This window comes from Ammospiza caudacuta, chromosome 13, assembly GCF_027887145.1.
Source record: "Ammospiza caudacuta isolate bAmmCau1 chromosome 13, bAmmCau1.pri, whole genome shotgun sequence".
In the NCBI taxonomy this organism is placed as follows: domain Eukaryota; kingdom Metazoa; phylum Chordata; class Aves; order Passeriformes; family Passerellidae; genus Ammospiza; species Ammospiza caudacuta.
In genome coordinates, this window is record NC_080605.1 from 20,971,295 (window position 1) to 21,246,288 (window position 274,994).

Sequence of the window (274,994 nt, forward strand, 5' to 3'; positions counted from 1 at the left end):
GCCCGGGGGATGCTGTGGGGTTTGGAAAGCATCCAGCGCATTTCCCAGCCCGTGAGCGCTGCCCCCCAATTAACACAGCACTCTCACGTTTTAACAAGGCTCTCCCAGCTCAGATGTTGACCCCTGTGATGATCGCGGAGCCTGCGGAGGGAATAAACAGCAAATCCCCTTTTAAATGAAGGGCTCGCCGAGGGATTAGGAGCGAAGGGGTGGCCTGTCCCCCCCCGTGTCCCCCCCGGGGCTGCCTGTGCAGATATTCCGGGCAGGAGAGGCCTCGTCTGTCCGTCTGGCCCGTCTGAAGTGCTCCTGGCCGATAGGGAGTGATTAGGATTAGACACATCCAGGATGAGAGTTTTTTCACCAGCGAGGGATGATAATGGGACCCATGGGGAGGATTAGGCTCCCATCTGTGTGTCCGTCTCCTGCTGCCTCTGCTGCCCCAGCGCGTCCCGCCGGGCTCTGGGAGGGCAGCACTGAACCCCTGCACCTTCCAGGCTGCACCTCCCGCCCTGTCTCCACCAGGGTCAGGTGGCACCAAGGGCTCCTGGCCAGCTGGGGTGGCCAAAGTGCAGTCCTGTAATGGGGACAGCACCCCTGGTACCATCCCTGGGTAGCCAGCATCCCTGCGGCACCCAGCATTGCTGTGCATCCCTGAGGTGCTCGGGCATCCCCTGAATTCTCAGGGCACACCCCCATTCCTGCATCCCTGCATCCCCTGCATGTACCCAGCATCCCTGCAGCCCCTGCATGTCCAGCATCTCTGCATCCCTGTCTCTTGGAGGTACCCAGCATCCCTGCATCCCAGGGAACTCAGCATCCCTGCATCCCTGGGATGCTCAGCATCCCCACACACCCCCAAGCCACTCAGCATCCCTGCATCCCTGGGTACCCAGCAACCGTGCACATCCCTGGTACCAGCATCCCTGTATCCTTGGGAACTCAGCATCCCTGCATCCCTGGCTACCCAGCATCCTTGGTACCATCCCTGTGGTACCCAACATCCCTGCACACATCCCTGGGAACTCAGCATCCCTGGGGTATTCAGGCATCCCCCTGACACGTCCTGGCTTGGGGCCACCTCCACACCCTGGGGACGCTGCCGAGGGGACAGAGGGGTGACACATCCCTGTGAGCACACCCGGACCCTTTGCCATCCCTGACCTCCCCATCCCCGGCGTGAAAGCAGTGCTGCCAACCCATTCTGCAGGGAGGAGGGCAGTGAGAACCGGCCCATTCCCGTTCCCAGCGCTGTGAGACCCAGCCCCGTTCCCGTTCCCGTTACCAGTGGTGAGAACCGGCCCCGTTCCCGTTCCCGTTCCCAGCGGTGAGAACCGGCCCCATTCCCGTTCCCGTTCCCGTTCCCGTTCCCGTTCCCGTTCCCGTTCCCGTTCCCGTTCCCGTTCCCAGCGGTGAGAACCGGCCCCGTTCCCGTTCCCGTTCCCGTTCCCAGCGGTGAGAATCGGCCCTTTCCCGTTCCCGCAGCCGCTCCCTGCCGGCAGCATTCCTCCATTCCTCCCTGCTGAGCTCACAGGCACCCGGCTGAGCCCCCGGCTCCTGCCAAGCACAAACATTTCCTATTTGGGATGTTTGTCCCGGCCTGTGCTGGCCACAGCATCCCACGGCCGGCCAGAGCATCCCAGGGGACACTGGAGAGTCCCAGGGCAGGCTGGAGGATGCCAGGGGACGCTGGAGGAAGCCAGGGAAGGCTGGAGGATCCCAGGATCCTTCCCAAGCTGAAGCTGCTGTGCCCACTGTAATTATGGGGGGAGAGAGGGGGAGAGAGAGAGAGAGTGGCATTTTGAAGTTTGGATAAAACCTTAATTGAAGTCTTGGCTGGTGTTAATTATATTAAAGGCAGAGTGAGCGATGGGCTTTTTATTAGTTAATGAGGATTTTCATTTTCTGGCAGAGAAGCCCTTTGATGTTTCCAGCACTAATGGCTGTTAAATTCGACTTATTCGCTTTGCCAGTACTGGAGGGTGATGGGGAGCAGGGGCTGCTCCAGTCACGGTGCCCTGGGAGCCACCAGCCAGGGCTGGGATTGTCCCACCACATCCCCACCCTGTGGGAACAGGGATTTGTGCCCATCAGGGTGGGACATGGGCTGTCCTGCACATGAGCACAGCACCAGCAGTCCTGGGTGTCCCTGTGGCGTTCAGGCACCCCCTGCATCCCATGGATCCTCAGCATCCCTGGGGCACCCCTGGGACACCCAGCACCCCCAGGTTATCCATGGCCCTCAGCCTGTCCTGCTCTCCTCGTGGATTTTTCCAGACTCTCTCCCAGCCCCGTGCCAGGCCGCCTCCCTCCTGCCACAATTAGCATTTATTACGATTATTTTGCATTCATTACTCGCTCTCCCCCGTCTGAAATCATGTGCAAATTCCCTGAGCATCCCATTTCGCACCCTTGCAGGGGAAGGGCTGCACAGTTCGGATATTCCAGGTTCGGGGAGCGCCCCAGCCACGTGGCCAGGCTGCTCCCCAGCTGGGTGGTTTGGAGCATTCATCAGGACCCAGAGCAGTTCGCATTTCAAATGCTGGCAGGCAAGAGCCAGGCAGGAACCCGGGCTTTGGGGAATGTTCAGGAAGAAAACGGGTTTGGGTTTGTCCTCGGGGTTTGGGGTTGTCCTCAGGGTTTGGGTTTGTCCTCAGGGTTTGGGTTTGTCCTCAAGGTCTGGGTTTGTCCTCAGGGTCTGGGTTTGTCCTCAGGGTTTGGGTTTGTCCTCAGGGTTTGGGTTGGTCCTCAGGGTTTGGGGTTGTCCTCAGCCTGACCCACAGGAGGTTCTGGGTGGGAACTCGTGGCACTCCAGTGGGTTCTCCCCACATGGCAGGGCCCCAGGGAACCCAGCAGCTGTTTCAGGAGTTTTTGGGATGCCCAGTGGGGCAGGATGGGGTGGGATGAGGGTTTGGGATGAGGAGTTGGGACTAGGGTTGGGATGAGGGGTGGGATGAGGGGTTGGGATGAGGGGTGGGATGAGGGGTGGGATGAAGGGTGGGATGAGGGGTGGGATGAGGGGTGGGATGAAGGGTGGGATGAGGGGTGGGATGAGGGGTTGGGATGAGGGGTGAGATGAAGGGTGGGATGAGGGGTTGGGATGAGGGGTTGGGATGAGGGGTGGGATGAGGGGTTGGGATGAGGGGTGGGATGAGGGGTGGGATGAGGGGTGGGATGAGGGGTTGGGATGAGGGGTGGGATGAGGGGTTGGGATGAGGGGTGGGATGAGGGGTGGGATGAGGGGTGGGATGAGGATTGGGATGAGGGGTGGGATGAGGGGTTGGGATGAGGGGTGGGATGAAGGGTGGGATGAAGGGTGGGATGAGGGTTTGGGATGAGGATTGGGATGAGGAGTGGGATGAGGGGTTGGGATGAGGGGTGGGATGAGGGGTGGGATGAGGGGTTGGGGTGAGGATTGGGATGAGGGGTGGGATGAAGGGTTGGTGGCAGTGGGCACAGGAGTGTCTGCAGCAGCACTGGCAGCAGTAAGAGGGGCTGGGGGGCAGGGGGGTCCCCCAAGGCTGGGTCAGGAGGGGTTTCTCCCCCCAAATGGCAGCTCAGCCCCTCCTGGGGGGGCACTCTGCGTGTGGCTGCCGTGGGGCAGCAGGGGAGGGCAGGGGGGCTCTCTCCTGGTAATTACCCCTCGTCCTTCCCTGCCAGGCTCACCGAGGAGGGAGCCAGGGGGGACACAGCTTAAGCTATCAATGGTCCTGCCTTGATGGGAATAAAATATGCACTGAAAGACATGAAAATGGAGTAAATAAAAGAGATAAAAATGGAACGATCAAGCCAGCAACTTCTCCTCCTCTGATTAAAAAGAGGGAGTGGGGGGGGGGGAGAGGGGATGCGCTGAGCCCTTGAAGAGGCAGCTGCTGCTGCAGCCTCAGCCCTGATAAAGGGGCTGAGCAGCCTGCTTGGGAGAGATAAAGTGAAGTCCCAGCGTTTCCTGTCCTCAATCCAAGCCTTACCATCAATATTAATACAGCCTGACAAACTGGCGTTTAAGATAGAATAAATATAGACTGGTGCTGCTATTACCTAGATCTTATTAATCTGCTTGGAGGCATTTAAATGCCGTTAAAAATATGGAGTTTACTCGCTGGCACTTCAATAGCTTTACAATCCATCAGCGTTTTGTTTTCCACCCTCCTCCTCCTCCCCTTCCCCAGCTGGTGGCTCTGGGTGCCCACTGACCTGGGCTGGGAGAGAGAAGCCAGGGGGGAACTGAGCTGGGAGGTGGGCTGGAGGATGAGGATGATGATGATGATGATGATGATGGGTGGGAGCTCAGCCCGGAGCATGGAGCATCCATGGAGGTGGTGAGTGGAGCATCCCAGAACCCTCACGTCCAGGTGATGGAGACTTCACCTGTGTGCTCCTCACTGGGAGAGACTCAGGGCTGCCAGGTGCAGGAGGCAGAGAGCCCCAGGCAGGGAACAGCCCCAGGCAGGGAACAGCCCCAGGCAGGGAACAGCCCCAGGCAGGGAACAGCCCCAGCAGCCCCAGCAGGCCCTGCAGCCTGGGGGATGCACAGAATCCAGCCTGGGGAGCTGCTCCCATCCCGGCTGCTCTGCTCCTGGCAGCACAGACCTGGGCTGCCATGGGTTGTGGCACCCACATGTTCCTCCCCTGCCAGCCCCGGGCCAGAGCCGCTGCTGGGTCCCCAGCCCTTCCCTGCCCCAGCACCCACAGGGGTAGGGGCAGCTCGGGGTTCATGGGTGCCAGGTGCGTGGCAGGGCCTCCATGGTGTGGGGACGAGTCCATGAGTGCCAGGGACATGGCAGGGGGGCCCTGGGCTGGGGCAGGACCCCTGGGTGCCAGGGACATGGCAGGGACATCTCTGTACGTGGCAGGACCAGTGGGTACCAGCTGCATGGCAGTGAAACTCCAAGATGAGAATGGATCCGTGAGTGCCAGGGGCACAGCAGGGTGTGGAGCAGAGTTGATGGGTGCCAGGGATACAGAAGGGAGTGGGAATGGATCTATCGGTGCCAGGCACACAGCAGGGTGTGGGGCAGGACCCCTGGGTGCCAGGGGCACAGCAGGGTGTGGGGCAGGGTTAATGGGTGCCAGGCACACGGCAGGGTGTGGGGCAGGGTTAATGGGTGCCAGGCACATGGCAGGATGTGGGGCAGGACCCCTGGGTGCCAGGGGCACAGCAGAGTGTGGGGCAGGGTTAATGGGTGCCAGGCACACGGCAGGGTGTGGGGCAGGGTTAATGGGTGCCAGGCACACGGCAGGGTGTGGGGCAGGACCCCTGGGTGCCAGGCACACGGCAGGGTGTGGGGCAGGACCCCTGGGTGCCAGGCACACGGCAGGGTGTGGGGCAGGACCCCTGGGTGCCAGGCACACGGCAGGGTGTGGGGCAGGGTTAATGGGTGCCAGGCACACAGCAGGGTGTGGAGCAGGACCCCCGGGTGCCAGGCGTGTGCCAGGGCCATCACCCCGGGGTGCGGGGCGCAGATGGGGCGTGCGGGGCAGCGTCGGGCGGGGCACGGCGCTCATTAGCCGTGTATTATTCATCGGCAGCTTCTGTCGCCTGCCATCTGCTCCGGCTGCGCGGGCGGCAGCAGCAGCAGAACGGGGCTGCGCGGCCGCGCGGCTCCTGCTGGCACACCTGGGCTGGGCGGGATGGCACCGCTGCCCCTGGAGATGCTCCACGGGCTGGGTACCGGGAGCTGGGGACAGGGAAAAGGGATGGAAAAGAGATGGCACGGCCTGGGTCAAGCCCTGGGTGCCCTGGGTTGTGACACAGCCCCGAGCAGGATTGGACCCTTCCCAACCCAGAGGCAGCTCTGAGCTGAGCCCAGGTCTGAGCTCCTGCCCAAGTTTGAGCTCCTGCCCAGGTTTGAGCTCCTGCCCAGCTCCGAGCTCCTGCCCAGGTTTGAGCTCCTGCCCAGGTTTGAGCTCCTGCCCAAGTTTGAGCTCCTGCCCAAGTTTGAGCTCCTGCCCAGGTTTGAGCTCCTGCCCAGCTCCGAGCTCCTGCCCAGCTCCGAGCTCCTGCCCAGCTCCGAGCTCCTGCCCAGCTGTGTGCTCTGCCCAGGTCTGAGCAATCCACACCCATCCCAGGATGTTCCTCCTGGAGCACACCAGCCAAGCTCATCCTGTATCCAGGCAACACCTTCATCCCCTCTCCTTTTAATTAAAACCCTTGATGAACTTTCTAATGAGAGCGTGGCAGCCCCATGGACTCTCCGGAGGTGCTGCCTGTGTCAGGGTGAGGTCCCAGCTCGGGGATGGGCACTGTCCCACTGCCCCATTCCTGCCCCTCCCCTGAGCGCCAGGAGCCAGGAGCTCGCTGCTCCACACTGCTAATTGCCAGGTTTAATTACTTGGCAGCCAAATGACCTTTTGCATCCTCCAGCGAGGCCACGAAACCTCTCCCTGAGTGGGAGCAGTGCAGGGGGAGTGTGACAGGGCTGAAATGCCACCAGCACCACCCCAGCAGGTGCCAAGGTGTCCCACAACAGGGGACAAGGCCAAGGTGACAACAGCACCTTCAGTGTCCCTGGGGAGAGCTGGGCACTGCTCCCCATGGGCTGGAAGGGACATCCCTGGGCAGAGCTGCCCTGGGAGCCCCATCCTGGCACAGGGTGCAGCTCCCTGCACGTGGAGGGTCCCTTCGCTGCCCCTTCGCTGCCCCTTTGCCCCCCCAAGCTGCCTCTGCAGCAGCCCCATCCCTTCCCCTTCCCTGTCTCCTGGAATTGAGGCCCCAGGGCTCAGCAGAGGCCGATGCCAGCCCCAGGCTGGGCACAGCCCCTGCCTGCCTCTCCCTGCATGTGCTCGGGCTCCCCTCCCAGGGAAAGGAGCCCCTCTCCTGGTGATAATTACGGCAAAGTTCAGCGCTGGGAGAGGCGGGGGGAGGGCTGGATTAAAATGCATGCGCACAGCTTGGGCCTCGCAGCAGATGTTGGCATAATTAGAGAGGAAAAATTATGAAATTAATTTGTGGTTCAATGTAAATTTTGGCGTTGGGGGGAAGCTGGCGCGTGCTCCATGGCTGCCAGAGGGACCTGCCGGGGTCTGGGGGGGCGCCAGGGGTGGGAAATGCCTGTCCCAGTGAGGAGGGGCTGGGCAGGGCTGCATCCCCGCTCTGTGCCAGGGCAGAACGGCCTGGGGAGGTGTGAGCAGCCCAGGGAGAGGGATCACAGCCCAGGGAGAGGGATCCTGCATGAGGAGAGGGATCACAGCCCAGGGAGAGGGATCACAGCCCAGAGAGAGGGATCACAGCCCAGAGAGAGGGATCACAGCCCAGGGAGAGGGATCACAGCCCAGAGAGAGGGATCACAGCCCAGGGAGAGGGATCACAGCCCAGGGAGAGGGATCACAGCCCAGGGAGAGGGATCACAGCCCAGAGAGAGGGATCACAGCCCAGAGAGAGGGATCACAGCCCAGGGAGAGGGATCACAGCCCAGAGAGAGGGATCACAGCCCAGAGAGAGGGATCACAGCCCAGGGAGAGGGATCACAGCCCAAGGAGGGCACAAGCAGCCCCCAAGGGTGCCAGGCCCTGGCTGTCCCTTCCTCATCCTCCCCAGCAGCTTGGCCAGGGCTGGCCCTGCAGCCTGGGGGTCACTCCCACACCCCAGTGAATCCCTGGGATAAATAGATGTGCATGCCAAGGACAGGTGTGCTGGGGTGAGAGGAGAGGGGCTCTCCCTGCCCTCACACCGGCAGTGCTGGGCAGCACTGGGGTGCTCTGGGCGTCCCTTGCAGGGAGAGGTGAGATGGGGAGGGCTTGGGATGCTCTGGGCATCACTAACAGAGAGAAGTGAGATGGGAGGGTCTGAGATGCTCTGGGCATCATTTACAGGGAGGGCCTGGGATGCTCTGGGCATCCCTTACAGGGAGGAGTGAGATGGAGAGGGCCCGGCAGAGCCCCCTGCCCACCTCACCCTCCTCCCGCGGCGCCAGCTGGGCACGGGCACAATGGGCACGCCGGGCAGGCGGGCACAGGCGAGTCCCGGTGCCCGGCGCTCCCGGTGTGATTCCATCTGTCTCCATCTGCTCCCCCCGGGCTCAGCACCGAATGTGGGTCGTGGCGGGCTCGTGGCGCAGCACGGAGCCCTGGGCAGCAGCAGCTGAGCCCCCGGGCCGGGCCGGGCCGGGATTACCGAGCTGCTGCCGCCGGGCTGGCACCGGCACCGGCTCCTCCCGAAGGTTCCCTTCGCGGGGATTACGGATAATGCATCTGCAGCAGCGCTCGCTCGCTCGCTCATCCAGGTCTGTGATTTATCTGAAAATCAAATTCCAGTAATCTCGGCTGCCATCTGGCCCCCGCGGGGCGGGCGGGGGGCTCCGGATCCCTCTGAGCATCCCCCGAGGGAAGGACAGAGCAAACCCCGAGGGAAGGGAGGGACAGAGCGGCGGCGGCTCCCCGGGGCGGGGTGAGGAGGAGATGGCCCGGGAAGCATTTTGGGAGGGTGCTCAGTGCCAGGATGCAGGACCTGGGGAACTCAGCTCCTCGCAAGGACATCCCTGTGTCCCCACACATCCCTGGATGTCACCATGGGGGCAGGACCAAAGAACTCAGAGCCGTGCAGGGACATTTCTGTGTCCCCACACATGCCTGGGATGAGAGCAGGACCCGGAGAGCTCAAACTCCTTCAGGGATGTTCCTGTGTCCCCGCACATCCCTGGATGTCACCATGGGGGCAGTGCCCAGAGAGCTCAGACTGACAAGGATGTTCCTGTGTCCCCACACATCCCTGGATGTCACCATGAGGGTGGAACAGGAGAGCTCAGAGCCGCGCAGGGATGTCCCCGTGTCCCCACACACCCCTAGGATGCAGGCACTGCCCGGAGAGCTCAGCTCTTGCAGGACCACGGGCAGGAGGAGGTGATGGGGAGAAGGTGATGGGGAGAAGGTGATGGGGAGGAGGTGATGGGGAGGAGGTGACGGCCCCGGCCCTGCCCAGGGGACACGCTGGCAGCAGGGACGTCCCGCGGCCCAGCAGGGAAGGCAGAGGAGAGCGGGATCCATCCTCTGCCGCGGCAGGAGCGGCCCAGAGGGGAGCCGGAGCCCCCAGCACTCCCCTCCCTGCCCCTCATCCCCAGCTCATTAAGGCTCTCCCATTATTCTGACATTTTGTGCGCGTCACGTAGCGGGAAGAAGTAATTTACTTAGAAGAAATTAAAAGTTCATTTTAATTGAGCGCACACTGCAGTATGCAAATGCGGGCGCATTATGTACACTGATGCGGAGACAAAGGCTGTAATCAGCTGTTAACCCTTTCCGAGCCAGCCCCGCGCTCCTCCGCAGCGCCGGCGCCGCTCCGGCCACTCCGGAGACCCCCGAGCCACATTTGGGAGGTGCCCCTTGCCCGCAGCTCCGAGCAGGGGCAGCACACAGCCCCGGGCACCGCGCACGGCTGGGAGGCGGCACCAGGCAGGGATGCCCAGGGTGGAGTGTCCCCAAATCGCGGCGACGCGCTGGGATGGCTCCGAGCCAGCCACACGGGGGGGATGCTGGGGCAGGGCGGCTCCAGGGGTGGGGAAGGCGTTTGGGGGGGCTGGGATGGAGGTGCCAAGGGATATCCCTGGGGATACACGTCCAAAGGCCAGAATAGTAGTGCTCGTGGCTGCTGTGACCACCCTCAAATCCAAATACCATAGCTCTCGCTATGCAGGTATTTGGATTTGAGGGTGGTCCAGCTGCCACGAGCCCGTGCGATTCCCAACATCCTGTTGCTATTTTTTTAATGTTTTGGGTTTTTTTTTTTTTTTTTTACTACCTGTCAGACCTGGGAATTTTTTAATGGCAGTGCAAATGGAAGCGGCTCACAGATGCGAGATGACAGCCCGCTGCAGGAGACAGACAAATTACCTCCAACCTCGGCTCAAGACGCCCACAGACTACCAAACAAAGGGAGGTGGTGTTGGGGGGCTGCTGTGAGCTGTCCGGGCTCAGCCAGGCTCCCACCCTGCTCCTTGGGTGCTCCTTGGGTGCAGCATCTGTGGCACTGTGGATTCCATGGGGCATTCCTGCTGCAAGGGGCTTTGGGGAAGGCACAGGCTCATCCAACACCTCCCATGGGTGGATGATGCTAAAAATCAGAGCCCCGAGGGCAAAGGTGTCGCTTTGAAGGGGACACAGCAGGGATGACAGAGCGGACCCAGCCACTCTGTGCAGGAGGGATGACACCGTTGGGAATCCCTTCTCCTGGCTTTGCCGAGGATGGTGGGGATGGATCTGGGATCTGTCACCCTGAGGGGGTGACAATGGGTGGCTTTTCACTGGAACCACACGGGGGAAGGGCTGGGGGACACCTCGAAGCTGCCACCTCCACCTGAGCCACTCTTCATCTGCCTTGTGATGCCAGGAGCCACAGCCTGGTGCTCGCAGGGAGCTCCCGAGGGCAGCAGGGTGGCCGGCAGGGTTTCTTTGCTGTGTGCCACCTTTGCAGCCCGTGCCACGCAGCCTGGGCTAGCACGGAGCTCCCCAGGGCAGCAGGGTGGCCGGCAGGGTTTCATTGCTGTGTGCCACCTCTGCAGCCCGTCCCACGTGCCGGATCCGCCGCTCCAGATGGCACCCGGGAAAGAGTTAAGTCCGCTGTGATCAACAGCAAGAAGCAAGTGGTAAACAGTTTTTCTCTCCCTCTGCTAAATTAATATGCAAATTCCCCCCCCCCCCCTTCTCTCTCCCCCCCTCCTCGCTTCGAAATTAGCGAGGTAGAATGCTTGGGCTAATTATGCATTCAAACGAGCAGGCTTCGTTAATGTGGCACTAAGAGGAGCCTGAAAATGATTGTGAGACGATGAAATTGAAATTGGAGCACGGCACTTCTAATGCATCTGGAGTCACTCTTGCGTGCCCCGGCAGATGTAACCTGGCAGTGACCGGCAGCCCCCTCCCGTGCCCGGGCACCCGCAGCTCCCAGCACCCCAGAACCGCTCGGGCTCCCCCATCCCACTCCAAACCAGCTCCCAGCACCCCCTCGGCTCCCCCATCCCACTCCAAACCAGCCCCTTCACAGATTTCCCAGCCCGGTTCCCTAGACAGAAGGGTGGGATGGCCCTGTGCACACAGCGCTCCTGGTGTGGGGTGAGGATGGGGCAGACAGCCCAGAGCATCCCCAGGACACGGAGAAGGGTTGGATTAGGAGTGGTGGGGCTCCAGGTGAGCAAAGCAGGTGCTGGCACAGCCCTGGGAGAGTCCATGCAGGTCCCCTGGGTGCTGCTCCCAGTCTGAGCAGGGCGGGGAGCACATTCCTCCTTGCCAGGCAGAATCCTGGTCCCCAAGGCAGCCAGCAGGGCCTGGGTGTGTTTGGTGAAGCTCCACCTGTGCTTGCATGGATAAACCTCAGGGTGAATGAACCTGTTTCACTCCGGGGATGCTGAGTGCTGCTGGCTGCAGGAGGTCACAGGGGAAATCACATTCCCGTTGCCACATCCCAGGGGATTTGGTGCTCAGCAGCTGTTGGCACATCCCAGCAAGGACCAGGCTGGTGGCACATCTTCATCCATCACACCCTGAGAGCCCCAGGACTGTCCCACAGCAGGGAGGGGTGGCACAGTGACATCCAGGGCCAGGACGGCTCCTATGGGCCTGAGACCTGCAGAAGAGAAAAAGTTGAGGGTGACAGACAAACAGGGAGATGTTTTGTTTTTGGGGCTGTGTTAGGCTGAGCATGGGCAGCCAGCAGCTGCAGTGGGCACAGGGGATGATGAGGGATTCACAGGAATGCTGGCTCAGGATGTCACCAGCGCCATCTCCGCTGGGATAACTGCTCCCTGCCATCTGCACAGCCGGGATGCAGCCACCCAAGAGCTGAACCCAGCTTCCCATGAGACACAGCAGCACCAGCAGAGACTGGATGTGGTGTTAAATACTCATCAGAGGTGTGGGATTTACTGGGAGCATCCATTGGGAAGTGATGCCCCATCCACAGGGTGCTCGGCAGCCGGGGCCGGGCTGAGAGGGGTGGAAGGCAGCAGGAGAGGGCTGGATGCTCTGGGGGACGCTGTGGAGCCCCAAAGCAGAGGCACTGTGAGGAATGAATGGGGAGCTCCAGGCTTCAGGCACCCAACCACCGGGAATGGAGGGAAGGAGTAAACAGACAAGGAAATGAATAACACCCGGAAAGGAGGGAAAGGAGTGGGGGAGCTGCAGGGATACACATCCTGGAGGGGATGGTACCTGGAAGCAGGCTGGGTTGGAGAGGCATGGTTGGGTCCAGGGGGATGGATCCACATCCTGGAGGAGATGGGGTGGTTTGGTCAGCAGGAATACAGATCCTGGAGATGATGGTCCCCGGGAAAAGGGTGGGATGGAATGGCACGGTTTGGTCCAGGGGGATACAGATCCTAGAGGAGATATCTCTGAGAGTGGGCTGGTTGGAGTGGCATGGTTGGGTCAGGAAGGATACAGATCCTGGAGGAGATGATCCCTGGGAGCAGGGTGGGATGGAATAACAGGGTTTGGTCCCGCGGGATGTGGAGCTCCAGGAGTGATGTTCAAGCATCCCAGAGGGATGCTGAGCAGTCCTGAGGACACACACCTTGGCAGGGGAGGCTGCTGGGCTCAGAGTGAGCTGTGGTGTGCCTGGGCAGGGCCAGGGCATCCCAGGGACATCCCAGGGGCATCCCACGGGCACCGGACTTGGGGCTGGCACACAGAGGGGGTTGAGGAGGGGGTTATGGGGGGGTTGTAGAGGGGGTTGTGGAGGGGTTGAGGAGGGGTTGTGGAGTGTGGAGGGGGTTGTTTTCCTCCTCTCTCCGGTAATTTTTCCCTCTGACTATGATGCATAGCGGTGCTAATTCGGCACGTTGCCATTAATTCCAGCACAGCTGCCGCTCTCTCCCTCAAGGCATTTCGCTAATACTCGGCTTCAGAGCCTCTCAGCAAATTAACATCATTTGTTCTGCAGAACATGTTTTATTTCTACACTACATGCATAGCTTATTACTCCTCCAGAAACTCGGGGTGTGCAGGAGGCAGCGCCATGGGCACAGCCCTCCAGAGCCAGCCCTGCTCCCCAGCTCGCCGTGCCCACCCCTGGACGGGCACAGGGACACAGCCCAGCCCCTTGTGCCACCTCCCTGACCCCAGCTGGAGCTGCAGGGATTTCCTCCCAGTGCCAGGATGCCGTGGTGCTGTTGGAGCACCCAGGGCTGGTGATGTGAGGGGGGATGGTGGCAATGCTGGGTCAGTCACTGACTGGCATCTCCTGCATCCCCCTGGGTGATGCCACCTCTCAGCGCTCCCACATTTAGGATCAGAGCTGACAAGATCTCCCAGGATGTCAGGACCAGGCTGGGTGTGACACTGAAAGGAGCCAGGAGCCCCCAGCACCAGCAGGACAGCTCAGATCCTCAGGCAGCACCTCTGGGATGGAGGAGAGCACCTCCCACCAGGCCCTTGGGGCTGTTGGTGGGGGAGTGAGCTGGGCAGGGTGTCACCAGCCAGGCAGTGTCACCAGCCAGGCACACGGTGTCACCAGCCAGGCAGTGTCACCAGCCAGGCACAGGGTGTCACCAGCCAGGCAGAGTGTCACCAGCCAGACAGTGTCACCAGCCAGGCACGGTGCCACCAGCCAGGCAGAGTGTCACCAGCCAGACAGTGTCACCAGCCAGGCACGGTGTCACCAGCCAGACATGGTGTCACCAGCCAGGCAGAGTGTCACCAGCCAGGCACGGTGTCACCAGCCAGGCACAGGGTGTCACCAGCCAGGCACGGTGTCACCAGCCAGGCACAGGGTGTCACCAGCCAGGCATGGTGTCACCAGCCAGGCACGGTGTCCCCAGCCAGGCAGAGTGTCACCAGCCAGGCACGGTGTCACCAGCCAGGCACAGGGTGTCACCAGCCAGGCACACGGTGTCACCAGCCAGGCAGAGTGCCACCAGCCAGGCACGGTGTCACCAGCCAGGCACAGGGTGTCACCAGCCAGACATGGTGTCACCAGCCAGGCAGAGTGCCACCAGCCAGGCACGGTGTCACCAGCCAGGCAGAGTGTCACCAGCCAGGCAGAGTGTCACCAGCCAGGCATGGTGTCACCAGCCAGGCACAGGGTGTCACCAGCCAGGCACGGTGTCACCAGCCAGACATGGTGTCACCAGCCAGGCAGAGTGTCACCAGCCAGGCACAGGGTGTCACCAGCCAGGCACACGGTGTCACCAGCCAGGCACGGTGTCACCAGCCAGGCACAGGGTGTCACCAGCCAGGCAGAGTGTCACCAGCCAGGCAGAGTGCCACCAGCCAGGCACGGTGTCACCAGCCAGGCACGGTGTCACCAGCCAGGCACGGGGCCCTGCCACCACCCAGCAGCCCACAGCCCCTGCCAGCGACAGTTTCAGGTCTTTCGCTTTGATTAAGGTTATTTAAGCTTTTTACCAAAACATAAAACCTGATTGTTTGCATAAACAACCTAATTGGATTATAGTGCACAGCATCGCTAATGCCGCGGGCTGGCTGGGAGCCGGCGGGAGCGGGGAGCACCGGGAGCACCGGGAGCACCGGGAGCACCGGGAGCACCGGCGACACTGGGAGCACCGGGAGTACCGGGAGCACCGGGAGCACCGGCGGCACTGGGAGCACCGGGAGCACCGGGAGCACCGGGAGCAGCGGGAGCACCGGGAGCACCGGGAGCACCGGCGGCACTGGGAGCACCGGGAGCACCGGGAGCACCGGCGGCACCGGGATGGGCAGGGGTTGGTGACACCCCCCGGTGCGTTTGCACCCACCTGTCCCCTTCTCCCAGCCGTGTGGGACAGCGGTGTCCCCACCGTGGCTCTGTGCCCTTGGTGTCGCCTCAGCTGCAGGGCAGAGGGGACAAAGCCGCCGCTCGGGCAGGGCTGGTGGGAGGAGGAAGAGGAAGGTGGAGGAGCCGAGCGGGAAGCAGGGCCCGGGAGCTTTGCAGGAATGCTGCCTGCGCAGCGTTTCCATGGCTGGGAGCTGCAGAAGGCTTTCATGGCAAGAGGCGGAGAGGCTCCATGAATATTTCATTAGGAAAGCAATGTGGTGTGCTGCAGAGAACATCTGGCTGGAGTCCCTGGAGACCCCTGCCTTGTGCAGGAAGCAGGAACTGTGAAATACGGAGGAAAACGAGGGAGAGGGGGAGATGGGGGGATCATCCCGTGGCACGGCAGCGTTCCTGCCCTCTTGGCCCCGCACGGGGCTGGGGCTCTGTCCTCTGGGAATGACGGGAGCTGGAAGGGCTGTGCTGGTGCCACCCAGGTGGAGGGTCCTTCCCTGGACATTCTGGGGACCAGGCTGCAGCAGGGCACTGATTCACCCCGATATCCAGCGCAGGAATGGGCAGAGCTGCTCCTCCAGCTCAGAGCTGAGTGGCCGAGTGATCAGCCCAGCATTGGGATGGGATGGGATGAGAGGGAATGGGATGGGATGGGATGGGATGGGATGGGATGGGATGGGATGGGATGGGATGGATGGATGGAGTGGAATGGGACATCTCTTGCCACATCACTCCCAGGGAGAAGCTGATGCCCTCAAAGCTGGATGCTGGGATCCCTGCCCCAGCTCCTGCAGGTGATGGGTGCTGAGGGAGGTCTGTCCTGCTGGGACTGGTGCACAGTGGGCATCCCCAGGCACAGGGGTGTGGTGGGCACAGCCAGGGTGCAGAGCAGCAGGAATTGGGGTGCTGTGACATTTGGGATTGCCAGCATCCCAGTTTCCCTTCAGTGTCAGCTCCTTCCCCCAGCACGGGCCAGGTTTGGTGCCTGGGGGCCCTTTTGCAGCCACTTCACACCGTGCCAGTGCATTGGTGATGCCACGCTGCTCCTGGCTTGGGAATGGCTCCAGCATTGCTCCTGCACCCCGGGCAGGCAGGAAGGCACACAGCAGCACCAGCTCCCTGCCCTGCACCCCCCACCCCCTCCCCAGGGCTCCCCACTCCCCCCACACCCCCAGGCCCACACAAACACCCACTCACACCCCATCTCCTTCACCCAGCACCCCATGACCACGACCTTGGCATTGAGCGAGTCATGGCCATGGCACCACGAGCTTCCTGGCAGTCCTGCCCTTCCCTCCTCCTCCTCCCCAGCACGGTGATGGACGTGGGGGATCTCTGCCCACCCTCCCTCTGTCCTTCTCACCCAGCCACCAGGCTGTGCTCCGGGGCAGCCCTGGGCTGGGAGCAGGGCGCGTTTCCCACGTGCCAGCACTGCTGGCGGCAGGACTTTGGCTCGGCAGGACTTGGGCTCGGCAGACTTTGGCTCAGCAGACTTTGGCTCGGCAGACTTTGGCTCGCACCTCCCTTCCCGCAGCCCCTCTGGCCGGGGCCCCTCTGCTGCCGGCAGACAAAGCCCAGCCAGACAAAGCCCCAGCCTCGCTCGCCGACCCCGCGTGCTGCAGAGCCTCCGTGCAGCCCCACGGTGAGCCCGGCTGGCACCTGGAGCCCGTGACTGCCCGTGCCAGGGCAGGGAAGGGCTGTGGGACAGGCCAGGGCAGGGAAGGGCTGTGGGACAGGCCAGGCAGGAGCTGGCGGGCCAGGCCGGGTGGGAGATGGCGGGACAGGCCATGCAGGAGATGTAGGGATGGCAGGGAGGCCGCGGGCAAGCTGTGCGGAGCCTGGCACAGACACATGCATGCACACGCACACCCTGCACAACGAGGGCACGTACCTCTGTCCTCTCTGGCTCCCCATGCCGTGTCTCCTCCTCGCTGCCTGTTCTCCATGTGCCATCCACCCTGCCCTGGCCACACCGTGCTTCCTCCTCGCTGCCATCCTCCATGTGCCATCCATCCTGCCCTGGGCACGCCGTGCCTCCTCCTCGCTGCCCGTCCTCCATGTGCCCGCGCTGCCAGAGCCTCCTCTCCGCCGCCGCTGGGTTTTGGCCCCCGCTGCCTGCTGGCGTTTTGGCAGCCTCGCCGCTCCAGCGATGGCATGTGTCCATTATTTTTTTTTCCTCTCCTCTCTCCCTTTCACAATCCGTCCTCCCCAGCCTTCTCTGCCGGTGCCTCCGGAGCCGCCTGCGGTGCCAGCTCGCAGGGAAATTGGCAGCGAGCGCGGCACAGGGATCCTCCCGCAGCTGACGGAGCCCTGCCAGGCGCAGGCAGCCCTTCTGCCAGCCACCAGCCTTGGCACGGGGGGCCGGGGGGCTGCAGGGGGCTGCCGAGCCTTGGCAGCCCTTCCCCGGCACGGCGCGCCCCGGCTCCGCTGCCAAGCGCCAAACGGGGGGAGGAAAAGGGGAGAGGGCAGAGAAAGGAGTTGGCATCGCCGTGCCCGGTGGCTGGGACCCACCAGGGACCCCTTCCCTTCGCCAAGGCCAGCTGGGCGACGTCCTGGACCTCCAGAGCCCGTCCGTGGTGCCAACGTCGCGGGCAGGGGCTCAGCCCCATGTGCCCCACGTTGTGCCCCCAGCCCGGTGGGGAAGCCATGGCAGGGATGGCAGGGATGGCAGGGGTGGCAGGGATGGCAGGGATGGCAGGGGTGGCAGGGGTGGCAGGGATGGCAGGGATGGCAGGAGCCGGCACAGCCCAGCGACGCTGCGTGGCGAGCACGGCTCCCACAGACACACCTCTTACCCAGCATCCGTCTGCTGCACAGGGGGGCCCGGGAAATTGGGAAGGGGAGAGCGGAGGAGGGACTTGTGGTGATGGGTGGGGGTTTTGGGGTGCCCTCTGGCCGTGTGCCGCCTGGCACGGCCATCCCAGCCTCGTGCAACGGAGCATCCCCAGCTCGTGCCAAATCCTGGCCCCAGTGGCTCAGTCATGCCATGGCTCCATCCTGGCCAGCCATCGGCGTGGCAGCCAGCCCTGCTTTCACAGCTCTTCCTCCCAAAGCTCCTGGTTTGGGTGTCCTTTTGGAGGTAGAAGTGGGCATGTGGCTTGTGCCTCCAGTGCAGTGTGGCTGCTCCTGGTGCCAGTGCCTTTAGAGGGCCTTAAGGCCAAGGGAATGGGGTGGGAATTGCCAGGAGGAGACAAGGAACAGCTCCTACTCAGTTTCTCCCAAAATGAATCATTTACTGGGAGCCACATTCACTGGGGCAGGCACCAGGAGCACGCAAAGAGCAGCGGCCGTCCCTGGCTAACAGCCTTGCCCCTGATCAAGGATGTCTTTATGGAATCTTTGCCTCTGATCAGGGATGTCTTTATGGAATCTTTGCCCCTGATCAGTCTCCATGTCTTTATGGAATCTTTGCCCCTGATCAGGGATGTCTTTATGGAATCTTTGCCCCGATCAGTCTCCATGTCTTTATGAAGCTGGCAGGAGGAGCCAGGAGCCCTCCATGGCAGGATGGGGTGTGAGTGAGTCCCACTGGCCCTTCCCATCCTCCTGCCACACTTTCCCGGTGCCTCTGGCACATCCCAGCCCGGGGATGTGGCATCTCCTGGGATGGCAGTGATGTTTGTGCCATCCCGACGTGCCCCGTGCCCCCGTGCCCCGGTGGCTGTCCCGGCCTGCCCGTGTCACACGTGCGCCTGCCATTTCCTCAGATAAGCAGCTAATCTCCATCAATCATCATTCCGGGCAATTATCATAATAGGGCCATTTTGCACTTATCCTCGCCACGTGACGCAGGAGCCACTTAGGGCTGCACTTCACTGCGAGCTGCTCCGGTCCCCGGGGAGTCCCCATGGCAATCGTGTCCCCTGCAGGGCCCTGGGGACACAGCGGCCCTGCAGCGGCTCGGGGATGCTCCAGGATGCTCCTGCCGGGAGGGATGCAGGCAAGGAGGGAGCTCTGAAACGCGGGGGAAAACACAGGGAGAGCCTGTCCCTGCCACGGGAGCAGCAGCAGCACAGGCTTAAACCCGAACTGGGGACACTCCGTCTGCTTTCTGCCACCATAGGGGCCTGGTGGCATCGGGTGATGCTGATCCCCCGTGGCTGTGGCAGGGGACAGGGCCAGCAGCCCCTGGTGACCTTCACAGCCTGGCAGGGAGCAGCTGAGGGAGGCTGGGAAGGCACCAGGGCCTCGGTGGGGATTAGGGGCCAGCAGATGGAGGGAGATCAAACGTTTCACTGCCCCTTGTTTACAACATCCTGCTGGGATGGGGACCCCCAGCACTGCTCTGGCTCTGTCCCTCACAGGGCGGGGGCAGGATGGGGATAGGGACACACTTCCATGGTTTTGGGGTGTCCCAGTGGGATGAACAGGCTCCCACCTTGCTGTGCTGCATCCTCACTCCAAGCAGTGCCACAGTGGAAGCTGCCAGTGCCTCCATCCCATCCCATCCCATCCCATTATCCCATTATCCCATCCCATCCCATCCCATTATCCCATCCCATCCCATCCCATCCCATTATCCCATCCCACAGCACTGGGATGAACTCTCTGTCACCCTGAGCATTCCCTCACCCCGCACTGTTTGTGCTGTTTACACCACCCCAGTAATTACTTCCCTTTTTTTTTTACTTTAATAAATACGGATGCGCCACAAGTAAACTCCAGCGCAATGAAAGCTTTCTCTGGCTGCATAATTAACCACCGAGCTGAGCAGGGTGAGGAGGGCAGGCACAAAACCCTCCCGTCCTCTGGGGCTGCGGGCTCACACTTGGCTGGGAGGGACCCGGGAAGCCGCGGTGGCAGCTTGGGGACAGCCCTGGGGACTGGGGCTGGGTCAGCTGTGAGGGCCCTTCCCTTCCCTTCCCTTCCCTTCCCTTCCCTTCCCTTCCCTTCCCTTCCCTTCCCTTCCCTTCCCTTCCCTTCCCTTCCCTTCCCTTCCCTTCCCTTCCCTTCCCTTCCCTTCCCTTCCCTTCCCTTCCCTTCCCTTCCCTTCCCTTCCCTTCCCTTCCCTTCCCTTCCCTTCCCTTCCCTTCCCTTCCCTTCCCTTCCCTTCCCTTCCCTTCCCTTCCTTTCCCTTCCCTTCCCAAACCTTCCCAAACCTTCCCAAACCTTCCCAAACCTTCCCAAACCTTCCCTTCCCAAACCTTCCCAAACCTTCCCTTCCCAAACCTTCCCTTCCCTTCCCTTCCCAAACCTTCCCTTCCCAAACCTTCCCTTCCCTTCCCTTCCCTTCCCTTCCCTTCCCTTCCCAAACCTTCCCTTCCCAAACCTTCCCTTCCCAAACCTTCCCTCAGCACTGTCCCTGGGGACATGGCTGGCTCCAGATGGCCGCTGGCACCAGGTGCTGGGCTGGGGTGGCACAGGGTGGCTGGGGTGACATCAGCTGTGTGTGACGTCCCGGCCAGCTGGCCCTGCCGCCCTCGGGGGGGGCACGGCCCTGTCCCCTCCACGGAGAGGGTCCTGGCTGGAGGGGCCACTCCTGGCTCATCCTTGGATGTCCCAGTGCTGTCCCCAGCTCTGTGCCCGCTGTCCCTGCCAGTCTGTGTGCCACCACGGGGGGGTTGGCACCAGAGACCTCCCCATGGGCACACACTCCAAGGAGGGGGCTCAACCCTGTGAGGAGAGCTGTGCCATGGGGAGCTGTGCCATGGGGAGCTGTGCCATGGGGAGCTGTGCCATGGGGAGCTGTGCCATTGAAAGCAGTGACTTGGGGAGCTGTGCCATGGAGAGTCTTGCCATGAGGAGGGAGTTGTGTCATGAGCAGGGACCTGTGCCATGGAGAGCTGTGCCATGGAGAGCTGTGCCATGGAGAGCTGTGCCATAGAGAGCCATGCCATGAAGAGGGAGCTGTGCCATGAGCAGGGAGTCATGCCATGGAGAGCTGTGCCATGAGGAGGGAGCCATGCAGGATTGTTGGGCGCAGGCGTTGGGTGCAGGATTGTTGGGTGCAGCATTGTTGGGTGCAGGAGCACTGGGTGCAGGATTGTTGGGTACAGGTGTTGGGTGCAGGAACATTGGGTGCAGGAACATTGGGTGCAGGAGCATTGGGTGCAGCATTGTTGGGTGCAGCTTTGTTGGGTACAGGATTGTTGGGTGCAGGATCACTGGGTACAGGATTGTTGGGTACAGGATTGTTGGGTGCAGGATCACTGGGTACAGGATTGTTGGGTACAGGATTGTTGGGTGCAGGATCACTGGGTGCAGGATGGTTGGGTGCAGGATCACTGGGTGCAGGATGGTTGGGTACAGGATTGTTGGGTGCAGGATCACTGGGTGCAGGATGGTTGGGTGCAGGATCACTGGGTGCAGGATGGTTGGGTGCAGGATCACTGGGTGCAGCATTGTTGGGTACAGGACCGTTGGGTGCCTCCCCCAGCGCTGGGATCCCGGCCCTGTTTCCGCTCCCAGCCCCGGTGGAAACACACCTGGGGGGTGGGTGGGGGTCACCGCGGCCGTGCCGCTTCACGGCCCGCTGGGCACAGCCGGGCAGCTTGGCTCGGTGTGCCATGTGCCGTGTGCCATGTGCCATGTGCCACCACAGGACCTCCGTGCGGCCCCGCATGGCTGTGTGTCCCCAGGGTGGCTGTGTGTCCCCTGGGTGCCTGTGCATCTCTGGGATGTCTGTGCCCCTCTGGGATGCCCATGTGTGAGTGTTACCCGAGCCCAGGCCATGCCTGTCCCCTGCCCACACCCCCACATCCCCACATCCCCCAGAGCAGGCCCATGGCCCCGGGCCCGCGGGGCACAGCTGGAGCTCCACACCCGCCCGCCGTGCCATCCGAGGGTGACACTCCGGGGGCTGCAGGCACAGTCAGCCCCGCGGAGTCCCGGCCCCGCCCCCCGTGGGCGTTTTGGGGCCAAACCCCCACAAATGAGGCACGGCCTGGCGGAACGTTCGTGCGCGGAACCTTCGAGTCGCGGCGCCGCGTTCCCGCCGGAGCTGTGCGCGGCCGGAGCGGTCCCCCGGCGGCAGGTGAGGCCCCACGGGGCTGCGGGAGGCGGCGGGGCCGGGATGGCCCCGGGATGGCCCTGGCATGGCCCCGGGATGGCCCTGGCATGGCCCCGGGATGGCCCAGAGCCGGGACGAGCCGGGGCCCGCTGCCCTCGGCCCGCTGCGCTCGGACCGGGCCCTCGTTCCCCGCGGGAGCCGCTGGCTGCAGGGCCTGCGGCGGGGCGGCCCCGGTTCCTCGGCAGCTCCGCGCGGTTTGTGCCCGTTCCTGCTCCGGGATGTGCCGTGAGTTGGCTGAGAGCTGCAGGGGGGAAATCCGCTCCGGAGTGAGAGGAGAATAAAGCCCTGAGGGTGGGCAGGCCCTGGCACAGGTGCCCAGAGCAGCTGTGGCTGCCCCTGGATCGCTGGCAGTGCCCAAGGCCAGGCTGGACAGGGCTGGGAGCCCCTGGGACAGTGGGAGGTGGCACTGGATGGGCTTTAAAGTCCCTTCCAATCCAAACCTTTCCCTGTTTTTTGTTTTGTTAGAAGGGAAGAACAGTCAGCATCTCGGGCATTATTTGATGCCTTTCCCAAGTCCCTTAGGTACTTCATGATTTTCTAATAAAGTAATTTTTGTGATTTTCTAAGAATGCAGTATTTTATCTCTGTTGTAGAAACAGCCAGGAATCCTTTTGTGCTCCCGTGCCTGTAAATGAGGCAAGGGTGGAGTCCTGCAGGACAGGCTCACCCTGGCAGCTACCCAGTCACGGCTGGAGCCATGATTATTCCTGTAATAACTCACCTTGGAGCAGCTCAGAGTAGCTCCAAAGATCATTCTCCTCCAGGAAATGCATTTTATGCCCTTTGTGCTCAGAAAGTGCAGAGGGCTGTGCAGTGGGTCAGCTCCCAGTTTGCATGGGTTTTGTTGTGCTGGGAGCTGGGGAGAGCCCTCCAGCTGCTTTGAGATCTTCAGCCTTAGGAGGAGGAGGAGGAGGGCTTGGATTTTCCCTTCCAGGGGATTTGAACCTTCCCTTCCAAGGCAGCAGAGCCGCATCTCTGCCCTGCCCTCACCTTCCCAGGGATCCAGGGACAGGTCTTGTTTCCAGGTATGCTGTGCTGGAGTTTGTGGCACCAGTGATCCCTGAGCAGCAGGAGGGGATGGCAAACAGCCCCTGGATTTACCCCATGTGTAAATGGGGTAAATCTGCAGCCCAGCTCTGGAACACTCAGCATTCCCAGGCCTTCTGGAGGTGCTGCTGTGGATTGCTCCATTAAACACAGACTGGTGGAACAGGGTAATTTGATTTTTGGAAGGAGCTGGAGGAACAGTGAGAGCATCGGCCACACTGGTCCCACGCAAAACCAGCTTCCAGTTCATGCTCCTCATCATGCTCAGGGCACTGACACCTTGCCATGGCCACAGCTTCACTTTAGGGTGAGAACTAGGCCAGGTTTTTGCATTTCAGGCTCTCCAGAGCAATGCAGAGACATCACATGAGCTCTGCCTTGAGCTGCTTTGTTTTTTTCCATGCCGGTGACAAACGTCGGGAGTTCCCACGCTCACCCGCTCTGGGGCTGCAGCCTCTCTGCTCCCCCAGATGTTTCCACCCTAAATCACCTGCTTGTTTTGCAGAAGCAGAAATTGAGGTCGATTTGCAAAAGAAGATGTGAGCAGGGCCAGTGTCTGGGTGGGGAAATGCTCCGAAGGCGCAGGGGAGCGACCGCAGCGCTCACGGAAAATGAACTGTGCGTGCAGTTTGTGCAGCCTGAGCCGGGGCAGCCCTGGTCAGCTCTGCCCTGGGGGGCTGCTGGGCTGGCTCCCCTTTGTGCCAGCTCCTCCCCACACTGGGGAGCTGGGCTGGGAGGCTCTTGGAGCTGAGCTGCTGCACTAATAGGCATTTATCAAAAATAACAGGGGAGATCAGGTTGTTATTGGCGGCGTCAGGGAAGTGTCGCGGACGCTCTCGGAGAGTGAGAGCTTGTCAGCCTTTGGCTGCCTCCTCTTGTCATGGAACCCCTCTGGATGTTTTGGTGCTGATTGGATTCTGTGCAGCAAATCCCTCCCTCTCTCTCCTGCCACAGCCCTGTGCTCTCCTCCCTGCTCTCTGTTGCTGTATGGAGGGGGTGTGCCAGGCTGTACCAAGGGGTTTAGGATTCTTCACAGAATCGTGGAATGGCTCAGCTTGGAAAGGACCTTAAAGCCCCTCTCATTTCACCCCCTGCCTGCCAGCAGCCTGGGACACTGGGAAGGTGTCAGGGGGTGGAACTGGGTGGGCTTTGAGGTCCCTTCCAAGCCAAACCATTCTGGGATTCTGTGAAAGCTGGTTCATCATTGAAATGAGCTGGCAGGGGGCTGTGCAGGGAAGGATCTCTGCTCCTGTTCCATCGTGCCAGGACCCAGGGATGCTCAGGCCACCCAGGATGTGGCACTCTGAGGCAGGGACATAAATAATACAGTGGATATTATTCAGATGAGGGCTGCCACTTTGCCTGGGTGGGAATAACCCCCTGGGCAATCCCTGCCCTGCTGATGTGCCATCATTGCTCTCTGCAGAGTCGCTCCAGCCCGGCAGGATGCTGCTCCCCCTGCTCTGCCCCCAGCGCTGCCGGCCCCTCCGCCGCCTCCTGCGGGCCCTGTCTCGCTGCCCACGGCATGGGAGCAGGGCTGGCTGTCCCCACAGGGCTCTGCACACAGCCTGGGCCCCCTGCAGCAGTGACATCACCCCCGTGTTCACCAGGGCCCCGGCGTTTGGGGACAAAGTGGCCATCGTGGACCGGAACGGGGAGCACACGTACAGGGACCTGCTGAGCCGCAGCCTCCGCCTGTCCCGGGAGATCTGCAGCGTCCTGCAGTGCCCCAGCAGGGACCTGAAGGAGGAGAGGATCTCCTTCCTGTGCCCCAACGATGCCTCCTACGTGGTGGCCCAGTGGGCTGCGTGGATGAGCGGGGCCATAGCGGTGCCCCTGTACAGGAAGCACCCGCTGCCCGAGCTGGAGTACGTGATCCAGGACTCCCAGAGCGCCCTGCTCATCGCAGCCGAGGAGTTCCTGGGCAAAATAACCCCCAGTGCCCAGAAACTGGGAGTCCCTGTGCTGCCCCTTCCCAGCTCTGGGGCTGGTGGATCCGCTGCAGCCACGGAGGAGGGCCCCTTGCCGAGCTGTTCCTCGTGGAAGGACAGAGGAGCCATGATCATCTACACCAGCGGGACCACGGGGAGGCCCAAGGGTGTGCTCAGCACCCACGAGAACGTGCAGGCTGTGGTGAGTGCTGCTGCCCCCCTGCCAGGCTCCTGCCAAGGTACAAAGCCTTGGGATCTGGAGGGGATTTGGGGTTGCAAACACCTTTCCATTGCCAAATTCCTGCTGAGAGCTGTGGGGCTGCAGCTCTGGAATCCTCCACGCTGGGAAGGTGAGCACACAGCAGGGTGTGAGGCTCTCAGCCTTGGCAGGGCAGGTGGATTCTCCTCCCTGCTTTCCTGGAAAGCAGAATGGATGAAACCTGTTGTAAAAAAAACTGATTTCTTTGCAGTTTGCTTTTCTGCCCTCCGACTAGGGGAGAATCTTTGCTCCTAATTGGAAAATATCTTAGCCCAGCCCAGTGCTGTGTGAAGCCTGTGCATTATTCAGCTCTGTATCCCCAAGGCAAAAAAATCCATTAGCTCTCGGAGCCAAAAGGAATTAAAAGTTTGAATAAGCCTGCTGACTGCCTCACCACTTGGTTATCAGTGCCTGCAACTGCCAGCCTGCTGCCATTAGGGAAGGAGGGCAGGGAATGCAGGGTGCCCTGAGAGCTGCTCGGGGTGCTCAGATCCTGCAGGGTCCCAACAGGAATGAAAGCCTTGATGGATGGAGCCAGGCCTTGGCTATATTGGGCAAAGAATCTGTTCCCTCACAAACATGCTGATTATTTGGGGGGTGGCCTGAGCAGTCCCCATCCTTTGTGCTGCCCTGCAGGAAGCCTGAAAGCTGTTCCCTGCCCTGTGGATGAGGGCTCCTGTGAGACACAAGCAAATTCCACTGCTCAGATGCTTTTCTTATTTTTAGGTGGCTGGAAATAAGCTTTGCAGTTGCCAGCACTGGGCTCTGAAGGGCATTGTTGACCCAGAAACCTGATAATTATCCCTTCAGATAATTATCCCTTCAGAGCAGAGTGTTTTGGAAGCTTGATTCTCTCATAATTTTTACTAACATGAAACCTACTTTCTGTTTATCAGCAATTTCCTGCTCCTACTGATTATCCCTTACAGGTGCTAAAAGCCTGATGTCATCAGTGTCCTAACTATGGCAACAGAATTCTGGGAAAATTAGCTTTTTGATTACTATTTCTGCCAAATCTGCATGTGCAGCAGTAGATTAATATTTTTGTATGTCCTACTTAAAATCACTGTTGATATTTCTCAGTGACGAGGAAGGGCTTTGCTGATTTAAAGACCCATCCTGTCAGCATGCTGAAGGTGTTCCTCTTGTGTTCTGCTGTTGTGGTGGGAATTTTTCTCCTGCTGATCCTGAAGGAAAGATTTTATGCCCAGGCTTGGCATTCCTGCCAGGGAATTTGGAGATTGAATGACTTGGGAATACCTCGGGAAAATCTTCCCTCCTGCCCTAAGGCCGTGCTGTTTGTTTTCTCCTCAGACCACGGGGCTGGTTGAGAAGTGGGAGTGGAAGAAGGAGGATGTGATCCTGCACGTGCTGCCTCTGCACCACGTCCACGGGGTGATCAACAAGCTGCAGTGCCCGCTGTGGGTGGGAGCCACGTGCGTCATGTTCCCGGAATTCAGCGCGCACACGGTGAGCCCAGGGGAGCCACGGCAGCAGCACCCGGACTGCGCTCCCAGCAGCTCTGGGAAGGGGTTCCTGAGGAGTTCCAGCCCTTCAGGCACTGCCTGTGGGAGGTTCCCAGCAAAGGGAATTGCTGGGGTGCTCAGCCCGGGGTATATGTGCTCTTCCAGAGGGTGCAGCTCGTGTGAGTGTGATGTTGGGATGGGAATGCTGCTCTGCCCTCCCAGCCTGGGGGTGGCTGGACCCTTCTGTGCCCACTGAGAGTGTGTCCATCCAGAATTGGGGTTGTGGATTTTTTTTTTTTACTGCCAGGAATGGTGGAAATACTGTTTTTTCTCTTGGGTGTTAGTGGTGTGCTGCTTGGTGAATTCTTTAGTGACTTGCATTTCCCAGAATCCACAAAACACTGAGGCTGGAAAAGACCTCCAAGGTCACCAAGTCCATCCTGTGACCAATCCCCACTTTGTCACCCAGCTGAGAGCACTGAGTGCCATGTCCAGTCATTCCTTGGACATCTCCAGGGGTAGGGCTTCCACCACCTTCCTGGGCAGCCCCTTCCAAATTTTCCCCTTCCAGTCCTACATCCTTAGTGTTTTGTGTTGCATTAATGACAGAACACAGCCTTTTGAGTTTTTTGCAGCCCAGGTAAGGGAAATCCTGGTTTTCCTCCCTTACATGGAAAGGTGGCTCTTCCTCTGTGGAGCAAAAACAGTTAACAGAGCTGTCAGGTTGGACTCAGTGATGTGAAAGTGAGTTTCCAGATCCAGACCTTCTTGCAGCTTTTAGGAAAAGTGGCAGGAGGGAAACCTTATTGGAATGATGCTGTTAAAGTGTTTTTTCTATCTGAGCCAGGAAACACCAGTGGCAGTGTTCTGCTGCTCCTTTGTTCCCTGCAGCAGTGGCACACCGTGGGGAGAGGGGAAGGGACAGGCAGCAGTCAAGGTGGAACAGGTTCTACATTTCCCAGCCCCTGGGATGCAGCACTGTCCATCCACATCTCCCAGTGTCCTGGGTGGTGTCTGCAGTGTCACTGCTAAGGGACAGTTGGGTTTTCAGGTGCTGCTGCTGCTCAGAGCAGAAAGGAAGCAGAGGTGTGTTATCACTGCAGGGTTCCCTGGGAAAGCCAAAGGAGCCCGTGCTGGGTGACTGCCCGGGCTGCTCTCCCTGTGTGTGCTATCCACGTGTGGGAAGGCTTGTCCCATGGCAAGGACAAAGTGCACAGGTGTGGGATACACCTGGGAGCCTCTGGCTGTGCTGCTGCCAGGTGAGGGCGGGCCCGGAGCCACCGCAGGGCCGGGTGATCCTTCACAGCTCATTTCTGCTTCTCAGAGCAGCAGCCACAGAAAATGCACACTTCCCTTTTCTGTCAGGGGGCTCTGACACCTGAGCACGGATCCTTTCTGGGGGTACAGCCCCTGAATCTTAGCAGGGCAGCTGTGCACTTCCAGAGTAAATTGGCAGGATGCTGTGGTAGAGGGCAGGACCATCCCTAGCTGCCATAACCTGTGCTTTCACCCAGTGATTGCTGCCAGATTTGTCTCCCCAGCGTTAGGGTGACCCCAAAACCCCAGGGCGCAGCAGGGCTGTTCTGTAGGTGCCGCTGAGGGCATTAGGGTGACCCCAAAAGCCAGGGTGCAGCGGGGCTGTGCTGGAGGTGCCGCTGAGGGCGTTAGGGTGACCCCAAAGGCTCGGGGCGCAGCAGGGCTGTGCTGGAGGTGCCGCTGAGGGCGTTAGGGTGACCCCAAAACCCCGGGGTGCAGCAGGGCTGTTCTGGAGGTGCCGCTGAGGGCGTTAGGGTGACCCCAAAACCCCGGGGTGCAGCAGGGCTGTTCTGGAGGTGCCGCTGAGGGCGTTAGGGTGACCCCAAAGGCCGGGGTGCAGCGGGGCTGTTCTGGAGGTGCCGCTCAGGGCGTTAGGGTGACCCCAAAGGCCGGGGCACAGCAGGGCTGTGCTGGAGGTGCCGCTGAGGGCGTTAGGGTGACCCCAAAGGCCGGGGTGCAGCAGGGCTGTGCTGGAGGTGCCGCTGAGGGCGTTAGGGTGACCCCAAAGGCCGGGGTGCAGCAGGACTGTGCAGGAGGTGCCGCTGAGGGCGTTAGGGTGACCCCAAAGGCCGGGGTGCAGCAGGGCTGTGCTGGAGGTGCCGCGAAGAGGCTGGAGCGGGGCCTCTGGAGGGCGCGGTGCTCCACGTCCTGTGCCGCGGTGATTGATGCTCCCTCGCACCCCTGCCTTCTCCCCTGCTCCCTCCCCACGTCTGCGGATCGATGAGCTGACGTTGAGGGATGGGATGGGGATGGCGGAGCGGGACCCCCTCCTGCCTGCTCTGATCAAAGCTCTCCCCAGATGCGGCACCAGGGACAGCCCGGGGGCGGCCGCTTGCCCCTGCAGCTGAACTTGGGCACGGAGGGCGGCGGGCACCGGCTCCCGGGGCTCTGGGGGACGGCATTTGCTGCTCTGCTTTCTTTCATTCCCGTTATTTTTCCGAGGGCCTCCCGTGGGAGCCGCGAGTGGTTTGATCGACACTCCAAAGCGAGCACGGGAGGGTAAATAAGGCTTTCTCCTGGAGTGTATTGCAAGCTGCCTTTCAGTTCCACTCTATTTTCACCAGCTGTTTACAAAGTGCCCTTTGCTACTGCAATCAGCTTGCAGCAAAGCAGCAGTGGAGGATTTTGCCAGAGGAGCCCGAGTTTTGCTGTGTGCTTTTTTTCCTTGGCTGCACCTTGAGAAAGCAGCCAATTATAGTGTGATATAAAGAAACTCGACTGGCAGCTAAAACACTTGACAGGCTGATCAAAACAAGGCGAGGAACTTACTCTCAACCTGCTGCAGACATATTTAGCCTTGAGTGATACTGGCAAAGGTTCAAGAGAAACCGCAGCAGCACGCCCGATGTGTGTTTGGTTTCTAATCACTAACACTTCATTATACAAAATAAATACTTTATTATTACAGTGTTTATTAAATTACATAATTTGCGGCGTGCCTTATAGTCGTGGATACAGATGGCAGTCTGGTTTTGGTGGTGGGAATAATGCTCTTTTTTTTTTTTAATTTTATTTCCCTGGGAAGACATTCCCAGCCCCAGAACACAGCTTGCTTGTCGTTCCCCGCCGTGCAGGGGTGGGAGGTGGCAGCTTTCAGACCTTTACGTCTGTTTTTGGGAGCTGTCCAAGGAAAGGTTGAAAATCAGGACTGTGGAGTAGCACAGTGTCCTGACCAACATCCTTCCCCTCACTAAAACAGCATCTGATGCGTGTGGCTACTGCTGAGGCCACGACAACTCATTAAAGTTTGCTGAGGTGCCTCAAGCGTGAAAGTTGCTGCATAAAATCAGATTCTTTTTATTAAATGAGGACATCCATTACGCTGCACTAGCTACTGTACATGTTATAATTCACTTTATAGCACCATCTGTTAAGACTGTCTTGCTTAAGCTTTTCGTAGCATTTTTTTATTGCAAGTTATTAAAAAATATGGCTGCATCTATTAATCATTTATTAATAAAGGGTTTATAAATGGAGACTCAGTTTCCAGAATTAGTCGACTCGTACATGATGTACTGAGTCCCCTGCTGCTCGTGCTCCTTGGGGTGCAGTGTCTCCACAGGGAGCCCCTGGGAGCACATCCAGTGCTCCTGTCTGTGCTTCTGGGGTAGGGAATGGCAGGGATGGCTGTGGGGGGACACTTCAGCACAGGTGGGTGTGGAGCAGGCAGGAGAGCAGCAGTGAGCCCGAGGGGTGTGCTGCCAGCAGCTGTGTGGGGCACAGCTGGCTGTGGTGTTATTGGTTTGTTGTTCCATTGGTTTTCAAGGGTGAGAAGTGTGAGGGCTTGCTCTGGAGCCAGAGCGAGCTGCAGCCTCAGCATGCCTGTGTGATCCTCCCTCCATATCCTGCTCCCAGGCTGAGTTTGCTCTTCCAGCTGCACTGGTCTGTTTGCATTTCCAGCTGCTGCTGGCCTGTCCCAGATGCTGGAGTGGGAATTTCTTGTCCAGGAGTAGGGATTTTAAAGGTGTTGTGTTTGTGCAAATTTTGTGCACTTTTGGTGACAGAGGTGAAGAGGTGAATGTCTCTGTAAAGGAAGGAGTGCAGGGTGAGCCTTCTCCTCTTGGCCAGGTGCTTTTGGAAGGCTCTGAGCATCACCAAGCACCCTCTGGAGCATCCATTCCCAGTGACTGCCTCCCTCCATCTCCCTCCCTGCATCAGCTCAGGCACAGCCTGTGGTGAGACTGTTGCTCTGTGGAAATGTCAGTGAGTCTGGAGGGACAGACCTGGGGAAGCCAAGTGTCCCCTGTGCTTGCTGTGAACAGTCACACACTGGTGTCCCCATTCCAGACCAGGCACTCCTTGGACAGCACCATTTTGGAGCAAATGAGGTCAGTGTCTGGTTTACACGATCCTCTGCTGTGATTTTTGGACAAAGAGGATCCATTTTGGGCTTGAACCACAGGAAGAGCTTCTCTCTGCCTGGGACACCCCTGATCTTGCCTCAAGGGGAAGATGTTCTAATGGCACAAGGTTCCCTGTCAGCTCTCTGCATTGATAAACACAAGAGCAGATCCTGGGAGGTTTTCCAGCCTCTTGTGCAGAGTGGGAAATAAGAGTAGTGAAGAACCTGAAGGAGGAAACTTGCAGTGCTGAGTGATGGGAGAAGCTGATGGAAATCTCCATTTTGGGTGACCCAGCTGTGGCATGTGCTGCCTGTCCAGCTCTTCTGGGCAGCTTTGAGCTGTGATGTGCTGCCTGTGCAGTGACAGCCCTGGCTGTGCCCTGCAACCCCTTCCATGATGAATATGCCAAGATGCAGATTTCCTGCCCTGCAGTTCCAGGAGCTGCTGTTTCAGTGCCAGCCTCGCTGCGTGTCTGACTTAAGGTGCTCCGAGGATCAAGCCCTCTGAAAACCATGCCCTGTTTTACAATGTCACACTCAAAGCCATCAAAACAATCTTGTTTAGAGCCTTCTTTCTAGGGAAACAGGAATGCTGTGTGCCCAGAGGTGGTGTGTGGTTCAGGACAAGCTTTCCTGGTGTCCTGTCCCCCGTGGCACCTTTTCCCCGTGGTAGGAGGGAGCTGCAGGCCGGGCACAGGATGAGTGGGAGGTGTTGCTCCAGGGTGCTGCTGCATCGTGTGCTCACAGCCCTGAGCTCCTGAAGGCCTGGGCTGTGTCTGGGAGCAAACTTTGTCCTTGTCACTGGTGTTGTGTGTGTGAGCCAGGCTGGCTGGGTGCTGGGGCTGTCTACCTTGGCTGGGCTGCACAGGGACAGCCAGGGCTCAGCAGCCACTGTTGCCTCCGGGAAGGAGAAGCGTGCACTGCACTGAGCCTCTCCCCTGGATCTGTCACTTCTGCAAACATCACTCTGGGCAGCTCTTTTGGTTTATTTTTAAAAGAAAAGCAAATCCGAGCAGAGGAGCCTGAGCTGCAATATCCAGGCGCGTTGGGGATCGCGGCCCCCATCCAGTTTCAGCTGGAGAGAGGCTGAAAGTCTTTTCATCTGGTAATGGGAGGCTTCAGAGGAGTAATTTTATTTCAGACTCAAAGAGGAGTTGGTGGAGGGAGGAGCAGGTCACTAGTGAATGGATTATGTTTGATCACTTCTCACAGACCTGACTTTAAAAAGTTAGAGGTTTTCTTTCCCATCTCCCCAGATCTGCCGTCTGTCCTCAGCATCTGTTCCCAAGTAATGGCTTTTGATGTGTGTGGGGAAATATAAAAAATGGAACCAGAGCCTGTCATATTTACTTATATTTCCAGGTCCCAGGGAAAGCACTTGCTCCTTTCAGTATGCCTCCAGCATAGGAAGGGTTTAAAAGCTTCAGCCTGGAATGCAGAGGGGCCATCAAACTGTGCTGATGAATAAATGATTAAAACCAGAGTCGCACAGAGCACAAGCAGTTTGGGGTTATAACAAACATGAGACGAAGCCACCGAGGGCCTGATTTCTCTTTGAAGAGAAGAATGTTTCTCCCTCTCTGCATATTGGTCATGAAGTGTTGGAGCCTCAGTCCCTGGGAGAGAGCAGAGCTCCCCTTGGTGCTCTCCTACCTCATGTGCCCATCTGCTTTTCTGGGGTAATTTGGTGTTGGATGTGTGTGCGTGGTCCTGCAGTCCCTTGGCTGCTGCTGTTGAGTTACAGGAGCCTTCCCACCCTTCTGTTTGGCACAGATCTCACCAGAGAAGCAGCTGCTTTGGCCACAGCGCTGTTGCTCCCACAGACATTCCAAAAATCACCAGCATCCCTTTTCCTCGATGGTGCTTCCCACATGGCAGCAGTCAGTGCTGAACACAGACCCATCTCCCCGAGCAAGAGGGGAGTAAAGGGCTGAGTTAACCTTGCATTAGAGGCATTGTTATTGTTGAAAAGGTTTGAAAAGATTCAATTACAACAGAAAATGGCACAATAATTTTGTAGAAGAGAGGAGCTGTTGTGTCTGTCAATAGAGGCTGCACCGCGGGCTGGCTGTGATCCGTTTGTGGGCTGATGGAAAAATCCATGCTGATATTTGCTTCCTTTACAGCTTGTAGTTCTCCTGGCTGGTTTTGGAAATCTTCTATCAGCCAAAATCTTACATGGATTAGCACATGGGTTTAAACTGGGTTTGCTACTGTTTCTTCTCCTTTTGCATGAGAAGATGCCCAGATATTGGGTTTGGTGTTTCAGGCTGGTTTGGGGCATTGCACATCTCCCTCACTAAAGGGAAAAGTTGTTGCCTTTTCTCCTCTGTGCTCACATCGTTTCCTTCAGGTGATCTTAGCAGGTCTGGAGGCTGGTTGGGAAGGTTGCTGTATGGACTGACCATCCTTACTCACCATCTGTGTCCTGGGAAAAATACGTGGGAAAAATCTCCCAGCTGTGCCTTACTGTGCTTGTTTTGTACCCACTGGTGTCATTTTCTCCTTTTTTTTTTTTTTTTCCTTTAATGATGGCAAAATCCCACTGGTCAGCTCATGATATGCTTTAGAGCAGTGGGAGGGGAGGAAAATCAGGAATGTCACGCTGACAGGAAGGCTCTTGGGAACATTAGGTCTCCCACTTCTCTGCTGGCACAGACAGCCCTGACCCAAAGCATTTGCTGCCCTTATTGCTGGTGGGAAGCTCTATCCACTCTTGCTTTCTTGCAGTGAGAAACTTTTTGTTTCTAACCCTTGGTTATCTTAAAAGGAATCCTAATCAATCTTCTGAGCATATTCCATGGGAAAGCTGCAGAGCCTGGCAGCCCTGGCACACAGTGCCATGTTTGCTTCCCAAATCCATAGCTTTTTAAAAGCACTTGGAGGTATCAGGTAAGCACAACAAAACAGAGCATTGGGCTGGCAGTGCCCTGTGCACAGGGAATGAACATGGTGACAGTGACAGGGGATAACCCAGGCGGGGTGGACAGTGCTGCTCCAGGCCCAGTGCTGCACAGGGATGGACGTGGTGACAGTGACAGTGACAGGGGATAACCCAGGGGGGATGGACAGTGCTGCTCCAGGCCCAGAGGTGTGCTGGGTGCTGCCAGGACAAAGCTGTGGCCTTGCATGGGCTTGATTGATTAGTGCCAGGTAACGAGGCTTTCCCAGATCCTTCTCTCAAGCCTGCAGTTAGTTAGAAGCCAGGAGTAGCTGCTCCAGCTGGCTGGGCAGTGCCAAGCCCTCCGGCCAGCTTGGGCTCCGTGGAGTACTCAGAGCTGCCAGCTTTGTACCACAGCTCAGTCCTGCTAAAACACATGGGAAGGATCCAGATTTGGCTGAGCAGGAGCAGAGCAGGTGGAGAGGTTTGGCTGTCAGCAGATCACCCCAGCAGCTGGTGGCACAAATCCAGAGGCAGCTGCTTATCCTCAGGAAGGGGCTGTTGCTGGGTGAGCTGGACTGACATGGAAAAGCTGCTCCTGTGGCTGCAGTGCAGGATTTTATCTAAGGCAGGAGTTGAGCTGGCGCGTGGGGACAGGGGACTCTGGGGTGCAAGGGAGACTTGCTCTGTTTGCATGGGTTTCGGATTTTTGAGATCCAAAGTCTGGCTGCATGGCCAAACTGGAAGTCTGCCTCCACTCCCACAGCTGCTCAGGACTTGGGAAGGCAAAACAAAATCACACAGCAAGGATCGAACAAGCCCTGAGCATCTGTTTCCCTTCAATCCCCTCGGCACAGTCTGGTCCCTGCTGGCCATCACACGTCCTTCCCTGCCCACAGCAATGGCCCTGGGGAGCACCAGGCTGAGGAGAGCAGATCCATCCAGCCCTGGCTTTGGAGAGATCCTTCTCCACCCTGCTGCCTGGAATGGCAAAGATACTGGGGAAAAAGGGGGCTGGGAAATGATGCCATGGGTCTTAGCTTTTCTATTTTTCAGGTTCTCTGCTGCCTGCTGCGTAACTCTGAAACTTCCTGTGAGGTGTTAGTAGGGTCTCTTCACAGGGTGGTTGGACAAAACAATCCCTTCCCAGCTGAGAATCAAGGACAGCCTTACCTAAAAAGCACAAACAGCTGTGAAGGGAAGGGAGCAAGGCAGGGGTTGAGACTTCATGAGCTGGAGCTGTAACTGGACAGCTGAACCCAATATGTAGATGAACCAAAACTTATAAAAGTGTAAAAACTTGTGGCTGGGATCCACCTTGGATTCAACCTGGGTGCAGCCCTGGCCAGGCTCTTGTGCTGCCCAAGGCCTTGCAATAAATACCTATTTTGTCCATTTATCTCTGTCAGGTCTCTGTTCCAGACCAGCCTCTCAAGGTATCAGTTCAAACACAGGGAGGTTAGACCCCTGTAAATGCAATTTTACCTAATCTGTCTGGTAGGGGGTTTCTGCAGGGACTGAAATGTTCCCTGTCTGGCTGTGCCAGCATCAGTGCAGGAAGTCACATCCCAGCTCTGCTCTCCTTTCCCAGGGCATCCTGCAGTGTTCATGTCCCACCTGCCGGGGTGTGCAGTGCCTCTGCACCTTGTGCATTCATCTCTCCCCATGAGGGCCAGCCCTGGGCTGGGGGCAGCGTGAGCTCCCTCCTGTAGGGTGGGACGTTGCCTCTGTGGATGTGTCCTGCTCTCCTGCTCTGTTAACCACAACCCCGCGGTGCTGGGAGGGTTTTTAGGAGCTGATTGTTGTGGGGCAGCGGAGTGCGAGCTGCGGGGGGAGGAGACAGGGATGAAAGGGAGCAGAGTGAGCAGAACCAGAACGGAGGGAAGGGGCAGAGTGACAGCATGAAGGAGAATCCCTGGCTCACCTTCAATCAGGGCCTGCCTCGTGTGCAGCTGTGCGTGCCGGGAGCGCCCAGGCAGCGCTCGGTGTCAGGAGCTGTTAGGGAACACATTTGTCACCGGGGGGCAGGGACAGAGCACAGGGACACAGGGCTCTGATTTATTGATGGCTTTGCTTCCCTCCTGCCTTGGGAAGAGCTTACCTGGCAGGGACAGTGCTGAGGTGTGGGAGCAGTGGGCTCAGGTGTGACTGTGTGCCTCTGAGCCATGGTTGGCTCCCATCCCTGAGGTGTTGTTGGATTTTTTCCCCATTCATAGCTCCCACAGGCCAGCAGGAGCTGCAGCTGAAGAACATTATTCCCACAGGGAATATTCCTCTCAGGAACAGTGTGGCTGGGGTGGTGGCCCTCCTGAAAAGCTGCTGCTGTCTGCTGCTGTCCCTGCTTTACCTGTGCATTCTGATGGCTCCCCTGACCTCACCAGGGACACTGCTCTCTCACAGCACCTCACCACTTTCATGAAATCTCACTCCCAGTGCCTGACCTCCCTCTTCCCAGCTTTGCCTCAGAGGTGGCTCCAAGAGGTGGCTGTGTATTGAGTATCAGGTGTGGGCTGTGTCTTTCCAAAGAAAAGTTCCCATGCTTTGGAAAACTGGTGGCTGTGTGCTGCCTTTGAAGAGCTGTGCATGACAGGGGAATGAGCTGATTCTGCCACAAGCTTCCATCTTCGTGAGCAAATTCTTGGCTGTAACATGACAGGACTTACAAATGCCATTTCCATCATCTCGAGGGTGATGGTGGGTGGGGGATCCACTGGTGGGACAAGAGATGAGCGTTATGCCTTGGGAAATAAGGGCATGATGAAAGTTGGGAGCTTGTTTTGGACAGGGGTGGGGGCACACAACAGCTTCCAGCTGTACTCCCAAGAAATCTTGGATAGCAAAGGTGTATTTTCATCCATGTGTGTTCCCTTCCTTCCTAGGTGTGGAAGAAGCTCCTGAGCTCTGAAGCTCCTCGTGTCAATGTGTTCATGGCAGTGCCCACCATCTATGCCAAGCTGATGGAATATTATGATGAGCATTTCACCCAGCCCCAGGTGCAGGATTTCGTGCGTGCCTATTGCCAGGAGAACATCAGGTGGGTGAGCTGCTGGCTCTCTGGGTGCTCCAGGTTTTCCTTTCAGCATCACCTATTTCAGTGCTGGCTGTTGTGCTTTGGTGTCTCTGTGACAGGAACAAGGGTGACATTATTTAATTGTGAGCCACTCTTGCATGGGAGAGCCAGAAGGGGCTCGTTGTGTGTCACCCTGTGGAACACATGGTCCTGCAGCCCAGGATCTCTTGTAAGAGGCTGTCCTGGTTAGGTTAAACCCCACATCAGGCTGAGAATGTGAGGGACATCTTTGGTGCTGGTTAAGGGGATTTTGGGGCTGCAGGTTTTATGCAGAGCTGTTTGTGCCCCTGTGTCAGGCTGCAAATTCCCTGGAGCAAAGCTTCTCTCAGATACTCTTACCTGACCTTTCCCTGTGCAGGTTAATGGTGTCAGGCTCAGCAGCCCTGCCTGTGCCTGTCCTGGAGAAGTGGAAGAGCATCACGGGGCACACCTTGCTGGAGAGGTATGGGATGACTGAGATTGGGATGGCGCTTTCTAACCCTTTGCATGGAGTCCGAGTGCCAGGTAGGAGTCCCCAGGGGTGCCCCTGTTTGGAGGCCTGTGCTGGGGGTGCTCTGGGCTGTTCTGTGCACAGGAGTGAGGAGAGGCCACGCTGGGAACAAGCCTGCTGGGAACTGGCACTGGGGGTTCAGGGTGTGGGTGTGTGGGAAGGGGCTGCTGGGTTGCCCAGGGATCAGAGCTGTGTGTGCAGAGCTGGCAGTGGTGCCCGCTGCCCTGACCAGGCTGGCACACTCCAGACTGATGCTCTGTTACTTTCAAAGTCTTAGTGAATTGAGGGAGCGTTTCTTCAGCTCCTGCTGCCTGGAGTTGTATTTCTGGGTGGTGTCACACAGGATTCTCCACACAGCAGTGCTTGTCCAACCCATCAGTGCTGAACACTCAAAATAGGATGTCTGCTTACTCTTATTTTAGTGCCTGTTTCTTGCCTCTTCAGGAATTCAAAATTGTCACACCTCGCTGTACACTCTGGGCCTGTTCTCTCCTTGTCTTTCCCCCCCTTCTCTGAGCTCCACTTTGTGATTCCTCTCCATGGCTGTACTTTCTGGAACCTAGAAATAAATTGATCTGAGACATTGCAAATGTGAAATGCCCCCACTCTCCCTGTGGTTGGAGCGTGGCCATCTGTGTGCCCACCCCGTGCCACCTGCCTCCCCACAGGCTGTCTGTGCAGGCATGGCACCATATGCAGCCTCCTGGGGAACTGGTGTTACCCCACAGGGGGACCTGGGTGTCACAGCCTCCCTCAGCACCCCAATCCCATGGCATGCAGGAGCTGGGTCCTGCAGGGGTGGCTCAGGGAGAGGAGAAGCCAAAACTCCCCCTCATTGACTCCTCAGCCTGAGAACAGCTTGGAACACAAATTCTGTTTTACTTTTGCAGGGTAACTGTCATTCCCTCACCCCACCTCAGCCAGATTTATCTCCCTCCAGCAGGCAGGAGAGGGAGGCAGGCAGGAAAAACAAGACTCCCATCTGCAGGAGCTCGAGCTGTGTGTGAGCCCCACAGCCCAGGGTGACAGGGCAGGCATCATTGCACTGGCCCTGTGGAATATTTGCTTTTTATTGATTTTCATGAGGGAAAAGGAGTGGAGACTCCAGAAATTTCCCAGGGGACTAAAAGGGAAAAGGAATAAGACTGAAAGCAGCATGGCAGTGCACAAGCTGGCACCCAGGAGAGCAGCTCCTGCCCCAGAGCTAATGGCTGTGCTCTTGAACATCATCCCTGTGGATCCTGGGGTCTGCAGGGCACCTGGGCACAAACCCTCTTGTGCAGAGGGGCTGGGGACTGTCACTCCAGCCCCATCCAGGGGCTCCTGCAGCCCCCAGAGGGGAGAGAAGTGTCTCACAAAGGTGGGGATCAGCAAGAAGCCGTTCAGAAATGAGGCTATAATTGAATAGGCTTGATTAATTTATTTCAGGAAGTGTCAGCTGGGAAGCAGATAGGTGAAGCTGAGGCATAATTTACTGGAGCTGTGAAAAAGCTTTTGATCTAGTGCCCTGTTAGAGGCTGGCTGGGAGGTCACCAGGTACCACAGAGATCCCAGAGGCAGCTGAGGTGGGCTGGGAGCAGGGGACATCTGCCAGAGGGTCTCTCCTGGACTGGGAGCAGCACACATCCTCCTGCCCTGCTCTGACCTGTTGGAGTGAGCCCAGAGGAGGCACCAGGAGGGGCAGAGGGATGGAACACCTCTGCTAGAGAATTGGGATTGTTGTTGGAGAAGAGAGGGCTTTGGGGTGACTAATTGTGGCCTTCAGTTCCTGAAAGGACCTACAAGGGAGATGGAGTGGGACTTTGGACAAGGTCCTGGAGGGACAAAACAAGGGGGAATGGCTCCACAATTAACTTTAGGTTTAGATTAGATATTGGTAAGAAATTCTTCCCTGTGAGGGTGCTGAGGCCCTTCTCTGGGTGCCCAGAGCAGCTCTGACTGCCCCTGGATCCTTGGCAGTGCCCATGGCCAGGCTGGACAGGGCTTGGAGCAGCCTGGGATAGTGGAAGGTGTCCCTGCCATGGCAGGAGGTGGAATGAAATGAGCTTTAAGGTCCTTCCAAACCATTCTGTGATTCATGAGCCTCTGAGGAGAGATCCCGGGGCTTCCCTTGCCGCCTTGGTGTGGCAGGAGAGAAGTGGAGTCCTTGGACCCTGCCCATCCTGCCCGTGTCCCCAGCACTGTGTCCCCTCTCTCCACCCTCAGCACAGGTCTGAAGGGGCAGGCATGGGATGTGGGAGCTTTAATTTCCAGAAGCAGCAAAGATGAAAGATTTGAAAGATAAATGTTTGCTTGTATATGGTTAAAACCCTGCTTAAAATGCCTCTGTTTTCACCAGCTCTCATTCTAATCCCCCCCGGTGCTGTTACTGTGAAGGGAGATGAATAATTCATGGCCGGAGAATGCCTCACTGGGCCTAATCACCACTTTAATTGGAGGTTTAGATCAGAGCAGCTAATAGCTGCTACAGCGGGGACTCCGTGTATTGTTGACAGTGAGATCCTTGAGTGCCTTATCGTCGGCCTGCCCCAATCCTCCCGGGACTCAGCGGCCCCAGCTACCCAGATACCGAAGGACACAGAGCACGGGGCCAATTAAATTTATCTGGGAAGAGCTGACAACTTTTTTAAGCGGAGGAGAGGGGGTGAAAGCAGAGTGGTGTCACCCCCTCCTGCCTTGCCTGCAGCGCGGTGACACCGCGGGCGAGGCGCCAGCAGTGCTGAGCATCCAGGAGTCTGCACATTGCAGGGATGCAGAGGGGAAGCAGCAGAGATTTCTCCCCAGTTTCCCCTCAGGATTATGACTGGGGGAAAAAGGAAGTGCCAGCAGTGCTGAGCATCCAGGAGTCTGCACATTGCAGGGATGCAGAGGGGAAGCAGCAGAGATTTCTCCCCAGTTTCCCCTCAGGATTATGGCCAGGGACAAAAGGAAGCCAGTGCAGAGTGTTGGCCCCTTCTGATCACCGCAACTGTGGCTTGATGAAGGCAGAACTTCCTGGGCTGCTCCTTTGGGAATGAGCCCAAATTTCTGCTGACCTGTTGGAGTTGGCACAGGGTGTGTTTTGACACCTGGGAAGCTCCAGTCATTGTTTTTGCACAAATTCTATTAATCCTGGCAGGTTTGTGGAGCTCTAATCAATGGTAGGGGCTTTTTCAACCTTTACAGATGTTGATTTCAAAGTTTGTCACTTTTCCTAAATACCAGAAAAGCTTCTCCAGACAGAAATATAAGGAAGCAGCTCTCCACCAGGGACTTGTTGTACATGCTGGTTTTATTTTAGCCAAGCAGGAGAGGAACTGGTGGGGCTGTGTTAGTAACTGTGATCTGAAACACTGTGTGGGGAACATGCCACCTCCTCTGTGCCAGCCCTGTGCTCATCTTTGGTGTCTCATTGCCAAGGGCTGGGGCCAGCAGTGGGCACTAATCCTGGGGTCCTGCTGCCCATGAATCACTGCCCATTTCCACGTTGAGGTCAGCAGCTTGCATCCAGGGAAGGAACATCTTCTAGGAAGGCATCTGCCTGATCTTGATTTGAAAAATTGCAAGTCTGTGAGAGCCCCTGGCAGTTCCTTGCATTGGTTTCTGCTCCCTCCATGGGCTTTCCAGGACTGGTGCCTGCCCACAGACGTGCCATGTTTTGTGGGCAGATTGGAGTCTGTTCACACACAGTTTTTCACCCTGGAGGAACTGTTCCCACAGAAGTCTAGAAGGTGGCTCCAGCAACCTTCCATGCAACACTGAGGGTGTTTTCTGTGACTTGTTACTTGCTATGAGGCCTCTTGGAGCCTGCCATGGCAGGTGCAGGATTGTTTATAACACATATGGTGTGATTTTTAGGGTTGTCCTGTGCAGAGCCAGGAGCTGGACTTGATGATCCTTGTGGGATCCAACTTCTGTGATTCTCTGATTCCATAAATACCTCGACAGCGTACCTCAGGGCACTGCTGCCTCGTGCCCCCTCCTTGCCCTGCTGCAGCCCTGTGTCTCTGATTCCTGGCAGTGTGTGGCCTGGAGCTGGCAGCAGCCCAGGGGTGCTGGTGCTGAGGGGAGGCCGTGGCTGTGCTGTCTGACCAGAGTGCCAAAGGCAGTTTGAGCCGAGCTGACACGGATCACGGGGCTGCCACGTCGCTTTGTGTTTATTTCCAGCCAGATTTGCTAATTGTTCGGGTCGTTTTGCTGCAATAAAATCTCACTCCCTCATAGCCCATCTGCTCCTGGCTGATCCTGCAGGGATGCCATAAATCTGGGCTACGACGACATATCCATTTCCATGGCAACTGACCAATGTAGCAGACACAATCATGATGTCACGGATAGCGCATCTCCAGGGCTTCAACAGGAGAGGGAGAGCAGGGCAGGGAAAATGCCACTCCAACCCAAATGCCTGAAATGTGAGGCAGACAGGTTCTGCACGCCCTGCTCTAGGGAATTCCCAGTGTCAAGGTGATCCTGGCAGACCTGGAAAGCATCAGCTGGAGGCACTTCAGGGGAAAAAAATGATCATCCTTTAAAGAGCACAGTTACCGATTTATGGAATCACAGAATGGTTTGGTTTGGAAGGGATCCCTCAGCTCATCTTGTTCCCTGCCCTGGGCAGGGACACCTTCCACTAGCCCAGGTTGCTCCCAGCCCTGTCCAACCTGGCCTTGGGCACTGCCAGGGATCCAGGGGCAGCCCTGGGCACCTGTGCCAGGGCCTCAGCACCCTCCCAGGGAAGAATTTCTCCCTGAAATCCCATCTTACCCTGCTCTCTGGCTGTGGGAAGCCATTCCCCCTTGTCCTGCTACTCCAGGCCCTTGTGAAAAGTCTTTCTCCAGCTGAAACTCACTCCTGTCCAGTCCTGCTGAGCCACAGGCTGCTGTCAGCTGCTGTCCCTCTCCCTGCTCCCAGGGGATGAAGGTCACAGGCCCCATCAGGAGCCATCAGGAACCATCAGGAGGCCGAGTGAGACCTGCTGAGGTCTGCTGCCCATCCCACAGGTCACAGAACAGAGCTGCCCTCTCTGCTGAGCTCTCAGGTGCTCCCCAGCAAGAACAGGCCCTGAACTTTCCCAGGGGGTGGGAAAGCTGCAGGTTGGGGAGCTCTGGGTCCCAGACACAGCTTGGAGCTCAGCAGTGATCCTTGGCTTTGAAACTGAAACCTGTGGAAGAACGGGGTGGTTTTGATCCCTGCTTTTCTCCTGTGATGTTTTCTATCCAGTCTATTGATGTCTCCTAAAACTGAGATAATCCCTGGCAATTCTCAGCTGTTAAGCCTTTGCCTCCCCTGTCAGGTGCAGGCTGTAGAGGAGCAGAGTGATTGCTGTGCTCTCTCTTTTCACAGCTTTGTGTAGCTTTTGTGGTGCCTTTCTTTTTTTTCTTAAAAAAAAAAAACAAAAAACAAAAAAACCAAAAAACCAACAAAAAACCAACCAAACAAACAAAAAAAAAAAAAAAAAAAAAAAAGCCAAAAAGGAAACAGCTTCATTCCTGAGCTCTGAAGAGGTGCAGATGTCTTCAAAGAGTGGCCAGGAGGGTCTGTTGAGGGCTGGAGACACGTTCAGAGGCATTCCCACACTGCCTGCTCCTGACACACCGTGGGATCACCCCTTCCTCAAGGGACACTCCCAGCTAGGAAGTCCTTTAGGGCAGCACAGCAAATGCCATTGCTAGAGATGCTGTTTGCCTCCTGGCTGTGTGCTTTCCCTGCTGTGCCCCTCTCAGGACTCTAGCTGGTCACAGTGACCCCAAAATGTGTTAGAAAGTCTCTTTTCCCAGCCCAGTGCTCAAAGAAGGAGTCAGAGCTCTTAGTTTCTCTGTCTCAAGGTTGTTTATTGTTTCTTATCTGTAAAATTCTTTTTCCTGTCCAGCTGAGACAGTCAGAGGCACTCTGCCTCCCCTGGGGTGGTGTTACCTTTTTATACTAAAAACTGCATGTACAATATTTACAGCTACTTCCCAATACCTATCACCTGTGTTAGACAGTGAGCTTCTACTCTAAACCAATCTGTAAGTGCCACCATCCCAGCAGAAGGTGGAGGCCAAGAAGAAGAAGGAGAAAGGCTGGACACACCCAGATTCCTCCATCTTGCCCCCTGAACCCCCATTCTAAAAACCCCAACAATCTATTTTTCACCCCATGATAAATTCACTATCATTCTACTTAAACTGTCGCGGCTTGCAGATCCTCGTACAAGGTTGGTAATTTGCTCCGTGGGTCATAAGTGTCTTGGGCTCTGTGCCATGGTCTCAGCACCCCCTGGCAGGGGTTTGGCAGTCCAGGGCAGGCAGAGGGATGTGCTGGATTCCGAGATGCCCGTTTTCCATGCTCTGTGCCCCCAGGTTCCGTGGGCACCCCCCTGCCCGGCGTGGCCGTGCGCATCGCCAGCGAGACCCTGAGCGGCGGCGCCCGCTCCTACAGCATCCACGCCCAGGGCGATGAGAACAGCACACAGGTACTGCCTCCTCCTTCTCCGCTGCTTCACTTTGACAGGGTCTGCTCTCAGGGAAAGGTCTGTCCTTCCCAGCCTCTGAAAGCCCAAGGATTGTGAACTCAGTGACAGGGTTTGTTGTACTTCGTTGGTGGGTTCCTGGAGCTGTGGTGCTTTATGGATGGACGGGTGCTGTCCGTGCAATCATGGAATGGACAGGGCTAGAAGGGACCTTAAAGCCCATCCAGTGCCACCCCTGCCATGGCAGGGACACCTCCCAATAGCCCAGGTTGCTCCAATCCCCGATGTCCAACCTGGCCTTGGGTGCTGCCAGGGATCCAGGGGCAGCCACAGCTTCTCTGGGTACCCAGAGAAGGCCCTCATCATCCTCACAGGCAAGAATTCCTTCCCAATATCCAATCTAAACATATTCTATCTCACTCTGAAATAGACTCACTAGACTCTGACCAGGTCTAGTGGAAGGTCCCTGCCCATGGAACGAGACGAGCTTTAAGGTCCCTCCCAACCCAAGCCATTCCATGATTCTGTGCTTGGAAGGGCAGGACTGCTGGCCTTGGGGATTGCATTCATTTTGAAACAGCACTGGGGGAAACCCATCAGGTTGCCATGGAAGTCAAGCTCAGTGCTGAGCTCCACGTGATACCTGCACACAGTTGTGGTGTGCCAGAGGTCAGACATCTGGGATGGGAATCATATTCTACCCCAGTGCAGGGTGCTGAGTGTTCCCTGCCCCAGCCCAAGGTCCAGGCTGTCCCTTGCCACAGAAGTGGCTGAGCAGGGTCTGCATTCCTGCCCCCTCCCCTCCACACCCTCGCTGTGGTGTTGTGCTGCTCTGGCAGATCCATCCCTGCTGGTGCCTGGGCTTGGCTGAGCAGATAAATGCAGTGTGTGACAGGAGTGACCCCAGCAGTGACACTGTGGGTGGCACACAGGCAGGCGTGAGATTCAACCTGAAACAGGTTCCTTTGCTCATTCCCCTGGGAAATGGCTTCTCATCCAGCCATCCAGGCTGAGGGTTTGAAAGGGCTGTGCCAGAGACACTGCTGGTGTAAGCACTGCTGAGAGGCTCAAGAAAATCTTTTTTTGTCTGAATTATCTGGTGGCAGGTGGAGGAGCCAGCAGGGCCACAGGCAGCCCCGTGGGTGGGCTGTGCTCAGGTTGTGTTTTGTGTTCTGATGCTGTAAGAGCTGGATACACCCCAGACTTGTAAAGCAGCCCAGGGTACAGCTGGGAGGCACCACAGATTGTGGCTTTTATTAAAAAACCCTCTTTGCTGCTCTTTACTCTGTGTCACTGCTGTGGCGTGGCCGAGCAGTGGGCAAAGCAGGAGGGTCCCCATGTCCTGTTTTTGTCACTTCCTGGATGTGTGTTATATTTCACAGGTTTGTCCTCTGATCCCAAAGTTTGCTCTTGGCCTTTTTTTTCCACTTGTGTGGAACTGAGACATGAAATATAGTGTGTCCCTTTTAATAATGATCCTCTAATGCTTTTTTCCCCTCAGGGATCCCTGGGCACTTTACAAATTAGGTCTCAGACACGAGAATCCCCAAAGTGCAGCTCCTTCCAGGATGAAATGTGGATGTTGTTCTACTGAATTATGAGAGGAAAAAATATGAAATGTTATTTTTTCTGCTCAGCACTCCTTCCCCTCCCTTCTCATTGCACTGAGTGACCAGAGAGGGGGAGCCCAGATGATCTGTGTCTGGTGCTGGAAGCCCAGCACCTCCCTGGGGCTTCACAGAGCTGGTCTTCACATAACTCTCCTCTTTCCTCTGGCTTCAGGCTGCTTGGGTTTATTTTGGGGGCAGAGGAATTGCCCTTTTTCCTGGTGATTTCCCACCTGCAGCCCCCAGTGTGGCCCATACCCAGAGCTCACATTCTTGCAGGAGCTCCCACCAGCGCTGGCCTTGGCTCCCTGCCCCTTGCTGATGGTTCACTTTCCGTCAGGCTCTCCCCTGGGGACCTTTTGAAAGTTCTGGTGAATTCTCAAGTCATCAGCAGGGGAGGGTGTGGGGAGGTGGTAATTTGCCTCTGGGCATTGGCTCATGGGTTGGTTCCTCTCTGAAAAGCTGTCCCCATGTCACCCGCCATTCCTCTTGTCCCAGTTTAGCTGGGAGTTTCTTCAGGCTGCAGGGAGAGCAATGGTCCCGTCTGTTCAGGCCACCCTAGGAGACAGTGGCTGGCTGGGTACCTCCAGGACATCCACAGCATTTCCAGGAGCAGAGCAGAGCCAGCTGCCTCTGTCCCTGGGACTGTCACAAGGTGGGAAAAGCAGTCCCTGCTCCCAGCATGTGTTGGCACAGATGGCTGCGTGGAGCTGCCAGGAGTTTGGGGTTTGTGTGCCCTGGGCACGGAGTGTGACTGTCCCTGGCGTGACCAGGTGGCAGCCATGGTGACAACACCTCTGCTGCCAGGGATGCTGGAATTCCTGTTCCTCACACCTGCGGTGCCAGGCAGAGCCTCCCCTGCTCAGTGCCCGCCCCAGCCGTTGCTGCTGGCGCTGTGTGCATCATGCTTGGTTAATAATTCATGTCGGGGGACACAGCGTCAGTGGAATTTATTTAAAACCGGGCGGATCTGACAGTCCGAGTGCTCCTCACGCCCCAGCAGTCCGGGAAAGGCCCGGCTTTGTTAAAACCAGCTCCTCCTCGGCACAGGGGCTGCCCCAGGGATGGGAGGAGCTGGCTGGTGTCACCAGATAGCCCCCTGCCTTTCCCTTGCCTCCTGGGAGAAGGATGAACAAATCCTTGCTCGCCTTTCTCACGGGAGGGCTCTGAGCCTTATAGTGGAGGAGACTGAGGGGAGACCTCGGGGGTCTTCAGTGTCCTCAGGAGGGGCAGGTACTGATCTCTTCCCTCTGGTGAGCAGGGACAGGACCCAGGGAATGGCTGGAGCTGTGCCAGAGAGGTTTAGGTTGGATATTAGGAAAACAGAGTGTGCTGGGCACTGCCCAGGCTCCCCAGGGAATGGTCCTGGCCCCGAGAGCTCCAGGAGAGTTTGGACAATGCTGTCAGGGATGCACAGGGTGGGATTGCTGGAGTGCCTGTGCAGGGCCAGGGGTTGGATTGATAATCTTTGTTGGTCCCTCCCAGCTCAGGATATTCCATGATTCCATGATTCAAGCACCATGGGGCTGATCCGGGGGCATGCTGAGCAGGAGTCGGGCTCTGAGCCATCTCTCCTCCCCGGGCTCCTGTGAGCAGGTGATCTCTGTGCCGGGGCTGAGGCACCCTCAGGGCAATGTGGGAGGCGTTCACAGCTCGGCTGTGCCTGCAGAGCCCTCCCAACAGTGAGCAGAGAGCGGAGAGCGCTGCCCTTGCCAAGGAATTGTGTGCGGAGCTCGCAGGGTCAGCGCCCTCCCTGCCCGCCTTGGGCTGGGCTCCTGCTCCTGCCCCACCTCTGCCGGCGTTATCCGAACTGTTCCTTCCCCACCAACACCGTCTGTCCCTTTCCGTGTGCGACCCAAACAGGAGGAGGAGGAGGAGGAGGAGGAGGAGGAGGAGGCAGGCTGTGGGTGGCAGGAGCTGGGGAGTGTTCCTGCTCTGCCATCCCATAACTGCCTGAGCCTGCAGCAGGGGACCGCTGCAATTTGCAAAGCTGGTTCCTGGCACGCCCTGAAGATCAATAATCTACTTAGCTGAAAGTTTGCTGGATCTCTGTTCTGCCCTGCATTTTCTCCCATCCCTTGATTGGAGATTTCTTTTGGATTCCTTTCCTTCAAGCCTTCAGTCTCCTCTCAGGAGCCCTGTGCTCTGTTCGTCCCGTTTGTTCAGGGTTTCAGCCTGTCCTGTGCTGCTTTCTGTGGGTGCTGTGACCAGCCTGACACATCCCCTCTGCTCCAGCAGCCTGGGGACACCTGTGACAGGCCAGCGAGGGCAGCAGGTGACAGTGCCATGGGAGTCACAGCGCTGACTGTGTCCCCACCTCCAGCCTGTGCAGGAGTGGGGGATGCAGAGCTGTTCCCTGCAGAGATGCTGCTCTGGGAGCCCTGGGAGAAAGGCTTCTCCTCCAGCATCCCTGGGAGCAGAGGTGTAGGAGTGGGTGTGAGGGACAGCACTGCCCTGAGTCACCCCACAGTGGAGCCACTGGCATCCAGAGCAGTTCTCAGCTCCCCACCTTCCTTGGCCAGCTGCCTGCTGGGCCCATCCGACCCCTCAGGCTCAGTGATCCTTACCCACAGCCCAGGGTGCTTCATCCCATGGGGTGTTTCCCCCTGGGTTTTTGGCAGCTGTCCCTGTGGCTGTGGCACCCAGGAAAGGGTTACAGCTCTCCAGCTCTGAGCGTTTCAGTGTGCTTTGTTCAGTGCAATGCATATTTCATACGCTCAGCTTCCCAGCTGGCAGAGGCCTGGAAACCCTGCAAGCTGTCGGGTATTGTCTCTCTCCTTCTCCCCTTGTTTGTTTGTTGGCTTTTTTGGGGTTGTCATTTTTGTTGGATTTCTCTTTTTTTTTTCTTTTTCATCTTTCCCAAATTGCTGTCTCTCACCAAAGCCCAGCCCTGGTGCTGACAAAGGGGGGCTATCAATAGCTGAATGGCTCCCCAGCTGTAGCCAGGGCTGCAGCCAGGGCTTTCACGGGCAGCAATTTCCTCGCCGGGGCTGCAGAGGGAGCGTGGGGACGGGCAGGAGCTGGCAGCAGGAGGACGCTGTGCCACGGGCTTCCCCCCCTTCCAAAGGTTGTCATTATCTCGTTTATCCATATGCAAGCTGTCGAGCTGGACGGGAGCGGGCTCGGCCGTGGCTGTCCCTCCCTCCCGAAAGCCACCAGCATCTCTGTCCCCTCCTCCCGTGCCCCCCGTGGCTGTGCCATCTGCTCCCAGCCCTGCTGCTTGCCAGAGCCTCGGTGGGGCTGGGGGCAGCTGCCTCTGTCCCCCGTGCTTGTGATGCAGCTCTTGGCTGTTGGTGTCCCCATGGAGGGGACCAGGAGCGGCTCCACCTCGCTCTGATCGTCCCAGATCTCTTCAGAGCCCGTGGCGTGGTGCCCACTGAGCTGCCAGGGTTGTCCTGAAGGACTGGGCACCCCCTGGCTGGTGTGGGTGTGGGCACTTGGGTATCCCTGTGGGATTCTCCTCACCCATCCAGGTATCCCAGCACAGCTGGTGAGGCTGTAGCTGCTCTTCTGCAGAGGCCAGAGATGGGCACGTGCCTCCCGTGCCTGGCACTCCTGAGAATGGCCAGGGATGGGCATGTGCCCCTGTGCCTGGCACTCCTGAGAATGGCCAGGGATGGGCACGTGCCCCTGTGCCTGGCACTCCTGAGAATGGCCAGGGATGGGCAGGATGTGGCACCTGGCCCTGCCTGTACCGTCCCAGAGGAACAACTGAAGGAACACCTGGATTGTTCCTGTCCTATCCCATCCACACCTCAGCCTAGACCTGTTCATTCCTTGCCCTCAGTGCTCCTGCACCTCCAGAGCAGCTCTCCTCCAGTTTTCACTGGTTTTCTTGTCCCTGCTCCATCCCATCCTCGTGTATTGGTGAAGTTCACCATCCTTCACTGAAAAGTGAACTTTACCTGCAGCATCCCCATTGCATCTCCCATGAGGAGCTTTCCCTCAGCTCCATGATCCCTTCCATCAGGCAGTGTGGGGAATGTGTTCTTGAAGGCAGTCTGGATTAGATCTGCAGCTTTTCTTCTCTCTGCAACCCCAGCCCTCAGGATTTCTGGCACAATCCACCTTTGATAAAAACACCCTGCATTTATTCCCACTTTCCATTTGCCTCAGCTCCTTCCAGAGCCCTCTCAGCGCTGGACACTGCACTTGTGTGTGTTCCAGTTATTTTGGGTTTTTTTGCCATATTTCTCTCATCTCCTCAGGATCCTTTTTTGTGTCCTGACCAAGTAATTCAAGAGTCTCCACTTTGTTGCCCAGGCTGCTTTTGTTCCTGTATAAACATTTTAGCTGCTTCTCATTGATCACATGCTGTTCCTTACTCAACTCAGGCATTGATTCCATTCTCAGATGTATTTATATCTCCTTCCTTCTTTCTGTCTGCCCTCTGGTTTGGTTTTTATTTTTAATTTGTGGCCATAGCTCTGTTTAATTTCTTCCCGGTAGTAAAATAGAGGCAGAGGTTGCAGTAGCATCATGTCCTGTTGTTTCTCAGCTGAAAATTCTTCCCATCACAGGGACAGCCCCGATTCCAGAAGAATATTTCCTTGCCCAGGCTGCTTTTGTTCCTTTATAAACATCTTACCTGCTCCTCATTGATCACATGCTGTTCCTTACTCAACTCATGCATCGATTCCATTCTCTGATGTATTTATATCTGCCAAGAGGAGCCCTCTTTCCACAAGAGTTTCCTTTGAGCTCACCTTTGTCACAGCACCCTCAAGACCTCCATGAATCTCTTTGCTGTTGTTTTGTTCTTCCACAATATCCCAGACTGGTGTGGGTTGGAAGGATGAAGCTTATCTCATTCATGGGCAAGGAACTTCCACTAGAACATTCCTGTTTGTAGCTGAGGGAGGATTTGGGGTGTTTGTGGAGGAGCCCTGGGCATGGTGGGGAGGTGCTGAAGGAGGAGGAACTGTCTCATTCCAGGGTTCTTGCAGGGCATGGCTCAGCACAGGGAGCAGTCAGAGGTTGTGGGCAGTGTCTGTGCAGTCACAGCTCATCACAGCCCCCAGACTGCACTTACAGGGAAGGCTGGGGGAAACCAAACCAAAGATATTGGAATATGATCCCAATATTACCAGGTAGGCCACTGATGGAGTCCTTGCCTGGTCCTCTGCCTGCTCCAAGCCCAGAATCAGCTGAGGGCACATCCAAGGAGGAGAGCAGGGGCAGTGGGAAGATGTGCTGACATCTCACCTCGTTCATCATCCCAGGGAGCCTGCAAAGCACAGGGATGAGAACAGCAGCGTGGGGAGCTGCTGGCATCTCTGCAGCAGTGTCACACATTTAATTTACGGTGTCAATATAGATCAAGAGCTTCTGTGTCCATGGAACAACTGTGAGAAGGGCTGGCCTTTCCCAAACTTGGCTCGTTTTCTGTCCTGCTTTTGGGATCATCTGGAGCTGATCAGGCTGGGAACCTAAACACTTCAGTATTGCCTAAAAATATAGACAATCACTTTTGTTTTCAGTGGAGCAACGTTTGCTGTAAGTAGAGGGTTGGGTTGTTTGAAAATAAGTTTCAGTGTTCCAGCTCCACTGTGCACCAGCCTTGCTTTTAAATTTATAACTCTCCAAAATGAAAAGTAAATGGATTGTGTTATTCCCAGCCCTTTTATAAAAGTTAACATTGCAAAAACAGATGTGAAATGTGGCCTCGCAGATTACAGCCTGAGCTTGGGGTTTTTTGGTTGGGGTTTTATTTTTTCCTTGCTCTCTCTGTGCTGTGTCCCTGAGGAGCAGAAATCTGCCTTTTTCCAGCAGGAGGAAAATTGTTCTGTGTCTAAATTGCCTCCTGCCAGGCTCGTGTGTTTGCTGCAGGACACGGAGCTCCAAGGAACCATAATGCCTCTGCAAAACCAGGCAACTTAGCAGGGAATTTTTAATTAGGAAAGTTCAGATTGCCTGGGAACTTGGTAATGCTCTAACACACCTCCCAGTCCTAGGACATCCATTCCAGTGTGGCCCTGGGAATGGTGATTAGAGGCACTGGTGAGCAGGTGTTATCCCCAGCATCCTGCAGGAGGCAGGTGAGCACGTCCTCACCTCCCACACCAGGCCTGCCTGTGGTGGGGTCTGGGAAAGCAGAGTCTGGGCCAGGCCTGGAGCTGTTGGATGCTGTGTTCAGCCTGGAGAAAAGGAGGCTCAGGTGGGACCTTGTGGCTCTGCACAACTCCTGACAGGAGGGGACAGCCAGGACATCGGGCTCTGCTCCAGGGAACAGGGACAGGACAAGGGGAAACAGCTTCAGGCTGTGCCAGGGCAGGCTCAGGGTGGACAGCAGCAGGAATTTCTTCATGGAAAAGGTTTTCAACCTTCCCCAGGGAGGGTTGGAGTCCCCAGCCCTGGAGGTGCCCAGGGAACACCTGGAGGTGGCTCTCAGTGCTCAGTGCTGGGGACAAGGTGGGGATTTGGCACAGCTTGGGCTCAATGATCCTGAAGCTCTTTTCCAGCCTCAGTGATCCTGGGATTCTGGGACAGGCTCTGGGCCACCAAAGCCTTGGAAGGGGGACAGGGAGGTGTCTGGAGGAGTGAGGAGCCTGACTGGGGTGCAGGACAGAGCTGGATCAGTCCTTCAGGCTTTGTTGTATCATTTCCTGTGCTCTGGTATGTTAAAAAAGCCCAGCAAACACCAGGAAGAAGTGACTTCTCTGGCAGAAGAGGTAAAAGGGCTCTGTCACTTCCATAAACCTCACATACATAAATTATTGGCTTCTATTAGTCACTTTAGGGCTCAGTTGCTTAATTATTTTGATCACAGTAATCATTTATTTACAAGGTGGGGAAAAACGCCAAGCACTTCCAAGCTGAGCAGCGCAGCAGGGAGGAGGCAGGGCTGCAGAAGCATTTCTTTCCTCCCCACAAGTCAAAATGCTTTTGCTTCATGGAGTTACAAGGTCCTTTTTGAGGTCCCTGCTGAGAGATGATGCTCTGATCCACAGCATTTGGGCTCCCCCAAGAAAGAGGTTCAGCAAAACCAACTTCAGGTCCCTGTGCAGGAGAAGGATCCAGGGAGAGCTCAGAGCCCCTTCCAGGGCCTAGAGGGGCTCCAGGAGAGCTGGAGAGGGACTGGGGACAAGGGATGGAGGGACAGGACACAGGGAATGGCTTTAAACTGAAAAGAGGCAGGCTTAGATGGGATATCAGGCAGAAATCCTTCTCTGTGAGGGTGGGCAGGCCCTGTCACAGGTGCCCAGAGCAGCTGTGGCTGCCCCTGAATCCCTGGCAGTGCCCAAGGCCAGGCTGGACAGGGCTTGGAGCACCCTGGGATAGGGGAATGTGTCCCTGCCCATGGTGGGACTGGATAAACTTTGAAGTCCTTCCAAATGACTCTGTGGGTATTTGGGAGGTGAAGGGGGAAGGAGGCATCTGGTAGGGTTTAAGTGGATCTCTCTAAAACCTGTTTGCAACCTGGTATTTGGGTTTTCTCCTAAAAGTCTGTTTTCCTCCCAATCCCCCACCCAAGAACACGCTCTGACCTCCTCAAACCTCACCCTCCAGCTTCCCCTCTGTGTGTCCCACATGTTTCTGCTCAGGAATCCACCATGCCTTCGCTGCTTCCCAGAGAGGGACAGGCAGCTCTGAGCCTTCCCTAATTCCATGAGATCCATTGGAGCTCCGAGCTGCAGCTCCTGGTGGGGCAGAGACCGCAGGGAGCAAACGAACAAACGGCCCCTCAACAACCCAGGCCTGTGCCAGCCAGGGTTCCCAGCCCTTTACACACCACCCTCCTAATAGAGAGGTAAAATGGCACCGGGGAGAGGGGAAATATGCATTTTCTAATCACCCAGATTTAGGCCTTCAAAGGATTTATTACAACCTTTTATTTCCATGCGTGGAAAATGGAATCTTATCTCGCGAGCCGGCTGGTCCAGCTCCACTGCTTTTGGAGCTCTCTAACAACCTTCAGGGCCACGCTGTGCCTGGCTGTTAAACTTGCTGGAATGCATTAAAATATGGCCCTGGGAGAGGGGGAGATGGTGCACTCAGCAATGTGATGCCTCCAGCAGCTGCTCGTGCCATCGAGCCGTGCTGGAACAGCAGGAGCCACCAGGGCTGGGGTGAGAAAGGAAACCCCAGCTGTGTGTGCCATCCCTGCTGCCAGAGCCAGCCAGCACGGTGTACCTGGCACTGCAGAGGGGTCAGCTGGCAGGAGATGAATGCCATGAACCTGCAATTTGAGTTGCTGCTGTTGGGGAGCAGGGCTGGGGCTGTCTGTGCCACACTGGGAGCAGTGCTGGGGCTGTCTGTGCCCCTGTGCCATGCTGGGGCTGGCTGTGCCTCATTGGGAGCAGTGATGGGGCCATCTGTGTCCCTGTGCCACGCTGGGGCTGTCTGTGCCTCACTGGGAGCAGGGCTGGGGCTGTCTGTGCCCCTGTGCCACGCTGGGGCTGTCTGTGCCTCACTGGGAGCAGGGCTGGGACTGTCTGTGCCCCTGTGCCACGCTGGGGCTGTCTGTGCCTCACTGGGAGCAGGGCTGGGGCTGTCTGTGCCCCTGTGCCACGCTGGTGACACTCTGAGGGCAGCAAGCAAAATCCTATTAAGGTAACGTCACGGCCCCTCTGTTTTACTGTGTGCAAGCCAGCCATAACATCATTAAATTACACAACAGGGAGGTGCCTGCTGCCAAGGGGCTCTGCTCGAGATAAGATGTGGCTTGAGCCGCTGCCAAAGTTGGAGTTGATATGACAGGAAATTTGGAGTGGGTTCAAGGCTTGATTCACACCAGACATGGCACTGTGTAGGTAAATCAGGGCAGGATTGAGCCCTGGGGCTCTGCAGGTACCTGGCACTGTGGAATCCTGGGCAGGATGGGGCTGGAGGGGTTTGGAGCAGACAGATTTACAGCTCTTCTCGTGCTCAGGGCTGACAAGAAGCAACCAGAGCCTGGCAGGGTGTGTAGGTGAAGTTCAGGGAGCTGTTTGCAGGTTCTCAGCTCTGCCAGCCCCTCCCCAGCCCTTCTGGGGAGTGGGAAGGAGCCTGAACACCAGGACACTGCTCAGGAAGCTGCTTGCTGTGTGATGCCACAGCTGGAACGTCAGGAAAAGGAGTGAGAAGAAAGAGCTGCACCATAAAACTCCACACAGCCTGTAAGAGCCCTGAAACCAGCCTTGCTGGTCCCTCTGTGCCACCCACCATGTCCCTGCAACTCTTGTCCATGGAGGCTTTGTGCCTCTTGTGCCCTTTGTGCCTCTTGTGCCCTTTGTGCCTCTTGTGCCCTTTTTTGTGCCTCCTTGTGCCTATTTTTGGATCCTTTGTGCCCTTTGCTGCTGCAGGTGTGGAATTTTGCTCCAGGCCCTCCAGACCTCATGGATAGTCTGGACTTCAGCTCCATCTTTCAGATCCCTGGGGAGAACTCACCCAGCACCATCCCCACTCTGCCATCACTCAGCAAAATTCCTCACTGGCATTAAGGACTTTTCTTCCCTGCATCATCTTCCAGGCAGGGAATTGATCCCCAACCAGGGCTCTGGAAGCCTGGGCTGTGTGTGCAGAGATCCCCTTGTCACCCCATCCTCCAGGACAGGACATGAGGAAGGAAATACTTTAAAATGGTGCTTAGGAAGCAGTTTTCTAAGCGTTTTCCATTAGGGAAGCTTTGTTTCCATCAGAGGCTGCAGAGCCTGCCCTGCCCTGGGACTGCCTGGCGCTCCAGCACTGCTATTACAGCTTTCCCTTGTGGCTCTGTTTCTGGCACTGCTGAGTTTTGGGGTCCCAGGTGGATCCTGGCCATTGCAGCAGCTCAAGTACAAAGTGGCTGGGAAAATGGTTTGGAATTCCTGTTCCTGAACTGTTCTCCATGGAGCAGTGTGTCCAGGCACATCCCACAGCACCCTGCCATCCCAGCAGTGCCTTTGCACACCTTGGTTATGGATTTCAACTGACAGAGAATGGGTTAGATGGGAGATTGGGATGGAATTCCTGGCTGTGAGAAGCTCTGGCTGCCCCTGGGTCCCTGGGAGGGCTCAGAAAGGACCATCCCATCCCCAAGAGTATTTCCTGCACTTCTGCACGTGTGACCTCTCTCCCAGCAGCTGGAAGTTCCAGGATGGCAATCCTTGTTTTCTTATAACACAGGTGCTCATTGCCAGTGCTTTGGAAATCAAAAACACCTGGATGAGCCCTTCCACCTGAGGAGAGAGGTCCTGCAGGTGGGCAGGGTGTGGTGGAGCTTGGCCAGGGCTGGAGGAGCCCATGGTGTGGGTCCTGCGCGCTTCCTGCTGTGCTGCTGGGGTCTCAGGTTTCTGTGGTTGAAATGACCCCCAAGGTATTAGAAAATCTCTTTTTTCCCAGCCCTGTGACCAAAGAAGAAGTTGAGATTCCTCAGTTCTGCTTTTCAAGGTTGTTTATTTTCTCTTAATCTATTCCATTCTTTCTCTGACCTGCTGAGGTCTGTCTGGCAGGTCGGGTTGTGGCACAGTGCCTGCCCTTGGGGTGGTGTTAACTTTTTATACTTAGAACTACGTGTACTTTATTTACAATAATTTTCCAATACCTATCACCTATGTTAGACAGTCTGTCTAAACCAATCCAGAAGTGTCACCATCACAGCAGAAGATGGAGGACAAGAAGGACAGGACACACCCAGATTCCTCCATTTTGGTTCCTCCTCTTGAACCCCCATTCTAAAACCTCAAAATTCTACTTTTTCAACTTGTGACAAATTAACTATCATTCTACTCAAACTCTTGTGGCTTGTAAATCCTCACACAAAGTTGGGAATTGTTTCCATGGGCTAAAATGGATGGCACGGGTGTTTGTGACTCCATGCCAGGGTCTCCGAGCCCCTGCCAGGGTCTGCAGTCACCCAGGGCAGCCAGAGCAATGTGACACTGGGGACAGGTGATGGGAGCTGCACTGACTGTGTGCCTGTCCTAGGTGACCCCGGGCCTGGAGGGACAGGAGGGGGAGCTGCAGGTGAAGGGGCCCTCGGTGTTCCGCGAGTACTGGAACCGACCCAAGGAGAGCGCGGACGCCTTCACGCCCGACGGATGGTTCCGGACAGGTACGGGGACCTGGCACAGGGACAGGGACAGGGACAGCAGCTCGGGGTGGCTGGGAGGGCTTGGAGAGAGCTGGGAGTGCAGGCTGGATGTGCTTCCATGCAGCCTCGGCCATGGTGAGTCACCGAGTGATGGGGCGTGTTTGGGGTCCTTTGCTCCTAAGCATGAAATGCCGGTGCTCAATGTTTTCCTGGGAATTCAGCTTTGCAGACAGGTGGGATTTGTCTCAATTTACACAGGGATTGTGTCTCAGAGGCATTAACTACCAACTAGAGCCCCCTGAGAGGGGAGTGCGGCCAGGTGGGGGTTGGGCTCCACTTCCAGTGATTTGAGGAAATGGCCTCAGGCTGTGCCAGGGGAAGCTCAGGTTCGACATCAGCAGGAATTTCATAATGGGAAGGGTTGTTCATTGGCAGGGGCTACCCAGGGAGCTGCTGGAGTCCCCATCCCTGGAGGTATCCAAGGAGCAGCTGGTGGTGACACTCAGTGCTCTGGGATGGGTGACACGGTGGGGATCAGTCACGGGTTGGACTTGATGACCTTGGAGGTCTTTTCCAGCCTCAGTGATTCTGGGATTCTCTGATTTTCCCATTCCACCCGCAGCTGCGATTTCCCCATTTCCCTCTTTACTGTGTGTTAGCAGTGCCGTGGTGGCAGCAGTCAGGCTGGATTTCTGATGCCTCCTGTGTAAGCTGATTTATTGCTGGTTCCTGGAGAAGCTGTGATTTATTCTAATTGTTCTCCTGAAGCAGAGCTCACTCTGCCAGCAGTGTCACCTCGAGTCCCCAGGCCAGGCGGGCACCGCGGGCTGGGACCGGAGCATCGCCAGCCCTCACGTGGGGTGCAGGGCAATCAGCTTCAAAAATTTTTTCTAGTCAACACTCCTGATGAATATTTCAGCTGCAAAGGAATAGCGTGCATTAATTATTGCAAAGAGATGTCTTTAGGAGAAAATGATTTTGAAATTCAGTTTAATTTCATTGTAATGCGCCGCAAACAGGAAGGGAGTATGTGTGTTTAATTGGCTCTCGGGGGTAAGGCCGGGAAGATGGCATGCCTTTGTCACAGGCCATTAGTGATACAGACTGCATAATGAGGGACTACAATCAGCTCACAGCTGCCGGCTCCTACGGGGAGACAATGATATTAAATAGAAATCAGTATAAATTAAACTTAACCCTTTCGCCCACTGAGCAAAGCTCAGAGCTGGAAACGAGGGGAGCAGTGACAGGAGTGGGGGGTTCAGGGTGGGTCAGGGGGGGCTTGGACAACCCCCCCAGCAGGCAGGTGACCTCCCTGATGTCCCCCTTCCCTCAGGTGGGAGGTTTGAACTCCCTTCCCCATCCTTACCCCCACTCTGCCTTCCTTCCCTTCCTTCCCTCTCCTGCTGCATCTCTCGTGGATATCAGGTCAGTGGGACTGGGTTTTTCCCAAGCCTCATTTATCCAGCAGTGCCAGGAGCAATCCCATGGCCCCATCCTCACCCTGCCTGCCCCAGCCTCATCAGCAGCCTCTGGAGATCACTCAGAGGTGGCAAATGTCCTGTGGTGGTAAAAAACCCTTGAGGGAATGAAAGGGGTTGTGTCCTGTCACAGGGATTGGATCTGGAGGGTGAATTATCCCCATTAAGCACAAACTGGTTACCCTGGAGCCAAAACCATACTGGCAGGATCCAGCAGAGGTGAATCCAGGCTGTAATTCCCTGTGTCTGCCACTTCCAGGTCATCCAGGTGAGTGTTTTACAGGTGAGGCTGAATGGCAGCACAGGGTGTTCCCAAAGCCCCAGCCATGGCTTTCCTGACTCTGTGCCAGTGTTCTGCTCACTGCTGACCCTGGTGGTGTCCCCAGCAGTGACCTGCAGGCTGCAGGTGGTGGCCAGGTCCCTCACAGAGTTATGGAGTGGATTGGATGGGGAGAGACCTTTAAGCTCATCCTGTCCCATGAACAAGGACACCTTCCACTAGACCAGGTTGCTCCAAGCCCTGCCCAAAAAAATGGGGAAAAAACCCAGTGACTTTGATGAATTCAAGATCATGGCTCTTCTGAGAAGACTCTGAACTCCTGGTGATGCAGAGGGGATGTGCTGTTGCTCCCATCCTCTTTATTCCCTGGGATTTGTGCTGCTGGCTGCTGATCCCTCCATGTCTCATTTCCATCCCAGTGAATTTGATTATTTTTATTGTATTAACGCTGTTGACAGAGCTGCTGAGATCAAAGTCCCCTCCAGCCATTTCCAGGGAGACTGCTGGGTTTCCACCTGCTGTCATCCATCCAAGTGGCACCAAGCCCTCTGAGGCCGAGCTGAGCCCAGAGGAAAAACGCCTGTGGGCATCTGGCTGCTGTCCCTGCTGAGCCTGCCCAGCTCCTGCCCAGCTGTGCCAGGCCCTGCCAGGTGAGAGGCAGCCTCAAACCCTCACCTGCTCCTGAGAGGGGAGGAGAGGGAAGGAAGAGGTTTTTTAGGATGAGGCCCTGGCACAGGGTGCCCAGAGAAGCTGTGGCTGCTCCTGGATCCCTGGAAGTGCCCAAGGCAAGGTTTTGGAGAAACCTGGGACAGTGAAAGGTGTTCCTGCCCATGGCAGTGGGTGGCACTGGGTGGTCTTTAAGGTCCTTTCCAGCCCAAACCATTCCATGATCCTGTGAGCAAAATCCTGTGAACCATGATCCAGTTCCCAAAACTTGGGAATTGGAGGAGAGCAGCAGAGAAACAGCAGCTTCCATGGTCATCCTGATGTCCATCTATCCCTCCATCTATCCATCCATCCATCCATCCATCCATCCATCCATCCATCCATCATCCATCCATCCATCATCCATCCATCCATCCATCCATCCATCCATCCATCATCCATCATCCCTCCATCCATCCATCATCCATCCATCCATCCATCCATCCATCCATCCATCCATCATCCATCCATCCATCCATCCATCCATCCATCCATCCATCCCTCCATCCATCCCTCCATCATCCATCCATCCATCCATCCATCCATCCATCCATCCATCCATCCCCCATCCATCCATCATCCATCCATCATCCATCCATCATCCATCCATCCATCCATCCATCCCTCCATCATCCATCCATCCATCCATCCATCCATCCATCCATCCATCCCCCATCCATCCATCATCCATCCATCATCCATCCATCATCCATCCATCCATCCATCCATCCATCCATCCATCCATCATCCATCCATCCATCCATCCATCCATCCATCCATCCATCCATCATCCATCCATCCATCCATCCATCCATCCATCCATCCATCCATCCATCCATCCATCCCTCCCTCCCTCCCTCCCTCCCAGCCTTGCCATGCCCCCCTGGGCCATGCCCTGGCACTGCCAGGCTGTGTTGTCCCCACTGCCAGGTGGCTTTGGAAGCGCCAGGAGGCTTTGGGAGCGTGCTGGGTGCCCACCATGGTGCCCAAATCTGCCACTCCAGCCGTGCTCCCCGGGCAGCCACAGGGCCTGAGAGCAGCCTGCTCCCCCAGGGAAGGGCAGCTTCCATTCACATTTGCCCACAGATCCAGAAAATTAGAATCTGGTGTATTCAGGGAGATTTATTTTCAATTACAGGTTAAGGCTGAGACATGAAATAGCACCGGGTTTGAAAGTAGTGCATAAATCCTGCAACAAATCCATGTATCCCTGCTCCATATAATAAGATTTTATTGATTGCTATATTGTATCTGTCAGAATAAAACTCTCTTAATGCATGCATCAGGATGGAGAAGATAGAAAGCTTGTTGGGAGTAGAATCTGATTCAAGAATCAATGCACTTTGATTAATATGTTGTTAAGAAAGTAAGAGTTATTTAACTTGTTTGATGCTCACTGCAGAATGATGACTCATATCTTTTAAATTTCTTTCTTTGAGCTGCATTTCAAAAACCCCCACAACCTTGGAGCTGTTTTTCACATTGTTACATCTTGGTTTATCAGTGAATTTTTGCTGGATCCTTCTGCCCAGGTCACAAATGCCCCTGAACCCCATCAGTAATAAATCCTATGCCCAAAACACTTCTCATATCCTGTTGTTAAGGCTTTAGAGGGAGAACGGAGTGGGCCTGCTGTTTCTTTATTCCTTCTGGGTGTTCTGCAGTGAAGGAGGAACTCCAGGGAAAACAAAACAAAACAAACAAAACTCAACAACAAAAAGAAGTTGTTTTTCCACTGTGATTACAAATCCAAGCACCAAGGACAAGCCCTGGCTTAGCTGGGAACATCCCACTCAGCCCTGAATTCCCAGCTGGCTCCAGAAATGGAGCATGCAGCCCTGAGTCCCAGTGCAGGGGATGGTCCCAGTGCCTCTGCCTGGTCTCAGTCACCTCCTGCTGTCTCTGTGCCATTTTCAGACTCAGCTGACACCAGCTGCAGATCCCTGCCATTCCCAGCCTGGCCCCTGCAGATTCCACACAATCATGGAATACTTTGGGGGAGGGAGGACCTTTCAATGCCATCAAATCCAACCTTCCCATCATGACTGGAGCACCAGGAGGGGCTGAGGGAACTGGGAAGGGGCTCAGCCTGGAGAAAAGGGGGATCAGGGGGGACCTTGTGGCTCTGCACAGTTCCCTGACAGGAGGGGACAGCCGGGGGGGGGAAACAAGGGACAGAATGAGACAAAATGACCTTAGAGAAGGTTTAGGGTGGAGATGGGGAAAATTTCTTCATGGAAAGGGCAGTGATGGAGTCCCCATCCCTGAAAGTGTTGGAAAAACATAGATGTGACGCAGGGGGACATGGTTAGTGGTGACTGTGGTGGCAGTGCAGGGCTGATGGTTGGACTTGATGATCTTAAAGATCTTTTCCAGCTAATTCCATGAATCTGTGATTCCCACCCCTTCTGGTGGGAAAGGCAGAGCCTCCTGCAGTTCCCAGCACAGAGCCATGTGCTGTTTGTAGGAAAGGCCCAGGGCAGGTCACCCACAGCTCCTGCCTGCTCTGGGGCTGTGCCCTGACGAGCAGGAGCAGGATGCAGCCCTGTCCCCCTGGCTCAGCCTTTTCCCCATGCTTGGCTGTCCCCAGGGAGCAGCAGGTGTTTCCCTGCCAGGGGAATTGCTCACATCCGTGGGTGGAGCACAGACACCTGAAAGAGAAAATACTTGAGGCTGATCAAGGCAGATTATAAATAGAAATGCATCTAATTAGCATCTTAATCTGCAGGTTTTCTGTTTGTTTGCAGTGGCTTTCCTACTCACAAATCCAGCTAATGCAAATTCTGTTTTTACAGAGATGATTCCCTAATTGCAATGTGCTGGAATGATGTGAGTTACTGGTGAGATCCCTGTGGATGGAGCAGGGGCTCCTGCCTGGAGCAGCTCCTGGTGGGGTCAGCTCTGGGCTGGGGCAGGATGGCAGCACTCAGCTGCTGCCTTTGGGAGCCTCCTTCCCACAAATGCCATGGAAGGACACCCCAAAAACGCCAGGGGGACCCCAAACACGCTGCTGTAGGAAGGAGCAGGAGCAGAAGCCAGACCAGGCATACACTGGGCTCCCCTGTCCACCCAGCCCTAATTTAAGAAGTGTTTGTAAAATTAAAAACATAAAAATGGAATATTTTCTGGTATATCAGCCTTTATCACCCCCAGAGGCTCCTTACACACACTCAGAGCACTTTGGAGAGAGAATTCCCTTTTCTGCTTCCTGCTTGAGTATTTATTCCTTCTCCTTGAGGATTCAGTATTTCCATTATAGTATTTCCATTTCATTTGCCTGGCTACTGGAAGCCTTGGGGTCACCAGCACATGGGTAGGGTGGAACGAGATGAGCTTTAAGCTCCCTTCCAACCCAAAGCATTCCGTGATTCCCTGATTCTGATTCCCTGGCTGCTGGTGAAACTGATGTTTTCAGCAGCTCAGAGTGACTTGGGATTTTTGTAGCTGTAAATGAGAGCAGCTTTTGGCACAGAATTTGTTTACTCTCTGAAGCTCTGCTCTCGTCGTATCAAACATCTTGGATGCCAACCCTTCCCTTCCTTGAGAACCTCTGCTGCACTGAGGCTCCTTTCCAGAGGCATGGAGCAATTGCTCCCCAGCTGAGAGGCAGTGGGAACAGCAGGCACCTGCAGCTCCAAAATCCAGCTCTTCCCTTTTGTTCTGTGCCTGCTCTGCTGCAGCAGTGCTGCTCCCACAGCCTGGAGGGAGAGCCTGGGACCAGCCCCTGGCTGCTGGGGATCATCCCTCCCATCCCATCTTGGTCAATTCCATCCCATTTCAGGGATTTAGGGAGGAATTGTTCCCTGTGAGGGTGGGCAGGCCCTGGCACAGGTGCCCAGAGCAGCTGTGGCTGCCCTGGATCCCTGGCAGTGTCCAAGGCCCCAGGTCACTGCATGGAAAAGAAGAGGTGATTCTGCCTTTTGCAGGTTTGATTGTCCCTCAGGGGCTGCACGGAGCAGGGGGATCTGCTCTAATGTTTTTATTATTACCATTATTATTTTTTGTTACCACACTCTCCAAAGCTCCACCAGCCACATGCAGCCACACCTTGGAGCATTGACTTATTTAATACTCTTTGAATTTTCCTTTTCTTCTCCTTGTCTGCAGGGATTTCCATAAATATTTAAATGCTAATGTGAAAAAAAGAAGTGTTTTTCATTTTTACTTACCCATTTTCTTTTCTGGCTGCTCCTCTGGGCAAACCCATCTGCAGTAATTCAGGCAGGAGGAGCAGGGGGGTCCCTGCTCAGTCTGCTTGTGTCATATCAGCCACCCCTGAGTTCCTGCTGGTGAGGACTGAACCTCCAAACCCTTGGCTGCCTGCTTTGCAGAAACATTCCAGGTCTGCCTGGTTTATCACTGCTTTCCATTGGAGCAGGACATGCAGCCTGGGGAGAGTTCATCTGCTCCTGTCCTTCAGCTCTGAGGCCTCGGAGAGGCTCCTGGCCATGCTGGGCTGAAGAAATGAGATAAAAATGAGGAGCAGCAGCACCTCTGCCAGGGCAGGCAGCATCCGAGGCTCTGCCAGGCTTTGCCAAGGCTGAGTTTCCATTTGGTGCTGTCCTGTCCTGGCTGGGTGCCCAGGACTGGGCTGGCACTGACCCCCTCCCACAGCCTGTGCCAGCCCAGGCCAAGGCTGGAGCAGGGACCATCTGCAGCAAGAACAACAGGGCAAACGTGGCTCTTTGTACCTGGTGGGCAAAGCTGCTGCCCAGGGGGTGTGTTGGGAGGTCTGGCTTGCAGGGGATGGGAGAGGGATGGGCTGGAGAAGGGATGGAAGAGGGATGGCTTGGAGAGGGCATGGGTTGCAGAAGGCATGGGAGATGGAGGGGTTGGAGAAGGGGTGCAGTGGATGCTGCTTTCCCTGCCCCAGGAGGATCCTGGCTGCAGACACAGTGCAGTGGGACACTGACACCAGAGGGTGATGCCCAAACACTGCCCTGCCTTCTTCCCTGTGCTCAGACAAGGAGAAAAATCCTCTTGGGAGCAGGGAAAGGTTTGTGTGGTGGGATGAACCCGCTCACAGGAGCCAGGATGGGGTTGTGGAGGGGGAATGTGGGTGGTGAAGGAAATGGGATGTGCAGACAAGCCAGGAGGGTCAGTGGGCATCAGCCTGACTTCTCACCCTGCTGAGGGGTGCAGTAAATGTGAGGAGCCTTTGGAAAATACCTGTGTGAGGGGAAGGAATCTCTGACAGATCAGCCAAGACGAGGGGTGGCTGCACTCGGGGCAGGTGCCCAAGCCCCTCTGTCCCCTGGCTGGAAGCAGGGTGGGCAGAGCTCAGCTGAGGCTTGGCTCAGGCTTGTGTTACCTGCTCCTTTCCCCTGCAGGTCCCTGAGCTGCTGCAGCTCTGCTGGCACTGCTCCATGTCCCACGCAGCCACACAGCGTGGGGGGGAGAGCCTTATTAGCACAGCTCTTTGTGAGATGCCCTTGAGTGATTTATTTTTTTTCCAGGTGTAAATGCCAGGGGAGGCTGTTCCAGTGCTTCCCATTCTTTCATCTCAGCAGGGTTTTGCCCTTTCTCCCAGCGTGGCTCCGACAGCAGGCTCAGAGCTGCTGCCTGTGGAATACAAAGTTCCCTGCTACAGAGCATGACAGGAATTCATTCCAGCCTGGGCCCTGCTTTTTTTTATTTATTTCTGATTTTATTTTCTCCTCATGCTGGCTGCTCCAGGAGTCTCTGGAGAAGTTTTGAGAGTGGGGAGTGCATTGTTTAACCCCTTTCTCCTGGGAGCAGGCAGCTTGAAGATGACCCAAAGCCTTTCCCAGATCAGTCATGGAATAGCCTCAGCTGGAAGGGATGCATTAAGATATCAAAGTACAAATCCTGGCCTTGCACAGACCCCCAACAATCCCAGCCTGTGCCTGAGAGCGTTGTCCAAACCCTCCTGGAGCTGTGGCAGCTTTGGGGCTGTGCCCATTCCCTCAGGCAGGGACACCTCCCATTGTCCCAGGCGCTCCCAGCCCTGTCCAGCCTGGCCTTGGGCACTGCCAGGGATCCAGGGGCAGCCACAGCTGCTCTGGGCACCTGTGCCAGGGCCTCACACCCTCACAGAGAAGGATTTCACTGTGATATCCCATCTAACCCTACCCCCTTTCAGTTTAAATCCATTCCCTGTGTCCTGTCCCTCCATCCCTGTCCCCAGTCCCTCCCCAGCTCTCCTGGAGCCCTTTAGGGGCTCTGAGCTCTCCCTGGAGCTTCTCCCCTCCAGGTGAGCCCCCCCAGGTGTCCCAGCCTGGCTCCAGCCCTGGGGCAGCTCCCTGGCTCCAGCATCTCCTCACGCTGGCTCTGTGAGTGCCGCTGGGGCTGCCTGGAGAGCAGCAGCTCCAGGCTGAGCTCCCCTGCCCGTGCCCAGCCCAGGGACGGATCTGCAGCTGCTCAGCCTCTCCCCTCCCTGGCCCTGGGCCCTGCTGGAGGATGCTGGCAGCGGTTTGGGGCTGTGCTGCCAGCCAGGGCTGCCCGTGCCAAGAGAGCAGCTGGGCCCAGAGGCAGTGCCAGCCCTTCCCCGTGCCCTGGCTCTGCTGGGCAGGGCAGGGACACCGGGAAAGGCTTTGTCCTGCACCCAGGGAGCTGCTGGGGAGAGGCTTTCCTCAGGAATAATTGCAGTGCAATTAATATACGTGTGGTTTTTTGAGGAAGTTTCAGACTCTCCCCGTCAGGAGCCTTTCATGCTTTATTAATGATCATGGGCTGTCCAAATACAGAGGGAGCCCAGAGCAGCCCCAGTGCCCTTGGACAGGATCTCCTGTGAGCCCAAGGAGGGCCCTGCTGGCCCAGGTGAGCCGGTGAGGGTGGGTGGACTCAGGTGTCCCCCAGGAGTCACTCCAGGGTTGGGACACGCTCCAAAGGGAGCAGGGAGCTGCACTCTGGGGCCGGGTAGGTCTCACCCTCCTGCTCTGAGCAGGGTGGGAAAGGTGGGGAAAGGCAGGAGCTGATGATTTCAGTGGGTTGGGATTACCAGGAGCTGCTGGGAATGCAGCCTGCTCCCAGGGAATGGGAGTGCTGGAGGGCTGGGGTGGATGGGGATCACTGGGGAGAGCAGACCCAGTCTTTCCCCAGTCTAATTAATGTTAATTAGCTACAATTAGTGCTCGTGACCTCTGTTGGCAGCCAAGATGGCTGACAGCAGGGACAGGCATTCCTCACTTCCACGCAATAAATCAAGCTAAAGGTGCTCAGTTATTCAGCCTATCATTCAGCATTTCATTAAAGAGATCTGTGCACATACATCAGTGCGGCTGAGCCCCAACCCCTGCAGGAGCAGGGATGGCTCCCATCAATCCCAGCAGTGCCAGGCAGGCTCTGGATCACTGAGCTGCATCTCTCAGGTGCTGGGAACTCACCCAAGCACAGGATTCAGCAGGGAGTGACCCACAGTGAGGGTGCTGCTGGTCCTGCAGGGAGATGTGGCTTGGAGAGAGGTCCCGCCTGGAGGATGAGGGGGAATTCCTGAGCTGGGACAGGCTGGAAGGTCCCTGTTGGAGGCAGGGTGATGATTCAGCTGGGCCCTGCTTTGCCATGGCGTCTTCTCCCATCTCTTCTCCTAGGGAACAAGAGTGAGCAGCCTTCCCTGGTATCTAACAGCCTTGGAAATCAGGGGAGCTTTCCTCATGGGGAGGGCTGCCCGGGGCAGCAGTGGAGCCTCCATCCCTGCAGGGATTTAAAACCATGAGGATGTGGCACTTGGGGACACGCGTTAGTGCTGGGGAATGGGTGGACTTTCCTTTTCCAAGGGCCTTTTTAAGCTAAATAATTCCATGGTTCTCCCCATGCCAGCAGCATTCCCATGGCATACTTGGAGGAGGACTCTGCCTCTTGCTCTGCAGGCTTTGTGGCTGGGCTGCCCGTGCATCCTGTGCCCTCCCTGTGCCAGGGCTGCATGGATAAATGCCCCACTAGGCTGGCACAGTGTATCAATCTTGTTTAATAGACTGGAAAGCTGCTTGCACTGTGCAGGTCGGGGGAGCAGGGTGATGGATTGCACCTTCCCTGAGCCCAGTGCCGCTGATATATAATGAAATATTTATGATTTATTCCAGCTAATAAACTGGAGTGAAGTGTGTGATGGATGGGAGCAGATGGGGGATCTGTGCATGCAGTTTTCCCGGTGTGGGGGCAGGGAAAGGTGGATGCCTGTGACAGAGGCAGCGCTCGACCACCCATCCCACAGAGGGGATGGATTATCTAATTCCTATAAAAAGCCTTTAGCACCTGCCTTATAATCATTTATCCACCCCACGTGGCTTTTCTCCAGCACAGGAGCCTCTGGGAATGGGAACAAACCATTTCTCTTTGCACTGGGCTTGGGAGCTTGTGCCCAGAGGGAGGGGAAGAGAGGCAGAGTGAGCACAGCAATGTCACTGCAGTGCCACACTCAGCAGCTGCCCAGCCCCACTGCATCTGTGCCACCTGCAAAAAAATCCTTCCCAGGAGTTTAGGAGGGTGGTGAGACACTAAACTGCCCTGGAAAGAGCAGGGAAACTTGAAAGCACGTGGGAAATGTGACAGGCACGTGGAGCTTGTGGCTGCAGGGGGATTCCAAAGCCTGGGAAGGAGCATTCCCATGGTCTGATCTGCAGGCAGGAAAACTCTGCTGAAAGGAGGAGGATGGAGGAGAATAGAGGAGGACCTTCCTGCCAGCATCCTCTGAGTGGTCAGGGGGACCATCACAAGCCCTGGCTGGTCCCCATCCAGCTGTGGGTGCTGGGGTTGGAGACTTGCTCCTGCAAAATGCTCACCTGGCAAAGGGGGTTTGAGCTCCCAGATTTTGGCTCTGCTCTCTCAGAGGTGTGGATCAGGATCGGGGTTCAGGCTCTTCATCACCTGCCTGGGCTGCTGGACCAATCCTACCTGGAAAATAAATCCTGACCTACTGAGTGAGGTGTGTGTGCCAGAGGCTGAGCTCTGCCCCAGCCTGATGGAGCAGCAGCACCAGCAGTGGTTCCAGGGAGGTGGGAGGCAGGTAGGAGTTAATGCCAGGGTGCAGCAAAGCTCCAGAGCCTCCTGCCCACTGCTCCTGGGGTGTGAGGCCACTCCTCATCCCACAGAGGCTCCTCCTCATCCCCAGCTGTTCCCTTTGTGCCTGATCAGCCTCTGGGTCAGTGTGCTTGGGGATCCTCTGCTGAAAGGCACCAAGAAGGGCAAAGATTGATTATTCCCTGCAAGCTTCCCAGGGGTTTCCAGCCGGGAGCTTGCTGGTCCCCCACACATTTACTCGCTGGGTGGGAGCAGCAATTCCAGAGGAATGCAGGAGGGTGTGCTCAGCTCTTCCCTCTGGAAATGAGGAATCCTCACGGCAGGAGAGCAGCTGACAGCAGGGAATTCCTCCTGGAATTTGGGGGAAAAAAACAAACAAAGGCTCCCAAAGGAGCAAGGTGCACCGTGTGGTCTGAAGGAGCTCTGCTGGCTGCCCATGGGTGGCACACGGTGGCTGTCCCCAGAGGAGCTCTCTGTGTCACCTGGAGGAGTGGCTGTGAGACATTCCTGCTCCCTGTCCCCACTCTGAGGAGCACTGGGCTGGGCTCTGCATGGAGCCAAAAGTTTGCAAAAATCAGGAGTGATTCATTAACAGCAAAAGGATCTAATTAATATTTCAAAGTGCTCCAAGCACATCCTCTGCTGGCAGGGAGGAGCCCCCCAGCATCCCCTGGAGCTCCGGGCTGGAGCATGAACCGCTCAGAGCAGGAGGCTGAAATAATCAGCAAAATAATTTGCCTTTCTAAAGGACATTTGCTGTTTCTTGGTGTTTTCTGCTGTGCAGCACTTGGTCTGCTGGAGCTGTGGCAGGCATGGGAGGACATCACAGCTGCAAAGAAGCACATCCCTGGGAATGATGCTGGTGGCACTGGGCTGTGGGCTTTGGTAGCAAGCTGGCAGTGCCCATCCTTGGATGGGAGAGCACCCAGGGCGCAGCCAGGCCAGAAACATCCCTGCTCTCAGATCGGCTGTGGCAGGACAAAAGGATTTCACTGATCTCCCCCTTGCAAGTGGATTCTCTTCTGTGCACCACACTCAAAGGGCAGCACCAGCTCCTCTGCCCTAACAGAGCTTTTCACTCTCCCAGAGCTGGCACCACACCTGAAATAGCCTGGGGAGCACCTGCCGGGTCCCTGTGGAGCTCTGAGCACCAAGGAGGAGGTGCAGGGGTCCCGTGGGGCGGGGAGGCAGCTCCCAGGAGCCGGGGGAGCCTGGTGGCGGCTCTGTGACAGCTCTGTGACAGTTTGTAAATCGCGGTGGCACCGCCTGCTCCGGGCCAGCCCCGCCTGCCACTCCCGGCTCGCACGTCTGTGCTGTCACTGCCACCAAGCTGGTGACACCTGTTGGCAAACAGGCACGGGCTCCCGAGGGACGGCTGTGCCCCAAGCAGGATGGTGAGCCTGGGGTGGGCTCACCTCTCCTCATCGCCCCTGTGCAGGGTTGGAATCCTGCACTCACAGAGCCCCAGTGCAAAGCCAGCACTGTCCCTGTTTGTCCAGCACATCCCAGAACATTCCTGACCTCTGTCTAGACCAGGCTGAAGTCACCTGATTTACCTAAAAAGTCCTTTTTTGTGCATACTTCAGCTACCTTAGAGCTCCCCAAAGCCACTCAGTGTTTCCTTTCCTGAGCCCAAGTGTTCCCCGGGTCAATAGCTGGTTGTGGCTTTGATGTGGGAACTGTGCTGTGTTTGCCAGGAACAAACCACCCTGTACAGGTGAGGGTGTTGACACGGGTGAGGGTTTGATCCTGCAGCTCAGCTCGAGGAGCAGAGGGGCTCTCGTTGTTCTCCACGCCCTGGGAATCAGCTCCAGCAGCCTCTGGGTGCCCACGAGGTCTCAGCACTCACTGAAGGAGGTGCTCAAACTGCAGCAGAGTCCCAAGGGCCCTTCTGTGTTTGCAGTGAGGATTTTGCAACTTGAGGAACCTCATGGCAGAAATCTCTGCAGTTTGAGTTGGGAAATGTTGGTCTCCATTGCCTGTGTCTCCTGCATCTCTCTGGGTGGTGAGGGCTGAAGCAGGTTATCCAGAGCAGCTGTGGCTGCCCCTGCATCCCTGGAGGTGTCCAAGGCCAGGCTGGACAGGGCTTGGAGCACCCTGGGATAGTGGAAGGTGTCCCTGCCACGGCAGGGGTGGAACAAGATGAGTTTTAAAGTCCTTCCAACCCAAACCTTCCCCTAATTCTACGTTTTTTACTGGATAAATATATCTGTAACTGCCTGTAACTCCAGCAAAGGGCAGCCCCCACCAGCACAGAGCCTGCTCAGTATGCAGCTCAGCAGAGCCTTTAACATTTCACAGAACAGATGCCCACTGAGCATCTTGAAACAAATCCAAAGGTAGCAGTGACGGCTGCTGTCAGGGAGCAGCAATCCCACGGCCCCACGTGCCACGAGGTGCTGCTGCCACGGCTCTGTGGGCTGACAGGAGCTGGGTGCGGTGCCCCAGGCAGGCAGGGCAGGAGAGGGGGTGTCACAGACCCTCCTCTCATCTGCCAAAATTCCCTTTCTGCTGCAGCTGGACCAGGGCAGGGAGTGCTGGTTGTGGTTCTGAGCTGCATCCTGCTGGATGGAGCAGCTGGGATGGATGGGACACAGCAGCACCAGCTCCATCCAGGGCTGGGGGATGGATGGGGCAGAAACTCACCTGTGACCCCCAGCAGGACAGGCACAGGTGAGTCACGGGGTAAGAACTCACCTGTGACCCCCAGCAGGACAGGCACAGTCCTTGCTGTGGCTCTCAGGGCAGCCCCACGTTGGAGGTGACACTCAGCCCTGCTGGGGACAGTCAGTAAATTCAGTGAGTAAATTCAGCATCTCCTTTTAAGTGGTGTGGAATCCCCCACTGGCCGGGGAGGCAGGGAGTGCTGTCTGATGTGCTGGGCTGGAAGCAGATGGTGCAGGGCAGAGGGTGACAGGGCTGTCCTCAGTGGATGGCGTCCCCAGGGCACTGGGGCTGTCAGCGTGGGCAGTGACAGCCAGGGCCTGCTGCTGGAGAGGAGATGGAAAGGAGGAGATGGGGGGAATTACAGAGGTGCTCCCGGGAGCTCCCAGCAGTCACAATAATAATGTGACAGATCCCCTGCCTGGGCTGTGCTGCCAGTGCAATGCAGGGATCTGTGTGGGGAGCAGAACTGCCAGGGATCACTCACCCCATCAGGGCAGAGGGAGAGTAAATGTGGCTGGTTTCCTGTGCTGCCATCCCAGAGAGTGACACGGGAGCTGTGTGCCACTGGGGCAGGGCTGAATTCCCTCTCCTCTCCCCATCTTCTCTCTGTGAATAAGCAGCTCCTGCCTCTCCCAGTGCCACCAGTTAATTACTGTCCCCTGTCCCACCGTGTGTCAGTCACACACCCCAGGATCAGGGTGCAGGAGGCAGTTCATCGCAGCAGCCACAACTTCCTCCCCACTCCAAACACCCAGAGAGCCCCAGTTTCAAACTCTCCCCAACTCCAGAACATTCCAGACAGCCTTCAGCAGTCACAGAGTGCCAAGGGGCAGGGAAATACAGGAACAATCAATCATTCCCTGGCTGGGCTGAGCTGCTCAGGATTTTGGCAGGTGCCAGCTGAGCAGGGACACAGCTCTTCTGGGGAGCAGCCTGGATTTTCAGCACTGATTCTGATGTTTCCTTGCCCTGACAGTTTAAATCTCTGGGCCTTTGCTGCATCACAGCGCCAGAGGTGAGCTGGAAATGGGCTGTGAAAACTGCATCATGCTGGCACACCCTGTGGTACCTGGGTTGGGCTGATTATGGGATCACACCTGTGGGAAGGACAGGTTGGACCAAATGTCTTGCTCAAGACAGGCTCATTTTCCCAATGTCATTCTCCACCTTTTTTTTTTTTTTTTGTGGAATCACAGAATGGTTTCGTTTGGAAGGACCTTAAAGCTCATCTCATTCCACCTTCCACTATCCCAGGCTGTTCCAAGCCCTGTCCAGCCTGGCCTTGGACACTTCCAGGGATCCAGGGGCAGCCGCAGCTTCTCTGGGCACCCTGTGCCAGGGCCTGCCCACCCTCATAGCCAGGAATTCCTTCCCAATATCCATCCCTTGCAGCAGTGGGAGCCCATTCCCCCTTGCAGCCCCAGCTGAGTGCCACATCCCCATGCCAGGAGAGGCAGAGGGGGTGAAGGAGCAGCCTCTGATGGAGCTGTGTGTTTTCCAGGAGACACAGCAGCCTACAAGGATGGGGTGTACTGGATCAAGGGCCGCACCTCGGTGGACATCATCAAGAACGGGGGGTTCAAGGTCAGCGCGCTGGAGGTGGAGCGGCAGCTGCTGGCACACCCCCACATCACAGGTGTGTGCTGACATCCCGTGGCATTTCCCTCCCCCTCACACCTGCGCCCAGGAGCTGCCCAGGTCCCTGAGGGTCCCTGCTGTCCCTGCAGACGTGGCGGTGATCGGGCCCCCGGACGTGGTGTGGGGACAGCGGGTCAGCGCCGTGGTGAAGCTGCGCCAGGGCCAGATGCTCTCCGTGAAGGACCTCAAGGACTGGGCCAGGTAAAACCCCAGGAGGGGACAGGGAGCAGGCTCAAAGCCAGCAGTGTCGTCATGGAGAGGATCACAGAGTCATGGAATGGTTTAGGTGCGAAGGGATCTTAAGGCTCACCCAGTGTCACCCCTTCCATGGGCAGGGACACCTTCACTAGGCCAGGGTGCTCCCAGCCCTGTCCAGCCTGGCCTTGGATGCTTCCAGGGGATCCAAGGGCAGCCACAATTTCTCTGGGCAATTGTGCCAGGGCCTCTTCACCCTCCCAGGGAAGAATTTCTTCCCAATATCCCATCCATCTCTTCCCTTTGGCGGTTTGAAGCCATTCCTCCTTGTCCAAGCACTCCAGGCCCGATAACAAAGTTCTCATAGAAAGTCTCTTCTTCTCCCACCTGAACAAGCCCACCTCTCTCAGCTTTTCCTCACAGGAGAGATGAGCTGCTCATCCCTAAATCCCGTGCTGGGGACATTGGTGACCCAGCCAGGACATCCCTCCATGCCCCACCTGCAGCCTTGGGGATCCCCCAGGCTGTTCTGGGGGTGCCGGGCAGGGGGCTCTGCCCAGGCCCCCCTCCCAGAGTGTTCCCTGCACGTCTCCTCCCGTGGCTGTCCCCAGCCCTGTGACAGAGATGTGGCTGTCCCCAGCCCCGGGACGGGGACGCGGCTGTCCCCAGCCCCGGGACGGGGACGCGGCTGTCCCCAGCCCTGTGACAGAGATGTGGCTGTCCCCAGCCCTGTGACGGGGACGCGGCTCCGGAGCCCTTGAACGCGAATGCCCCGCAGGGTCCGGCTGCGCTCCCCGCCCGTCTCTCCCTCTCGCCCTGTCTCTCCCCTTTATTTTCTCTGTCACTTAGGCTGGCCGGGCCCCGTTCTCGCACTGCTGGCAGGAGACACATGTCCCTCCTCAGAGTGATTCATTTTGCGGCTCTCGCCGTGCCCGGTGCTCCGCGGCGACAGGCGCCATCCCGAGCTGGCGGCTCCACGTGGCCGGGCGCTGGTGGCGGGGGGAGGCCGCCCGGGGCTCCGGGGCTCGGCAGCCCTGGCATCTCACCCTGCAGCCAGTGCCAGGCGCCGGGCGTGGCCCGGCCTTGGCGACACACGGGCGGCAGAAGGCAGCAGAGCCCTCCCTGCGCTCGGGATGGGGCTGGGACCGCTGATCGGCCACCAATCCCCCGGGAGGGACTCACCTGGGCACCTCGGGGCTGGCACCAGGAGCGCGTGGGGCCCTGCACTCCTCACAGCACTGTCCCTGCCCTGGGGACATCGCTGATCCCAGCTGCAGGGTCTGCAGAGACAAACTGGGAACAAACATCCTGCCACCTCTCTGGGAGGGCTGAGCTTAAATGGGCTCCTGGGCCGTGGGTGGGGGTCCCAGTTGGGGCTGGTTGGGCTCCTGGGAAGGCTCAGCTGGCCCTGCCCAGCTGTGACAGCCCAGTTTGGTGTTCCAGGGACACCATGGCTCCCTACGCCATCCCGACAGAGCTGATCGTGGTGGAGGAGATCCCGCGCAACCAGATGGGCAAAGTCAACAAGAAGGAGCTGCTGAAACGCTTTTACCCAGCCTAGGGCCCACCTGGGGGGCTTGGCCCTGATCCAGGGCATTCTGCCCCTGAGGAGGAGCCGGGGGATCGTCCCTGGCAGCTCTGGGCTCACTGACTGCAGCCTAGACCGTGATGAATGTCCAATAAAAATAGGGTTTGTCATAGGGTTTGTCCCTCCTGGCTGAGCTGAGCCAGAGCTGCAGGGTTGGGGTTTCCTTGTGGGGAGCCCTTTGCAGGAATCACAGAATGGTTTGGGTTGGAAGAGACCTTAAAGTGCATCCAGTGCCACCCCTGCCATGGCAGGGACACCTCCCACTGTCCCAGGGTGCTCCAAGCCCTGTCCAACCTTGGGCACTGCCAGGGATCCAGGGGCAGCCACAGCTGCTCTGGGCACCTGTGCCAGGGCCTGCCCACCCTCACAGGGAATGATTTCCCAGCAGAAATAAAGAATAAATCTAAAATCACACACAAATACTGACTCTGTTATCCAGTTCATCCGCCACCACCAAGTGACCCCAGTGCTTTATTGATGAATCCCACATTTCATGATGAATCCTACATTTCAACGTGGAAGTTTGGCCTGTTTGACTCCACACATGAGCTGCCAGCCCCAGGGGGGTGATGGTGCCAGTGGGGCACAGCAGCCCCCATCCATTGGGTCCATCTGCTCTGGTCCTGTCCAGTGCTGAGGGGTGACAGGCAGCCCCAGCTTTCCCAGCAGCTGGTGGGGCTCTGGAAGCACCAGGGAGGGCAGGAGGAACAGGGAGCACGAGTAATTACAGGGATTCCTTTGTTAGGGTCACCAGAGCCCCAAAAATCTGGGAGGACATGGAGGGGACCATGGAGGGACCATGGCAGGCACACGGTGCTGGGCAGAGCAGGCAGGGAGAGGCTGGGATGAGAGTGGGGCTGGGAAAAGGGGGAAGGGGGTGTGGATGGGGACAGGATTTCTCCAGCCCACTGCACTGGGGTCTGGCCATGGGCCCCCTCTGTCCATCCCAACACCCTGCCCACTGTGGCATCTCCTGGATTTCCGTACTTCAGGCTCAAAAGGACCTGAGATGGGGACACGAGGGACACCCAGAGCTCCTGAGGCGCCTCTCAGTGTGTGTCTGTCCCACGTGGCAGGCACAGGGACTCACACGTGTGCAGCCCACAGCAGCGGGAGGGCCCCAGCCCATCCTTTGTTAAAACATCAACGATGCAGTAAATTTTTTAACTTACCAAATAGATCAATATCAAATTATCATGTCTCGCATTCATAACTCTTAAGCAAGCAACAATGGAGAGAGACAAGGTCACTGGAGAATAAATAGCAGCAAAAGCTCTTAATGATCTATCATTCTCGACAACCCCGGGCACCCCGCACCAGCCCGGTGACAAGATCATTAATAAAGCTCTGCAGGAACGCTATCGATTGCTGTGATGGATGATCACAGGTAGCAAATACTGTAAAACACCTGGCTGTCACACTCTGAATGAGGAGCTGGACTCACACCTCGGCAGGGACCAGCCTGGGGCTGTGCCAGGTTTGCTCCTCGGGGATTCCCACAGGGAGGGAGTCAGGGGTGAGCCTGGTTTGGGGCTGCCATCCCTGCTGGGCCCTCCTGCTCCCAGCTCCACTCCCACACTGCTGAACATCCCTTTAGCTGAGACCTGTTAATTAAAAGCATCATTAAAACACCTGGTCACAGTGGCCTGAGTGGGAGCTGAGCTGGATGGGGTGACCTGGTGCCACTGGATGGACCTGGGGACCTCCAGGGACACCAGCACAGCCAGGACCGTGGGGATGGATGGGATCCCAAGGCCGTGGGCTCTGCTCCCCCCACACTGCATCCCTCAGAGTGCAGGGGGCTCAGTGTGTCCCCCCCAGCTCCAGGCACTGCTCTTGCCAGCCACACGGCATTGACGGTGGGATCATATGTACACAACCATTCAATTACCCCCTAATGGCTGCAGGCGATTAAGCCATCAATCTCCTTCATTAGGGCCTGCCAGGCCCGGCCCAGCATCACCCAATAAAACCATTAAAACAACAACAACAACCACCGAAAGCAGCAGCTTTAATGCATTGACCGTAACCTCAGCCCGTGACAGCGCTGGGGGTGTCCCCAGCTGGGGACCCACTCACCCCGAGGATGTGTTGCCCTGCTTTGGCATCCCCAGGGAGCTGGGGGCTGCCCAACCCTCTGTGCCCCCCCAGCTCGGCACACCAGGACCTGCTCTAGCACTTTATAGCTGACATTATCTTTTATTGCCGCATAAAACCCAAGCTCCGGTGGCTTTATGGGGCTGTGCTGGCGTGTGGCACCTCTGCTCTCCCAGCTGTTCCCTCTGCCGCCCTGGGCACTGCCCTGACCCCCCCCAGGCACTGCCCTGGGGTCACAGCTGGTCCCGGTGCACCACACCACACCTGAGGGACACGACTGTGCCACACTGGGGTCACGGCAGGTCCAGCTGCCCCCCACACTGGGGATATCATTGTCCCAGCACACACAGTGGGTGTGACCGGTCCCTACACCCGTGAGTGACACTCGCACAGCTGGGCAGCTCAGGGGTGCCATGGGAGGGAGAGCCCTCCAAAATCGGGTGGCCCAGCACCCAGAGCAGCGCGGGAAGTCGCAGTCCTGGGCTGGCCAGCATTTGTGGGACCCCAAGTGCCGGGAGCCGCGGTTGGCAGGGGCAGGGGCTGTCACAGATCCCGTGCCGCAGCCGTGGCTCCCTGTCCCCAGGAGCGGGGCTGGAGCCCTGTCAGAGCCATCACGTCCGCCCTGCCCGCTCGGTGCCGGTGGCACGGAACATCTGCTCGGCTGGCAGGGCTGGCAGGGTTGGGGGCGGCCCCAGCACCCCCGGCCAGCGCCGCTCCTCGCCCTGACGCTGATGCGGGGTGACGGGGCGGCGGGGCGGACGGATGGGATCGGACAGACAGACGGGCAAGTGAGCGCCGCTGCCCCCGACACGGCCCGGCCACGCCGCGGGTCACCCGTGCCCGACACTCACCGGCTCCAGACACGTCCTTGGGGACAGCGACAGCCCTGACAGCACCCGACACGCTGTCTTTGGGGACAGCGACAGCCCTGCCAGCGCCGCTCAGCTCCTGGCTGTGGACGGGGGACGGGACGCATCCCGCATCCCTCCTCCTGTGTCCCTTTCCCCATCCCCGTGCTGGGCACCCGCACCGAGGCCACCCAGGACATTTATCCCCAAGGAAGGGACAACGCTGGGCAGGGGCCCCACAGTGCCGAGCAGGGTCCAGGTGGTGCCACCGGTGTCACCGACACATTTTCACTTCCTTGCCAAGCCCAGGACTCGGTTTCCCGGGAGGGCAGGAACTCCTCGATCCCTCCGCCCTGCCCGGGGGTTCGTGGGTCTCCATCCCGGCTGCACTGGGGTCCCCCGGGGATGGGGATGCTCCCGGTGCGGCAACGCGGGCTGCGAGGGCGGCCGGGACCGGGGCCGGTGGCCGGGACGATGCTGCCACCTGGTGCCACGGCACGGCTGCGACACCGGGACAGGCACCGGGCGTCGGGGGAAGCACCGGGACCGGCACCGGGGTCGGGGGAAGCACCGGGACCGAGACCGGGTGGACAAAAACACCGGGACCAGCCGCAGGGTCGAGGGCAGCACTGGGACTGCCCAAGGGAGTGGGAGAAAGCACCGGGACCGGGGGGTCGGGGACAGCGCCGGGACAGACAGCGGGGCCCGAGAGCCTTGTCGGGACTCCCGGAGCAGCCCCCGCCCGGTGGGGACCCGCCGGGCCCGGGAGACGCGGGACGCTGCCGGTCCCTCTCCCGACTCCGCGCTGGGACGGGCCCTGACGACAGCACAGACGGCACCGGGAACGGCCGGGGATGGACGGGCGGGCTCGCCCCGACGGGAGGCGCGGCCGAGCGGGGCGGGAAGAAGCGGTCCCGGTTCCTCTCCCTGTCCTGATCCTGGTCCGGGTCCGGGTCCAGGTCCAGGTCCAGGTCCAGGCCCAGGTCCCCGTCCCACTGTCGGTGTCGGAGCCTGTCCCGGTCCTTGTCCCTGTCCCTGTCCCTGTCCCGGTCCTTGTCCCGGTGCCGGAGCAGCCGGGGGGCAGCGGGCTCGGTCTCCCCCTCCCTCCAGCCCCGTCGCGGCATCCCCGGCCCGCGCCCGGCGCAGCTGCCGCGTTCCGCCCGCCCTGCCCGGGCTCTGCGCCCCCGGCCCGGCCAGCGGGACCCCCCCGAGCCCCCGCATCCCCCAAAGGCCCCCGCACCGCCCCCGTCGGGCCCCGCGGGCCGGGCAGGGCCGGGCAGGGGCGCGGGCCGGGGCCGGGGGCGGCGGGCCCAGCTGCCCGCGGGGGGTGCGGTGCCCGCAGCACTTGTGCTGTCACTCAGCCAGGCCCGCCGCTATTTCAGCTCGGGGCCGGCGGCCGGGCTGTGCCCCGCTCCAACATGGGCCCCCCGCTCCTCCTCGCCTGCCTGCTCGCCCCGCTCTGCGCTCGGGTAAGGCCTGGGGGACACCGGGACCGCGGGGGGACCGGGGACACCGGGCGGGATGGGGACCCCGGCCCCAGGAGGGCTGCCTGGGATGGGGAGCCTGCACACGGAGCCGGGGGTCGGCCGGACCCCAGAGCCCGTGGGAACTCATCCGTGGGGGCGGCGGGGATGGGGATGGGGGCGATGGGGGCTCGGGGCCCCTCTTGAGGCGTTTCCCACCCCACAGATGGCGGCGGCAGGGGGGGGCCTGCGGCTCCGGCACATTGCCCGCGCCTGGGCCGGGACGGGCTGCGATGGGCTCGGGGAGAGGGTTAGCCGCTTAAAGACACCGTGCTCCTCTTTTCCCACCCCAGCTGAGGGCCCAGGGCTCCCTGCACCCCCCTGTCCGCTCAGGCTCCCCCAGAGCCCCTCATCCTGGTCCCAGGCCTGAGCCACAGGGGCCGGTGTGGTTCTGGCCTGGAGCCTGCGCTCGGCTGCTTCAGGGCAGGGGAGGGAAAGGGGATCAGCCCCACAGGAATGGGGTCCCCAACATCCCTCCCCCACATCCCCATGCCCCCCAGCTCCAGCGGCCCCCAGGGACGGGCGGGAGGCTTCTCCTGCTGGAGGAGGGAGCAGAGAAAGACCTGGAGGCCACAGCGCAGCCCCCGAGCCTCAGAACCAGCCCCTTGTGCTGCCCACCCCGTGGGGCTGGGACACAGCCCCCCTCCCCACGGCCTCTCCCGGGGACCCCCGGCAGCCAGCGGTGCAGGCACAGCTGGGCACAGATGTGGGTGCAAGGCAGGCACTGCCCAGATGTGCTCCCTGGGAGGGGAGGGGACAGCGCCTGTGCCCGGGCCCAGGACAAGGGTGGCACGGAGCTGGGGTGGGTGGCTCCATGCACAGCGCTCTGTCCCCTCCCCACCCCCAGGCCCCACAGTCCCCCCACAATCACCCCAAATCCCTGACCTCGGTCCCACACAGCCCCGTAACCCATCCTTGCCCCCACAGCCCCCTGACCCCACTGCAGCCCACCAGAACTCCTGTCCCCCTTGTTTCCATCCCCAATTTCCCCTCACAGCCCCCAGCTCCATCCCAGGCCCCAAACTCCCTCTGCCACCCCCCAGCATCCCCTGCCTGTCCCCCAGGGTCACACTGACAGCCCAAACTGACCCCTGAGCCCCCAGCCCTCTCTGCCGCATCCGTGTGGTGACAGTGACATGGGGACAGGCCATGGTGGGTGCTGCCTGCCCGAGGTACCCCCCCTTCCCCATGGGTCCTGTGGGGCACAGCCCATGCCCAGGGCACCACCAGGGCCATTTGTGGGGCACCCCTTCCTGGTGCTTCCAACAGGACACCCATCACCATCACACCGGGGTGCCAGGGGACACTGGCACAGAGCTCCTGGGCAAGCTGGGTGGCCTCTGTGTCACCCCAGCCCCAACCCAGCCCCACCAGGGGCACCCAGCCCCACCGTGTACCCCACTGTGCACACCCAGCCCAGGAGCAGCTCCCTGCCCACTGCCCTGGCATCCCACCCCAGCCCGGAGCTTTGGGGGTCTCTGGCAGCACCGCGTCCCCACAGGGTGCCAGCCCAGCCCAGGCAGGAGCTGCAGCCCCCCAGGCCTGGGGGCAGCACGAGGCCCCTCGCAGGGTGAAGAGGGCCTGGGTGATCCCCCCCATCAGCGTCTCGGAGAACCACAAGCGCATCCCCCACCTCCTGGTGCAGGTAGGTGACAGCCCCCAGCCTCTCCCCCAGCTCACGGAGTGGGGGCACAGGGGGCACCCCAGAGGGGCACAGACCCCAGGCTGGGACCCCCAGCCCTGATTTTCCTGGGGCAGATCAAGTCAGACAAGCAGCAGCCTGGAGGGGTCATCTACAGCATCAAAGGGCCAGGGGTGGATGAGGAGCCCCTGGGCATCTTCTCCATCGACAAGTTCAGCGGGAAGGTTTTCCTCAACGCCATGCTGGACCGGGAGGAGCAAGACCGTTACCGGGTAAGGACAATCCTGGGTGCCCCCCACCCCTCCCTGGGTCCCCAGGCAGACCCCGACCCCCACTCTGCACCCACAGCTCCGAGCCTTCGCCCTGGACCTGGGCGGAGTCACCCTGGAGGAGCCCACGGACCTGGAGATCATCGTGGTGGACCAGAACGACAACCGGCCGCTGTTCCGGCAGGACGTGTTCACCGGGAGGGTGGTGGAGGGCGCTGAGCCAGGTGGGGATGGGATGGGATGGGATGGGATGGGATGGGATGGGATGGGATGGGATGGGATGGGATGGGATGGGGATAGGATGGGATGGGGATAGGATGGGATGGGATGGGATGGGATGGGATGGGATGGGATGGGATGGGATGGGATGGGATGGGATGGGATGGGATGGGATGGGATGGGATGGGGATAGGATGGGATGAGATGGGGTGGGATGGGATGGGATGGGATGGGGTGCGATGGGATGGGATGGGATGGGGGCACCCAGCCAGCCCTGAGCCAGCACCCACCAGGCGCTCCGGGCCCACAGGGACCTGTGTGATGACGGTGGATGCCACGGATGCCGACGACCCCGACACGGACAACGCGGCCCTGCGCTATTCCATCCTGGAGCAGGGCACTGCAGGAATGTTCAGCATCAACGCCACCACGGGGGAGATCTGCACGGCACGGCACGGCCTCGACCGGGAGGTACCGGGGTGGGGGCACCGGGATGGGGCTGGGGGGCACCGGCACTCGGGGCAGCCATGGGCACCCCACATGGGGAAATCACAGCTCCATCCATGAGTGTGGGGACAGGGTGGGTGGGCAGAGCTGGGGGATCCCTGTGCTCCCTGGGCCATCTCTGTGCTCCCTGGGGCTGGGGACTCAGCTCTGCCCCCCCCCCCCCCCCCCGTTCCCCACAGACCATGGGGGTGTACAACCTGACGGTGCAGGCAGCCGACATGTCCGGGGACGGGCTGACCACCACGGCCATGGCCGTCATCTACCTGGAGGACATCAACGACAACACTCCCGAGTTCACCAAGGAGGAGGTACCAGCCAGGATGTGGGAACGAGCCGGGCTCAGCAGGGCGGGAGCTGCCCCCCCGGGGGTCTGAGCACCCCAAAGGGGCAGAATCCAGCCCCGCTCCGCTCTGCCCCAGTTCTCCATGGAGGTGGAGGAGCAGGCGGCCGGTGTGGACGTGGGCAAGGTTTTTGTGCACGACAAGGACCTGGCGGGCTCGCCCAGCTGGTTGGCCAAATTCACCATCCTGGAGGGCGACCCCGAGGGCGCCTTCGCCATCCGGACCGACCCGCACACCAACGACGGCGTGCTCTCCGTGCTCAAGGTGGGCAGGGGCAGCCGGGGGTCCCCGGGGCTCTCAGGGCTCCGCTGACCCCCGGCCCCTCCCGCAGCCGCTGGACCACGAGGTGCGGGACCGCTTCGAGCTGACGGTGTCGGTGCAGAACGAGCGGCCGCTGGAGCCCTCGGCCCCCGGCAGCCCCCGGGCGCTGGCCACGGTGCGGGTGCGGGTGCGGGACGTGAACGAGGCGCCCGCGTTCCGCGAGAACCCGCGGCGGGTCAGCGTCCTGGAGGGGACCCCCCCGGGCACGGCCATCACCACCTACACCGCCAGCGACCCCGACACGCAGCAGCTGCAGAGCCTCTCGTGAGTGCCGCTCCCCTCCCGCGGCCCCGGGGCGGGTCGGGGGCGATGTCTCACCGCCCCTCGCCCACAGCTACGCGCTGCTCTACGACCCCGCGGACTGGCTGCAGATGGACCCTCACAGCGGCACCGTGCGCACCAAGCGGGAGCTGCTGCACCCGTCCGCCTTCCTGCAGGGCGGCTGGTACATCGCGCTGGTGCTCGCCCGCGACGATGGTGAGTGAGCCCCACGGTGCCCCCCGCGCCCCGCGCCCCCGCTGCCCCCGCTGAGCCCCTGCTCTGTCCCCAGCCGAGCCCCCGCTCTCGGCCACCGGCACCCTGTCCATCGAGATCCTGGAGGTGAACGACCACGCTCCGCAGCTGCAGCCGCCGGCCGGGGTGCTCTGCGGGCGGCCGGGCCGCGGGGGGACGCTGCTCCTGGGGGCCACCGACGATGACCGCCCCCCGCACGGAGCCCCCTTCCACTTCCAGCTCAGCCCCCAGCACCCGCAGCTCGCCCGCAACTGGAGCCTCGCCCGCTTCAATGGTGAGGGGCAGCCTCAGGGCAGGGGGACGCTGCACGGAGGGTCCCGCTGACCCCTGCCCACCCCGCAGTGACCCACGCCGTGCTGGCCGTGCTGGCCGAGCTGCCCGAGGGGCCCTACTCGCTGCCGCTGCTGCTCCGGGACTCGGGGACGCCCCCGCGGGAGCAGCAGCAGCTGCTGAACGTCTCGGTGTGCCGCTGCGGCCGCGACGGCGCCTGCCTGGACGGGGCTCTGGCCGCGGCCCGCGCCGGGGCCGGCATCACCCTCGGGGCGCTCATGATCATCGCGGGCAGCACCATCCTCCTCCTCGGTGAGCGGGACCCCCACCGTCCTTCCCCCATCCCTCCACCCCAGCCCCGAGCTGGTCCTGGTCCCCCCTCCGAGCCCCACCAGCCCCTTCTGTCACCCTGACCCCCACCCAGCGCCCCATCCTGGGCCTGGCCTCCCACCCAACCCCACCCATGACCCTCAACGCCTCCCCCTGCCCAGCAACCGCTCCTGACCGCAATCCCGACTCCCTCATCTCCCTCACTGCCCACCCCACCCCAATCCCACCCCAATCCCAATCCTATCCCTCCTCCCAGCCCGACTGCATCCCACCCCGGCCATCACCCCATGCCCGCCGTGCCTCGCCATGCTCACACGCGTGTCCCGTGTCCCCGTGGTGTCCCCGTGGTGTGCCCATGTCCCGTGTCCCCATGATGTCCCCATGTCCCTGTGGTGTCCCCATGTCCCATGTCCCCATGATGTCCCCATGATGTCCCCACGTCCCTGTGGTGTCCCCATGTCCCATGTCCCCATGATGTCCCCATGTCCCCGCGATGTCCCCGTGGTGTCCCCGCGGTGTCCCCGCAGTGCTGGCGGCTCTGGGCGCTGCGCGGGTGCGCGGCCGCCGCCGGGCCCTGCGCAAGGGGCTCCTGCAGCGCTCTCGGGACGATATGCGCGACAACATCCTCAACTACGACGAGCAGGGCGGGGGCGAGGAGGACCAGGTGAGCAGGGCCCGTGGCAGGGGGGTGCCGGGGGTGCGCAGCTCAGCCCCGCACCCCTAAACCCCTCCCGGCCCCGCAGGACGCCTACGACATCAACCAGCTCCGGCACCCCGAGCTCTTCTCGCCCCGGGCCAGGCCCCCCCTGCGCAGGGACGCCCCGCTCAGCTCCGGGACCCCCACGGCCCCCCGCAAGCTGCCCAGCAGCCCCTCGGACATCGAGGAGTTCATCAATGAGGTGGGTGCGGGCCCGGCAGCCCCCAGCAGTCCCCAATCACGGGGGGCTGACGGTGACCCCCCGTCCCCGCAGGGGCTGGAGGCGGCGGACAGCGACCCCAGCGTGCCCCCCTATGACACCGCCCTCATCTACGACTACGAGGGCTCGGGCTCGGTGGCCAGCCCGCTGAGCTCCATCGTGTCCAGCCTGACGGACGAGGACCAGGACTACGATTACCTGAGCGAGTGGGGGCCCCGCTTCCGCCGCCTGGCCGACCTGTACGGGCACTAGCGGGGAGGGGGCAGGAGGGGACACCCAGGAGGGGCTGGGGCAGGGACGGGGCAGCGGGCAGCTCACACACACACACAGGAGATGCCCAGAGCGGCCTCAGAGCGGCGGCAGCTTCACCAATGGACCTGCACAGGATGCCCGGCTGGAGCCGCTTTGCACACGCGTGTGCAACGAGAGGCTCCGCGCAGGGGGTGCACACCCACACACCCCGCAGAGCCCAGCTCAGCAAACCTGGGGGGCGAACGCCGGGGTGAGCCCCACACAGCTGGGGAGGGGGCGAGGAGACCCCTGGGCACCCCATAATAAAGAGCGGGGGTTGGTGGCGGGGCTGCGTGACCCCCCCACACCAGTAGAAACAAGGCACTTTTATTGGGAACCGGCAGCACCCCCGAGGGGCTCCATCCCCGCCCCAGGGCCCCCGGCACCGCGGGGACCCGGCCCCAGCCCATCCCTCCTGCTGCTCCCTGGGCGGGGGTCGCTGCTCAGCCCCCCGGGGCACCGCTACATCTCGCGGGGGGGCTCCGGGGAGCGCAGCGTCCTCCTGCCGGGGGCGGCCAGCTGGGAATAGTCGTGGGGGAGGGCGCGGGGGGCCAGCAGGGGCAGGTGGTCCTCGCGGGGGGCGCGGCGGAACAGGGGCGGGCGGCGGCGGCTCTCGCCGTCCTGCAGGGACTGCGGCAGCGCCCGGCCCTGGCTCTCGGGCAGCAGCATGATGCTGAGCACGGCCAGGATGGCGAAGGACGCGAACACGACGTGGTGCAGGAAGAAGCCGCGGCTGTTGGGGATGGCGGTGATGGGCGCCGCCGCTTTGCCCACGAAGTTGGCGCCCAGGACCAGGCCCAGGCCGGCGCCCCTGCGGGAGGAACGCGCTCAGGGGGCTCTGCCCGTGCCCCCGCTCCGGGGCGGCACAGGACGGGGCAGCTCCCCCTCACCTGACCACGGTGGGGAGAACCTCGCTAGCAAAGAAGATGCTGAGCATGGTGACGGCGTGGGAGGCGGCCGTGCCCACCACGGACAGCGTGAGGACGATGAGCTCCAGCAGGTCTGCGGGGGGTGAAGCACATCAGGGGCAAACCCCGCACCCTCCTCTGCTCCCCCGGCTGGGGCGGGGTCCGGGGGTCCCGCGGGCCTTACACTGGGTGAGGGCCAGCAGCAGCAAGGAGGAGATGCCGGTGAGCACGGTGCAGAGCAGGAGGATGGCGCGGCGCCCGAAGCGCTCGGCCGTCAGGCACACGAACAGGCAGGCGGCCGCCTCGGTGCCCAGCAGCGCCAGGTGCGAGGAGAAGAAGTGGGGCAGGTGCGGGAGCAGGTTGCGGGTGAAGCAGTGGCGGATGCCGGAGCCGATGAACCTGAGGGACAGCGGGGTCAGGGGGCCGCCAGTGGCACCCCCGGCCCCAGGGCCAGCCCGGCACCCCCGGCGCTCACGCCGCGAAGCCGAGGATGACGCCGTTCTTCCAGATGACCCTGGTGCCGCAGATCTCGCACACCGAGTGGTACCGGGGCCGCTGGGGCCCCTCGGACAGCGCCTCCAGCTCTGCCGGGAGAGGGGAAACCGGGATAGAGCCGGCTCTGCTCCACCACCCCACAGCCAGGGTCGGGCACGGGGCCGATGCCCTCGCAGTGCCCCACGCACCCGCCACGAGGCTGTCCTGGGGACAGTTGTCTTCGGCCAGCGCCTGCAGGCTCCTCCTGGCGCTCTCCAGCTGCCGTGTGGCCAGCAGCCAGCGCGGGGGCTCCAGCAGCAGCGCCGGGCACCTGGGGCACGGCTGTCAGGTCACAGGATCCCCACGGGCCTGGCCACCCTCCAGCACCGACCTTCCCACCTGGCTTCAAAGCAACGCTGCCCAGAAACCCTCAGCTCCAAACCTGAGCAAACATTTACCCAGGGTGGGGGGTTCCACTCCTCTGGAGAGCCCCGGGCGGGGTGTCCTGGGCTGGGAACAGTTTGGCACCAGCCCCGGGCACAGCCCAGCCCCGCGCAGCCCCTGCCCGGGCTCCTTACCACCAGCTGGCAGCCAGCAGGGCCAGGATCATGGTGACAGCGCCCTGCAGCACCCGCCAGTCCCGGCAGAGCAGGGCCAGCCCCGGCAGCAGCAGCTCCCCGGCCATCCAGAAGAACCCGGCCACCATGGTCACGCCCAGGCGGTGGGGGGGGTCACACAGCTCCAGCCCTGGCAGGGGGCGAGGGGCCACAGTGGGTGCCAAGGACACGGGGCACCCTGTGCCCTGGAGCATCCCATATTCCATCCTGGGACACCCCACAGCCTGGAACACCCCGCACCCAGGGCACCCCAGAGCATCCCATATTCCAGCCCACTGCAGGACATCCTACAGGAGCACCCCACAGCCCAGGGCACCCCAGCCCCCAAACCCCTCGGGGTGCCCCATCACACTCACGTGCCACGTAGAGGGCGAGGAAGGCTCCTGCCAGGGCTGCCCCAAAGAGCAGCCGTGCCACCAGGACCATGAGGAAATCCACAGCCAGTGCCACGCTGAGCCCCACGGGCACGGCCAGAGCCAGGGACAGCAGAAAGGTGGGACGGCGGCCAAACCTGCCAGGGAGGAGCTGTGAGGGCTGGACACGGTGCCCCCTGCCCGCGGGGCTGCCCAGGGACCCCCCTTACCTGTCACAGGCCAGGCCGGCGGTGACGCTGCCCAGGGTCCAGCCCAGCAGGTGCGTGGTCTGCTCCAGGGGCACCTTCCAGCGCGAGGCACACACCAGGTCCCACTGCGGGGACACAGCAGGGAGGTGTCAGCGTGGGGGGCTTGGCAGACCCCCGGCACTGCCCACAGGGCTGGGATGGATGGGGCTGCAGGGCTCCTGGAGAGCCCCCACCCCACAAACAGAAATGTAGGACAGATGTGGGGGGACAATACTGGTGATTCCACCCTGCAGACCCCCAGCACCTTCCCCAGGGCTCCCCCAGCCAGCCCCGAGCCCCTCCAGGGGTCACTGCTGTCCCTGCACACCCAGGCCTTTCCCGAGGGATCCGGACCCCCCAGCCGGCTCTGGTGGCTGGGACCCCCCAGTTTGTTCCCCACGACTCCTCTCAGGTGTCCCCCCCAGAGCGCTCCCAGCCCCTCCCTTAACCCCTCCTTTACCCACGGACCCCTCACCCCCTCCAGCTCCGCAGGCTGCCCCAGGCCCGGGGTCCCCGCTCTCCCCAGCCCCGGCACCCCCGGTCCCGCTCCCCCGTGCCCACCTGCGTGACGAGGTTGGCGCGGAGGCCGGCGGCGGGCAGCGCGTAGTGCCAGCCGCGGGTGCAGGGCGCGGTGCCGTTGGGCCGGGGGCTGCCGGGGGGGTAGCGGTACAGCTGGCAGGGGCTCCAGCCGCCGCGGAGGCGCGGCACGGCGGCGCGGAGCAGCGCGGGGCCGCCCAGGCGGCGGAGCGGCGGCGGCAGCAGCGCGGGGTCGGGGCGGCAGCGGTGCGGGGGCTCCGCGCCCAGCGCCCAGCCCAGCGCCCAGCCCAGCGCCAGCGCCGCGCACGGCGCCCACCCCCCCGCCGCCCGCCGGCCCCGCGGCCGCGACCCCCGGAGCGCCATGGCCACCGGCACCGGCACCGACACCGACACAGCGCTCGGCTCGGCGCGGCCAGGTGGGGCGGCACCGGCCGGACCCGCCCCGCGGCACCGCCCCGACCGCTCCCTCCGGATCTGACCCCCAGCCCCGGTTCTGACCCCGCCAGCCCCGGTTCAGGGACCCCCCCTCCAGTTCTTGTTCGGACACCGAGCCCCGGTTTGGACGCCCCCAGCCCCAGTTTGGATCCCCAGCCCCGGTTCGGACTCTCCCAGTCCTGGTTCGGACCCCCCTAGTCCCGGTTCAGAACCCCCCAGTCCTGGTTCGGACACCGAGCCCTGGTTCGGACCCCCCCAGTCCCGGTTCACTACCCACAACACGAGGCTCAGTCCCGGTCCGATTGCTTCTCAAGCCCGGTTTGTCCCCCCAGCCCAGCTCAAAAACCCCAGCCCTGGTCCCAGTCCCTGTCCCGGATTCGTCCCCCTCAGCCCCAGATCTCTCCCCCCAACCCTGGCCCCAGTTCCCACAGCCTGCTGCACCCCCAGCCTGGTTTCCCCCAGCCAAGCCCCCCAGTTTGGCTCTCCAAGCCCCATTCCCCCAGTTCAGCCCCAGTCTGCTCTCCCCCAGCCCCAGTTCACTGCCCCCACCCCAGCTCAGTCTCCCTCTCCATGGTGCTCCTGACCCCTCTCAGGACTGGGGACCCCCAGCCCAGCCAGTGTTGGGGGTCCTGGGGTGCAGCCGGGGGCTCCAGGACCCATCTGGGAGCACCCACAAAGGCACCCAGGTCCCCCCAGACCTCAGAGGGGGCCAGGGGAATCTGTGACAGCCCCTCTAGGAAGGGAACGTGCTGGCACCCAGCACCACGTGAGCCTGTGGGAAGAGCCAACAGAGCAGCCAAACTGCAAACAGGCTTCACTTCCCTCTTCCTTCTAAAATTTACTCACAAATGTGATTTCTGAGGGCAGCAGCATCACTTGGTGTTCAACTTCAGACCTGCAATGGTGGAAAAACTCCATCTGCAAAATCACATTGAAAGCCACACTGAAAAATCACACCTGCAAACTCACACTGAAAAATCACACTAAAAAAAATCCCATCTGCATTGTTTTGCCTCCCTCTGAGGGATCCACACCCCCACACACATCTGGGAGTTACACCGGGAGGAAAACTGGAGACTCCCAAGGTCACCAGCACCGTGGTCAGATGAGCCTGTGGGACTTTCCAGCTTTACATGCTCATGAAAGGCCTCTCTGTGATTACAAATTTATGGTTGTTTAACAAAATAAAGACAGGGATGGAAACTAATCCAAGAACAAGTGTTACCTGTGGCTGTTTTCTTGAAGCCCCTGACACAGGAGCAGCCCCTGGTTCCACACTCATCCCACAGCCCAGAAAAGGGTGGGGAGAAAATCACTCTGGCTGCAGCTGGGCCATGGCACTGCCATCCTGCTGAGGCTGTGTGAGCCCCTGTCCTGGTGCCAGCAGTGCCAAGGCAGGGGCTGAGGGCTGGGCAGGGGACAGTGGGACCCCTCTGGCTCTTCTGAAGCTGCTCTGATGCATTCGAGTGAAATCCTCCAGGATCCCCCTGCTCCACCATGGAAAATTCCTCAAGTGGCTGCAAAGCTGGCAGCAGTGAGGGGAGCTGGGGGCTGAATCCAGGGGTCCCGTCTGGTCCCAACAGAGGAGGCTGGAGAAGCCAGAGCTGGCAGTGGGTGTCCGTGGGGGCACCTCTCACTGCTGCCTGGGGCTGGCAGCTGCAGCCACCAGAAAGGCTGGGCAGCAGGAGGAGGGAAGGCACAGAGGTCCTGGAAGGGCACTGGGATGGATCTGCCTCCAGCTGCATCCCTGAGCTGCTGAGCGACGACTGAGTTCCTGGATCCACCCATCCGTGTCCAGACTCTGCAGCCCCAAAACAGCATCTCCTGCTCAGTGAATTCACCAACACAGGGAGGGTCCCCTCTCCTCATGACCCACCCCTGGAGGGTTCCAACCCCACTGCACACAGAGAGACACAGAAAAGAAAGAATGATGTTTAAAATCATAGAATAGTTTGGACTGGAAGGGACCTTAAAGCTCATCTTGTTCCATCCCTTGTCATGGGCAGCTGATCTGAGCAACCTTTTCCTTGACAGGGAAACTGCTGCCCAGGGTGAACTATAAATACAAAGATAATTTTAATTAATTTATTTATTTCTTTACACATAACTGAAAGTGATGTTACAGTACATAAGTTATTTACAACTGTGCAGTAATGTGTTGCAAAATAAATTATCTAGAAGGCAGCAAAAGTACATTGTTAATGTATATAAAAACTGTACAGCATTTATGGGATACAATTTTTCTTTATATGAGTATTGGCTCTGTAGTGTTTTCAAGTTATGTTCTCAGAAAGAGAAACGAAATGCCCAAGATTAAAGGAAAAAATATATAAACCACGTGGATTTTACTCCATTAAAAACACAGTTGGCAAAGTCCTTTCTCTGCGTCGCCGTCTCCCCGGCCGTGCCGCCCCGGCGGCTCCTCTGCCCGTCCCCAGCGGCTGCTGCGGGGCCACCGGCACATCCCGGAGCCGTCCCCGCTCCGGAGCCGCCGCTGCCCAACCCGGACACTGTCCTTTTGTTTCTAATAGTTGGATTTTTTTTTGTGATTTTTTTTTTGTAGAATTTTTTTTTTGTTTGGTTTTTTTTTTTTTTAGACATACCCATGATGGAACGAGAAACTCAAACACCCCCCCCTCCCCCCATGGTTTCCTACTGCAGCTTCTCCGAGAGGAGATCCGCGCCCGGTGGAAAACAGAGAGCTGGAAATCACGGTGTTCACAAGTACATGGTTCACGTGGTTGCTGGCCCCGCTCAGCAGCTTCTGCAACACACACACGGTGTCCTCGGCCTCGTCCCTCCGCGCCTCGGCCAGTCCCGGGGCCGCTGAGCGCCCGCTGCCCGCGCTGCCCGGAGCCTCCCCGGGGCTGCGCCCGGCCCGCCGCCCCAGGGGCCGCGTCAGTCCGGAAGCGAGGGACACGTCGTGAAGAAAGTGCAATTATTTTTCTTATTGTTTTATTTTCTGCCGATAGCTGCTTCCTCCTCCTCTGACCAGGGATTCATCAGCAAGCGGTTAAGGGTGAATGTGAGCTCGACCGCCCGACCTCGGAGCGCTCCCGTCCTTGCCAGTGTTCAGAGATGTCTCCTGGGCTGGAACTGTCATGCCGGCAAGAGCACAAAGTCATCGTTCACGTCGACCATTGGCACATAGAACGAGGGCACCTCGTTGACGCAGAGGGATTTGTGCCCCGCGGGGTCCAGCTCCTGCACCTTCAGCTGCCACTCCATCCTCTGCACCGCGTTCAGGGCAGCTGCTTCGTGTTGCTGTCGCATGAGCAGGCACGTCTGGGTGGAGAAACAGCAATGGGACGTGAGGGTGAGTGGCAGGCACAGGCAGGACCGTGCAGCCACAGTTAAATGCAGCAAGGGGTGCCACACACGGGACACCTGGATTTGGAATCTCTGCTGAGCCCAGCTCCAGCAGGAGCTGAGGCAAATCCAAAAGTTTGGGTTTGAAAGGCTTGTCAGCACTCCAGAGCATCCACAGCCATGCAACACTGCCCTGACAATCTCTGGACACCCACTCTGTGCTGGAAACCACTAAGGCAGCTCCCAGGCTCTGGAATGCCCCTGCCTGGAGCACGGGGCTCCCACAGCTCTCACCTTCATCCGGTCGTACTTGTCATCCACGTCCTGCAGCCAGGAAATGAACTGTCGCGCGTTGAAACGGTCTCTGACCGATTTGTTTTCGTCTCCCTAAGAATGGGACAGCAAAGGGAGGAATATGGGATTAGTTTTGTGCTTTAAGCAGTTACAGGTCTCACAGGCCATATTCATAAGCCCCTTCTGGGGCACACACTCCTCAGAACTGCAGTGCCTGCAGGGAGGGAGGATGGACATCACTGCTGCCAGCAGCTCCTGCAGCCCTTTCCAGGGGTTCAGCCTCAGGTGGGGATGCACCCATGTGCCCATACTCCCTGTTTCTCCTTGCTTGGCAGGGAGTCTGTCTGTCCATGTCAGCCCATCACAGGCCCTGCACCTCCCTGACTCCTCCAGCTGATGCCAGGGTAGCAGCAGCACAGACACTTGGCTGGGAAATGCCGACGGATAAATCAGAGCTCCTGGATCAATACACAGCTCACCAATAAATCCCAGGATGCTGTCCCTGCCCAGGATCCCTCCTGCAATGCAGCAGTGTAATGTTTCTCTTCCTTTCACAGGGAGAAACACCTCAGAGTGTAGTAAAGGAAACCTTTCCAGTGTGCAGATGATCCTGACCAAGAAAGATGGAGGGTCCCAAGACTCATTGATAAAGCTGAGCCATCTCTGCTCCTAACAGACATGAACTCCCTGTATCCTACATTCAGTTAGACAATTAGGCAAATGATGCTCCAAGTCACAGAATAATTTGGATTGGAAGGGACCTTAGAGCCCATCTCATTCCACCCCCTGCATTGGGACACCTTCCACTATCCCAGGTTGCTCCAAAATGCATCCAACTTGGTCTTGGACACTTCCAGGGATAGAGAAGCCACAGATTCTCTGGGCACCCTGTGCCAGGGCCTCTCCACCCTCACAGAGAACCATTCCTTCCCAATATCCCATCTAACCCTGCCCCCAGGGGGAGGTGACATCCTGCACCTGTGTGCAGTGGTGGGTGACCTGAGCAAGGGGGCACTAGTAACTCCTGCCTCCACCCTTCCCTTCATCCCTCCAGACAAGCCCATCTCCCTCAGGGTCTTGCAGAGCTCCTGAGGCCCTCCCTCACTGCTGAGGCAGGCACTGACCTGATTTTCCAGAGGCATGTTGTACACCTCGGAGTCCAGCAGCATGGTGCAGGCACTGAAGGGCACGGCCTGGTTGGCGATGGTCCTGGCTGCCCGGCAGTGCACCCGCAGGATCTCCTGCTCGCAGGACACGATGAGCTTCTCCTGAGGAAGAGCAGAGCAGTGAGTGTGGCAGCCTCAGCCTTGCCAGCAGGGGAGACTGGGGCCCTGTTCCCCATGTGGAGCGTGCCCTTACCCGCTCTATGCTGTGCTGCAGGCGCAGCTTGCCCCGCACGGCCTCCTGCTGCTTGAAGAGCTCCTTGAGCGGCTCCGCGAGCGACGGCGGCGGCGCGATCTGCGGGCACAGGGCACGGGCAGGGTGAGAGCAGGACCTCTGCGGGGCACAGCCAGGGCTGCCTGCACCCTGAAATGCGTGCTGGCCACAGAGGGAGCAGGGACATCCCACGGGGTGCCTGGGGAGAGGCTCTGCCAAGGACAAGGTCCTGCCAGTGCTCAGACTGAGTGAGGGTGAGGACTTGGCAAGAAGAACAACCAGAACCTGACACACCCTTGTGCTGCAGGGCAGGGTGTGCAGCAAGGAATGGAGGCTGATCACTGACCCTTCTCCTCCAGCCTGGAGCCCAGATTTACCACCTGCAGCACCACATTTATTGATGCATTTGTATTAGTGAGGCTGCTCCTGCAGCACAGCAGTGAAATGCTGATTCCAGTGCCAATTCAAAGAGCAGAGCTTGGGAAAATGATGGCAGGAGTTAAAAGCCATCTTTTCCCCACGTTCCAGGGTCATTATCCTGTTACTACACTGCTGCAAGAGCAGTTTTACCTCCCAGCCTCAGATCTAGTGGATTCTTACAAACTTTGCTCTCTAAATCTCAGGTCCCTCAGCACAGTTCAAGATCTTCTCTGCAAAAATGCAGCAACTCAAGGGCTGCATTTACCACACAGCCAGGCACTTACCCAGGCTCAGGTTTGGTGTCATATTCCAAAGGCAGGTTGGGGCATGTTGGCATTGCAAGGTGGTGACAGGGCAGGGGGGACAGCTTGGATGTAACAGTGAGGGGGCACAGTTCCCAAGGCTAAAGAGAGAAGATGACTCACCACTGGAATATGGAGCTTGCTTAGGGGTTTGCCATCCAACAGGTAGGAGCCTGTGTAGGTGACATACTCAGCGTAGCACTGGGGAGCTTGGGGAGTAATGTAGCACAGGATTTTCCGCTTCTCCTCAATCTTCTTCCTGATCTGGAGGTACTCGAAGTAGGGGTTGGACCTGTCGCTGTGGTAAGGTTCGATGTCGTCCAGTTTGATGGCATCGACGATAGCTGCCAGGGTCTGCTGGATCATCTCCCTCGTCTGCTGGGTGGACGTGTTGATCTGCTGCTGCAGCTGCTGGTTGGAGCGCTGGAAGCGGCGCTTCCGCGGGTGCTGAGCCTGGGAATCGTCCTCCTCTGTGATGCGGCCTTTGGCGCGCGTGACGGGCGCGGAGACGGGAGGAAATTCCTTCTCGGACGCGGCGGCGTTCTGCTTGTTTTGGTTGGCGAGCATCTGAGCCCGGTTCCTGGTAATCCGCTGAGGAATCTCTTCTATTTTGGGTGGTTTGGGAGCTTCTGCTACTGGTTTTTGTACTGGTTCCACAATTTCTGCCTGAGCGTTGCCAGGAGGAGCGTCCGCCTGGGGTGGCGGGGCCTGGCTCCCCGCACGGGCCGTGGCACTGTCCTGTGGAGTGCCAGCCTCAGAGCTGGCCACGGGCACGGGACAGGGCTGGGAGCTGCCCTCTGCCACCCCGCCAGCCGTCGGCAGCTCCTCGTGCACGGCCTCCACCTCTTTGCTCTCGGCCTGCGCGGGCTCGGGCGGGGTCTGCTGGAACACCTGCGCTTCCGAGTCCTCTGCTGCCTTCTCCTCAGCTGCGTTCAGTGCCTCAGAGGTGGATTCTTGTACAGCCACTTCTGGCTTCTGCTCCTCTGCTGGTGGCTCTGTGTCCGTGGGCAGGATGGCTGCAGCCTGGCTGGCTGGCGGCTCCTCCGGCTCACTGGACGCTATCACGGACGCGCCGGCTTTGATGATGCCGGCGCTCGGTTCTGGAGCTGCTGCTGCTGGGCTTTCCTCAACTGCTTCTGCCTCGGCCATCTCTGTCTCTGCCACGTCCTTAGGCTGGAGTGGCAGCTCTGGGAGCGAGAAGGGGCCAAGGTCCAACTCATCCTCGGTGTTGGTGAAGGGGTCTGGCCACGTCACCGCCTCCTCTGCGTTCGCAGGTGCTGCGTTGTTGTTTTCCAAATAGTTGTTTTCTGGTGCAGCAACGACTTCGGCCTGAGGTTCTGCTGGCACACACGGGGGCTCTGGAGGGATCTCTGGTGCTTCTTCTGGAAGAGGCTTGCAGTTGTTGAAGAAGGTGTCTAACCTAGTAGGGGACATGTATGGAGCTTGCTCTTCAGCGTTTGCAATTTCTGCTGGAACTGCTTCCTCAGCATCCTCCTTGACTTCCTCCAGCCTCGGTTCAGACACTGACAGAGGGTACGAGATGGGAGAAACAGGGTAGGAAGTCTCTGTGGGAATGAAGGCTACTGGTGCAGGATGAATTGGCTCTAGGGAACAGAGCGGAGGTTTAGGGGACTCGGAAAACCTCTGGGGAGATTTCATCAGAAGCTCCGAGCCCATGGACCAGGTGACAGAGTGCTCTGCGGGGTTGCCCATGAGGCTGGGAGGAATGGCGGTGTCTGGGTTTCGGGAAGGAGGGTTATCCCAGTCTATGTTGTTTTGTTCAGGCATTCCTGAACTAAAATGGTTTTCCTCGATGGGGGGCAGGTAGGTGGATTCTGGTGGCATGATGGAGGCAGTGGCTTGCTGCTCCTCTGTGGTATCCAAGGGCATGCCGATGTCAGGGGGAAGAGCACTTTCCACTGAAGGAGCCAGCAACTCATCCCTGTGCGAAGGGGAGGATTTTGCTTGTAAACCAGAAAAGACACTTTCGGGAGACTGGGCGACCCCGCTGACGGCTCCTGGTGCACAGTGCAAAGCTTCCACTTTGGGTGAGGAAACTCCATAATCCGGGGAGTAATACCCAGGAGACAAACACTGGAACTTCTCAGCAGGAACAGAGGGAAGGGGAACTTTGTCCTCCATTAAATGCTGCACAGGAGAGTCATAATTTGATGTTGCTGGGACACTTTGCTGTCTGAAAAACTTATCTCCAACGCTGAACTCCTCTTCGGGCGCCCTCCTGATATCCACTGAGATGGAGCGGTAGAGGTTTGAGGAGGGAATGGTGCGAGTCGGGGTCTGGCTGGGGTTCTCGGGGAGCCCGCTGGAAACGTTGGTGTATCTGTCAAAGAAGGAAGGAGAGCAGGCGTTCATGGACATGGTGGAGATGGGCAGCGAGTGCTGGGAGTCCGCACACTCGAACATCAGGTCCGTGTAGTCCTCGTTGCTGCACGATGGAGTCCTGGGAGTCTGCATCACCTCCTCGTAGCTCGGGCAGGACACGACGGATGCCGGGGTCGGGACGCCCGTGGGCCGGTTCTGATCTGGCCTGGGAGATGCTGGGAGGATCTCCTTCAGCTGAGGACCCGTGATCCAGTCCTTGGAGTCTGTCCCCACAGCAGGCTGTGCCTTGTTTTCTGGTGACAGGATGGGAGTCAGGGGACCCAACTCCTTGAGTTTCTTGTCCTTGAGCTGCGTGTCCAGCGTTAGCGGCTTCTTGGTTGGCAGATCCAGGCTCCTCTTCCGCACATCCTCCGAGCTCTTAAGTTTGTCCTTCAGCTTGGGATCCCCAGACCTGTGCCGCATTTTCTCCATTTGTTTCATTCTCTCCTTGTGCCTTTTGTGGCGTTCCTCGATCTCCAGGTCCTTCTGACTCAGCATCCTCTCAAAGCTGGTCATCATCAAATCACCATCTCCCAGAAGTTTCTCCCTTGGTCTGGCATCCTTCTTGCCGCTGTCTTTGGAAAGCGTTATTTTTTCATTCCCATTGCTTATTTTTATGGACTCTGATTTGTCTTTGTCTTGATTCTCCTTAAGCTTCTCCTTCAGTTTGGTTTCACCGAATTTGAGGTTGTCCTCCTTGGATTTATCTTTAAAGGTGGTAACTTGAGGCCCGTCCTTATCTTTGAGTGTTGACTTTGGCTCATCTTTGTGATGTTTAAAGAAACCATCTGTGTGTTTGTCCCTATGCTTTTCCTTTTCCTCCTTCCATTTTTCCTTGTGTTTATCCCGCTTCTTTTTCTCTTTAGCTGTGCTGATGGTGCTGGAACCGTAAGTCTTTTCTTTCTCCGCCTTCTTTGACAGCTCTCTTTCAGAATCATTTTTATCCTTCTTTTCAGAAAATAAGTAATCAATGCTCTTCTCCGGTTCCTCATCAGCGTCTGCCTTCATGTTGTAGGAAGAGCCAAAAGCCTCCCCATCCACAGAGAAATCCTTTTCATAATGAGTGGAATCCTTTCTGCTGCTGGAGTCCTTGAATTCTTCTGATTTTTCCTTTTTCTCTGTTTTCTCTTTCTTTGCTTTTTCTTTCTCGTGACTTTTCTTTGAGGAAGATGAGGAATGTCGGTGCCTCTCCTTCTCCTTGAGCTTGTCCTGAAGGCAGGGTAAAGGGAGAGAGTCCTTAAACTTTTCTTCAGCGGCATCGGTCAGAGAGAGGTTAGAAGACTCAAAGAGGCTGGTGAGTCCTGGCTCTTGCCCTCTGTCTGTGAAGCTGTCAGAGGAGATCTCACTGATTTTGTCATTGGAGTCATCCCTGTAATCATTCAGAGCCTCCTCCTCCAGTTTCTCCAGCAGACTCTTCTCCGACTCCCCTCCTTTTGAAGATTTCTTCTCTTTGGAATGCTCCTTGTCTGGCTTCTCCTTATGTTTGCTTTTCACCTTGTCCTCACTGGTGTGTTTCTTCTCAACCTTTTCTGGGAGCTTTTGCTTGTTTTTCTTCTCCTGAGTGGAATCTATGGACATCCTTTCCTTCCTGTCCTTATACTTCTCACTGGAGTCTTTATCTTTCTTCTCTTTGTGTTTCTCAAAGGAACTCTTCTCCTTCTTCTCCTTCCCCCCTTCCGATGTTCCTTTGTCCTTTTTCTTCTCCTTGGACTCCTTGTCCTTCTGCTTGTCCGAGTGCTGCCGGTCGGAGGAGTACTTGCGGTGCTTGTCGGGGTACAGCTCCTTCTCGGCGGTGGCACCGTCGTCCTTGTCCTGCAGGCTGTCCAGGCGATGCCCCTCGCTGCCAGCCGAGTCGCCCACCTTGAACCCGCTCAGGCTGTAATCGTCCCTCTCGTCCTCGCTCTCATCCGTGAAGATGTCAGCGATGCTGTACCAGCTCTTCTCCTTGCCCTTCTTCTCATCCTTCTTCTCGGAGAAATCGTCTCTGTCCGTGGAAAAGGTTTTCTCTTTCTTCTCCTTCACCTGGTCGAAGGAGCTCTTCCTCTCCTTGTCTTTGCTGTGAAGATCCTTGTATTTCTCCTTAGTTTCTTTCTTCTCTTTAAAACTCTTCTCTAGTTCTTTGTCCTTCAGGATTTTCTCTGGAGCAGCTTTTTCATTTTTCTCCTTGTCGCCTTCTTTGGATTTTTCCTTGTATTTTTCTGGCTTCACCTTTTCTTTTTTTTCTTTATCAGGAGCATCTTTCTTCTCCTTTTCCTTCCCAGAATGGTGCCTCTCCCAGCTCTCCAGGGTTTTGCCACTGAACTCAGGGTCAGACTTATCCTTGAAGAATGTTTCACAGCCATACTCCTTGAAGTCATCTCGATAGGGCTCCTCCTGCTTCGTCTTGGGATCTTTTCTCTCTTTAGAGCCGTCAGAGGAATCTTTTCTGTCTTTGTTGGTTTCACCTGTGTCTTTTTCTTTCCTCTCCTTACCAGTCTCCACAGAATCCTTCCTTTTCTTATCCTTTTCAGGTAAATAACTGGGAGTAACTTTGTGCCTGTCTGTTTGGTCCTTTTTCTTCTCAGAGCTTTTCTCCACATAATCCCTCTCCTTTTTCTTTAAGAAAGTGTCCTTTTCATTCCGCTTCTCGCTGTATTCCTTCTTCTCTTTTATTTTATTTTCCTTTTTCTTGTCTTTAATTTCCTCTTTCACAGGTTCTATGATTAGCTTTGCCACGCTGTCATTTTTAATCTCCCTGAAATCTGTTATTGGAGAATCCCAGCTGTCCTCACCCTTGAAATCGAAGGATGAATCAGAGGACAGGTCTGAAAACCACCTCTCCTGCTGATCGTCCGAAAGGCTGAACTTTGTGTCCTCGTTTTCAGCAAACTGAGTTTTGTTATTAAACTCATCAAACCCGGACTCGTCCCTGTAAAGTTTTTCTTTTTTGCATTTTTCCTTCTCTTCCTTGAAGGATTTTTCTTTCTCTAGTTTAGAAACCTTCTCCTCCTTCAGCTCATTCTTCTTCTCAGATTTGGACTGCTTGTCCTTTGACTTCTTCTTTCTCTCCTCCTTGTGTATTCTCGGCTTCTCCTCCTTGGGAGATTTCTCCTTGACAGGTTTCTCTTTTTCTGATTTACTCAATCCTTCTCTGAAGGATTTGCTCAGGTCTTTACTACCATCTTTGATTTTTCTTAATGATTTCTCCTCTTTTGAGGATTTTCCAGTCTCATCTTTAAACAACCACTCCTTCTCCTCTGCTTTACCTTTGGGGAGCTTTTCCTCCTTTTTACCGTGTTCCCTATCGTGCTTTAACACTTTCAACTTGTTTTCGACTGGATTTTCTGTCTCTACTATCAAGCCTTTCTCAGGCTTTTGTTTAGAGTCCTCAAACTCAAAAGAAAATGTTTTGATTATTTTAATGTCTTGGCTGATGGGACACTGTCCCTTCTCCTTGTTTTTATGTTTGTGTTTTGTTTTATGCTTTTTAACAACCTTCCCCTCTTTGTCCAGCTTTGGAATTGCTCCATCCACATTGCTATGGAATGAATTCTTTTTCTCAGAAACAGTGTTGTGGGGGGTGTTTTTCTTTTTGTGCTCTGGTTTCTTCCTGACTGGCTTTAGTGACTCTAAGCTCGAGTCCTCGGACGAGTAGTCTGACTCGCTCGTCAGCCTCGTCCTGGTGGAGTCCGATAGGGAACTGACGTCTGACCAAGCTGGAGAAGATATCGTTTTCCAATTGTCCGTCCTCCAGTGCTTGGAGTGCTGTTCTGTAAGACTGGGATTATGTTTCTGGGATGCTAAACTCCCATGTGAAGAGGTCGATGAGGCAGACAGAGAGTTAAACAAGGAGGATTCCTTTAGCACTAGCCTTGAGTCCTTTACACAGCTAGAGCTCTGTAGAGAGTCTCTATCATCCTCCTCACTCTCCACGTTTTCACTCTCTGATTCAGAGGAACAAAACTTGTCATTTTTTTTGCCAAACCGAACCTCTTTGTTTTTTGTCTCCTTCTTCCGCTTCTTTTTTACTTTGCTTTTCTCCTTGGGCGCCTTGGTGCTGGCGGGCTCCCGAATTTTGCTGCTGGGCAGTATGGAGTGGGTGGAGAGGCGCAGCTTCTCCCCCGTGCCCACGGCCACGCTGGTCTCCTCCTCGTCCGAGCTGTCCGACAGGATGCGGTGGGCAGCTTTCTTTGGTGTAATTGTGTTATTTTTAGTGTAAGTTTTCACTTCCATTTTGGGTATGGAAATGAAACTGTTTGCTTTAGTCTCTTTCCTGTAATCCTTTTTCAGCAAATGTTTGTCATCGACCGGTGGGACCCGGTCCTGCTCATCGTCCTCATCGAATTCATACTCATCCTTCACCGGGGTGATGGTTTTGGGGGGCTCCTGGGCCTTGGGCTTGTGCTTCAAACCCTTCTCAAACTCTGAGTCTGTGTTATTGCCATCAACGGAGCTGGAGGGAGCGAAGGAAGGGGCGTCCTCCTCTTCTGAGGTCTCTGCAGAGAGAGAAGAACAGCGTGTGAAGGACTGTCAAGGGTTCTGGGGAGGGAACATCACTGGTCTCCTGCACACACCAACCCCTCCTGCAAACAGCCCTGACGCCCTTTGGCCTCACCCAGCCTTTGCAACCTGGCACCCAACAGCTTGGGGGATCTTTTTGGAAGGAAGCTCCTCCAGCTCCAACCTGCATGGAGTATTCCTCAAAATAACATCCTGGGTGTACCATGAGAACTTTGGAACAGGGTTATGACTGCACACAGTGTAGGTGAAGGCTCCCCAAAAGACTGAAAACTCTAATTTGCACTAATTAAAACCTGCAGAGTGTCCCACAGTGGTGGCAGTGGTAGAAGAGGCTCTAGCAGGGACAGTCAGGAAGCAGAAACTGAAACACCAGTGCTGGGACAGCTGAACAACAGGAACACAGGGTGGGCACTCAAACCTCCTCCTCTCCACTGGAATTACCCACCTTCCAAAGGTAAAACATCCGTTTACCTGCAACTGGCTTTCAACCCTACATCCCAACTGCGCCAGGGAAGCAATCTCTATGCTGGCTTCCAGGGCAAACAGCCCCCCAAGCTAAAGCTGGTGGTTATGTTGTCTGAATCTGGGTTACAGCCACAGGTGGGCTCCTGACCATGGCAGCATCTGACTTCCCTGTCCTCCTGAGGTCTCTGTGTCAGCTGCAGGCCACAGCTGTCACTGCCATGGCCACAGAAAGGCCAGTCTCACCTGTGGAGCTCTCCTCACTGGAGGGGTACGTGGTCTTCCCCAGGAGCAGGTTCACCATGGTGGGAGAATTCGCTACTTTCAAAGGCGTCTCACCCTTCCTGTTGCTTTGATGAGGATTCCCTCCATAATGCAACAACAATTTCACCACCTGAAAAGAGAAACTGAGGCTTGAGGATGCTCACCATGTTTTGATTCCAGGTTTTTTTGCATGATTTTCATACATAACTAAAAAATTGGTGTCTTCACGGCATGCCTTGTGGTACTAACATAAGAGAGAAGTCCCAGCAACATTCCCAGGGAAGTGGTGGAATCACCATCCCTGGAAGTGTTCAAAAAAACATTTAGGAACAGGGTTTAGTGGGGCACTGGCAGCAGCAGGTTAATGGTTGGGCTTGATGACCGGGGAGGCCTTTTCCAACCTTAATGATTCTGTGATTCTCAGAACCAACCTGGGCAGGAAAGAAGGGGGAAGAACAAGGCACAAAATCATGCTCCTGTCTCAATTCCAGAAGGATGAACTATCCCTCTGTGCAGGGGGATAAATTCTCAACAGCTCTGAAACAGGGAAATTCACACAATCAGAGAATAATTTAGATTGGAAGGGACCTTCAAGCCCATCCCATGCCATGGGCTTCCACTAACCCAGGCTGCCCCAGGCCCCGTCCAGCCTGGCCTTGAACACAACCTCCCGCCCCCTCCATGGGAAACGAGACAAAACCACCCAAATCTCTGTGTTTTCACACGTTTCCAGGCGAGTGGTTTAAAGCAGGGCAGGGAATGGCAGCAGCCTGACCTTGAAGTGGCCATTGTTGGCCGCGTCGTGCAGGGGGGTGTCATCGTCCAGCCCCTTGGTGTTGACCTCGGCGCCCGCCGCCAGCAGCTGCTTGGCCACGTCGTAGTAGCCCCGGTTGCAGGCCTCGTGCAGCGCCGTCCAGCCTGCAAGGACAGGGACACTCAGCACATGGCACCACCCTCACAGTGACACTGAGACACGGGGAAAGCCTGCAGGGGCAGCCTGGGCAGGGCTGTGCTGCTCTGAGGGCCAAGGGTCTGCCCAGATCCCCGTGGTGCAGCAGGAAGGAACCTGCAGCTCTGCCCCGCTACTCCGGCCAGGCAGTCACAGCATCAATGCCCCTTCTCCCTCTGGTCATGGCATGTGCTGCAGTCAGAGCATCTGCCAGACCTGACACAGTCCCTGGAAAGGCAAAGTTTCATATGGGAAATAAGGAGAATTGCTGATGTCATGCGAAAGGCAGGTCATAAATGCGTTCTCCTTTATACCATCATAAAATGGTTTGGGTTGGAAGGGACCTCAGAGCTAATCCACTCCCACCCCCAGCCATGGGCAGAGACTCCTTCCCCTGTCCCAGGCTGCTCCAAGTCCCCTCCAATCTGGCCTTCAATGCTTCCAGCAATGGGGCAGCCACAGCTTCTCTGAGCAACCTGTGCCAGGGAAGAATTTCTTCCTAACATGCCATCTAACCCTGCCTATGTCAGCTTAAGGCCATTCCCTCTTGTTCTGCCACTCTGTGGTCCTGTGAAATGTCCCTCTCCAGCCTTCTCTGAAGCTCCTTTAGGTTTGGCTTTAGGTTCCAAGCCCTCTGTAAGGGAAACTGGTGCTCAGACCAGGCCTGAGCTCAGAACTACAGACAGGGCTGGAGACAGCCCCCACGCAGATTTTCTGTGTGCTCTCCAAACACAGAAACACCTGCCTGGGCTGGGGGGGAAACCAAACAGCAGCCTCTCCACAGTAATGGCAGCTCCAGCTCTCAAACAAACCTCTGAAGAGCACAGAACAAACTATTTTATCGTGTTCCACAGCCTATTTTTAAGCAGAGGCTGTTTTGAAGTTTGGCAGCGCGGCTGCTCCGGTGTTTTGCTGATAGCGCCGTGGGAGCGCGTTCCGTTGCCTTCACTGGGAGCCTTTGGAGGGGGCACCTGTGCCCGGAATTAATCACAACTGATACTTCAGTCTGGCACTGGGATTAATCATACGGGTGGAGGAACAGCCATGTCTATTTATAGCCCCAAAATCATGCGAAGAGAACAGCAAAGAGCAAAGTCAAGCTCTGGGATGTGCTGGAGAAAGGCTGATCCAGCCCCACTGAATGGCACCTTCATCACCCCTTCACCAGCATCCCGTGGCTGCCTTCTCCCTGCAGGACTCAGGGCTGTTCCCATCTCATCCCACCACCCTGAGCAGGAGCCTGGCAGAACTGCTGAGGAGGAGGAGGAGGAGGAGGAGGAGGAGGAGGAGGAGGAGAAGAAGGAGGTGGTAATAACTCCTGAGTTGAGGGTCAGGATTGTTAATAGATCCTCCAACTTGGGTGTCTGGTGGGAGCCTAACTTTGCCCTTCACATTCCCTCCCCATCAGCAGCACCCCCACATTCAGTCCTTAAAAACAACTCCCAAAAATTCACAGGCATCAGCCCCCCAACTCCAGAGAGCTGACTTCACAAACCCACTCTCAGCAGTATTTCTGTGCACGTAATTCCTTCTATTTTAAGCAAAAATAGAGCTAAACCAGCCCACCTCCCTTTGCAAATCACCCTCCAGACCTCCAACATGGCACCCCCATGGAAGAGCAGAAGGAAACAGTCCAGAGTGGCCTGGACAGTTTTGGTGTGTGAGCCACAACAGCTCCAGGGATTCTCTGGATCTGCCCAGCCCAGCTTCACCACCTCAAACAGACTGCACAGCCTGGGAGTTCTGCTCCCAAGCTCCAACAATAAAACTGATGCTTTGGGGGCTTTTTAATGTGGGTTTTTGTTGTTGTTTGTTTTGTTTTTTAAGAGGCAAAAAAAAAAAGGGGGCTTTTTAATGTGGGTTTTTGTTGTTGTTTTTTCTTTTCAAAGAGCAAAATCACAATTTTTGGCAAATTCCCTCTTTCCAAGGCACAACCCCATGTCAGAAACAAACTACTTTTACTGGTGGGAGTAATTCTTGGAGGTGGAACATGCAACCAGGTGGGAAGAAAGCTGGGACTCCTGGGCAGGTGGGAAGAAAGCTGGGATTCCTGGGCAGTTACCTGCAAAGTCCTTCACATTGACATCTGCACCCTCGATGATGAGCTCCTTGATGCGCCGGGCGTCCCCGCGGATGGCAGCGCGGTGCAGCCGAGTCTCTCCTCGCTCGTTTCTCTTATTTACTTTATCTTTGGTTTTGGAGGCAGAGTTGGGAGTTCCCTTCTGACAAACTGTAGACTGAGAGGGATGCTTTGGTGTTGTGTCAACTGCAGGGAGGAGAGAAACAGCATCAGGGACTGCCATTCTATGGAGTTCCCAAGCCCTTAGAGGGAGCTCGTGCATCACGTTTGGCTCTTCCCGAAATATTCACCACAAGGCAGCAAGAGGCAACCCAGGCTCTGGAGTGGATGTGAACAGAGCAGCCTGTGTGTCCCACAGAGATGGGAATCTCGGGCTGCCAGACCCACTGGAGAGCTGCAGTCCTGGCAAACACCGTGGGCAATCCCGTGATCTGGGAGCACACAATGCAGCTCCTTACCCTCAAACCTCAGCTCCCGAGGGAAGTGGCCTTTTACCAAGCACATGTGAGGCCTGATGGCCTTGGGAGGAGACTGCATTTCCTGGGAGAACACAGGAATGCTCTGCAGCTTTTTCCCTTTTTGTTTTCCCAAATAACAGCAACACAAGCAGTGAGATTGGTGTTTTTTTGGCTAAAAGCTGCAGTGTTGTGTGTAGGATGTGGATGTGAGCACAAGGATAGCACAGAGCCTCCAAAAAAGGGGGGGGGCATGTTTGCAACAGATAAAAATTACTAGAACACAAAATCTGTGGTAAACACATTCCAGCTGCTCCACACCTCAAGTTACAGCTCTGGTGGTTACACATCTTATCCCCTTCTGAGAGAAGAAACATTAAAAACCTACAGAGGATAGTATTTTGTCTTCATTCACAATCCTCCTTTACTGAGATAGCCTGAGAGGCCAGTGGGAAACACAGAGCTGAGGTGGAGGAGGCTCCCATGGAAGCAAAGCTCCCGCTGAGCAGCCAGGGCGGGCTGGGAGTGCCTGGATTGGGCCCGAGGGAGCCTGGAAAAAGGAAGGGCAGCCAGAGCCACAAGCAGATTCCAGCGACACCACAGCTGCAGAGCCCTGTGGAAGGAGTGAGATCCCAGAGAACAGCAAACCAGGGGTGGCAGCTCAGTCCTGCTGAACCTCTGGAGACCTGGGGATTGGGAATTCCGGACATTTGGGAGCCCCTGGCTGCAGCTCCCTTCAGCTGCCTGCCCGCCCTTCAGAACAACCCCCCAGCTCACCTGGGCTGTTTGCAGACTCTTCTGCTGTCATCTGCATGAGGAGAGCGACCTGCTGGCGCTCGGAGAGCGGGTACCCGGCCCGGATCCCCGACAGGCCCATGCCGAAGAGCAGGCCCGGCTTCCTGGTGGCGGGCTCCTTTTTAATCCTCTTCCGCTCGGGACCCTGCTTCTCTGTGGGACAAGGACACGGGGACAAGCCATCAGTGCCACTGGAGCCCAAAGACACGCTCCTGTCTGAGTGTGGGATGACAGATCCACAAAGCTTGTGCTAAGAGACGGATGGATCCCTGTGTTGAGGGAGGGATCCCTGTGGGTGATAGATACCTGTGGTGATGGATCTGTGTGCTGAGAGATGGATCCTTGTGGTGATGGATCCCTGTGCTGAGGGATGGATCTGTGTGCTGAGGGATAAATCCCTGTGGTGATGGATGGATCCCTGTGCTGAGGGAGGGATCCCTGTGCTGAGGGAAGGATCCCTGTGCTGAGGGAAGGATCCCTGTGCTGAGGAAGGGATCCCTGTGCTGAGGGAAGGATCCCTGTGCTGAGGAAAGGATCCCTGTGCTGAGGGAAGGATCCCTGTGCTGAGGGAAGGATCCCTGTGCTGAGGAAGGGATCCCTGTGCTGAGGGAGGGATCCCTGTGGATGATCCCTGATGGATCCCTGCAGTGGGAGCACTGGCACCTGGAGCAGGCTCACAGCAGTAAAGGTGCAGCCAGGATATGCCCCACTCCTGCTCCTCCAAGAGCGTCCCATTCTCCTCCACAACCAAAGAGCAGCAGAGGAAAGAGGAAACAGACCCTTTGAGGGGCCACAGCCAGTGCTGCACCTCCCATCCTGCTGAGGAGCCTCCATCCCATGCCAGGGTGCCTGGAGGAGCCTACTCAGACAGACTGACACCATCACCCAGCTGGAGGCACTGAACAGCATCAACAAGGAGAGCTAGAGCTGAAAGATACAGGCTGGCAGCTCAGAAATGTGGCCATCACACCCATCTCATCATCATCATCATCATAGCAAGGAGGCTGCAGCCAAACAGGTGTGGGCAGCACCATGCTGGTCCTCTCCTCCCAAAATGGCTGCTCCCACCTGGCCCAGAGCACCCACCTGCACCCACCAAAAAAATCCCAAACAAACATGAGGGGAGGTGAGGAAGAAACCCCAGAAGTGCCTGGTTTGTCATCCCAAAGCCTGATACTTGCTCTCCTAAATCATCCAGCAGAGAGAACAAGAGCAAGCACCCCCAAACCACAGTCACACAGCCATGGAATGGTTGGGTGGGAAGGAACCTTGAAGCCCATCCAGTCCCACTCCCATGAGCAGGGACACCTTCCACTAGCCCAGGGTGCTCCAAAAACCAGCACTGCTGGTTTTCATTAAGGTGAAAGTACTGAGGCACCTTCACATTGCCCAGAGCAGCTGCAGCTGCCTCATTCCTGGCAGTGTCCAAGGCCAGGCTGGACAGGGCTTGGAGCCTGCAGAAGGTGTCCCTGCCTGTGGTAGGGGTGGGATGAGATCAGTCTTAAGGTCCTTCCCAACCCAAACCATTCCATAATTCTATGAAATGCAAGCCCTGGAAACATGTCTGCATTGAAGGCGAATCCCAGTCTACTCTGAAACCACATTTTGGTCATCCTGGCAGCTGTAACAGAGCTGGAAGATGAAATCAGATCCTAGGACAGTTTTTTAATGGCTTAAAATAAAATTAAATCCAGCGTGCTTATGGGAAGACAACTTTGCCAGGGTGGCTCCAGGAGCTGTGCTGCTGTGCTGTGTGTCCTGCCAGGGGACACACGGACACCTGACCCATGTGTGCAGCACCTCTCCAAGCTGCTTAAACCCTGCTCAGCCAGGCCTGGCTTCCCCCGGCCCTGGTCACGTCCAGCCATGCCCCAAAGCCAGGCATGAAGAGCTTGAGGGGTCACATCTTGGCCGGTGCCACCAAGCAGAGCCCCTGGAGCACACCATGCCCAGGGCTGCTCCGCACGTACGGAGCCACAATTAGAGTGGGAACATTTTCATTAATATCCCTGGGCTGCTGCAGGTTGTCAGCACGAGCCTGGGATTTGCAAAAATTGATTATCAAGTTCAACCGAAACCCCCCCTAAACTCCTATTCATTCTGCAGTTGCAGAAATTTCCTCCTCCACAGAACATTTAACATTACAAAGCATGTGATCAACAAGATAAAAATAAATTGGAAAGCGGCTGCCGCGCTCTCGCTCGCTATGGGGAGGCAGCCGAGGACTCGGGCTCGTGCTTCCTGCTGGGAAGGGCTCAGGGCCAGCTGGATGGGACCTGGAGCGACCTGGTGTGACACCCTACCCTGAAGGTCCAGTGGAGGCTGTACCTGCCCACAGCAGGGCGTGGAGATGAGCTTTAAGCTCCCTTCCAACCCAAACCATGCCATGAGTCTGATTCTATGGCTCCATGGCATGGGCAGCGTGGCAGCCCCCGGCTCCCTGCCTGGCACAATCCTCAGTCAATGTGGAGGGACCACAAAAGCAAGATCCTTAATCTGAAATGTAAGCAGAGGATGGAGCCAGAGCTGCTCCCATCATCCACTTCCCATGCTGAGCCTCAGCAGGGTGAGAGCCCTGCCTGGCACTGGGCTGGCTGGTCCCAGGCTCACAGAGCTGCACGTGTGTTATTTCAGCCCAGAGGATTTTCCTCAGAATCAGATTTGCAGCAGATTTAAAGGTGTCCCTGCACAGAGATCTCAGCCTGCTGGCTCCTGCAGGCTGCTCCTGTGCCTCCAAATAACTGCGCCTCTGGAACATCTTGCAGCAACACAGAGAGACTGGAGAGAAACTCTCCCACTGTTACCCACCTTGGCTGACAGAAAAAAAGCTCATTTGACACTGAAACCCCTTCAGCAAGCACAAACCCAGTGGCACTGTGCAGGCAGGCAGCCCTCAGTGCCGGCAGCTGGACCGTGCACACAGATCCCAGCGGGAGAAGACCACGGCAGCCCACGGATGCTCTGTGAGCCCAGGATGAGCCACACCTCCATGCAGCTATTTTTAAAGCAGCTTGTTTGCTGCTTGCTTCAGCCCTTCTGCAAAGCTCCCGAGCAGCAGCCCTGGTTTAATTCGGGGATCCTGCTCGGCTCTTCCCTCGCGCTGACGCCAGCAGGAACCGCGTGCGCAGCTTAAAGGGGAAAGCAGGAGCTGAGCTGGGAGCTGCTCCTGCCCTCCACCACCGAGCCCCAGAGGCTGCCAAGGCTGAGCAGGAGCAGACTCCCAGGACAAAGGGTTTGAGCATCACCCAGAGGGTGGTTCTGGTGCCCACACGAGACTCCAGGCAGTGCTGCAATAGGGAGCACAAACCCAGGGCTGCTGGAAGTGCCTCAGCAGCTCCATAGGGATCCCAGGGCTGATTGAGAGGGATTCAGAGCTGCTGGGCTGGCTCTGTGTGCAGACACAGGCTGAACCCAGCCCCGGCTGCAACACAGAGGGGCAGGAGGAGAGCAGGGCAGTGATGGAAAACCTCTCAGAGGTTTCTCCACACACGGTGTGACTCTGGCAGGTCGTGGGGACACCAGAGCCACGCGGCCCCTCGCTCCCCACGCACACAGCACACCCTGTAATGCAGAAAGCATCTGCTCCTGCTGCTCGGCATGATAACACACGCACGGGAGGTGGAACCCTGAGGAAAAATACCAGCTCCAAAGCAGCAGCAGCAGCAGCAGCAGCTCGTGCCGAGCGCCTCGGCCACGCCGAGTGCCGCCCCAGCGGCCAGAGGGGCTCAGCAGGCGCTGCTGAGCCCAGCCAGCACCACCAGAGATCAATAGGAATAAATTAGAGCGGCTCAGACAGCAACAGAGACTGCACTGCACCCCCGGGAGAGCAGGCGGGCTGCGCTCGCTCCCCCAGCCCGGCCGGCCTGCGTAACTGTGACTCATTCCTGCTGCACAGCTTGCAGGGCAGGAAACCTTCTGGAGCACGCTGGCTCAGAGCAGGGCCAGCCCTGAGGTTGCCCAGGCTCACAGGGCACCTGCAATGTGGGCCCCTGGCTCAGGAGGGAAGGGCTGACAGCAGCACGGTCCCACCAGTGCCAAGGCTCTGGGGCGCTCCAGGACTGAAGGACAAGCAGGCTGAGGGAAGGCTGGAGGTGGCAGAAGCAGCACCGTGGCACAGGTGGACAAACAAGAGAGGGCAGCAGGACAGACCAGAGCACTCAGTGGTGAAGAGCTCAGTGAGGAGGGTGAGCAGGAGAGCCCTGGAATGCAGAGAACACGGCTGGGGGGACACTCTGGCACCAGGAGATCATGGGCACACTGCACACAATGGATCAGAGGCACAGCCAGGAGCTGATCTGGTTTATCAACCTAGTGCCACAAAGGAAAACAAGAGGAAAAGCAAGGTCTGCCTTGACAGAAGGCACCCTAAGCTGCACCCATAGAATGGGGAGCTCGTCCCAACCTGAAGGATGGAGAACCAGAGCCAGAGCTTCATCCCACACTGCTGGAAAGGATGGTGGAGACCTTGGCTGTGAGTCAGGAGCAGAGAAAAGGTGCCAGCAGGAGGAACAAGCCCCTTTATAACCATGTCAGTGTGCAGCTGAGCCCACCATCCCCAGTGCTCAGCTGGGCTCCCTGGGGACAAGGATCTGCAGGGCCCACCCCACTGGCTGCAGTATTTTAAAACACAATTTGACTAGAGGGGTTTAATGCTGTGTGACAGCCTGTGGTCCAAATCCAGGTGCTCTCCCTACCCTTGTGGGTCAGACCCCACAGCTGTGCCCTGATGTGTAAAAGCAGCTCCTTCACAGAATGGCCACTGGCTCCCAACGTGCTGTGAGAGCAACCCAGAGGCTTCATCACAAACAACAATCTCCATGTTAAAAGTGAGTTATTCAGAGCAAGATCAATTTTCAAGTCCAGACCGTTCATTTCCCACGAAATAGAAAGAGCTGGAGGAGGGAGGACGGGGGAGGAAGGCTCTCTCTGGCCAGCCCTCTCCTCCTGGAGCTGGGGCCAGGACACTCTGCAGACAGCGCTGATAAAAGCTCTTGTATTAAGGAAAAAGCCATCATTGATAGATTTTTGGTTCACAGAGACACAGCACACTGCAACCTCTCCCTCTGCATGTTAAGGAGGTGATGAGGGGGGAGGAGGGAGATTTATGGCAGCTCCCATCATAAAACGACCTGGTTTTCTGCGCAGCCCTCCCCAGATGGCTGCTGCACACGGGGAGTTTCTCAGGGTGATCTGAAGGCTGCTGTGTGCCAGGCTCTGCACACTGTACCGGCATTATGGAGCCCAGCGAGGAAGGGAGAAGCTCTGACATTCACTCTCTCCCTGGTTGCTAGGTGAGAACAGTTTCTTACTATTTTAGTAAAAGGACTGAAATGACACAGGCAAAGAAAGCCCCGCTGCAGCGCAGCCCCTGCGAGCCCCAGCTGCACACACCGGAGCCAGCCAGGCCCAGGGAGCGGCACAAACACCACTGTGGGCTGCAGATGCCCTTTTTAATAAGGCAGCAATTTGCTTCTCACGGATCCCCTGGCCAGCCTGGCCGAGCTGGGACTAACGAGCCCGTTCCCATGCCGTGTCACTCCAAACACTCCAGCATTAGGCAAGCAGCAGCCGGCTCCGGGAGAGGATGGTTTGGGTCAGCTGATTCATCAAGCATTTTCTAACCTACTAATTAGCGTCACGTAACAACCTCGGGGGATTAGAGAGAAGGAGTTTGAAGCTCCAAGGCCAGCTCCTGCCAACCATATTCACTCTGGCCCTTGTCCACCACAGCACCTCCTGGCCGGCCACAAGCCCCTGGAATCAGCCCTGGGCACCAGGAGAGCCCTCGGAGCCCAGGAAGGTTGAGATGCACAGACCAGCTCGGAGAGCTGGTGGGGCTCCTCCCTCCCTTATTCCTCCAAGAGCACTCAGGGGAGGAGATGGACACACGGGGAGGGAACTGGACAAAGAGGGAGGGACTGGAACACACAGGGAGGGAGCTGGGCACCCAGGGAGGCAGTGGGACCCCAAAGAGAGCAGGGCTCCCAGCACTGCTGGGGACCACCAGCTTTGACCCAGCCTCACTCAGCCCTTCCCAGCTGCCAGGGAGAGCTGTCAGAGACCAAAATTATCTCAGCATTCTCTGAGATTTGTACTGAGCCCCAACTCTCCCTGCTGATGACTAAAGGCCTGGAAACCACAGCTGCACCTCGAGCCAAGGGACTCAAGTGACAGCGTGCCACCCAGCTAAGGAACCCATCCTCAGGAGCAGTGGGCACAGGGAGCTGTGCTCTCCGTGCCCTCCCAGCTGCTCCCCAGCAGCGTTCCCTGTCCCCCCGTGCAGCAGGGACCTGTTGGTGCGGCTCCGTGGAGCAGAGCCCGGGGCAGGTGGGGAGTGCCCGGCAGTCTGGTGCCGTTGAGTCAGCCGTGACTCAGCCGTGGCTCAGCGCCGCTGCGCCAGCGCCCGTGCCCACCTCTGCTGCCAGGTGCCTGCCCAGCAGGAGCGTTCCCCTCTCCCTGCTGCTGCTCTGTGGGTTTGTGAGTGCCACAACCACCCGTGCTGCCGGTCTGAAGCCCCCTCCCAGCACGGGGAGCTGTGGGCAGCCTGGCACGCTGCTGGGAGGGAGCAGAGCTGGCTGGGCTCGTTCAGAGGCTGCCAGGCAGCACGTAGGCTCTGGGCAGCGCCTGTGCATGTGGGGAGATGCCACACTAGGGAAGGAGAGGGAAGGAGGACAAGTCTGAGGCACAGAGATGCTGCTCCCACAGTGCTGGAGCTGTAACATGCACAGTCTGGAGGCTCACGGCTCGATGCCATTTTTTTTTTCCTAAAGACAGTTTATTTAGTTAACTCTGAGGAACCCGAGAGCCAGAATTGTTGCTCTAGAAACCATTTGGAGGAAGATTATTTTAAAAGATTTAGCTCAGAACCAACTGTACCCAAACCATGGGCTCAGCACAGTGCTGGCCAGTAGTGCCTCTGGGAGCCCACAGAATCCTGGAATGGTTTGGGTGGGAAGGGACCCCAAAGCCCATCCAGTCCCACCCCTTGCCATGGGGACACCTTCCCCTATCCCAGGGTGCTCCAAGCCCTGTCCAACCTTGCCCCATCCAGGGGCAGCCACAGCTGCTCTGGGCACCTGTGCCAGGCCCTCAGCACCTTCACAGGGAGGAATTCCTTCCCAATATCCCATCTACCCCACGGCCATCCTGCAGCAGCAGCTGCTGCCCCACACCTGGCCTGGGCAGGTTGTGCTGCCCTTCCACGGGAGACAAACCCACCTCTGATATTCCTCACCCCAGCTATGGAGCACCTACGTCAAGGCTGAGCCAGAGCCATCCGGGAAAAAAGCAACACACACCGTGCTAAGGAAAATGAGTCACTGCAACACATCAGGATGAGGATCCACGCTATTGTTTAAACACTTGAAGAGGAGAAAAATACCCCACTAGAGGCAAGGAGAGAGCTCAGCTAGCTCCCACGTCCTTCCAGCTGAATTCCACATGGCTGTGGAACATCCTGGCACACCCCCTCATGCAGACACAGCAGCCCATGGACACAGCCTGGGAAGCAGGAGCACGTTACATAAACCAGCCGGGGTCAGCGATGGTGCAATCCCACTTCTCTGAAGGCTGGCAGCAGAGCTGAGGAGCACAGCAAGCAGCAGCAGCCTCCCCCTGCTGCAGGAACATGGGGAACACAGCAGCCTCTGCTCCAGACAAAAGCCTGTCCTGTGTGTCACACCTGTGTCCTCAGCCAGGTGTCACTGATGGCACCAGCACAGACTTGGGGGCACCTCTCCACCCCAGAATGTGCAGCTTCTGAGCACCACAAACACGTCTGTACCTGCCTCTACCTCGGGCCAGGCCAAGGACCACACAGGCTTGAAACACCCCACAGTTGCAATGGGGTGGTGCAAGAGCAGAGCAAGGTGCCAGGAAGTCTTCTCCTATCTCCACTAAGTCTTTTCCCACCTCCAGCACCCGATTCCTGCTGGAGTGAACGATGACACGGATGAGAAACAGGCTCCTGCTAAGCACCAGCCTGACTGTGCACACTGATTGCTGCTGGGATCTCCAACCCAGTGGCTGAGTCACTTCCTCCCCAGTCCCCACAAAACAGGTTGCCTGCACCTCCCATACACCTTCCCAGAGGTTGTGAGAGCCCAGTTTGTTTGTAAATGGGTGCCATGAACCCCTCTGGGTCTCCTCTGGGAGCTGGGCTGCTGCTGCCCCTCAGCTCACCCACTTCCCCAGGAAGGATGAGCTGTGGAGAGGAAGAGGAAGAGCTCTGCAGAGGAAGGAGAGGATGTGTCTGAGATAAGAGTCACACAGCTGCAAAAGCACAGGGGTACCAGGGCACCCCTGGGCAGGGGGGGCTCATGGGCTGCTGCTCCCACCCAGCAGCCACAGCCTGTCCCAGCAGCTCTCTCTGCTCTCCTCTGCATTTGGTTTCCTTCTCACTGCTGCCAGTGCAAACATTTCCAACATCTCTGCAGCCAGAGAGAGCCTGGAGCCCTGGGAAAAGCAGATCCCTGTCGTGACACTCCAGCTGTCACGAGGGTCAGACAGCCCTGCAGCGAGTGTGGGCTTCAACTCCCAACCCAGCACTGAATGTGGCACAAACACCCTTGACAAAGAGCAGCTCCAGCTCTGCTTCATCAGCTCTGCCTGGCCCCAGTCACACCCTAAGGAGACACCACAGCAACACAAAACCTCGCCAATGGCCGACACATTGAAGAGAACTGATGAACGTTTGGAAACTCTGTCCCCAGACAGGGAGTTCAGGAACACAAACCCATGGAGACCCTGGGCCACCCTCAGGACACGTCACCACCACGTGTCCTGCCCCTGGAACAGCCCTCACTGCTGCACTGGCACTCTTGGCCCTCCCAGATGTGCCCTCCTGGCTCCTGAAGCAGAGGAGACACATCCCACGTCAGGCCACCTGCCAGGCTCACCCCACACACAGCACCACCAAACACAGCCCTTGGGCCATTTGCCAGCACGTTCCCAACTTTTAGCCCCTTTTATCTCTTTACACAACCACTGAGCTTTATCACAACCATTTCCAAATGCACACTTCTTAGGGATGTACAGTAAGGACCCACACAAATCTCTGCCCAGAAATCCACAGCTCAGCCCCTTACAACCAAACAATACCATTTTCTCCATGCTCAAAGCTTTGTGACAGCTCTTCCCAACTGCTAACAAATCCAACAGCCCATCCAGCAGCCTCATGCACCAGCCACTCTTCTGCTACAAGACTGACCTGCTTGACCAGATTCTACTTGCTGATTTTCTTTTGAAGACTACTCAGCTTTAGTCCCTTGTTTTCCAAGTTCTCAGAAGCAGGCCCTGCTCCATGGCTTGTCCCAGCCACAGTTCCTGAACTGGGGTAATCAGAAACAAGGAGAACAGACAAGAGCTGAAGGAATGGGGGATCTCCTGACACAGCCATGGCTTTGTCCACCTACAAACATCACTAAGAACAGATGTGCACATGTGGAGCAGAGCAGCTCTCCAGCCCCTTGTCCATGTGCCTCTTCCTTCAATTAAAAACCACAGGGAATTTGGTGCAGCATTTCCCTGTGGATTGGCTGCACTCTGGAGCCTGTGTGCCCCCCAGCAGCCGGGGTTTGAGGGTGGGATGAGGCATTGCTGTACCTGTATCCGAGTCCTTTTGATCTCCATTGGTTCCGACAGTGAAAGGCAGCTTGCGTTTGGTCGCTCGCTCTTTCACCTCTTTGCCGCCATCGCTCCGGTCCAACTTTGGAGTCTTGGTTAGAGAAACTTTATCTTTATCCTGCAAAGAAAAGAGACCCAGGTCAACAAGAGCCTCCTCCACACTGTGCTCACCTGATTCCCCCAATCCTGCACAAGCCTCACAGAACATACCTTCCCTTTCTGCTGTGGGTTTGCCAAGGCAGCCTCCACCAAGACACAAAGCTCTACCAGCACCAGAGAAGAGCCAGGCCCATCAAGGCTGCTATGTGTGCCAAATTCCAACCAATTCTTGTGAAAAACGAAGCCAACCCTTTGTGTGAGGCTGAGGATGCACACAGCTGCGGGCACAGAGGGAAGGCAGACTGGGATGGGGGAATCTCAGGATTTCCAAATGCAAGCACACCACAAGAAAGACCCATTCCTGCTTTGTACCAGTCCTGCTTGTTTGGGCTGGTCTGGATTATAATACGAAGAAGAAATGCTGTGAACTGCTCAAAAGCAGGGAGAGATTTTGAATGAACATCCCAAACAAAAGTTACAGAAACTGAGACAGGTGAGATTTTTCACCTGACCAGGGAGAGCTGGTTCCCAGCTCAAACTCCAGGAGCCCAGTGTGCCAGGAATGCACAGCCCCAGGTCATGCCCTGTGTTTTTGTATGTGAGGAACAGGATTATTTAAAGTGAGCAGTTCTGGACTGACCACTGTGCCCCTGCCTGAACAACAAGGGCAGCACAAGCAGCTTTGTCACAGACCTGATTTCAACAACCCAGCAAAACCCAGACTCTGTGCTTGAGAGGCAGAGTGAGATGAAACACAAGAACCTCAGCACACAAAATCATGCCAGAGCTGGCTGGAAGCTCAGAGGAGCCAGCCTAGAGCACTCCCTTGTTTAGAGAGGCACAGTCCCTCAGCCTGGCCCTGGCAGCTCCTGGCAGGTGCCCCAGTGGCAGCAGTCACAGGACTGCGGTGTCACTGTCACCGTGCGCGTCGCTCCTTCCCCTTTCCGTGCCTGTCTGCAGCCAGAGCTCACCCACAGAGGAGAGAGCAGCCCCTGAGCTGCCCCAGGGGATGAAGGAAATGGGCTGGGGAATCCCTTTTTTGGTAAAGCCAGAGAAACAAACCTGCCCGACAGGGCTGTGTGGAGGGAGGCAGCCAAGACACGCTCGGAGCCCCAGCGAGGCCAGCCCTGCTGGAGAGCACGGCCCTGCGGCCACGGGACTGAGCCCCACAGCCAAAATAAACACTCCAGCATTTCCTCCCAGCCCTCCCGACTGAAAAGCTTTTGCTTTTTATGCTTTCCGAGGTGAACAAAAATAGTTCAAACTAAAAAATGATGCCACTTCTACTGCTCTGAGGTGGCAGTGAGGGCAGAGGGCTTCCATCAGCTGCCAGGAATGTCATGTTGTGAGCAGGTACCCTGCTCTGTCCTAGTTCTACAATTCTATGAAATATTTTATCAAAGGAATAAAGTAAAATGTGTATATTGCCTGAAAAAAAAGCCACCAAATAAATAATGCACTTTTTTCCAGAGTATCCATTCACAGTCTGAACTTTTCCTTACATCTACCTGAATAAAAGGCATCTCGGAACACTTCAGACAGGAGTCTGTGAGGTTCCTCCAGGGTGAAGCAGTCAGGGCACCAAGGCTGTCAGAGTTCAAGAAGCATCTCAGTGATGCTCTCAGACACACAGGTAGGTTTTCTGCTGGATTAATGCTGCCTGGGATCTCCGTGCACTCACTCAGGAGTGAGAAAAAGGGTAGGACAGGTAAAAATACAGCTCATTCCAGAAGTCTGAATCATGGAATTGTTTGGGTTGGAAGAGACCTCAAAGTTCATCGTGTTCCAAGCCCTGTCCTGGGCAGGGGCACCTTCCACTGTCCCAGGGTGTTCCAAACCCTGTCCAACATGGCCATGGGCACTTCAGGGATCCAGGGGCAGCCACAGCTGCTCTGGGCACCTGTGCCAGGACCTCACCATCCTCACAGGGCAAGATGCTTTCCCAATATCCCATCTAACCCTCCCCTTTGTTAGTTTAAAGCCAGGTTGCTAAAATCTCCCAGCGGGAGGAGAGGCAGAGCAGAGGAGCCATGAACAAACCCTGTGAGAGCAGAGGGGAGCCCAGCGTGGCCCTGGAAGTGCCCATGTGAATCCTGGTGCTGGGCAGGCCTGGGCAGAGCTCCCTCTGCATGCACCCCAGGGCTGGAGCTGCTGCTGCAGCCAGCTCAGCACAATCCTGCAGCAGGCAGCCACGGCAGCGCCGGCGCCGCTTTGAAGATCCATTCCCACAGCAGCACCACCATAACCTTTCCTACTAATTGGAGCAAGGAAGATCCAGACTTTGCTTCCCCCTGGAAAGCAGAGACCTGCTGGGGATGCCTGCAGCACTGGGTGGAACATCAAGGCAGCTGGAGAGTTCAACTCCTGAAAGTTTTCCTTTTCTTATTTTAAGCTTTACTTCCCTAATTATTTCCAATTCTGTAATGAAGAATGTCGTCCTTTACTCGAGTAAAACCTGGTTTCATTTTTAGGCCTTCTCATGTTTAAAGTAAGCTCAGACTCACTGGAATCAGGTTTCACAAATGGAACAAATCCAAATTAGAATCACAAAATCCTGGAATGGTTTGGCTTGGAAGAGACCTCAAAGCTTATCTCATCCCAACCCTTTTTGCCATGGGCAGAGACACCTTCCACTAGATCAGGCTGCTCAGAGCCCCATCCAGCCTGGCCTCAACACTGCAGAGAAACCTGTATGAACAGCCCTGTGTAAGGGCTGGGGCTCTCCAAGGCCAGGACAGGAGTTTGGGACGGGGAAGAGTTGAGAACTCAGCAGCAGCAAACTCCCCTTTGCAGGTGTTAATAAAAGCTGCTTTGGCAAAGGGCAGTGAGCAGCTGGGAGTGCAGAAAAAATCCCCTCCTGCCACATCACACTTGCAGGAGAGTTACTGTATGAGTAACAACCCACCTTGAGCTCCTCTTGCAAAAGTGAAACCATGCACCACAAGCTGCTCTCAGCTGCTGTGGTTGGAACACAAACCCACCAGGAACCGGCCCCAGCAGCCACCCAGGGTGAGATGCTGCAGGGTGGGGATGGAAGGGCTTCTCCCATCAGCACCACAGACCCTGATAGCAATCTGCTCAGGGCACTTGTGACACACAGCCTGGCCAGAGGCCAGTCCTCAGAGCAAAAACAATCCTGTGGGGTTTTCTGATGCAGATTTCTGCCAGACAGAGCCATTGAGATAGGGCTCTGAGCAACCTCAAAGATGAGCTTTAAGGTCCCTTCCAACCCAAACCAGCCCATGATTGTATGATTTACAAAGCCATGCAAAGAAATCTGTATTTCCAGCCCCGTCACCCTGCTCAGACAGAGCCTGACTCGCAGCCCAGTGCTTATGCAGAGACTTGCACTGCCAGCCATGGAAATCCCCAAAGCCCTTTGTTCTCCAAAATGGGCTCCCAGCATTTCAGGTTGTGATGTCAGTAAAAATTAGGCAGCAATGAGCAAAACCAGCCCGGGGAGCCTGGCAGGAGAGGCCCAGGAGGGCTCCAAGGCCGGTGCCCCAGGCCATGCCCACGTCAGACTCCTGCTGTGGGCAAACAGAGCACAGAGCAAATGCTGCACAGAGCAAATGCTGCCACAGAGGGACTTTCCCTGCACCACTGGCTCTGCCCTGGCTCTGCAGAAGGTTCCCACCCTGTACCACAGAAAGGAATGGACTCGGTTTTACCCAGAAAGCAACTGGATGTGGTGAAAACCAAACAATTCCCTAAATCCGGGCCCCTCGAAGCCTTCCCAAAGCCAGAGCACAACACAAGCACACACAGAATGCCAGAAAGTTTGAATTTGTGTTGTTATCAATGCTGCAATGAAACATGGAGGTGACTGGAGCTGAAGCCCCATCCCTGTGAGCCTCAGGCACCAAAGTTTGTAAGAAATGTGAGCCAGTGATGAGCACAGGCTGATTAACTTCACTGAAATGTCATCTCTTCAGTCACCCAGACACCCCTGCAGGGTTCACACCCCAGTGGGTGACTCTGTGCTGGACACAGAGCCCAGCACTCACTCATCCAGTCTGGAAAGCCCTGACAGCACAACAGAGTCACGAAGAAACAAAAAATAAGGACCACGTTCCCTTTCCTGAAAAGGGGTGAAGGGGAAGGAGAAAAACCTCCATTTTTTTAACCTCTGCCAGCTCCTACAAGCAAAAGCCGGGGTAAGTGCTGTTCTGCTTGGTGCTCACTGCAGCAAAAATGCACTTTTGACTGTGCAAGAGGGAGCATTTCCCCATAAAGAGGCAAAGGCTGTGCTGAGCACACGGCGTAACCACGCAGCCAGGCCAGGCCCTCCAGGAAATGCTTCTGACAACTGATATAACCCTTGCTGTGGTGCTCTGCTCTGCCTCAGCCATGAGTAATCTCCTCCTGCTACGGGGATCTGTGGATCTAGACCAGAAAGGAGAATTATTCATATATGGCATGCAGATTTTTACAAAACCTCCAGGCTGAAGGGAGCAGGAGGAGCTCGGGGGCTGCCAGTGCCCGCCCCGGGCAGGCTTGTGCAGCCTTATAAGGGCTCCAGTAACCCTGGGAGAAACAGCTCCTCACCCAACGGAGCACCCAACCCCTCAGACAGGCTCTTTAATCCTCCTCCCTCTCAGGGCTGCATCCCACTGGTTCCTAAGGCCCTCCCGTGGAGGGGCAGGGAGCAGAGAGCCAGGGGTGCCCTCCTTTAAGGAGCTCTGCTGCAGCACACAGGAGCTGCTCCTCCAAGCAGGAGCTCTTGGGGCAGGGCAGCTCCCCTGGGAGCCTGGTACATGATGGAGCATGGAACTCAGGTGCAAAAGCTGGGGATCACAGAATAAGCTGGTGAGCACAGAATTCTGGAATGGTCTGGGTGGGAAGGGACCTCAAAACTCCTCTGGTTCCACATCCTGCCATGGCAGGGACACCTTCCACCATCCCAGGTTGCTCCAAGCCCCATCCAGCCTGGCCTTGGACAATTGCAGGGATCCAGAGGCAGCCGCAGCTTCTCTGGGCACCCTGTGCCAAGGCCTCAGCACCCTCACAGGGAAGAATTCCTTGCCAATATTCCATCTAAACCTGCTCTTTTTCAGCTCAAGGCCAGCCCCCCGTCCCCTGTGGTACTCAGCCCAGTGCAGCACCAGGACCCCTCTCCATCTGCCAGAGCCGCAGAGCCCAGGCAGGTAAAGCCTGTTTAATGCTAAACCAACCACTGATCCTAGGGTGCCATTAACAGGAGAACGCTTGGCTGGCATCACTTTGCCACGCTCTCCCCGTGCCCACGGCGGGTCCCTGAGCCTGACCCGGGCTCTGCCCTCCCTCTCAGCCTGCCAGGGAAGCTGTGCCAAGTCCCAGCTCGGGCCTTTGAACGTGTTGACAAAGGCAAGATAAATGCGAGGCAGCGCTTGCTGACAGGCAGGTACAACAGCGTCTGCAGGGAGGAGGTCGAAGTGCTTTTCCCCTGAGTCACTGCTCCAGCTCAGCCTCAGAATTAACCAGAAACAGAAACAGGGCAAAAGCCACTCAGGCTGAGCTCAGCTCAGCCCCTGCAAGACAAGGGCCTGTGAAAAAGGCAGAAGTGAGCAGGGAGCAGCAGCCCTGCCCTGTCCCCTCGGTGGCACTTGGAAGGGAGCAGGAATTGTGGCCCAGTTCTTTAGCCAGCAGGAGATAACCGCGCTTCCCGGCGTGCCCCTCGCCGCTCGCCAAACCTGCTCTGTAAATAACACACAGCTCTGAGCTGCCGGAGTGCACGGCATAAAATGGGAGCTGATTCATATTCCAACTGAGCCTCTCCTCCCCGAGCACCTGCGCCAGCATTAAGCCTCTTACCCTGTATTTACATACCCTGCACTGCTGGGCACTGCCTGCTCTGCCAGGGCAAAGGCTGGCACCTCCCCGAATCTGCTGGGCAGCTGCTCCCCCTCCAACATCCCTGAGCCCAGATCTGCCCCTCCCAGAGCCCCACAGCACTCCTGCACCTGCAGTGACACACAGAGGATGGGGCAGATGCCACCAAGGTGCTCCATAACCAAACCCCGCTGGATTTTCCTGCTGGTTATTTTGTATTTTTCTCATTTTGTCACTAACACGAACTCGGTCATAGAAGGAGTTACTGCCATCACTGGGTGGGATTGCAGGGGAAGTGACGGAGCTGGGGCTCTCCGTGCTCAGCTTCAGCTCCCGGGCAGAAACTCCCAGGGGAATGCTGAGAAACTGGAGCAGGGAGATGAAAGGGAAGTGGCTGGGATTTGTTCCTTAGCAGAATTCAGTAGATGTAGGTTTTCATGTTTATTTCAAGGTAACATTTGCACAGTTTTCTGCACAGCTATTGACTAGAAATGACTGATACTGAGAAGGGGGGAGAAAGCTGAATGAGAGCAGACTGGGCTCATGCCTGGAGCAAAATTGGATGAAGAGAAGTGTGGAGGTATTTACCCTCAAACTCAGATTTCATCTCAGCAGTTTCACCTAAGCCACGCCAAAAACCAGACACCACCTCAGACCAACTCTCAGAGCAGCAGTTTCAGCAGAGCAGCTCCCAGGCCTGGTCCAGCAGCGCTGCTGGGAAAGCCAGAGCAGCCGTGCTGACAAGGACCTGCATTTCCACCCGGAGGAGGAGAAGCTCCTCCCTCGCCCAGCACACACTTGCACCATCACCACATCACTGAGCTCTCCACAGCTGAGTGCAGAAACCCCTAAAAACACACAGAACTTGGAAAAGAGAATCTTCCAAAGCAGCCCCTGCTGCTCAGGTGACTCGGGCCCAGGAGAGCACAGCAATTCCTGGGAAGGATTGCAGCCACAGGGGAACAAACCCAACGCCATCAGCTGGCAGAGCACCAGCACACCAGTGTAAATGCCCAGGAAAGAGCCAGGGAAACCTCCAGCCATGTCAAACAATGCCATGGCCTCACAGCTCCGGCTCAAAGAGCAGCACCCAAAGGAGGGCAGGTGGCCCAGACACTTTACCTTTTTCCCCGTTTGTTTCTCCACCATGTCGTTGCTGAGAGAGAAATCTTCTGACTGTGGTGTTTTAGAACACCCACCCTTGGGCATCGTTCTGCCTTCCTTACTTGATCTTCATTTATGCTGCCATCGCCTCATCATCAACCGTCTGCAGGAGAGAGGAGAAGGGAGGTCAGACATCTCAGAGGGCCTCTCCATTGTGGGGGGAAAAACAAGGATAAAAATCCCCCTCCCAACCCCTGCATGGCAACACCAGCACGGCAGAGCACCCTCAAATGAGGAAAATGAATGAGGTGTCAGGCTCCTGCCACCTACCCAGAGAGCAACAGAGGTGCTGCAAGGAATCACAGCCTGGAAAAGAGCTCCCAGAGCACTGAGTCCAACCTGTGCCCAATCCCAGCCTGAAACCAGCCCAGAGCACTCAGTGCCACGTCCAGGCCTTCCTTGGATGACACCTCCAGGCACGAGAACTCTGCCATCTCCCCAGGCAGACCCTTCCAATGCCTGACAATCCCTGCCATGAAGAAATTCCTCCTGGTGTCCAACCTGGACCTCCCCTGGCACAGCCTGAGGCTGGTTCCTCTCATCCTATCACTTGTTTCTGGGAGAAGAGGCCAACTCCAAAGTGGATCCTGCAGCTCCAGACACAGCTTGTTTCCTATGCAAGGAACAGCCCAGAAGGGATCAAATCCCACCAAAGATCAACAGCCCTGCTGCTCTTCATGCACAGCATCACCCCAAGGGCACACACAGCCTGATGCAGTGTGTCCTGAACGTGAGAGCCCTGCACCCCAGTTTGCCACACTGAATTCCCAGACACACCTGCAGAACCAAACAAATTACAAACCCTCCATTAAAGATGCACTTTCTGAACGTGCTGCCATTGTGAGGCAGGAGCAGGGAGCACGGAGGGCTCGGTGTTCCAGGCTCCTCACCCTGCCCTGCACCTTGGCCTGGCAAAGCCAACCTGGAGAGGACAAAGCTCCTGCTCCTCCTGGGTTGCTGGGTACAGGGCTGGGAAGACAAGTGCCATGTGAAATACAGCTGGAGCAGGGCTCAGAACACCAGCTGCAGGCACAGCCCTCTCAGGTGAACAGGAACATCTCTCCCCACACCAGAGGCTGGAGAGCATCAGTGGAGTGGGGTATCTGTGAGGAGTGACCCCCAACAGCAACTGGGCTCCTGGCCTAAGGCTGGGGTGGCACAGACAGGAACTTCTCCCAACATAATTGTCACCTGCCAGCTCTGAATTGCACCATTTACCATTTACAGCAGCAGCTCTGCAGAGCTACAACTGCAGCAAATTGTCCAGGGAGATGGGAATTCTTAGAGAGGAGAGACAGAAGTCTTGTATTTACAAGTTCTCTGGAAATCCCTTCAAAATTTCTGTTCCATTTATGCCTCAGAGGCCTTGGGACACTTTGGGTTGGTTTTTTTGGTTTTGTTTTTAAAGGTGGTTCAGAGGCCCCAGCCCAGCCAAATTTGTGTGAAGCAGCACAAATTCCCACCAGGCACAGACAGCGCTGGGGTTTCCAGCAGGAGACTTTGATTCCCGAGGCAGCTGATTCTCCAGCCCAGCTCCTCTGCCTGGCTGTGTAAAGGCTGTTATGCCATATTTCATATCCTGTATTTAGGAACAAAACTCTGGGAACTGAGAAAACACCTCCTTGTGCCCCCCTGCTGGACACAGGGACAGCTGAGCTTTGGGACAGCCCAGCAGAGCCCACAGGGTCCCCTCCACATCCACTGGGTCCCTGCAGCCATGCCCAGCCCCAGCAATCTCCCTCTGCCAGGCATCATTAGCCAGCTGGGAACATGTCAGAATTATTTCCCCTCAGTTTCTCTTACAGGGGCTCATTAAGGTGCAGATCCAGGAGACAGGAGCGTGTGCCTGGGAGGAGGCAGGAGCAGGGGACAATATTCACTGCAAATCTGAGAGGTGGAAATTCAGAGGAAGTGCTGGGCAAGGGAAATTTATTTATATTAAATAAATTGGATATTAAACCCAAGCAGCCTCACCTCTGCTGACGGTGGGACCAGCCACGCTCTGCTCCCAAACCCAGCCCCACATCACTGCCCCAGGATCCTCACTGCCAATGGATTCCCAAAAAAACCATGCCCACTCCCAAGCCTTTGTGGCTGCTTGTACCAGGGTAGGCACCTATTCACGTGGAGCTTCCAAAACCTGTTTAACTGAGAAAAGGCCAGACGGATGCCAGATTAATTCTGCGCCCCTTCTGTTCGCGGAGCTGACTCATTACACTTGGAAAGCCGGCTGCCTCTCCGGGTAAACACAGCCCTGGCCTGTTCCACAGCTTGCAGGGAGTATCACATTTGCACAACAATTACCGACAACGACGCTGCCTTCCTTTCATTTTTAAACACGTTTAATAAGTTCGTTTCATTTTTAAGCACGTTTAATAAGAGTCAGAGGGGAGGCACAGATTCCCAGCTCGAGACAGCATTTGCAGAGTGGCAAATCCAGGGCTGCAGAACCAATTTGGCTTCAATCCCTCCTGGTTTAGGAGCTGGATGAGGCACCCCCTTTCTAGGATGCCCCTCTCAAGCTCACCTCCCTGCAGGAGACAAGCAGCACCCTTCCTATTTCACAAACAATTAACTCAGCTCCTCGGAGCAGCCCGTTACATGTGGCTGCACAATAGCAAGTGGGAGACCGAGTGAGCTCAACAGAATATAATCCCTCGTACTTCTCCAGGAAAACAAAGGAGCTGTTTACCCCTGGCCAGGGGCCAGCCCGGTGCACACCAGGCCCCCAGACCCTGCTGCTGGAGAGGCTGGGTCCCACTCAGCCCCCTGGCAAACAGAGAGGGGGAGCCTGCCCTGAATGCACTGGGCTGGGAATGGCAGCTCCTGCTGCTCCGGGATGGCTGGATCCAGCAGGGAAGGCTGTGGTGGTGCCAGCCCATGGAGCACTGCCAGCTGGGAGAGCAGGGCTGACACCCAGCCCGGCCACCCTGCTCTGCACTGGAGCCTGGGTGGGGGTCAGAGCCCCCAGGGCACCCTGAACACCCTCCCAGAGGATGGAGGAACAGGACTCTGGAACACCATCAGGAGCAGGGCTGGAGCCATGAGGAATGAGGCTGGGAATGAATGGCAGGGCTCTGCAGAGCCAGCCCCGGGCACACACACCCACCCACCATCGTCCCCTGGCCCCTCACTGGGCCAAGGAAACAGTGGAAAATGGTTTTTATTTTGCCCAGGGCATACCAAGTCCAAGCCACACACTGAGACCAAATATGTCTGTGAAGGACCTCAAAAGGTCCTGAAAGGGAAGGGGGCGTCCTCTGCCCCCTGGAGGGAGGAGAAAGAGGAGGAGGAGGAGGAGGATGAAAGCACTGCTGGCCCCAACCCCAGGCCATGTGGGCAGCCAGGAGGCAGCGTGGGAGCTGTGGCACCCATCAGCCAGGACTGCTCCCAGTGAAGGACACGGGCAAACTGGGACAGGGACAAGGAACAAGGACAAAGCCCACAGACAGACTCCAGCCCTGCCAGACAACTCTGGGCTTGACAGGAGAGAGCTCCTCATTAACCAACCCTAGGGACATTTAACTCCCCATCCCTGCCCCTCCTGCTCCATGGAACCAGCGAGCAGCACCCCAACATCCTCATCCGTGCCCTGGGCAGGGACACCTTCCACTGTCCCAGGCTGCTCCAAGCCCTTCCAGCCTGGCCTTGGGCACTGCCAGGGATGGGGCAGCTGCTCTGGGCAGCCTCCCCACTCTCAGAGGAAAGAATAAAGAGCATTTCCAGATGCATCTCCAAGGGGAATGACAGCCTTTCCTGGACCCAGCCCTCCTTCCCTGCCCTCCTGCAGAGCAGCCAAACTCCTGCCATTCAATGTGAAGCCACAACAAATGAGCTCATGCCCACGATCTGTGCACTGCAGCCTGCCTGCACCCCGCCAGCTTGGAGTAAAAAAGATTGTGGAGCCTTCTTTAAATGCCAGAATAGGAGGGAGCTGGCTGGAGGCTCCTGCCCGTGCAAACCCCCGATGCAATTAGAGCCCCAGACATTATTTGCACAGATCCAACACATTTGTTTGGTCTGAAAAGGTTGGAATAGGAACAAGCCTGTGAAAAACGAAAATTTCAATACTTCAGTCTCCTTTTAAGGATGCTGTCTTAAATCTCTGAAAATTGCCTTAAATTAATAACTCACACCCACAACTTGACACTTGTCCCCCAGCTCTGGAAAGCAAAGGCAAAAAACCAAGAGCTGATGTCCTTCAACACACAGAACCACTGAATCCCAGAACGGTTTAGGTTGGAAGTGACCTCAAAGCTCATCCCTTTCCACCCCCTGCCATGGGCAGGGACACCTTCCACTACAGCAAGTTGCTCCAATCCCTGCCCAACACTTCCAGGGGTGAGGCAGCCACAGCTTCTGAAAACTGTCCCAGCCTCGGCCCAGCCCCGCTGCGTGCTCAGGCTGCTCCACCATTGCCCTGCACCAGGCAATCCCCACCTGCCTGGCCAACACGAGGCACAGTCAGTCCCCAGAAGTGCCTGTGAGCAGCAGCACGAGCGCAGCTCGGGGAACAAGGAACAATTGCTCTTTGTGCTCCAGATCAGCTCCGGAAGAGCAAAGTCCATGGCTTTCCACAGTGAGTACACACGGCTGGAGCAGCAGGAGCCCTGCAAACCTGCCCAGCAAACACAGGTGGTTTCCCCAGCACCTGACATGGGTAATCACAAAAATCAGCTATTACTGAGATAGAGCAGTGTGAGGTGTTGATTCCCAGAGCCAGAACTCAGACCAAGGAGGATGGAGTTCCCTGGAGGGCACTCGGTGGGGCAGCACTGTCACCTGTGTCACAGCTGGGCCCACCCTGCTCTCACAGCTCCACCATGTCCTCACCCTTCCTCACCCTGGGGGCCTGTCACCTGTTTGTTCCTGGCTTTTGAAAGGGAATGTCACTCCTTGTTAGGAGGTCTTAGAGATGACACATCTTTCTTCACCTCTTTGCTGGGCTTTTCCTTTCCTGTTCTCAGTCACTGCCTGGTCCCAAGTAACTGTCCTTCCTTCCACCTTTCCAAAAATATTTATTCCTTACCCCATACATGCTGACCTCCTGATTATCTTGTAAGGACTGGCTTGGGCAAGGCTTGCTGCTCTCTCAAACACACAGCAGCCAAGCAAACTCACTAAGCTGGAACCATGGAATGCCAGACTGGGACAGGAGGGACCTTAAAGCCATCTCATTCCAGCCCTGCCACGGGCAGGGACACCTTCAGTACATCAGAGTGCTCCAAACCCTGGCCTTGGACACTTCCAGGGATGGGGCAGCCACAGCTGCTCTGGGCTACCTGTGCCAGGGCCTCACCACCCTCACTGTAACAAAATACAATGATCCTGCAGCCTAAGTTACTTAAATTAAACTGAATTAAATAATATTCCTGAATTACAGCAGCTGCTACTCTTTCAATCTTTTGTGGGACAGATGCCCCTTCCCAGAGTTCCTCAGGACCTGCAGAAAACAACAGAGTGGAGCAGCTGAGGCTGCACATGGATGTGCACCCAGGTCTCCAAGGATCACCATGAAGATGATGCCCATGGCCTTGCTGGGCACCATGAAGGTCCATCTCCCCCATGGTCCTCCAGTATGGCTCCACCACGTGGGCCCATCCCAGCTAAGGGGCTCAATTCAAGCCACAACCCCACACCTGTGACCTCCCAGTGTCTCCTCCTGTCCCAGCAAGAGAGCAGTGGTCTCCAATTCTGACAACTCAACACATTTCTACTGCACCAAGTGTTGCTATTTAACAGGATTATATTTGGAAATTTCTGCTCAACCACACTGTGATTCAGAATCTTCCAGCTGGGACCATTCTCAGGAGACACAAAATCCAAAGGAGAAGAGCTCTGACAGAGCCCTGCACCCACAAGCAGCCACTCGCCTGTGTGGTTTCTCCGGGAGCAATTTTTCCCACAAACCCTTCCCTCAATTATCCCTCCACAGCTGCCTCTGCTATTGCTCCATTTCGGGATGCTGCCGATGATCTGGGTCCTGGCCAAGTTACAAAACTGCTCGTTGAGTCAGAGCTCAGGGCTGTGGTCTGGGAGCAGGATTAGCTGTGATGTGGAAACCTCTGGAGCAGCCAGAGTGCTACAGGAAGGCAGCTGCAGCACTGCTAGCCAGGCTGGGAAAGCTGATTATGACACTGCTGTCCTCTCTGGGATGGCTCTGCATCACCAGCACAGATCAAAACCTCATGGAGGGGGAGGACTCTGCACTTCTCCCATCTCCTCTCAGGTTCTGCTGGACACCATCAGGCTTCAGCCAGGGAAGAGTTGTAACCACATCTGCCAACACAGTCACTACCAGAGCTTCTGCACATCAACCTCCTTAAAACAGTGACCAACTCCACATGACCATTCCCAGTGCTGCTGCACAAGGGAGGAAAAACACAGCCCAAACTACCCAGCACAAAGAGAACAAGGGAGAAATGTGATGCTGCTGAGCTGAGATGTCCAAGGAGGATGAAGCCTTCACCTGCAGCTCACCAGGATGTGAGTTGGATTTTGAAGGTCCCATCAGCTGGGAAAGACAGGGATGCCCCCCCACGCAGGGCTGCTTTACCCTGGCAGAATTTGAGCACCCCAGATCTGCAGAACCAGCTCCATTCCCAGGACAGTTTGGGGAGCTGGGCTCTGCCCCCTGTGCCCAGCACAGAGCTGTGGCTGCAGCCAAGCACAGCTTGAGGGGTTCAGGGGCATCAGCCAAGCCCCAGAAACGAGCCAGACATGATTTTCAAGACAGAGAAACAAGTGAGCACAGACAATTCCTGACCATCAGGGAGCAGAGGGTGACAGATGCAGCAGCAGTGGCTGTCAGTGCCCTGGCAGTGCCCTGTGTCACCCACACTGGGGTGGCACCGGGGCTGGCAGGGGCTGCTGGCTCGCTCTGCTCCCTCCTTGGCCAGGTGAGCATCCCCCACACTCCCACCTGTGCATGGTCCATCCTCCCAGTGCTGCCACCAGGGCCCTTCCCAAGGGAGGCTGCAGGACTGCACTGCTCCTGTGGAAAGCTGCTGGTGGCTCCAGCAAGCCCCATCTGCTGCTCAGCTGCACAGGGAGGCCTGGGGAAGGGAGCAGGACCAAGGACGTGTTTGGGCTCATTTTTGGGTGTTTGAACAAGCACAGGCATCACCATCCTGCGCCTCATCACCAACAACTCTGTGCCTTGTTCACCCCTGGGCACTCAGAACTGGCTCTGAGATAACAGAGCTGAACAGAGACCTGGCCCTGGGAGCCTGGGCTGCCTGAATTCCATAAATACTCCATATTCCCAGAGTCCACTGCTGTACATATGTGTGCACATGGACACACACATTAAATGGACACACAGCCCCCAGCAAAACCCCACTGAGACTCACTCCTGTCCTGCCCAGTTGTTGATATCAGTGTGTTCATATCTAGGACAAGAAACAGCCTTAAATACAAATAAACCACATGACTGAAGCTCTTAAACCCGAGAGGAGATCACAAACAAGCACATTCATTACGTAAGAGAGAAACCAAAAATATTTTGCAAAAGGTGCCATGACCCAACAGGGTCCTTCAAGTAGAGAGACCCTCAGCTGAGAGCTCTGCAACACCAGCTGCCCCCCCAGTGAAATCCCTGCTTGAGCCTTGGGGGATTTGGACCAAGGTTTTGGGATGATTGTGTTTATATCTGGTTTCAGTCCGTGATGTCGCAACAGCCAAGTAACATCTTCTCCCAGCTGTGAGCAGGAAAATCCATGGTAATGGCAGCAAAACATTCCTCATCCTCCCATTCTTGCACAATTCTTCCCAAGACCCTTCTTTCCATCTCAGCATCCTCGTGCTTCCTCCCACTGTGGGAACCTCAGAAATATTTTTGGTGGACTTAGGAACAAGGTCCAGACAGAAGAAATCTCACACAGGGGCCCTGAAGGCATCAGGCTTTGGGGAAAACCCAGCACAGAACTTCAGTGATCTCCTCTTATTTGGGGTCTGCAAACCCAGGAGTTTTGTTTTCCTGTTTCTTCTTTCTCATTGAGGCCAGGGGCTTCCAGATTCCAGACTCAATCTGATCCATGCACAAAACACTTTGCAGCAGCGCTGGCATTTGTTTGCCATGTTACTGACAACTTTTAAATGACAGGGCAACCACTGAATAGACATGGACAGAAGGCCAGGCTGAAATGGGCTTGGAGCAACCTGGCCTAGTAGAAGACGTCCCTGACCATGGCAGGGGGTGGGATGAGAGGAGCTTTAAGGTCCCTTCGCACCCAAACCATTCCATGATTCTATCAAAAGACTGATTCACAGCCCCATTAAACTGGAGTTCTGTAAGAATGGAAGGTACCTGGCGAGATGAGGAAAAGCCTGGGCCATGAGGAACTGCAGCCCAGTGCCAGGGCAGCCCTGCTCCCAAGCACAGCAGGAGCAGCTCGGCACAGCGCCAGGGCCGGGCAGCACCAGCTCCAGTCACAGCCACAGCTGCAGGCAGCCAGAGGGAGGGCAGGGAGGCACAGTGGGGGCATGGAAGGGCTTCTGTGCTCATTTCTGGGCTCACTCAGAGCTGGCTTCCCTTGTCCTCAGCAGAACCGCCGCCACACTTTCTGTCCCACTCCAAAAGCCATGGTGGCTCCCCGAGCCCTGCCACACTGACACCAACAGTGGATTTCCTGACTGTTTCAGCTCGAGCTGGAAGCTGAGCTCCAGCTGGAGCTGTGCTGCTGCTGACAGCCCATCACTACTGATGGAGCTGTCTGACAGGAAAGGGCCTGCTGTGCTTCCACGGGGCTCTGTGTGCCACAGCCAGCCCAGCACACACAAACCCTGAGCTCCTCCAAGCAAACACACACCCTCTGTGCCAGGTGTATGGGGAGAAGCACCGAGCCCGTTACCTTCCCACTTCTGCTCTTCTTCTTCCACAAGCCAAACCTCCTGTCCACTTTTCCCATTCCTGCTCCAGCATGCAGTGACTCGGCTGTGGTGGTGCCAGGAGGCTCAGGGCGGGCTCAGCCCTGTGCCAGGACCCCGGCCAGCTGCATGTCACAGCCCAGGGGAAGGGGCCATCCTGGGCCAGCGGCTGGCAGGGAGGTTTGGGCATGGCACAACCCTGCTGCTCATTTGTAAATTTGTGGAGAACTCAAAGCAAGGTGAGTTCTCCACAAACCTGCAGCTTTCCAGCTCCCCAGTCACACAGCTTTTAAAGGAGCTCTTTATATTGTATATAAAGACACAGGAATGCATTTACCAAAAAGAGTATGTTCTTGTATGGGGGAAACTCCATTTTCTCTACAGAGTTCTTGTTGAAGGTGCCATGGGGAGCTGTAAGAACAGATCTGCTTTAACAGATTTTTCTCTAAGGACATGAGTCCCCAAAAACAAAAACCTGAGAGCCTCTCCTGATCTTGAGCCCAGTGAAGTGACACCAGGCCTCTGACAAAACAATTTGCTATAAAGCTATTGCTTCAACACTGGCCAAAACCTGAGAATACCCAGAGAGGTTGTCGATCCTCCATCCCTGTGGATGGAGGTGCTCAAGGCCAAGTTGGACAGGGCTTGGATCAACCTGCTCTAGTGGAAGCACAGGGTGGGACAAGATGAGCTTTAAAGTCCCTTCCAAACCAAACTTCTCCATGACTCTGTAATGCTAGGAATACCTGGAGCACCTGACCAGACACGTGCTGTGGTGGGACATGTGTGGCCCTGCTGATGTCCCCAGCATCTCCCAAAAGGCAAAGCTCAGACAACACACACGTGTGGCAAACTGGGGAAAAGAACCCAACAGATTCTCTGCCGTCCCCTTGTCTTCCCTAAAAAGCAAGGTCTGTCTCCCAGCTGCCTGCTGGATCCGCTGCCTCCCCCAGGCTGAGCAGCCCGGGGTGAACACGCGGCACTTGGGAGCAGAATCTGGAGAGGGAGGGATCAAAGCCAGGCTTTGTGACCCTGGCAGGGGGAAATAAGCCGGGACTGACGGGAACCTCTACCCCAAAAGCAACCCAAAGCCAGGCTGCAGCCACACCAAAATAACACATCAGGGGATGCATGGAGCCAAGCCCTGGAGCAGGATCATGAGGATCCGGGTAGGAATGGAACAACAAGAGCAGTACTGTTTACTGCTGGTCCCCCAGGTCTGTGCCAGGCCGAGGTGGCACACCTGGCACACAGCACACAAAGTCCCAGCAGGATCACAGCAAGCAAAAGGGAACCACAGCCTCGAGAGCTGAGCACAGCCAGCTCTCCCTGACCTGAGGGCTGAACCTTCTCAAAAACCAGAGTGGAACCCTGGCAGAACCAGGCTCAGGAGCTCACAGCCACACTGAGCTGCCCCTGCACCTGAGGGCAGATGCTGCTGGTGCCCACGGAGGGCTCAGCCCCAGGGGCCTCGGGAGCAGGACAGGAGTGCCAGCCTTTGGCAGAGTTTTGTGCTCTTGGCTCGGTCCTTCACCTGTGTGGTGAATTAAGGCACAGAAAACAACCCAACCACGTCTTGTCCCAAAGTGATTTTGCCCCCTAGCCAAGGTGAGAGAGATGGGAAAGTCAGAGCTGTGGTTCCCAAGCAGTGCACAGTGAAGCTCATCCCACAGACTGGGCAGCTCCACCAGACACCTCCTGACTGAAACCTGCCCAGCAGAGCCCGGCCAGCTCAGGGAGCACTGCCCTGGTTCATGTACCCACGCCTGGGCTGGGGGATACAGCACTCAGGACTTAAAGCAACAACAAAACATCTGAATTCACCAATGGGCTCCACGTGATCCCACCACGAGCTCCACAACCTGCAGGAGCAACACAGGAATTTCCTCCTTGGGCTGCTGACCTACTAAACCGGTTGGAATCAGCAGCATCAAACACGGCACGTCGGAAAGGGGTTTAACGGGCTGGAAAGGGGTTTTACAGCCTGGGAGGGCTCTCCCTGCTCCCGTGGCTGCCAGAGCCCAGCTCCCTCGGGCTGTGTTTGCCCAGGCCAGCAGCCGCCCGCCCCGGCTGTGCAAACAGCGGCCCCGGGCCCCGCGCAGTATCGCGGCAACGCGGCTGAAGCCGGCTTTGCAAACTCACCAAGTGTGCAAATTAATTTCATTATCCGCTCTTGCACATCATGAGGAGGGAAAACAAATAACCTGGCCGAAAGTACATTCTAGTAATTATTAACAGGGCGTCAGCAGAGCCCGGGGGAGCAGGGGGAACGGGAGCAGAGCCTGGCACTGCCTGGCCGGAGCGCTCTGCACGTCGGGACTCCGTAAATCCAAACCCAGCCTCGTGTGCCTCTGCTCCCTGCTCAGCCCCAGCAGTCTGCACACGCCTGGCTGCACCTACACCCAGCACTAAAACCATCCCAGTAACTCACCAGCAAAGCTCTTGGCTTCCTTTTGCTTTTATGGAATCATTGGGATTAGAAAAGACCTCCAAGACCAGCAAGTCCAACCCGTGACCAATCCCCACCCTGTCACCAGATCAGAGCACTGAGGGCCATGTCCAGGCACCCCCTGAACACCCCCAGGGATGGGGACTCCACCACCCCCCTGGGCAGCCCCTGCCAATGACTGACAACCTTTTCCATGAAGAAATTATTCCCAATGTCGATCCTGAGCCTCCCTTGCACAAAGTCCCTCTTCTCCCCACAAACATTCAGGAGCACTCTGAGCTGTCAGGGCTGCACACAAACCTCCTCTGGCAATGACTAAAACCCAGGTGTGCACTGAGTGTTCTGATTCCTATTTTATTTTACAATAAAAGCCTCCTTCAGCTTGGCAGCCATGCTGCTCTGTCCCAGAAATCCCCCTCTCCTCCAAAAATGAGAGCAAACTCTGAGATTTAATACCCTGTAGCACATGATAATTTAATCCAGTGCTGCATGCCTGGATTACATGACCCCTTCCCTATCCTGACATGCACAAACCCCATGCTATGGCAAAATATGTTCAGGGAGCTGGAATTTCTGCACAATAATCTTCACTCCTAGAAATCCAAGTCACTCCCCTGTCCCCCAGGATGATGTGGCTGTAGATGACAATGAACCCCATGGGCTTGACCCCACCACAAAGCACTCCTGAATGCTGCACTTCTGCCAGGAATTGAGGAGATCCCTCCCTGCCTGCCCCCTGAAAGGCATTTGGAAAGCACCTTCTGAGGCTCCCGGTTTGGGGGGATTTAGTTTAATCATGGACAACTGAGGGGTTCTCAGTTTGGAGGAGAGCAGAGCACTATGAACCCACCAAAGGCAGGCTGGACAAGGGTGGGAGGAGGGTGTCCCTGCCCATGGCAGGGGGTGGAACAGGATGAGCTGCAAGATCCCACCCAGACCATCCCATGATTCTGTGACTCCACAGCAGGGCTGTGGCAGAGCTCCAGCAGATCTTCAGGCATTATTAGTAAGCCATTAGGAGACACTGTCAAGACAGACAGGCTTTGGGATTGCTTTCCAAGGCAGTTGTCAGGGACTTTGGGATGCAGCAGGTGCTGCAGCAGCAGCTCAATTTTCCCTGCAAGCAGCCTGTCATGTGAGCACTGCTTTAACAGGGCCCTCACAGCAAGGACCCAAGCTTTTTCCAAGGTGCAGCCACATCCCAAAGCCGGCCTGGCGTTGCACCATGGCCATGGGACTTAGTCAGAGCCTGGTTTGGATGAGATTCCTGCACAAACCTGCTCCCACAGGAGCACCCAGCTCCCTGCAGGCACAGCCTGGGGACACAGCACCCCGACCCAGGGGTGCTGATTCACCAGACAGGCTCCTCCACCCCCTGTCCCAGTGCCAGAGGGGCACCAGAGCCTGTGGATCCATCTGTGCCCTCCTCCCTCCCTGAGCCTTGTTTTTGGCAGGGAAGATCCAGCTGAATGTCCACAACCCTTAAACAAACTCCTCAGTGGTTCCTGGGGCTTTTTATCCCCCATGTTCTCGAGAACATCAATATAAACAGATCTGCACAGAAATTCTTTCATCTTCTACCAGCCAAGGGCTCCTTGTGCTGCTCTGCAAGGCTGGAGAGCGTGGTGACCTTCAAGGGCTTCCCCAGCCCTCCTCCTCCTCCTCTCATTCCACCAACAGATCACAAACCAAGCCATGGCTCCTCATGGAAGCTCCATGCACACAGAGTCCCAGAGTCACTGAGTTTGGAAAACACCTCCAAGATCCCCACGTTACTACAACCCCATGGGATCTCTGTGCTCCATTCCCACCCACTGCCTGTCTGGGAAGGTGCAGGTCCCCACTGGCCAAACCCAAAGGTATTTTCACATTCCCCTCTATTTCCAAGCAGTTTCTGTATGACTCACACTCTGTCACAATCTATTTTCCCCGAGTTAAGTCAAAGTGCAGGGATTTGAAGTCAAGTCATCCATTTATGTTGTATTTCTCCTCTTTCCCTCTCTCCCCAAGACCTTCCCCAGTAGATTTCCCAAAAGTACTCTGTATATCCCTATTCTGCTGGACCTGGCCACATGGAACAGGAATAGCATTAACCAACACGTTTAATCCAGATTGCTTTTTGGGTTTATGGGTTTTTCTCTTTTTTTAAAATCAGCAGTACAGTTTTCCATAGTCTAAGTGGAATCAAAGATAATCCATAACACCATTTCCACTCTCTTCCATTTTAAGACACACTCAGCATTTCTCAGAGAGCACAGGCAAGACCTTCACACCACGAGAGGGGTGATTTTCTGCCTTTCGAATGTTAAAAATCACCTGTTTCTAGTTCTGGGCCATAACACACTGACCATAACCATGTGTGAGCAGGGAACACTGCAGGCCCAGAGCTGGAAGAAGCTCTCCAATCCTTCATTACGCTGGATGGATGGAAATTGCTGGATTAGGACACTTCCACCTGCTGGTTTCTCTCCCATCCTTATATTTTTGCATCTTTACATCCTTTTGCATCTTTAACACGTGACCAGCCTGAAGAAGCTGAGCTCTGTCCTCATTTTAGTGCGAGCTCACCACGCTGCTGCTGCTGCTGCCATCAGCCCAAGGGTGTGAGTCACAACCCAGCCTGCACATGAAGAGATTTATTTAAAATCCCAGGGAAAATGTTAACGCCTCGGTGCCGTACGGGGAAAGTCTATCCCACCCATCCCACCCCCTGAGCTGCTCCAGCCCCAGCACCTGGGCTGGCTCTGCTGAGCCACCAGAGAGCCAGGCTGATGGAAACATCTCCAGCAGCTCCCCCAGCACACGGGGGCTTCACTGCTCCCATGCAATCCCCAAACCTTCCATGCAAAAGGGAACAACTGCATGAAATCCAAGGAAAACTCCACATATCATTGTCCCCAATGTGCTCTGAGCACAAGTTCCTCCCCCAGACAGTCATGGCAGGCTCAGGTTTAAAGGACACCTGAGTGTAGCCCCCGTGTAGGAATTATAGCGGCCAACAATCTATAAATAATTGTATTATTTACTCATTTTAGCAAATCCTTAAATGGCCTCCCAATACATAATGGGGCCCATGAGAAACATGTGGACAAACCTTCCTGGTGCAGCAGGACAAAGGGTGATGGTTTTAAATTAAAAGAGGAGAAATTCAAATCAGATATAAGAATTCTTATATGTGAGGGTGGGGAGGCCCTGGCACAGGGTGCCCAGAGAAGCTGTGGCACCCACCTGGGTCCCTGGCAGTGCCCAAGGCCAGGCTAGAGGAGGCTTGCAGCAACCTGGGCTAGTGGAAGGTGTCCAGGGGCTGGAACAGGATGGACTTTAAGGTCCTTCCAACCCAAACTTTTCCATGATTCTGTGATGGTTCCATACTGATGCTCCCAAGAGTGGCAGCTCAGTGTGGTGGGACTCAAGGGCCATGTCCAGCCCCCACTTCCAGGCTAATCCATCACCTGTCAGAGGTCAAACAGCCCTTCCCAAAACGCAGCACAAGTGACAAACTCCTTAAGGCCACACATCAGCCGTGACTGCTCCAAATGCCACTGGCCAACAGAGCCCACCATCAGAGATGGTTCTCCTGAGCCCCCTGCTCCTGCCACAGGACCTGCTGCATTCCAGCCCATTCCCAAGGCCAGCAGAGCTCCCTCCTGCAGCTCCTGGCACAGGGCATCACACGGTTTGGCCCCTCCAGGTCTGCACCCCTGGCAGGCATGTCCCGGGGCCAATGGGGACGGGCACCACTCATGTTGGTCGCTCTAAGCCCTTTCACCTCCCAGCCTCGTGACTGGGATTGAGCCAAGAGATTAAAAGCAGCTTGTGAAACACAAAGTGTGATTGTTTCCTTCGGCTCTGGGCAGCAGGGTACTGCCAGACTGGGATATGGACAAACCAGGGGGTTTCCTGTGCAATGCAGGATGTCACAGGTGCCACACTGTGCCAGGACACACTGTAGCTGGGCAGGACAGGCGGGGCTTCCCTGCCACACTCAGCCTGAGCACACAGCATGCCCCACAATGCTGGGATATACTGGAAATTCTGGCACTGGAGTTACAGCAAAACACGGCTTGTTCAGTCCTCTGTACAACAGCAAATTAAACCATAGAATCCTGGAGTGCTCTGGGTTGAAGGGACATTAATCTCATTCCACCCCCTACCATGGGCAGGGGCACCTTCCACTACCCCAGGCTGCTCCAAGCCCTGTCCAATCCAGCTTTGGACACTTCCAGGGATCCAGGGGCAGCCACAGCTTCTCTGGCAGCCCCTCACCACCCTCACAACCCCCTCATCCCATGGGAGCACCTTTTGCTGTCCCACTACAGCCAGTCCCCTCCACCCCACAGATGAAGGACGAGAGGACCAAGCACTATTTGCAGCAGTTTTACTTCCAAAAAGCCTGGTCCAAACCAGCTGTGGCCACTCTCTCCCACCACGACTCTTGCAGATGCTCTGCTCTTGCTGAGATGTGAACTGGGGAATTTTTTTTCCCTGCTCTCTAAAAAGTGCCTGAGGAACAGGTTTAGTTCAGTGCAGCAGGGAAGGAGCAGCTCAGCACTCTGGACACCCAGCCAAGGCATCGATTAGGAGCGGCTTTGCACACTAATTGCCATCAGAACCGGCCCTCCCCTCCCCTCAGTGGAGCCCTGAATGGGGGCATTGTCTCGGGGCAGAGCAGCCCTCCAGCCCCAGCCCCTGCACAGGGGACCCTGGTGCTTTGCAGGAACAACAAAATCCCAGCAGAAGTCCATTAGCATCCAAAGGGAGGGGCCTGAATGGATCACAAGGATTCTTTGGAAAGTAAGAGTGAAACGAATGCAGTAAAATGGCACTTTTAAGTGATGCCCATTGTCCAAATTAAACCATCAGCAGCAAAGATCTTGACTCTCCTAAGCCTTCAGAGCAGGACACGCAGCGAGCCGGGAAGGAGGCTGGTAGGAATTTTAAGCCCTGGACCTGTCCCAAGTATGGATTACTCCATTTCTTTGCGAGCACTTGATCACACTGAGCTATATTTGGACTCCCAGAGCGAAAGCTCAGATCTCCAGCAGGGTGCACATGGCTGCACCCCCTGCCACACGCAGGTCCCCGTGTGGCCCAGCCATGGCACGGGCTCTGTGGGAGCTGGTAAATGTCCCAGCTTGGAGGGGACGGCAGGAGAGAGCAGTGGGAGCCCCTGTCCTGTCCCCCCAGGCCTCTCTCCCTCCTCCTCCTCTTTGACAGCCCCCCTTAGAGATTCCCATCCCACTGCTCCTGGAGAGATCCCTGGTGCCAAAGCACCTTCCCAGCCCTGCTCCGTGCAGTCCCTGTGCTGCTGCTGCTCACCCCCAGCTGTTGGCTGTGCGTGGCTATTTTTGCACAGCCTACAGAACAAAAATACAGGGAGCTATGTTAGGTGAAGGCTTGCACTGTTCACGGTGTGATGACAGCCAAACTAGGTCAAGCCTTAGCCAGCTTCCTTTAAAAAAGGAAAAAATAACCAGTGGGGGAGCAGCAAACTCCCAGGGGAAAAAAATGATTGTGAACATCTACAATACATACTGTGCACTAGATTACTGGGGCAAAAACTCATCTATACCTACATCTTTCTGTAGTTTAAATGGCAGATATTTAATTTTTGAATTTTCTTAAGGACATTAACATGCCTTGAACTGCAAAGAAGATATTCCACATGCATTTAAACGAAAATACAGTTTTCACCTATGAAATGTAACCTGGTAGCCCACTTTTGGTGTAGGCTGTGGGCAACTTGATTGTATTCCATGGCTTCTCCACCATGAATAAAGGTATTCTCCTGCTGCTCTGGGAGGGCAGGTAAGAGGATCCCAGTTCTGGTGAGAAAGCTAACTTGATATCATTGCCTACAAGGGAAGAGGAAGGTAAATGAGGTAAATTTCATTTCTATTCCAGAAGACAGACACCCATTAGAGACTGGGTGCTGCTGGGTCTGAGAGAGCTGAGGGTGTCCAGCCTGTAGAAAAGAAGAATCTGGGGAGACCTTAGAGCCCTTTCCAGAGCCTAAAGGGGCTCCAGGAGAGCTAGAGAGGGACTTTGGACAAGGGCCTGGAGGGACAGGACACAGGGAATGGCTCCCACTGCCCGAGGGCAGGAACGGGTGGGATATTGGGAATGAATTCTACCCCGTGAGGGTGGTGACAGTTGGATGGGGCTTGGATCAACCTGGGATAGTGGATGGTGTCCCTGCCCATGGGACACACAACAGACATGTGGCCTGGGCCTGGACTGTCACCTCCTGGCAGAGGAAACCCTGAACTCACAACCCTGCACGGGCTCATGGAAATGAGGAACTGGGTGATTTTAAAACACCTTCCTAGTGAAAAACGTTCCCAGGTTTAGTTAAACGTGCCAGATAAAGCCTCTGTTCCTTAGAACCTGATGCACGATTATCAGTCAAGGCCAACGTATTTACCCTGAAATTGGGTAATATTGTTTTATGGTTCTTAATAGTTGAAGCCGACAAAGCTCTGAACAGACGCTGCCGAGCAGTTTCTCAGCCTTTCATCAGCGCTGCGTAGGCGTTGAATTCTGGAGCTAATCACCTTAGCAACGGCTCTAAACATATGTGCAGTGACATCAGCTGATTTCTGAAAGCTGTAAATAGAGGATAATAGCACGAAAAAATTCTGGATCTGAGCCAAGACCTAAAAAACATACTATTAAAACACCGCCTGTAATTCAATGTATGCAAACTTGTTTGCATCCCCGCTCCCCAAAACCTGGGTAATTACACACCTACCAGCACAACTGGTGATTGTCCCACTGCAGGCTGCTCTCAGTTTCAGGAATTTCCCACAAAATGAGGATTTGATAGAAATCCTTCTTTAAATTTAATTTTACAGAGCCTGGAGAAGAAGCTGCAATATGAAGCTGAAGGGACCAGCCCCAGCCTACAGCCCTGCGTTTTAAAGTCAATGAGTAACAGCTTCAGCTCAGAGAATTATTTGTAAATAAGAAGATCAACAATGTGCTCATGGGCTTCACCAGTGAGTCACGCAGGAACAGGAACCATGGCAAACTGTGCTCCAAGGACGTGCTCAAACACCAAAGTGTGCCCTTGGAAAAGTGAGGAACTCGCTCCTGGCCGGCCGTGCGCCGAGCGGGCGGCCTGAAAGGGGCACATTCTGCATTACCTCATGTTTGGTACCTCATTAAGACCCCAAACTGTCCGTTCAGGGAGTCCCTCAATCAGCCATCAGCGTAAGACACGAGGACAATGTAGTTTTTGTTCCCCCCGTCTCGTTGTGACCCATATTCCCGAGGCCTGTTGTGCAGGACGTGACCCGGCCTCCTAAAGAAACCTTTGCAGAGCCTCCGTGGTGAGCTGGCAGCGGGGAGGGAGCGAGGGGAGACGGAGAAACGACCTTAATAGGATTTTCAAATGTCAAAAAATATCTTTAGCAGGCCCATTTAGGCAGAGGCTCAGCGCTCGCTGAAGTTGAAAGCGGAATTTGCTGTGCAGAGAACACCGCTCGCATGCTAAGTGAAGCTGCGGGAGAGGCCCGAACCACCCGGCTGCCTCCCCTCTCCACTGGAAACCAAGGCAAGGAGGGCACACAGTGCCCTGTGCCCAGGGCAGGGAGCTGCTGGGGCTCCCTGTGAGCACCCACCACACACAGGGCACGGGGAACCTGCAGGGCAGCTCCTGGATCCTGGCTCTGGTCACTGGCAAAGGGACGGGCACATCCAGCTCCTCTGATTCTGCTGGGGAGTGTTCAGAGAAGGAACAGAGCTGCAGCTCCAGGAGAGGCTGAGGAAACCAGGGGAGCTCAGCCTGGAGAAAAGGAGCCTCAGGAGGAGCCTTCTGGCTCTCCACAACTCCCTGACAGGAGGGGACAGGCTCTGCTCCCAGGGAGTTTCTCCTTGTCCTCCCAGGACAAGAGGAAACGGCCTCAAGCTATGCCAGGGAAGGTTCAGGTTGGACATCAGGAGGAATTTTGTCATGGAAAGGGTGGTCAGGCATTGGCAGGGGCTGCTGAGGGAGGTGGTGGAGTCCCCATCCCTGGAGGAATGACTGGACATGGCGCTCAGTGCTCTGGTCTGGTGACAAGGTGGGGAGCAGTCATACTCGATCTTGGGGGACTTTTGCAACCTCAATGATTTTGTGATTCTGTGAAGTGCCTTGCATTAAAAGTAAAAATAATAAGGCTGGGAAAGGGGAAATGCAAACTTTACAAGTGCACAAGAAGGAGGATCCTGCACAGAGCCAGAAGCAAAATTCCCCCTCCTTTTCCCAGGTAGGGTCGGGGCTTTTTCTCTGTCAATTAGAGCCACAAGGAAATCCAATGCACTGAGATCAACAGTGTAAATTGTTATTGCATCTCAATTTAATTAGCATTATTTTTTAACTGCAGGTAATTTACAGTGCCTCACCTAAACGTGGAAATCAACTAGTGCCTTCTGCTCACTAGAAAACCACCAGGAAAGATAATCCTGCTATTTGCTTTATGCCTTTTAATGTCTGTAATGCACAGCTCCCCATTCCAGGAGACTGCCATGGTTACTCCTGCTCCCTCCATCAAAGGCTGTTCCCTGCATCTTCTGCTGAGCTGCTAAGAATAGCACAGGTCCTTTCCTGAGCTCAGGAAGGTGAGCTGCAGGGATGATGGAGTTCCTGGCAGGCACAGGGGAAGGAGGGGATGGGGCCAGCAGGACTGGTCAGCATAGGAACCAGCTGATGGATGTCCCACACATGGAGGTGCAGCAGCATCTCCTGCTCTCTGCTGTCCTGCTGAGGCTACCAGAGTGTCCTCAGCTCCCTGGGATGAGAGGGAAGAAATCCTTCCCTGTGAGGTGGGCAGGCCCTGGCACAGGGTACCCAGAGCAGCTGTGGCTGCCCCTGGATCCCTGGCAGTGTCCCAGGCCAGGCTGGACAGGGCTTGGAGCACCCTGCGATAATGGAAGGTGTCCCTGCCATGGCAGGGGTGGAACTGGCTGAGCTCCAAGGTCTCTTCCCACCCAAATCAGTGTGGGATTCCATTATCATCTTTATCACCTACTCCCTAGCTTTGGAAGCCCCTCTCCACAGTTTGTATCACAGTTTGTGCACCTCTGAGCCTTCAGAGTCACATCTTCTGATCTGACTAAAATTCCAGATGGGTATTTCAGTTTGAGGAACACCATCCCCCAGGGACAGCCAGCACAAGTCATGTGCCACCATCACCTGGGAAAGAACCAATTACAACAGTACAACAGTCCCACTGTTTACAATACCATGCGCAGGCTGCACTGGTTTCCTGGAAAAGAATCACTTCTCCCATCAACCAGCAGTTCTCCAAAGCTGGCCAAAATCTTGCAGTGTTTTGAATGTGTTTGCTAAGCTGTACACCTGGGAGAGTGGAGGAGATGCTGCTGATGCAGGGAGGATATGGCAGAGTTCCTGGGATGGGAAAAAAGCAAGCTCTGCACTGCTGGAGCTGGGATTGTGTCCTCCCAGCACCAAAGGCTGGCAGGGACTGGCTGGAGGCACAGGCAGGTGGATAACCCAGAGCTCAGACATCAGCAAGGAACAGTTTCAATATTTCACACATTATGCCCAATAAAGCTCTCCTGTGTCCAGAGTATTTACAGACAGACGTCAGCACCACCCAGAGCTGTGCAGGCTGTTCTCACTGTGCAGCTGGAGGGAAGAGCAGCAGCTGAGGACCACGGGATCCTCTTGGGAGCCTGAGCAAGACTGAGATGCTGCTGGAAAACACCTTCCCCTCCTATGGCCTGTCCTGCCTCCCGTGAGGTGCAATCACTGGGCAGCTTGTGGATGGCAGCAGTGGGACAAGGGATGGGCTCAGGAAGAGCTGGTGCCACCACCCTCATGTGCTGTGGCCTCAGACCAGGAGCCCACAACCTCCTGGAAAACACAAACCAGCCCTGCAGTGTGACTCCAGTTTGGTACACAAATCTGGGCTCCTCTGCAAAGAGCTTCGCTGCAGGGCAAACCTGATGTTCAAGGGTAGCAAAGAAACTCCAGAAAACTTACAGAAAGCACATCCTCTTTTCCAGACCTACTCCTTTAAAAGCAGATGCTCCACCACCTATGGAAACTGGAGCACATGTGCCCAGAGATAAACAACATCACGGGACAGGTAAGCTGGTTACTCATGATTTATCACACCATCTCCCTCTCTAATTGCAGAGCTAAGCAGGCACTCATCTAATCCACCGTAAGCAGCTTACGCTTCCTTAGGCAGCTCTGGGCCATCGCTCACTTCCTGGTTTGGAAATCATCATTCCCCAAGTCCCTTTCTCTGCAAGGTGAGAAACCAAACCCTCTTCAGTCACCCAGCACAGATTCTGAGACTTGCAAGATGCACTCACAGGACAGATAATTCCTGCAAGTCCCAAATATCTTTCCAGGGCAGTGGTGGAGTCACCATCCCTGAAGGGATTTAAGAACTGTGTGGATGTGGCACTTTAGGGACATGGATTAGGGGTGGCCTTGGCAGTGCTGGGGGAGTAGGTGATCTCAATGATCTAAAGGTCTTTCCCAACCTAAAGGATTCTGTGATTTTACCTCATATTCAGTGCTGAGCAAAGCATCTTTCACCTTTGTGTCCTGCTGCTCTGGTCACGCACTGCAGAACCTTGCTCTGAGTTTTCCCGGAATTTCACTCATTTTTTCCATACAAACAGCTGACTCCTCTCTGGTTTGATTCTCTGTTTATTCTCCACTAATTTACCAAGAACAGGGCACCACAACCTGCCCAATTCCTACTGCTTGTATTCCAGTATTCAGAGAGTTTATTTCTTTTAATTATATTCTCAAAATCCTTGAAGCCCAACAAAAATGAGCTTAAAAAGCTGCAAAGGTCCACAAAAAAGTGTCCCCCTGTGGTCAGAGTCACTGTTTCCAGAGTCTGGAAAGGTCAGGTTGGAAGGGGCTCAGAGCAACCTGGCCTAGCGGAAGATGTCCCTGCCCATGGCAGGGGGTGGGACTGGACAAGCTTTATGGTCCCTTCCAACCCAAACCATTCCCTGATTCTATGATTAGCCAAAGCACATTATAGCTTTTCTCCACACATCTGTGGGTAAGCAGGAGGTTACAGACAGACTCAAGGGGAAGATCTCAGGGTTTGTGTTACATCAGGCTGTTTTCATGCTGGGAAGCTCCAGCCGTTGGAAGCGGAAGCGGAGCCGGCGCACGCCACTCGCACGCCTTCGCTCACAGACACAGCCAAGGGGAGTTTTCTGACTTACACCACCAGAGAACTTTACCCCCAAAACCACCCATGAACTTATGCCAGTGACCCCCAGTCAAGCTTCAAAGCCATGATCCAACACCACCAAGAGCTACCTTTGATCCTCATAACCCATTGCCGAGTCCTCGGCGCTGAACTCCTTCCACGAGGAACTCTCTTCAGCTTGATACAAAATTTATTTTACCATCTGTAAAATTCATTTGTGTAGTTGCACACGCTGGTAAGCTTGAATGGGGCGAAGGAGTGTTTCGAGTCCCAGTGCAATTTATTATTTAAAAGCAGAGAAATGACATTGGCGGTCGGAGAGCCCGGGTGATGTAATGGGGAGCGCAGTTCCGCTCGCCGCCGGAGCCGCGCGGTACATTAGCGTGCTGGCCAGGGTGGCTGCTCCTATCAATTATTTATAGTCTCCTGGCGTGCAGCCTGGAGAGGGTCACAGCACTGAAAGCCAACTTTATCTGCATTGTTCCCAGCTCCTGCCCAGCTGTCACTCTGCTCCCTAATTTAATACACCCAGCGCAGCGTAAAAGGATGAGGAGCTGCTGCCTGGAATAGGAATGGGGATGGGGAGGTGGGGTCTGCAGCGAGCTGGTGGGGCCTCAGTCATCTTTGTTAAGGTGCTGACTTGGCTGTTTTGAAGCTGCCTTTGAGGTTCCCCCGCTCACTGCGCTGAGATGCAGAGGGATCCAGGGCAGGCAGGTTTGGGGGTGAGAGGTGGGACGGCGGCAGAGCCATGGGATCTCCATCTCCATTTCCGTGCCACACGAAGGGCAGGCTGCACTGCGTGGCTTCCTACACATTCCAGCAACAGCCACTCAATAACAGATGCAAATAAGAGGGGGGAGGAGAAAGGGCACTTCAGCTCTCCAGAGAAAAAAGTTAATATGTAGATATATGTTTAGAAAGGAAAATCTCTCATATGTTGTTGTTACAGCTGCAATTTTAAGTGCTCAGACAAGGTCTGCAATGAGGTGAGCTTTAAGGTCCCTTCCAACCCAAACCATTCTGTGATCCACCTGTATTTCACCACCGAGGAAGGGGCAGTGTCCCACTGTACTGGGCCACCATGCAGGAAAACAGCTCTCCAAGGCTTTGTCCCTACAACTTAACAACACACCTCCTCCGCTGTTCACCCAAAATTAAACCTACCACAACAACTCTTTAGACTCTGGAAATACGTCACCCATTTGGCCTGATATCAACATCAATGCAATCAAATTTCAACTGGAGCTGCTTAAGCCAGGTTGGACAGGGCCTGGAGCACTCTGGGATAATGGAAAGTGTCACTGCCCATGGCAGGGTTGGAACAGATGAGCTTTAAGGTCTCTTCCAACACAAACCAGTTTGGGATTCTGTGACTTAGGGTCTCCATCAGTGCAGGAGATGCTTCTCCTGGGTATTACTCTCACAGAAATCTGGTACAAGAAGATGAGGTGCTACTTTGGCAGCTCCTGTGCTTGGTCCAGGCCCACAGAGCAACAGGATCCAAACAGACCAAATATCCATCTCATGCCATAAACTACAGTCAATTCCAGCCTAAATAATAAGGCATTTTCTCAAGTCTTGTGAAGCCAGGAAAATAATCTGAATGTTCCTGCAATTAGGATTGGCAAGCCAGAAGTGCCCAGGTTTGGTTTAAGCCACACAAAACACATTCTGATGACAGTGCCTGGAAACCACACACACAGATTTCACCAAAAACACAACATCTGCACAACAAGGAAGTTGTGGAAAAAGAAAACTCAGGCCCAGAGGAAGCAGATTTGTTCTGTGGCACAAACATGGGCCCAGAGGAGGCTCCTGCTGAGGCCCAGCACTGCTCTCAGTGCTCTAGGAGTGGAGCAAGGGGAATCTCCCCAAATTTGGCACAGACCCCCAGCAGCCAGAGAGGCCCAGGTGAGGCAAAAGCAACATCCAAACCTTCTCATATTAGTGTGATTCAGGCAAAGACAAGACAGAAAAACAACCAGCCTTGAAACCAGCAGTGAGCCTTTTCTTCAACTTTTCTGTGCTACGAAAATCAGGAAGATTCTGCCCAAAAAGCCAAAAGGGGGAACTGGGACAGCCATGGGAGGAACAAGCTGGTTCCCAGCCCAGAGGCAGTCACAACACTGGGCTGTGCCATTGAGCCAAGCCCAGAACGTGCAGACCACACGCGGCTGCCGCATCTTCGGGGCCTTCACATCCTCCCTGAATCCAGGATTATTTCCATGGCAACTATCTGGAGAACTTATTAAGTAAAAAAAAAAACCCAGAACAGTTTGAACACACAGACTCTACATTCGTAACGTACCAACTGACTAAATTAGCAGCGCTAAGATTTTTAGTAATCAAAATAGATCATGTTCCAGCAACTCAGTCTTCTCTGTGCCACAGCTAAGGAGAAAAATCTGATAGTAATAACCAGGGGGGGAAGGAATTACAGGTTTTCCAAGACCACAGCCCTACATCAAGCCAAGTCTTACCCCATTCAAGACATTATTTCAGTACCTGGCAATGCTGTTAAATAAGGCTGAGTTATGCTGTTCAAATGTTCAAATGCTGTTAAATAAGGCTGAGTTTCCATCAGATGATAAACTTGGTTGCAAGGCTCCTAGGGAATCAAAAAGATGACTATCATGACAAAGTACTACAAAAATTCATTGAATAGCCTCAAATCTGTACCAAAAAAGCACCATTTATAACTCTCACATTTAGCTTGGAAGGTTCACAAGTTTGGAGTATTTGCTCTGAGAAAGGACAAGTCACTTATTAAAGCTTACATTAAAAATCAGCAAGATTAGTGCAACACTGAGAAGGAGCTGTCTTTCTCCAGAGCAGCACCACTCCCAAACCTGCAGGGATTTTGTGGCTCCCCTGGAGCCAGTGCAGGCTCAGCCCTGCAGTGACTCCAGTTCCCAGGCACAGAGCTCAGGGAATTACCAAGGTTTTGGCAGCACTCAGAACCAAACGCTGCCCGAGAATTTCATAACAGCAATTCAGAGTGAGAAGTCAGAATCAACAGGAATGATTTTGAAAGTGCTTTAAAAAAATAAAATGTGGTTAAATGAACTGTTGGCTCGGTCACTCAGTCCAGCCAGGGAGATTACAGGCATTATTGATTTACCTTAGAACAACCTGGGAACTCATTTCCAATGGTTTTTAATGGAACCTGGATTTTCTGTCCTAAGCTGCCTTGTGAGATTGAGCCTCCTGCAAGGAAATGCAACTGCAGAGCATTAAACTGGCAGCTGTCAGAGGTACAACAGCCCTGTTTGTCTACTGAGCATGCAACAGGAAGGGGGCTTTTCAGGCAACTCCAGAATCACAGGATCATTTAGGCTGGAAAAGAAGAGACCCCCAAGACTGAGTTCAACCTGTGGCCAACCCCACCCAGTCACCCAGCCCAGAGCACTGAGTGCCATGTCCACATCAGTCCTTAACACCTCCAGGGATGGGGACTGCAACACCCTCCTGTCAGCCCCTTCCAATGCAGGACAGCCCTTTCCATGAAGAAACAGATGGAAGCTGGGAGCAGGGGAATCCTCAACCCAAGAGCCACGGGAGAGGATTTTTACCCAGGCAACACACCATCAACCCTACAGCTCTGCTTCAGCAGCAAAAGCTTCTCCACTTGGGGCAATGTTTTCCCTCACCAGAACACACCACAGCAGGCTTGGCCTCTTGAAACCTTGGTGAACTGAATATTATTCCTTTATGTACCTAAACAAAAAAAAAAAATTAAAAAAAATTTTCTCAACTCTTCCAGAAAAAGACTCGTGTAATACAAAACCAAGTAGGGAATACTGTAGTCTGAAAGGCTTCCACAGAAAGATGTGAGCAGAGAAAACAGCAGCTCATACCAGGAAGGAAATTGTAACATTAACCATGGCCTTTGAAAGGCAGAGGCAGCTCCGCGTCACCGAACACCGACAGTGAGCAAAACCAAAGAACAAAACACATCTGATCCCCGGCTACCTCCAAAATCCATCTGCAAACACATCCTGCCCCGAGACAAACGCAGAGCAAGGCGTGATGGAGAGATGGCAATTAACTGCCCCCCTTGTTGTTGTTGTTATCTGCAGTGCCTCGCTGCAAACAAGCTGCCCTTAGCCCCGAGCCAGCCCTTGGCCGCTCGCAAAAATCACTGAGCATTAGATCCTGCCCCGGTCCTGCTTAATGTCTCACCCTGGAGCCTCAGGAGCTCCCAGCTCTGTCCTTCGCCTCCTCCTCCAGCTCCTTCCCTTGCAGGCAGCATTCCCCCTCCCTCCCTCCCTCCCTCCCCTGCCGGCCCCGGTGCCAGATGTCAGCCTGACCCCGGAGCCGCTGTTTCGGGTCAGTTATGGGGGTTATGGTGTGGGGGGAGCTGCTGCTGAACAGGCTGAGCCAGGACAGCCCCACCGTGCCAGGGAGGGGGTCTGGGCACTGCTGGCAGACTGAGCTCCGGGGATTTCTCCCTGCTAACAAAGCGCCGGCAGAAGTTTGGGAGCCTGTTCATGTGCACTGCAACAGCAGCCCCGGGCACCGAGCGCTGGGTAAGGTGACCCCGCACTGTGCTCAGCATCAGTCATGGGCAGAAGCGTCACTCACTGCACGAGGAGAACGGGTGACCTGAATGACTCCTGCAAGAATAATTGCACGCTGAAGGCAAGGGCTGAAGTTTCTGGAGGAGGGAGCTGGGAATGTCGTGGCACTCCAAGGAGGACCATTCATGAGACATTGGGCTAACAAAGAGAGCCATGGGGGAATTCAAGATGTATTTAAAATGAACCCAGGCCCCTATTCTTGACCACACTCCTTGAAGGATGTACCCCTGATGAAGGAGCGGCTCCAAGGCAACGGAATGCAGTTTGCTGGAAGGGAAGGGGAGAGCTCCCAGCCTGACATAAGCCAGGGCTTGGATTCCTCTATCGCAGAGGCTGCGCCGCAGATAAGGCTGCGTCAACTTTTCCACTGGAGCTCTCTCCCCTCTAATGTTCACAGTCAGAGCAAAATGTTTTGGCCAGGTGGAAAGTGAACAGAGGCTCCCAAAGCTGGGAGCTGCCATGTGTACAAAACATCACCGCGTCACCTGCCCAGGCTTGGTCTCCCTCCACTGGGAATAGGGAAACTCATCTTCCTCCCCATGAATTCTTTGCATTCCTGCACAGCCGATAAGCCCAGCCTCTCCAAGGAGCTGCTCAGAGCCACACAAAGTGCCCTGAAACACCAAACAACCCCAGGGACTGAAACCCAGACAGGTTAAACGTTAACCTGGGAGCTGAGTGGAGGGGACACAACCGAGGTGCCATGATCCTGCTCCAGCCCCACAGCCCAGCTGCAGCTCCACAGCTCAGATCCAGCCCCACACCACCAAACCATGCCCAGACTCCCCACAAGCAGCAGGCACTGACAGCAAGGGAGGTTTTGGACAAAGAATCCCAGGATGGTCATGGTTGGAAAGGACCTAAAAGCTCATCTTGTTCCACCTGCTGCCATGGGCAGGGACGCCTTCCACTAGACCAGCCTCCTCCAAGCCCATCAAACCTGGCCTGGGACACTTCCAGGGATGGGGCATCCCTGAGGGCATTTCTCTGCTGCAGAGTCCATTTGCCTGTGGGAAGAACAGCAAGGAAAGGGGGTGAAATCTGGCACCTGGTTCCCATCACCACACCAAAAGCAGGGTGAGTGCAGGCAGGACTAGCACACCAGGCTCACTGGCTGCCCACACACTCTGGGTTAGTGCATGGCAGACCAGAAGATGTTCCATTCCCAAGTGCCAGAGCAGCCTGGCTCCCCCACGGCCACCCAAGCCAGCACTGTCCCCACGTGCAGGGGGAGTTCTGGGGCCTGGTGCTGTGCAGGGGATGGGAAGGTTTTCCAGGGAGGTGTTCCAGTCCTGGCACAGCCCTGCCCCACAGGCCTCACTCCAGTTCTCCCTGAAGACAGAAAAATTTGTGCTTGTTTTTCTGCTGCTGCTGAGCAGCTACGAAATGTCTCCCACCACAGAGAGCCTGAATAAATTCTGGCTCCTGAAGCAGCATCTGATTCAGCTTCTCTCCAACCTCGATCACAATTTCAAACCTTTAATTTCCTAAGGTAAAAGCAATGGCTGTGTCTGATTGCCAGAGGTCAGAGCATTTGTGGTTCATCTCTTTTACCCAATATACACCCAATATTCCAATTTATTTCATTTATGCTAATATTCTGGGGAGATTCTTGGACTGGCCATGACTTATCACAAATTACTGGTCACAAACTTTTCCTCCCTGTCCCTATGGGAGCCCAGGAACTATCCCTGGATGGCCAGGAGAGTCAACTGTACACATTGTGTGTGCTTCCAGCAATCTTTTGGGAGCACCTGGATTTCTCAGGTTCCAGGTACAAATGAAAAATAACACTAAAAAAGGCAGAAAGGAGGGAAACAGCCTGGTTTTATCCTTCCTCTATTAAATCTGGAGTGCTGGACCAAAACATGGCAGTTTTCATCCAGGGAAGCACCCTTGAAAGCTCCATGGATGGGTTTGAGTACACGTGGAACCTGGAAAACTCCCCCCAGTACCTCCAGTAAATTCAAGATTTGCTGCTGTGTGTCAGGGAAGCAACTCTGCTCTTTCTGGAGGGAACGGACAGATTGCAGGAGAAAACTATATCCCAGATGCTGCCAAATTCCAGAGATTCAGTTATTAGGAGGCAATTAGGAATATTATTAACACTTCCTACTACGTTAAGCTCCGTTTGCAGGGCATCTCAGCGCCAGCCCGGACGTTTCCGATGGAGCCCCAGCTCCGAGGCGCACGTGGCATCACGTACCCAAAGCTGTGCCTTCCTGCCCGCTGCCTCCCGGCCCCTTCCCCGCAGCCGGATTTCATGCGGCTGTCTCACAAAATAAAATTGCAAGTAAAAAAAAAATACAGAGATTAAAAATGAGGGAGGGGGGGGAAGGTAAATAAAAGCGCGGCGGCACAAAGGGAAAACAATTTTGCTCTTGTTTTTTAACTCACAATCAACATCTGAGCTATTCAGGAAGCTGGTGCACTGCCCTCCAACCAACTTCAATTAGGGAATTCAAAAGCAGTCAGACAAAAGAATGCCTGGGAGTTACTGCACCGCACCGAGATATTTTTAGCAAGAGCTGGGAGGCTGTTTGTGGGACACTGCTTTGCTTCTCTCGCGCTTCAGCTTTTGTATTTACATTCACAGGACAGCGAGATTTACTGGGTCAGAGAGAAAGAGAGGAGAAGCGGCACAACTGACGCGAATCCTTTTGCCTCTGATACTCTTGGAAGGTTTTCCAGCAAAGGCTGATGGAGGCCAGAGTGAAGCAGAACAAGATTTGCCTCCATCTGCTTCAGAAATCGCCTTTCAGCCGCAATCCCCAGCCGCTGCTTTGGAAGGAAGGGCGATGCAAAGCCCCCGGAAAGGCGGGCTCGCCCCCACAGCAGGCAGGACACGGCCCCTTCACCCGCACAAAGCTGCGGCCGCTGACCCCGGCCACCCCCGGCTCAGCAGATGGAGCCACAAACCGGCCGGGCCGAGGCACCGAGCCCCCAGCCCCGCTCCGAGCCGCTCGGCCGAGCCCCACCGAGCCGCTGCCGGTTTTTCAGAAGCCATTTCCTAACACGGCCGCGCCGCAGCCGCCTTCCCCTGCGGGGCTCGGGAAGCGCCTGCGGCGGGGCGGAGGTGAAGGCCCCGGGCCGGAGCCCCGGCAGGGCCGCTCTGGGGATGGCGGCCCCCCATGCCTGCGCTATCGGCACCGCTCCTCCAGCGCATCCCCCTCTTCCGCTCCCTCCCACCACTGCGGCAGCGCAGATGGCAGCAGTGTGACCTCGCTGTTCCTGCCTCCTTGTTTTGATCCTGCAGTCTTGATTGTTCAGGCTAATCCCACACTCCCAGCCTTGGCTGCCTGCCAGGACTGTTATTAATGGCACAAAAGCTTCTCATTCCAGCTACTTCTACATCCGCTAATGCTGTTGTTCCCTTCTCTCGCTCCCCCTCTCGCCACATTACAAACTGGAGCTGGAATATATTTTACAAGGGGGAAAAAAACCCTTCTCTGATCATCTTCACGCGCTGAGGGCTCCACCAGAACCGTACGGAAAAGGCTCCTCAGCTCCAGCAATAAACACTGATGGAAAAGCAGCGAGACCACCCTGCTCAGCCTGTGATAAACAGCACATGGACGTGGGGACTTTCCAGCAATCACCGAGGGAAAGCCAGGATCCCAGGCAGAGGCAGGCACAGCTCTGCAAGGCCTCGGGAGAGGGCTGTGCTGCCCAGGGCAGGACTGCCAGCACTGCCAGCGACCAGGACGGGTGGCACACCTGGCATGGCACCCCTGGCACGGCACCCCCAGCTGCTCTTCAGTGGCCCTGGGGTCTCGGCTGCCTCTCCAGGGGCCCCCTGCCCTCCTGGCCCTGCTCTACACAGCAAACACCAAATTCCTACAACTGCAGCTCATTAAATCACACACTGAGAGGCAGCTTCATCTGAGCCCTTCATGTATCACTCACAGCAGGGCCCAAAACGCCCACACAAGGCCCAAAGCTGGTTTTGGGTACATCCCCTGTGCCCAGGGCAGGCTGTGCCCTGCCAGCTCCCCACACAGGCTGTACCCCACCTCCCTCTGAACCCCCTCCCCAGGGAGGAGCTGAGGGCTGAAGCCCCTGGCAGGGAGCTTGGACCCAGCGACACAACACTGGGGTGCAGGTCCCACGTCAGCCTGGACACAACACTGGGGCTCCTGTGAGAGGGGAAGGATGAGGATATCCACTGCACCCTCCTGATCCAGCCAGCCACCAGCACAGATCCCTTGGCACTGCTGCCATACACCCAAAGAAGTCTGGTGACGTCAGCCCAGCAGGCACCAGCACCACACTCACCACACCAAGGGCCAGCCCACAGATCAGTAAGGTCTGGAGATGTTTAAATTACAGACACAGCCAGAGCTCGTGTCCCTGGGACCCTGCCATGGGAGCAAGCCCACCTCCCCGTGCAGGTCGTGCCGCACTGGGAGCATCACTCAGCTCGGTGTGTGAAGAACCTGCCCAGCTCGCAGCCCGAGCTGTCGCCCCGTGAGATGATTCACTGATTCACCACCCTGCCCTCGCTACTTGTGGAAACACAGCAGAGAGAAAAGCAGCTACGGGCACATTTCTCCTGATTAGGACGGTCAGTACATTTTTAATAAAGGGCTCTTTAAAGATAATCTCATTTCAGTATTTACACATGTTAAACAGGTTACAGAGATCAAGACATAATGAAGTCAAGAAGGAGAGGACAATAAAGCATGGTGGGATATTGCAGGGAAGGATATCTCCAGCCTGATGGTTTGGAGCACAGGGGGGCCAAAACACAGAATGCCAGAAAGATTTGTGTTGGAAGAGACCTTAAACCTCATCCAGTTCCACCCCATGGGCAGGGACACCTTTCACTAGAGCAGATTGCTCCAAACCCCATCCAACCGGGCCTTGGGCACTTCCAGGGAAGAGCAGTGAGAGAGGGGGGCACAAACCACAGATCCCAGTAGAGGAAGGGGCTCAGACACTGGGAATAACTGGCTGTGGCTCATTCACAACAGATTAGCAGCACATTTCTGATGCAACCTTTACCTCCAGTTTCTCCTCCCTGAACAGCCCCTGCCTGTTCCTTCCCAGCTCAGCCATGCCCTATGCCAGCCCCACAGCAGCAGAGCCCTAGTGAGCAACACACAGGCCTGGATTCCCTCTCAGACACATCCCCTGTCCCTCCCTAGAGCAGCCCCAGCCCATCTCCTGCTGCAGCAGCTCTGTCCCTGCTGAGCTTACACCTGACAGCAGCAAAACCTGAAATACCCGCTACTGGCTCCAGTGGCAGCAGTGGAGCTTCATGAAACTCTGCTCTGAGGCTCTTCACGTGCCATGGATTAAAGCTGAGGAATTCAAAAATCTTCCTGAAATGCACAATATTCCATTTGCTTTATCACAGTGCAATGGCTTGGGGGTGGGGGATGCACAAGGTCACCACGGAGGAAAAACCCAGTTGTTTGGGATTATTTCTCTGCTGTGCAAGAGGAAATGTTGGTTTCTGTTCAGAGCTCCCATCTTTCATTGCTGAGGGTGCAGGAGACAAAAAAGAGCTTTATTTAAACTACTTGATAGTCACGAGATCAAGCAGAACAAAAGGAAAAATGTATTTGGAGGGAAATGTTAGTTCTAGAGCTCAAACAGTGCTTCGAGTTCCCATTAAATAACTTTGAGCTGAGACAGGAAGCAGGGAAGGCAGCACCAAGTGCTGGATCAGGGAGTGCTGGTCATGGGGGGGTAAAGCAAAGGCACCTGGAGCTGCAGGTACTAAGCCCAGCTGCACAGGAACAGGGGAGCTGGAGTGTGAAGCAAATGGATTTTAAGGAGGACGTAGTGGATGAGGCAAGAAAGGAACATCAAAAATAGGAGAATAATTCAAATTAATAAACTTTTTCAAAGCCAGAAAGACTTGCTGCAGGATCTCAGCAAACAGGTGACAGAACTGCCCCAAATAAATTCTTGCATTTCTACAGATTCAAACCAATCACAGCAGGTATTTTCAAACCAAGAGATAACTGTGGCTGCTATAGCCACACCTGAGCTCCTCTCCCACTAGCAACCCTCCTAAGGAATCCGGTGCTTTACTTTTGATTTTAATTTCTTTAGCTGCCACTTCCAGCAGGGAAAGACTCACTATTTGTAACTCTCCCAGAACAAGGGGAGCAGGGTGGGTGTTGGGGAGGTCACCCCCAAACCTGAGGGCAGCAGATGTTTTGGAGGCAGACCCCCAGGCCCTGCCCCGATGCTGGCAGTAGGCACAGCCAGGCTTCCAACCCACAGATGCTCCCAACTTTGCTCTTGCTAAGCTCAATAGCCTGTGTTTCCCACTCCCACTGCATGAAATGAGGCTTCTGAGCCCCACTGAAGCCCCCAGCCTCTTCTTTTCTTCTCCCAGTGAATACTCCTTTAATCTCATTAGCAAAGCCACACGGGGAGCCCGTCCCACCCCCTCCCCACAGAATCCCTAACTCAGAGTGCTCTGATCCCAGGGGACTGGAACAACAAATATTGCTGGGTTTAGGATAAACCCACCAAGACATAACACCAGCAGCGTCCCAGGACCCAGAGCATCCCTTCTGCAGTGTCCCAGTGCCACCAAGCGCCGTTCCCAGCAGGGCCTGGTGCTGCCCATTCCCAGTCCTTGGCACTGGTAGCTCATCCACCCTCGCTCCAGCACACCCACACCTCAGGAATTTGCCTGCACCACACCTACACCTGCCTTCCAGCACTGGCTCGGGCACCTCGAGCCCCATGTGAGCCTCCCCTGCACAGCCCCGGTACCACCAGCACCAGCTGAGGGCTGCTCCTGCCAAGCTCTCCTCTCCTGTACGATTACAGGGCTCCAACAACAGAATCCTGAGGGTCTCAGCTGTGCTCTGACATCATTTGGAAACCACTGCCTTGATGCCTGTAACCTCACAAGGATTTAGGACATCTCTTGGTGAGCTCCCAAACCAGAAATCCCAATGGAGGCCTGTCCTACATTGGGCTGACTCCTGTCCTGTGACCCCAAACAAGTTCACACGGGAAAACACTGAGTGTAAAATGTGAAGGGTCACATGATGGCAACACACCTACACAGAACACTCCAGCATGCACCTGGGGAAGGAATTCAATCACCAGTTTCTGCTTCCCCACAGGAGCCAAGGCACCACCTGTGTCCAAAGCACCGTGTCACCTCTTCCCTGGCTTGTCACACGTGGCACATGAGGCAATGGAGATGTGGCACCTGCCCTGGGGGACAGCAGCAGTGCTGACCATCCTAGACCTGGTTTTAAAAATCCCCCCTTGTCCAGATCACCAACATTAATTCTTATGAGCTTAGTTGGTGTTAAGAGCTGACAAAAGGGACAGGGTGAGGACAGGTGAGGTTCCTGCCTCCCCATCAGAGGGAACAGACACAGCAAGAGAAAAGCTGCCCTGCCCTTCCTGAGGCAGCAGCACAGACCAGATGGGTCTTTAAGTGGCATTAAGAGGGAGACAGCTCTACTACATCCAGCCTTTCCTCCAGGGCTAGAAACTCACTGTCCTTGCAGCCAGGTCTCCAGCACAGAGAAGCAGCCTTTGGCTTTTTCCCTCTTTGTTCTTCCCTGCCACTTCCTCCCTCGTGTTTACCTTCCGGACCTGCAACCTCCATCCAGCTCACAACTCCTCCTGCCTTGGAAGGTCTTTGAGATGCACATTATACAAGACACACAAAAATAAATTGGTTTTAATCCTCCAGATTCCAGCACTCCCAAACAAGGATCTTAAGGAGCTTTACAAACAATGGATTAAGCCTTAAGACTCCCTTAAGATGAGGTAAGGAAATGCCTCTGGCCGAGGCAGAGAGAGGTGAGTGAGGCTGAAGGCTGCACAGAGCCACTTCAGAGTGCAGAGCTCACCCAGTTCCATGCACACAAACACAGGAGTCCATCCCTGATCCACCACCAGCCTAGAGGCACCTTTGCCATTTCCCTCCAGACTCTGAAACAGTCCCCAAACCTTCATCGTTTCAATGCCAAATGCTCTTTCCTACCTCTGGGCATCAGTGCTACACAAAACACTCATCCCAAGGAAAATGACCCCATGGATGGCAGCCTCACCAGGTCCTGACATTCACCTGGAGCACTGTGAAGATTTCCTGACAGCCAGTGCTTGTTAGCAGAGGTGCAGGATGCTCCCAGTGGGCATTCCAAGCAGTCCACTGGAGGTTACCCACAGAGACAGGCACCTCTTCTTGCTTTGCACAATGTGACCAAGACTTGACAGGCACCGATCTCTGCTCTGCTGATCAGTGACAGCACCCAGGGAATGGCTGGAGCTGTGTCAGGGCAGGTTTAGGTTGGATTTCAGGGAAAGGTTCTTCCCCCAGAAGGTGCTGGGCATTGCCCAGGCTCCCCAGGGAATGGTCCCAGCCCCAAACTGCCAGAGCTCCAGGAGAGTTTGGAGAATGCTCTCAGGGATGCACAGGGTGGGATTGCTGGGGTGTCTGTGCAGGGCCAGGAGCAGGACTCAGTGATCCCTGTGGGTCCCCTCCAGCTCAGGATGCTCCACAATTCTCTGACTTTGGGTCACAAGCTCTGCAGGCTTAACCTACATTAACACATCACTCATTCCTAGTGCACCCCAGTCTGCAAAGCCCTCAGACTTGTTCCCAACTAGATTTTGCATACATGTTGTAAACAAGCTTTACATCCTTTTGATCAGCACTACCCGGGGAGGGGGAGGAGACTTCCTGTCCCACTCTGTCACCGCTCGCTGCGCTCGGCTCTCGCCGCCCCGTGAGCGATGATGACATTTTCTATTTTGGTGGCTTTTTCTTCATATATTTGTAGCGAGCGGCTGCGCTCAGGCCCAGCAGCGCTGTGGATCTCAGTGTGGGTTTTTTAACTCAGTTAAAGTGGCAGAGCCGTTTGTTGCAGCGTCTCCTTGCTGTGGCCAGCCGGACGCTGGCACGCTCCCGGCTCCTCACTTTCCCTGCCAGTCATCCCAGGCAGACATTTTTGCGAAAGAACTTGTTTACAGACGAACCAGGCTGCCGTGTTTTCCTGCCGGTGCTTATCTGCTGGAGATAACTCGGGTTTCTGCTTGCCCACGGGCGAGCGGCCAAGGCTCACCACCGACACCTCCCTGCGCCTCGTGGCCACTTCACGCGGCCAAACCCTTGCCCTGCTCCGGGAAGCGCGGCTGAGTCCCGCCAACATCGGCACGGGAACGTCCCAGCCCGGCCCCGGTGACACCGCGCCGGTGGAAGGGCCAGAAGGCCGGGATCTCCCTCCCTCTGGGTCCAGCAGGCACTGTGGGAACGGTTCGTGCTCTCCTGTGACTCCAGCTCACCGCTTCCACGTCCTCCCCGTGCCAGCTCAGAGGAGCTGATGAAATCCGCAGGCTGTGGGCAGCCTCGCTGCAGAGCAGGAATGTTCTGGAGTCGGTTACTAACACTGTGCTTTGCATATTGTGTTTCAAACACTACATGCTTCTACACGCTCCGTGTCAACAAGGGGAAAGGATTGTCAGCCCAGAATGAAGTCCTAATCGGAGCTGTTAGCGATCCAGCGGCTCCCAGGTGCTCTGGAGGACCCCGCGGGGATATTCCTGCATTATTCCTGCATTCAGCTCAGCCCTTCCCTCCTGAGAACCATCCCAGCTCCTTCCCTAATCATCTTCTCCTGGCTGAGCCCTGTGTGCTCCTCAGCTCTGCCCAGCGTGGCTCCCACAGGATGCACAGCCAGGACAGGTATCCTTGGGATGTTCATCCATGAGCTGGCACTGGGAGCTGGCACATGTGGGATACTGAACAAGGAGGAAAACCAAACCCAGCATAGACTCTTTCTGGGTGAAACCACTTTCAAATTTATAGAATCCTGGAATGGTTTAGGTTGGAAAGGACCTTAAAGCTCATTCCATTCCACCCCTGCCATGGGCAGGGAAACTTTCCTCTAGTCCAGGGTGCTCCAAGTCCTCTCCAACCTGGTATTGGACACTTCCAGGGATCCAGGGGCAACCACAGCTTCTCTGGGCAACCTGTGCTTGGCCTCACCTCCCTCACAGGGAAGAATTTCCTCCCAATATCTCACCTAGACCTGTCCTCTGTCAGCTTAAAGCCATTAAATTCAAGGGAAAGCAATTTTTTTCCCCACAAAGAACACACTCCATGAAGCTGGGGGTGTGCTGCTCTTACAGATGCTCTATGTGAACCAAAATTTGCTGAAATTATTACAGAAACATTCCACCACCTCCCAAAATAAGCAGCTTTGTGTATCTTTGCCTGGCTAAAGGATGAAAAAAGCCCTGCAGAGTGGAGCACAGTTTCCATTTCCTCGCACACTCCTACCAGGGCTGTGCTCACAACAAACGCTCCGACCTTTCCTCAAAGAAATCTCTGTTTGCTGCTCCTTATAAATTTGCAGAATTTTGGCTCCTTTCCATTTCACCCACTTTTGAATACGACACTCCCCACCCCCACACAACTGTTCCTTTCTCAGGGATGACAGGCTATCCAAAAAAATCCCAGGAGCACTGGAGCTCCTCGTTCCCTCCCCGGCCGGCATTGCTCTGCCGGCAGACAAAGGAGCCCTGGGAATTGCAGACCAACCTGTTGCAGGAAGCACTTCACCTCAGAGTTCAGTGCTCCAGTTTCTCCTGATCCCCGATAATGACATCTTTCCATCCCTCCCCTCACCCACGATTTTCTATGCAATCATTTGTGACACATTTAAATTATTTCATTCTTTTCCTATCCAAGCCAGAAAGACTTCAGTCTCAAACCCCTTCAGAAAGACGCAGTGGCTACCAGCAGGATCACCCCACAACCTTGCTCTGTTTTTCCATCACTGCTGATGTGGTGACAAAGAAGGAGATTTTTCAATTTGTTTTGTCCACGAGCCAAAAATTCCTTGTAATGGCCTGAATATAGTGCCTGTGCTGGTCTCTCCCCGCTCCAGCTCAACCCTCACTTACAACAGCCCCTGCCTACAACACGGAGTTGGCCTCTTTTTGCAGGAAAATAAGGCCAAACCAGCTTGAAAGCATGTTTGGAATCTGGAGATTAATTCCATGTAAACTAATGCATTCAAACCTCTTTGTAGGGCTGCAGCAAGAGCTGGCTGAGCCTGGCGAGAAGTAGGGCAGCATGTAGGGACGGTGGGGAGGGAGGCAGCCCTGCGCCCAGTGTGCAACCCTTTAGGAAAGCTCACATTGTACCCGTAGTAAAGCCGCGTCCTGTTCCACTGAACCGGCCACACCGCAGACCGTGGCGCCCGGGCTGCCCCGGGGTGACAAAGAGGTGCTGGAGGTGGCAGGAGAGCAGGTCAGGGGTCAGGAGGGCTCCCACGGGAGCCTCTAGCCGGGATCCAGAGCTTTTGTTCAGCAGAAAATGCCGGGAGCAACAAAGCCCAGCAGTGCACGGAGCTGCTCGGGGCGAGCCCCCATCCCTGCTCAGCCCTCCCCTCCCCGCTCCCCTCCGCTGTGTCTCTCTCTTCTCTCTCTCTGGGAGATAAATTATTCAGGATGAAACCATTTTAAACTCCATTGGGATGCTGAGCAAAGCTAAGATGGGTGGTGCTGCAGAGGAAGCTGCCAGGGCCATGACCAGAATCCCAGGCTTCCTCATGCAGAGGCTGCAAGTGCAGCTACAGCCCATCCTGGGACCCTGTGCCAGGAAACACCCCGAAATCCCTGAGCACCAGATCCCAGCGTACCCATCACAGCCAGAGACACCCCATCCACAGCACTGTGAGCCCAGGGACCTCCAAGCCTAGTCCATCCACGGCAGGCTCCCCAAAGCCCCCCCATCAGCCATGGCTGAGCACTAAATGCCCTCCTTCCCGAATTTGCCTCCTGTGGCAGAGTGTAAAGTAGCACAGACACCTCACAGACACTCCCAAGCACCACAGGGCCTTCACACAGACCCAGGCATGGAAGATGGAAGCAGGGCTGGCCCACTCCTGGGTGCCACGTTCCTGCTGGCTCCACACAGTGCTGCCACAGCTGGGTAGGATGAGATGGCTCCCATGAGAGGAACGGGGTGCTGAGGCCATGGAGGTGTCCCCACCACCCTCTACACCAGCAGGAGCACTGGGCCACCCTGCCAAAGGAATGGGGCAGGAGGACAGCAGCCACCCCACTGCCCTCCTGCCATGGGATGGGTTCCCAGGGAGGTCCCCCAGCCACCTGCTGGGCTTGAGACCACCATGAGATTGTTGCTACAAGGACCAGAGAGTGTTGGAGACACTATTTACAAGGACATGGAGAGACAGGGTAAAGGGAAATGGCTTCCCACTGTAGCAGCCCCTGGATCCCTGGAAGTGTCCAAGGCCAGCTTGGATGGAGCTCAAAGCAACATGGGATAGAGGAAAGTGTCCCTGCCCATGGCAGGGGTGGCACTGGATGGGCTTTAACGTCCCTTCCAAACCAAGCTGTGCCACAATTCCCTGATTCCATGGCTACACAAACAGCAGCACACACAGTCCTTGCACACAAACACCAGCACAGTGCTTGACTCAGGGCCCCACGGCTCAGATGAATTCAGGTCAAAGAGGAGAACATCAATGAGAAGGTAGTTCAGAGAAGAGGGGTTTTGTGTTGTTTTGTTATTAAATGAGGAGACCAAATAATTAAATGGCCTGGAAAGGATTGTACATTAAAAGTCACTCCAGCACTAAAAATCCAGCTCTGACAGCTCTGGGTGAAGCCCTTTAGGAGTTACCATGGCAGTTGATGCAGTGATTCGCCCACTCGCTCCTCAATAACGCTGGATTATTTTTTTTAATGCGTTTCCACCACAAACAAGCAAATGTTGCTGAAGGAAAAAGTCCTTTCTCCCACCATAAAGCTCCATCCTTTATCCCTGCCACAAGCACTGCGCTCGGGAGGAGCCAGCAGGTAACAGGGAGCCAAGCCAAACACGCCGCGCTGAACTTCGCTCCCTCCCTCTCCAGGGAGAGAGGAAATTTAAGAAGCAGATTCAGGATTTCAGCATCCATTTCACTCTCCCTCCCCCTCCTGAACTCCCGGGCCCCAACCAGCGATTCAGATGCTCTGTCAGCTGAATGCTGCACTCGCTTCCTCTCCCCACCACCGGCTCAGCAACACGCAGAGCAGGAAGCCGGGGAATTTTGGAATACATCTTCCCTCCTTTTAATTAAGTGCCCAGGTAGAGCATTCACCCCGCAGAGCCACAGCCAGCGCAGCTGAGGGAGGCAAGTCAGAGCAAGAAGGGACCCAAACAAAGGAAAGCAAACACGGCCTGCAAGGGAGGAGCAGGATACAGCAGCATTGACCTGCCCAGCCATTCTTTTCGCAATCAAACCCAGCTCCAGAAACTCCTCTGGCCAAGGGGAAGGCTCCCAACACCCAGAGCCACCTCCCTGGCACGGCCCTCACCCCGGAATCAGGCCAGCAATGAAAACCTCCCAAAGGCCAGCTCCAAGGTTGAGGAATGGCCTCCCCATCTGCTGGATAAACCCCGCTCCTTCCCTGGGGATCTCATGGCTCCGGGGGCACCCCAGGACCAGGGGCTGCCACAGGTCAGCCCCCACAGCTCCAGGAGGAGCGAGGCAGATGGGCAGAGGGAATAAGCAGCTTCCAGCACTAAGCTGGAGAAGGCAGGACTGAGCCTGAGTGCCCACATGCCGGGGGCACAGAATTCCCAGGACAGGGGTGCAGGGGTGCAGCCAGAACGGGACCACACCAAGGGCCAGGCTCCTCGCCTCAGCAACACGCACTGCCGGCCCCACAGAAATCATATTCCTCATTCCTCAGCCAGTAGAAATTATTTGTTACAATAAATACTTGCCCCGAAAGCCTGGAGGCTTTACTAACAAAGCTGGGTTTGCTCACAGGCTGCCAGGTTTGGGAACTGGTTTAATCAGCTGGGGAAGCTCAGGGAGCACGTTCCGGCTGTGCGAGCATTCCCAGCGCCAAGAGCTGCTGCGGGCTGGTTCCCACAGTCCCCCCCACTCCAACCCTCAGCAACCAAACATTCTTTACTAATAAGGGTGGGGAGGCCCTGGCACAGCTCAGAGAGGTTGTGGACTCCCAATCCCTGGAAGTGTCCAAGGCCAGGCTGGAAGAGGCTTGGAGCAACCTGGGATAGTGGAAGGAGTCTCTGCCCATGGCAGGTCCCTTCCAACCCAAACCATTCTGGGATTCAGTGATTCTACAACCCCAAAGAACTCAAACTGAGACACGTTTTGCCACAGTATGAGCTAGGAAAAACACTCATCCCTGTGGCCCTCCAAAGGGCCCATCCACGGAGAGATCCGTGTATCCAGCGAGGGACAGCCAGCACGGCAGAGCGCCTCTCCAGCCCACGCCCCGGCGAGCAGCAAGCCAGCAACTTTCAAGATGAATTAAGGGCACAGCATCCGTGGAGCTCTGCTGGTGGAGCAGCTTTGTTAAACTGAAATGAAAGCTAAAGCTGGGCCCTGCTCAGCCCATTGTTCCCGGCCTCCTCTAATAGCTGTTGTCTCTCCTCCATCCCTCCCAGGCTCCGCACGCTCAGCTGTGACTCTTTGTGCCTCCCTTTCCCTGCCTTCTGCTTCTGTTTGTCCTTTTGATCTCCAGTTCTCAGCTTGTGTTTTCTGCTGCGTCCCCATCCCCCAACTGCTGATTTCCACTTTTATTAGGGTGCGAGCAGGAACAGTGCAACGGGGCTGAAAAGCCTTTGAAGCTGAATTGGGTTGTTTACCCAGAGATTCCCCAATCTCCTCCTGAAATAAAATAGCATTTTACCTCCACCACAGCGCTCACTGGTTGGTTTCAGTTGGAAGCAATTACAAGCAGCTGATGGCGTGGTAAATGTGGTAGAGGAGCACATGAATGTGATCCTTAAAAAATAAATAAAAATTAAAACCAGACAACTGCAACTCCCAAAGCCCACGGTTTCCAGGAGAAATTATTCTAGAGTCCACTTGTAAGGATTCTGCTGCTGCAAGGGCAGGTTAAAGCCTCAACCAGCTCCTAAAAGCCTCTATGAGCCAGAACAGCAGTCTGAGTTTGATACAACTGTGCCTTCCTCCAACACTGAGCAGGAACACCAACCAGCTGCTTTTCCATCCGAGCTCCTCTGAACTCCAAAGCATCACTTCCAATAACACACACTCCTTTGAGTTTAAATACTCAAGTTCTTCCCAGAATCACTGAGGCTGGAAAAAACCTCTGGGGTCATTGAGTCCAGCCTGTGACCAGTCCCCACCTTGTCACCCACACCAGAGCACCGAGTGCCACATGCAGGCCTTCCCTGGACACCTCCAGGGATGGGGATTCCACCACCTCCTTTAAAGCTGGGCCACTTGGAGCAAATGCCAGGGTCCCTCCGGGCAGCTCCTGTCACATCCTGGAGTGGGCAGACAGAGAGCACCCTGAGCCCCACTGACACCCCAGAAATCCCTCACTGGCTGCAGCAGCTCCCAAAGCCAATCTAGGGCTGGTAATACTGTCTGTAAATGAAGGGGCAGGAGGGGAGATAAAAACCAAAATACTGTGAGCTATGGAGATAAGGTTCATTCGTTGGTTCGTTACCACCCAGACTCACACCCATGGTGAGGGGCCCTGCGGTGCCTGATGCCATGGGCAGGGCTGAGACTCTGCCTCTGCCCGGGGTAAAGAGCCAGCAAGAAGCAAAACACCCCAAAAACGCTGTGGCTTTCTGAGCTGGGTTAGTCACCAGCAGCCAACTCCATCCCCAGGATGCCAACAGTACCTGGGCAGGAAAGAGAAGGAAACACATGAGGCTGGGGCAGCCTGGAAGGTTTGCACCTCCAACCAGCCACAACCATCAGACCTGAGCAGAAATAATGGAATGTTTCTGGGAGAAGGGGCCTCAAGCACCCCAGGAAGCCAAGTGAGGAGGAACAGGCCAGCAAGAGCTGTCCCCACTCCCAGCACAGACTGCCACAGGCCCAATCCTAAGCTAAAACAAATTAAACCTCAGCAAAACCTCATGACAAGGGTACGGTTATGTTTTTTCATTACAGACAGGTAAATTTTCAAGCTGACTGACCAGACAAAGCAAAAAACAGCTGAGACTGAATTACGCTGCTCCAACAACAAGCTGAACTCTGATGTCGAGAATTGATGAACTCTGTTGTTGAGAATTCAGGATTTGCAGGCTATGGAGGAGGTTTTGGAGCTGCTAATCAATGACTGAAATGAAAGATTATGTTTTCCATGATGCATGCAAGGAACAGAGATTAACTCTCTGTTTATTTCCTTACCATCACAACACTCTAAAAAATTTAAGGCAATACTAAAGAGAACGTAATTTAACACAAAGAGCTTTTATTTTTATGGAAAAGGATCTCATTTTAAAAATTATATTAATAAAAAATTTACCTGTGAACTCCACAGCTGGACAAAGCCTCCACTAAAGAACACAAGAAATGAGGTGCCTAGAAGTTTCCAGGCAGCCCAGCACAGGCTTGGTTACTCTGGACTCATTTAGTTAAGGGGCAGAGAGAAATTCAAGCAAAACACATACTATTCAAGTGCTTAAAAAAAAAATAAATCTCACAGCTTACCATGAAACAGTTGTGGTGGTTATATATTTGCCAAATTTTCCCCAAAAGCAGTTCTAAAAACTTGCCCACACAGGGGTGGTTCTCACCCCAGCTCACCCCCAGGAGTTCAGGGCTGAAGGCCCAGCAATGACCCAACATCACAAAATGACCTGTTTGGACTTTGCTCATGCAACTGCAGTATTTGACCTAAATTCTTTCTAAAAAGGTGGAAAGTGGCCCTGTGGCTCCTCCAGCACACACTGGGCTGGTGACAGAGAGGTGTAGAACCCCCTGTACCAAACAGGTCTCAGACCCCCAGCCCCCCCAGCAATGCCAGCTCCAGCACACAGGACACAGAGCACTCAGGTTTGTGCCTTGAAAAGGACAAAAAAATGAAATTCAGAACCTGTGGGTGTCCAGGGCACATCCCTTACTCCTCCCTACTCCTCCTTTGGCTTAGCCATGCCTCTGACTACTCCTGAGTTACACACTCCCTGGACGTTCTCATTTCTCCTCTGCTTTAAACAGGTTTTTATGATAAAAATACAATGATAGCCCTAGAACAGGCAGTTTGGAGGAAGAACAAGCAAGCATTCCCAAATTCAGGCACACAAACACACACCATGCAAGTATGTTAAAAACAGGGAATTTGCCAGCAGAGCAGTAACTCCACAAGGTATGTCATCAATTGCTTTGAATTCCCCAAAAAGAAAACTAGGAGCTTCTCGTGAGTTGTTTGAAAACAAAACTCTTGATAACTTGAAAATATTTGTCCAGTTACTACAACAAAAATACTTCTGGCTTAAGCAGCAGCAAGGGAAGCTCCCAGTGAGGTTCAAAGCCAGGATTTCAGGTCTGCTGATGGCCTGCTGCTCCAGAGGTAGGGGACAGCACAAGGAAGAGCTCAGCAGCTCCTGAAGCTCCATTCAAGATGTTTCTCATGAGAAAGATTAGGAATTATGGGCTGCAAACAGAAGGAACATCATCTGCTGGGTAGCAGCAGCCATCCGGGCTCACCCGCGCTGCAGGAAGGGAAATCCTCTGTGAACCTTGCACAGTGAGCAGAGCGAGCCCCACTAACGAGGGACTGCTGGTCACACACTGACATCGAAGCACAAAACACCCACAGCAGGTATTTTGGGTAAATTATTCCTCCTGGCACCTGTGTGATGGCAGCAGAAACCCTGATCAGCAGGCAAGGGGGTGAGTCAGGGTTTGGGGCAGGCTGGGAACAGAGCTCAGCCCATGTGGCCACACTGAGCTTGAGCATGGAACAGTTTTGCAACACCCGTTGGAGCTCAAATAATTTAATTTTTTAAACAGTGATGTAAGACATTCACCATTCACTGCCAGTCATGCAGGTGAGCAGTTGCAAGCACACCACCAAATTCTCAAGGCGATCTGCAAGGCTGCTTTGGTCTCTTTCTGTGTCTACAAAGAGAGCATTCCTGCCTGCACTTGGTATCTCCCTGTTTTCCAGAGCTTAAACGCTGAAAAAAGCAAGACTAAAAAAAGAAATCACGACACTGAACCAGCCGACTTCGTAAAGCTGTTTCTAAACACCTACTCAGGCAAACCTGCGCAAGAGGGGAGCAAAACACGATCTGCACGCTCAGCCGGGCGTTCACCCTTCCCCACGGCCCAGAAGGCTCCCAACAACGCCTCGGGCTGCAGGAGATGAATTTTGGTTTCCCTCACGGACTGATGAAGGTGGGGCAGCCCGTGACTCCAGGCCAGGGCCGGGTTTGCAGGAGCCTCGGGCACAAAGGCCCTTCCCAAAGGCCGGTGAGGGCAGGGCAGCGGCCGCCACACCGCGTGTCCTCCAGCAGAGCCTGTCTGCAGGCAGGCAGGCAGGCAGGGAGGGGGCTGGAGCCGCTCGATCCCGCTCGCTCGCTCGGGGAAGCCAGATGCGAGGCCTGGCACTGACGCCAGCAGCAGAGCTATTTTTACCAACCAATGGATGCGGTGCTGGAGCAGGAGCTGGAACTGCTGCTCCTCGCCCAGCCCGCCGTGCTCAGCCGGGCCGGAGGGATCCGGGCGGCTCTGGGGGCCCAGCACGGAATTCAGGCACCGTTCACACAGCACGAGCTGTTCTGCCCACAGCACCTCCAAGAGTGAGTTCAGAATCCACAGAAAAATCCAATAAATCACTTAGCACAGAAAAGCCTGAATCTTCCGGTCTGAATGATCAATCCTTCCTGCCATGGTAACAACCACCTGCACCCCAAGCCCTTCCCAAGGTCAGCTCCCTCCTTCTTGGACAAGTCAACAGCACACACCAAATCCCACGTGGAAAACACAGCAAGATAAACTTTTAACTCTTCCATATTCAAATTATTCCATGCTTATCACTGGTTTTGACCAGACTTTCAAAGCCTTCTCTCATTTCTGGAAGCTGAATGCCAGGAATACCTGCTGCAATTATCAGAGCAACACCAGCCTTCCTACTGCTCTCTCCATTTTCTCAGGCTTCCTTCCTGGCTTCCTTCCAGTATTCCCATCTCTTACAGAAGATCCTGTTTTCCTTCATCGTCTGGGTTGTCTCCCTCCTCTTCCTTCTCATTGCCACCCACTCGTTTTTTCATCTTTCCCAATATTGTGTTTGCTACATCCTCTCTCCCCGTGCCGCCCTGCAAACCACCCTGCGGAGCCGGGTATGAGATGTGCTGCACATCCTCGTGTCCGGGACAGCACCCGGGTCAGGAGCTGTTTTCCCTCACCCACACCCTGACAGAGCACGTGGCTTCTCCCTAGAGCTTCTCCGTGTCTGAGAAACTCCCCAGCCCAGCCCATGGATCCACCACTGCCTAGACCTAGGACACCGAGTTTGCAGAGAGAAGCAACACAAGCTTTTTGCTTTTCTCCTTCTCTTCCTCTAGCCTGGACTGAGAAAACCACCCACTTAGAGAGGTCCTGACAGCCTCCTCCACGCTCTTCCCACTGCAAGAACTCCAAGATCTTCAAGTCCAACATTTGACCAAATCCCACTATGCCTGCTAAACCATACCCAAATGTACCACGCTGCCTCCTGTTTTCATAATTCTTCCAGGGATGAGAGTAGGTTAAAGGTACAAGAGCAAACACAAAGAACAACAAGTAACATTCCAGTCACTCCGTGAGCTTCCAAGGCCAGATTCACCAGTGGGATGGGGCAGGATCAGTGTTAGTTCACCACAGAACCATGGAATAGTTAGGATTGGAACGTACCTTAAAATTCCAACCCCTGCCATGGACAGGGACACCTTCCACCAGACCAGGCTGCTCCAAGATTCCTCCAACCTGGCCTTGAACAATTCCATCTGGAAATTCACTATGGAAACTCCTGCCCTACACTCTTGCGGCCTCCCCACAATCCCTCCCTTTGCTGCCCATTCTCCCGGGCACAGCAGCCAGCAGGGAATGTGGTGAGCCCTCACTCACCTCCTGCCACCGGCAGGGCTGGCCCACAGGATGGGAATGGAGCATCCCAGAGGACAGGAAGGGAGCACCCTGGCATGGAGCTCCCGTGCTGCATTCCAGGGGCTGCCGGCAGGGAACGGGGCTGGCTGCTGTGCTGATGCTGCACTTGCCACTAATGAAATATTGTAATGCAGCCCTTAAAGCGATACTGTGCGGAGCACTGTAGGATTCACTCCCGAGGCCAGGATTCACTCCCATGGCCAGCAAAGAGCTTGGAAATTCTCCTCTCACCCCTCTTTCCTAACTGAACTCTGCTCCTGCCTCTACCTGGGACAAGTTAGAAATGCCAAGATCTCCCAAGTCATGGAAAGTGTTAAGCTTTATTGAAGTCTCAACTATCAGGAAACAATTTATGAGAATCCTTGTACTTTCCAAAGACACAGATGATTCAGATTGACAGCCTGGACTTTACCTTTTCTGTCATCTCCACTGAACTTTAATCACACATTTATTTTAAGTTCTGAGCGTGTCTGTTTATTTACCAGAATAAGAAAATTAGTGACATACTGTTGTGTCTTCTTTGAGATACAGGTACTCAATACGGGAAAACCACTGGATTCTCCTACAGTAAAGCCTAAGACCAACATAAAGACCATTCACACACAAGTTTTTTGTGATATTCCCAGGCAGAAGAGAAGAACCCTACAGAAAAAGTTCACCAGAAAAGAAACATAGAAAAAGAACCAGTTATTCCTGCAAAAGTGACCAAGAAGTTCGTCGGCTCCACCAGGGATGTTGGTGCACCATCTGTATGGGATCAGCTCCAGCCCATCCAAACCAGCAGCTGATCCCAGGGCGGCAGCTCGCTAACAGAGCCTTCAGAGCCCTCGAAAAGCTCTTTTCTTCCCCTGTGTCCTCTTCACCCCCATTTGCCCCCTTTCACATTTAACCCAGATAAGGGAAATGTGAGTGACAAGCGGGCGCTGCCGCTGCTGGAGCAGGATCGCGCTGCCGCCCGTGCGAGACGCCGCTCTGGAAGCAATTTGTCTTCCCGTCTCATTTCACATGGGAAGCCCATCCACCACTGGGGCCGTGCCCCCGCCCGGCCCCTCCCTCCGGGAGCCCGGCACACAAGGGGACATTGTCCCCCCTGAATGACAAACAGTTTTGTGACGCCGAGGCTGGAAAGCGCATCAGACAGGTGCAGGGAAGCTTGGAAAATCGGTGCGTCCGCGGCTCCGCGATTTGGGGACAAGTTAATTCCTGGGGAGAACACACACGGAATGCCAACAATAGGCTGGGAGGAAGCGAGGGGGCTGGGGGCCAGGGGGGTGCTCCAGTTCCATCAGGACAGATTGCTGCTGCCAGCAAACCTGGGTTTATGGAGCTGTATCCATAGCTCAGCTGAGGAACAAGGACACACAGACACAGCTTCCAAACTCTGAGCTCATCTCAAAGAAGCAACTTCACTGCCCAACCAGGATAAAGTACAGAAAGCATTTGTAGAGACGGTGGGGGAAAACCCCTTTACCCCAAAGGCAGAGCAGCCTTGCACTGCTGGGTACGTTCACAATACAACACTGGCTGGTTTGGTGGAGCCCAGGGACAGGACAAGGAGCAAGGCCATGATCTTTATAAACCACAAGAAGTTCCACCTCAACACACTGGAACAACTGCCCAGGGATGTGGGGTCTCCTCTCTGGAGACCTTCCTGTAGCACCTGCTCCAGGCTGGATGATCTGCAGAAGCCCCTTCCAACCCTAAATATATTTGGTGATTCCAGTCATGGTACCTCCCAGAGCTCCAACTCAATTTTATCAATTTTCCCTATATAAGGGATTTTTAAGCATAGAAACAAAAGCCCAGGTAACTGCCAGGATGTGTCCCCGCAGGGGATCCAGGCCAGTCACAGACAAGCAATCCCATCAAGAAACAACAAAAATCAGGAAGGCCGGTGAGCTCCACTGCCACACACCACCAATTTATTCAATTATCTTAAGATTTTTTGTTGTATTTTTAAACATGCACCAAGTGGTTCACACAACAGAAAACACAGAGCCAAGACCTTGAAAACCACAGCTGGTGTATAATAACTGCATCACCTCTAAAGACGACTTTTAAGTCCTCATCACACTCAAGGTTTCATCCAAAATTACGATCACATCCAATGATTCCACCCTCTTCAGTGACCTGCCACACTTGCACATCAGAGCAGGAACTAATTCAGCTGGAAACAAATATAGCCAAGACAAAAAAAATTTGTCTTTTTTAAAACTAAAATATTCTGTCTCTAATCCAGTTCTACAAGCCCCAAGCAGCTCAGCCAGCACAACGGATGGGAAGCATTTAAGCCTGGACTGCAGCAGAAGGAGCTGACATGAAATATCCTTTTTAACAGGTTTACAGAAAACCAAGACTAGTAACAGAAATCACAACATGTACAAAAGGTTTTAATTACCTCCACCCCAATAAATATATTTCTGTATTCAACATTTAAGCAGGAAGCAGATCAAAAACCAGACTCAAATGAGGTGTTTCTCATGAAAGCCATATGGGAACGCCGCTGTTGGATCCCTGCAGCCACCCCCACCGGCCTCCTGCTGCCCAGGCCCACAACTTGTTGGAGCAGCTGCACTGACTCAGGCAGCAGAGCCACGCCGGGCTCTGCCAGGACCAGGGAGATCCGCCCAACTGGGAAGGACTGGGATGCACTGGGATCCACCCAGGCTGTTAGTCAGCCCTCGGCACTGCACGCAGCGCTCCGGTGGGTACAACTGACATTCAGACCACTGTAAAGCTGCTCTGCCTTGACAAAAAATAATTTAAAAATGCATCATTACTGCCAGATGTGAAAAATTGTTCCTGTCTGGTTTCCTGGAGGCAGCAGGAAGGGAGGTGTGACCACCTCACCCCACGTGTGTCTGGCTCACTCCTGCTCAGCTTTGAGCGATACATCTCGGCAGGGAATGCACTTCTGGGCAGGGAATGCACCTCTCTGTCCCTCCCAGACAAGATGCCCCAAACCTGCACAGTGAAACAGCACCACATCCTCGTGAGGAAGAGCCCCTGGCAGGACCCCGGGACTGGGAGCGGTTCGTGCCGTGCCGGTACGGCTGACGTGCGCCGGCACCGTGCTGAGCTGGCAGCCAGCCCCACTCATGTGCCTTTCCTGGAGCCTCTTCCAGCTCCTCCTCGGGGGAGCCTGCTGGGACAGAGCCTTCCAGCCAGGAGAGCTCTGACAGCCGCCTCCTCACCAGCGCTTCCCACAGAGCAGCCCCGAGTCCGGGATCCGGTGACTGCACCGTACCTGGAGGGCTCTGCTGGGACAGGGGTGCTTCAGAGACCAGCAGGGCTCCCACTGCACCTGCAACTGAGGGCTTGGCCCAAATCCCATCCACACAATGCTGTCTGAAGGATCCCTCCATGACAGACACATCTGCCTCACTGTGCCTAGGCTCCCTGAAGCCAGAGGTGCCCCACTACACTCCCCAAGGAATTTTTCCACAACACAGGATGCTACTCCCCAAGCAGCTTTTCTAAAATCCGTATTTGTATTCCCTGAGCAGTTTTTTGATGACACCTCTGCAACGTCTGGTGACCAGTTTGGATTTCTACACGATTTTCACAGCTATAATTATCTGTCATTTACAGATAACTCCATAGAAAGTTGTCTTTACATGTTGTTTCCTTTGGAGTTGTTGGTTCCTTGTCCCTCCCAGCACTCAGGCTCTGTGGAACCAGGTAGTTTGGGGAAGTTTCTTTAACAGAATCCTGGAATGGTTTGAGTTGGAAGGGACCTTGAAGCTCATCCAGTGTCACCCCTGCCATGGCAGGGACACTTTCCACTAGCCCAGGGTGCTCCAAGCCCCATCCAGCCTGGCCTTGGGCACTGCCAGGGTTCCAGGGGCAGCCACAGCTCCTCTAGTTAACTGTGCCAGGGCCTGCCCACCCTCACAGGCAGGAATTCCTTCCCAACCTTCAGCTCCTAATTTTGACCCTGTTACTAAGTGAAGACGATGCCCATCAAACTGAGCTGCTGTGGATGAATGACCTGCACTCAGGGTTGGAAGATGCACCACAACAAGGTGAGGAAACAGAACAGGTACAAAAAATAATAAAGGTAAAAGTCAAAACTAATTTTCATAAATTTTCCCTATCCCTCTTCTCAGCAGCTGGAATTTACCCCCCACAGCTGCCCGGGGGCTTAATGAAGGACAGACCTGGAACCCACCACCTAGTTTTTCACCATCCCCATAGAAGACACAGAAGCTGCCACTCAGAATAAAAGCACTTTCTATTAAACCACAAGCACATAACTCTCCCCATCCATAAGAAAACACACAACAACTTTTCCCTAGCGTTACTCCCAAAGCCCAGACAGGTCAGGAAGAGCCAGCAGCAGAATTCACTCTTCTCAAAGAACCGTGGGTTGTGAGCTCTGCCCAGCTCTGCTGCAGAGGGTGTGTGCAGAGTATCTTTGGGCTAAAACGCTGCTTTCATGTGTAAAATGTAACCACATTTACACCTTAAATACCATCCTTAGAAGCATCCAGACCAACCAGCTCCTCACACTCCCTCCCAGGGAGGTGGGACACCGGAACTGGTCGGGCTGGTTGCTATATAAAGTCTCAAGCACCTGGTTCTAGTTTTCATTAAAGATTAAGTCAGGTTCTGCTGAGGCTTAGGAAAAATACTGGAAGTCACCAGTCCTAATGATTCCTCGGGCTGTCAGTAGGAAGTGAGTATTTTTCCTAGCGTGGGACGAATGGACACAGCAATTCCCAGACTGGTGACTCCTATGGGACACAGTGACAGCAGCACTTTGCACAGGGAACACACCTCCAGCTGCTTTCCCAAAGATGCTCCTGCGGGCAGGAGCTCTGCAAAGAGCCAATGACACTGCCAAAGGCAGCTCCCCATCCTGCCTGCCATTTCTGGAGAATTCAGCAAGGAGGCTGGATGCAGGATCAGCCTGAGGAGTCACCCAAAGTCTTGGATCAAGCATCAATAAATGCCAGATTTGGGAGGAGCAGGGAAAGGATGGAGCTCATGGAATGGTCTGGGTGGCAAGGGATGTTAAAGCTCACCCAGTCCCATCTGGGATGGACACCTTCCACCAGCCCAGGCTGCTCCAAACCCTGACTGACGTGGCCCTGGAGCTCAGCTCAAGGCACTCCACACAGGGGGAAGAACCCCCAACATCCCCTTCCAGAGCTCCTTTCCACCCCTCAACTACATCCTCTCCCACAGGGCTCTGCTCTGAGATGGAACAACTTCCTTGTTTTTCAGCTCCCAGGAGGTTTCCCAGTGACACGCAGCTCCTGGTGAGACTGAAGATTATTTTCTGCCGAACCAGCTGACATTTGGAAAAGTTTAAATATCAAAATTTCCTCCTCTGTAAAAACTGAAAATAATACATACAGAACACATGACATATCACTGGCATTTCACAGCTTGACTCAATCTCCAGTTTGCAGGCACACTCTTCAAACCCTCTTTAATTTAAAAAGATGCATCTAGACTCAAAAACATGGGAAGTGCCCATTGCTTCCTCACTGGAGTTGTATTAATACCTTCTGTGCCCAGATCTGAAGTCTGTCCTCCTTGGCAAATAATGCTGAGCTTAAATATGCTTTTAAAATCATTTTACATCAATTAAAATACATTAAGTATATCATTTCTAGACATCACTCATGCTAGTTTTCCTGCCTATACAAAAATACAATGGTGCTTAATTCATAAACTCATCTCACCAAGTACTGAGGTTCTCTGACCAGATTAGGAGTCAAAGACCCTAAAACAACACGGCCTCTGCACAGTCCAGTTATTCACAGATCTCAAATCCCACAATAATTTCTTTTTTAAATTCTGGTTTAGTATACATTGTATAGTAACTACTGAAAAAAAAAAACTAGAAGTGAAATCAAAACATTTGCCTTTGAAAGGAACATCCCTAATTACAATCACTGGTTTATAAAGTCCAAATTTTACTATATTTCATTTATTATTTGTTGCTGTATCACTTTCTTAATATGCATCTGCTAAGGAAGAAACATTCTGCTTCCAATGCTTCTAATTACCAATATATATATTTTTTAAAGATTTTTTCTTAAGTTAAATACTTAATTTATTTGAAAATGCATGTTGCTAGAGGTGCCTCAAGTAAAAAATTGTTTAACATGTGTTTTACAGCCTTTCCAAACTCTTTTTATGGTCCTGGAGCCTGGCCACATTTTTGGAAAAATGCAATGTTTCGCCTTCAATTTGTCTGTAATTTCAGTGGGATGTTGCAAAAAGCTTTAAGAGAGAACACAGCCAGCATTTCAGCCAGTTTTTCAATTAATATTTGAAAAAAAAAAAAAAATCACTTTTTTAACAGCCACAGAACTCAACTTCCTTCATGCAAATCTCCTGCCTGAGGTCACTTCCCACTGACAAGGTTTCTTTCTGCACGTTTCCCTGATCCCAGTCGGGGTTCTGGTGATGGAGCTGCAGATCCACGGCATGGGAGAACCCCAAAGGGATGAGGACAGGGACCAGCAGGTGGTGGCACCCAGGGTGCCCCAAGTTTAGACCCTGACTCCTTCCTTGCCTGCACAAACCACTCCTGCTGTTGGTCTAACACAGCCCACGTTGGCTGCAGGCAGATCCCACCACCATCCATGAGAAAAATGCAATATTTCCATCAAAACAGCTTTCCCTGGCCTGTGTGCTGCCCTTTGGACTGCAGCTGCAGCTTCCTGCCCTCCCACCACCAAAAATGACACCAATATTGGGAGTAAGGCTTTGGGAGGGCTGTTTTCAGAGACAGGGTTGGAGGGCACACCAATATTTAGAGTAAGGCTTTGGGAGGGCTGTTTTCAGGGACAGGGTTAGAGGGCACACGGACTGCAGGAGGAACGGCGGCAATGGAAGGGCCGCGTTTAACAGGAACAGGGCGGACGTGAGGAGCTCCAGGCCAGGCTGAGCAGAGCTGCTCAGACCCACGAGTGCAGCACTTCCCCAGCCCTGCCCCGGTGTTTTTAGCCCGGTTTCCTGAGGAAGTGAGGCCCGGGCTGCAGCGAGCCCCCCGCTCCCGGCACGGCCCGGGGAAGAGGAGGCCCAGCCCCCGGGCAGGCACCGGCCCCTGAGGGAAGGGAGCGCCCGGCCACTGCCCGGCCCGGGCTGAGCCTGTCTGCCAGAGCCAGGAGGGGTTTGGGAACCGGCAAGGGGAAGCACTGCGAGGGGGACTCCATTTTACACAACCAGCTCTGTGCCTGTGCTGGAACCGAGGCACCCAAATTCCTGAGGGATGAAGTGACAGAAGGCTGGGCAGGACCTGGATAACCTGGTCTGGTGCAAGGGGTCCCTGCCCACAGCAAGGGGTGGAACTGGAATATCTTTGAAGTCTCTTCCCACCAAAACCATTTAATGATTCTGCAAAGGCTCAAGCAGACACATTCCCTATGCTGAGAGCATTGCTCCAGCTTCTCCCTCTCCCCCACTGGGGACACAGCCCAGGCTCTGGGTGACCAGCCACCTGCCCTGAGGCCGCGTTTGCTCAGGTGTGGTGTCAGCAGACCTGCAGCACTGGGTGGCCCTGGGCTGCTCTGCCCCACCACCACCATCATCCCCGGGGCCACCGCAGCTGCAGATGGTCACAAGTGATTTACTGTCACTTTAAAGCTCACTGCAATCCCAAGTCAGCAGGCCAGGCCTAAAATGTGCTATGTCAGTGGTTTCTGTAGAATAACAGCACATCACTTCCTTGGGGAACTGTAAAAACTGACTCGCTCTCTACACAGAACCCTAAAAGCAAGAAATCACCACACACAGCAAGATCTCAGATAACTTGTCACTATGGAAGAGTAAATGGGAGAAAGTCAGAAACATTCAAGGGAAAAAAAAGACCAAGAAATGGATCAGGAGAGTCTCTGAGCCAGAGACCCAAAGGGTCACCTTTGCCAGAGCTCAGATTTGGTACTTGAGAAAAACATTCTGTAATGTGGTTATGCTCTGAAGCATTGAAATGCTATTTAAAAACAATAAAACACTGACTAGGAAGAAAATGTAAGGTGAGACTGAAGGTTTTGGAAATGGAGAGCATTCTCTGCAGTCCCTGGCGGGCGAGCAGGCAGGGAGGGACAGGAACACCTACAGCCCAGCCAGCTCCTCTCCAACCAGTGCTCAGCTACAATCAGCAGAAGAGAACAGCAGCAAAATCTTCCTGCCATACCTGAAAGTATAAATCCTTCTGAGAAGGTGTTCCTACCTCCAGATCCACCCTGCAATACCTGCATGAATTAAATATACAGATGGGCACGCAGCTCCTGTCAGGAAGGAACTGGGACATTCCAGGTGCACATCAGCCTATTTTGGGGTAACTTCATCTACTGGCTCAGAGAAAAACCCTCAGTCTTAGAAGATGCCCAAACTTTGGTTTTTCACCCTGAAAACTGGTTACAGACTGGTGCTTTAATTAGATAAATGATCTCACATTCCCAGCACTGGCTGGTTGGTCCTGTCAAATAAATTCCATCTCAAACTGACTCTCAGTGACATTTTCCATCTTCCTCCTTGGCCTCCCTCTCCCATCCCCCTGAATGCCCAACCAACCCTTTCCCAGGTTTTTAAGCCCTACCATGGCTTGTTTGCCCTGAGATCCAAATAGGACTTCACTACACCTTGCAGTTCTGCAGCTCACAGAGAACTTCAATTAAAATAATAAGTTTTTATACACCAAATCAGATGCAAAATCAAGTGGCCAAACCCATGAAGAACAAACCAACCATTAACATAGAAAACCCTGGAAAACAGTATGGAACAATACTGTACTACTCAAAAAAACCTTCCAGAGCTTTCTGTGGGAAGGAGGAATCACCAGTATCAGCCCAAGGAAGAAATGAGAAACTCGTTGTCCCCAGCTTGAGAGGGGAAGGGGGACAGCATCTGGATGTGACCTCAGCGTGCTCCTGGCTGGGAGCTGATAGAGAACTGCCCGTGGCAAGGGGAAATTCCGTTAGCCAGCACAAGGGAAGGGCCAGGGAGCCCAGCTGGTATCTGTGCTCAAACAGAACCAGTCATTACCCCAACACAAAATCACTCAGTGAAGGGACACCACTGTCACTATCACCACACCAGCACCAAACCAACGGGCACAGCCCCAATGCCCCAAAACAGGGCTGGGCTCTCAGCAACCCCCAAAAATACTTGGAAAGAGAATCCATAATATAAGGCAGGGCACACATCCTGTTTTTCTGGAGCTATACAGTTTCTCCAGTGTTATAAAAATGATTTGCCACCGAACGAGCCAAATGTGTTGGAAAGATAGAAGCAGCGCCTGGGGTGGAAAGAAGGTGTTTTTAGCACGCTCGGGCCAATTAAGATCTCGAAGGTTTCCAAGCGCTCCCCTCCTCTTAACCCAACAGAAGGAAACTGAGTTTAGCAACTTATTTAGGGTTTCATTTGCTAATTTGCAAAAACAAGGAGAAATCTTCCCCTGCTCTCCAGCATCTTGTTGGGGGAGCTCCTGCCAACACGCGAGCGTCGCTGCCAACAGCTCAACCCCGCGTGACCCAAAGTTCTCCCGGCGGTGCCGGCGCGCGGCTGCGGGAGGGAGCAGGGCTGCAGAGACAGCCCGGGGGGGTTATCAGAACCCTGACATCACAGCTGCTGCACCACGAGCCCGCCGAAAAAAACACCGCGCTCCGAGCCAAGCTTAAACCAATAAGCTGAGTTTAAAGCAGCCAGGGCGCAGGTAACGGAACAGTGACCCCATGGGTCACGCTCGAAAGAAGAGAGCTGCTCATGTGCCGCAGGGCTACAGCCAATGAAGCCTTTGGGAAAGCAAAGCTTTCCTCTTTCCCCTCCACACAACTCAAAATGCTACTTTGAGATGACTGTTCTCGGTTTTACACTGATGAGAGCTAGGTCAGAGCCAGCCTTGGAAAGTTTTACTCAGCAGCAGCTTTAGAAACCATAAATTATCTTTAGACTAAGTTTACACGCTCCCCCCACAGTGTGACTGCCAGCTCCAGTTCTCAAGGCTCCTCTTTAGACACCACAAAAACCAGCACAAGACCAGCACAACCTTCACCCAGGCACAACAGGGCTGAGAGATAAATCACCTTTGCTAAGACAAGCACCAGACTAAGGCTGAATTCAAGACTAAGCTTTAGCACTTTCAATCCCAGGCAGGGCCAAAGCTACAAGACCCAGAGGGGAGCACAAACACCTTGAGTTGCATCACCAGGAGATTCACTTCCATTGGGATGCAGAAAAAAAAATCAAGCACAAATCAAGCAAAGCTGGCTATTTGTGGGCTAGGCCTTAAAATTAAGATGACTTCTTCAAAAAACTTCATTTCAGACTGTTTTTGAACAAACCTGAAGCCAAAAAAGGTAATCAAAAGTGTTTTACTAGCTAAGGGGTTTTTTCCCCTCTCCTCAGGTCTATCACAGAGACTTGGCAGAAACCTCAGTTCCCAAGAATTTTAGATATAAAACTTGGGAAGAAAACCAGCAGACCCATTCCCCTGGAACGACCATGTTCATGCTGGGATGTTAGTGGAACACAGAGCCCTAATCCAGGCCTGCACCTTCAGAGACAGAACAGAGCAGGATGCTGGTCAAAAAGGAAAGCAACATAGGACACACAACCATTCAAAAGGTTAAAGTCTGAGGATAAAGGAAGAACCCCAATATTTTGATGGGCTGGGACACTGCTTTGGGCAATCCTCTCCAGTATTCATTGACAGCAATTCTTTGTGCCATGGGGGCAGATTTCCCAAACCCCAAACGTTCTGGGACAGGCAGTCCTGGCTCTGCTGGATGGGGTCTGACACCGAGGATGAGCCTGCACAGGGAGCAGGGCTGGCCCTTCCCAAGGCCATTCCTGTGCTCCAGGCTGGAGCAGGAGCCACAGCTGCCTCTGCCCAGCAGCCACAGCAGCTGCCTCTGCCTGCAGGAGCACACAACACGGGAGGGAACACGGGCAGGGCTGGCTCCAGCGAGTTTGAGGCAGCCTCTGGAGCATGGCAGCATTTGGGGACAATTCCAGCAGCATGACAGATGTTGACTCAGGAGCTGTCACTCATGGGCTAAAGTGAGAACATCTGCCACTCTCCTCTCCAAGCAAGCTACTCACAGCAAGAAAATTCTGCACAGAAACCAAAGATTCTCAAATAAACTCTCCTGGGCCATGGGGGATAACACTGACACAGCCCAGGGCATGGAGGGTTTGGGGATGCTGGAGAGGTGAGTGGCACCCGTGAGGGCTCCAGCTCACAGGTACTTCCACTGCCCTGATGTTCAACCCTGAGTCGACAGGACAGCCTGGAGTGTATTTATTTAAGCTGAACACAAACCCTCAAACGATGTCAGGATCAGAAATTAATGTAAGGTAAGGGAAAATCTCCCAGACAGGGATTAGCTGAGAAACCCCTGCTGGGAACTGGAGTGAGTGCCAAATTGTGACAGGAAAGATTAATACTTCCAGAGGCATTACCACTACAAAACATCTGAGGGAAGAATGTTTTCTAGAATGTTTCCTCCTTCAGAGCGAGGGTTGTTACCTGCCACTGCCTGGAAAAACTCCTGCCCAGGTATTTTTAATGCACATTCCAGCACAGGGCAATGGATTTCTCCTATGCCATATATCACTGCTAGGCAAAAATTAAGATATCCTAGAGATAAAGTCCAGAATGTTCCAGAAGTTTCTCCAATTGGTCTCTGTACACTGATGACACCTTCATTGCTCAACTTCCAAACCCTGACAAATCCCCTTCAGGCAGGAGTTTCAGCAAACACCAAGCAGGATCTGTAAACTTTATTATCTAAGGAGAATGGCTGAGAAAAAGCCCTCAGAACATTCTTTCTGCCCATTGTCAGAAAATTCAAGCCCTCGGCCACATCCTGTGTTCTCATTTTCTTGCACACTCTTTCATATCTGGTTTTGGCACTGCCCCTACAAGGGCTTTGACTGTGGATCTGTCCACACATTCCAGCAATAAATGACACTAACTGGAGTCATTCTTTAAAATATCTGTCAAATATAATTCTTTCAGTGTTTCGATTCTCACTGACTTGCCCCCACAGAGCTCGGATGAAGTCATAAATTATATGTTCTGCCACTCAATTTTCCCTGATTGTTTGGTAGAACCTCTCCACTAATACCCAGTGATCACCAGCTACCTCGTGGCTTAAGTGGTTTCCAATCATGAAAGATTTATCCAGTGTGACTTCCAGTCAATCATGGGGACACTGAAATGGCTCTCAGGCTCTCTCCTCGAGACCACAGCCCAGCAGACAGACTCCAGAGAGGAGGGAAGGCCAATCAAAGTGCTGACTCCAGACACCCAAAACTCACAGAGAACCTGCAGCAGCCGCGTACAAAAAACATCTCTGTGAGGAAGGCAAAAGCCCTGTCCCAGAGGAGGCCTGGGTCACAGCCCTGCAGGGAGCCTCCCAAACACCCAGCAATTCAGGGAAGAGCTGTTTGCTGGGAGAACACAGAATTCACAGATCACTGAGGCTGGAAAAGACCTCCAGTCCCATTGAGCCCAATCTGTGACTGATCCCCACCCTGACACCAGCCCAGAGCTCTGAGTGTCACATCCAGTCACTCCTTGGGCACTGCCAGGGATCCAGGGGCACCCTGGGCACCTGTGCCAGGGCCTGCCTACCTCACAGCGAAGGATTTCTTCCCAATATCCCACCTAAATCAATCCTCCTTCAGCATAAAACCACTCCCCCTTCTCCTGCCAGTGTCTGCTCTCTCTGTGCCTTGCTCAGATCTATCACCCAGCTCACAATTCCCCAAAACTCAGCAGCCAGCACTCCAAGAGATGACTGGGATGGAACACCAAACACCACCTGCAATAGGAGCACACAGGAGGTGACACAGGACGTGACACAGGAAGTGACACCAGAGCCAGGTGACAAACCAGGACACTGTCCACACACAGAGCTCTGCTGCCCAGGGCTGCTCAACTGCAGGGTACCACAGCAGCTTCCCAGAGCCTGCCAGTGCAGAGCTACAGGGAATTAATTGCTCCAGAACGAGAACTAGAAGAGTAAGCACAATTTATTTTGCCACATTCTTAAAATGAAATAAGAAAACATTTAAACACTACAGCTTATTTAGATAATACACACTGGAAGACATCTTTTACTGCTGGCAGCTTGAAAGAAAAGAACATAATTACAATTCCAAGCATGAAATGAGCTCTCTTCCACACATGCCTGAACCAAGCCTGACTGTTTCAGCAGCTGTAGTGAATCAAAGCCGGCAGGATTCAGCAGAAGGGCCCGAGAAGCAGCAGCTCCCTGTGCCTTTAACCTGGAATTGAATGGCACCTGGATCCAGCAGGGCTGCTGAGGTTTTAGCAGTTGCAGATGTGCAGCTGATGTGGAGCAGGAGCATTTGATCTCCCTGGAATGTGGGACCCTGAACAATGCATCTGTGTGCTGGCCCACCACACGGCCGGGTGTGGGCCCGGGGGACACATAAAAACCAACATTCTACTGCAAGGGAAAAGAAAAAAGCCCCAGCGTGAGCTTGACTGTTGTTTAACTAAGAGAAAAACAATAGCAGCTTTGGTGGAAGTGTGCGCCAGAATGACCAGTGGCACTTCCAGAGACATTCTTTGTTCAAGTGCTTCCACGCTCCCTCCTTCACTGGCACCCAAAATCACAAAGGTACCGAAGGGGCTGCGGAACCCAAACCCCCTGTGGGATCTGCACCTCCTGCTCCTCACGTAAACAGCTCAAACAGCTCCAAACTGCAGCTCTGGGCATTCTGTCCACACTGAAGCAAGCCTGGAGCCTGCCCATTGGGAAGCAGCAGTGTGACACTCATCACAAACCCCATCACTTCCCCCACAGGCTGCAAATCCTCACTCTCAACTGAAAACAGCAGACATTTCCCTATCCCCTCTACACAGATAATTCCACAGGACACTGGCAGCACCACAGGGATAGGTACAGCCTTCTGCTGGCTGCTTTCAAGGTAAAACAGAAGCAATTCAAATAAAGAAAAAGGTTTAGGTCACTTTTTGATCACCTCAGCTGAATTAAAATGCAATATATTGAAATTGCAGTAATTTCCATGTGCAACTTTAGCTACTCCATTAAGCTTCATATAGAAAGTTTAAAAATAGGAATAGCTACAATAAACTAAAAATCAGCAAATCTGACATAAAACCACCAAAATTATGAACACCTATATAAAATCACACAAATATTAGTGCATGTTATATATACATATATATGTGTGTGTGTGTGCAAAATTACTTATTCTGCCTGCAATCACCCCTGCTACAGTGATCTTTCCTTCCCCGTTCTTCAACCCCAAAAGGATTACCATTTCTTTCCAGACAAGAACTTCTGCCAATATTCTGGAGGGCTGAAGTCCAAACCACACATAGTTCAACAACAGCAGAGTTGAACAAAAAGGAAAACTGGAGCTTTTTTTATTTTAATTATACCTCGTGAAAGTATGGCTGAGCAGGGGGAAAAAGCAGTCCAAGTCATTGATTAATTCCAGAGTAATGAAGAAAGTTCATGGCACACTGCAATATATATTTTACTAAGTTCACTGGATTTATCACCAGCTTTTAATGGCTAAACTGGAGGTGGCTCTCCAGGAAAATTCCCACTGCTTGAATTCTCACACTGGAATGGCTGGGAGTCCCCAAATTAATAATTTTACAGGCAAGGGTTTCATAACTGGGTCAAAGCAGGGGGATGACGGTATAAATTCTTCCTCACCCAGCAGAAAAAAAAAGCCAGGATCAAGCTCCTTTCCCAGGGATCCCCAAGGTTTTAACAGGGACAAAAATTCCAACTTTGCAAAATTGCAAAATCCAGCCTCTTTCAACACCTTTTAATTGAAGCCGTGCCAGGAGCATGTCTGGAATTCTGAACCCACTTTCTCCTGGGCTGGAGCTCTGAGCTGGCAGCATCAGGAACAGGAGCTTTGCTGAACAAAAACATCTAAATCTGCATCAAGGGGCAAAGCCATGAAGAATCCCAGGAGAAAAAAAAAAAGACTGAAAAAGAGCAACTGGGAACTAGGGCTACTCCAAGGTACCTGATGGATCCTTAATGCTGAACATTCCAACGTTAAAGCCACGAACACTTATGGTTTTAACACAAACTGTCTCACTCCTCTGCCCAGGACACTCTGTCCTCCTTGTTTATACCCAAGAGCTGTTCCAAAGAAATGTATTAAGGACTAGAAAAAAAAAAAATAGAGTCCAGGACTTTCTTCATTCCTCAGAGCTACTGTAAATTAAATATTAATACAGAAACTATTTCTGTGAGCAAAGGAAGCTCAGCACAGGGAGTTGTTTTTTTTACCTCATGAAAATATTCACTTTAAAGTGACACCTGACCTTAAAGCCACCACATCCTCCAGGGCAGAAGCATCAGTGGCAGCACAGGATTCCTAAATAAGCTGTCCCCACTCAAAACCATACAATTTATATGGTAACAGCACAGAAAATCACTGTGTTAGAGGGTAATTTTAATACTTTAATATAATTATTTAATTTAGCGTTACAAAGGGGTCAGTCTCAGCCTGGGGCAGTGTCCTGGAGGCATCCAAATTACAGACAGAAGCACCAGGAGACACCACCAAGAGGTGATCAAACCCACAGTTCATCATTCCCTGGCAGCTTTTAGAGTGCAGACCATCAAAGCTGAGCTCCTCTGTTCACATCCCTTTGCTCCAGAGCCCAGGGGCCTTGGGAATGAGACACTGAGGAACAGCCCTGGCTGGGCCAAGAGCACATCCCTGCAATTCCATGCTCAGTGCTGCAGCCATCCCTTCTCAAGGGCTCATTAATGCTCTGTCTCATCGTGGCCTGAGCTCACTCAGCCCAGCTCTGAGCCCAGAGCCATTTCACAGGGATGGGAACAAGAGATGCAGCAGCTCTGAAGGCTCCTGCAGGCACAGAGATGTTCGTCCACATTCCTCTCATGGAGTCACAAATGGTTTAGGTTGGAGAACCTCAAATCCCATCCCTGCCATGGCAGGGACATGTCCCACTGTCCAAGGGTGCTCCAAACCCCAGTGTCCATCCTGGCCTTGGGCACTGCCAGGGATCCAGGGGCAGCCACAGCTGCTCTGGGAATTCCATCCCAGCCCCTGCCCACCCTGCCAGGGAACAATTCCCAATCTCCCATCCAGCCCTGCCCTCTGGCAGTGGGAGCCATTCCCTGTGTCCTGTCCCTCCATCCCTGTCCCCAGTCCCTCCCCAGCTCTCCTGGAGCCCTTTAGGGGCTCTGAGCTCTCCCTGGAGCTTCTCCCCTCCAGGTGAGCCCCCCCAGGTGTCCCAGCCTGGCTCCAGCCCTGGGGCAGACCCTGAGCAGCACTGGATGAAATCTCCCCAGGGTCCCACATTGCCTGCAGAGCAATCAGCCCCAAGGACAGTCTCCAGCCACAGCAAACCCCACTGCACTGCAACTGGAATTGTGGATGACCTTCAAGTAGGGGACACTTAAAAATACATCTGCATGTGCACACAGAGCTGTGGGTGTTTTAAATGCTTTCCTACCTCAGCAAGCTTGAGGTCAAGGGAATGAGGGAAGTTTCTCTACTTTATACACTCGAGGGTTTGGCTAAATTCATAACATTCAGGCTCCCCTTATAGCACTAAATAGCCAAACAGTGCAAGGAGAAAGAGAGGAGAATTTAGCAAAGGAAGGAGAATTCAGCTGTGTGACACCTTGCCAAAGGCAAAGCCCAGAGGAGCTGCTACCAGTTGGTTTAGACAGAGATTTCCTTCAGACTCTTGTAAAAGCAGCATTAAAAATGAGAGGAAGAAAGGATTCAGGACTGGGCAGCTGCTACATCCAGCTGCAGCCCTGGCTGGTGACAGGAAAAGAATACATGATTATTTTTCTTCATTATTTGTTTCCATGTTTTTATTTTGTCCAATTATTTACTACCTGTTGCTATTTGATTTTGACTCCATATAACTTCCATGCAGCATTAAAACTCTGTAATTATGTTAATGAACATAATTTACCAGACAGTAACAAGTAGATACCCTACCAGTCTCTAAGGTTACTCAAAATAATCAGAGAATCAGAGAACCATGGAATATCCTGAGTGGGAAGGGGCCCACAAGGATCATCCAACCCAGGACGTCCCTGGTCACCAGAGCAGAGATCAGAGCTGCCCTTCCACAGGAATTCAAAGACAGGAGCAGGGCTGGTTTATTCCTTTATTATTACCCTAAACTTCTCCTTAAACCTCTCTAAAGTTCCAAAGCAAAGCTCTCCAATGAACTTCTTTCCACTAACTTAAAATAAATTTCCCTGAATGTTTATTTCCTACATTATCTTCAACCCAAACGTGCATTTCTCTTACAAAAGTTAATTCCAATTAAGAGAACGCTGAAAGGCTTCCTGCAAAAAACAACTACAGGATATTGGCAAGACTACAAGAATGAGGTAAAAACTACTGAAGACAACAAAATAATTTTCTTCTGACTGTGCAACATAAAAAGAAAGTATATTTCTCACATGACACCAGCAATAAGTTTAGGACCAGCAGAAAATAACCAGAGCTATTCAGTGCTGACCTTTGAATCCTTGTACTGCTCAACAGCCAAAAAACTATAAAAAAGGATAAAAATTATCAAAATCAGAGAACTCCTCCCATCATACCCACTCACATCCATCAAGCTGACCAGCTCCTCTCACTTTTCCAACTCCTTCAAGTATTTGGCACCCCCAAGCTGGAGGTGCCACATGCACATGACCACATCCAGCTCTGCTGCGGCCCTCCCATCTTTCACCAAACTGGGAAACAAACTGGCTGTCAAGACCTCCAGGAAATTCAGATTTAAGGTTAAATGTTCAGCAAGGAAACCAAGAACACTCACAGGGAACGTGCTCTGAAAACCACCTGGCTCTGCCCTACGGAGTCTGGGCCTCCCTGAAAGGCACACAACAATTTCTGAACTACAACTTTTCCTCAAATCCTCTGGGGCTTGAAAGCATTAACATTTTCTAAGGGTACCCACGGAATTGATGGCTGTATTTTCACATTACTGCACGCTAGGATGAGTCCAGGCACACCAACTCCATCAAAATCCAACCTTTCAGATCAGACAAAACCCAACTTCTGCCACTGACAGAACCAGGAGAACCCTCAGCATTCGCTCTGGGGCTTAGATAACCACCAAAACAAACACCTGGAAAACTCAGCTGTGGTGACACAGCGAGGAAGAGTGTAAAGCCCCCAACCAACAGCAGGCCTCAGGCAGGAGAGCCATGGAATTATGGAGTGCTTTGCACTGGGAGGGACCTTGAAGCTCATGTCCACCCCTGCCATGGGCAGGGACACCAGGACCAGGCTCCTCTGGTGTCACCACCTGCAATGAAAACACCACCAGTCCCTGGGACCTCCTGCCCCAAACACTAACACAGTTATGTGATATCAGTTCATCCTGAATTTGCAGTTTAAGCCCAGGAGTGCAGTGTCACTGGGGTAACACAGGGTACCTGCAGTGCTCTGTGCCTGTCCTGCAGTCAGTGCTGGCTTTGGTGCTCCTGTCACTGCCCAGGAGAACTATAACCACCACCAGGGCCAGCCCACTGGCACTGCTAACTCACTGGGGCAAAAATACATGAAAAATAGGACTGCATGACCGATTTCACTTGCAAAAGCAAACACAGCATCCATTTACAGTGGCAATTTCCCAAAATAACCCGTACACATGGCTGCTGTCCCTGCTCCTCTGCGAGAGGCTCATCAAGAAAGGTGACAAGCACATTCCTGGCTGATAAGGGAACCCCATGCACCCAGCTCCCCAGAAATAGCTGCTCTGCTCCAAAGTAACCTCTAATATCGATAATGACAGGGATTTAAATTTCAAATAAATTTAGATGAAAGATTAAAGTCAGCTCCAGCACCGTGGAGATGCTTGTCTTCCATAATGAAGGAGCCCATAAAAATAACAAGGGAGAAGATGTACACCCAAGCTCCTCAAAAAAAAAAAAAAAAGAAATGAATTACTGATTTTTGCAGCTACTTAGTGGTAGGAACAGATGGTTCCAGGCAATAGTATTGACAACCTCCCAAGCTCCCACCCCCAAAGGTGAGCTGCTAAGTCTGTTCCAAATTCAAGAGTTAAAAACGTCGCGGCTGAGGGGGAGCTCAGGCAGTCCCAGAGCTCCAGCGCTGCCCTTTGCCCAGTGCTGCTCTGCCTGGCCCCCTCCCAAGGGCTGTGCCTGCCCAGGCACCCAGGGCAGCTCCTGCAGCCATCTGCCCACCCCAGGAGCAGCCAGGGCTGTGGGGAGGGAAGGCAGGCCAGGCATCAAACAGCTCTGAGGGAAAGCACAGCTCTCAGTGTTTGTCCACCAACCCAAAGCCACTTCTGAGGCCGAAGCCAGGCGTGTCAGCTTCCCAAAACAGCCAGGCACAGGGAGCACTTCTGGGAATTCCAGCCCTAGGAGCCTCTGCCATGGCGGGCACAGCCCACGGCCCCTCACTCCCTTCATGGCCTCAAGTTCCTGCAAAACACCCAAAACCTCCCCTCTCCCTGCACATCTCCAACAACTGGGAACAATCAGCCTGGCCAGTCACAGCCCAAGATCAAACACTGCCTAAAGCAGGAACTTGCTGAACACAATTCAGCCTTGGATTTCTGGAGAAGCTCAGCAAGCTACCATCAAACAGGGATAACACCCAGCAGCAAAAAAAAAGCTGCTGGAACACCTGAGTGAGTCCTAAGCCAGGGAGGAACGAGGCTGAGCCAGCAAAGCTCAGCCCTTGTTCTCCCGTTGTTCCAAAACCAAAGCTGTGCCAAGAATTTAGCCAAGAAAAAACATTGCTAAGGCCTGCTGCCCATCCCCACCCTCAGCATGGAACTGCAGGATGGTTTGGGATGGAAGGGACCTTAAAGCTCATCCCATCCAGCCCTGTCATAGGCAGGACACCTTCCACAAGACCAGGGTGCTGCAGGCTCCATCCAGTCTCACTTTGAACACTTCCAGGGATGGGGCAATCCAACATTTCAGACTTATTTTTAGAATTGTTTTCTGGTTCTGTCAGAAGTCCCCTTCCAAGGGCTATCAGTGAGGCAGATCCATCACTTTTGCCTTTGCTTGCAATAACCATTTCCCATTTATCCAGGCATGTATGACAGAGGCTGCACCTCCCTGTTTGTGTCAGACACTTGGGTGGCACAGCCAAATCACCTTCCACACAAGGTTCCCATGAATTCACGCTGGGAACACCTCTGGGCCACAATTCCCACCTCATTCCCACCTCCCAGGGTGTCCAGCAGCTGACCTGCTCCTTGGACAATGACTGTCCCACCTGCAGCCCCACTAAAGGTGCCCAAGGCACTGATGCATCTCCCTCAGCCATCCCCATGGCAGGCATGAATTCCCTGCACTCAAAACCACTCCCCTCATTTCAAAAGAACTGAAATAACCAAATCCTAAAGAACTCAGGATTTGAACATCAAAACCTCAGGATCACCACTACCTGCACAAAAGGGGAGGGAACAAGAACACCCCAAGCTTCATTCCACAAGTACAGCAGGAGAGGGAGCCTGGTGCTCCCTGTGGGCCTTTGGCCCGTGAGCTGCCCAGGTGGGAACACCTTGCACACCTCCCGCTGCCAAGAGAGTCATCTGCCCTTAATCACAGCCCATGGACACCTCTGGCAAACAAGGGATGGCAGCCACACCGTGTGTCACGCTGCCACTTCACCCCCAGCCAGTGCCACTTCCTCAGGGCGGAGGCCACAACCCTCGAGAGCCCGCTTGGGTGCCCTGTGAACGCCCATAAATAAATAAAACCCTGCTCACCACCCCACAACCTGCCCCCAGCACTTTTACTTTCCCAAGAGATCACACCCAGGAGCACCACTGCACAACAATGGAACAGGAACTGGTCAAGAACCCCACAGAGCCCTTCCCCAAAAACCTGTGTCACCCAGGCTGGGGAGCTCAGGAGCCTTCTCTGTGAATTAACAGCCTGGCAGTTCCTGGAAATGATGATCCCATGCTCTGTCTGCTTAGTAAACTCATTCCTAAATGCAAACGGGATTTTTAAGTGTACATTACATATTAGTTGATCTTAATCTACAAATTTCATAACCCATAAGTGTGCATTTTTCAGTGCACATTACATGAGCTGATATAAATCTACAGAATCCTAACTCAAAAGCAAATTTCTTCTAAAAATGAGATTTTTCTGATCACCGTATAGCACCCCAGAGAATAAAATTATTCAAAACCAAGCAGATTCAGAGAAAAAGCCTAACCAACCATCTTGCTCTTTTCAAGCAGTTATCGACATGGTTTTCTCCAGTTCTAAACACTAGAGGAAGGAGAAAAAGGGCTGTATTTGGTTGTGGGTTGCTCTCACCAAGAACTCCCTGTGTCTGTGCCATGGTGAATAAATGGACCAAAATTACACCCAACGAACAAGTCAAGCAAGACATTTTTCAAAGCAGCCCCTGCTCAGCTCAGGTCTGTTCATTAAGGTGCTGCATTGTGCTCCAGCTTGGCTTATTAGCAGTGGAAAGGTCAGGGAAAGTGAATTAATGGAAGTGCTGCGCTCTCCAACATCTGACATGCAGGAGAGGAGCCTCCCTACCTACACTGCTCCTGAAAGGTGCCTTCAAATTGAGGGCATGTAGGTGGCACCTGCCAGAAGTGCCATGTGAATAACATTGGCAATTTAACAAATTCTAGGAAAATACAGAGAACTGTAAAAGCAGCAATTCAAGCACTCAAAGCAAATGCTTGTGCTGAGATTACAGTTGAAAAAGCAGCTTTTTCATGGGGACAGGGGAAAGGATTTAAAGCTCTTTCCTCTAGGTCTCAGCAGGGTTTTGCGTCCAAAAACTCAAGGCTTGTTTGACCCACAAAGAACTCCAGGCTCCCAGTTAAGCCACCTCTGCTTAACCTCTGCTGGCAGTGAAGACAGGGGTTTGACAGTTAAATTTACACTGTGTCCCTCCAGAACACAGCCACACAAACATTCAGTGCTCCTGAGGGCCGTGCAGACCCACCCCACACACAGGGGGACAGGGCAGGAGCTGGGGTGCTCCCCCTCAGCCCCACAGAGCAGAACAAACCCAAACTGGCTCTGCAGAAACGCTCTGGGCAAACCTGCACCTGGAGAACCTCCCAGCTGCTTTGGGAGCCTCCAAAACCCCTGTTTTAAGAAGAGAAAGGCTCCAGCACAAGTCAGCAAACCCACAACCACACAACTCTGCTGCTTTAATGCTGCACTGAGCCATGGAATTGTTTGGGTTGGAAGGGATCTCAAAGCTCCTCTCATTTCACCCCCTGCCATGGCAGGGACACCTTCCACTGCCCCAGGCTGCTCCAAACCCCAATGCCCAGCCTGGCCTTGGGCACTGCCAGGGATCCAGGGCAGCCACAGCTGCTCTGGGCACCTGTGCCAGGGCTCCCCACCCTGCCAGGGAAGGATTCCTTCCCAATATCCCATCTAACCCTGCCCCCTGGCAGTGGAAGCCATTCCCTGTGTCCTGTCCCTCCATCCCTTGCCCAAAGTCCCTCTCCAGCTCTCCTGGAGCCCCTCAAGGCATGGGAAGAAGCTCTGGAGGTCTCTCCAGTGTCTCCTCTCCCACAGCCCCAGCTTTCTCAGACTATTAATCCCCCCTTGCACATGGCTTCCCCTCACCACGCCCTGCTTCATAACACACCAGGTTCTTCAATCCAAAAGCCAACACTTCCACACCCCAGGACCCCATGGAAAGCTCTCCCAGGCCCCACAATGACCAACACCCTAAAGACCCAATGCACACTGCACTGCCATAGGGTTATCCTCCAGCCCCTCTCATCTGGAAGGGGTGAGAACTGAAACACACAGGAATAAAAGGCAGCAAGCTCAGAACAGCTCCTGCAGAGAAATACCCTCCTGGTGGAACAGTGAGCTCCATTTCCCCAGAGCAGCCAGAGCTGAGAGCTGTTTGTGGACACGTTTCAGAGCATTAATAGAAAAACAGCGAGCAGTTAAGTGAAGTCACGTTCCAGCTAAACAACGCTGCCATTATTGCAGCATCTGACTTTGTGAGGACAATTCAATGCTGGCAGTGTATTGTAATTGCTTTTCCACTCCAGGCCCCAGCTTTACAATCTGCCCTTCTCGGGAGGTCAGAGCAGGGCTGCAGCTCGGAAAGCAATTCTGCTCCTCATTCATCCCTTTAATCCCACACCTGCATATTCATCAGGAGCTCCCTGAGACAGCCCTGCCACAGCACCAGCACAGCTGGGAGGAAGCCTTGACCCCTCTGCATCCCCAGAAGGTGGGGGACACAGCCAGCTGTGACAGGGCTGGGGTGCAGTGGGGTCACCCCAGGGCAGGACAAGCCCAGAGTGCTGCAGCCACTCCTGCTGCCAGCAGCAAAGCAGCAGCAAGCAGCACTGCCCAGACAAGCTGTGCCTGCCCCACCCCTGCCAGTGTCCAGGGCTGGGAGCAGCCTGGGGCAGGGGAAGGTGTCCCTGCCCATGGTGGGGGTGGAACCAGATGTGCTTTAAGGTCTTTCCAACCCAAACCGTTCCATGACTCTGCAATGACCTGGCTTGCTCCAAGCAAACCCTTCCAAACAGAGCTGTGCAAACACACCTGAATTTTGGGTAAGTTTTTGTTATCCTGGTTTGAAAAGGACAGTTTGCATTCAGAAAGCCCAACACCACTTACTCCAAAACTCAGAAGGAAAAACCTTTGTCCCCAGCTACGAAATAAAACGGGCAGCAAACAGCAACCAGCCTGATTTATAATTGATGCCAGGGCTGAGCTGGGTTTTTCAGGGCCCTGCAGAGCTCCCAGGAAGGAGGGCAGAGCTCCACACACACCAGGAAAAGGGCTCACACCTGATACACTTTAATTACCTAACAACACTGCCAGAGTCACCGATGCCTGCTCTGCTTTGTCTTACTGTGAAAGGCTTCTCCTGCTATTAATATTCACCAGGGGAAGCTGAAATAACATCTTGTCTGCATCGGAATACTTCCAAATTATCATGGCCACACTATACACAACGATTCTTAATTATTTTTTCCTCAAAATCCAGGACAGAAGACACCTTTCAGCCTGCAGAGGCAGGGCTGCACACACTGAGCAGCTCTCCTTCCTCGTGCTGACAACCTCATCACAAATAATCCCTCTGAACCCAGAGGTCAGCCAAGGACCCAGGGCCCCAAGGCAGGAGCCACGCTCTGTATGATCCACTGGGAGCCTTCTCCAAAGGATTTCTGGCCATGCTGGGGGTGACCCTGAGCCCCACACAGGCACTGCCCACCCAGTTCTGCTCAGCTCCCACCACACCAAACCACCAGCACAGCAAAAGAAAACCCAGCCAGAACAGCCCCCTGCTCATCTCCCATCACACCAAACCAACACAGCAAAAAACCCAGCCAGAACAGCCCCCTGCTCATCTCCCACACCAAACCAGCACAGCAAAAGAAAACCCAGCCAGAACAGCCCCCTGCTCATCTCCCACACCAAACCAGCACAGCAAAAAACCCAGCCAGAACAGCCCCCTGCTCATCTCCCATCACACCAAACCAGCACAGCAAAAAACCCAGCCAGAACAGCCCCCTGCTCATCTCCCACCACACCAAACCAACACAGCAAAAGAAAACCCAGCCAGAACAGACCCCTGCTCATCTCCCACCACACCAAACCAACACAGCAAAAGAAAACCCAGCCAGAACAGACCCCTGCTCATCTCCCACCACACCAAACCACCAACACAGCAAAATAAAACCCAGCCAGAACAGACCCCTGTCTCCAGCTCCAGCCACACCACCAGGATTTCCAGGGCAGCACCAGCCTCTCCCACCCGCTCGCACAAAACAGAGGCCAAAATCTCATTTTCCCCCCCTAAACTCCACTCTACCACAGCCTGTTATTTCTGCATCTGTTAATGCTTCCAAAAAGTTGAATCCTAACATTGCATCCAACTGTAGTCTCAGCAGATTGGGAGGTTTCTCTGCCCAAAATGAAACGTAGGTGCCATCTGTTTCAATTAGGCTAATCACAAGGAGACATAACACTGGGAAACTTAAGAGACTTTGGGTTTTTTTTCAAGGCATTTTGAAAGCAAAGAGAAAGAAAGAGGTATTATTTAATACTCCGCAGTCAGCAGCACCAACAAGCTGCACAGTCTGCTGGGCAAACCTGTGCTGGAACTGCCCACGCAGGAAAGTTCACTTTTATTTCACTGAGGTCAGAGAAAAACTTGCTATATTCAAAATTTTCTAAAATTAAAAAGACATCTCAGGACTACAGACAACTCCCAAAATATTCTTGGTTAGTACCTTTTATATATGCCATAGAACTTGCAATTTTTTGCTTTCAAATTTCAGAAAATAAAGAAAAACATTTGAAAAAGGCAAAACCAAACAGTCCAACAGAGACACAAGCACTCGTGAGGGAATAAACCAAAAATTTTGGACAGAAGCAAAGTCAATATTTACCGATTCCATAGCTGAAAGCTGTTCTTCACAGGACATATATTAAAATCCAACAGAGGTGTGTCCCAAAAACGCAGTGTAATCTGAAAAACACGGGAATTTGTTCATTAGAAAATTAAAACAAGTGAATTTTATTCACAACACGCACACGGGATTTGAGTACATGAAGGTTACCAAGTACAAACCCTTGCCTAATCCACAAATAAACTTCCTGATAACCACTCTGCACAAACACAGGAATAAAGGAAAGAGTGGAAGCTCAGCCAAGCATCCACCTTCTTCCATAACTTTCTGATAATAGCTTTTTTTAAAAATCACCTGCTTCAAGGTTCCTGGAACCATCTGGGTGGGCTCAGAGGCATTTTATTTACAAATGAGGGCGTCACCCCCAAACCCAGAGAAAGGCAGGGCCAGAAGGAGCTCCTGAGCCAGGAATTCACCTTCCCAACAACCCCCATGGAATTACCCATGGCACAAGCGCTCTCTTTCCAAGCACACCTTTGCTCTCAATAGCAGTGAATCCATTACAAAGCTCTAAGTTGTTTTTTTGGGGTTTCTCTGACCAGCTCTTGCTGTACTCTCAAGGATGTTTTTCCAGCTCCCAATTCCCAAAGTGGAGTTTCTGATGCAGGGCAGGAACCAGCAGGAGCTCTCAGCACCCAAGGCAAAGGGGAATTACACTCATTAACTGGCACACATGAAAGGCCTGGCAGGTTCCAAGCCCAAAACCTGCACTCCTCACTGTTCCCAAGCTGGAGGAGCCCGGTGGGATGGGGAGGGACCCATAGGGATGGAAATGAGCACCCTGAGGAACTGGGAGCACCGGGCCTTCCCCAGTCCCAGTGATGTTATTCTGGTCTGCTCAAACTGGTGAAAGGGAGAGCTGCCAGCTCCACAGCCTGCTCATGTTAAATGCCCCAAAACCCCCATTCCATCCCATCTCTGAGCACTGCAGACCACACTGAGGGACAGAGTGACCACCCCTGCTTCATTTACACTGAGAAAATCTGAATTTCTTCCCTCTCAGAGCTCGTGACAGTTTTATGCTTTACCACCGCTCGCCACCTCACAACCTCCCTGACGTACTGGATTTGGACAGCTGCTTTCCAAGGGGATGGTTCCTCCCAAGAACCATCCAGGAGAGGCTCTGAGGCCAGCTGGGACTGACACACAGTGGAGGAGATCAGGAACCCTGGGAGAGCCTTGTTTGTTTTGGGAAACTTTCACTCCCAATGAGAAGCCAAAGGGAAGATGTCCAGATGAGCAACGCAGCTGCATCCAGGGCAGAGCTGCTTCCAGCTGGGCTCAGGGAGCTCTTGGGAACCTCAGCGAAAGAACAGGCCAAAATAAACCCCAAAACCCAGAGGAAGACGTGAAAGCCCAGGGTCCTGACTCAAAGAAAGGAATCCTACAGCAGGTAAACTTCTCCAGATGAGCAAAATGGAAATCTTCTGGCATTTTTCTTTTAGAAGAGTAAAGGAGATGCAGACACATGGCAATCTCGTGGACTCTTCCAAGGCCAAGGAGCCCTGGGGCACTGAGGGATCCCTGATGGGAATGCAGCCCTGTGGAGCACATGGCAGTGCTTGCACAGCACCTTTTCCAGCAGGATTCCCCTGCTCCCTCATCCTCTTCTCCATAGTAACAGTCACATCACCAATTAGCATTTCAACAGCAATAGGAGATAAAGTGGGGGGAAAACAGCTGAACTTCCAACTGCATTGTCTGGAACTGCAGCAGTGCTGCTTGCTGACAGCAGTGACTGTCAGGGAACCATGGAATGGTCTGAGTTGGAAGGACCCCAAAGTTCATCCCATTCCATCCCCTCATGGGCAGGCACACCTTCCACTGGCCCAGGCTGCTCCAACCCGGCCTCGGCCACTTCTCTGGGCAACAACTGAGAATCAAAATCACCAAAAAGTCTACAGAGATCAGTCCCAGGACACTGACAGACCATTTTCAAGGTCTATTTACAGCTGCTTGCTGGCCCACATACAGCAGATTGATTCATTCCTTGGCTCACACATAAACATACAGAAAGCACCGTAACACTGAAACAGCGACCACACGTGAGCCAAGTAATTTTCACAGGGAACATGGCACCATTTTTTAATGAAATTGTTATCAAATCACTTAGGAATGCAGCAAACCCTCCAGTGGGAGATGCCCAGCACAGCCTCTCTGGCTGTACGTGGTCGGGTCACTCACACAACATTCCTGCTGCACGGAATCCAACATTGCAATTTAAACCCAACTCCACTTCCAACAGCCACATTATAATTAATAAACACATCTAGCCATCCCATTTCCTTAGCTTTAGCTGATGAAAATGTATCACTTCACAAAGTACCATCACTGCCCTTGTCCCTCCTGGGATCCTGCAGGGCTGACCATGGATAAGGCTCCAGTCCTGAGCTCATGGTGCTGCTCAGGAGCCCCTGCAGAGCCCAACTGCTCTGCCTGTGCCTTGAAACGGGCATGCAAACACCAAATTACCAAGGGCTCAACGTGGCCAGGCTCTGGTTTAAAACAGGTTCAGTCTTGCAAGACCTGGGACACTTTATTTTCTGTTAACACAAAGCAACCTGGAAACTCTGGGAAAGCAGACAGTTCCACCAAAATAAATATATAAATGCTTAAATTTCTACATTTTCCTACCAACTCATGATCTTAACACTGACCAGAGGGTCCCTCAGCACCTCCCTGAATCAGTGATTCCTGCTGCACCCACACACAGATCAGGACTCCACATTCAGAGCACAGCATGCAGCTCCTGCCAGCATTCCATTGAAAACATTGGGAATTACATAATTCAAACCTCCTTAATGAAAGGGTATCTTGTAACTCCACAGAAATTAGTATGTGAAGATGGAAAATGCCTTACAATCCCAAGCTGTGACCTGAAAAATACTGACATTAGCTGCAGACTCCTCACACCAGAGCAGCTGGGATGTGGCAGCAACAGCAACTGGTCCCAGCAGCAAGGTAGGAATTGGCTTCCTTGAAGGAACAAACCAGTTCTCTGGTTTATTCAGAATCCCCATGAAAAATGTGTTTGGGATTCAATGGTTTCATACACCTCAGTGTTCTCAATCTGATCAATAATGCAGAAAGGTTCTGCTTAAATCTCCATTTTACAGGGAGCAGGAAAGGAGCCACTGCTGCTGTCTCATCCCAGGAAATCCAGAGGCCAATCCCCACAAATGTGGCCTCACCATTAGTGTGTCTTTGAGGGAAGGAGTTGGATTTGGGCCCCAAGTCAGACCTGCATCAATTCAGATTTTATAGAGACCCAGAACTAAGCAGCATAAGAGGATATCAGAGATTTAGATTCTGGTTTAGACCAACTTTTGAATGGATAAAATCTCTGGGGAACAAGAGAACCTTTTTCCACAGCACTCATCTGCTTCCCTCAGAGTAATTCCAGGAAGAGACAGAATTTCAATAAGGCATCTCTTGAGGGCTGCAGAGAAAAGACACCCATGGGAGCACCCCAGACCCACGGAGCTCCTGCTCCCAGAGCAGCCCCATCACCTCCCATGCAGAATGGAGGGGGAACAGGTACAGCAAATTCGGAGGGAGGGGAAATTTGCAAGTGTTCTCCAACGCACTCCCCAGGCACAGCCTGACAGAGCACAGCCAGAGCTTTCACCTGCTGAAATCCCACTGTAATTCTAGAACCTACGAAAATTCAGACTGGGTGTTGTCATCCTATTGCAGGGGTTCCATACTGTTATCTCCTATCACAAAGGTTCCATACCTTGGCGTTCCCCAAGGGCAGCTCCTCAGAGCACTGACTCTTTCCTCTTCACAAAGCAGCCACTGACTCCAGCTCCCCTCTCAACACCACCCCACTCTTTTATAGCATCTTCTCACTGCTTACACCTGTGGCCTGTTAAAGCCAGGCCTGCTCCTAATCTTTGACAATTGGCCCAGCTGCAACTCCTTAGGGGCAAGATTACTTTCTACACGATCTTTATTTTCTTATATATACAGCTGGAGACTGGGGGAAGAACCCACAAGCAGCAGCACTACAAACCCCACAGATATCTCCCATAAATACCCATGGGCTCCTTCTGCTGGAGCTGGGGGAAGAAAATGTGCCACCTATAGAGAAACAGAGCAGAAATGCCTGTCCCACCCCAGGGAGAGCCAGAACAGCCCAGGCCAGCACAGCAGGAAAGCTCTGCTGGCCCTCAAGGGATGGACACTGAGCACAGACCATCAGATTTATGGAATTTCCCTTTAGGAGCCTGGAAAAGCACCCTCAGAGCACTCCATGCAGCTCAGGACTCCCTAGAAAGAGGAGGAAAAGAAGAGGTGTGTGCTCTCCAGATCTGAAGGGGGATAAAGAGGTGTTTCCAAGAAATCCCCATAAATTTGAGATAAATACCCCTGCAGCCTATCAGGGGCTGCCAGCACAGCCACCCCCAGGCACACACAGGGCAAACCCTCACGTCCCCACCCTTCCCAGAGAGATTCCAGCATGGGGTGAGCTCCAGGACCTGCCTTTGAATACAATTTATGAATATTCCCACAGCAATCACAACCCAGCTATGCTCAAACAGCAGCAGCTACCCAAGTGAAAAGCCAAAGCACACAGAGAATTCCACCAGTCCTAAAAAAAAAAAAAAAAACATAAAAAAATCCACCTTTCAGCATGTTTGATTGTGACAAAATTGTAGCATTGAGTAAAATTTAATTAGATGGCTTTCAGAACAAAAGTAGGTGATATATTCTTGAAGTTCCTTTATTTTGCCCTGCAGATAAGATGTATGCTGAGATCTACAGTTTTTAAAGCTTGTGTTGTCTGTGCTACTTGATAAAAAATACAAAATAAGCTGATACTGTACCAAAAACACAGACACTTGTGTGGGCTGAAGAGCCCAAGGTTTAATTTGTGCCACTGCAATAAGCACAAAGGGCAGGAAAGATGTGATTCCTGGGAAAACACATTGTCCTTTAGGAGTTTTAACTGAAAGTTCTGACATGGACAAGGCTGTCCCTAGGAATGGGGGGTGACAGAAGCCTGAATTCAGGAATGACCAAACTGTTTGGGGATCTGCAGTGAATTTGGGGAGGTCACAATCTGCGGTGACATCATAGAACCACAGAATGGTTTGGGTTGGAAGGGATCTCAAATTTAGTCTTGTTCCTGCCCCACCCTGGCCACCTTCCACTATCCCAGGTTGTTCCAAGTCCCTTCCAACCCATCCTTGGACACTTCCAGGAATGGGGATTGAGCTCCAACAGGTTGAACTTCCCCGACCCAGTGAAGACAAGAAGGGTGGACGTGTTCTAGGATTAAAGCCATAATTTCAGGTGAGCTCACAGCTGCTGTCACAGCTCAGGCTCCTCCTTTCCATTATTCCTAAATGCAGGTGAGGTGGCACAAACACATCCCTGCCTGTGCCCGCCCCAAGCCCACTCAGCTGCCCCAGCACCTCCTCCTCAGGGAGCAGCAGGGTGAATGATGCCCCTGGGCCACAACGAGCCCCACTCCATTTCAAAATGAACCTGCATTGCTTACTCTGCGCCCAGCTTTAACACATGGAGAAAATTCCATTTTTCAAGAGAAAAGAGTGACAGACAGACACATTTGTCACCTCTGCAGTCCCAGACATTTGCATCCGTGTAATTCCATGGCAAATTGGATACGGATTACTATTAATATCTGAACTATTTCTTTTCCTTTCTGCACGCTGATTGGTGAAAGAGATGCATCCCATTTTCAAGCACGCTAATTAGCCAGGGAGGAGTCAAGGAAGTCCCTGTTCAGCCTTCAGGAACAGACAGGCTCCCTCACAGAGGGAAAACACAGCAAACATCCATGGAGTGGCTCCTGGCTGGATTCTGAGCTGGCTGAATGTCACCTCCCCAGCCAAGAAAACTCCCTGTGGTGACAGGAAAGTTACAACCAGACAAGTCAACAACTCAGCCACAGGTTTTTTAGGAATATGCAGGTGGCAGTCCCACACCCAGATATGCAGGATCGGACACCGTTACCTGGCTGGACAATCCAGGAGGTCCCCACAAAGCAACATCAAAAATGTAATTGTAGAATGTGCTCAAGTCTACAATTCCTGAGTTACAAGTGCCTTACAACCGCCTCAAATTACACAGCAAAGCAAGAGCTGAAAGGAAGCACCTCCCTGATTTCCACACAGCATCCCTCCCCTATTGTCTGGGGCCTGGCAAGTTAAGGTCAGAATAAAAAGATTCCTTAAAAATCCCACGTACATTGAAAGCACCTACAGCTTCCACTGATCTTTTTTCCTTTCTATTCTAAGCCCTGAACAGGTTTAAGTAGCAGTTGTCATCATTAAAGAAGCTGCTCCCCTCCCACTTTCCATTCTCCTGAGGCAGGAGCATCCTGGCACACCAGGCACAGGTGAGGAGCAGCTGTCTCACTCAGGGGACAGAAATCCAGGCTGGAAAGGGTGTGAGGAGGGCACAGGCCACCCCAGCCACAGGGATCAGAGAGCACTGCTGAATAATGAAATAAGGAAATGCAGCAATCAGTAATAATGCTAAAATAAGGAAGTCCCATGTCTGTCTGTGCCTACTGAGGTGCCCCAGCTGCTGTGGGGGGATTGAGGGACACAGGGTCTGTCCCTGCCCAGCTTCTCTCCTGGGCACTCCAGGGCTGCCCATGCCCAGCTGGACCTGGCAGCCCATCAGGAACCCCCCAATGCTCTCCAGGGCTGCCCATGCCCAGCTGGACCTGGCAGCCCATCAGGAACCCTCAATGCTCTCCAGGGCTGCCCATGCCCAGCTGGACCTGGCAGCCCATCAGGAACCCTCAGTGCTCCCCTGGGCAGCACTCCCTGCTCCAGGGGCCAGGCTGGAGGGTGGGGGAGCCCCAGCACACAGCCCTGCACCCCAGGCAGGGCACGGCCCAGCCAAGCAAACAGCACAGAGGGAGGCAAGGAAAACGCTCAGAGGACAAAAGGACAGAGTCAGGATTAAACCCAGGCCTTGATCCCCGGCCAAATGGCCGACCCATAAACCCACGCAACTTCCAGAGCCAATTTAAAATCCTCAGTGTGGTACACTTTAGGTTATAAAATCATATTTAGACACACATTTTGAAGTGTTCTTTGCTCTGCTGGTGGCTAAAAACAATTCCTTTGTCATCAAATCTTGCTTCAGCAAGCTGACGTGACGTTTTTAACTCAGGAAATAAGATAATTATGGTTCAAGGTAAACAACTACAACTGTGCATCATAAACAGTTTCTAATTTTAAGCCTGAGTCCCTCTAATGCCATCCATATTTTAAAGACAGTTTCCTTACAAATGGTTCAGGCTGTCTGAGCAGCTTGTGACTGAGCCTGTGCTAATGAGCAGCAGCAAGGCAGCACAGCCAGGGAAAACAGAGCCTGGTGCAGCAGGTGAGCTCCTGAGCCAACATCAAGGCATGGTTTGGGTTGGAAGGGACCTCAAAGCCCATCCAGTGCCACCCATCATGGGCAGGGACACCTCCCACCATCCCAGGCTGTTCCAAGCCCCATCCAACCTGGCCTTGGATCCAGGGCAGCCACAGCTCCTCTGTGCCAGGGCTTCAGCACCCTCTCAGCCAAAACCTTACTCCTGATATCCAAGGTAAATCCCTCCTCCTTTCAGTGTGAAGCCAGTCCTCCCTGTTCTGCCACTCCAGGCCCTGGTCCAGGCTCCCTCTCCAGCTCTCCTGGAGCCCCTTCATCCCTGCAAGGGGCTCCAAGGTCTGCCCAGAACCTTCTCTTCTCCAGGCTGAACCAGCCCGGCCCTCCCAGCCCGTCAAGGTAAGCCAAACATCAAAGGAGGGAAATACACTCTGAATGTTAAATAGTGGAGAGGCCAAAGCTCCTCGTGGAGCAGGGAGAAAACAAAGCTGCTGCTGCTTACGCAACACCTGTGCTGCAGCCAGCCCAGACCTCAAACGCCCCATGGCACCAAGAGCACAGCTCGAGTTGGAACTCGTGAAGAGAATCAGCACTGAGCTGTTCAACAGCAGGCAGAGAAGGCAGCTCCAGCCCCTCAGAGCTGGGTCTGAATCAGAACACAGCTCCAGCCCCTCAGAGCTGGGCCTGAATCAGAACACAGCTCCAGCCCCTCAGAGCTGGGCCTGAATCAGAACACAGCTCCAGCCCCTCAGAGCTGGGTCTGAATCAGAACACAGCTCCAGCCCCTCAGAGCTGGGCCTGAATCAGAACACAGCTCCAGCCCCTCAGAGCTGGGCCTCAATCAGAACACAGCTCCAGCCCCTCAGAGCTGGGCCTGAATCAGCCCTCATGCTGCTGCTGCCGCCCTAAAACGTTCCCAAAGCGCCTGGGAACAAAGGCAGGCAGGAGGGGCAGCATCCCTGCCCCAGGAAGGCTGGAGCACATGGGGTGAGCAGGGCACGAGCTGTGCCTGCCTTGGGGACGAAGCACTGCTCAGAGGCAGCAATAACTCCAGGAGCGTGCTGAGGTGTCAGCCTGGCAGGATCCCGTTCCTCCCATCCCAGGAAAATGGGCTCAATAACAGCCAAACGAGCCCAGCTGGATGGGGGAAGGTGGCAGAGGAACCCAGCTCCCACAGAGCTGCTCTGGAAGAGCCAGGAGTGGTCAGGAAAACCCCAAAATCCAGTGGTGGGAACGCTCCTGAACAGCACAGAGGGATCAGCCTGGGAGAGCTCGATCCTCCAAAACTTCTCCTTACTAAACAATTCCAAAGCACCCCACCCCACTGCTGCTATTGTTGTCAGAGAGGGAATTCCAAGCAGAACAATGATTTCCACGACATTTTTCCGTTGCAAGAAGAAAGCTGGTAATGCTGCACAGCAGAAATAAAATTTCCACAGCAGCTCAGCCAGCAGCACGAGCCTCCTTCCTAAAGGAGCAGATTAACGTGCCTGCAGTCTGCTGTGCAGCAGGGATGTATTTTTATCTCCAAGGACCCGAAGGCAGTGATGTGGTGGAAGCCTCCCAGGCTGGAGATAGCCATGGGAGGTTCATCTCTCTGCACCCTGGAGAGGGCAGCTCATTAAAAGGCTGCTCAGAGCAGAAGGAAACAATTCACCCATTCCCTGAAGAAATCCCTCTTCCCACTGCTGCACACGAGGCAGCTCCTCTAACCTCCCCACCCCCCCCAGCTCATCCTGATTTGCACCATTTTTGGGGAACAGCAATGCATTAATCTCTTTACTCCCAGATCTCTGGAACAATTAGTGGAGATAAATTCAAAGCCATGCTCATAGCACAACACGGGATGAGGGGCTCAAAGCCAATCTGAGTGTCCAGGAGACTAAAAGGAGCAGAACAACAGTTTGGCTTTATGCTTTACCTGCAGCTGACCCTTTTCTGTGAGTGCTGGTAAAGCAGCATCAGCTGCTGGCCAAACCCAAGTGAGTGAACCTGAAAAACATCATGGACTGGTTTGGGTTGGAAGGGACCCTCGGGCCCATCCAGTGCCACCCCTGCCATGGCAGGGACACCTTCCACTGTCCCAGGGTGCTCCAAGCCCTGTCCAACTTGGCCTTGGGCACTGCCAGGGATCCAGGGGCAGCCACAGCTGCTCTGGGCACCTGTGCCAGGGCCTCCCACCCTCACAGGGAACAATTCCTTCCCAAAATCCCAACTAACCCTTTCCTCTGGCAGTGGGAGCCGTTCCCCTGTCCTGGCACTCCAAATCCCAGTGAAGAAAATCCTCAAAGTGAAGCTCCCAAGGCAGCCAAACACCTCAATGGCCACCAAAGCCTCTCTGCTCTCCTGGCTACCAGGAGCCAACGTTTAACCCAATTATCAGGTGCAGGAGTCCATTCCCAGGCCACAAAAGGTGACTTAGTCACATTAACTTCTACCTACAACAGTGCCATTCATCACCAAGCCTTCAGGGACACACCTTTGGGAAAAACACCTGGCAGCTGTGCAGGGATCCCTGCCTCAGATCCAGGAGTCAAAAAAATGGAATAAAACACAAGCAAAACTATGAATTAGAGAGTAATCAATACTTAGAGGAGTTTATTATTCCATAAATTGCCAGGTGTTCTGGCTGTCCCATCCAAGAGCTCAGAGACAGCAGTGCCTGGATGCAGATTGCTTCACCTATCTACTTGCAGAGGTGCATTTGGGAACCCCAGATGTGCCACTGGGGAACTCAAATGCTCAATTCTGAGTATTCACAGGACAACAGGCAGAAAAGGAGAGGAAAAATAAAAATAAAGCAAAAACGCAGAAAGTCTACTCACAAGACCCAGAAGTCCTGAGTAGAGCCAAGCTATTTTTCAGACTCTTATTAAAATTAGACTGGCCTCAGACTGTGAATCACATTCACCCTTCATGAGTAGCAAAAGAGCACCAACATCAGCCAGTGAGAGACACAGAAATGCAGAGGGCACTTCCACAACTAAGGCTCCTCCACACCCACAGTACCCACTGGACTGAGCTCACACACCTCAAAAACCAGTTTGTAACACTCCCAGCACCCACCAAAGGCAGAGATACTAAAATCTGGTGTGTGGGTCTAGGAAAACAAAGCTTTGCTTCAGCCCTGCCTCCCCCCCTGAGCCCTTCCTCCTCCCAATGCCTGAAATAGGATGTTACACTACTTGTTTATACACCATTACAGAAAAACATGCTGGGTTTCTTCATCCTGCATTACAGAACAAAGCGTTACCCAATTCCCCTATAAAGCATCGAGAAATAACTGTGAGCCCATCTGCATGGGGAAGCATCCACGTGCTGGAGGAACCCAGCCTTATGTAAGCAGCCATGGTGTCTGACCACAGCCAGGGAAGGACCAAGGCAGCTTCCCTTAAACCCCACCCCAAAATTCACTTGGAGGGTCTGATTCAGGGGACAAATGAAATTCACGTCCCTAAGTTGCAATTTGAGGTTCCTGCCATCAGTGCACCCAGAGCAAAGAATGCTGGGTGGTTGATTTTCCATCCTGGAGCTCATCCCCATTAACCAAAAATGAACCATTTGTTGATCGGTGAGCTCAGTTTGAACCCATGCCACCACCATTCTTATCTCAGGAGTTGGAGGCAGCTCCTTCCAAGGATCCAGCAAAGGCAGAGATCAGCATCCCAGAACAGGAATGTGGGCACTGATAATCCTGGAGATCACAGAGCAGTTCAGTTTGGAAAAGCCTCGGAGATCACCAAGGCCAGCAGTGCCAGCACCACCACTAAACCACGGGTCACATCTATGTGGTGTTTAACACCTGCAGAGCCAGAGGCTGGTTTAACACCCAGCCTCTTCCTGTCCAGGCTGAGCCCCCTCAGCCCCTGCCCCACACCCCTTCCCTTCCTTGGAAATGCTGTGTGGGCCCAGCTCAGAACAGCAGCCAACAAGAAGGGGTGCAAAACAGACCCCAAATCCACAGGTAATAAGTTTAATAACATCCATCTCTGTCCCCCTTCTCCCTGCTGGCAGCCAAAAGGAAACACAAAAACACAGACACATTATTATGAAAAGCAAGTCAACTTCTTGCACAGGGAGAGGGATAACAAATGTTGCACTGCTCTGTTTCAAGCGTTTCAGATCTTAAACTGAACCCAGAAAAGGACATTACCAGTTAAGCTATTACAGCAAATGAAATGAAAATTGAATATCAAGTCTAACCGACATTAAATTTAAATAAATATATCTCAATTCCAGGATCATAATACATAGTTCTTATGACAAAAAACTTCTGGAGAAGGGAAAAACACCCTGGGTAACTCTGAATATTAAGCTACAGTACCACAGGCATCTCACAGTTTATCTAAACAAAGTGTCTCCTGCAAAGAGCCCTGGTTCCTCCAGCGCAGGCTGCAGCGTGATTAACAGAGGTCCATTAGAGAGGCAATCCATAACCTGGCTCCTGTGAGGAGTCCCTGCCACATCCGTCTGCGTTTCCATGGCAACCAGGCAGGAAAATATAAAGCAAATTACAGTTAAATGAAAATTATTCTCCATGACAATATATGTTAATGCAGGAACATTTGCAAGGCCATTCCAGATAAAATGTTTACATTCACACATGTGTCTACAAAAATAAATAAAAGGCAGCCGGAGCAGCTAATGGATCACCCAAAGAGAAGGATCAGTCTTTTTTTGCTCCCCCTAAGTTTTAGTATGTTCATTAGAATAAAATTCTCCAAGCTGAAGAATACCCAAAGTATTTGCCCATTTCCAAGCAGAAACATTCTTTAAGGAAGAGGTTTTCAGAAGATCTAAAACACACATTTCTGAATGTTGTGAACCTTTCATTTTCCTGGCTGCAAACAAAGAGCACATTTATACCTCCCCATCCCAGCAGAAAATGGTTTCAACGAGAGGTTAAGTTTATATTTAGAGAGATCTGACTGAAACTGGAATAGTGACTTATTTTAATCAGCTGTAAGTCACTGAGAACTGGAAGGTTACACCTCAGAATTTGGGGTGCTGCCTCCACAGCTGGGAGAATCCATACCCCAGCAGGGTTTAAAGACAGCACAGGCCACTGAAATACTTTTAGAAAAGCCCACAATTAAGGCTGTAGAAGCTGATCATACTCTCCCTCCATCACCACTTAGCCTGAATAGTCCTTTTTTTGGGAATGTATCTCAGTTTGGGGAATCTATCTCCTGGAGCATGAGGGAAGTTAATTGGAATGAGGCTCCTCAAGATGCAGCCACTTGGTTATTTTCTTAACTCGAACCCCAAAGAACAGCCCAGAGAAAGGAAGGTGGTTATGAACTGACTCAGTGTGCGCCACTGGAACGCCACGTTTTCAGAGGGGCTGAAACACTGCCCTGGAAAGCAGCCCTGCCAAGTTCCTTTCCCATGGAAATGCTGCGCCTGCTCTGCACAGGTGCAGGTTTCTGAGGCAGCCCCACAAAGAGCACAAGGCGCTTTTTGAAGGCGTTTGGGAGAGCTGGGAGCACAGAGCGGGGCATTGAGCGCGCCGGCACAGCCGAGCCCGCTGACCTCTGCATCTGCTCTGCCTCCGCCTACGGAACAATGCCGGCACCGTCAGCATCGTAACTTTTTATGGCACTGGGAAAACTGCAATCTTCTCCACGAGCCCGCCCCACCCTGCACATAAAACTGCTCATAGGTTCAGCCATAAAGCAAACGCCCTCCTTTGAAGTTGCCCCCGGAGCCCCGCGCACGTTGGAGAGCACAGAGCATTGAGGCTTTACATAACCACCCTGGTGGAAAGCATCCCTCCCCAGCAGCCAGAGCCAGGTCAGGGAGTATCTGGGTAACAGAGCTCCTCACAGGTGAGCTCAGGTTACCCACACACACCAAAGTCACACAGCACCCAATATATTCCAGCCATGCTCCACTTTCCCCGAGGATCAGCTTCCCAAGCAGTGTTCCCATCATCACTGCAGCTCAGCACTGTCCCACAGCCCCTTCTCCTTCCCCTCCATGGGATGTGCAGGCAGAGCAGGGCTGGAAGGAGCTCTGGAGATCACCCAGACCCATCCCTTGCCAAGGCAGGGACACCTGAAGCAGGTGACACAGCAACACATCCTGGTGGGTTTGGGATGGCTCCAGACAGGAGACCCCACACCCTCCCTGGGCAGCTGGGCCAGGGCTCTGCCACCCTCCAAGGAAAGTTCTCCCCTATGCTGAGGTGGAACTCCCTGTGCTTTAGTTGAATATATCTCCATACAATGCTCAGAATGCAACTATAAACAGTGTAAAAAACAAAACCTCAACCCTGCCAATGGAATCCCAGCAGCAGTTGCTAGGATCCTCTGCAAACCTCACTAATTGCTGGGATTGGGTTTCTACGGAAGCTCCTTGCTGCAGCAGTGGAGGGGCTGAATGCTGTTTTCACAAAAGAACTTGTAAAACCCCAGGCTGCATGCCTGCAACAGCCAGGATTTATATTCCAGGCACAAATCAGATTATGCTGCACACACCGTGCTCCCAGGGCTCCGAGCAGGTGGATCCCACCAGGATGAGCAGCCCTGCTGCATGGCCAGGCTCCAGGGCCAGGTTCCCTGCTCTCCCTGATGGGCTCCACTTCCCTTCGAGGAGATCTGACTGTGTCTGATACCTCCCTGTTAGAAAAGTCATTTTCTCTGTAACCACAAGCAAATGCCTGCTAAGGTGGAGTGGGATTCCAGGAAAAGCAGGCAGCCTGCAGCTTTCCTGCAGGGAAACAGGAGATCCAGGGCTGCTGGGCAGCACTGCAGCTACGAGTAACCTCGTGGTAGAGAGCCCCACTGCACAAATACAGGGTAAATCCACAAGAGAGAGATTGCAAGAGCAGATCCGAGCAAGGACAGTGAGGGAGCTGCAGCAGAGGGAAGGAGCTGCTCCCTGTGAGCACAGAGCAGCCCAAACATCCCTGCCAGCATTGCCCACAGCCCAGACCCTTCACCTCAGCACACCCACAGCCTCACTCCCCTCCCACCGTGCAGAAACAAGGTCCAGCTCTGCAGAGGGAGAGCAAGATACAGAACAACTCAGAGAGAAGGAGAAAGGCAGCAACAGACGGGAGGGGACCTCGAAAGGCAGACAGGCTAAAATTAGAGACAAGAATCTTGGATGAGGAGGACCAAGGCAAGAGCAGAACCTCCATCAGATGAGGCTCCTGGGAAAGGGGAAGGACGGACAGGAGGGAAAAGAACTATGCTGGTGGGTGAAGCAGGGGAGGCTTGCAGACAGAACACACTGCAGGAGGAAATTAAATTCAGCATTTTAAGACTACAGCCTCCAGCTCCCTAGCCAAGGAGCTCTACTCAGCACACCAGGAAAGAGCCACCAAGTGACTGCTTGTCTGATCCCTTCCCCCCTGGACTAACTCAGAGGAATCAGTCTCTCACCACAGAACCAGTTTAACACCCCAGTGCCAGTGCTGATCACAGGGGAAGGGAGCTGAATTCACTGCAGAGCAGCTGAGTAACACAGGGCACCTCTGATCTCCTGGGAGAGCCAGGAACCTTCCAGGCCGCAGGGAAAATGAGGAACAGAGAGCCCAGAGCCAGGGGAGCCACCAGGCAGGACCCCAGCACATGCCAGGACAGGCCATGGCATGGAGAGAAGCCAGAGCAGCCAGCAGCCAGCCCAACTCCCAACCCCAGCACATTCCCCATACGTGGGGATGAGAAACCACACCAACAAAAAAGGTCAACATTCAAGGAGAACAGGTTTTCATCTTCAAACCCGTGCACCCGACCCTTGGGCTGCTGAGAAGGCAAAGTTTCACACACTGAATCCCCAAACTGGCTCGTTACAGCCCAGCTTGGATAAATGGATCTGCCTGTGCCGAGCTGCAAGCTGAAACCACGGAGCCAGCCCGGGGTGGGCAGCGGCCAAGCGCCGTAACCGGAGCCCCCAGAGGCATCCAAACCCCCCAGCACAGCAGGAGCAGGATGTTTGTGTGCCCCACACACACCCCTTCCCTGCATTACCTACATCTCTTCCCAGCATGGCCACGGCTAATCTCATCCATCCCAAGATATATGGATATATTTATAGGCAGGCTTACAGCTCCAGCACATCCCGGGCCTGACGCAACCGCGGAGCGCCGGTCGGTGTTGTTACCACAACGCTGACATTTCACAATCTGCCACAGCCACCCTCCAGCAGAACGTGGAAAACACCAGCCCCGGAGTGTAAAGTCTATCCCAAAGTGCTTTCCATGGGCTACAGTCACTGCCACAGTCAGCAGGATCCCAGCCCTGCCGCCTCCTCCCCGCAGCAGCTATCAGGAGACCATTCCCAAAGGGGAACTTCTTGGAACTTTATCTTGGCTCCTCCTGGACCCAGCCAGGCTGCAGAAACCCAGGCACTTACCAGTCATGGGGAGCTCCTGGTACAACTTGTTTACACAGCGCAGGTCACAGGACCGGCTGGAAGGTGTAAGCAGGATACAGTTTTTATGGCTCTGAACTCCTGCCCAGATAAGCCGATAAGGCCCCGCTGGGGGCGGGGAGCACTTTCATGTGTGCGTGATTTGAAAGGAAGAGGCACCACCAACTGCAGCTAAGCACTTGCTGCTTAATAATGAAGCTTCCATTCACCTCTAAAGCTATTTAATGCCTTTTTTTTTTTTCTGGAGTTCCTAATTACGCAGCCTTTCATTTCACATCCCGATATTGAGGGCAGCACCGTGTTTCCAAGCCTCTGGCTGCCGAGCCCTCAGGGATACGCTGCCTCCAGATCCTGGTGAATTTTTTAGAGGGTAACATCTCCCTTCTTGACTCTCTGATTCTTCCCCCTGCCTGTGACACAGTTTTAGCAGCTTTATGCTGCTCTAAAGGTAAATTATTCGAGACTGTTTCTAACCTGCAGAGCTGTCAGTCTCTCAGAAATAATTACAGAGGCAGCTGCCTCCAGCCTGTGCTTCCCCGAGCCTGAACCACCCTTCCGTGACACCCTGCAAACACCCACACCCAAACCAGGACCACCTCAACGCTCCTCTCACAGCAAATCCAACACAGCACAAGAGCAAGGGAGATGCCTTCTCCCTGGAAAAGCATCCATCCCCTCACACACAGCTGAGACAAAGCTGCTTTTACACATACTACAAAGTTTCCTGGCCTTTCCATTCTCCCAGTCAGGAAATTTCAGTACATGGCATTTCAGCCACATACAAACCCAGCACCAGCACAGACACACTTGCACCTAACAGCAAAATAAATATTTCAGTGTTTCCACAAGATATCCAGTGTTGTAACCTTTGGTTTCCGACTCCAAACGCAACATACGATCAATACCCTGCTCCTGCCACTGCAGTAATTCACAGAGGAAGGTTTATTTTAAAAACACTCATCGGGTAAGTTTGGTTTTCTTGGAGACAGGGGAAGAAAGGCTGCCTCCAGATTTGGAAAGGATAAATAATTCAATGCCTGAATGCCAAGGGCAGTGTGCACACATCCATATGGCAGGGACAATGCAGACAGTAAGATATGCTGCACATCACCACCCTGACAGTGCCTTCAACCCTGACCTAGAAAAAAACATCACTTTCTTCTGGCTCCAGCAGCCAGCTCCCTCCTGGTGCTGGAAGTGCCTCCCCATCCCTGGCTGCCCTCGCAGCCTCTGCTCACTACAGCTGCACAGCAATGCACGCCTTACCCACGCAACGAGCTCCAGAAAACGGGAACAAACCTGGAGATGGAGGTTCCACATGTCCTCTTTGGGAGCCCCCGCCGTCCCAGCCAGCGCTGAGAGGGGCAGGAAAAGCCAGGATGGTTTCTCAGACTCAGGCCTGGCCAGACGCCGGCGGGGCCCCAGGGGAGGAGGAGCAGAGGGAATGGGGAGGCTGCTCCTGCTGCCGAGAGCCAGCACCCACCCCAGCCCTGCAGGGGCTGCCACGGAGCCACCCTCGAGGGACAGCGGCCACGTGGGTCACGACGGACAGACACACAACCATGGAGAGCCCACTGGATGGGCACACAACCAGCAGGACTGTGCTGGATGGACACGGGACCAAAGAGACCCCACTAGATAGACACAGAACCAAACAGACCATGTTGGATGGACACAGGACCAAAGAGACCCCACTGGACAGACACAGAACCAAACCAATCATGTTGGATGGACACAAAGGTCCCACTGGATGGACACAAGACCACGTAGGTGATGTAGGATGGACACAAGATCATTTAAATCATGTTGGATGGATACAGGGCCATGTAGATGCCACTGGATGAACACTAGAGCACACAGAAGACCATTTCTTCCCCCAGAGACGAGGGAAAAGAGCTGCTCACCATCCCTCCTATCCTCCATAACCACCATGGACATCAAGCCTGCAGCCACAGTCATTTCACACTCCCAAAATTAACCACCACACATCACCCTGTCTCACTGTCTCAGCTTGATGATCTGATCATTTCACTACATCCTACAACTTGAAGAGAACATTAGAATCAAGACAAAGAATTCTGGAGCCCAAAATACCTGATATAATTAACTGCGCTTTCCAACATGATTATTTCCTTTCCTGACCCCAATTATTCCTTCAGTTTATTAAAGAAAACTCAGATACAGAGCAACGTTAACACCCAAAGAGTCACATAAACAGAAAAAAAAGTCTGAGGGCACCATTACAAACAGACTTAATGGAACTCCAAGATTGGAAATGGATCTTGAAAGCTGTCAGATCAAAGCAAGATCTTTCTCGTGTAAGGACTGCATTACCCTCGGAGCCACAGAGCTAATACCATCTATAAAAATATTTTGCTCAAATAAGTGAAGAACAGCAGCGTTTCATCTGTCAAAAGGTGCGAGGCTTTTATGGGATTAGCCATTCCACACGCAGCATAAAAATTAGAGCAGATTTTTAAAAGCCCCCAGCTCAGCTGACGGAGACTCCACAGCCCGACGTGCGCCCGCTCTCTTCACATGCTCTCCACACCGAGCAGATTTTTCACTGTTATTAGCATTTAAGCTTCTTTTTACTTTTTTTTCCCCCCTTACTCTCATAAAAGATTACAAACTGGCATCACCCATAAGCAGCCTCAGCTGAAGCACCACCACCCAGACTCAGAGAAATTAAGATTTTTAAATACCCAACGGTTCCCTGAGAAAATACACCAGAAAACACCAGTTCTCACACAGGGAAGCTTAAAAAGTGGAGTACAATGTGCTCAAAACCAGCCTCCAGACCACGGGCGCTGACAGCTTCCCACCCCCCTTCCCAGCAGGATTCCAAAGGCAGCGTTTTGCCCAGATTTTAAGGCTGCACAAACCTGCTTAGGACGCTTGTGATTTGAAATAATTGCCTACACAAGCTTTCCCCTAACATTGATGGGAGTATTTTTTATGGCCGTGCATCGGTGGCACACAAATTACGTAACACTTGGCTGAGAACCCTCCGAAAAAGCAGCTCTGTGCCGCTAATCCCTCGCGCAGGAAGGAGGAAAATATTTAAAAGCTGCATACAAATCATTCCTGTGAGTGTCGTGCAGACTGGTTTAAATTAGATGGGGTAAAAATATATGTGAGCTGATCACGAAACACTGGAATCTTTGCTATGGAGACACCGGTTCCTCTCCACAGCCTTTTACAACCGAAATACAGGGAATTCTCCCCGGCAATGCAAGGAGCACACAGGCACCTTTACTAGAGCTCATCAAGGAAATACGAGGAGAATAACAACCCCCATGTAAATATTTTCCAGTATTATTTGCTTTGCTGTACTGAAAAGCAGCAGTACCTGCCACTACTTGCTCTGGGTCTGCCACCATTAAATCTTAATACCCAGGAGGAATTTCAATCCGTAAGGCAACTGCTGAGCCTGAAATTCAGGTACAGGGCAGGAAGAGGGGCAGACCTCCTCAGAAAGCTGTCACTCCATAATTTTACAAAATGTAATTAACCAGCTCCGGCCCTGTGCCTTTCCTTCCCTAGGAGGAGGATTTCTTCACCGAGCAATTAGCCTGTCCCAGTTAAGACTCAAGTCACCATACAACATATTTTCCCCAAAACAAAGCCACATGCACTATTTAAAAGAAAATATTGCCATTTCCTCACAGACACTTAAATCTCTTCCCAGCTTTTGGCTTAGTCACTGCCTGGATCTAAAACTCAGTGAATCCAACCCACCACTGTGGGAGCCGCTAAAACCCTGGGTTTATTCCCACACTGGAGACACTTCATCATTCCAGAGCACTGCCTCCTTTTAATGTATAGAAAAGCTGGAGGTAAGGGAAAAAAAAACCTCTTAGTACTTCAAACACATGTCCAAAAGCCACAACATAAAGACAAAGAGGACAGATTAAACGCTGTAAAGACACACTCGTCGGGAACCTTCCTTTGAAGTGTCTGCAGGAAACACTGTCATCACGCAGCCATGTTACAATTACACAGTTAAAATAATCAGCACCAGTTGTAAGTAGCCCATCTGGTTCCCTGGAAAGGGAACACCGCTGGTACAGTATTGATTAACACGACGAGTCTCACTGACCCCAGAGAAATGCATTTGTCTGCTCTGCTGAGCAGCGGAAGAACGCGGCACGACGCCGTGCTACGCTTGGCTTTGTTCACGAGCATTTGGGGGGACTCAGTCCATTAAAACACGAGTGGAAAATAAAATAATCTTATCAGGTTGCCTACCACACACGAAGGAAGAAATTAAGCCAAAGGGTTTTTGCTCTGGGGCTTTTCTTTTACATTTCCTCACCCACCCAAACCCAGCCCTCAAAGTGGACAATCTGCAGGTTTAAGTCTGAGAAAATGCTGTTGCAACATCACAAAAACAAAAAGTTGCCCATGGAGGAGAAAAAAAAAAATCAGCTCACTCTGAACCATGCTTTTTTATGAAATGGAGAAACAGAAAAGAGTTCATTTCTAAAAGCAGAAGCGGAACCGAGCAGCAGAACCAAGTGTGGAACACGAAACACATCTCCAGTTTCCAGCCAGCGCCGACACGGCCGGGGCTCCCCGGTCACTGTTTACACCAGGAACGAGTCAAAAACAGCCTTGGGAACCGAGGGCTGGCCGTGCTTTCCAGCCCTGCGTGTTGTTTGCTGCACGGGCAGCTCGGTTTGCAGCGAGTTTGGCAGCCCGAGCCCTCGCACTGACTCACACGGCCCGGGGTGCCACAAGCCCCGGCTCGCCGGACGGGTTCATAGCAAAGCCCTTCTGCAGGCTGGATGTGCCCCGGCAGGCCCGAGAGCTCCCGGAGCACCGGGGAGCCCTGCCGGAGCCAGCGGGACCCGGAGCTGCTGCGGGCCAAGGCCGAGGCCCGCCGAGCCCAACCCGGGCCCAAACAGCCTTCGAGCCCGGCACAAGCCGGGCCCGAGCCCCGCCGAGCCGGGCACCTCCCGAGGCCCGAGCAGACCCCGCCGAGCCCGGCACAACCCTGGGCCGAGCCCGGCACAAGCCGGGGCCCAGCAGCCTCCGAGCCCCGGACGGGCTCGCACGGAGCCCCGGAGCTCGCCCACCCCTCCCGGGCAGCCCCTGCCCTGCCGAGCGCTTCCGACGGACACAAAACAGGGCACGGAGCTCTGGAAGCAAACGCCAGAGTTTCCCAGCCACAGCACGTTCCAAACCCCTCCACAGACATCTCACACTACTCCAACCTGGAATCTGCCAGAAAATCCAGGCTAAAAACGCCAACTTGTCTCGTTTTTAAGTTAATCAAGTTAAATATTGAGCTCTTAGTAAGGCACGCACAAAGAATGCATCGATGCTGTTGGGAAACATGTGAGAGTTAATCTCCTTTTCCCTCTCCATGACTCCGTGGAGTGGTTTTCCCCCCCACAGAAAAAGGAAATAATTGGAGTCATTACATAAAAATGTTCCATTTTACGAACAAAACAAAGAAAGGAGAAATGCACTGAGCTCCAAGTTCCTTAAAATTATATAAATCTCAGGAAAGCACATAGCCACTACAAGGCAGCACAGATGTTTTCACCTAAAAGTCTTTGCCTACAGAGAGGGTAAAAATGATGTGTGTACCCCATTTCAGAAGCCATCTCAGGAGGGAATTTTGCTTCAAGAGCTGCCTGGAATTCGCTCTCTGCCTATAGAGCCGTGTCCCCAGTGGTGAGAGAGCACTTTGTGTACAAAACCAGGAGGGGGGAGGAACCCTTTCCTGCAACTGGATATCAAAACACATCCCCGAGCCCGGAGGAGAAGCCAAGCCGTAAACACACGGCCCCTGTGCCTCAATGAAGGGCCCGTTCTGAGCCGCGCAGCCCGGACAGCTGCTCCCTCTGGGAAAGGGCAGAGGGCACCGAGGGCTCGCCTCATCCCCGCTCCCTCCGAGGTCATTTGCCTTTCTAAACACGAATCCATCCCCGGCCTGGGGGAGGCTCGTCCTGGGCTGCAGCTGTTTAGGCGCTTTTTTTTTTTTTTCTCCCTCTCTTCCTTTCTGCTAAGGGGCAAAGGTGTCGAGCAGCCCCTCCCCGACACACAAAGGCTCCTCGGAGGACAGAAACACGGAGCGATTTAAAGATTAAACTGAGAAATAAATGAACGCGGCGGGGCTGGGGCCGGCTGGGCTCGGTGCGGCCCCGGCCCTGCGCACACACAGGCAGGGCTAACGCCTACCCGGGGATGATGAAATGGGAAACGGAAATTACCATTTCAGACAACTTTTGGTATTGTTCCTCCCAGCGCAGCGCTCACCCCAAAACGCATTTCCCCCCCCACCCCGCGCCCCTGCGAAGAAAACATCCCCACCGCAAAAACCGGGGTCCGGAGGGCGGGGGGGTGCCCGTGCTGCGGGCTCGGCTCGGAGCTCCGAGTTCCTCCCACGGCTCCCCACGAGCCTGCGCACCCCGAAACACCGACCGGCCCCAGGACTCCCCCCGCGGCCCCTCCGAACGGCCATCCCCCCGCCCCCGGCAGCCCCCAGCAGCCGCTCACCTCCTCCGCCGCCCCCCCAAAATCCCAACGTCCTCTTCCCACCCGCGCTGCGGCGCTTCCTCCCCTCGAGCCGACCCCGCGCCGCCCCCAGCCCGCACCGGGTCCCACCTCCCGCCGCTACCGGTGCCCCCCGTCCATCCCCCACCCCGGCCCGCTGCCCCCCCGCCGACCTCGGCCCCCCCGCTGCAGGTGCCCCCCGCGGCCGCGCAGCCCCTGTCTCCGGGAGCCCCCCGGCCCCTCTGCCCTCCGCCCCTCGTCTGCAGCGCTCCGGTACCCCCCCCCCACGCCACCCGCCCGCGCTTACCGGTGCTCAGCGGGCCAAGGGCAGCCCCGCGGCGGAGCGAGGCCTGCGGCTCGGCCGGCCCCGCCGCATAGAGCGGGGGCTGGCGGGGGTTTGGGGGCGCCTCTGGGGGCTCCGGGGGTCCCGGGGTCCGGCCCTAGCGCGGGGGGCGCGCGCCGTGGCGGCTCCGGGCCGCGCGCTCCATCCCCCGCGCGCCGCTGAGACGCCGCCGCTCATTGGCCCGATGAGACGGCGCCGCTGATTGGCGGGCGCGGCGGTCGGGGGTGGCGGGAGGAGCCGCGGCGCCCCCCCCTTCCCACCCCGGCGAGCGCGCGGGGGGTGACGGGAGCGCGGCCGCGCGCGACGTGTCCCGGCGGCGCCGCCGCCCATTGGCTGCGCGCGCCGGGCGGCGCTTCCGGGGCGGGGCCTGCGGGGGGAGGGAGGGGCCGGGGACCCCCCGCGAGCGGGACCGGAACCGGGAACGAGAGCGAGACCGGTACCGGAACTGGCCCGCAGGGACGTGCCGAGCTCCGGGACCGGGACCGGCTCCACAGAGACCTGCGGGCTGAGCTAGGCCCCGGGACCGGGCCCGCCGCGCTGCCCCGGCATTGTGGGATCACCGGAACGGGCACTCCCGGTTGGCAGTGGCACCGGGCGGTGGTCGGTGCTGCCGGTGTTGGCACTTGGAGCACCGGTGTACCCGGAAATCGGTGTTGGGACAAGGCGCCGGTTTGGGAGGTGCCGGGGCAGCCCGGCTCCTGCGGCACACGGACACAGCGCTCGGGTCCGCTCCGGGCCCGTTCCTCCGTCACATCCCCATGGCAGCTCCCGGTGCCGTGCGTGCCATGTCCCGGCAGGGCAGTGAGGGGTGACACAGCTGCCCTGATGGGGGACAGCCGGGGGATCCCCCCGGAGAGCACAGGACACGGACAGGGACAGGCTGGCCCAGCTGCTCGCTCCTGCCCACGCCAGGTTCTGGGGCTCCTTTCACACAACACCAAAATGCTTCGTGCAGCTTTTACGTGCAGGGTGGTGCCTCCTAAAAACGCGCTTTGAGCATCTCCCAAACAGGTCATTCCTGCTGGATAATGTCAGTGATTCCCTCATCCTCCTGGAGCGCTCCAGGAACGACTGCTTGACAAGGTGCTGGTTGATGACAGCCTGGGATCCATCGGTCACAGGCGGGGTTTGGGCAGCGATTGTTCCCTGGCAGGGTGGGCAGGCCCTGGCACAGGTGCCCAGAGCAGCCCCTGATCCCTGGCAGTGCCCAGGGCCAGGCTGGACGGGGCTGGGAGCACCTGGGGCAGTAGCAGGTGAGAAGGGATGACTTCGGGGTTCATGCAGCCCAAACCACGGCCCTGTTGTGCTGTGTGCCCGCTCTGTACCACACCCAGTGCCCCAGCGCCTGTGTGTCACCAAGGCAGCCCAATTCCAGGCAGGAATCCCGGCCAGGAGCAGGTCCCAGCCCTGCTGTGGGTGGCAGAGCTGTCACCACGCGTTGTTTTGGTTGCCAGGATGGGGAAGCCTGCAGGCGGCAGCTCTGCCATGACCTCATCTGGAACATTGCTGGGTTTGACCCCCCTGTGCCAGGAGCGGGGCTGGAACTGGGATCTCTCCCCTGGCACGTGCAGGGGGTCACACACCTGAGGGACAGCTCTGCTGTGCTGGGGTGCCACAGCCCCAGGAACAGAACCCCCCCTGTGTGCTGGGCTCAGCAGGATGCAGTGCCTCAGCACGTGGCCAGCTCTGCTGTTAAATAACAGCAGGAGAGAGGTTTATTCTGAGCCTGTTAAGCTGGTCCTGTGCTCCACTTAGGCTTAGTCTTTTTATCTCTACCCATCTCCCTGCTCTGTAAGACCTACTAAACCAGTAAAAAGAAAGGGGTTGGGGTTTTTTTTGCTTCCTTTCCATTAAGCTTCTTGTGACAGCTCCCTGCAAATGCTGCAGGTGAGGGTTGGCCTCTGAGCACGGGAGAGGGGAAATACATGTTTTCATTTCCTAAATATAGTTGTCTGTAACTGCTTCCTTGACAACCTTGAATGTCATCCAGGTCACAGATCCAGTGCTGGGGAGGAAGTTAAACCCTTTCTGTGTCACCCTGACCTTTTTCTATTTGAACACAACAGCCTGGTTCAGGGAGGAACTTTCAAGTACTTAGAGAAGGAAAGCTGACAGCAGGAATGGGAGGATTATTTCCTTGGGGGCTGCTCTGCTGGTTTTCTGGGTGAGACTTGTGTGATGGGGATGTTTAACCTGCCTGGCTTTGTTACCCTAGGCTGGCTTTTGCTCCTTAATTGCAATACTTAAGACAAAAAAAAATTACAGTCAATTGTTGAGCACCTTTGTCCTTTGATAAAGGTTGTAAGCTCTTAAATCCTAAAATAAAACAAATACCCTGGTGCTGAGGAGGAAAGAGAACATTGTGTGAGGGCAGGGAAATTAGGCCACTTGGGGAATGTGCTTTCAGGCCTATTTCTGTCTGTCCCAGCGAGCTAAGAGGACTGACTTTGGGGACAGAGCTCCTGACCCTGCACTCCTTGCTCTGGCACTGCTCCCTGGCTCACTCTGGGGATGGCACCTGTGCCAGCCCCTCACCTGCTCCAGCAACCTGCGGGTGACCAAACTCACCTGAGTCCTTCAGCAGCTGCGTTGTGAGGGAAGGAACCATCAGGCCAATCCTGAAGTGAAAAACTCCTGGGCTGTGCTTCTGTGGGTGCAGCTCCCTGCTGATTCAGCTCCTCACAGGATGGAGGGGTGGCAATCTATCTTTAACAGATGAAACAAGGTGTGATTTATGGCTGGTACAGGGTAAACCCTCAGTGACCAGTCAGTGCCAACATGGCAGAGGCCAAGAGAATAAAACTTGAGAAGAGCTTTGATGAGGAAAACCTTTCCTTTAAGCTTGGCTCATGTTTTAATTAATGTCATCTATTAACATTTTGAAGAGAAATGGGTTTGGCAAACCAAGCAGCCATTTGGGAAGGCAGTGAGGAGTACAGCTGCTGTACTGCAGCAGGAACCTCCCTGGCTCTGTACAGACTGTTTCACTAAATAAAGCTGCTTTGAACCATCCTTGTATTTCTCTGCTCTTGTTATTGTTGTTAAGGACACTCCAACTTAAGCTGTTCCACCTGTGATGCCATAAAGAAATAAAAGTGTGGGTTTTCACCTGCTTTATAGTGTGGTGGCTGCTCAGAGCTCTACAAGAGGAAATTAAGGCTAAATTCATGGAACAGCTCTCTCATATTCAAATCTGCATTGTTTTGAAGGTCTAACTCCTTGGCACAGCTCGTTTGCCCCCAGATCTGTGTGTTTTGAAGGTTTAACTCCTTGGTGCAGCCCACTGAGCACCCAGCTGAGCACCAGGACTGGGATCAGGACAGGCAGAGCCCACGGCCCAGGAGCTGATGTAGTAGCTCCTGTAACAGCAGCATTTTTGGATCCCTCAAAGCTGGGAGCTGCTGCTGTGGTGAGTAAAGCCTGTTTGCAAGGCTCCCTGCAGGATTTACTTACGCCTGTGTGAGGAGTGGTCCGTGGAGCTCTGTCCCTGGTGCATCCACAGAGGATGGATTTGGGGGAAGCGCTCTCCTGCTGCTGGGTAAACGCCTCTATTGATGTTCCAGGTGTGAACTCCTGACAGCCCGGCTCTAATTACTGTTTTTATCATTCCTAATGACAGGCTTTAGGTTTCCAGGCTGCTTATGGATTTCAGGGGTGTGGAATGACAGTTGCTCACTCGGAGCTTAGTGACCTCCTCCGGTCTGAGGGCTCTGGAGATGGCTTCAGCCACCTCCCGCACACAGATGGGTTCCTGGCCTCGCCGAGCCCTGCTCACTGTAGCAGCTCCCTGGGGAGTGCACCCCTGCGGAGTCATCTGCTCTGAGTCACCGACAGCCACCTCCCTCCCCGGCTCTGCCCTTCGCTCTGCTCTGCCCCTCACCCTGCCCCTCTCAGAGTGCTGCTCCCTCTGCCCGTGTTGGCTTTCCCGGAGGTTCCTAAGCCCCGGCTGGCAGACGGAGCGGTGGCTGCTGTGGGGTGGCCGAGTCCCCGTGATCCCCTGCCTCCAGCCATCTGTCACCTGCCTGTCTTACACTGCCAGGGCTTTAGAGGTGACCCCGAGATGGATTTGTACCCCAGTGCCGTGTCCCAGGCTGGCCCCGGGGCTGGGGAGGCTCTGTGCCCCAGGGAGGGCCAGTGTCAGTGCCCATGGACCTGGAACTCGCTGTGATCCCAAGCTGTTCCTGGAGGACTGAAAAGGTGTGATGGGTTTGGACTGGCTCATGGGAAAAGGCCGAGCAGCTCTTTCCTGGTGAGGAGTTTTACTGTGCTCAAGGGAAAACCGTGTGGTCTTTTAAGCACATCCTTTGTTGCTGAAAACCCTAAGGCTCTTGGCCTTGATGTGCTGAAGGGGAGCATCTATCCCTTGACCTTGATTTGTCATCTGCCAAGAAGTAATCAAAAAAATCCCATCTGGTGCACGACAGAGACGCACAGTGTTGGGGTATGCCGGGAAGCTCCAGGCCCTCGGAGCTGGGTGGTTTGTCCTGCCAGAGCAAAGCCCTGGCTCAGCTGCTGGAGGGAAATTGCACCCTGTGAAAGGGCTGAATTTACCTTCCAGCAGCTTCAGCTCTGCATGTAATCCTTGATTCATTGAGGAGAAGTCTGTGGTGGTGCAGTGGCCACCTGATTCCAGGTATCCATTTACCCCCCTGGCAAGGTGCTGTGTGGAAATGAGTCAGGGATGGGCTGGGGAGCTGAGGAACTTCTGAGCCCCAGAGGGCAGGAGTGTCTTACAGGGAGCCTGGAAACAGGAGAGGTGGATTGTCAGACCAAGCAGAGCTGTGTTTCCCATGGAAACTGACTTCTCTTGGCCTGAAAAGAACAAGCTGTGGCTGCTAATGCTGCTTCCTGCTCCTAACCTGCTCAGGAGATAAAGCAGGGATTTCAGCCTCCAATCCAGCACCTTTCCCCGGTAGCAAAAAGACGTGGCATTACTGGGTGATGTCATGGCTGGAGCACATCCCAGCAAGGCCAAGCCTGGATCAGGTTATATCTGGCCTCTCAGAATATTGGCTTACTCCCAAAGGAGCATATTGCCAGTCCAAGGGCAGTGACTGAGGCCACCTTCCCAAGGTCACCTCTGGCACGCTCAGAGGGGACAGCCTGGGCTGCCCACGCAGGGCAGAACGTCCTGGCTCTCCTTCCTGGCACCACTTTGTGTTGGCACCAGCCAGGCAAAGACCCCCAGCCCTCCTTCATGGAGTCATGGAATGGTTTGGGTGGAAAGGGACCTAAAAGCCAATTCTGTTCCACCCCTGCCATGGGCAGGGACACCTTCCCCTGTCCCAGGGTGCTCCCAGCCCCATCCAGCCTGGCCTTGGGCACTGCCAGGGATCCAGGGGCAGCCACAGCTGCTCTGTCCAGCTTTCCTGGTGCTCTGTCATCTGGTTGCCTTTGAAGCACAGTGTGAAAAAAGGGATAGAAATTGTGTCAACTCCAGCCCTGTGCTGTGTCTGTAAATAACCAGTACTCCCAGTTCAGCACAGCTTGGTCACATCCAGGCCTGGATCTTCCAGCTGGGAGTCAGTGCAGCCTCCCTGGGCGTTCCATGTGGGATCTGTGGGTGGAGGTGCCCCCAGCTGCCACATCCCCTCTGAACAGCCCTCATGTACTAACTGGCACCGAGCTGTGTGTGTGTAAATTGAACTGTTTGATCCAATCAGTGACACGAAGAGATTTGCAGGCGTGAGGCGACATTAATGTGCCAGGGATGGGGCAGCCACAGCTTCTCTGGGCAACCTGTAACAGGGCCTCACCACCCTCAAAGTAAACATCAATTTCTATGTATTTGTTCACTCCCTTTCCCTCAGAGCACAGTTCAGTCCCTCACTCCCATCGCAGACACCCAGGCTGTTTTCTACCAGAGCTCACTCCTACCTCGGGTCAGAGGGGGAACCTTCCTCAGCAACAGCTGCACAGGGAGGGAGCTGCTCTCTTTCCTCGCTGCTGAAGCTAACACTGCAGAGGCTGTTCCTTCCTTTCCCAGGCATTACAATTACGTGGGATTAGGAGGGATAAAATCCCAGAGCCGGGCTGCTTGTGTGCTGACACCACCAGACTCCAGTATCAAGGCCCCCTCAGCGGTTGCTGCAGCCTCTGTGCTAACCTTGCAGGGACCCTCTCGCCCCTCCCAGCCGTTTGTTCTCCTGCCTAAATAACTTGGGTGCAGGCCAAGGCCGGGCCCTGGCCCTGCTGGAGAGCCCGGAGAAAGCCGCGGCTGGTGGAGAACCGTCTGTTCAGTGATACGTGAGCGGGCTGGCCCTAGTTTGAGGCTCGCCTGCAGCGCAGAGCCCGCCGGAGGAGCGCGGGAGGGGCCGGGCCCTCAGGCCGTCCGCGGCCCCTCACACCGTGCCCCCCCCACCCCGTTACCGCGGGAACGGCGCGACCCTTCCCGGCAGCCCCCGCGCGCCGCCGCCACCATCTTAAGGCCTGGCAGCGCGGAGCGCGCCCCCGCTTCCAAGATGGCCGCCCGGCCCTCAGCGGGCGCTTCCGGCCCTGCCGAGGCCGCGGTTCTGGTAACGGCGGAGCCGCCGCGGCCCGGCCCGGGCTCGTCCCGCCGCCGCGGCTTCTGAGGCCTCTGGGAAGCGGGAGTGGCGGACATGGCGCTGCTGCTGCGGATGGGGCTGCTCCGCGGCCGCTGCGCCTTCTGGCGGCCGCCCGCCGCCGCCTGGGCCCGGCCCCGCGGCTCTGCCCTCGGCGGGGTTCGCGGCCTGCAGGTAACGGGGCGGTGGCGGGGCCTCACCGGGCACCGGGGGAGGAGGAGAACGGGGGAGAGGGGCGTTCGGGCTGCTTGGGAGGGACCTGTGGTTGTGCCGTCCCGAAGGTTCGTCCTGTGAGCGCTGTTGGTGGTTGACTTGGGAAACAACGTGGAAATAATGGAATGATTTGTGTGAGAAGGGATTTTATTCTTACCCCCTGCCATGGGCAGGGACACCTTCCACTAGCCCAGGTTGCTCCAAGCCCTGTCCAGCCTGGCTTTGGACACTGCCAGGCTTTACGTTCTAAGAACTGCTTTCCAACACGCCTTTAGAACAAAAAAAAAAAAAAAAAAAAAAAAAAAAAAAAAAAACAACAAACCAGACACAGAGAAGGAAAAGATAAACTATTAAGTGTTTTGAAGATAGGTTGTCTGTTTCTACTTGTACTTCCTTTGCTCTGGGTTATAAACATTTCCTAAGTCAGGTGGGAGGTGCCCAGCCAGGGATCCCTTCCAGGGCTCCCAGCTGCTGTCCTGACACTCACCCACAGCATTTCCCTGCTCAGGAATCCGAGTCTCAGGGAGGCACACAAAGCTTCAGCAGCCACATTGCTGTTCCAATTGTTGTCTTGTTTTTCTTTCTCTCCTTCCTCAGAGCCTCCTGGCACCAACACTTTCCCTACCACGTCGAAGTCTCGGCGGAGTCCTGACAAAACAACTCATAATTCGGGATCCAGTCAGACTTTGGAATCTCCTGGGTGAGTCCTGAGGAGCAGGAAGGGAAAAGGTCTGATTTCATAAGAGAATTGACCTTTCCTCGCCTTCCCCCTGCATTCCTGAAGGTGCAGCAAAGGTTCTGTTCCTGGATGTGGGAGCTAGGGGTGTTTGCAGGGATCCAGGGTTGTGTTTGGTGCCAGGAATGAACAGTGGCACCTTCCCACGAGGAGCTCAGGGGATTAAAGAAGTACTGGGTTGTTAGACTTTGGTTTGTAGCCTTTTTGGGCTTTTATTGGAGTATTCCCCAGTATGATTTAATTCCATTAGCTAGATTTCCTTGAATGAGCATTTCCAATCCCAAGCGTGAGGCTGTTCCTAACTGCCCTCACCAGTGTTAGCAATGACTGTGCTTTGGGAATGGTGTCCATGGTTCAGTACTAAAGAAATTCCTCCAAATTATTTCCCTTGTGCCATCAAAACAATCTGTGACCTGTGCTTGCCTGCAGGTAGCACTGCCTGGTTTGCTACATCCAGCTCTCGAGGGAGTAGCCGGAAGAATGGAGGATTCAAGAAGAAATCCCCACAGGAGGAGGATGGTATGTGTGTACCAGAAATTCTGGGGTTTACTGAAACACAGGGAGCAAGATCTTCCTTCCTGCTTCCCTGTACAAACCTGGGGCTAGGGACAAGCTGGAAGGAGTATTTTGGTTTAGGTGATGGACTGGAAGGTACAAGGCAGATTATAGAAATCCTGGAGTGGTTTGGCTTGGAAGGACCTTAAAGCCCATCCAGTTCCACCCAGCCATGGCAGGGACACCTTCCACTGTCCCAGGTGCTCCAAGCCCTGTCCAGCCTGGCCTTGGGCACTGCCAGGGATCCAGGGGCAGCCACAGCTGCTCTGGGCACCTGTGCCAGGGCCTGCCCACCCTGCCAGGAAGGAATTTCCCCTAATATCTAATCAGGGGATGAAAGATCATGAAAGTGACTCTTTGTGGGGCACTCTGCTTCCTGTGCAAATCTCCCCATTGCTGTTTGCCTTGGCATTGCCCCTTTGTGAAGGGGGACAGTAATATTACCTGGGGGTTTTGGGGAGGTTTTGTTGTACAGCATTTTGGCTTAATAAATTTGTATTAACTAAACCCAGTCGTTTAAGCTGGGTTTGGTTTTATTTGCTTTTATTTCACTTACCTTCAATATGGAGATACCCCTACTTCTAGTGAATCACAGAATTTAGATATAAATGCCTCAAAGAGCTCTTAGCAGTGTTACTAATTTTTCTTGGTTTTTCTTTTTTAAATCCATCTTTTTAGATACTGTTTTTTTTTTCTATGTCTTACTCTCCTAAGCCCCAGGCATGTAAAGAATCTTTTGAAAATGAGTTTTAACCTGTCAGTCACAGAGTGGCTTGGGTTGGAAGGACCCATAAAATCATCCAGCTCCCTGCCATGCCTCCAGAACTTTGTACTGCAAGTTGGGAGGCACTTAATGTCATTGCAGACTGTAATATAACTTTGTCATTTATTTTCTAAACCTTTACCTAGGTATCATCAGATGGTATGAGCACTTGGCTTTTGCTTTGTTGTGCTTAATAATTGAACTCTTTTGAATTTTTTGCTTTTGAAGTCAGAGGTCAGCTGCTGCTGACAGCTTGGCTGGTGTCACTGCAGTGTCCCTGTGGCAGGAGCAGTGCATTTTCCTTGATGCTAACGGGGATGAAGGGTTCAGTGGGGGGTGAGTGCAGCTCTCAGAGTCCTGGGAAGGATTGGGGTGTGGAATTGGTGTGTGAGGCCAGGGGATGGCTGGGCAGGCACCTGGCAGTGCTGTAGCTGTTCCCATCAGTACCCAGCAGCACGCTGTGCTCCGTGCCTCTCCTCCTGTGATTAATGGACAGCCTGGCTCTGGGAGGGGACTGCTGCCCCGTGTCTCCAGGGGAACACTTGTCTCTGCTGTAATTATTGCACAGAACTCTTCAAACTGTCACCGCAGCCCTTGCAAAGATTTTAATCAGAGAGTTCACATTTGGGGTTAATGGCAAATCATTGCTTGGTGGAGACTCAGGAGCTGGAAGTATTCCCACAGCTGCTGCTTGCAAGTGTCACATCAGTCCCTGGGACTGGTTCCTGAGTGCTGTGGGGTGCTTGTGGTGCAGGGGGGATGTTGTGCTGCACAGACAGTCACGCCTCACCGCAGCCGAGAAATAGATGGGCTTTGTACTTGATTAAATGAGACTAGAGGAAAGCTTGCTGTTGCCTTGCAGCTTTCTAGAAATGGGGTTCTCTCCTGAAATTATTCAGCTGCAGGTTAAAGGTCCTAGAAAGATCTAATTCCTGGAAATGGGAGAAGTTGTGTCAGGATGTTTCATGGGCAGCTTTCCCCTGGGTGGTGTTTTTGTGATCACACCCCTGACTGTGTGTGTTTAGAGCAGGTTATGGGCCTCCACTTGGTCTGAAATGAAATAGAGGAAAGTGCTCTAGCAGGAGCTGACTCTGACACCTCCAAGGAACTTGCACAACCACAGGTGGACTTTAGCTGTCAGCATTCACTTTCCTTAAGTAGTTTCTTTGCTCTGTAAAATCTTTTTATTTAGAACCTGCTCAGCTTTCCAGGATGTTGTGCAGACTTAACTCTTATAAGAGTTAAGACCGTAGTGGATGTCATCCTGCAGCCTTGGGATGAATTCCTGAGTGCTAACAAAGCTGGATGCAGCAGATAACACTTGGTGAGGGGATGGCAGGAGAGAACAAAGCGGATGGGCTGGACACGGAGCCTGGGCTTGTCACGGCCCTCTGAAATGATGACTTCTCTGCCAAGCTGCATTGTTTCTATTTAGGAACAAGCCTTTCCTGTTCAGAGTGAAGCAGGGTTGGGAAGCAGTGAAAAATGAGGCTGTGCCTCTGAAGGACAGAGGACTTTTTTTAGCAGCTGCCTGGGTCATATGTTTGTCCCTGGGTTTTGTTGCAGCGTGCGTAGGGCCTAATTGGTGACCGGTGATAAATGCTGGTGTCAGGACATTTGTTATGAATTTGCAAATAAATCAAATCTGAGCTGCAGCACTGGTGCATTAGAGCCCAGTGGCACAGAATGAATTTATTTCTGGGTGTGGAAGGGTATTTATGTGTGCCATGGTGCTGTTGCTGTTAAATTGTATATCAAGAGCAAGTGTTAAATTATATATTGGGAACACTCACATGTGACTGAAAAGAGGAGGAGATATTTGTTGTCATTTGAGCAACTCAAACACTGGCCAGCAGCTGACATTGAACTGTGCTGCGACAGCCCTTTACAGCCCACAGAATTGTAAATTTGCCTGTGTGATGCAGAAAAAATAAGTGTTGTGAGACTATAAAAAATATTTGATGGCAAATGGTTGAAGTAAAACATCCCTTTCCATGTGTCATTGCCTTAGTGTGGCTGTGGTACAATAAAAGTGTGGGAAAGCACATCCAGCATAGGAATCCCCCTTGGATACAGATCCTTAATGTGGGCAAGTTATCAAACCCTCTGAAACATGAGGTGAGTTGTATGGGAGAAAATCCAGGGAATTTGGTTAAGGCAGATGGATTTGCAGTGTATTTGTGTTCTGTGCTATCTCCCATTCTCTGCAAATGCAGGTATTTACTGAGGTGGTGGAAGCATTGCTGGAGTTGTGGTGCAGGTGCCAGGAGATCAGAGCTCACCTGGAAACAATAATGTGCTGTGGGATTTACCAGGGACACTGGGATTACTCCCAATATTTTCCACTGTGGAGCCATGTTGTATATGAAGTGAGTTGTAGTCATTCTGCAGTTTGATTTTTAGCAACAAGGATCCTGTGGCTTTATTTGACTCTGTCTCAATGGGGCCAGGCAAGAGAGTGTCTCATTTTAGCCTAGAGTGATATTTGGTGGCATTTTAGTGGGTTTGGTGCACTAGGACCATGGGAGCCCAGTCCTTCAGGGGAAACCAAACATGCAGCACAAAATCCCCCTCAAAAGTACCATTGTGTTAATCTTTGCCATTTAATTATCCCTTTGAGTCAGAGAACTCCACAATTACACACTAATTCTTTTTCCTCTGGTATCTTTTTTTTCCTAAAGAGGAGGAGAAACGCAGGAGGAGGGAAAACCAGATGCACCTGGAGCGTCTGCGGGCGCTGCTGATCCTCACCTTCGTGGTGCTGATGCTTCGCTTCATGATCGGCGAGAACAGGGAGGGGACCAACATCTCCTGGAACTACTTTGTCAATGAGATGCTGGCCAAGGGGGAGGTGCAGAGGATCGAGGTGGTGCCTGAGAGTGACATCGTGGAGATTTATCTGCACCCAGGTGGAACTCCCCATGGCCAAGTTGTGAGTGACTCCCTACAGCTGGGAATGAGCTTAGATAATACTGCTGAAGGGGACTGAATTAGTGGTCAGTGAAACTCCAGCTGCTAAACTTGCTTTAGTTCTTTTCTTTCTTGTATTTGAAGTTCAGGGGGCTTCAAGCAACTGGAAACTAAGACTTCAAGTTTGAATGGTAAAAATAATTAATAATGGCCTGGGGGAAAAAAATCTAGTGTATCTCTAAAATGCTGGAGAAACTGAGTTTTCTTCTACCAACTCAGTCTGATATGGGAGAAGGTATCCAGGTGATTGTAAACTCTTATGACTGGATTTTGTTTCAAAAATTTTCTGCTGTTTGGGTTTCAGGCATGAGCGTTCTGTCAAACTCCATCAGCCTTTTTTCCTAAGACCAGAGGCTTCCTAAATTCACTCAGAGCATGGTGTCAGTCATCTGCTCCCGTATTCATTGATGCAGGATCAAAGGGTGTGGCACGAGGCTAATTTTTTCCTGACCTGTCCATGCTGTGCCCCTGTGCTCCTTGCAGATATTGATATGTAATAAATAACATTTCCCTGCTGCTGTGGCTTGCCTGTCCCCAGAATGTGACCCTGCTCTACACCATGCGCGTGGCAAACATCGACAAATTCGAAGAGAAGCTCAGAGCTGTGGAGGATGAGCTGAATATTGATGAGAAAGACAGAATCCCCATTTCCTACAAACACCCTGGCTTTTATGGAAAGTATGATATAAATTTGTTCTTACTGTTGCTCTTGTATTGGTGACAGCATCCTTTACTTGGAAAAAAGTGACTTTTGGCTAAATGTTATCTAAATACAGGACAGAAAAGTGAGCTTGGATTTGGAACATTGAATGAATGTTTCTGGAAGATAAGGTGCTTTAGATGTACATTAATGTTTGAAAAGTGAGGGTCTTAAGAATTCTGTAATTGCAACGTGCAACAGGCCAAAATGTTTCAGGTCAGGGTCACTGAGTTCTTGTTCAGCTGAGCACTTTTTGTTCTCATAATCAACTATCCAAGTGCAGAGTGTGATAGAAATCTTGGCAATAAACGATGTTACAGCCTGGGCTGTGGAGAAGGCTGGGGATGCACTAAGCCTTCCTTCCTCATTATAATGCTTTGATTTTCCCACTGGAGATGGCCAGTGTGTGTAATTCCTCCTCCCAGACACCTTGTAAAAATGTGAAGTTTGTGTCTGAATGGATACCTGGGCTGGATTTTGTCCTCTCATCACCATTTGGATGTTTTTAACATGTAGTTGAATATATGAAGATAAGCTTTTTTAACTAATCATGCAGTATGAGACCTTCAGTTCAAATTCAGAACTTGCCAATTTTTCAGACTTACGTGTAACAGGAAGAGAGGACTGAACAGACAATCAGCCCCCAACGCAAGCTGTTTCCCCTGCTCCTCAAAAGAGATTTTACACCAGTTTTTAAGAGCTGTGATGGGCTGTTAAGTCTCTCAGAAGACCTGATGAATGTCTGGAGGATTTGGTCTCAGTCTGGAGCTGGAGCCTGTGAGGTGCAGAGCCTTTGCAGGGCTCAGCTCGCTCCATGCTGTGGGCGCTCAGGGTGTTTCGGAATTAATCCTGTTTGCAGAGCAGACAAACTGAAGGTGACTTTCAGGTTTCAGTGTTGCCATTGCATCTCTCACTGAGCAGAAACAAATGCAGCTGGGTATAGAACTCCTGCTGGTCCCTTGCTTCAGTAAATCATCCCTCTGTGAGAGGTGGAACACACGTTCCTGGTGTAAAGATAAGCACAAAAGTGTGGCGAGGCCGGATGGTTCCTCAGGCATGTGGAGCAGAACAGGGGCCCACCAATCTGAGCCTGTCATCTGGCATAGGATCATTTTTCCTGCTCTTAGGAGCATCCTTTGTTTAGAGCTCACAGGGTATTTGTCCTCAGCACGTTTGTCCTGTAACTGTGTTAGACCTGGGGTGTTATGGCAGCTCCCCATCTCCCTTCTAATGCAATGGGTGTTCCAAAGGATTCAGAAAACTGACAATGTTGGTGCTGGAGCACTTTTTTTCTGGCATAAAGGACTCCTGAGTAGGATCAAGCAGTCTCTTAATGGGAGACCCACAGAGTGATTTCTGGCAGGATTAGGAGGGTTGGAATCCCTATTGTTAGCAGAGCCTGTCCTCTGCAGTGAGCTCCCTTTGGAGGCACTGCCAGCCCCGGTGGATTCTGCTCTGCGTGTGATCTGAGTGCCTGGAAGTCCTGCTTGTTTTAGAAGCAGAAATGCCTCTGAAGTGGATGGTGAGGTCGAATTTCCTCCACAGCTGTAGGCAATGTTTGCCAGTGTCCTCTGCTTAACTTCTTAGGTTATGTAATGGTTGGGGTTAGGGGTTTTATATATCTGTATAAAAACCTGTGAAAGTTCCATGTTCTTAACCATGTCTGCTCGTTTGCACTGTACCTTAAATGTCCTTTAAAAGTAATATCAGGTCATATTGACCAGGTGAAGCTGAAGGCTTCAGTTTGTTCTTGTCTTTGTCCTTTCAGTGATGTCCTTTCCCTGATAGTGACCCTGGTGGCCGTGTCCATGCTGTGGAGCATCTTCCGCCTCTTCAGGGTGGCGAGCAGGGCCGGGGGCTTCAACGCCTTTGTGAGTAGCCTGGCTTTGAGCATGCTTTGCAGCCTGTGGGGAGTCTTGGCTTCTGCTGGGTTATCTCCTCCCCTTCTCCCAGCAAAGTCAGTGCAGGATGAGGATGAACTGGTGCCAAGGACTCTCCAGCCTTGCCACACCTTGCATCCTGTGCTGATCATCTCCCTGGCTGGTACCTTAACTGGCCTTAGCCGAGGTCCCTTCCCTTCCCAATGGCAGGAAGGGCTGAGCTCAGGGAATTTCAGTCCAGTTTGCTGTTTTCAAAGCTTGCTAATGAGCTGCAGCTGCAGATGGTGTTTTTCACTGGGCCCTGCCAACATGCCTCCCATACAGCCAGAAGTAGGAATTGCTGCTTTCTGCAAAATGAGTTCTCAATTTATAAAATATGTTCAGATTCTGGAGTTCATTACGTGTTGGCCTGTTCTGCTCCTGCCGCATGCCTCGCTTGCAACACCAGGCAAACCTCCTCCTCCCCTCTCCCACCCTGGCCTGGATCAGCTGATGGAGCTGTAGGAATCAGCCTGGGGTGCTCTGTCCCTGACCGCAGGGATTGGGATGAAAACACAGTGAATTCAGTCCCTTGTTGGATTTCCCACTCAGTCTCCTCCGCAGTTCTCTTTTGGCTTTGAGATTCTCTTTGAACAAAAGGATGCAGCTGCTCAGAGAAAAGGAATATTTTAAAGAAGTGTTGAGTAATGAGGCCTTGAGGACTAGATTGTGTCCTTGCTTAAGTGAGGACAGCCAGGCCCTGAGTTTAACTCTTCCTTTGGATGTTTCTGAGGCCTCAGAAGCCATAAACTTTCTTCTGAAAGAAAAAAACCTCCTCAGTAGCTGCTTTGAGTAGAACATACTGAGCAGTTATGAGTGGGATGTTTAACTGAATTCTTGTTTTGACTCTCGTTGTGGCTTCACATGCAGCAGGAGATGGAAACGTGGTGGCTGTTCAGTTTAAGAACCTGTAGTTTTGGCCTGGGGTGTTTCCAGAAGAAACCAGCAGCAACATCAAAGACTGTGCAAAGTGTCTGTGCTTTCATAAGTATTGGCAATTATTTACCACTGACAGTTATTTGCCATCAACACATATTCCTTGGAACTATGACTGTCCCAGTGTATTAAGGATCAGAGCAATTAGAAATCAGGGAGGAGATCCCAAATCAGGTTTTGGACATCTGCATGTTTTTAATAAACATTCCTGCTTGGTCTACATGGAGTTTGAACTGGATTGTTTTGGGACTATGACTGCAAGTTTATTCTGTCTCTTCCCAACATGTGGATAAATAAGGTTTGAGTCAGCCATCCATCTGGGAACTTTCTCCAGAGCAAAAATCCGTTAAACACCAGTGCCTTGGTGAGGACTTTAGTGGTGTTTGGTAGGGACATCTTGGCTGTCTCCCTGGGCTGGGCTGGCTCCCAAAATGTAGCAAACAGCCTTTCCAGGCTGTTGCCTTGTTCACAGTTGTTTGGTCCTTGTTCTGCCTTCCCCAGAACCAGCTGAAGATGGCTCGTTTCACCATTGTGGATGGGAAATCTGGAAAAGGGATTGGCTTCAAGGATGTAGCAGGAATGCATGAGGCAAAAATGGAAGTCAAGGAATTTGTGGACTATTTAAAGGTATGTAAAAATAGAACAAAAAACAAATGTTTGCTGCCCTCCTTCTGGGATAGAGGGGTGACCTGGGGTGGGGATGCTCTCCTCTTCATCCTTCATGGTTCTGGGCAGCCTCTGTTGAAACAAGCTCTGTATCTCCAGTTCCACAATGGGAGTGCAGATGGAGCTGCCCCTGTTGGCAGCTCAGTGTTGCCCAGGCTGAGAACATTCTGGAGAAGCTCTGGGAAGCCCCAGTGTGGTGCAGATGCTGGTCTGAGCTGTGGCTCTGACCCAGCTGTGCTGTCCTTGCAGAATCCTGATCGCTACCTCCAGCTCGGGGCCAAAGTGCCCAAGGGTGCCTTGTTGCTGGGCCCACCAGGCTGTGGGAAGACTTTGCTGGCCAAGGCCGTGGCTACAGAGGCCCAGGTGCCGTTTTTGGCCATGGCAGGCTCCGAGTTCGTGGAGGTGATTGGAGGTGAGGTGCTCTCTTTGTCTGTTGTGGAGGTGGGGGGAGCTGGCTGGGCTTCCTGCAAAGGACAGGGCTTGGCATGGGGAGGGTGAGTTGGATGCTTAGGCTGAAGATATAAAAGGCTTTCAGTGATGCAGTTCCTTAATTATGTAGTATCTGAAGTCCATTTCTGGTTGCTGCTTTCTGACAGAGTGCAGCTGTGGTCCTTCACCTGCAAGCATCCTCTCTGGCTTCCCTGTACCTATTATTAAAGCCCTTGACTGAGGCTTCCTTCCTTGTATGGAAATGCAGATGGGGAAAGTAGGGCCTCTCTGTGCCTTGGGATTTCCATCCTTCTCCTTTTCTTCCTTCCTCACAGATCTCTTGAGAGCCAGTGAGGGTCAGTATGCAGGAAAATGTTGACTATTTGTGCTCTGAGCCGTGGGAGGAGCAGGAGGCCATGTTGGGAGCTGGGAGCGAAGCTCCTCTTGCAGCAGCTGTAGGAGTCCCTGCAGGTTTAGGAGCCCGTTTAACCCAGCCCCAGGACGCACTGAGCCTGAGGACCAAACACGAGTTCTGGGAGGGTTTGTCTGGTCTCAGGTGTCTCACTGAGGGCCAGCAGTGCTGCTCTCCAGCTTTGCTGCCAGCTTTAGCTGTCAGGCTCACAGCGTTCCCTCCCTGCAGGCCTGGGCGCCGCCCGCGTGCGCAGCCTGTTCCGCGAGGCGCAGGCTCGCGCTCCCTGCATCGTCTACATCGACGAGATCGACGCCGTGGGCAAGAAGCGCTCCACCAACGTCTCTGGCTTTGCCAACGCTGAGGAGGAGCAGACCTTAAACCAGCTGCTGGTGGAGATGGATGGTCAGTGTTTCTCCCTGCCCTTCTCTCCTCAGAGGTCCAGCTGTTGGCTGTTCATCTTTGCCCTGCTTGAACTTGCCTGGCCTCTGTGGTGTTGTCTTGCTGAAGTCTGAACCAGTCTGAGCCCATGTGCCCCATCACTAGTCCCTAAATCCAGTAAAATTTAACCCCCTGAGTTTCAGTCCAGCTGGCCATTACACGTTGTTGGATACTTGTTGTATCCAGTCTGAGGCAGGTAGTGGTTTAAAGCCTGTCAGAGTTTAGAGTTCAGCTGTCCTAAAGGGACAGGAGTGAAGTAATATATCAATTCTCCTGTCCACTGCCATATGTATGTGTTGTCTGCCTTGACCACAGGATCTCTGAGATGAGAGAGATAGGCTTTGCAAACAAGTCCTGGTTTGAGGCCACACTTGGGTTTGGTTTCTGGCTGTTGTGCACCTGGAATTGGCCCTTTGCTCAGACACCTTCACACAAAGAATGCTCCTTTGGCAGTCCTTAGTGCTGTCTCTGTCCACCCCTGCAGCACTGACCCAACTTGTAATATTTCTGTTACTAAATCTTACTATTGCAGGGTGAGGAATAGCCAACTATCTGCCCATGAGGAAGAGTTTGTTTCAGTTTTCCCTTCACTGTAACTGTGACTCATAGCTTGACTGTCATGTTGTCTCATCACACTCTTCATATGAAAAGCTAGAAGCCATCATGCACCAAAAACATCCCCAGACCCAGGTTCCAGCTGCTGGCTCTGTACTGAGTGTTTCCAGTGAATAGATGATCCTGACAGGAGAGGCCAGTGCTAACACAGCCCAGCAGTCCTGGCTTGGGTGGGTCCTTTTCTCCCCTAACAGTTTTAGGGTGAGCTGGCCTCTGAATGAAATGGAAGCCTGCATGTCTATTCAGGACTATGTTGTCAGTACATTCCACATCTCTAGCCTAAAAATGAAAATGTCTGATTTCCATCAGTCTGTAAAAATTAGGTGTGGTTTCCAGAGTGTTTTCCTGGTGAGTCTCAATGCAGAAATAAGGGTTCAGCTCAACTGGAAAGTGAGTTTAGAAGGTAAATATTATCCTGAGTGTGTACTTTATAGTCCCTTGTTTGCAGTGTGCTGCTGGTTTATTTTTAAATCTATATTATCTCATTCTTTATTCGTGTCTCACACAGATCATATACAGAGTCCTTAATTTTGCTCAGTGCTTTATCAAACACACACTAAAAAAAACAGTGCAAGGAGTTGAGAGTGTCAAACAGGAGACAGCTGGCAGGGATGTCAGCCTGGTGCTGGGAACATGGGATCAGCAGGGATCCTGGCACGTGTCACTGGAGTGTTACCTAACGGAGTGTGTCACCTAAAACAACACTGATGTGCCACGTGCAGCACAGCAAAACAGTTCCCAGGTTGATGGAGAGTGACCTGTTTAGGAGGGGAGCAGTTCTGCCCCAGGAGTGATGAGTGTTTGTAAGGAAGCCTTGAGTTGAAGGTTGAGAGCTCTGGTTGAGCTTAAACTGAGGGCTTGAAGGCAAGTCAATACCATAGACCCGAGATGGGTGTTCATTGGAGAAATAAAATGCACAAAAGCAGATCAGTGAGTCACCACTGATTGTTGGATTTCTGTGATTGGATGAGATTTCTTGGAGGGAAGGGAAAGCCAGGAAAGGAGGATCAGAGCTCTGCAGGGAGCTGAGTGCCCCATGAGCTGCATGGGGTGAGTGCAGGCTGGGCTCAGTCACATTTTGGAGAAATCAGAGGATGTTCCCTGAGCAGCCCCGGGTTCCTTCCCTCTGTCAGTTTGCTGTGAGCTGGGGAAGCACGGCCGTGGTGGGAGAAGGGGAGGGGCTGGGGAGCCTCTCCACAAAGGCTGTTTGTGCGCGCAGGGAGTGAGTGACGCACAGAGCCGGCTCTGCCGGAGCAGGTGCTGCTTTCAGCAGTGAATCTTCCTCTCAAGCCGCAGACAAGCGGAAGAGGAATGTGACCCAAATCTCTCCTCTGTTCTGCATGCTCTGAGAGGAGCTCTGGCAGTCCTGGCCTGAGCTGGGGGTTTGTGAATGGAAATGCAGCGTGGCTTTTGGTAGCAGCTCTTCACCTGGAACCTCAGACAAGTCCTGAGCAGTGCCATGTGCAGTGCTGAGGCTTCCTTCAGGAAGGGGCCCCATTTCAGTGCCACTGCTCCCAGGAGATGTCCAGAGGCTTTTGGAGGGTGACACAGTATAACCCTGCAGGTGAGATGCCCATCAAGCAGTGTGCTGCTCAGTGGGAGCAGGGCAGCTTGAGTAGACTGTTTTTCCCTTTCCTTTCTGGAGTGGTTCCTTTGTGACCCTTGCAGGAACTCTTTTCTTCAGGCTGCATTTTCAGAGCTCTCATTTGTTGCTGTGATGAGGTGTTGTTTTTGTAGCCCGTTCCTTTGGCTGATCTTTGCCTGTGACATGCCAGGTGGTGTTGCATTAAGCAAGTGGGGCAGAAGCTGATGTGAGGAGGATGCTCTCAGTGCTTCTCGTTTTTTATTTGTTCTAATAGTCAGACCTATTTTAAGAGAGTCTTCCCAGCTGCAAGGCAGATAATGCACTGTGCCATCTAATCCTGCCATTCCTGGAGTGCCTGCCAGTCTCTGCTTGTTTATCCCACTCCAGAGTTCAGTGTGATACACGCCTGAAGGATGCTGGGCTTCATCCTCTCGGGCAGCTTATTTAGGCAGGAGCCTGCAGAGAGGGAGCACCAGGTCTGCTGCAGCACAGGCTGGCACAGCCAGTCCCCTGCCTCACCTGGAACCTTGATCTGTGCTGAGCTCTTGCACGCTGACACATTTGGCAGCTCTTCTGCTGGAGCTGAGAGCTGAAACCGGCCCAGCTTATGTGCACGGAGCCGCCTCTCCACAGCGTGGGACTTGGCACAGGGAAGCACATGGGACTGTGGTGTCCTTTCCCTGGGAAGGCTGCTGTGTGCCAGGGCTGGGGAATGTGCTGGAAGCAGGTGACTCATGCCCAGGGGCCTGCAGGCACCTGGGGGATTGCAATAAATAACCGTGTGGGGCAGTGATTCCGTGGGAGCTCTGGCTCCTCACCCAGGCAGCACAAAGTCTGCTCCTCTTTCCCCTCCTGCAGCTGCCAGTGCCCTACCTTCCCTTCTCCAGAAATCCTGTCTGTCTTTGATGCCTCTGTTGAGGCTGCTCCTACTGGCTTGGCCAAATTCTGTGCTGGTAATCAGTGCAAAGCTCTTGGGTTGTGTTTTGTGTCTGGTGTGGATTCTGCACAGTGCCTGTAAGAGGTGAGGAGGCAAAGAACAACTCGTGCTGTAACGTGGCCGTTGTTGGGTGGCAAAGCTGTCCTCTCTCTGAGCAGCTCGGAGGAAAGCCTGTCCCTCCCTTGGTGGTCTGTCTGTGACTGAAGGCTGAAATAAATAAAAATTGAAAGGGTTTTCCATGGAAATTTGTGGAGAAGGCTGTTTCAGCTAGGAAATGCTGCTTGTACAGTCTGGAGCTAAAGGCTCAGAAATTGACTTATCCTGGGGGTGAGAAGGCATCTGTGAACTCATCAAAACAGAGATTCTGGGTTCTAGCTGGAGCAATTTCCAAGTGTGGCAATAGGAAGGAGAAACTGAAGTCTTAAGCCAAGACTTAAATAAATGAAAAGGGGATTTCAGAGTATCCATGATAACCAGGGACTGGCCTGGGTCACCTGGGAGGTTCCTTCCTGGCTTTGCTCCAAGCTGCAGGGGACACTCAGCCTCAGCAGCCCAAAGGGTGCTGTGCACACCCTCTGGCTTTGTGTAAAGCTGTGTACTCCATCCCCTGCCTCCAGCCCCCTGTGTGCCTGCTGTGCAGTGTGAGGTGGGGCAAACCTCCCACCCTGGTCCTGTTTTTGGCAGGAATGGGGACCACGGATCACGTCATAGTGCTGGCATCCACCAACCGTGCTGATGTCCTGGACAACGCCCTGATGAGACCTGGGAGGCTGGACAGGCACATCTTCATTGATCTCCCCACACTGCAGGTAGGTTTCACCAGCTGCCTTTCCTTCCTGTGACTGGGATGTCCCAGCCCCTGCTGGTCTCACTGGGCTGGCAAGGCTGAGCTTGGTGGAGGTGTGGAGCCTCTGTGCTCTGAATGAAGGATTTGTGGTGCTAATGCAGTGGCCTGCTCCTCTGCAGTGACAGCTCACTGGTCTGGAGATCTCTGCTCTGGTAGACCCTTGGCAGTGAATTCTTCTGTGAGGTTCCTTTTGCCATGCAGATGCAGAGTTATGTTTGTGTCTTCTCTTCAGGAAATTGGGAAGCACCTAATTGGCAATTGGCTGGTGTGAGAGCTTAAATTGTCATGTGCCTTGAGCACTGTTTGTTCTGTAGGTTTATTGCCCTCCCTATCCTTGTAAGGCTCCTCATTTTCCTTTAGGCAGCCTGTTAAGTGACTTTCTCCTTCTGAATGCTTTTTAAATCCATTTACAAGAGTCTTCCATGTCTGCTGTGTTGACATTTGTAGCAGAGTTCTGGGAATAGGCTCAGCTGCAGTGAGGATCTGTGTGCTGTGCCAGCACAGGCTCTTCCTCTCCCATCTGTGCTTCACTGTCCTCCGCAGAGTTTTCAGTGAAAATACCTTAAATGCCTGATAGAATCTGGCCCCGGAAGCATGAACTGTGCAGCTGCCCTGAAGAAGGAAGGGGAAAAACCCTGGCAACTGAGCCCATTGTTTGAGTCAGGATCTCCTGGACCAGCTGAATGAGTCACTGGTGGCTGCTCGCCAGCAGCATCTCACCCCCACCTCCATCTGGGAAATGGGTGCAGGCTGAGGAGCTGCTGGATGGGCTCTGCAGTTTGTGCTTTGTGCGGGTCGAGGCAGTCAGAGCTCCTTCCCGAGAGGGCTTGTGTGGTGGGGGAGAAGTTAAGAGAGATCAGAGTGACAGTGAGGAGGGGAGAGTGGCCCTGAGAGAGAAAGCTGTGACTCAGGGGGAGCCTCGTGCATCTGTTGGGAATGTGAGAGCTGGGTGTTTATCAGGGCTGCCGGAGCACTGGAGCTCTGCAAGGAGAGCCCTGCCCTCTGCCGGCACTGTCGCTGTCCCCTCTGCCGGCGGTGCCACCGCCCTGCTCCCTGCCGTGACACAGGGCCCCGTTGTGACCCCTGGCCTGGGTGTTCTTTACAGGAGAGGAAGGAGATCTTTGAGCACCACCTGAAGGGCCTGAAGCTGATCCAGGATGGCAGTTTCTACTCGCAGCACCTGGCAGAGCTGACCCCAGGATTCAGTGGTATGATGTGTCCTTGGCTGCTCCTGCTCCACTCCCTGGGTGCTGGGGGTCTAACAGGGAGTTTTGGTCAAAAAGGGCTTTTTTCTCCATTTCTGTGGAAAACAGAAAAAATAGTGGGAAGCTGACCAGCTCCCTGGTGAGCTCTGCTGAGCAGTAATTCATGACTTTTTTCAATTTTCTGAAATATGCAGGACTAGCAGGGTGGGGAGGTATTGAAAACACGCTTTTACAATGCCCAGGTGCCTAACTCCTAAGGGAAGGAACCAGTCATGCTCCTCTCAAAGCTGTTGAGGAGGTGCTGCACTTCAGAGGAGAGATTGTTAAATTGATTTATGTTACCAGGAAAGTGATGGAAGGAACAAGTAGGAATTATTTTGCTGATCAGAGTAGAAATTGGACAGCTCTGCCTGGCTCCTGCATCGAGCCTGCTTCCAGGGTGGGTCCCTGGGAGCTTGAAACGGTGCTGAGCAAGGGGCTCCAGAGTTCCTGTTTATGTGGAGTTCCTGGAATGTCCTTTTGGGTTTCCCCTCTCCCAGGCCCCAGCACGCTGCTTCTCCGTGTCTGCTCTCAGCACCCCCCACCACCATCACCACCCACACAAACTGGGAACAGATGTTCCCTCTCTGCTCTCCAAGGCCAAGCAGAGCAGCAGCCTGTGCCAGCCCACTGCCCACAGCAGCCCTGGCCCTGGGAGCCAGCCTTGGCCCCAGCCTGCTCCTGCATTGCTGAGCTCTGTGTGGTGTCAGTGTTCCCTGCCAAAGCAGTTGTATTATTCAAATCCAACATCAACACCATGGGCTGGGGCTGCTCTCTGTTCCCAAGGAACAAAGAGCACAGCCTGTTTGGCTTGCTTAGGTCCTTCTCCACATTTGTTTGTGCCCGTTCCTCCTCTGAGTCCTGTGTCCCATTCAGAGCCAGTGTAACTCTTGTGAACTCGTGTCTGCAGGAGCTGACATAGCAAACATCTGCAATGAAGCTGCTCTCCATGCTGCCAGGGAGGGCCACAAGTCCATTGACACCTCCAACTTCGAGTACGCCGTGGAGAGAGTCATTGCAGGTGAGAGCTGCAGCCATTCCATGGAGTTATGGACTGCTTTGGGTTGGGAGGGACCTTATAGCCCATCCAGTGCCACCCCTGCCATGGCAGGGACACTTTGCACTGTCCCAGCCTGGCCTTGAGCACTGCCAGGGATCCAGGGGCTGCTCTGTGCACCTGTGCCAGTGGGTTACATCCCAGAAAGACAGATGGGTCCAGAGTGTGCTCTGGCCTGAAGGTCTCCAATGACAGTCACAGAAAGTTCTCTGAAAAAGACCCAAAATGGCTCCATCTTCCTGAATCTGGAGGAGTCTGAACCCATAGCTCAGGGAAAATGGCCACTGGCAAAATAATAAAGAGGAAAATTCTAATCCATGTCAATTTTTCAGTTTAGAAGGTTTGGGGGGTTGTGGGTTGTGGTTTGTTGTTTTGTTTTTTTTTTTTTTTTTAACAAGAAGAGTGATAATATCTCTGAATTTTTCTTGCTGCTCTGGACACCTGCTACATAAATATCAATAGCAAATAGTCTCTGCATCCTCACCAGCAAGAAACTAGAGATTTTTCTTTCTGCCCTCCAAGCCCAGGCTTTGATGAATTGGCAGAATAAACTGCAAGACAGTGGAGCACTGTTCTCCCTCTGAGAACATCCTGTGGCCTTTCCCTGCTGCTTGTGCCACTGCCAGGAGAGGAACCTCTGGAGATTTCCCTGTGTATTGCAGGGAGGGGAAAAGAGTTTCCAGGACTATAGACTTCACCTGAGGGACTTGGACCTGGTGGGTTTTGGGCTGAGCTGCCGTGGAGCCAAGCTGTGGCTCTCATAATCAGACACTGAACTGCTTCCAGGCTCCATTCCCAGCAGGAGCCCGGGCACACAGACTGGCACTCTGCCTTTAGAGTGGAACGTGAGGAACAGGATGTTTGTGCTGGGTCAGTTATTTCCTGATCCTGGAATTAGGGCCTGAGTGTTTGCTTTATCAGAAAACGCTCAGAGAAGTCCTCATTTTAAGCAGGATGTTTGAGGAGATTCCTCACAGCTTCACCTGTTGCAGAAAAACAAAACCCTTGGAGTGCTTTGGTTAAAAACACAAATCCCAAATTGTACCCAGGAACTCCCAAGAGTGGACAGGGAGGCAGCTGTAGTTGTAGCACAGAAATTCTTATCAGCTGCAGCAAATATCACAGAATCCTGGACTGCTTTGGGTGGAAATGAACTTTAAAGTCTATATTCCATCCGCTGCCACGTGCAGGGACACCTTCCACTATCCCAGGTTGCCCCAAGCCCCATCCAGCTTAGCCTTGGACACTTCCAGGGATGGAGCAGCCACAGCTGCTCTGGGCAGCTCCTGCCAGGGCCTCCCCACCCTCACAGGGAAGATTTTTTTTCCTGATATTCCAACTAAACCTCCTCTTTTTCAGTTTGGAGCCATCCCCCCTTGTCCTGGCACCACATGCTCTTGTAAAGATGTGCTCTACTTTCCCATCTGCAGGAGCACAAGCACCAGACTTGTAGAGACTCACTTGCCTTTTCTCTCTGAGCCTTGCCTTAGTTCCCCAGACTGGGAAAAGAAAGCAAAAAGCAGGGAAGGCTGTGGGGGCTGGCAGCAGAAGGGATCTCTGGGATCCATGTGCTGGGGCATGGCAGGACATGAGCTCTGGCAGTCAAAGCTGCCTGGCCTCACTCAGGCTCTGGTGTGTGTAGGAAGCCACGGAGTCTTTTTGTTGCTTAATCAGATTCTCTCATATTAGCAGGACGGGCTATTTTTTGTAGACAGATTCTAAAAGACCCCAAACAACCCCCCAGGCCCCTGTATTAAATGTACCCTTTCCATGTCATAGGAATGCTTCTGGGTTTCACAATCCAGAGGACATTTCAGTTCCTATAAAAGCTTTTCTTGAAAGAAAGAAGATATTACTGTGCTTTCCATTAGGAGCTTCTGGTTTTAATAAGAGTGGGGTGGAATCAAAAGGGAGCTCTGCAAGTCCAGAGGCCCCGTCAGCCTTAAAGCTTTGTGTTGCTGTAAGGGAGGAGCAAGAACTTTTCTCTGTGGTAGTTCCCATTGTGTTTTTAGTTTGGGAACAGAAAGCAGTCAGTCAGGTCTCCTGGGAGTGAGGGTAGAAACCTGCTGAGCACACTGAGGCTTTTAGGGCTTGGCTTCAGAAAATGGAGCCTGTTTTCTTGGTGGGGTTTGTGTGAGGCCAGCAGAGATGCACCAGAGTTGTTTCCTGGGTGGCTTGTGTCATGAATGTGATAACTACAGGCTTTCAGGGCACTTCCATGCCTGGAGATTATGGAGGAAAAGAAATAATCTTGGTGGGCACACTGTGTGCTGTTGTGAAGGGCACAGTCCCTCCCTCAGTGGGCTGGCAGGGATTTTTTAAGCGTCTCTGTGTATGTATGTGTGTGTGTGTATATATATATATATATATATATATATATACACATATATTTATATTAATAGATACATCTTTCTGTGGAAATAGCCATACAGGGCCATGCTCACACTCTGCTGGGGGCAGGGTAAGGCTCTGACTGATGAAATCAAGGCAGTTGCAATTAATCTGCTGTTCCATCGTGCCTGGCGGGGCACAGCAGTTTCCAGGGTCCCTGAGCAGTAATTTTACTAGATCTGCCACACTAATTTTGTTGTTTCCTTGTTTAATAAAACCCTTGACTTGGTTTAAAAGTTCATGTTAATAGAATGTTGTTTTCCAAGGCATGAAGCAAGCTTGGTGCAATATTGGTTCTGACTGGCTGCTCTCCGCTCTGCTGCCCTGGGCTCTGTGTGGGGACTCTGGCCTGCAAATCCTGGGACATTTTTGCATCCAACATTCTGATCTGTAATTAGTGCCTGACAAACTGTGTGTTCTGTACTTATTCTTCCTATGTGCTAGAAATTTTACTTCCATTCTTTTATTTTTTTTAATCCTTTTTGAGCTTGCTGTGCCAAGTTGGAAAATAGATACTTTGGAAAATCACCTTCCTGGAGGAAGGGTTAAGTGTGAGTTATGGCTTCATTTGCTGGGTCTCAGGAGCCTGGGAATAAGCTCATATGGAGCATGCCATGTGTAATCAGAGACATTTCCAGGCTCTGGAGAAGGATTTCTGTATCTGCTCCTGGACTTTAGCTGATTTGAACGCTCTTAATGCACAATTTTCTCAACTGGGACCTCATATATATGATTCGACATCTCTCTTCTCTCTTGTTCTGCCTAAGGGACTGAAAACAGCAAAATGAGTGTGAGACTCTAGCTAGTCTCATTTTGGGTTTTGTTGTTTGTGATTTTTTGTGTTGTTTTCAGATTTTTTCTGCACAAAAAAAAAAGTAAGCTGCCTTTTTACGGATCCAACCGTGGGAACAAGGTTCTTGAGCTGTGATCAAATCAAATGTCAAAGTATTTGTCTAATGATTAAATCTGTTGTAAGGAGAAGTGGGAAAAGTTTTTGCCAGGGTTTTCAAGCAATCCCAGGCATGGATTGCTTTCCCTCTCAGGGCCAGGGAGCACCTTTTCCAAACATTTTAGCCAAAGGGGTTTTGCTGCCTCCTCCTCCCCAGAGTCAGCACAAACAGTTCAGCCACGGGCTGTGCCCTGGGCAGGACCAGGTTATGCCCCACTGGTTGCACCTGTTGATAACTTATCATACCCTGGTGTGTGTTCCCACAGGCACTGCCAAAAGAAGTAAGATCTTGTCACCAGAAGAGAGGAAGGTGGTGGCATTCCATGAATCCGGGCATGCCCTGGTTGGGTGGCTGCTGGAGCACACCGAGGCTGTCATGAAGGTACCTCCACCTCCAGGGAGGGCAGTCCCAGGGCTTCCCTGTCCAAGATTGGTACCTGTGTGCAGCTCTGCTCAGCTCTGTGAGCCTGGGGCTGTGCTGCTGCAGAAAAGTAAACGGCAAATACAGAATCACAGAATCATGTTCCTTGGAAAGGACTTCTGAGGGCATTGAGTCCAACTGCTTAGCACTGCCAGCCCACCACTAAACTAGGAGAGGTTCAGGCTGGATATTAGGAATAAATTCTTCACTGAAAGGTTGGTTAAGCATTGGAATAGGTACTCCAGGGAGGTGGTGGAGTCACTGTCCCTGGAAATGTTCAAAAACAAATGGACGTGGCACTTCACAGTGTGGTTCAGTGGGCTGGTGGGATTTGGTTGAAGGTTGGGCTCGATGGTCATGGAGGACATTTCCAGCCTTAATGATTGTGTGATTATATAAGCCATGTCCCTAATTTATGCTGTAGAGAAATCCATTATTAGGCTCCATTGATGACAGTGCTGCTGCAAAGCTGATTAACAGCTATAGGAGAAGCCTTGCAATTAAAAATTACAAGCAACCGAGTCTCCTGGTGCTGCTGCTCAGTCATGCACTTCCAGGCTGCTCCTTGTGTGCACACATCCAAATGTGATCCCTTTCCCAGCACGTTGCAGGCAGTGAGGGCCCTGCAGGAGCCTGATACTGATGGAGAGATGTGTTTTCCAGGCTGGGAGGTTGTCTGCCCGAAGCCCTTCTCTGCAGGGAAAGGCCTCTTTGGCACCCTGGGATGTCATCTGTGCTCATCTCCAAAAGCAGGGACACTGGGGAGGTGGGGAGTGAAATGACAGGGGTGACAGCTCCTTGGCCAGTTACCAGCAGCACATTCACTCTGAATGACCCATTGTGTAAGCAGAACTGGTGTTAATTACTCTCATTTAGTGGGTGGGGAAAATGGCTGTTATTTTTCTGAAGGCTCCTGTCTTTCTGCAGGTAGTCTCAGGGGTTCTGGAGCAGAATCAGTGAACTCTGTGTGGCCTATACACTCCAAAGTAACTCCTAAATTTCAGGATTTCTGTGACTTGCTGTTAAGGATGATTTCCTGAGCAGGAAGTGTGTTTGTGTGTGAAGGCAGAGGAATGAGGACACGCTGCTGTCCTCGCCCATGTCTCTGCAGGCCAGCCTGTCCATGGCTACGGACAAACCTCACTGGGAATGCAGAGGCCTCTTGCTGCCCTCCCTGTGGTGCTGCAGGGAGAGCTGTGCAGGTCTGTGAGCTGAGGGAGCTGCTCTGTGTCGCAGGTGTCCATCGCCCCTCGCACCAACGCGGCTCTGGGCTTCGCACAGATCCTGCCCCGCGAGCAGTACCTGTTCACCAAGGAGCAGCTGCTGGAGAGGATGTGCATGGCCCTGGGGGGCAGAGTGGCTGAGGCCATCACCTTTAACAGGGTCACCACAGGTGAGGAGCCAGAGCCTGGCATGGGCAGGTGGAGGTCCAAGGGGATCTGAGCAAGGGATGGAGGTTTCCTGTGCTGGCAAGAAGAAATGTCACACTTGCAAGCATGGAGGTCTTAGGGCTGGTTTTCACTGTCTTGTCTCAGATTTGTCCCAAAGCTTAAAGCCACATTTACAGCTACTGGTGAGGCTCTTGAGAAGACCTAGAACTTTCTTTGCTGTTTCCAACTGGTTAAATCCAAATAGGATCACAGAACGGTTTGGGTTGGAAGGGACCTTAATGTCCATCTCATTTCACCCCTTGCCATGGGTAGAGACACCTCCCACTAGACCAGGTTGCTCTGTGGGCAGTGGCAGGTCTGGACTCAGGTGGGCTGGCCACAGAAGGGTCACTCTGTCGCTCCTGGGACCTGCAGGAAGGTCCCTCAGTGGGTTGAGTGTTCACCCCCATGGCTGCAGTGGGTCCTCTGCTCTCTCCCCTGGTAGGACATGTGTTTGTGCAGAATGTGCTCTCCCTGCACTGAGCTGAGAGCTGGCCAGCAGTGTGTGTGTCTCTTTCCTGCCCAGGAGCACAGGATGACCTGAAGAAGGTGACCAAGATAGCCTATGCCATGGTGAAGCAGTATGGGATGGTGCCCAGCATCGGGCAGATCTCCTTCCCAGACCCCGAGAGTGCCCCTGGCATCGGCCGGCGCCCCTTCAGCCAGGGCCTGCTGCAGATGATGGACCACGTAAGGCCACCCTGGGCTAAGGGGTCCTTTTTGTCCTTTGCTTTCTGCACTTCTCTGAAAAATGGCAAGTGGTTTGCACCCAAACAATTGGCATTTTGCTGTTGGCCAGTGAGTGAGCAGTGACCTGTTCCATGTGTCAGGGCTGTGCAGTGGGGCAGCAGAACAGGCAGAATCCCACCTGGCTGTGAGTTCAGCCTAGCAGCCTGTGCTGTGCAGGGCTGGGATGGCAAGAAACCTGTGTCTTAAAGTCACAGTGTAGATGTGTGCGCTTCCTAGACCAGATCTAACCAGTGGTTAGATGGTCAAACTGACTGCAAATCAGCCTGTTTTGACAGGAAATTTGGCTTCGTTCCTGAAAAAACACATTGCTTTAGTTCAAAAGCCAAAAAGCTGGAAACAAATAAGCTCTATTTCAGAAGCACCATGGCTGTGCTTCCTTGGGATTTGTGCTGAGCTGCACCTTTAGCTCCTGAACAGCCTTAATCTGCATTTCCCATTGAGCTGTGCTAGGGCAAGACTTCACTGCCCCTCATCACCAGCACTCCTTGGGCCTTTTTCCAGCCAGTTTATCCATAGTTTCTGTGCATGGGAAGCACATTCTGCCTGCCTCAGTTTGCAGATTCCATTCCTCAGCGCTCTCCTTGTTTAGCCACACATTGTGTTTGTTGCCACCTACACCCCACCTCCCTCTTGTTGTTTCTCCAAGGAAGCCAAAACCCTGGTGGCTCAGGCTTACAGGCGCACAGAAAAGCTCTTGCTGGAGAACCGGGACAAGCTGCAAACCGTGAGCTGAATTGTGTGGGGGTTTGTTGGGTGGTTTGGGTGTTTTTAACTGGTGGTTTTGCTGCTTGCTGTGCTCTGTAGCTCAGCTGTTGCAGTGTTGTCTCTCTCCTAGAAAGTCTTGTGGTGGGAGTGTTGGGAACGAGTGACTGTTTACTGTGTATCCCCCAGATTGAGAGCAGGCACGGGAAGAATGTGTGTGCCTTTCCCAGCAGTGAGTAGTCTGCCTCCTCACACCAGCTGGTGTTTGCAGGGTAGATAGAGGAGGAGTGCTCTGTGGAAATGATCAAAGCTGGAATTTGTGTCCTTCACCTGCACTTCTCTGCTTGCCTCTTGGCAGTGCAATTTTCTGGAGAGCTGACAGTGGCTGTTTTTGGGAAGCCAAGCCAGTAATCAGGTGGACAGTGTCTGGCTTTGGTGCAGGAAAATAGTGCCTTGGCTGATGGGGGCTGGTTCCTGCTTTCTGGTGACTCCAGGCAGTTTTCACCTCCTTAATGACGGATACACCAAAGAATCCTTGTTGCAGAGACAGAGCTTTGCCTCCTCCCCTTTGTGTCCTGAGAGTCCCAAACCAGTCACACACCCTGGCACATCCCCACCTGTGCCCAGTGCTGAGCCAAGCTTGGGCCACAGCACCCTCTGCATCTCCTTGACTTCCCTTCAGAATTCCAGTCCGTGACTTCCAAAATGACCAGGGGTCAACTGAATGTTCCCTATTTTGCAAATCAAGCAGTTCTTTTCCTTAAATCCTCTTTTTAAACAAACAAGAACAACAGCAACAACCCCTTCAGCTACTCAGTGCCAGGCCTCCAGTGCGTGGTAAGGAGGGAGCTGGGACACGCTGCTGTCCCCGGGACAGTGCCCTGGCAGCTCTGGAGCAGGGATCCTCAGGGGTGTCTCTGCAGGCTCCTCTGTCCTGCTGCTGCCATGTAACAGCAGCCAGATGTTTGCTAGAGGCTCAGCACAGAAAAACTTTAAAGTGCAGCCAAAGTATCTCCAGAGTCAGTGTTTCGGTTGCCAGGCCAGCGTGTCACATCTCCTCAGCAGGATGGAGCAGTTCCACTCTGGACAGCCACCTGCTGCTCCAGAGGGGTGGTGCTGCTGCCAGAGGGGCCAGAGAATTCCACTCTTCTGCAGAGGAACTCGTGCTGACCTCCAGCCCCTGCCTGCAGGAACAGGCAGCTCTTTGTTAGCTCTGTGTGTGCAGGGAGGGCTCTGGCTCTGCCAGAGATCTCCCTGCTGCTGCTTTGGCTCTTGGGCAGGGCCACAGGTGCAGTGACAGTGGCAGGAGGGACGCTTCTCTCATTGTTCCCGGAGCTCTCGTTGCAAATCATTCCCAGGAGCTCGCTTTGCTGCCTGCAGTCACGTTGTGTGTTCCTGGCCAAAGGTGCCCTTGGGAACGGTGCTGGAGCCTGGAGAATTTGGGGTCACCCCATCTGTGGGGGCACAGCCAGCTCTGCTCCTGGGGGCTGCAGGTGCTGGGGCTGAGTTGAGCTGACAGTTCAGACCAGCTCAGAGAGGCAGGTCTCTGCTCTCTCTGGGGGCTCCATCCCTCATTTTGCCTCCCTCCCCTTTGCAGCTGTCCAATGCCCTCCTGGAGAAGGAGGTGATCAACTACGACGACATCGAGGCGCTGATCGGGCCCCCGCCCCACGGGCCCAAGAAGATGATTGCTCCTCAGAGCTGGCTGCAGGCTGAGAGGGACAAGCAGGACGCCAGGGAGGAGGAGACACCTCCCCAGCCCCCGAGCCACGAGGAGGAGGAGGAGCCACGCCTGAGACCTGTGTGAACCCCCTCCATGTGGAATGGGGGCTTCTTTTGGACACAGAGCCTCTGCCTCCTCAGCTCCAGAGTCGAGGTGCTGAGCAGGGAATTGCTGTGCTGCTGCTACCCCAGGTTTAGGGATGGCTATGTGAGCTCTTGGAACTTTATCCTGCAGGAAGGAGAACTCCTCAGGATTTCAGAGTTGATTCCTAGCTGTGGAAGTTTCTTGTTCACAGGAGCAGGGAACATATTCCAATGGGTGGAAAGTCCCATGTAAGCCACTGCTGGCTGTGCTCTGTGCCATGGCAGGAGGGCAGGGCTGTGCCCTCAGCATGGGGACACCCCTGTGGGGCTGAGCTGGGTGCTGCAGCTCTTGTGTAACCTTTGAACACAACACACAAACAGCCCTGGCTGGAATAAACTGCCCACAACGTGCTGCTGTGTGTGTACAATGTGTCAGGCTCTGGGGCTGTTTGGCACACATGAAGCTCATTAGAGCTGTGGAGTGGTACAGGACAAGAGCCTCCTTCTCCCTAGTCAATAATTTATGTCCAGCTTTTACAGCAAGCTTTTCCCAAGCAGAAGTTGAGGCAAAAAGAGCTGAGCAGTGGGACATGGAAACCAGCTGTGCAGAGGGTGACTGAGCACACATGGGAAGATGTTCTGAGCTGCAGAGGTGCTCTTGGAAATCCAGCAAAAGCAGGTGTGTTTGCTGGGAATCCTCAGGAAAAGCTCTTTCATCCTCGTGGCTGTTGCAAAACACGCCCTGCTGACAGGGTTGTCTGGTGTTCATCAGGAGAAGCATTAAAGTGGTTGTTGCTGCCTGGAGTGCCCTGGCTGGCTGCATTTTTAGGCAGGATTATTGTCTGGAGTTACTCCATCAGGACTGTCTGTGACCTGAGAGACCCCAGCCCCAGCCTGGCCTGTGACAGCTCCCAGCCCTGGGGCCTTTGCCTCAGCCCCAGGCTCCTGTGCTGGGTCAGGCTGGAGCTGGGAGCCTCCTGCTCCCTGAGAATGTGAACGTGTTCTGCACTGTGTCTTCTCCCCTGTCCCAGCCCAATCCCTGGGGTCTCTCAGTGCCTAGGCAGTGATTTCCCTGGAGTTCAGGGACACAAGTAACTTTCTACATTTTGGACCCTGCTGCCTGGATGTTTTAATTCCAAACTTGTTTGTTTCTTCCCAGTCTCACTCTGAATTTCCTTTTCTAGCAGCAGATGCAATTTCAAGTTTTCTTTGATTTTCTTTTTTTAACTCACAGACCCTTTGTGGGGCGGGGGGGTTCAGCTCTGTGGAGCTGAGGGTGACGGTGGGAGCAGCACTGGGGGACAGCGCAGGCTCCTTGGTGGCTTCAGGGCTGCTGCCAGCGCTGCTGTGCCACTGCCCCCGGGAAGGGCTGGGATCCCACCGCTGCGGGACCTGAGATCTGCCCGGGGGATGGAGATCCCTCTCCTGCCTCTGCGAGAGAATGCTGCTACCCCACAAGGGCAGCAGGGAGCTGGGATCCTGCTCTGGGGATGGATGGGGATCTCTCAGGATTTGGGACCAGCGGAACCCCTGCCCAGTGTCCGTCCCATTGTCCTGCCCAGGAGGTGCTGGAGAGAGAGGGGGCATCGAGCCGCTGCTGCTGGTCGAGGCTGCCTGCGGCCCCGTTACCCGTGTCCGCGCTCCCCGTTCCCCGTTTCCTTCACGGTGCGCGGGCCCTTTAAGCCGCCGCCATCTTTGCTGCGGGCACGGAGCAGCCGCCACCGCCCCTCTCTGGCCCCGCCCCTCTCCGGGCCGCTCCCGCGCTCCCCATTGGGCCTCGCCGCGGCACTTCCGGCGCCGCCGCGCCAGCGCTTCCTTTCCGGTCGCCATTGTCGTGGCGGGAGGTGAGTGAGGGCCGGGGGCTCCATCCGTCGCCATCCGCCCGCCGGGGCCGCGCCCGCCGCCGCCACAGCCCCGCGCGGGGCCGCGGGGGAGGCCCCGGGGGTGCCGATGGGGCCGCGCCGGGCCGGGGACCGCGGGCTTGGGGGCGCCCGGGTTGTCCCCGCGTTAACCGTGCCGGTGTCCGCAGGCCGCAGCCATGGCGCCCAGCCGCAATGGGATGATCCTGAAGCCCCACTTCCACAAGGACTGGCAGCGCCGAGTCGCCACCTGGTTCAACCAGCCCGCCCGCAAGCTCCGCAGGTGAGTCCCGGAGCTCCGCGGGCCGCGGGAGGGGCTGGCCCGGCTTCGGCGGGGCCGGGACTCCGGGGATCTGTTCCGCCATGCCCCGCTCTGCTCGCCCCCGGGGCGAGCCGCTGCCAGCCGCAGCCAAGTGATGAGACATCTCCGGAATCGCTGCATCCGCTGTGATGAACGCACTTCCCTGGGTCTCTGATGGCAGCGGCGGTCCCAGGGCAGCAGCAGCCGGACCGGCCCGGCTGTTCCTTCGGGAGCCATCGCAGGGCAGGAGGTGCCCCCCTGCGAGGCGGGAGTGGCACATGTCGTAGAAATGCCGTGTAGCCCGTGGCTGTCACAGGTGGGCAGGAGGCTGGTGACACCTGGTTTGTGACCAGCAGGACCAGGGCAGGGCCTATCCCCTGTACTGCTGTTGATGTCGCACCTGTGACTCCAGTGTTATATTTGGCCCCTCACTGCACGACAGACATTGAGGAGCATGTCCAGAGAAGGGAATGGATCTGGGAAGGGTCTGGATCACCAGGAGCAGCTGGGGGGTCTCAGCCTGCAGAAAAGAAACTCAGGAGGAACCTTCTGGGTCTCCACGACTGCCTAACAGGAGGGATCAGGCTCTGGTCCCAGAGAACAGGGATAGGAGGAGAGGGAACAGCCTGGGTTTGTGCAGGGGTGGCTCAGGTTGGGCATCACAAGGAATTTCTTCCGGGAAAGGGCGGTCAGGCCTTGGCAGGGGCTGCCCAGGAAGGGGCTGGATGCAGCCCTCAGTGCTCCAGGCTGGGTTGGTGAGGTGCTGGGGGTCGGGCACAGGTTGGGCTCCGTGTTCCCGAGCTGAAGGATGCTGTGACCCTGCCCTTCCAGGAGGAAGGCTCGCCAGGCCAAGGCTCGCCGCATCGCCCCCCGGCCCGTGGCCGGGCCCATCCGGCCCATCGTCAGGTGCCCCACCATCAGATACCACAAAAAGGTCCGTGCTGGCAGAGGCTTCAGCCTGGAGGAGCTTAAGGTAAGTACAGAGCATCCATTCAGAAAGGCAAATAAAGTCTGAGCTGAGCTATTCTCCTGTCTTGCACAAGGTGACTTTCTCAGGTGTTGGTACCTGCCAGGGAGGGCTGTGCATTGCCTGGCTCTGGGAGCAAGGAAAAATGGTCTTACCTGTGGTGGTGGAGTGGGGCTGTGAAAAGTGCTTTGAAAGGTAAATGTTTATCTAGTGAGAATGTAATTTAAAATTCTGTGAAAATAAAGCTTAAATAGTGGAAATTTAGTTTAGGTATATGAAAGAAATTCTTCCCTGTGAGGGTGGGGAGGCTCTGGCACACGGTGCCCAGGAAAGCTGTGACTGCCTCATCCCTGGAAGTGTCCAAGGCCAGGCTGGACAGGGCTTGGGTTAGGGGAAGGTGTTCCTGCTCACGGCAAGAGATGGAACTTAAAGATCTTTATGGTCCTTTCCAACCCAGGCTATTCAGAGATTCTATGAAATCTGAATTCTGAAGGAGCCTTGAGTCTCCTACACTTTTTTGGGAGAGGGAGAAGATTAAGGTCATCTTCATTAACTTGTTTGTTCATGAAACATTGTTCTGCTAATTCTAAATATTTTAGCCAATGTTTCCAGTTAAGGACCAAGTAAACTAAGCTCAGTTTAGTTCTAAGATTAGCAGAGGATGTTGTACCAGGAGGAAGAACCATTCAGCACAGCATCTTGGAGTGGCTGGAGTAATAATAGTTGGATTAAAGCCCAGATAGTTGGATTAAAATGGGAAGTGTTCCCTGTCCGCTGTTCCCTGTCGCTGTGACCTGCCCAGCTGTGCTGAGCAGCTAAAGGTGGGCTTCAAAGCCACCCACTGTGTCTCTGTGATCAGATTCCACATCAGGGCTCGCTGGCAGCACCAGCTGCCTCTGTGCCTGGCTCAGTGTCTTAATTAAAGCATTTATAACTGCAATTGGTGCACTGAGGCAGGGAAATTGTTCTTCTGGGTGCCAAATACTTCATTGCTTTTTTTTTTTTTTTAATTTCTGAGTAATGGTGGAACACAAAGCAGGATGCAGCTGTTTGTCTTCAAACAGAAAATTAGGTTTTTGTTTAAGATAATCTAAAAAAATAGACATTATTTAATGGTTGTTTCAGATGGCTAGGAAAAAAATCCTGATTTAATGGAGCTCCCAGTATTCAGTGAAACAGTTGTCCACGAGCTGAGTCATAAACATCTGTGTGAATCCAAATTTAAACGTGTCCTGCAGGGGTTGCACTTTGCTCCTCTAGGGAAATCCACCTACAGAAATCAGCCCGAGCAACATTTTAAGCACAAAGATACAGCAGGACACCCTTTGTTGGTCCCTGAGCTGATGCCCAGCCTTCCTCCAGAGCCTGCACCCGTGCCGGGGTCCCTGCCTGGCTGGTGGCAGCTGTGGCATGCTGACACCGCTCTCTCCTCTCTCTCAGCTCGCTGGCATCAACAAGAAGTTTGCCCGGACTATCGGCATCTCCGTGGATCCCCGGAGGCGGAACAAGTCCACAGAGTCCCTGCAGGCCAACGTGCAGAGGCTGAAGGAGTACCACTCCAAGCTCATCCTCTTCCCCAGGAAGCCAGCCATGCCCAAGAAGGGAGACAGCTCTGTGAGTACCTCACTGCTGGAAGTGTGTCCTGTTCTGGGAGGTTTGGAGTCAGGCAGAGCTCCTGAGCCTTCTCCACTGCGTGAGCCCCATGGTTCTGAGCCCAGCCCAGGCCTGGCAGGGCTGAGTCTAACAGGGCACTCTGGGCTGCAGTGACACTTCAGCCAGGCATTTGGCTGAGCAGCTGCTGGCTTGTTTAGGTGCTGATTCCTGGAGCTTTGCTCCTTGCTCAGCCAATTGAGTTTTAGTTTAGAGAGCTAAATTGTCACAGTGGCTGAAAATTCCCCTTGGAGTCAGTCCTGCAGTGGAAGGCTGAGGGACAGGCTGTGAGTGGCTCCAGAGCTCTGTGCCAGGCAGGCTCCAGAAGGCAATTGTTATTGACATTCAAAAATGGTTTTCATTAAAACCTCTCCAGGATCAGAGCCGAGCTGTGTTCCCTGGCTCTGCTGCCAGTAGATCCAGGGAACACAAGGGCGAGTTCAGACTGTCCTTCCATCTTGTGGAGAATCTGGCAGCTCCAGGCTGCTTAACTCCATCTTCAGAGCAGGGAGAGAGAGCCTGGAGCTGAAACTCTGATTCAGATGTGTTTGCTGGAAGTCAGCTGTATTCAGTAAACGTTCAGTCATTTTTGTCTGATGACATGCTCTTACAAGAAGCTGGAATCAACTTGAGAAGGAGTTGCTGAGGAACGTGTTTGGTGTACATGAGCTGTGTGGGCTCAGCCTGGAGAAAAGCAGGCTCAGGGAACAGCCTCAGTTTGTGCCAGGGAAGGTGGTTCAGGTTGGACATCAGGAATTTCTCCCTGGAAGGGGTGTTTAGGCATTGGCAGGGGCTGCCCAGGGAGGTTTGGAATCCCCTTCCCTGGAGCTGTCCAAGGAAGGAACAGATGTAGAACTCAGTACTGTGGGCTGGTGACATGTGGGGATCAGGCACAGCTTGGACTGGATGATCCTGGAGGTATTTTCCAACCTGGATGATCCTGTGTAAGTTGGGAGCAGCACAGTTGGTGTCAGAGCTGTCCCAGCTGGCAGAGCTGTGGCCGCTGCTGCTCTGGCCGGATCCGGGCACAGCGTGGGTCGCTGGTGCAGCTCAGCAGTGCCAAGCTGGCTTTGTTCCCATTCAGTGTTACAGCTCCTGGCAGGATCATTAGCACCATGTTTAAGCTGGGTACCTGCTGTGCTTTAGCTGAGGTTTTAGCCAGAGAAGTTTAAATTCTGTTCTTCTAAATTCCCATCTTCTGTTGTGCAGCCAGAGGAACTCAAGATGGCCACGCAGCTCACAGGACCTGTCATGCCCATCAAGAATGTAAGTGTCCTTTAATCATGTTCTGGGTGTGATGTGATTGAGGTTGGACTTGTGGAGAGAGAGATGGCTGTGTCCAGGCATTGCCCATCCTGGATCAAAAGAAAACCAGGAATAAGTCTTTGAGAGAACTGTGAAATTGTGGGTGCTTTGGGTTCAGCTGGGGTGGGACTGCTGAGGCAAGTTCTATGGTCACCATTTGTCCCTAAATCCTCTCTGCTTCCCAGAGCTGCTGTCAGTGGTGTCACAAACCTCTTTGTCATTGCCTACAACTCCCTGACAGGAGGGTGGAGCTGGGAGGGGCGTCAGGGGGGGTGTCAGGCTCTCCTCCCAGACAACAAGTGACAGGACTAGAAGAAACAGCCTCATGCTGTGCCAGGGGAGGTTTAGGTTGGATATTAGGAAAATCGCTTCACTGGCCAGGCTGTCCATCCCTGGCACAGCTGCCCAGGGCAGTTGGTAGAGTCCGCATCCTTGGGAGTGCTCAAAAAACACATGGATGTGGCACTTGAGGACAAGGTTGGTGGTAACCATGGTGGTGCTGGGCTAACAGCTCGCTATTAAAGGTCTTTACCAGCCTTAACAATGCTGTGATTCTGTGAAAGCTGACTCAGGTTTCCCGTGGTGCTTGTTTTCATTCCTGCTCCGGTGAGGAGCCCGCGGGAAGGCAGATCCCGGCAGAGGGCAGGGCCTGTAGATGGCACGAGCGCTCTGGTCCCCCTGCTCTCACAGACACCATGGTGGGAAGCCTGGGCTCCGAGGGGCAGCCTGACTGTCTGACTCCTGAGGGGCAGCTCCTGAGGCTCTCAGCCCCGAGGGGCAGCCTGACTGTCTGGCACTCTCCCCGCAGGTTTTCAAGCGGGAGAAGGCACGTGTCATCTCTGAGGACGAGAAGAACTTCAAGGCCTTTGCCAGCCTTCGCATGGCCCGGGCCAACGCCCGCCTCTTCGGCATCCGCGCCAAGCGCGCCAAGGAAGCGGCGGAGCAGGACGTGGAGAAGAAGAAATGAACTGTTCTCCCCAGAACTGTCAATAAAGAGCCGTAGAGAGCCCGGTGTGCTGTGGTTTTGGGGCACATGGAGCGAGCGGAGCCGCCCCGTGTGCCTGTGGCGGTGCAGGGATGTGTTCCAGCGTGGGAAGCCTCGTTGACTGTGATTGGAGGCTCCACATTTCCCAACTCGAGTTAAACACCTGTCTTGTGCCCACTCCTCTGCCTTGTCAGGGCTGCAGCCTGGGCTGCCTTCTGCTCTGATTCTGAGGGGCTTTGGGGGTTCCCTCTCAGTGCCAGGCTTTGTCTGCTGCCCCTTCTTGCCTTCCATGCCTATTCCTGGTTTGATGATTCCCACACCTCGGTGTGAGGCAAAGCCTGTACAAGTTGGGTGTTGTGGTGGGGGACACTCGGGTGCTGTCCATATGGGGAGCTTTCCCCACTTTTGGGGGGGGGTACAGGGGGAGCAAGGTGTGGCCCAGCCCCTCAGCTGGGCTTGGATGGAGCCAAGTCCCAGGGCTGGACCGCTGCTGTGCCATCTTGCATGCCCTGGCCCTTGGCTCAGCCCCTGCTCCAGTTCTAGGCCGCTTTTAGCCATTTCTTCATGGATTAAAGGCCATCCCATGGTAGATGTGGCATTTGGGGACATTGCGGTGGCCTTGGCACTGCTGGGGAGAGGGTGAACTGATCTGGGAGTCTTTCCATCCCAAATGGTTCTGTGATACTTTTAATGGCACCACAGGAGCTCAGGAGAAACTGGGGGGTTCTGGCTGATCCTCGTGGCTGTTGGGGGGATCCCAGGCTCTGCCTGTCCCTGGGCAGAGGCTGATGGGTCACTGGGATGGGTCTGTGGAAACAGAGCTGCTCCAGGAGCACCCACCCAGCCCATTTTTGGGATGGGATGGGATGGGATGGGATGGGATGGGATGGGGTACTCAGTGCTGCAGTCCTGGCACAGCTGCGAGGTTCCTGGGCGGTTCAAAGAGGTGAGATGTGCCTGCTGCCTGTGTCCCATCACCACGGTGTCCCTCCAGCCCCTCTGCCCAGCCCACGTCCTGCTGTGGGTTGGTGCCTCCTGCCCTACCGAGCCGTGCAGGGGCTGTGGGGGGAGTGGGAAGGAGGGTGGCCTATTTCTGCCAGGCAGGCTGGGGATTAGCTCCCGAAGCCCGGGCCCTGGGGTGCCCTCGTGCCTGTTAGCCCTATCTGCATTTTAATCCCTCCAAATTTGAGCTAATTACATCATCTCCCATAAAGCTGGGTTGACAGTGCTGCAGTGCTGGGGGGACAGGGGTGGGTGGGGGGTCCCGGGCTGGGGACTCAGTCCATGGGGCTCCATGGAATGTGGGTCTGGCTGCTCCAGCATGTGGGGAGGGCACCCCCTGGGTTTGGGGGAACCCCACCATGGGGTTGGGCTGTTGGCTCAGAGTGTGGGGGGCCAGGACCAAGGTGGCCCTGGGTACCCCGTGGGGGGCACTGGGGCGGGTGGGGGGCGGTGGCTGTGCCATGGGGGTCTCACTGGGAGCAGGAGCTCCTGCCCTGGCACAGCCAGCGGTGCCGGGGACCCTGCGGACCCCGCTCAGCCCCGCGGCGGGGTGGGCTCCGCTCCGGAGCCGGCAGCGAGGCAGTTAACGGAGCTTGTCATCCATCTCCCTCTTAGGGCTCCGCTCCCGAGCTGCAGCTTGAGTCAGTTGTGTGGAGGTGGCAGCGGCAGCAGCTCCGGCGGGCACACCGGCACGGCGGGCACGCCCCGAGCCGGCCCCTGCCGTGCCCAGCCCGGGACATCAGCACCCAGGTGAGGGGGCGACGGGCAGGGCGGGACCCGCTGTCCCCTCCACTGAGCGGCGGGTGATGCCAAGGGGCGCCCGTGATCCCGGGAAGGGGGACGGTGCCCACCGGAGCCGGGGCACCGGAGCCATGTGAGGGGAGGGCCTGGGCACTGCATGACTTCCCCAGGAAACTTCGGCCGGGCTGGGCACGGGAGGGCACAGCTGGGCAAGGGCTGCTCTGCCCCTGCCCCAGCCTGGAGCCCCCAGCACCTGCAGGTGGGGGCACAACCCCGGACCGGGGCCGGAACTGGCACAGCCCCTCGCTGCCCGGTCAGGCACCATCACCTGGCTGGGTGCTGCCAGCCTCGGGGGCAGGATGGACGCTGTCCCCAGCACGGGGGAACTGTCACCCGGTGCCACACACACGGAGTTGGTGTCCCCGCTCCCCTCCGGAGAGCCCTGCCCAGGCTGGGGGTGCTGCCCACAGAGATTGGGGGGGGTTTCTGCTCCACAGCCCCACACGGGGCACTCCAGGGTGGGCACCCCACCCCACTTAGGGCCCCCCTCCCCTCGGGACTCATCCTGCCGCTGGGGTGGGGCTGGGGCACTGCTGGGCACGGCCCTGCAGGACAGTGTGAGCCCCACAGCTGTGCCCACGGTGCTGGCTGGGATCTGGGGTACCCGGGCCGTGCCAGCTCCCGCTCACCCCGCCGTGCTTTGATGCCTTGCAGAGCCCCGCGGAGCCATCGGCACTGGAGCGGGCCCCCCGGCTCGGAGGTGTCCCGGGACCCCTGGCCTGGCACCGGGGCCGTGCCCGGCAGCGCGGGCCCCGTGCCCCGGGCATGACGGGCACCTGCCCGGCTCGCTGACAGCCCGCCCGCCATGCCCTTCGCCCACGGGGCCGCCTGTGCCCCGCCGCGCCCGGCTGGCATGGGCGGCGTGCCCGAGCCGTGCCCGCAGGCCCCGCTGGCCGTGCTGTCCAAGGTGGAGCTGCGGGTCAGCTGCAAACACCTCCTGGACCGAGACACCCTCAACAAGTCGGACCCCTGTGTCCTGCTGCTGATGCAGTCCCAGGGCCAGTGGATGGAGGTAGGAGAGAGAGGGGGGCACTGCTGGCACCCACCGAGCCGGGCAGGGCAGGGTGGGACCCGGGCACAGGGTGGGGCATGTAGGGGGCTGCAGGAGATGGTGGGGGGCGACGTGCAGGGTGCAGGAGTTGGTGGGGAGCAGGGTACAGGGTACAGAGCAGGGTACAGGAGAGAAAGGGGTACAGGGTGCAGAAAGGGGTGCAGGGTTCAGAGCAGGGTACAGGAGGTAAGGGAGAGAAGGGGGTACAGGGTGCAGAAAGGGGTTCCAGGTGCAGAGCAGGGGTGCAGGAGATGATGCAGAGTAGGGTGCAGGGTTCAGACCAGGGTGCAGGAGACAATGAAGAATGGGCTGCTGGGTGTAGAGCAGGTTCAGAAGCGGGTACAGGGTTCAGAATGGGGTGCAAGGTGCAGAACAGGGTGCAGGGTTCAGAGCGGGATAGAGGCTGCAGAGCAGGGGTGCGGGATGGGGTGCAGGAGATGGTGCAGAACAGGTTGCAGGGTGCAGAACGGGGTCCAGGGGGTGAGGCAGGGTGGGCAGGGCACTGTGGGGCACCCGGCAGCCTGTGGGGATGGATGGGGCTGCAGTGGGGCCGGGGAGTGGGGCGGGCATGGTGCCCACTGCTCGTGAGTGGCTCCAGTGCCCCGGGACAGGGACAAGGGACACCTCAGCCACCCTAGGGTGGCTCAGGGCTGGAGGGCTGGCGCCGACACTGGCACTGGGGCTGATGCTGGCACTGGGGCTGGCATGGGGGCTGGCACAGCTCCTTACATCCCTCCCCGTGCTGAGCTCCTGGCTGGCACCACAGCCCCGCTCTAATCGCGGCCGCTCAGCCGGCGGATTTAGCGCTAAATCCCTCGGTGTGTCATCGACTCTGCTCCAGCCAGAGGGAGGGAGGGGGGCACAGGGGCACCGTGCCAGCTGCGGTGTGCTATGCCACACCATTCACTTGCACCGGCTGTGCCACAGTGCCTTGTGCCACGCTTTGTATACTGTGCCATGCCAAACACTTGTACCCAGCGGTGCCACAGCGCTCTGTGCCACGCTCTGTGTGCTGTGCCATGCCACACTCCAGGCTGTGCTATGCCAGACACCAGCCAGCTCCAAGAGGCAGGAGGGTCCCTCCTGAGCCACCTTTTGGAGTGACTCCTGTCCCAGCCAGCCTGTGTCCCCCAGACCAGGCGCCTGAACCTGGCTCTGCTGCTGGCTCTGAGGCCCTGGGTCCAGAGGGTCTGAGGACCCCACAGCCACATTCCCAGAATGGGGGGCTGGCAGTGCCCACACAGGAGGGGCACAGGTGGCCGTGGCAGGGTGGCAGCAGTGTGGGCTCGACAGATGATGCTGGACTGAGCAGGCAGTGATGGGCAGGGGCTGGCAGGGTGCCCTGGCCAGGATGTGTCCCCTTGAGTCACCCCTGGCAGGGATGAGTGCGGGGGAGGCTCCGGAACTGCTCAGCACCCGCTGCCAGCACGGCCAGGAGCTGCTGGGCACCCACTGCCCACTGGGGCCACCAGAGCTGGGGGTCACCAGGATGGGCACAGAGGCTTGTCCTGGCACCAGCCCCTTGCTCCTGCTCCAGCAGAGCTGTGGCAAAGCACAGCCAGAGGCAGAGTATCCCCTTGGATGACCACAGGGAGCAGCGTCCCACACCCAGGGCTGGAGGCTGTGGGGGGCACAAGGGGCTCCTCCAAATGCCGCTCACTCGGGCACAGCTGGTCCTTCCCTGCATCCCCTGTTCTGCACCCCTATCCCTTCATCCCTCACCGCCCCATCCCTCCTCCCTGTACCCCTCAGCCTGGCATGTGCCATCCCTTCGCCTCCCCTCCCAACAACCCCCATCCCGCACCCCCGTGTGAGCCCTGGCACCCCAAGGCTCCGTGCCACCCCCTCGCAGGTGGATCGCAGCGAGGTGATCAAGAGCAACCTGAACCCCGTGTTCGCCAAGATCTTCACGGTCGATTACTACTTCGAGGAGGTGCAGAAGCTGCGCTTCGAGGTGTACGACAGCCACGGCCAGGCCGGCGTGGGCACGCACGACGACGACTTCCTGGGGGGCATGGAGTGCACCGTGGGCCAGGTGAGCCTGGGGACACCCACTGGGGACCCCCCGGCCGCGTCCCCTCCCCAACGCTGGGCTCCCGCAGATCGTGGCGCAGAAACGGGTGACGAAGCCGCTGTTCCTCAAGTACGGGAAGTTCGCGGGCAAGTCCACGATCACGGTGAGCACCGGGCCCGGGATGGGGGCCCTGGGGTGGCACTGAACAGAGGGTGGCACCGGAATGGAGTCCTGGGATGGCACAGGACTGGGGTACTGGGACCCCTGGGTGGCACTGGACTGGATCAGTAGGGTGGCGCAGACTCTTGGGGTTGAGGAGGGCTCAGGGTCCCCGATGGCATCTGCTGCCCATCCTGAGGGTCCCTGCCGTGCCAGGGAGGCACGTGGGGCCCTGTCCCCTCCCAGGGCAGCACAGGGAGGTGGTGGGCAGGGGGCAAAGCTGTGCCAGGCTCTGAGCACCCAGAGCTGCCTCTCAGATCATCTCGGAGGAGATCTCGGGGAACAACGGCTATGTGGAGCTCGCCTTCCGAGCCAAGAAACTGGATGACAAGGTGAGCTGGGTGCTGGGGGTGAACAGGGCAGGGTGGGCAGGGTGGGCACTGTTCTCTCTCATCCTCCTCCCCCAGGACCTGTTCAGCAAGTCAGATCCCTTTCTGGAGATTTACCGCATTGATGACGACCGCAGCGAGCAGCTGGTGTACCGCACCGAGGTGGGGCTGCGGTGGCACCCGGCCCCCACGGCCACCCCGGGGGCTCCCCGGCCCCGCTGAGCCCCCACCCCGTCCTGCAGGTGGTGAAGAACAACCTCAGCCCCATCTGGGAGCCCTTCAAAGTCTCCCTCAACTCGCTCTGCAGCTGCGAGGAGAAGAGGAAGCTGAGGGTGAGGAAGAATGATGGGGACCTCTATGCCTGCACTGGGGGCATCTGAACCCCAGCTTCCCTGGTGGTGTGCTGGGCACCCCTCAGTGCTGGGGAGGGGGCTGAGCCGCCCGGTGCCCCCCTGAGCCGTGCCCATCTCAGTGTGTGGTGTGGGACTACGACTCGCGGGGCAAGCACGACTTCATCGGGGAGTTCTTCACCACCTTCGAGGAGATGCAGAAGGCCATGGGGGAGAACAAGGTGGGACATGGGGACACGGGGATGGCCTGGGGTCACCCTGTGTGCTGCCAGCAGAGCCTGTCCTAGCAGCCACCTTCCAGCTCCTCCTCTGGGTTCGGCATCATTTTCTTCTCTCTGCCCTCCTGTTTGGGGAAGGGATGCTGGGTTTGGGGTCAGCCATGGGTGGGGTGGCTGGGAGCGGGGAAGGCAGCTGCACCCTGGGGCTCTGGGGGTGCAGGGTTATTGGGCTGCAGTGTTCTGGGGGTCCCCACGGGGCAGAGTGGCACCGGGGTGGGGGTGCCCAGGCTGGGCCGTGCCCGGGGGGGCCGCAGGCAGCGCGGGTGCCGGTGCCACAGGTGCAGTGGGACTGCATGAACCCCAAGTACAAGATCAAGAAGCGCAACTACAAGAATTCGGGGGTCGTGGTGCTGCTGGACCTGAAGGTGAGCGCCTGGGAGCTGTGCCAGGCCATGCCAGGCTGTGCCAGGCCATGCCGGGCTCCGTGGGGCACAGCCGCCTGACGCAGGTCCCTCTGGAAGATCCACAGGGTTTACTCCTTCCTGGATTACATCATGGGCGGCTGCCAGATCCATTTCACGGTGAGCAGCGTCCCCTCCCCGCCCAGCAGGGACAGCCCGTGGCCCTGCTCACCCCGGTGACCCCACTGTCCCCTCCAGGTGGCCATCGACTTCACGGCCTCCAACGGGGACCCCCGCAACAGCTGCTCCCTGCACTACATCAACCCCTACCAGCCCAACGAGTACCTCAAGGCTCTGGTGGCTGTGGGGGAGATCTGCCAGGACTATGACAGGTTGGTGGCCCTGGTGGGGCCACACGCACTGGTGACATCCACCCAGGGTGAGATCTGCTGGTGACAGGCGCTCAGCGCTGGCACCAGAGCTCCTCACACCCTTCCCTTGCAGCGATAAGAAATTCTCAGCTCTGGGCTTTGGTGCCAGGATCCCCCCCAAGTACGAGGTGAGCGGGTCTGCGGGACCCAGGGCTGTGCTGGTCCCTCTGGGTGCCCTCGGCTGTGGCACAGCCGGGCTTGGCACACACTGGGGGCTGTGTAGGGGTGCACCAGCTGCCCCCTCCTCTTCCTCCCTCCCTCCAGGTCTCCCACGACTTCGCCATCAACTTCAACCCCGACAACGACGAGTGTGAGGGTGAGTGCGGCTCCAGAGGGGCCGGGCCCATGGCTGGCGTGGCCCTCACCCCTGGCACACCCCACAGGCATCCAGGGCGTCGTGGAGTCCTACCAGAGCTGCCTGCCCAAAATCCAGCTCTACGGCCCCACCAACGTGGCTCCCATCATCTCCAAGGTGGCTCGGGTGGCAGCTGACGAGGAGCGGACCAAGGAGGCCTCGGTGGGTCCCCGCGCCCCGCCGGGGCCGGCTCAGCCCCCGCACGCGGGGGTCGGGCAGCCCCCGAGCATCCCTGTCCCCCCAGCAATACTTCATCCTGCTCATCCTCACCGACGGCGTGGTCACGGACATGGCGGACACGCGGGAGGCCATCGTGCGCGCCTCCTACCTGCCCATGTCCATCATCATCGTCGGCGTGGGCAACGCCGACTTCACGGACATGCAGATCCTGGACGGGGACGACGGCGTGCTGCGCTCCCCCAAGGGCGAGCCCGTGCTGCGCGACATCGTCCAGTTCGTGCCCTTCCGCGAGTTCAAGAACGTGAGTGGGGAGCGACAGCTCCTGCCCGCCCCTGCCTGCCCCTCCTGGCTCTTCCCTCCCCTCCCGACCTTTCCTATCCCCTCCCGACCCCTTCTGTCCCCTCCCGCCCCTTTCCATCCCCTCCCGTCCCTTCTTTCCCCCTCCGGTCCATCCCTTCCCTTCTCGTCCCGCTCTGTCCCCCCGGTCCCCTCTGCCCCTGTTGGCGCAAGGACCCGGCGTCCCGCGGCTCAGCCCGGTGTCCCCATGTCCCGGTGTCCCGCGGCTCAGCCCGGTGTCCCCATGTCCCGGTGTCCCGCGGCTCAGCCCGGTGTCCCGGTGTCCCGGTGTCCCGCGGCTCAGCCCGGTGTCCCGGTGTCCCGGTGTCCCGCGGCTCAGCCCGGTGTCCCGGTGTCCCGCAGGCGTCGCCCACAGCCCTGGCCAAGTGCGTGCTGGCGGAGGTGCCCAAGCAGGTGGTGGAGTACTACAGCTACAAGGCCTTTCCCCCGCGCTGCCCCCGGCCCCCCACCCCCGAGCCCAACCTCGGCTCCCCGCAGTGAGGGACCCCCAGCCTCGCTTTTCCCCAGTGAGGGACCCCCGACCCCGCTTTTCCCCAGTGAGGGACCCCCAGCCTCGCTTTTCCCCAGTGAGGGACCCCCGACCCCGCTTTTCCCCAGTGAGGGACCCCCGACCCCGCTTTTCCCCAGTGAGGGACCCCCGATCCCGCTTTTCCCCAGTGAGGGACCCCCGATCCCGCTTTTCCCCAGTGAGGCACCCCCAGCCCAACTCCAGCCTCAGTTTCCCCTGTGAGACACCCCCAGTGCCCCCCAGCTTTGGCTGCCCCAGTGTAATGTGCCCCAGTGAGACCCCCCCGTCCTGGTGTGCCCTGGGGACACACGGGGTCCCCGCCAGGCCCTGCCCTGCCGCCAACCCCCGGCTGGGACACGGGGAAGGTCCCGGCCCCCCCGTGCAGGACACCCCCAGCACTGCCCGTCCAGCCCCGCTGTCCCCTCGGTCCCCTCGTTCCCCTCGGTCCCCTCGTTCCCCTCGGTCCCCGCTTCTCTGTCACTGTGACCTTTGGAGGCTGCATGATCCCCCAATAAAGCACCACCCTGTGCCCACCCTCCTGCTCTCTGGGTGCTGATCCCACCCTCGGGGTGTCACTGGGGTGGGTGGGCAGGCCGGCAGCTCTGGCCGCTGCCGTGTCCCCTCGCGGCGACACCGGTGCCCCGCCCGGTGACCAGAGCCGAGGGCAGCGCCCCCGTTCCGGTGTCCGTGGCCGGGAGAGAGCCGGGAGCGCCGGAGCAGCCGCGGCTTTGATGTGCCAGGGCACGGAGCGGGGAGAGGCAGCCACGGAGCCGGCCCTGCTGCCCGGCACATGGCCCGTGCCCTGTGCCATGGGCTGTGTGCCCTGTGCTGTGTGCTCTGTGCCACATGCCATGTGCTGTGTGCCCTCTAGCATGTGCTGTATGCCCTGTGCCATGTGCCCTGCGCCATGTGCCCTGCGCCATGTGCCCTGCGCCATGTGCTGTGTGCCCTCTAGCATGTGCTCTATGCCATGTGCCATGCACTGTGTTCCCTGTGCCATATGCCATGTGCTGTATGACCTGTACCACACCCCGTGTGTCCCCAGCTCTGTTCCCTGTGCCATGTATGTGCTCTGTGTGTGTAACCTGTGCCACGTCCATGGGCCATGCACCACGGTCACCTGTAACATGACTGTGTCGTGTCCCACGTGTGTGTTCCATGTGCCACATGCTGTGTGCTACGTGCTCTGCCATGTGGCATGCAGTGTGGCGTACTCCATGTATCTGTTCATGTGACACGTGCATTGTCCTGTGCCACATGCTGTGTGCCTTGTCATGTTCCCTGTGCTATGTGTTATTTGTCATGTGCTCTGTGCCATTTGTCATGTGATGTGTTCTGTGTGCCCTGTGCCAGGTGCCATGCTCTTTGTGCCATGTTCTGTGTGCCCTGTGCCACGTGCTGTGTGCCATGTTCCTTGTATCATGTTCCTTGTGCCAGGTGCCACATTCCTTGTGCCAGGTACCATGTTCCGTGTGCCATGTTCTGTGTGCCCTGTGCCACGTGCTGTGTGCCATGTTCCCTGTGCCATGTGCCATGCTTCATGCTGTGCCACGTGCCGGGCACTGTGCCACACTCCTGCCATGTGCTGTGTGCTGAGGCTGCCAGCAAGGTGCCAGCAGATGCTCCTGGCACGGTGACATCCTCAGGGGCAGGGTGTGCCCAAGGCCACCACAGGGGCTGAAACTGGGGCCTGGCACAGCCTCACGGGGTAGGGGCCACCTGAGGTGCCACCGAGTTGGGCTCCGGGTGCTGCCACGTCCCTGGGCGCAGGTGCCAGGCTGGCCCAGGTGGGTGTCACTGTCCGGGGCAGCTCTGCCGGCCCTTGGGCACCGCTGGCAGCACACGGCAGGGGCAGGGGCGCGGTACCTGTCCCCCCATCAGCCCCTATTTATAGCTGTGATTCATCCCCTCGGGGCGGGATCCCGGCTGTTGCCGCGGAAACCCAAACCTGCCGCCGGGAGGATGCAGCGGGGCCGCTCCTGCGCGGGCAGGAGCTGCCCTGGCACCCCTGCCCATGGGGACGGAGGGTGGGTGCAGAGGGACCCTCGGGGCTGGCAGTGTCCAGGGACACCTCGCTGGGCTGTCCGTGCCGGCAGGAGGGGCTGGCACAGGGGGCAGGGTTGGCAAGGCTGGCACAGGGGACAGGAGTGGCAGGACACTGGTGCCACTGTCCCACAGAGCCCAAGGAGGGTCTCACCAGCTCCCCCCTGTCAGCCAGGCCTAGCCAGGGCTCCTGGTGGTGCCAGGGCCGAGCCCCCCCTGAGGAAGCCAGTTAATCACTGACTGAGCCTCTGCTGCCCGGGGGCTCCACGGGGCAATTCCTTGGCAGGAGAGGGGCTGGGGGCTCGGGCTGCTCCTGCCCGGGACACCCCAGGGTGCTGGGGGTGGAATGAGCCCCTCGGTGCCAACACCCCAGCAGGGAGAGCACCCAGCCGGGGTAACGGGGCACGGGGCTCTGGAGGGGGGGCCCTGGGTGCTGCTGAAGGAGCCAGCCCCGTGCCACGAGCTGTGCTGGCACGCCCTGTCCCCACGCTGTGACCCCGCCCGGGCCGTGCTGCCCCCCGGTCATTGCCCCCGCCCGTTAATGAGGTCCCCGGGGATGCGTCCCCACCCCGATGTGCTCCTGATAACGGCAGCTGTTCCTGATAACAGCAGCGCTTCCCGCCCCGCTCCCATGGGAATCGTTGCCTCGCAGGGAACAACAATAAATATTTATTTCCGCAGGGTGGGATGGGCGGAAAGAGGGGTCACGGCCACAGCCCCGGGCCGGGGGAGCGGGAGCACGGGGATGGCCACAATGCAGGGCCGGGAAAGCTCCCTGAACCCAGGGAGGAGGAGGGACGGTGCTCGCAGACCCCCGGCCCCGGGGGGTGACACAGGGGGGCTTTGGAGGGGCCCTGCAGGGTCTCCATGTGGTTGTCAGCAGGTGAGGGCTCAGCGTCCCCCCAAAGCCCGGCGGCTCCCTCAGGCCATGGGCCACTGCGTGGGCAGCTCCGTGTCCCCCATCTCCTCCTGGTAGCGCCGGTTGAAGAGCGCGTTCTGCTCGGGGGAGAAGTGGCTGCGCCAGTCCCCCACCACCCCTGAGGGACAGAGGGACAGGCAGTCAGGGTCCCTGTCCCACCACCCCTGGGGGACACAGGCAGGCAGGGTCCCTGTCCTCTCGGTGTCCCCGCAGTGTCCCCGCGGCGCCGCACGCCCCCAGCCCCGCTCACCCTTGCGCATGAAGCGGCCCCGGCTGTGGTCCATGATCTCGGCGGGGATCAGGGAGTAGTTGGCCATGGCGTTGTCCCGCATGGCCGAGAAGCTGCAGTGCTGCTCCAGGGCTGCCAGCGTGCCCGGTGCCAGCGGGCACCCCAGGAAGGTGCTGAGGCGCTGCGCGGTGCCCCGCAGGTCCTGCGGCGGGAGCGCGGTCAGTACCGGGACGGGGACGGGACGGGGACACGGCGGGGCTCACACCGGGGACGGGACGGGGACACGGCGGGGCTCACACCGGGCACGGGGACACGGCGGGGCTCACACCGGGGACGGGACGGGGACACGGCGGCGCTCACACCGGGGACGGGACGGGGACACGGCGGGGCTCACACCGGGCACGGGGACACGGCGGGGCTCACACCGGGGACGGGACGGGGATACGGCGGGGCTCACACCGGGGACGGGACGGGGACACGGCGGGGCTCACACCGGGGACGGGACGGGGACACGGCGGGGCTCACACCGGGGACGGGACGGGGACACGGCGGGGCTCACACCGGGACAGGGACGGGACACGGCGGGGCTCACACCGGGGACGGAACGGGGACACGGCGGGGCTCACACCGGGACAGGGACGGGGACAGGCGGGGCTCACACCGGGACAGGGACGGGACAGGACACGGCGGGGCTCACCTGGTGCAGCTCCTCGTAGGTGACATAGAGGATGTCCAGGCGGTGCCGCTGGCCCAGCCAGCCCTTGACGTGCTCAAACCAGGAGCCGTAGTGCACTGGGGGGGGGGGGGCGGGCGGTGATGGGGAGCCCCGAGGCTCAGCCCCCACCCCAAACTCCCCCGTCCCTACCTGTGCCCTCGAGGAACTGCGTCAGGAAGGCATCGAAGGAGCTGGGGTCGGGCAGGAACTTGGCCAGGTGGTGGAAGTGGTAGAAGGAGACGGCGACGTCTTTGGGGTTCCTGGCCACGTAGATCACCTGGAGGGACACAGAGTCACCCCGCAGCCGGGGGCGTTCCCCTGCACCCCGCTCAGAAATCCCCCAGCGTTTCCCGGCTGCGGGAAGCCCCGGGGGTGCGGGATGTCCCCTCAGGGCCCCCGGAGCCCCGGGACCGCTCTGACCTTGGCCTTGCTGCGCTGCAGGGCGGGGGCCAGCACGGGCGCGGGCAGGTGCGTGGTGAGGAGCCGCGGGCCGCCCGTGTCCCGCAGAGCCTCCCGGCAGTAGATCTGCTCCAGCCACGGCGCCCTCTCCCAGTTGGGAATGGTCTTGGCCGGCCGGGCGTCGCCGAGGCTGAAGAGCAGCGTCAGGATCTCCTGCATCCAGGTGGTGCCTGCAGGGGTGGCTGTCAGGGCAGGGCCGCGGCACCACGGCACGGCACGGCATGGCATGGCATGGCACTGCCCTGGCACGGGTAGCACGGATTGGCACAGCAAGGCACGGCTGACCCTGTCCCGTCCCATCCCACCCCGACCCCTCCTGTAGCAGCGGCTGGGCCGGCAGTGCCGTGTGTCCCTCCCCGAGCCCCCAGGGACACCAGGCTGGGGCTGGGGACAGCCGGACAGGGGCTCGGGCAGGACCTCCTGGCCGGGGTGCCCGTGCTGTGCCAGAGATCCAGCCGGACCGGGTCCGGGTGTGTCCCAGCCCCGGCAGCTCCGGGGGAGCTCCCGCCCCAGCCCGGGCTCCCAGCCCCGTCCCCTCGTTGTCCCGGTGTCCCCCATCCCCTCACCCGATTTGGGGTAGGTGGCGATCAGCACGTCGCTGGGGCGGAAGGTGAAGGCGGCGGCGAAGCCGAGGGACTCCTGGGTGTGGAGGTGGCCGGGCAGGGCGATGCCCGCGAAGGTCTCGGTCACCTCCATGCGCTCCATGGCCCGGCCGGGCGGGACGCGCCGGGAGCCGCTTAAGTAGCGCAGAAAGAGGAAGCGGCCCCGGCGGGCGGGGGGCCGGAACCCCCCGGCACATTCCTGCCGGGGAGCCGGGAATCCGCGCTGGGGCCAGCGCCGGGAGAGCGCGGCTGGCAGGGGCTGCCCGCACCCGGGATGGGATGGGAACGGTGGGATGGGATGGGAATCCTCCCGTTCCTGAGCCACCGCCGCAGCCGGGGAAACGCGGGGGCCGCGTCACCTCGGGCAGGCCCGGGAAGGCCGAGCGATGCCAGCCCCGCACCGTGCCCACCCCGGCTCCCCGTGCCCGGCACCGCAGGAGGGGTTTGTTGCCATCAGGAACACCCCAGGATGAGGTGTCCAGCTGGACCGGCCATCTCCGCGTGGCTCCATGCCATTCCCGAAGCGCAGCCAAGGCCTCGCTGGGAAGGACGGCACAGCTGGAGCCAGCAGGGATGCGCGGCATGGCGGTGCCTCAGTTTCCCCTCGGGACGCTGCAGCGGTAGCGGAGTGCGGGGGACCCGAGCGCACACGGAGCAGCAGCAGCAGCAGACCCACAGCCGGCCGTGCCACCCCGCTGTTGCCCCCGGGCATGCGGCGGCTCCGGCGCCACGGCGGGGGTGGCTCTGGGGGGGCCGGAGCCCATCCCAGCCCCGTCGCCGCACGCAAGCCGGAAAAGTTCATCCACAGCCATCGCAGGCAGGGACCGCCCGAGTGTCCGGGGCCGGGGTGAGCGGGGCCGGGGGTCCCGCGGGTGCCGGGGGTGCCAGTGCCGAACCGGGGGAGGCTGAGGCGCGGACGGGACTGGCACTTTCCCAACTGAAGAACGTCTGGGCTTCATTAGAGGGATCGGGAGCGTCCCCGCGGCTCGGAGGAGAGGCCGAGGCACGGCCCGGCCACCGGGGCTGGGCTGGGGAGGCCGCGAGGGAGCCCTGGCACTGCCAGGCGGGCACAGGGCAGCCAGGGAGGGGAAACGCCACGCTCCTGGTTATTTATTGACGGCGGGAGGGGACGGAGGAGCGCGGAGCGGCCATCCCAGTGTCTGCGCTCTCACGGCGGTGCCGGGTCCCCCCTTGTCCCCAGCAGCAGCAGCCAGCGGGAGAAGATGCCCGGCGGGAGCGTGTGGGTGCTGGTGCTGGCGCTGGCACTGCCCAGCACTGGACAGCAGCACCTGCAGGAGGCCGAGCGCATCATGAGCACCACGCCGGTCATCGACGGGTGAGCAAAGGTCACCGGGCCCGCAGCGTGCTCGGCTGCTCCCTTCGTGTGGGAAAACCCCAGCTGGGAAACCCTGCTGGGACAGCCCGGGGGGCATTCCGGGCCCGGGCACCCCTGCGCCGTGCGGGAACGGGGAGCAGATCTCCCAGGGGATCCCCGTGCCAGCACCCCTGGGCTGTGCAGGAACAGGGGACAGCTTTCCCAGGGGATCCCCGTGCAGCACCCCAGGGCTGTGTGGGGACGAGGAACAGATTTCCCGCGGATCCCGTGGCACGGTCCGTGCACCGAGGGGATCCCCGGCGCCGCAGCCCGGCGGGAGCGGGCAGGGTACGGGAAGCCGGGGCTGGGCTGCCCCGGGGGAAGTTCCTGCTCGGTGCTGATGGTGTCCCCGCTCCCTTCTCGGGAGCCTCAGGAGGCCTCGGTCCCTGCAGCTCTCCCTGGTGGAACACGGAGCAGGGCAGGGGGAGCGGGGATGTGGGACCGTGACAGGAGCAGGAAGCGGCACCAGCCCGGACCCTGCCACGTCCCCAGGGGCACTGCTGGGTGTGGGATGGGCGTGCCAGGATGTCCCTGCGGTGACATCCCTGTAGAAAGGATGTTGGGCCGGCTCCCCTGGGTGTGAGGTTGGAAAGGTGCAGAGAAGGGTCCTCAGGGGGGATCTCACATGGCACTGTCCCCTGGGAGGGACCTGTCTCCAGTTCTGGGCTGGAGCTGCTTGGGGGGCTTGTGGCTGAGGGGACAGCTGGGGGGACAGACGGACTGGGGGGGGATGGATGGATGGATGGATGGATGGATGGATGGATGGAGGGATGGATGATGGATGGATGGATGGATGGATGGATGGATGGATGGATGGATGGATGGAGGGATGGATGGATGGATGGATGGATGGAGGGATGGATGGATGGATGGATGGATGGATGGATGGATGGATGGATGGATGGATGGATGGATGGATGATGGATGGATGGATGGAATGACAGCCAGATGAGGGCACTGTGTGTGTGGCCAGCCAGCAGGGTGGGCAGCCTGAGGGTGAGTGGGCCGAGGGTCTGGCCCCTCCTCAGCGCCCACCCTGTCCCTGCCCAGGCACAACGACCTGCCCTGGCAGCTCCTCCGCAAGTTCTACAACCAGCTGAGGCTGCCAGCAGCCAACCTGACCCTGCTGAACGACACCCACACCAACATCCCCAAACTGCGCCAGGGCCACGTGGGCGGGCAGGTGGGAGCACGGGGCTGGGCACTGGGGAGGGCAGGGGCACCCGGGAGGGCACCAGGGAGAGTGAGAGGGCTCTGGGAGGGCAGGGGCACCAGGGAGAGCACCGGGGTGAACACTGGGGGTCTTGGGGCAGCACCGGGACTGGCAGAGTTGCTGGGGTGAGCAGTAGGGTGGACAGTGCCTGTGCTGAGGGAGTGCTCACGCTGGCGGGGTGCCCGGGCAGTTCTGGTCGGTGTACGTGCCCTGCGAGACGCAGAACAAGGACGCGGTGAGGCGCACGCTGGAGCAGATGGACGTGGTGCAGCGCATGTGTGACCTGTACCCAGAGACCTTCCTCTGTGTCACCGACAGCAGCGGTGAGCGGGCACGGGGACGGGCACGGCGGGGACGGGCACGGCGGGGATGGGGCACTGCGGGGACGGGGCACTGCGGGGATGGGCACCACGGGGATGGGCACCACGGGGATGGGCACTGCGGGGATGGGCACCACGGGGATGGGCACCACGGGGATGGGGCACTGTGGGGATGGGCACCACGGGGATGGGCACCACGGGGCTGCCGAGGGTCCCGCCCGCCCCGCTGATGTCCCCGCCCTCCCGCAGGCATCCGGGAGGCGTTCCGGACCGGGAAGGTGGCCAGCCTGATCGGGGTGGAGGGCGGCCACTCCATCGACAGCAGCCTGGGCGTCCTGCGCACCCTGTACCGCCTGGGTGCCCGCTACATGACCCTCACCCACAGCTGCAACACCCCCTGGTAGGGCCCCCGGGGGCACGGACGGTGGCAGCGCTGCCATGGGGGGATGTGGTCAGAGGGGTGGCCACTCTGATGCTCTCCCTGTTCTGCAGGGCTGACAACTGGCTGGTGGACACCAACGATGAGGAACCTGTGCACCACGGCCTCTCACCCTTTGGGAAGGTGAGGAATAACATCAGCAGTGCCCAGGAGCAGTGGCATTGGAGGAATGTGGTACTGGCACCCACTGGCACCATGCTGGGTGCAGTGTTCCATCCATCCATCCATCCATCCATCCATCCATCCATCCATCCATCCATCCATCCATCCATCCCTCTGTCCCCCCACGCCCAGAGGGGACCCCTCCCATGTCCCCCTCAGCCCCCAGCCCCGTCCCCTGTCCCTGCAGATGGTGGTGGAGGAGATGAACCGCCTGGGCATGATGGTGGACCTGGCCCACGTCTCAGTGGACACCATGAAGATGGTGCTGAACATCTCCAAGGCCCCCGTCATCTTCAGCCACTCCTCTGCCTACAGCCTCTGCCAGCACCGCCGCAACGTGCCCGACGACGTGCTGCAGCTGGTGGTGAGCGTGGGGCACGGCCAGGGGCACTGGGGGCTCTGGGGGCACAGCAGGGACATGGGGGGCTCTGGGGGCACAGCAGGGACATGGGGGGCTCTGGGGCTCTGGGGGCTCAGGGCAGCTCCTCCCCAGGCCTCCACGGGCAGCTTGGTGATGGTCAACTTCTACAACGCCTACGTGACCTGCAGCGAGAAGGCGCAGCTGTCGGACGTGGCAGGTGAGGGGGTACCCAGGTGGCAGGGGGTGCCAGTGTCCCCCCCTGCCCTGCTCACCCCCGTGTTCCCCCACAGACCACATGGACTATGTGAAGAAGGTGGCCGGTGCCCAGGCTGTCGGCTTCGGGGGGGACTACGACGGGGTCTCAGGGTAAAGGGGGTGATTGGGATGGGATGGGATGGGATGGGACAGCGTCCCCACCATGGGGACATCCTGAGGAGCAGGGGTGCCCCCCCCGCACCCTGTGTGGGGAGCTGGGGGTGCTGGGGGTGGCCCAGCTGTGAGCAGTGGGGTGGCACAGGGTCCCCACCGGCCTGGAGGACGTCTCCAAGTATCCCATGCTGGTGGCCGAGCTGCTGGCGAGGAACTGGACGGAGCAGGAGGTGAAGGGAGCCCTGGCTGAGAACCTGCTCCGGGTCCTCAGCAGAGTGGAGGAGGTGAGCGGGGCATGGGACAGGGCAAGGGGACCTGTGGGGACACGAGTGGCACCGGGAGCATTGGAATGGGGATGTATGGGACACGGGGACACTTGGGGCAGCAGCCGCAGTTGAAACATCGGGGCATGTGGCACTCAGGAATTTGTGGGGACACAGGGAGGCACGGGGACACACGGGGCACCGGGACGTGTGTGGGATGGTGGCACAGGGACGTGCGGGGGGGCAGGGGCTCCGTGCCCCTCTCACCGGGAGCCCACGCTGTGCCCACGGCAGGTGAAGAGGAGCCTGCAGGGCACGGCTCCCCTCGAGACCCCCATCGCCTTCGAGGAGCTGGAGAGGTCGTGCAGAACCAGCTACGGCTACTCCAACGGCGCGGGCACCGCCCGGGCACCGCCCGCAGCCCTGGCACCGCCGCTGGCCCTGGCGCTGCTCCTGGCCCTGCTCTCCTAGCGCCCGCCTGGCACCGCGGGCCTGGCACCGTGCCTGGGCAGCCGGGCGGGGCAGATCCCGCTCTCCTCTCCGCCGGACCTGCCGGCAAAATAAATCCGTGACTCGAGCAGCGCCCGCAGCGAGCGAGTGTCCGTCCGTGTGCGGCTCTGCGGCACAGCCAGGGGGCCTGCCTGGGGATGCTGGGTCACCCTGCGTGTCCCCGGCCACCCCTCGTGTCACCGGCAGTGCCACCGGCCGGGCAGAGCCGCGGGGTCCCGGCCGTGCCGCCCCGCACACCGGGAAGCTGTACCGGCACCGGGAGTGACACATCCCGGCAGCACCTGGCCAGGGCGGCTGCCGAGCTGCCTCCGCAGGATGCTTCCATTAATCATTAGCTAATTAATTGGCTACTTAATTATCTCCTTAGCAATTTCCTCTGGCATTCAGGAACAGCCTGTCTGGGGAGCGGAGGCGGCGGAACAGGCAGGAGGAGAAGGGGAGCCATCATCTTCCTGTGGCATTCGGGACTTGGCTGAGGCACAGCGCCCGCCTGCCAGCCGGGCACCGGGCAGGGGAGGGACGGGCATGGAAAGGGACGGGGAAAGGACGGGGAAGGGACGGGAACAGCAGGGAAGGGATGGAAGCAGGGAAGGGAAGGGACGGGAACAGGAGCAGGGAAGGGAAGGCTGCACCCTCCGCCCCGTCCCTGCCAGCGGGGCTGCTGTGGGCAGGTGCTGATGGCAGCATAGCTGTGGTGCCACCTCGGTGCGGTGACAAGCCCGGGGTCTCCCCTCGGCGTCCCAGATTGTCCCCAAAAGGGCTGGGAACGGTGCAGGGAGCCGGGCTGGCCCAGCCTGAAGGGGAAGGGAGCTGGGTTCCAGTTGCTCCTGCTCACCCTGGTGCCCCTGTTTGGCCACACAAAAGGGTCAGGTCCCTGCAGTGAGGGAAGGGGGTTGTCCTCGCCCTCCAGAATCCTCAGAGTGGACACCCCAAGCCCCTTCCCTGCTCCTGGATGGGCAGAGGCCCTGGGAACGAGAGCAGTCCCTCCCTGCTC

The 274,994-nt window shown here is 55.5% G+C and overlaps 9 protein-coding genes across 15 annotated transcripts; 6 read left to right on the forward strand and 3 right to left on the reverse strand.

Annotated features, from left to right (window-relative positions):
* Positions 1-24,176: 24,176 nt before the first annotated feature.
* Positions 24,177-74,185, forward strand: ACSF3 (acyl-CoA synthetase family member 3). Of its 2 annotated transcripts, XM_058813615.1 has the most exons (9): positions 24,177-24,878; positions 26,250-26,405; positions 36,540-36,694; positions 37,089-37,234; positions 43,541-43,653; positions 56,145-56,271; positions 71,864-71,998; positions 72,090-72,201; positions 73,639-74,185. In XM_058813615.1, the coding sequence occupies exons 1-9, from the start codon at positions 24,192-24,194 to the stop codon at positions 73,754-73,756; spliced, it is 1,749 nt and encodes a 582-aa protein (XP_058669598.1). In that variant the 5' UTR covers positions 24,177-24,191; the 3' UTR covers positions 73,757-74,185. The 2 variants fall into 2 exon arrangements, with proteins under 2 accessions (XP_058669598.1, XP_058669599.1); XM_058813616.1 differs by lacking the exon at positions 43,541-43,653.
* Positions 74,186-78,146: 3,961 nt separating this feature from the next.
* Positions 78,147-83,844, forward strand: CDH15 (cadherin 15). Its single transcript, XM_058813606.1, has 14 exons — positions 78,147-78,197; positions 79,753-79,896; positions 80,010-80,165; positions 80,242-80,386; positions 80,692-80,852; positions 81,068-81,196; positions 81,308-81,493; positions 81,561-81,814; positions 81,885-82,027; positions 82,101-82,337; positions 82,406-82,645; positions 83,191-83,327; positions 83,407-83,562; positions 83,635-83,844. The coding sequence occupies exons 1-14, from the start codon at positions 78,147-78,149 to the stop codon at positions 83,830-83,832; spliced, it is 2,337 nt and encodes a 778-aa protein (XP_058669589.1). The 3' UTR covers positions 83,833-83,844.
* A 489-nt stretch (positions 83,845-84,333) lies between these two features.
* SLC22A31 (solute carrier family 22 member 31) lies at positions 84,334-87,371 on the reverse strand. The gene is made up of 9 exons (XM_058813725.1): positions 87,033-87,371; positions 86,454-86,557; positions 86,227-86,381; positions 85,832-86,000; positions 85,463-85,584; positions 85,255-85,363; positions 84,964-85,178; positions 84,762-84,873; positions 84,334-84,682 (listed from the first exon to the last, which is right to left on the reverse strand). Exons 1-9 carry the CDS (start codon positions 87,369-87,371, stop codon positions 84,334-84,336), a joined length of 1,674 nt encoding a protein of 557 aa, XP_058669708.1.
* A 2,146-nt stretch (positions 87,372-89,517) lies between these two features.
* ANKRD11 (ankyrin repeat domain containing 11) lies at positions 89,518-216,850 on the reverse strand. Of its 4 annotated transcripts, none has more exons than XM_058813518.1 (13): positions 216,690-216,850; positions 194,117-194,196; positions 121,689-121,833; positions 114,636-114,774; positions 105,015-105,185; positions 103,765-103,968; positions 101,529-101,671; positions 100,736-100,883; positions 93,269-100,002; positions 92,406-92,504; positions 92,171-92,314; positions 91,047-91,139; positions 89,518-90,728 (listed from the first exon to the last, which is right to left on the reverse strand). In XM_058813518.1, the coding sequence occupies exons 3-13, from the start codon at positions 121,773-121,775 to the stop codon at positions 90,543-90,545; spliced, it is 8,148 nt and encodes a 2,715-aa protein (XP_058669501.1). In that variant the 5' UTR covers positions 121,776-121,833; positions 194,117-194,196; positions 216,690-216,850; the 3' UTR covers positions 89,518-90,542. The 4 variants fall into 4 exon arrangements, with proteins under 4 accessions (XP_058669501.1, XP_058669502.1, XP_058669503.1 ...); XM_058813519.1 differs by lacking the exon at positions 216,690-216,850 and adding an exon at positions 209,858-209,905; XM_058813520.1 differs by lacking the exon at positions 216,690-216,850 and adding an exon at positions 209,550-209,688.
* Positions 216,851-223,199: 6,349 nt separating this feature from the next.
* SPG7 (SPG7 matrix AAA peptidase subunit, paraplegin) lies at positions 223,200-249,542 on the forward strand. The gene is made up of 17 exons (XM_058813350.1): positions 223,200-223,441; positions 224,078-224,180; positions 224,646-224,735; positions 228,216-228,466; positions 229,043-229,182; positions 230,973-231,075; positions 232,561-232,686; positions 232,975-233,137; positions 233,795-233,968; positions 237,826-237,950; positions 239,094-239,196; positions 240,143-240,253; positions 243,896-244,011; positions 245,287-245,443; positions 246,007-246,170; positions 246,877-246,954; positions 248,530-249,542. Exons 1-17 carry the CDS (start codon positions 223,325-223,327, stop codon positions 248,737-248,739), a joined length of 2,331 nt encoding a protein of 776 aa, XP_058669333.1. The 5' UTR covers positions 223,200-223,324; the 3' UTR covers positions 248,740-249,542.
* A 996-nt stretch (positions 249,543-250,538) lies between these two features.
* RPL13 (ribosomal protein L13) lies at positions 250,539-255,829 on the forward strand. Its single transcript, XM_058813677.1, has 6 exons — positions 250,539-250,582; positions 250,768-250,880; positions 251,730-251,871; positions 253,306-253,479; positions 254,725-254,781; positions 255,629-255,829. Exons 2-6 carry the CDS (start codon positions 250,777-250,779, stop codon positions 255,785-255,787), a joined length of 636 nt encoding a protein of 211 aa, XP_058669660.1. The 5' UTR covers positions 250,539-250,582; positions 250,768-250,776; the 3' UTR covers positions 255,788-255,829.
* Positions 255,830-257,460: 1,631 nt separating this feature from the next.
* On the forward strand, positions 257,461-264,489 carry CPNE7 (copine 7). Its single transcript, XM_058813262.1, has 16 exons — positions 257,461-257,557; positions 258,263-258,620; positions 260,512-260,694; positions 260,762-260,836; positions 261,150-261,224; positions 261,300-261,383; positions 261,464-261,553; positions 261,694-261,792; positions 262,128-262,214; positions 262,311-262,370; positions 262,449-262,582; positions 262,695-262,749; positions 262,886-262,937; positions 263,005-263,138; positions 263,221-263,457; positions 263,856-264,489. Exons 2-16 carry the CDS (start codon positions 258,414-258,416, stop codon positions 263,991-263,993), a joined length of 1,710 nt encoding a protein of 569 aa, XP_058669245.1. The 5' UTR covers positions 257,461-257,557; positions 258,263-258,413; the 3' UTR covers positions 263,994-264,489.
* Positions 264,490-266,717: 2,228 nt separating this feature from the next.
* Positions 266,718-269,141, reverse strand: LOC131563587 (sulfotransferase 2B1-like). Of its 2 annotated transcripts, none has more exons than XM_058813692.1 (6): positions 268,953-269,141; positions 268,348-268,556; positions 268,078-268,204; positions 267,910-268,004; positions 267,234-267,414; positions 266,718-267,101 (listed from the first exon to the last, which is right to left on the reverse strand). In XM_058813692.1, the coding sequence occupies exons 1-6, from the start codon at positions 269,089-269,091 to the stop codon at positions 266,986-266,988; spliced, it is 867 nt and encodes a 288-aa protein (XP_058669675.1). In that variant the 5' UTR covers positions 269,092-269,141; the 3' UTR covers positions 266,718-266,985. The 2 variants fall into 2 exon arrangements, with proteins under 2 accessions (XP_058669675.1, XP_058669672.1); XM_058813689.1 differs by having other exon boundaries at positions 268,348-268,628; positions 268,953-269,088.
* Positions 269,142-269,633: 492 nt separating this feature from the next.
* On the forward strand, positions 269,634-274,054 carry DPEP1 (dipeptidase 1). 2 transcript variants are annotated; one of them, XM_058813625.1, is made up of 11 exons: positions 269,634-269,835; positions 270,193-270,324; positions 271,414-271,546; positions 271,767-271,899; positions 272,146-272,296; positions 272,389-272,458; positions 272,685-272,861; positions 272,991-273,075; positions 273,149-273,224; positions 273,376-273,511; positions 273,785-274,054. In XM_058813625.1, exons 1-11 carry the CDS (start codon positions 269,699-269,701, stop codon positions 273,959-273,961), a joined length of 1,407 nt encoding a protein of 468 aa, XP_058669608.1. In that variant the 5' UTR covers positions 269,634-269,698; the 3' UTR covers positions 273,962-274,054. The 2 variants fall into 2 exon arrangements, with proteins under 2 accessions (XP_058669608.1, XP_058669609.1); XM_058813626.1 differs by having other exon boundaries at positions 269,792-269,835; positions 270,190-270,324.
* The last annotated feature ends 940 nt before the right edge of the window (positions 274,055-274,994 follow it).

What these genes read in the sequence shown, in the direction of transcription:
- ACSF3 (XM_058813615.1), top strand. Translation starts at nt 24,192, where the DNA reads ATGCTGCTCCCCCTGCTCTGCCCCCAGCGCTGCCGGCCCCTCCGCCGC. An exon ending in ACGAGAACGTGCAGGCTGTG is followed by an intron (nt 24,879 to 26,249) that starts GTGAGTGCTGCT and finishes TTTTCTCCTCAG; the next exon opens with ACCACGGGGCTGGTTGAGAA. An exon ending in TATTGCCAGGAGAACATCAG is followed by an intron (nt 36,695 to 37,088) that starts GTGGGTGAGCTG and finishes TTCCCTGTGCAG; the next exon opens with GTTAATGGTGTCAGGCTCAG.
- CDH15 (XM_058813606.1), top strand. Translation starts at nt 78,147, where the DNA reads ATGGGCCCCCCGCTCCTCCTCGCCTGCCTGCTCGCCCCGCTCTGCGCT. An exon ending in GGCACGGCCTCGACCGGGAG is followed by an intron (nt 80,853 to 81,067) that starts GTACCGGGGTGG and finishes CGTTCCCCACAG; the next exon opens with ACCATGGGGGTGTACAACCT. An exon ending in CAGCAGCTGCAGAGCCTCTC is followed by an intron (nt 81,815 to 81,884) that starts GTGAGTGCCGCT and finishes CCTCGCCCACAG; the next exon opens with CTACGCGCTGCTCTACGACC.
- SLC22A31 (XM_058813725.1), bottom strand. Translation starts at nt 87,371, where the DNA reads ATGGCGCTCCGGGGGTCGCGGCCGCGGGGCCGGCGGGCGGCGGGGGGG. An exon ending in CTGCTGGCTGCCAGCTGGTG is followed by an intron (nt 85,585 to 85,831) that starts GTAAGGAGCCCG and finishes GCCGTGCCCCAG; the next exon opens with GTGCCCGGCGCTGCTGCTGG. An exon ending in GTCATCCTCGGCTTCGCGGC is followed by an intron (nt 85,179 to 85,254) that starts GTGAGCGCCGGG and finishes GCTGTCCCTCAG; the next exon opens with GTTCATCGGCTCCGGCATCC.
- ANKRD11 (XM_058813518.1), bottom strand. Translation starts at nt 121,775, where the DNA reads ATGCCCAAGGGTGGGTGTTCTAAAACACCACAGTCAGAAGATTTCTCT. An exon ending in CAATGTGAAGGACTTTGCAG is followed by an intron (nt 101,672 to 103,764) that starts GTAACTGCCCAG and finishes CTGTCCTTGCAG; the next exon opens with GCTGGACGGCGCTGCACGAG. An exon ending in CCAACAATGGCCACTTCAAG is followed by an intron (nt 100,884 to 101,528) that starts GTCAGGCTGCTG and finishes TTCTCTTTTCAG; the next exon opens with GTGGTGAAATTGTTGTTGCA.
- SPG7 (XM_058813350.1), top strand. Translation starts at nt 223,325, where the DNA reads ATGGCGCTGCTGCTGCGGATGGGGCTGCTCCGCGGCCGCTGCGCCTTC. An exon ending in GTTCGTGGAGGTGATTGGAG is followed by an intron (nt 233,138 to 233,794) that starts GTGAGGTGCTCT and finishes CCCTCCCTGCAG; the next exon opens with GCCTGGGCGCCGCCCGCGTG. An exon ending in CGTGGAGAGAGTCATTGCAG is followed by an intron (nt 240,254 to 243,895) that starts GTGAGAGCTGCA and finishes GTGTTCCCACAG; the next exon opens with GCACTGCCAAAAGAAGTAAG.
- RPL13 (XM_058813677.1), top strand. Translation starts at nt 250,777, where the DNA reads ATGGCGCCCAGCCGCAATGGGATGATCCTGAAGCCCCACTTCCACAAG. An exon ending in CCCGCCCGCAAGCTCCGCAG is followed by an intron (nt 250,881 to 251,729) that starts GTGAGTCCCGGA and finishes CTGCCCTTCCAG; the next exon opens with GAGGAAGGCTCGCCAGGCCA. An exon ending in TCAGCCTGGAGGAGCTTAAG is followed by an intron (nt 251,872 to 253,305) that starts GTAAGTACAGAG and finishes CCTCTCTCTCAG; the next exon opens with CTCGCTGGCATCAACAAGAA.
- CPNE7 (XM_058813262.1), top strand. Translation starts at nt 258,414, where the DNA reads ATGCCCTTCGCCCACGGGGCCGCCTGTGCCCCGCCGCGCCCGGCTGGC. An exon ending in TGGTGCTGCTGGACCTGAAG is followed by an intron (nt 262,215 to 262,310) that starts GTGAGCGCCTGG and finishes TCCCTCTGGAAG; the next exon opens with ATCCACAGGGTTTACTCCTT. An exon ending in CGACAACGACGAGTGTGAGG is followed by an intron (nt 262,938 to 263,004) that starts GTGAGTGCGGCT and finishes CACACCCCACAG; the next exon opens with GCATCCAGGGCGTCGTGGAG.
- LOC131563587 (XM_058813689.1), bottom strand. Translation starts at nt 269,082, where the DNA reads ATGGAGGTGACCGAGACCTTCGCGGGCATCGCCCTGCCCGGCCACCTC. An exon ending in GCAGTTCCTCGAGGGCACAG is followed by an intron (nt 268,005 to 268,077) that starts GTAGGGACGGGG and finishes CCCCCCCCCCAG; the next exon opens with TGCACTACGGCTCCTGGTTT. An exon ending in GGGCCGCTTCATGCGCAAGG is followed by an intron (nt 267,102 to 267,233) that starts GTGAGCGGGGCT and finishes TCTGTCCCTCAG; the next exon opens with GGGTGGTGGGGGACTGGCGC.
- DPEP1 (XM_058813625.1), top strand. Translation starts at nt 269,699, where the DNA reads ATGCGGCGGCTCCGGCGCCACGGCGGGGGTGGCTCTGGGGGGGCCGGA. An exon ending in CTGTGTCACCGACAGCAGCG is followed by an intron (nt 271,900 to 272,145) that starts GTGAGCGGGCAC and finishes GCCCTCCCGCAG; the next exon opens with GCATCCGGGAGGCGTTCCGG. An exon ending in CACAGCTGCAACACCCCCTG is followed by an intron (nt 272,297 to 272,388) that starts GTAGGGCCCCCG and finishes CCTGTTCTGCAG; the next exon opens with GGCTGACAACTGGCTGGTGG.